This window comes from Bos indicus, chromosome 9 (assembly GCF_029378745.1).
Source record: "Bos indicus isolate NIAB-ARS_2022 breed Sahiwal x Tharparkar chromosome 9, NIAB-ARS_B.indTharparkar_mat_pri_1.0, whole genome shotgun sequence".
Taxonomy (NCBI): domain Eukaryota; kingdom Metazoa; phylum Chordata; class Mammalia; order Artiodactyla; family Bovidae; genus Bos; species Bos indicus.
Genome location: NC_091768.1, coordinates 73,512,596 through 73,800,953, shown reverse-complemented (window position 1 = coordinate 73,800,953; position 288,358 = coordinate 73,512,596). Strand labels below are relative to the sequence as shown.

Below are 288,358 nucleotides of genomic sequence, written 5' to 3'. Positions count from 1 at the left end.
ATTTGGGATTTGCCAGCCCCCAAAATCATATGGCCCAAATCCTTAAAGTCTCTCTCTCTCCCTCTCTCCTCTAGATAGATAGATAGATGGATGGAATACATATCTTATCTTAGTGTTTGTTTCTTTGGAGAGCCCAGTACACCCTCTTCCATCCCCTCATCCCACTTGTGCTGTGTGGTCTCAAACTCCATAATCGCTGTTGAAGACTTTTCTCACGTGGCCCAGGACACCCTTTCCCCAGGCATTCACTGGTCTATATAGTCCAGCTGGGTAAAATAGCCCCAGCTTTCCCACACCCATATTTGTGTTTACAAATTATTTCCACTCAGTATAAAAATAAATTATAGTATGTAAAATGAGCATGACAAACTGTGAAACAAAATCGTGGTCTTGTTTTGTGCTTTTAAAAATCATAATACTGATTTCACAGGATTTTATTCTTTCCTTAAAAGGTAGATAACAACACACTCCGTTAAGACAGTCTCCCTTTAAAATTCACATCGAATATAAAAGAATTATCCAGCTCTTCAGATATTCCCTCCTTTCCTCCTTTTTCAAGACATCTATGTGCTCCCTCTCAATGTGTAATATTTCCGACCCAGGGATCGAACCCAGGTCTCCCATGTTGTAGGCAGACACCTTACCCTCTGAGCCACCAGGGAAGTCCTCAATGTATAAACACCCTGCCATTCCACTAACTGGCTCCAATCATAACTCCTTTCCTGATTACCCCAACCTTGGTGTCTCAACCTTGACATGACTGTTGACATTTGTTGTTCAGTCGCTGAGTCATGTCCAAATCTTTGCAACCCCATGGACTGCAGCATACCAGGCTTCCTTGTCCTTTATCATCTCCCAAAGCTTGCTCAAACTCATGTCCATTGAGTCGGTGATGCCATCCAAACATCTCATCCTCTGTCATCACCGTCTCCTCCTGCCTTCAATCTTTCCCAGCATCATGGTCTTCTCCAATGAATCAGCTCTTCACATCAGGTGGCCAAAGTATTGGAGTTGGTATCTGGGGCTAGAGAATTCTCTGTTGGAGGCGGGGCACTCTTCTGCTTTGCAGGATGTTTAGCAGCATCTCTGGCCTCTTCCTACTAGATGCAAGTGGGAAGACAAGCAAGACCTATGCAGGTTGATAAGAAGTCTGGGATTCTCGAGGAGGAGATAGGGGTCTAAAATTCTCGAGGAGTAGGAAAGGACGAACATTTTTTTTTCTACATTCCTTAGTCACATAAAACCTTTTTTTTTTCTTTAAGCCCACAACTGATGATTACACAACAAACAACTCAATTTAAATTCTGTTCTAAGGATTATATAACAACAATGTATCCTGCTCGAGGACAGTTTCTCCTTCCTGAAAACCTTCTGGCTAATCCTGTTATCTTAAAATGTAAATTATGGAGTGGGTCTAGTAAGATCTTTACAACCATGAGACATTCTTTTGATTTATTGTAATAACTAATTTAAAAAGTATATAACGCCCCTGCTTAGACTAGCGCAGGGGGCACTCTCTGTCCCCCTTCTGATGTCTATGTCAGAAATTTTCTCTGTCCCTTTTTCACTTTAATAAAACTCTGCTACACAAAAGCTCTTGAGTGATCAGGCCTGGTCCCTGGTCCCAAAGCTAAATCTTCTTCGAAGATCACGAATCCGACATCCTTTACCGTAAGCTATCACTAGTAGCAACCTCTCCGCTTTTTCCCGCCTGTAGGGATGTCCAAATATGTCTCCAGAAACTGTCCAATACCCTCGAGTACAAAATAATACCGTGAGAACACATACAGTTTCCCCTGGACCAGAATAACATCAAGGGCTCCCGTCTGCTTTGCCAGAGGAAAGCTTTACCATAGCTCACTTATTTTCTCTGCTTGCTTTTTTCTCAGGTGAAGGATGAGAAAAACAATATTAGAAAATGGAGGAGCTCTTAGCATAATCCCACTGCTCTTCGGTTGGTGGAGGAATTATTCAGCATAGCTGTTATGTTAATGTTTCCACAAAACCTGCTACGTATTAGAGGAGGGAAACAATTATATAAGATAAATGTGTTCTTGTTCTGTTACTTCATTGGTTCTATGTTAAAGAAAATGAAAATCTCTCTCAAGAGCTTGCTAATGAAACCCAGTGATTCACCCTGTCTCAATTAAGAATAGACTTCATAATCAAATGAAGAAAAAGCAGTTCTTCAAAATGAACAACAGTACATTGCAATGAAGCAAAATCTAGCAACACAAAATACAAATAACCCGTTCTAACACTTGCCTGCTGTTGGCTGCTGGTGCTCAGCCAAAATGTAACCGTCATGCTTGGGATGACTGAGAAGTGAAGTCAGCTCTTGGTTTTCCACACTGACATGAATATATCTGACCAAGAAGGTCATCAGTCTTCATCCATAAACTCAGGTGTGTGAGAAACTGTTTTATTTCACTCTGCCTGATTTCTATGTCAAACACAACAAACTCTGATGCTGCAGCAGGGGTAGAAGGCTGTGAAAATTCTATTCAAGAAATTCAGGACTCGCCTATCCCACAGTTCTGCCCTCGACCTTCGGCAGTTCCCTGGGTTTCCGCCAAAGCAGAGCTCGTGAACTCATCTGTACCACCGAGGGAGAGAAGGAGGAGGACAAATGGAGTTCTGAGGGCTACAGCCCGTCTCCCCTCCCTGCACCCTCACACCACGTGCTCTTGCCAGCTTCCCTGGGATCCACCCAGACCTACATATTGCTGTGCAGCCCATGTATCACATGGTAGAGGTCAGAGAAGGTACAGGAAGCTTCTTGAACCCAGCCACAGAATCCAAAAAAGATGCCCCAACCAGGCGTCCAGCAATGCAGAAGCCCTCTGTCTGGAGGTCACCTACATGCACTGCTATCACATCCTTTCTGTTTTCATTTTCCCTTCCTTTACATGGCTTCCCAGGAAGCACAGTGGTAAGCAGTCTGCCTGCCAATGCAGAAGACACAAGAGACATGAGTTCGACCCCTGGGTCAGGAAGATCCCCTGGAGTAGGAAATGGCAACCTGATCCAGTATTCTTGCCAGGAAAGTTCCATGGACGGAGCAGCCTGGGGGGCTACAGTCCATGCGGTTGCAAAGAGTCAGTTCAGTTCAGTTCAGTCGTTCAGTCATGTCCGACTCTTCGCGACCCCACGAATTGCAGCACGCCAGGCCTCCCTGTCCATCACCAACACCCAGTGTTCACTCAGACTCACATCCATCGAGTCAGTGATGCCATCCAGCCATCTCATCCTCTGTCGTCCCCTTCTCCTCCTGCCCCCAATCCCTCCCAGCATCAGAGTCTTTTCCAATGAGTCAACTCTTCGCATGAAGGGGCCAAAGTACTGGAGTTTCAGCTTTAGCATCATTCTTTCCAAAGAAATCCCAGGGCTGATCTCCTTCAGAACGGACTGGTTGGATCTCCTTGCAGTCCAAGGGACTCTCAAGAGTCTTCTCCAACACCACAGTTCAAAAGCATCAATTCTTCGGCGCTCAGCCTTCTTCACAGTCCAACTCTCACATCCATACCTGACCACAGGAAAAACCATAGCCTTGACTAGACGAACCTCTGGTGGCAATGTAACGTCTCTGCTTTTGAATATGCTATCTAGGTTGGTCATAACTTTCCTTCCAAGGAGTAAGCGTCTTTTAATTTCATGGCTGCAGTCACAATCTGCAGTGATTTTGGAGCCCCAAAAAAGAAAGTCTGACACTGTTTCCACTGTTTCCCCATCTATTTCCCATGAAGTGATGGGACCAGATGCCATGATCTTTGTTTTCTGAATGTTGAGCTTTAAGCCAACTTTTTCACTCTCTTCTTTCACTTTCATCAAGAGGCTTTTGAGTTCCTCTTCACTTTCTGCCATAAGGGTGGTGTTATCTGCATATCTGAAGTTATTGATATTTCTCCCAGCAATCTTGATTCCAGCTTGTGTTTCTTCCAGTCCAGTGTTTCTCATGATGTACTCTGCATATAAGTTAAATAAGCAGGGTGATAATATACAGCCTTGACGTAGTCCTTTTCCTATTTGGAACCAGTCTGTTGTTCCATGTCCAGTTCTAACTGTTGCTTCCTGACCTACATAGGGGTTTCTCAAGAGGCAGGTCAGGTGGTCTGGTATTCCCATCTCTTTCAGAATTTTCCACAGTTTATTGTGATCCACACAGTCAAAGGCTTTGGCATAGTCAATACAGCAGAAATAGATGTTTTTCTGGAACTCTCTTGCTTTTTCCATGATCCAGCGGATGTTGGCAATTTGATCTCTTGTTCCTCTGCCTTTTCTAAAACCAGCTTGAACATCAGGAAGTGTCTGCAAAGAGTCAGACACGATAAACACATGTGCACTAACTAACTTACTTTATACACTCTAGAGAATTTTTTCCTGTCTAGTAGGAAAAACAAACTTTATCCACAATATTTCAGTCAAATAATTTGTCTACACCCAAAGAACATCATCATCTAAAAGATGTGATCTTTTTGCCAGAAGTTTTCTGGGTTTGTGGGGTTTTCTGGTTTCTCTGTTTTGTTTTGTTTCTACCATGTCACAACGTTTCCCTAAATATAGAGCAGAAAGCAATTTTGCAGTTTAAATGGCAGGGTGTGGAATTAATAAGAGGGGAAAATTGATTTACATTTCCAAAAATATTACAAAATCAAAATAGTACATGTCTTTATATTCTTATTTGATTATGAGTCTATTCTGATAATGTCTAATATTTTGAATATTCAATTCAAACAGAATAATGGAACATATTACAAAGATTTTCCCTCTTGAACACCTCCATGCATTTCATTTGAATTTAAAAAATACAGTAGTGCTGCTATGTACAATGTGTACATAAAAAGTGAAGAGTCTATGTGAGATAAATCACATATGGGTAGTTCCAATAAGAGGATATAAAAATACCAAGTCCTGAAGTCTCTTGGTATTTATACTAGGGAAGACACAGACTTGCTCTAAACTGAAAGTCTTAGACACTAATTGCATCTCTTGAGCTTCCAGGATTTCTCCCAGAACTGGACAAAGTCAGGTCATAGAGGGTGCTATTAAGACAGATTTCCTGTCTTCTGCCAGGCATCTGCTGTTTTCACCATAAGGCAAAGATCTTGGGAACTAATTAACCCTGTACCCTACATACCTAAGGTGGGATTTCTTCCAAATGACTTTATCACTTAAGATTCTCTGGCTACAAGCAACAAAAACCAATTCCAGCTAATTTAAAATGAAAAAGAAGGTATTCACTTGCATCACTGAGGATTCCAGAGTTGGAACGGTTTCAGACAAACTTGATTAGGACCTCATCCTGAGGGGCCACCTGGCGGTTCTCAGCACTCTCAGGCTCTCACCTGAGGCAGCAGAGGAGACAGCTAGTTTCCTCAATAACTCGTACAAAGGTCTGGACACGTAATCCTGGGTTTTGTGCTAAACCACTCACTGCAATCATGGGACTAGAGTCATATACTGATAGTCTAGGGTAGGGGAGAGCAAACGTGTTCTGCACAGAGCTATTACAGTAATAGTAATAAATGTTACTATTTTTTGTAAATAGTAAATATATTTAACTTCGCAGATCATGTAGTCTGTCACAACTCCTTAACTCTGTCCTTTAGCACAAAAGCCACCACACATGAATGAATGATCATGGCTATGTTACCATGAAACTTTATTATGGACAGCAAAATTGGAATTTTATATATCAGGAGATATCATTCTTCTTTTGATTTTTTTCTGACCACTTAGAGATATAAAAGGAACCCCCTATTGGCTCAGTGGTAAAGAACCTGCCTGCCAATGCAGGAGACATGAGTTCAATCCCTGGGTTGGGAAAATCCCCTAGAGAAGGAAATGGCAATACACCCCTGTATTCTTGCCTGGGAAGTCCCATGGACAGCAGATCCTGGAGTATTACATGGTGTGTCAAAAGAGTCAGACACGACTGAGTGACTGAACATGCACATGTGATATAAAAACCATTCTCAGCTAACAGGTTTTTATGAAACAGGTAGCGTGGAGGGCTTAGCCCATGGGCCATAATTTGCCAACTTCTGCCCTGCGGAACCCACTTCCCTTGAAGTACATAGACTGAGAATGAAGAACTGGGTCCCTCTAAGGAAATTAGGGTAATGAGTGCTGAGCAACAAACACAATATATCTTCACCTGAGTACGGTTATGCTTCACAATTTTAAGCTAGGAAGGGTTGAGAAGCTGCTGTCTAATGAACTCTTAGAATTCATCCAAAAGCTAGAAGTTTAATGAATGGTCCATCTCCAGTTCCTCTATGCTGCTCCTAAACCCCCATCCGTCACCACTAGAGTTGTCCGGGAAGCAGAGCACATCTAACTGTCTATTTTCTGTGGCATCAGCAAAACAAGAAAGTCACCAATCAGAATGGCTCTGCACATTCTGGATGTGGACCACGTGGTCAATGCCCAGTTCCCACTGTTACTGACATCAAGAACTTGAGGCTAATCCAAGTATCCTTTCATTTATCCAACAAAGAACTAGTTATTGATCGCCACTCTTTGTTCTAGGCTCTGGGAATATACCAGAGAACAAAAGAGGGGAAAACCCCGCTCTCTGGGAGCTTATTAATTAACAGTAAATGGGGAAAAACAGAAAAATAAAGCAAGAATAGGAGTTAGGGAATGCTGGGTGTCATTTTAAATAGGTGGCCAAGGAAAGCCTTGCTGCAAAGACAACTTTCAAGCAAAGAATTGGAGAAGAATTCTCCAAGTGGCTGGGGGAAGAGTATTTTAAATAATGAGACTAGCAAGTGTAAGGGCCCTGGGGCAGAAATGTGACTGGCATTAAAGTGGTGGGAGCACAGTGAGTGTGGGCATGAGCAAGAGAAGATGAAGTCAGAGCAGCAGAAGGGAAGAGACCACAAATCACTAAGTGCCATGGAGCCATGGTACCGACTTTGATTTTTACTCTGAGTAGAGGTAGCATAGAAGGGCTTTGAGCAGAGAAGACATGATTTGACTCACTCTCTTAAGTGATCATTTCAACTTCTGTGTTGAGAATGAAGTTGTTGCCAGGGTGGGGGTTGAGGAGGGCATTGGCCAGGGGAGGGGGTGGGGGAGGGTTGGAAGCAGAGAGACCAGCTATGAGACTACTGTAATAACCTAAGTGTCTTGGCTCCACTCTCAAGCAGAGAATATTCCATGGGTTGAACTATAAATCAGTCTTCAAAATAATAAGCCTCCATGTGCAACCTATCATAGACTGAGGTGTCACACAGCTTTGAAGAAAAGATGCAAGCACAGCTGGCCCAGACACACACCACCTCAAGCTAGATCCCATGTGAGTGGACGTTGTCAGAGGGGCCCCAGTCCACATGCCCTGGCGCTGCACTCAAGGAGCTGAGAATAGTGATATTGTAACCTGTTGCCTCCCATTACCCTCAGCCTCTGCAAATCTCCTCCTCCTCTCATTCTGGAATATGTCCACTCCACTGTCTATGGCGAGCATTGTGAACATTCACTTGAGTTCCTCACTGAGCTGTGTCTCTCACTGCTGGGACTGAGCAAGGTGAATCAACAGGAATCGTATTTGTGTCAAAAGGTAGCAGAGATGCCACCAGTCATCTCACCATGGATGAGTGCCCACTTTCTTACCCGGCACACATATGATGTCTTTGAGCTTAGACACCAACCTTAGGCTATTTTCCTCCCCTGGAAGAGGCCCCCCACTGTGGAAAAAGGAGGAAACGGGCTCTGCTCCCTCTACCACAGCCAAACCCTGACAGGACAACTAGCTCAGCAGTACCACCTTGAGGCCTGCTTTGGGAAGTGCATCTCTAAGGGCCTGAATGTCAAAGTTTTATATGCAAAACATCCCCTAGAGAGACCCGTTATCTCAGCCTGAGAGGGTTTCAAGACGATCAGAGACGTCTGGTGAACCCCAAGGCTCACAAGGTAATGGCAGAAATCCATCCCGCATTCCCCCCCCCCCCACGGTAACTGCCTTCATCTAAAGGAACAAGAATTCCAATGGTGCTATACCTCCTCTGTGGATGGGCGCTGAAATTCACATTTACATCTCACCAGCTGCTCATCGACCCTAGCTCACTCTGATCCTGAGCCTGTGTCTTTAGAATAAGCTGCAAAGCAGTATCACCGGGGAGAGGGTAAAGAATTCCAATGCCCATGCTCATCCCCACTGTGGAGTGAACTCAGAATTTCTGTGAGTGCAGCCCAGGCATCACTGAGGGGGATAACAATGTGCAGACAGGTAAGCTATCAAAACTGATGCTTCCATTCCTTAAGTGAGGCCAAACTCGCTCAGGAAAATCCACTGAGAGAGTCACCTTTGTCCCTGAACCTAATTCAACAGAAAACCAGTTTCAGGCAAGGTCAGGTCTCCCTCTGGGCTTGGGAGCTGTTAGCTACCAAAGCTGCTTTGGAGGTATGGAGGTACTTCCCTCTGCTCTGTAACAGCAGCAAAGGCAAAATCGTCAACTTCCTTTGCTTGCATCTCTACCCTCCCCACCCATTCCCCCCAGAAAAAAAATTGGTTCCATTTCTCCATCTGCTTCCTGATCAGCAGCCTTGCTGCCTTCACACTTGTAGCTCCCTCTTCTCAGAATGCTCCCCCTTCGGCGGGTCCCTTTGCATCACTCCCTTTACCTAACTCTGCTCAAGGCAGTAAATCTTCCTCTTGACAACAGACAAGTCTCTTACTTGCTCGAGAGCAGGCCCCGCTTCTTGCTATTATAGTACCTAGCACACCGTGTTGTGCTGCTTTTCATCATGTCTAAGACACCATCAATTATGAGATACACTATGATTTTTCTAATTTATTTATTTTTTTTGAAGGATAATTGCTTTACAGAATTTTGCTGTTTTCTGTCAAACCTCAACATGAATCAGCCATAGGTATACATATATCCCCTCCCTTTTGAAACTCCCTCCCATCTCCCTCCCCATCCCACCCTTCTAGGTACACTATGATTTTTAAGAAATGCTAAGGAATCAAAAAAAGCTGTCAATAAAATTACAACAATGCTTTCTTATAACTTAGAATTTTCATTTCATGCATACAGAAAAAATTCTTTTAGTAAATTTGGAGATAAATCAAAAAGCCCCGGATTGGTTAGTCTTTCTTATTTAACCAACTTTCTTTAGTAGAATCACATGTCACAGAAAGTTAAGCAGCTGCTGTTCAAACTCAGCAGGAAGTTTCTGATATTGGTGTTTGATCTCTGAATGACAGTCCTGCCTGACGAATGAATTGATCACAACTCTTTGTTTTGAAATTTCTTCCATCTCTTCAAAGAGATTAGACAATTCCTCCTTCCTCTAGTTGACGGGCTTAGCATGTGATATCAGTATTTCTTAGAATTTAATGTGCAGATGAATCACCTGGGGATCTTCAAATGCACTTTTTGATTTTGTAAGTCTGGCATGCAGCCTGAGATTCTGCATTTTTCACAAGTTCCCTGGTAATGCTGGTGCTCTTGGTTCAGGAACCACACGTGGTGTAGCAAGGCGACAGACAATTCTTTATGCATTATCTCATTCACAACACCTTACACAAGTAATTTAACTTGTATTTCCCATTTTTAGGACCCACCAAGCATTTCATTAATTTGCAAGAAAATAAGATATGGGGATCATCCCTCCAGTAATAGTTACCTCACTGATATCAAATAGACATCCCACTCCATAGTTTCTAGCCTTTCTATACACACAATGACTTTTCGTTCTAATGATAAATTATAGTATAATTTTTAAAAAGCATTTCCAGTGGCAGTTAGCCCAGTCATACAGTATCAACAAAGTACGTATCAGTGAAGGAAAAACAAGGAGAACTGCTGTGGCCAAGCTTTCTCTTGCCTCTTTTCCCCAACTATACTGTGAGCTACTTGAGTGCAAGGACTAGGAAAACCTTTGTGCTAAAGCACAGAACTCAGCGCCAAGCAGCAGGTAAGCACATGAGGCGTTAATGCAGTCCTAATACTCTGTTGACCATGTTCCATGGGCTAAGCGTCGGTGACCTGTGTTTACTTGTAACATACATATTTGAAATCTTCTCTAGCTGTGCCTACTCAGGGATTTACTGTGAGTAAACTGGGACAAATAATGTGCCTTGCAAGCTAACACTAGTTTGGGGTGGTAGAGTAGATAGGAGTGGTATTTATCAATAAAAAGGCTAATTGAGTGATTCTTTGTGATTTGCTTTCTTGCACATTATGACGGGTTCACTCCCACTCTCCCAGCTGGCTTGTGATTCATCTATCCTTTTTTTCTGGATTATGGCTCTTGTCAAATAGAACTCAGTATCCCTAGTCTACGGCCATACCACCCTGAACGCGCCTGATCTCCCCTGATCTTGGAAGCTAACCAGGGTCGGGCCTGGTTAGTACTTGGATGGGAGAAACCAGCATCCCTGTATTGACTACACTAAAGCCTTTGACTGTGTGGATCACAACAAACTGTGGAAAATTCTTAAAGACATGGGAATACCAGACCACCTGACCTGCCTTCTGAGAAACCTGTATGCAGGACAAAAAGAAACAGTTAAAACCAACATGGAACAACAGACTGGTTCAAAATTGGAAAAGGAGTATGTCAAAGTTGTATATTGTCACCCTGTTTATTTAACTTGTATACAGAGTATCATGTGAAATGCCAGGATGGATGAAGCACAAGCTGAAATCAAGATTCCTGGGAGAAATATCAATAACTTCAGGAATGCAAATGGCACCACCCTTATGGCAGAAAGTGAAGAGGTACTAAAGAGCCTCTTGATGAGGGTGAAAGAGCAGAGTGAAAAAGCTGGCTTAAAACTCAACATTCAAAATACTAAGCTCATGGAACAGAGCTTAGTGAAACAATGGAAAGAGAGACTTCATTTTCTTGGGCTCCAAAATCATGCAGATGGTGACTGCAGCCATGATATTAAAGATGCTTGTTCCTTGGAAGAAAAGCTACGACAAACCTAGACAGCATACTGAAAAGCAGAGATATTACTTTGCTGACAAAGGTCCATATAGTGAAAACTATGCTTTTTCCAGTAGTCATGTACAGATGATGTGAGAGCTGGACCATAAAGAAGGCTGAGCGCTGAAGAATTGATGTTTTTGATCTGTGGTGTTGGACCGGACTCTTGAAAGTGCCCTAGACTGCAAGGAGATCCAACCAGTCAATCCTAAAGGAAATCAAACCTGAATATTCATTGGAAGGATGGATGCTGAAGCTGAAGCTCCAATAATTTGGCCACCTGATGCGAAGAGCCGGCTCATTGGAAAAGACCCTGACGCTGGGAAAGATTGAAAGCAGGAGGGAAAGGGGACGACAGAGAACAAGATGGTTGGATGGGATCACCAACTCAATGGATATGAGTTTGAGCAAACTCTGGGAGATGGTGAAGGACACAAAAGACTGGCATGCTACAGTCCATAGGGTCTCAAAGAGTTCCCATGATTGAGCGACTGAACAACAATCCCTGTATTATTATTTACTTGGGGTTTTTTAGTTTGTGAGAATTCTGATACAAGTCTCTGAGTCTTGTATACTCCGAAAAGAAATGAGGCAAGAAATTATGCTAAGCATATTACAAAAGCATTTCATGAAACAGCATATTCATTAACACAGAAATTGGAAATACACATTTAAAAATTGCCAAGGAAATCATTAAACAAATCTCAGTAAGTGTAGAAAATTAGATTTTTGTGATCTGAATTTTAACTCCCAAGCCAAGACAACTTTAACTCCCAATAAGACAGCTATTCAAATAGAAAAGCACTTCACCCAAAGCAATCTCACTGAAATGGAAATGGACATTTTGTAGTCCAAAATATGGAATTTAAATAGTTATTATATTTCCCAGCTGGAAAGGATAAGGGAGATAATCTTATCTAAATCCCTTTATGTTCGTAGGGTTGGAATCTTTACAGATCTTTTCATCCTTACAATTCTAATTTTCTTTATAATTTTAACACTATTCCTATGAAAACACTGTGTTCCTGGTGGCTCAGATGGTAAAGAATCTGCCTGCAATGCGGGAGACTTGGGTTCAATCCCTGAGTTGGGAAGATACCCTGGAGGAGGGCAGGGAAATCCACTCTAGTATTCTTGCCTAGAGAAATTCACGGACTGAGGAGCCTGGAAAGAGTCGGACACAACTGAATGACTACTCACACAACACACTTATGGAAATATTAGTGTTCAAACACTTGATTCACAAAAATAAAACTCTTCATATACATTTAAATTACACTATTTTAAGTTAAATATTTAGATAAATATTCAAATATTTATTTAGATAAATAAAGTGAAAATATCATTAGAGAAGGTTCTGCCTGTATCCCCAACACCATATAATATATCCATTAAAAAATGTAACTGTGGTTTTGGACAAGACTCTTGAAAGTCCCCTGGACTGCAAGGAGATCCAACCAGTCAATCCTGAAGGAAATCAAACCTGAATATTCATTGGAAGGACAGATGCTGAAGCTGAAGCTCCAATAATTTGGCCACCTGAGAGCTGGCTCATTGGAAAAGACCCTGACACTGGGAAAGATTGAAAGCAGGAGGAAAAGGGGATGGCAGAGAACAAGATGGTTGGAAGGGATCACCAACTCAATGGATATTAATTTGAGCAAACTCTGGGAGATGGTGAAGGACACGAAAGAAAGCCAGTGACCCTGGCTAGGAAGATGTACAGTTAACAATGTTACTTTTCAAAAGTCTTAAAACAAACATCAATCCTTCTAAGATCTGGGGAATGGAGAAAGCAAAGAAAGATCTTATTTTTATATTAGGGTTCTATGCTTTTAAGAGTGTGCAGGGTATATTCAAAAATTAAGCTTAATTTTTTCTAAAATGCAATTTTAAGTGTGTTTTTTCACATTCTGGTTTGCTATGAAGAAAATAGAGGTTGTTCCTAAAAGAACACCTTGTTTTAAACCAAATTCTTTATAGGAAACTGACTGCATGTCTAAAAATCCTCCCAAGAAGTAGTTAAATCTAGCAGCAACTTTCCATCACTGAGAGTACCTTCTGTATTTCTTTATTCAATCTTTCCCAGAGTTATTCCTTGAGTTCAGGCTTCTGTTAGATCTCTGTTCTATCTTTCTGTTACCTGCAAGAATCTGGAATGTCAACCCAGGGCCTTTAAAAGGGTCTAATTTATGGCTAAAGGAGCTGAGTTGTTGAAGTCAGAAGGTGCTTGATTGTGTTTCCCTTTCTTTTCAGGTTAGTCCCTCCAGTGGGTCTTCAGACAACGGACAGCCCCATGGAATGGCAACGGCTGGCTACACGCCTCCATTAGCTGCCCTGCCCCTAACTAAACCCTGCTTCTCAGTTACTTACCTTCAGGTAAAGCTGGAACAGACTAGCAGATATGTGTACTGAGTAGGCAGAAAACCAGGAAACAAAATCATTTTCAATTCCTTTGCAGGAAGGACAAAAAGAAACATCACACGACAAAAAGTAGGGGAAAAAAAAAGAAAAAAATTCACACTCCAAAAAAAACTAGAGTTTTGGTGACCTCTTGTGGGATAATTTATTAGTGTTCTTATGTGAAATTCTCAGTCATGTCCGACTCTTTGCAAGCCCATGGACTGCTGCCTACCAGGCTCCTCTGTCTATGGGATTCTCCAGGCAACAGTACTGGAGTGGATTGCCATTTTCTTCTCCAAGGGATCTTACCGACCCAGGGATTGAACCTGGGTCTCCCGCTTTGTAGACAGACGCTTTACCATCTGAGCCACCAGGGAAGTCCTCTATTTATATCCTCTTATTATACTTAATTCTAAATCTGTTTATTGAAGAGATTATGCCTTCAATACAAGCCATTAGAAACTACCTGAAAATAATATTTTCTATTTAAAAAAACCTTATTTCAACCTTGGAAGTCAGAGTGTGTTAATAATTTTTAGCTTGGTTTTAGAATTTAGATGTAAGAAGAACAGTTTAAGAATTTAGTAATTGCTTTTCCTTTGCTTGGAGCATTTATCTTGATTTATACAAATATAACAATTTTAATATCCTAGTACTAATATTCATAAACCATTTCAAATAATTTTAATTTTTAATAATCTAAACTTCCAAAATTAAAAAGATTAGTAGATTTCACCACCGAAATATAATTATCTTCACATTTGCATATTACCTTTCAGTTCTTATTCAAAGACTCTCTTGCTTTTACAACATTTCAGTGCTAGATTAGATACATCCCACTTCAAATAATTTATTTCTACTTCCATATTTTCTACTGTCTTAAGTCTCACTGTAGAGACAAATAATATTTTACCCTGTAGATATAACATCATTTATTAATCATTTACTTTATGGTTATATGTTATTGAATGTATTGGCTATTGAACAAGCTGCTACCATGAGCATCTTTATAGTTTTGGTGGGGGGGGGGCTTTACTATTACCAATACTTTGTGCTGTATCTCTTCCGAAATTGTTTAGGAGCTCTCAGAGTCACAGCAAAAAAAGTGATGGCAGACTCCAAAGGTTTTGACTCGAGAGAATTTAATGAAAGGACTATGTAGCAGTGTGTGGGCAGGATTAAGGGCACTAACAAGAAAAGTGAAGTACATAGAAACCAGCAAAAGTAAGATACCATTACCAACCTATTAAAACTAAAGTGCAAACATAGGGAGCCTGGTGAGAAGTAGGAATTGTAGACAAAGGGATACCCAAAGATGAGTTGTGATTATTGAGGAACACAGACATTATTAGAACTGTGATGAAGGTAGGAAAGGAGAGATAAACACAGCTCCTTCTCTCTCCTTCTGCATTCCCATCTCCTGCCTTTCTACCAATTGGATGAGCTAAAATGGAAGCCATGAAAGTCGGGGGTGGGGAGGAGAGAGATGGGGCCTGGTGATTCAGTACACAGTGGTTAACTTCCTGGGGCACAGAGAATGTATTTGCATGATGCGGTGGGATGGTAGACAGAAACTACTGGTACAGAAGCCCTGTGCTGTGCTGTGCTTAGTCACTCAGTTGTGTCCGACTCTCTGCAACCCCATGGGGTTGCCCTTCAGGCTCTTCTATCCATGGGGATTCTCCAGGCAAGAATACTGAAGTGGGTTGCCATGCCCTCCTCCAGGGGATCTTTCTCACCCAGGGATAGAACCCATGGATTCTTTCCCATTTGAGCCACTAGGGAAGCCCAAGAATACTGTAGTGGGTAGACTAACTCTTCTCCAGGGGATCTTCCCAACCCAGGAATTGAACCAGGGTCTCCTGCATTGCAGGTGGTTTCTTTACCAGCTGAGCTACCAGGGAAGCCGTATAGAAGCACTATATTTTATTTATTCAAAAATTGAAGCAGAATAATATTTACATACTTAAAATTTCAAAAGTCTCTCAATGCTCTCTGTCCCCTTTCCTGATTTATTTTACTGCACAGCGCTTGTCCTGCTTTAACATATTTTATAATATATTACTTTATTTTATTTTCTAACTCTCACAAGAAAGCTCTTTGAAGACAGAATTTTGTCTTTTCTCCTGCTGTGACCTCAATATGACTTTGCTGAATGAATGAATATATTAAGTGTGCTTAGTGAACTAAAGAAGAAATCTTCAGATAGGAATCTTTAAAAACATAAATAACTAACAAGTAAAAGTAAGACTCACTCTGAATGTTTAAAAGTTATAATATGGATTTTTCAAAGTAAAGTCCTTGTAGTTATGCCTTTTTCAAATACACAATAATATACACAACAAATAAATGGACTCAAATTTAACATAACATGTAAAAATATCTCTACCATAGTAAAATCCACAGAGTGCTTTCTTAAAACTAATGTCATTAATATAACATAATGCCAAAAAGAATTAAAAACAGTACAATAAATAAATGCTCTATGTAAATTGATTGTCCTTTAGAATGGCATATCTGGAACTGAAAGTTAATACATACAGAGACTTCCCAGGTTGTCCAGTGGCTAAGACTTCACCCTCCCAATGCAGGAAACCCGGGTTCGATCCTTGGGTTGGGAGGATCCCCTGGAAGAGGGCATGGCAACCCATTCCAGTGTTCTTGCCTGGAGAAGCCCCATAGACAGAGGAGCCTTGTGGGCTACAAATCATGGGGTCACAAAGAGTTGGACACAATTGAGCAATTAAGCACAACACAGCACAAGAGAACGAGATCCCACATGTCACAACTAAGAACTGGTGCCACCAAATACATAAATAAAAGTTAAGATACAGATCACAGTTTTAATGCTATTGCTTTTCTGTGTAAGCTCAGATCTTCTGTTCACTTGTTTTTAAGATTAAAGTTTTGAGAGACTAATGGTCCAGCATGAAGCAGATATATAATGTATATCCAGTCCCTACTATGTGCCAAGCACTCTAGTGGAAGCACCGCATACAAATTGTGGCAGATTGATGATAAGTAATGTGTTTCCCATTTCACCCCCAGCTTCACCACATCTCTAGACACTAGAATTTAAGCTCCATAAAAGCAAGACCTTATCTTTCTTGTTCACTGTTGTATGACCAGTTGCTCCAGTTGCACATGGCCCACAGTTGATGTTCTATAAGTATTTGTTTGATGAAAGTCTGCACTCTTTGGCAGCAAAACTATATCAGGGAATTTGTAAGTCATTTCATTAATATTAGAATAGCAAATTACTTCGTGATTAAATCAGTAATAATATAATCAGTCTATGAGACTTTTATAATACATTAGGAAATAATCAAGTGAACCAATCACATTTATGGTCCTATTTAAACCTTAAGAAGTAAAAAATAATAACTATTATGATATACCATATAGTATATTTATCACTACATTTTTATTGACATTCCTTCCACCAAACATTTGTAGATTCCTACTGCACCCAGGGCAAGTGATGAACATTAGGATTTAACAGGAGGTGGTCTTTCCCTTCAATGAGCTTCTGAGTTAGCAAAGATGAGACATATTTGTGTAAGAGAGATAGAAGCAAGATGCTGTTGGTACAGAGGATGTTGAGTGAGATTACCTGGCTCAGGATCCCCAATTCCCCACCTGGTAGCTGCTTGTCCTTAAACATGCTACTTTTCCTTCCAGCAAAAGATTCAACAACATTAAAACAAGGATAACAACAGCACATACTTCACAGTGAGAATTAAATAAAATATAAAGAATATAATGTGCTTTTTAGCAAAATACCAAACAAATAGCGAGAACCTCAGTAAGTGCCAATCAACTGTTAGTGCTTCAGTTCCTATTAAAGGATTATTCAACTTAATTAACTTCCATGAAGTTTGTTTTACATAAAGTCAATAAAACATTTGCTAGCATTATCTCTGATAATTGATAATCAAGACCCATTCTTATGTTACTAATTATTAATAGTCTGATTGGACAAAAAGTAATCTGCATCTCAACTTCACAGTACATGCTTCAACAAACAAGAAAATTATTAATAATTAACGTTATTGAGTAAAATGTGACAATATGGGAATGAGTAGCTTTCCCCACTGAATTATGGGGAAAGCAAAGCTTTCACTAAAAAGAGAGAATCATTAATGAAACTAGGAATCTTTGCTGATCTGTGGAAATTATCTTTAATAATGAAAGTTTAGCTCACTAATCTGCAGAAATGTCAATTATGTAATACTATTTTTTATATACTTGCTTCTGGCACTCAGTCAGTCAGTCAGTTCAGTCGCTCAGTCGTGTCTGACTCTTTGCGACCCCATGAATCGCAGCACGCCAGGCCTCCCTGTCCATCACCAACTCCCGGAGTTCACCCAAACTCATGTCCATTGAGTCGGTGATGCCATCCAGCCATCTCACCCTCTGTCGTCCCCTTCTCCTCCTGCCCCCAATCCCTCCCAGCATCAGAGTCTTTTCCAATGAGTCAACTCTTGGCATGAGGTGGCCAAAGTACTGGAGTTTCAGCTTTAGCATCAGTCCTTCCAAAGAACACCCAGGGCTGATCTCCTTTAGAGAGTTGGATCTCCTTGCAGTCTAAGGGACTCTCAAGAGTCTTCTCCAACACCACAGTTGAAAAGCATCAATTCTTTGGCACTCAGCTTTCTTTACAGTCCAAATCTCACAGCCATACATGACTACTGGTAAAACCATAGCCTTGACTAGACGGACCTTTGTTGGCAAACTAATGTCTCTGCTTTTCAATATGCTATCTAGGTTGGTCATAACTTTTCTTCCAAGGAGTAAGTGTCTTTTAATTTCATGGCTGCAGTCACCATCTGCAGTGATTTTGGAGCCCAAAAAAATAAAGTCTGACACTGTTTCCACTGTTTCCCCAAGATCAAATGCCTTCTTCTAAAGGCAACTATGCTTTGATTTATAATAGTGTCTTTAACCATAAATGTTTGGGTCAGAAAGTCTTACAGAGAAAAATACTGTAGGAAACACATTGGAATAGTATAATAATTATATAAAACATGAACCATTTATTAGTACTTGAACAAGATATTTTTCCTGTAAAGTAATAGTCTTGTAGGTTTTTATGTTCACAGATGTAACATGTAAAGTACAGAATCAAAAGATTGATATTTCTAATTCAGATATCATCACATAAATATGTAAAACCATTATAGAGATTTATCTGTTTTCTGGTTCATCCCACATTTCAATCTGTTTTCCACTAATGAAGTATCTAATAAACAGAAACCAAAAGTCCTAATTATTCAAGCATGCAATTAAAATTCAACATTAGAAGCCTTCTGAAAGAAGTTTGACAGTGAAACACTTGGCCTGGTTTTAATCCTATACACACACAAAAATGTTGTCTCTTCATTCATCTTTATTATAGTAAGAGTATTAGAATATGTGGGAGGGAAATGGCAACCCACTCCAGCATTCTTGCCTGAGAAATCCCATGAACAGAGGAGCCTGGCGGGCTACAGTCCATGGGGTCACAAAGAGTTAGACACAACTTAGCGACTAAACAGAAGCATTATAAAATGTAAATATGCATTAAAACTGCTAAAAACTCTGGAACAATATTTTTTAAATTTGTTCATTTTTAATTTAAAAAGTTAAAGTTGATTTATTCTAGACATCATTGATAGAGTAAAGCAAAAAGAAGTAACATGAGATTTTTGTTGCAAGTCAGACTCATATATACTTTCAAAGGAAAAGTGAGCATCTTTAAATGTCTTCAAGATTAATGGTAAGACACTTTGAATTGACCGTGTCACAAAATAGCAAAGGAATGGGTAACTTATACAGTCTTCACATATATATGCAATGGTTTTTAGAGACAGTTTTCATTTTGGCTACTTATTCATACAGTAATATATTCTGTTAGTCGCTCAGTCGTGTCCATTTCCTTGTGACCTCATGGACTGTAGCCCACCAGGCTCTCAAAAAAATAATGCTTCATTTCATCATCTTGTTTTATTCAGATTTAAGCACATATCTATGGCATGTTGAGTTTTAAGGAGCAAAGTCAGGCCAGTTTAATGAGTTTGGGCTTCTTACTCCATATTTGAATCTATTTTTCCTGGAAAGGAAAAACAGTTATAGCAGCACCTGGTATGGTGCCATAAACATAGTGGAGGCTTAATAAATATGTGTCACTGTTGAAATTAGAAGAAGTACTGATCTGTACTCTCACGGGTATGCTGGAATAGGACCATACTGCTTGCACAAAAGTATAAACATTTGGTGCGGCATCTGAATCTTTAGACAATTTTTGAAAGTCATTATTTTGTAGGAGGGCTAATCTGCTACAGAAAGTATAAAACGATATTGATGACTATGATTAAGATACATTAAAATACAAAGAACTGTTTAGAAAAGCAAACTCCACAGGCTGCTGAGAATTCTTACTCTTTTGTGTTGTGATCTGATGGGCTTTAGCAGCAGATCCAGAAAAGAACCCCAGCTGCAGACCTGTAGGAGAGAGAGGAGTAAGCCAAGATTGTGGGGGCAGGGCCAGCATGATGGACAGAGCTCCCCCCAATTTCAGCTTCTAAGGGGACTCAAAAACTTGAGTCCAGTCCAGATGAATGTTGATAGTTATCGTCTCCAAAGTGTTGAGAGGGAGCATGGCACTGGAGAATGGTTATATGGGAAATGTTATTATCTGATGGATGACAGTTTTATGTTTGCAGAGGAAGGGGATGTCTGGCTTGTAAGAGGGCCTCAGCCAGTGGGCGGCAGAGAGGAGAACATCAGGATATCATCCAGATCCCCCAGAGAGAAGGAGCTGGCAAGACGAGTGAGGTTCTGAGGCCCAGACGATTTGGCCAGAGTTCAGGCCTGCAATCCATTACCAGCAAAAAAAAGAAGTGCAAATGCAGAACAGAGGCAAGAGTCTAGGTACACAGTGGGGCTGGAGTCAGGACCAACGAGCTTACTACTGGTGGCCACATAGATGTTTACATGGGTTCACTCAATAGCAGGCTTAGGATGACAGATGAGTTCCAGACATTGTTTACTGACAGGAATGGAACTCCTGACATCCTGCCAAGCTTGAGTCTCATCTGAGTAACAACTTGGTGGTGTTGTGTCTATAGGTTGATGTCATGTAGTAGCTGCTTGTTGGGCATAGCTTTGCAGGGGCTGTCGGTCTTCCCTGGTGGCTCAGCAGTAAAGAATCTGCCTGCAATGCAGGAGACCTGGGTTCGATCCTGAGGTTAGGAAAATCCCCTCGAGGAGGGCATGGCAACCCACTCCAGTATTCTTGCTGGAGAATCTCATGGACAGAGGAGTCTGGTGGGTTACAGTCCGTTGGGTCACACAGAGTTTGACACGACCGAAGCGACTAAGCAGCAGCAGCAACAGGCAGGGGCTGTCATTAATTATTTATTTTGGAATAAATTTAAATAAATCAAAAACTGTATTAAAATTGGAGACTCATTTACACACTATAACGTTAGATCCACAAAAGTACCTTTGCCTTTTTGTTCACTGAAGTATGCCATGTGCCTAGTTGGCACATGGTTAGCATTCAACACATATTTGTCAAATTAAAGAATAAATTAGACAAATATTAAGTGCCACACAAATGACCTGAAAGCTTCTATGTGTGCCCTGAAGGTGACCCTTATCTCCTGTAGCCACAGGGCTAAAATTGCCAAAAATCAAACTCAGAACTCCAGGGACAAAAGCAACAGGAAGGCTAGGTTGGCCATCCAACCTTATGCCACCTTGAAGAGATGATCTCTGGTGGCAAAGACTAGTAAGGAAGGAAAAAATTAAAAGTTTTATTCCCTCCCCAGTTCACTTCAGTTGTTTCATTTCAATATCAGATCTTGTGATCAATAATCAGTCCTTTATAGTCAATCTAAGAAATGTGCAAACTGAATTTATTGATACTCCTATATAGGGCCATTCACCCATAAGTTCGAGATGGGGCCAGGAGATAATTTTTTAAGTGACATAATATGAGCTAGAAAAAAGTATCATCATTACTTTATTTATATAAATTACTCACTTTTCTCACATATAGGTTCACATTTAAATGAATGGGGAAGAAATAAGAATAAAAACTTTTCAGCCTTAGTCCCAAGGCTAATCTTATATATCTTAATATTTTCAACCCCATTTGATAAAGATTCATATTAAGGGAGGTTGAAACATCAGGGGTACCAGGCATCAGATGGCATCATCAAACAGATGTATGCCACATCCATTAAAAGCAGCCAAGTTTGTCCAGCAGCAGTAACTTGGACCACATGGCATTTCTTCCACATGGCCTATTTCCTTTACCTTATCTTTCTTGCTGATTCCTATTATTTGGATCCCATTTGGGGTTTCTAGTGTTTTTTTCTATTTGATTCTCAACATTGCTCCCTTAATAACATAATAATTGCCTCTGAATCTATCACACAGGCACTTTCCCCTTACATTATTTCTGAGGGCACCAGCAGATTGCTAGGACTGATGCAATGTGCCTAAGTCTGGTGTTGCTATGGTCTGTGAAGTACATGGTGTTAGGATCCATGAGTGTGCCATGGAAAATATATCAAGAAGGGCATAAGATGTAAAACTGGATGATAGTGATCATTACACAATATATACATACCATTGAACCATATACTTACAATAGGTGTATCTTATGATTCATAAGTTATACTTCAGTAAAGCTTAGAAGAAAAAGTTTGTTCAGATAATGGACGTAGGTGGGACAAGGTTGGACTGATACTGAATTCATCTGAAGAATCAGTCAACCTACAGGATCTATCATCAAGACAAGGGCTGACCACACAGAAATCTAGCTTGTTGGAGCAAAGCATGGGATCTATCAGTTACATCAGTTCCCAGTCATGGGAAGATTGGGAAACTATTGAAAAACCCAATTGTTTCGGTATTGGTCATTCAGCATAGTTGGCAATGGGACTCCAACACTAGGTCTCAGTTGCTGGGAAGAACAGTGCAACAAGAATAATGCAACAAGAATTTGCATCTGTCAGTTTGAGCTTTGGTATGTAAACCAACTCTGTCTGATTTAAGGACACAAAAAAATGATTTATTATAAAGGTATGTTGGGCTTCCCTAGTGGCTCAGCTGGTAAAGACTGTCTGCAATGCAGGAGACCTGGGTTCAATCCCTGGGTGGGGAAGATCCCCTGGAGAAGGGAAAGGCTACCCACTCCAGTATTCTGGCCTGGAAAATTCCATGGATTGTATAGTCCATGGGGTCGCAAAGAGTCGGACACGACTGAGTGATTTCATTCATGTTGTTGTTGCTGTTCAGTTGGTAAGTTCTGTCTCTTTGAGACTCCATGGAATGTAGCCCACCACCAGGCTCCTCTCTCCTTGGGATTTCCCATGCAAGAATACTGGAGTGGGTTGCCATTTCCTTCTCCAGGAGATCTTCCTGACCCAGGGATCATACCTGTGTTTCCTGCATTGGCGGGAGGATTCTGCCGAGCCACCAGGGAAGCTCCTTGCAAAGGTATTAAGTCATTCATAGAATGGAATACAAAGCTGAACAATCAAGCACTGGTTAGAACACTACAGGAAACAGGACAATTCCAACAATCCAGTAGTCAGAATTAATGAATTGTCTCTTTGGAGTATAGCCATCAGTCTAATCATCAGCAACTGTGTTACTCCATTCAAAATTTAATTTCCAGAGAGAAGTTTGATTGCCCTTTCTTAGTTCAAGTGTTCATGTCTTGACCTTAAAAAGGTAAAGTTCTTTCACTGACGTTCCCTCCAAAAGCACATGCAATGGGAGAGGCATTCTTTTCCATAAGAAAATCAATGTATTTTCACCAAAATAAGAAGGGAGAGGTGTTGGGCAGAAAACACACACATGCACATGTCCTTTATTCTAAGATATTAGCAATGCATGAAATTTGAAATTTATTTTCTACATAATCTGACCATGAAAGTCAGGGCCTCTGCAGCTAGTATAAGATTAGAAAAATTGCTGTAGTTTCTCAGAAAAGAGGCTAGAAAGAACAAAACTGGGCCTCAATTCTGTAAGAGTACTGGAGTTACTACAAGAAAAACTAGAAGTTGAGCATAAACCGTTTAACTTTATAAATAGGGTGAAGAAGGGTCATGCGAGGAAGATTTGGATGCCCAAATCTCAAGAGAAAAGAAACAAGTAGCTATGACTCAGAGAGCAAAGACAGAATGTGGTGATCATTCCAGGGCAACAAGAGTGTCCAGCATACATTAGCCCAGCAGTCAGCCCAGAGCACCCACATCTATCCTCTCTCATTACTCCCAGCCAAGTTCCCAGTGGCTTTAAGTCAGTTTAATCAAGACTTTCTTCCAGTAGAATGAACTCAGTAATTAGGGATCAGCATTTATTAGTAAACTCATTGTGTTTTTTCCAAGAAATTTTCAATGTGTTTAAGAAATTAAAGTTCTTGAATTTCTAAGAAGTATAGATTAAAATAAAAACTAGTGGTAAGGAGGTTTTGAGTTTTTAAGAATTTTTACAGAGGCGTTGACATTTTCTGAGTGATACAGAAAGAACAAAATTCAGTCAAGATAAAATTAGTTAGTGCCTGTTGTCTATAGAGCATTTGACAGATACTGGAAATATAAAGATGAACAGCCACCATCATTACCCTCAAGGTACTTGCTAGAGACTGAATGTTGGCATGCCTGCCTCCCCCACTCCAATATTCATATGTTAAATCTTAATGTCCAAGGTGACAGTAGTTGGAGATCGGGCCTTTGGGGGTGATTAGGTCATGAAGATAAAATAATCATGAATGGGTTAGTGCCCTTTTAAGGAGGCTCCAGAGAGCTCCCTTGCCCCCTCTGTCATGTGTGGACACAGCAAGAAAATAGCAACCAGGAAGTGGAACCTCACCAGATATCAAATCAGTCAGCACCTTGATCTTGGACTTTCCAGGCTCTAGAACTGTGAACCAGTCCATCCTAAAGGAGATGAGTTCTGAGCTTTCATTGGAAAGATTGATGTTGAAGCTGAAACTCCAATACTTTGGCCACCTGATGCAGAGAGCTGACTCATTTGAAAAGACTCTGATGCTGGGAAAGATTGAAGGTGGGAGGAGAAGGGGCCAACAGAGGATGAGATGGCATCACCAACTCAGTGGACATGAGTTTGGATAAATTCCAAGAGTTGGCAATAGACAGGGAGGCCTGGCGTGCTGTGGTCCATGGGGTTGCAAAGACTCGGACACGACTGAGTGACTGAACTGAACTGAACTGAGAACTGTGAAAAATAAATTTTTATTGTTTATAAACTGCTCAGTCTCTGAGCAGTTTATATTCAGAGGAATTCCCTACTCTGGGAAATCAGGGACCACGTCAAAGGAGAGGTGACAGGGAAACATGGCAAAAGAAACAGGCATTTTTTTTACTGAGATATAACTGATATGTAACATAATAGTAATTTTATGTGTACAACATAATGATTGATATCTGTATATACTACAAAATGATCACTATAAGTCTAGTTAACTTCAGCCACCCATGTCGTTTTTGTTTAGTCAAGAAGTTCTGTCTGATTTTTTGCAGCTCCGTGGACTGAAGCCTGCCAGGCTTCTTTGTCCATGGGATTGCCCAGGCAAGAATACTGGAGTGTGTTGCCATTTCCTTCTCCAGGAGATCTTCCCAACCTAGGTACTGAACCCACATCTCCTGCATCAGCAGGTGGAGTCTTTACCACTGAGATAACTGGGAAGCCTTCTGTCATCATACATAATTACAAGAACTTTTTTCTTATGATTATGAGGACGTTTAAGATCTACTTTTCTTGGCAACTTTCATATATGCAATATATTATTATTAACCATAGTCACCATGCTATACATTAATACAAAGGATTTATTTATTTTATAACTGGAAACTTTTACCTTTTGATTCACTTTTAATAGATGGACAACGTAAGCAACAAGTATCCAAGCCAGAGAAAATAGAACGAAAAATTATGAGAGCATGTGGTATGTTCCTCCTTTAAATATAAAAGAAACTAACGTCACTGAGGAACAACATAAAGCATAATGTTTCTGGGGAGGGGATGGAGGAGGAATGATGTGGCCCAGAAGGCCCACTGAAGGTCCTGCACATCAAGTGGTTGAGGCATGCCATTGGAAAATGCAGAATAGGAAAGTGACATGTTCAAGTGCTTTGAAAAACCATAAGGAGGATATTGATTAAAGGAGGATGAGACGTTCTGCTACCAAAGGCTTTTTCATCATGTAGGTAAGACATGATGAGTGGATACAGAGAGAATGAAATAGATATTTAGTAGGAAAAATGGACAGTCATTAATATAATAACAAAAAAGTTAACATTTATAAACTTCTATTTGTTGGACACTGACACTGTGCAGAATGTGGTCCACTGGAGAAGAGAGTGACAAACCACTTCAGTTTTCTTGCCTTGAGAACCCCATGAACAGTATGAAAAGGCAAAATGATAGGACACTGAAAGGGGAACTCCCTGGGTCGGTAGGTGCCCAATATGCTACTGGAGAACAGTGAAGAAATAACTCCAGAAATAATGAAGGGATGGAGCCAAAGCAAAAACAACTCCCAGGTGTGGATGTGACTGGTGATAGAAGCAAGGTCCGATGCTGTAAAGAGCAATATTGCATAGGAACCTGGAATGTCAGGTCCATAAATCAAGGCAAATTGGAAATGGTCAAACAGGAGATGGCAAGACTGAAAGTCGACATTCTAGGAATCAGCGAACTAAAATGGACTGGAATGGGTGAATTTAACTCAGATGACCATTATATCTACTACTGTGGGCAGGAATCCCTCAGAAGAAATGGAGTAGCCATCATGGTCAACAAGAGAGTCTGAAATGCAGTACTTGGAAGCAATCTCAAAAATGACAGAATGATCTCTGTTCGTTTCCAAGGCAAACTATTCAATATCACGGTAATCCAAGCCTATGCCCCAACCAGTAACGCTGAAGAAACTGAAGTTGAACGGTTCTATGAAGACCTACAAGACCTTTTAGAACTAACACCCAAAAAAGATGTCCTTTTCATTATAGGGGACTGGAATGCAAAAGTAGGAAATCAAGAAACACCTGGAGTAACAGGCAAATTTGGCCTTGGAGTACAGAATGAAGCAGGGCAAAGGCTATTAGAGTTTTGCCAAGAGAACACACTGGTCATAGCAAACACTCTCTTCCAACAACACAAGAGAAGACTCTATACATGGACATCACCAGATGGTCAACACAGAAATCAGATTGATTATATTCTTTGCAGCCAAAGATGGAGAAGCTCTATACAGTCAGCAAAAAGAAGACTGGGAGCTGACTATGACTCAGATCATGAACTCCTTATTGTCAAATTCAGACTTAAATTGAAGAAAGTGGGGGAAACCACTAGACCATTCAGGTATGACCTAAATCAAATCCCTTATGATTATACAGTGGAAGTGAGAAATAGATTTAACAGATTAGACCTGATAGATAGAGTGCCTGATGAACTATGGACGGAGGTTCGTGACATTGTACAGGAGACAGGGATCAAGACCATCCCCATGGAAAAGAAATGCAAAAAAGCAAAATGGCTGTCTGGGGAGGCCTTACAAATAGCTGTGAAAAGAAGAGAAGCAAAAAGCAAAGGAGAAAAGAAAAGACATAAGCATCTGAAGCTTTCCTCAGTGATCAATGCGAAGAAATAGAGGAAAACAACAGAATGGGAAAGACTAGAGATCTCTTCAAGAAAATCAGAGATACCAAGGGAACATTTCTTGCAAAGATGAGCTCGATAAAGGACAGAAATGGTATGGACCTAACAGAAGCAGAAGATATTAAGAAGAGGTGGCAGGAATACACAGAACTGTACAAAAAAGATCTTCACAACCCATATAATCACGATGGTGTGATCACTCACCTAGAGCCAGACATCCTGGAATGTGAAGTCAAGTGGGCCTTAGAAAGCATCACTACGAACAAAGCTAGTGGAGGTGACGGAATTCCAGTTGAGCTATTCCAAATCCTGAAAGATGATGCTGTGAAAGTGCTGCACTCAATATGCCAGCAAATTTGGAAAACTCAGCAGTGGCCACAGGACTGGAAAAAGTCAGTTTTCATTCCAATCCCAAAGAAAGGCAATGCCAAAGAATGCTCAAACTACTGCACATTTGCACTCATCTCAGTTCAGTCAGTCAGTTCAGTCGCTCAGTCGTGTCCGACTCTTTGCAACCCCATGAATCGCAGCACGCCAGGCCTCCCTGTCCATCACCAACTCCCGCAGTTCACTCAGACTCACGTCCTTTGAGTCAGTGATGCCATCCAGCCATCTCATCCTCTGTCGCCCCCTTCTCCTCTTGCCCTCAATCCCTCCCAGCATCAGAGTCTTTTCCAATGAGTCAACTCTTTGCATGAGGTGGCCAAAGTACTGGAGTTTCAGCTTTAGCATCATTCTTTCCAAAGAAATCCCAGGGCTGATCTCCTTCAGAATGGACTGGTTGGATCTCCTTGCAGTCCAAGGGACTCTCAAGAGTCTTCTCCAACACTACAGTTCAAAAGCATCAAATCTTCGGCACTCAGCTTTCTTAACAGTCCAACTCTCACATCCATACATGATCACAGGAAAAACCATAGCCTTGACTAGACGGACCTTTGTTGGCAAAGTAATGTCTCTGCTTTTGAATATGCTATCTAGGTTGGTCATAACTTTTCTTCCAAGGAGTAAACGTCTTTTAATTTCATGGCTGCAGTCACCATCTGCAGTGATTTTGGAGCCCCAAAAAATAAAGTCTGACACTGTTTCCACTGTTTCCCCATCTATATCCCATGATCTTTGTCTTCTGAATGTTGAGCTTTAAGCCAACTTTTTCACTCTCCACTCTCACTTTCATCAAGAGGCTTTTTAGTTCCTCTTCACTTTCTGCCATAAGGGTGGTGTCATCTGCATATGTGAGGTTATTGATATTTCTCCTGGCAATCTTGAATCCAGCTTATGCTTCTTCCAGCCCAGCATTTCTTATGATGTACTCTGCATATAAGTTAAATAAGCAGGGTGACAATATACAGCTTGACATACTCCTTTTCCCATTTGGAACCAGTCTGTTGTTCCATCTCCAATTCTAACTCTTGCTTCCTGACCTATACACAGGTTTCTTAAGAGGCAGGTCAGGTGGTCTGGTATTCCCATCTCTTTCAGAATTTCCCACAGTTTATTGTTATTGTTATCTCATTTAACAGATGAGTAAACTTACTATATTTAGATTAAGTATTGTGTTGGCCAAAAAGTCCATTCAAGTTTTTCCATAGCATCTTAAGGAAAAACCCAAATGAACATTTTGGCCAACACAATGTTCCCAAGGATAGATATGTTCTATACAAATGTATTTCAAACTTACATTTGTCTACTCCAGAACATGAGCATATAATTTCTAGTAAATGACTCCAAGTCATCTAACAGACTATTCTCAATGATAGAAGCTTGACAGAAAGGAGAAAATATCTCAGTTTATTGATGATCTGTATATGATATGAATGTTTTACTTATACTTCATATTTCCTATAGTTTCAGGTTTGGTCCTAACATAATCTTTAATTCTAAGGATTTATTAAAGATACTGACTTTACCCTCTTACTATACTCTCTTCCAAGAGAACATTCCCCCTTCTCTAATAGTCCATGATGTACCCAGTTATAAACTAGGGGTATGCAACAGACCTAGAGGCTGCATTGGGCCAACTGAATTCTCTTTCTTGAATATCTGCACGGAGAAAGTTAGTAGATAATGAAATAGATGGTGGATGCCATTTAGGGGAGGGAAGCAAAGTTCCGTTTCAGGTTAACAAGATTAAATCATAGGCAAAATATGGAAGGCAGACTAAAAGTTCTGATCTTATACTGGCAAGGGAAAAATCACCAAAGATTCCGAGTAGGAAAGTCACACTGTGAACATAAATAAGGATATTAAAATTTACAAGGTACATAAGGTGAACTAAAGCCAAAGAGGTCAAGTTTATTTGGAACATAAATTTTTGGATCAAAATACTGATCTGATATGCAAATAGCTGCAAAGGCCTTTCTGAGAGAGAATTTATAGGACTTCATGATAGTAAAACATTTAAGGTAATTTAAAAAAGGAACAAAAAATGATTAAAAGACTCAAGTTTAAAGTGCAAATTACTATAAATACAGAATCTAAGAAGCAAAGATGCTTTTAGGGTATTGAGTTAAATTTTTTGACAGTTTGAGTTTCCAGTAATACTGGAACATATAAGAGCAAGTAACTAGTGGGATGCTTGACATTAAAGCTAGAAAGTATATTAGAAATTGTCATAGTCCCATTGCTTTATTCCTCAAGTGAGAAAACTGAGATCTAGAAGGATAATTTATCCAATACAACACAAATAAGATAGAAATAGGACAAATTCAAGCTTTTGACTCTCAATCCAGTGCTCTTTGGAATACATTGCACTGCCTTCTCTAACTGATTGGTAGGAGTAGATGATATATCAAAATTACACTGAGAGAGATCTACAGTGATAAATTGCACTGAAGTCTTAAGATCTGCAGAGAGTTTAGAGCAGAGATGGCAGACAATTTTCAACTTATGTGCCAATTCCAATAAATAAGAAATGACTGCATGGATACTGCAATGAAAACAATTCTGGAATCTGTGTCCAGGCTTACTGAAAACAAATGATATAACCAGTACCAATCCTGGCCAACAGTAAAACTGAAGAGTTAAGGCAACCTATTGCCAACACTGGTCAGAAAGTAAACTGCAGTCATAATCATGAGAAAGAACAGAAAACATTCTTAAAAAACCACAGCCAGAAAAATATCAAAATGATCAGCTTTACATAAGGTGATAGCATTTCCTTTCTATTTTCTGATTCCTATCTTAAATGAGAGGTATTAGATAAACTGCTGAATAAGCTTATTTGAAACAGGAAGGTTCTGAGTATTGGGGCAGTTAGGATGGAAGAGGCTGAAAAAGATAAAGACAGAGACAGAAATGTAAATTATTCACTGAATTTTTAACATAAACTGGCTTATTTGTTCAGTATGTATCCAATTCTGTGTGGCACTATGGACCACAGCCCAGAAGTCTCTGCTATCCATGGGATTCTCCAGGCAAGAATACTGGGGTGGGTTGCCATGCCCTCCTCCAGGGGATCTTCCTGACTCAGGGATTGAACCTGCATCTCTTACATCTTCTGCATTGGCAGTTAGGTTCTTTACCATTAGCACCACTTGGGAAGCCCTAGTATGTTACTAGACTTTAGCTTAATTTGATTTTATATTAGAGACTACCTAAAGGAGTCAGACAGGACTGAAGCAACTTAGCACAGCACACACAGAACACAATAAAAATTTATCTGAAATTTTTGGGTTTTTACACAAGCCAAAGTCAAGATTATGAACTGACCACACACATTTATCTCCTTTTTTTCCTAATAACCCAGGACATAGTTATGAAGAAAACACACACACCAATACACATAATATACATATGTAATATATATCTGAATATATACACAAAATCAATAAAGAAGCCAGAAAGGAGACCATCAACAGACAAGAAATGTCACTGAATTTCTTAAAGAGAGTAGCATTTAGAAGAGTAGTATAGTGAGTTGAATGGTGGTCCCCTAAAAGATATGTCCATATACTAACTCCCAGAATCTGTGAATGTTACCTTATTTGGAAAGGAAGGCCTTTGCAGAGGTAATAAAGTTAAGGATATTGTGATGAGATCATCCTGGATTTTCATGACAAGCCCTAAATCTAATGACAGCATCCTTCTAAGCATGCAGCAGAGGGAGATTACCCAGACAGGAAGAAGGCCATGTGAATACAGAGACCACAGTGATGTGACTACAAGCCAACGAATGCCAACAGCCACCAGAAACTGGACAAGGTAAGGGACATATTCTTCTCTGAGCCTCTGAGGGAGCAGGGTCTTATGACACATTGATTTTTGACTTCTGGCCTCCAGATGTAAATAAAGGTGTGCTATTTTAAATTACCAAGTTTGTGTTAATTCATCATTATAGTCACAAGAAATCAATGCAAGTGATTTGTAAACAAGCTGAGAAAATTGCCCTTGCAGAAATACAGAGAAGCTCAGAAAACAGCAATTGGAAGCAGGGAGTGGAATGTAGAGTTAAGATGGGGGAATAAATATAAAGTGAATATAAATTATAATTGTCCCTCCCATCACTTCCTCATTCCAACAGGGGGAATGCCCAGCAGGAAGCCATTCTTTTCTATAGAAATTGCACTGTCAAGAGAAGCAGGGCAGCTGGTGTGGTCATTCCCCAGTTAAATTCTCTAAAGCAAGGTTGGCAAGCCTCAATTGGCAAGTCCAGCTCAGAACCCTAGACAGCTCATTGCCTTACTGTTAACAGATAACAAAGAATGAAAGTACACTAGCCATTTTTAAAGATTCTAGAATTAAAGAGAGGGCAGAAGTAAACAGGGGGAAAAAGTCCACAATGATATTTGAAATAATTCAAGTAACACAAAAGGACTAAAAAAACGGAAGGCAGGCTATTTATAGAATATATTCAGAGATAATTATGTCGTTATTAATTTATTGTCACTCAGCTCCAAACTATGTCAACATTTGAGTGTGGCTCACTTGCTAGAACATTTTTAGGATTTAACATTTTGCACATACAAGTCCTTCTCCAGGGGATCTTTCCAACCCAGGAATTGAACCCAGGTCTCCCTCATTGCAGGTGGATTCTTTACCAGCTCAGCCACAAGGGAACCCCAGGAATACTGGAATGGGTAGCCTATCCCTTCTCCAGGGGATCTTCCCAACCCAGGAATCGAACCAGGGTTTCCTGTATTGCAGGCAGATTCTTTACCAACTGAACTACTAGGGAAGCTTTGGCTTAAAACTCAACATTCAAAAAACTAAGATCATGGCATCCATTCCATCACTTCATTGCAAATAGATGGGGAAACAATGGAAACAGTGACAGACTTTATTTGGGGGGTTTCCAAAATCACTGCAGATGGTAACTGCAGCCATGAAATTAAAAGACACTTGCTCCTTGGAAGAAAAGCTATGACCAACCTAGACAGAATATTAAAAAGCAGAGATATTATCTCTGCCAACAAATGTCCATCTAGTCGAAGCTATGGTTTTTCCAGTAGTCATGTATGGATGGGAGAGTTGAACTATAAAGAAAGCTGAGTGCCAAAGAATTGATGCTTTTGAACTGTGGTGTTGGAGAAGACTCTTGAGAGTCCCTTGGACTGCAAGGAGATCCAACCAGTCCACCTTAAAGGAAATCAGTCCTGAATATTAATTGGAAAGTCTGATATTGAACTAATTGGAAAAGACCCTGATGCTGGGAAAGATTGAATGCAGGACGAGAAGGGGAAGACAGAGGATGAGATGGTTGAATGGCATCACCGACTCAATGGACATGAATTAAAGCAAGTTCTGGGAGTTGGTGATGGGACAGGGAAGCCTGGTGTGCTGCAATCCACGGGATAGCAAAGAGTCAGACACGACTGAGCGACTAACTGACGTTTGCTAGATGTAGGCTCTGCCGATAGAGGGCGCTGTAAGGTCGGGAGGGAAGGTGCTTTTTGTTCTAAGTTCTTTTACTTGTGTGTGGTCCTGCTGTGTGCTACTCTGGCAACCACGCCTCCTCCGCCCAAGTCTGAATCTCTGCCTCTGGACCTCCTCCTCTGCAGGTTCCAGGTTCCTTCTTTATTCACTATTCCTTCAACTTTGGAGTAGTATGTGCTCTCTGCAGTTATTACTTCTGTATACCTCAGAGTTCTCTATTACTCCTTGCAGTAGTGAATATATCTTTTACTTAGTTCACAATTTACTTAGTTCAGAGTTTTCTTAAACCAAATTACTGATGTGGTAATTTTTGTCGCCTGACCATACCCTAAGTAACACAACAGTAAGGTTTTGAATCTTTAAAATTCTATAAAAATAAACACTAGAGAAAAGGTGAAACTCTCAGACTGCTAAAGTAAAATTTTCAATAAATGATTAGACAATAAAATTGAGAAAATTTTCCAGAAAACAGAACATCCAGTTAAAAGATGGAAAATATGGGAAGTGAGACTGAGGTGTGTGTGGGGGAGGGGGCAGTTGAGGGCAGGGGTTGAAAGGAAAGCATAAAGTTGCCAGTATCTTCATCCTAAAATATGTGGTAACAAGACATACAAAACATACCTGACCAAAAATAAAGGAATATGGGGAATTCCCTGGAAGTTCAGTAATTAGGACTCCAGACTCCGCCCTTTCAGCTTGCCTGGTGGTTCAGATGGTAAAGAATCTGCCTGCAGTGTAGGAGACCAGGGTTTGATCCCTGAGTCAGAAAGATCCCCTGGAGAAGGAAATGGCCCCCCACTCCAGTATTCTTGCCTGGAGAATTCTAGGGGCAGAGGAGCCTGGTGGATGGCATGGGGTTGCAGAGTCTGACAGGACTGAGTGATTAACACTTTCACTTTCAGCTTGGTTTGATCCCTGCTTCAGGGAACAAAGATCCCATAAGCCACAGTGTGACCAAAAGGAACATGCATACTATTTAAATTTACAAAGATAACAAAAAAAGAAATTAAATATAATAATAGTAATACTTTCTTAGCGCTTTATATGTATTGATCCATTTATTCTCCTAATAGTCATTCTTAGGAATGGACTCCTATTTTCTCCATTTTACAGATGAGGAAAAAGATGCAGAGACTGAGTAACTTGCCTAAGGTCACAGTTTGTAAACTGCAGAAGTAGAATTCCAGGATGTCTTATATATTACACTCTACTGTCTTGTACGATGTATTGGGAAGAGATGGCTAAGGAAAGTAGAAGGTGATGCAAACGAGTTAAACTGTCTCTCTTAGCAGTAGATTAAGGCAATGTTTAAAACTGTCAAGTTAATAAATGGTGATAAGACATAGAGAAGTAATCGCTTGGGAAAAAAAAAAAAAACAACACAGAAAATGTTTAAAGTGGTTTACTTTCAAGGGCAGCACTTTGGGAAGGAAGTGGTGAACCGGGCACTTGTCATTTTCCTTTGTAAGTCTTTCTGTGCAATTAACACTCTAATAATAAAGTGGGAGGAAAGAAATTTTCCTCTATTCTTCTAGGTTCTGCTGCCTGGTCCAAGTTGAAATGAGATAGATTAAGAGGACAAAATCAAACCAAAGTTTAATAACATTTATGCATGAGAGAGACTCAGAAAAACAGAATAACTTACCAAAATGGCTAAAGCCCTCACTTTAAATACCATCTTCAGCTAAAGACAAAACAGGATGTTGGGACAGTGTTTTGGGACTTCAAAGAGGAGGAAGGCAATTGACAGGCAGATGAAAAAGCAAATGTTTGGTATACATGGGACACAGAGTCTTCTCTGAACTCCAAGTCCTGCCTGAGTCTCCCCCACCACACAAGGCCACACTCTTGGCAGATATGCCTGGTGATCGCTGGGACAGGCCTTCCATCTAAATTTTTTTAGGCAGTTATGGGAGTGTCAAAAAGTTCTTCCTGAGTCTTTTGGGCCTTCATTGTTTTCAGCCTGAAATAATCACCAAGCTAAAGAGACATTTTGGGATGGCAAATTTTGCTCTCCTATACATAAAATTATAAATTATTTTAGTAAGGAGAGAAAAATAGGATCATGAAGTTACATTATACACAAAAAATACATATTTAAAATTTTATATGTGAAGTGTACCAAGATAATCTTACATCTGAAAACAAGGAAAGTCCCGTCTCACTTGCGGTAGAGGTATCTGACCTGAGGCCCTCAGAGGAAGCCTGCAATTAGTCATAGCAGGACTTGGGAAGCCCCTATTTTCACACTTCATAAGAGAGATGAAGCTAGTTTTCAATCTAGTAAATGGACACCATTTGAACAATAACATAAAAACTTAAGCATTAGCAACCACTAAAGGTCTTGCAACTCAAGCAGAGGAATGAGTGTCCAAAGTGTGCCTTTTATCCAACCAGAGGGCCTGTGGTCATAGATGAAAGATAAGCTTAGAGAGTGATCTTTAATGACAGGAAGGGCTCTGGACTCTTGTAAGTTCTGCTAAACAGACTCTGGTGGTATAAGCACCATTCTCTACAACATTTATTAATCCAGAAATTATATTTTCAGCCCTCGTGTTAAATGCATCTCATCAACTCATAAATTCAAACTAGTAGTAGGTTAAACATCAGCAAATTGAGTTTTTTTTTTTAATAACAAATGGGTGCATAAGGCTTTATACATTTTTTAAACTGGGATCTTTTAGGCATGGGTAATAATACAATCTGGGACTTCCCAGGTGTTTCAGTGGTAAAGAATTCATCTGCCAAGCAGGAGATACGGGTTTGATCCCTGGGTTGGGAACATCCCCTGGAGAAGGAAATGGCAAGCCACTTGAGCATTCCTGCCTGGAGAATCCCATGGACAGAGGATTCTGGCCTGCTAGAGTTCATAGGTCACCAAACAGAATCAGGCAGGACTTAACTAAAACAGCGAACGATATAATGTACATCTATTTGCTGCCATCTAGTGTTCACTGCACATGGAACAACAGACTGATTCCAAATAGGAAAAGGACTACGTCAAGGCTGAATATTGTCACTATGCTTATTTAACTTATATGAGTTACATCATGAGAAACGCTGGGCTGGAAGAAGCACAAGCTGGAATCAAAATTGCCAGGAGAAATATCAATAACCTCAGATATGCAGATAACACCACCCTTATGGGAGAAAGTGAAGAGGAACTAAAAAGCCTCTTGATGAAAGTGAAAGAGGAGAGAGAAAAAAAGTTGACTTAAAGCTCAACATTCAGAAAACTAAGATCATGGCATCTGGTCCCATCACTTCATGGGAAATAGATGGGGAAACAGTGTCAGACTTTATTTTTTGGGGCTCCAAAATCACTGCAGATGGTGATTGCAGCCATGAAATTAAAAGATGCTTACTCCTTGGAAGGAAAGTTATGACCAACCTAGATAGCATATTCAAAAGCAGAGACATTACTCTGCCAACAAAGGTCCATCTAGTCAAGGCTATGGTTTTTCCAGTGGTCATGTATGGATGTGAAAGTTGGACTGAAGAAAGCTGAGTGCCAAAGAATTGATGCTTTTGAACTGTGGTGTTGGAGAAGACTCTTGAGAGTCTCTTGGACTGCAAGGAGATCCAACCAGTCCATTCTAAAGGAGATCAGTTCTGGGTGTTCTTTGGAAGAAATGATGCTAAAGCTGAAACTCCAATACTTTGGCCACCTCATGTGAAGAGTTGACTCACTGGAAAAGGCCTTGATGCTGGGAGGGATTGGGGGCAGGAGGAGAAGGGGACGACAGAGGATGAGATGGCTGGATGGCATCACCAACTCAATGGACATGAGTTTGGGTGAACTCCGGGAGTTGGTGATGGACAGGGAGGCCTGGCGTGCTGCAATTCATGGGGTCGCAAAGAGTCAGACACAACTGAGCAGCTGAACTGAACTGAGTGTTCACTGCTATCGAGATCTGGATTGAGTATGTTGATTTTTTTAAAACATTCTTTCCTTAGTCTCTGGAGCAGTTTGTTTTTCATGGGGCTCTCTTAGACCCAAGTCAAAACATTTTCCTCATAAAATGGTATTCGTATGCACACAAATCTATATATAGCTTTATACTCTGTGGGAAGTTCAGTGAATTCTGATCTAACCCATATCTGCATGTTCATCAAATTTTCTTAGCATGTCACCACACAGAAAGTTTACAAAGAAAGCTCAATTACTTCAGTAAGTCATCTGCTAAACTTGAATGACAATCAGTTTTACAAGGTAATTACTATTAACTCATAAAATTCCCTGCAATGTGTATTAAGAATTGAAGGAGGAGGAATTCCTTTTTTACCAAACATGTCAAAGAGATACTCTGTGGGAAAAAAAAATTGTGAAAATCAGCGAGAAATGCTGAACTAAATTGCATCGTTGAACTCACTGAAAAGCAGATGAAATTTTCAAGGACTCAGATAGAAGAGAGAACTGAAACAAATGTGGTAAGTAGGCACTGAAGACAAGCCTACCCTTGAAGCATTTGCTGATACCCTGAATGTAGTCTGAGAATGAAATGGCTTCCCAAGACACATGCGATGAGGCCTTGTTCAGTGTAGAACCAAAATCTTTGTTAAAAAAACAAACAAACAAAACCTGGAATCCTCAAAAAGTGCATTAGCAAAGGGAGACGAGGCTTGAATGCTTTGGCTAGATTCTGGGTAGAAAAAAAAAATCTCCCCTCTGAATTATAACTATAGCCTTTTAAGCATGTGTTTTGGGTTTAAATTTAAACTAACCTGGTAGAATGCATATGGAGTATAAGACAAGGAGAAAGGTTAAAGATTACCTTTGGTATTTGGTGTTTGGCTTGAATAACTGGAAAAAAATGGAGTTGCCATTGTGTGAGATGGAGAAATTGTCAAGCCTGGGGAGGCAGAAGATTAGGAGTTCAGTGTCAGAAAAGATAAATCTGATATGCTGATTAGACATCTAAATGGAGATGTCTAGGATGAATTTGGACATAATGAGTCTGAAGTTCAGAAGAGAAGAATGGGCTGGGGAGATATCTCTGGGAGTAGTCTCTATGGCCATGGGACTACACAGACTGAAAGAAATTACCAACGGGGTAAGTATAGAGAAGAGGTCTAAGAGGTTAGTCAGGGATGTACCAATACAAGAGGTAAAGAAAATAAGCAAAAACTAACAAAGGAGACCTAGAAGGAAAAAAAGCAGAAAAATATCCGATCAAGAAAATACACTAAGAAAATTTACTGCATTAAAAATGGCACTAAAATTATATGAAATACTGAGGAATAAACCTAATAATAATGTGAAATACTTCCATGAAATTTCTCTCAAGTTTAAAAACCCACCAAAATGAATGAAACAGATATATATTAGTGATAGTCTCAGTTGGTAAAGAATCTGCCTGCAATGCGGGAGACCTGAGTTCAATCCCTGGGTTGGGAAGATCCCCTGGAGAAGGGAAAGGCTACCCACTCAAGTGTTCTGGCCTAGAGAATCCCATGGAGTCCATGGGATCACAAAGAGTCAGACACAACTGATAGTGAAGTCGCTCAGTCGTGTCCGACTCTTTGCGACCCCATGGACAGTAGCCAACCAAGCTCCTACATCCATGGGATTTTCCAGGCAAGAATATTGGAGTGGGTTGCCATTTCCTTCTCCAGGGTATCTTCCCGACCCAGGGATCGAACCCGGGTCTCCCACATTGTAGGCAGACACTTTACCGTCTGAGCCACCAGGGAGATATGTATTACTAACATAAAAAGCCTCTGGAATAACGTGCATGTGGGCTGTGTGTTAGTCATTCAGTCATGTCCAACTCTTTGCAACCCCATAGATTGTATGTAGGCTGCTAGGCTCCTTTGTCCATGGAATTCTCCAGGCAAGAATAATACATGCTAAACACAAAACCAATATAGCAGGAAAAAAAATCTATAGTATGAAGTTGTTTTTATAATTAATATGTTTAGTATACATGAAACAAACTCTGGAAGAATGTATAAAAGACTATGACCAGTGGTTAACTTTCAGTTTCTATTATAAACATCTGGATGATTGAATTTTTTTTGTAAAAATATATCTTTTAATAAACATCAAGAAGTACAGTGCAGTTTTATCAAGGTTTTACATTGCAGTTTAGAGCAAACATATTATCTATTATAGTGTATATTTGTTTACAAATATAGTAAACTCAGGAGTTTTTTCTCCCCTGGTTGGATAACTAAATCTGGTACATCATACTACATTTAAGGTTTTCCAAGCTTCTGCAAAAGGCCTTTAAAATTAATAGACTTATAACAACACACAACAAAATCCCCCATCACAATGATAGCCTGATTAATGCTCAAAAGTTATTTTTAAAAATTCATGTCAACATATGGCAAAACCAATAAAATATTGTAAAGTAATTAGCCTCCAACTAAAATAAATAAATTTATATTGAAAAAAGAAAGAAAAGAAAAGAAATCTGAAAAAAAATTATATATAAATACTTGGATTCCTTTGATGACTTTGAAGAATGGCTCCTGATAGCAAATCTGAAATATTAACCACAACAAGGGAAAAAATTGTTTCTTTCACCAAATGAACCTATAAAAAAATACTAATTTGAGACAATAAATTATGAAAAAATTCCAAAAAATTCTTGTAGGAAAGGTTTAACATTTCATATATATGATCCCATGGACTAAAAACTGTCTAGAATATTAATGACTGAGTCTGCTTTTAAGGTTGTTTATACAAAGAACAGTGGAATTCTTGACACTTCTGGACAAATTCAGTGAGACGGGATAGAAATTAATTAGCAAAGAGGAAAATGAATATTAATCTCAAAATTCTACCTGCTGCTGTCTTGGAATTATCAAGAGACGAGTTGAAAGGAGAACTGAAGGAAATCAGAAGCTATAGCTAAAAAACAGAGTTTTGCATGCTTTCAGCTAATGACATTTAAAAATTACACAACTGGATACACTTGCTATATACAAAAACCAGCATTTGGAATTAGAAACAAAAATACCAGAAGCATACTCAGATTTGCAAAAGAAGCACAATAACCTGTTAACCATGCAACTAGTTTTTTTGTGAAATTTGTAATAGTTAATAGAACAAATTCCCCATGAACTTAGTACTAATGTGTAATAAATTGCATCAAATAAGTAAACAGCTCAAATTCATACAAGTATATACCCAATATATACCCAATTCAGGGATATTCAATATCCCTGAATTTCTAAGCATTAATCTTGTTGTTAACATGGTTTCCTCTAAACATTACCCCATCAAAAGAGATTTTAAATACTCCTCCTTCTTTAATACATCATCATATTTTCAAAGGTGAAAAGGGAGCAATTAATTTTTTTTTAACCACTTCTTCCTATCCATTCTCAAGAATCTGATATCCTGTTATTACAGCATCAAGGCTAAGGTAGGTGCTCTAAAGGGTCCAATGAACTGAATTTCTGGGTTCCAAATATAGCTGGTATTTATAGTAAGCCTGTCTGCCAGACAGCCATGTTTCTGGGTGAAATATATTTCTGGATGAATGATTGAGAAGTGAAGAGCAGCTGCCATGAAAGTCAAACTGTGTCCTTGTTGTCAGATAACAGTTTGATCTTCTCTTAAAATTTCTTAGTAGATGGGACCAGATCTCATACTTTGCATGTATTCTCTGTAGCACCTAGGAAAGTGTTAGGCAAAGATATATGCTCAAGGAAATAATCGGTGACAGGGGCAGGAACTGAATCAAGAGTGAATGTGGTCATGGTGAAGCCATGCCTCACCTCACCCATTACCTACCCAAGGTAGTCACCAGAATGACTCTCTGATGTTGTCACTGAAGAACTTGTTCCCTATCACCTGGATGATTGGATTTTTACTGTAAGCACATATGAACATGATTAACAAAGTTAGAACTTTTAATGAAGTTTATACAGCATATATGGGGCTTCCCTGGTGGCTCAGAGGTAATGAATCTGCCTGCAATGCAGGAGATCTGGGTTCAATCCCTGGGTCAGGAAGATCCCCTGGAAGAGGGAATGGTAACCCACTCCAGTATTCTTGCCTGGAGAATCGCATGGACAGAGGAGCCTGGAGGGCTAGTCCATCGGGCCGCACAGAGTTGGACACGACTGAAGCAACTAAGCAGCAGCATACAGCATATATAATTAAATAGAAATGAAAGTATAACAAAATATTAATTCAAGAAAGCATAAATAAACATCTTACATATGATATGACCAAAGTTTGAATATGTATGAGAAACAGACTGGAAAAAAATTGCCAAAAAAAAACCAATTGAAATCATCTTTGAGAATGGTACTGATTATTTTTCCCTTTTGCCTTGGTTCTGTGTCTTTTAAACTCTCTGTAATATGACTTTTTCTATTTTTGTTTTTCCTGTTTACTAAAAACATTTCTAAACACACAAGGAAAAAGTGTAATAAAACACCAGGAATCTATCAGCCAGCTTCAACAGCTATCAAAATTGAGGTGTGTATGTCTCATCTTTCCCCCATCAGATTTCATTTTTTCTGGAATATTTTAAAACAAATCTCAGATATCTTGTCATTCTACATACTTTAAAAGATATTCTTACATAGCAACAATACCATTTTTTCATCTATTAAGAAATAAAAACTTCTTCATACTGTGTAATACTTAACCCATAATGGAAAATCTGGGATTGCCTAAGACATGTCTTTATACAGTTGGGGTTTTTTTAATGAGAATCTAAACAAGGTCCAATCACTGGATTCTGTTAAGCATCTTGAACCTTACTCTAGCAGTGTTTAGGGCTGAGTTGTCCCCCCAAATTTATATACTGAAATCCTGGTCCACAGAATCTCAGAATGTGACTATATTTGGAGACAAGGTCTTTAAGGAGCTAAATTCAAATTACGTCATTAGGGTGGGTTTTAATCCAGTGTGACAGATATCCTTCTAAGAAGGGATTAGGGCAAGTACACACAAGTACAGAGGGAAGACTATAAGAAGACTCAGGGAGAAGGCAGCCTTCTACAAGCCAAGGGAGGGGAGAGGCCACAGAAGAAAAACAACCCCTTGCTGATACGTTGATCTTGAACATCTAACCTCCAGAACTGTGAAAATTTAAATCTGTTGTTTAAGCCACCCAGTCTGTGGTACTTTGTATAGGAGCCCTAGAAAACTAATACAAATAGTAAAACCAACATTTCTTCTGATTGGTTTAACACGGTCCTGTCCTGGGGATAGTTTATGTATCAACCATATTTATGTTTTATTCAGTAAATTCACTATTTTTATTTAATATTTTGAATACCCTAAATCTATTTTCATGAATGATTGGCCAAGTAAATGGTAATTACTACCACCACTACTCATAATTCCTCATCTCTCCTAATTCTAATAGAGTGAGTGACCTCAGTCTTGATCTTGGTTAATGAAAGTAAGTAAAAGTAGCATATTTGCTTTTTCCAATTTGAATGGGACTCATGAATACGTTAACTGTATACTCAAATGCCTACTGGATATATCCTACTGAAAACATCTTTTCCTCCATACCTGCTGTTCCTGCATTTCCATTGTTAATTAATTAGCCATTTTTCAACCAGGTATCTAAGCCAGAAACCTCAGTACATTAAAACCATTTTCTATAATTTTAAAATGTTCAATTACAGAAAAAAATTGCAGGAATAGTAAAAGGAACACCTTTGCACAAATTCTCCAATTGCTGATATATTACACTTGTTTCATTGTTCTCTGTGTCTGTATATATATATGTATATATTTTATTTACTTATAAAATTACATTATTATTTTTCTGAACCATTTGAGTAAGTTGTAAGCCTACAGCTTCATGACCTTTAAACACTTCTCTGTGTATTTTCTAGAAATGAAGGTATCTCCTACATTACCATGGTCATTAAAATCAGGAAAATAACATTGTTAAAATGCCACCATTTAGTTCACAGACCCCATTCACACTTTGTCAATGGTCCCAGTAATATCCTTTATAACAAAAAGATCCAATTCAGAGTCATATGGTCCATTCAGGGGTCATGTCTCTTTAGTCTATTACAAACTGAAGATGTTTAGGTGTTCCTTTGTCTATCATGACCTGGACACTTTTGAAGAGTACAGGTCTATGACTTTGTAGAATGTCCCTCAGTTTGGAGTTGTCTTATCTTTCCTTGTGATTAGATTCAGGCTATGCATTTTTTGAGCAGAAATATCAAAATAGTGTGTTTTAACGATCTCTTGCCATATACATATATTTATGCATATGGGTGTGTGTATGTGTGTGTGTATCTCTTACAACTCTCACCTTCTAGTTTGAACATACATTGAGGATTCTTGTCTGAATCAATCTGTACTACAAAGACTGCTAAATAGTGATGTTTCTATCTAAATCATTCTTTCTACATTTATTAGTTAGCAATCTAATGTAAGGAAGAGACTTTCCTTATCCCCATTTTTATTGTTTTTTAATAATTAACATTTTTATCTATCATATCCTTTATTATAATAAATTCTCTTTGTAGACAGCTTAATAATATACCTAACATTTCCATATAATTTTCTCAAATAGTCTTGGCGTGAGCTGCTGTTGCTGCTGCTAAGTCACTTCAGTTATATCTGACTGTGTGACCCCATAGACGGCAGCCTACCAGGTTCCTCCATCCCTGGGATTCTCCAGGCAAGAATACTGGAGTGGGTTGCCATTTCCTTCTCCAATTATCCCCATCTTTAAAAACTCATATATTTATGTCAGTATGGACTCAAGTATTTTTAGTGGATCATAATTTATTAACATTATTATACAGATGCTCAGATTGACCCAAAGGTGGCAATGCGGGCCCTTTCAAGCTGAATTCCCCGTCCCTTTGATATGTTCTGGGCTTCCCTTGTAGCTCAGCTGGTAAAGAATCCACCTGCAATGTAGGAGACCTGAGTTTAATCCTTGGGTTGGGAAGATACCCTGGAGAAGGGAATGGCTACCCACTCCAGTATTCTGGTCTGGATAATTCTATGGACTACAGAGTCCATGGGGTCACAAAGCATCAGACACAACTGAGTGGCTTTCACTATTGATATGTTCCATCATTCTGTGAGAACTTTCTTCACATCCATTTTTGTTTAATTTCTAGTGCAAGAAGATTTTCCAAGGTCATGTTACATTTGCCAAGCTCCTGCTCTGGATTAGTCATTTCTCCAGGGCCTCTAGTTCCTATCAATGGAGAATAGTGTTAAGAAACCAAGGTCTGGGTGCTATGTACTCATTGCTTCTAAGGTATTATTGCTCCTAGAGATTCTGAACAGAGAGCTAGGGGAAAGATAGATAGATAGGAGACACATATATACACATGTACACAAGCACTTTATCTGTATTTCTGTATGTGTTTACATATATACTGAAGACTGTGAGTTCAATTTCAATCCAACAACACCATCACAAAAGTCATTCTGGAATTGCTCTTTTTCCTATTTGTAACTCCCTTCTACATTAAGAAGATTGCCTCTCATTAGCCCCAACACACTTATTTCTTCACTCCTCTTTTATGTAACCATTATGGCCCTGACATGCTTGCTACCTCTTCATCAGGAAAGGAAAAAACTGTTTATCATTTTTTATTCTTTCCTATCACTCACCTCTCCATCCAATCAATCACCAAGTCCTAACATTTTCTACCTTCCAAAAATCTCTTCTGTTCATCCTGACCACTTCTAGTCTTGCCCCTACCACTAGCATATCTTACATAGTCTACAACAACATAATCTTAATTAATATTGCTGGCTCTATATTTGTTTTCTTCCCATCCATTTTTCTATACTGCAGCCAGAGTTATCTTTCTGAAATTAATAGCTGACCATTTAACTGCATGGTTAAAACAACCTCAGATATGCAGAAGATACTACTCTAATAGCAGAAAGTGAAGAACTAAAGAGCCTCTTGATGAGGGTGAAAGAGGAAGAGTGAGAAAGCTGACTTAAAACTCAATATTAAACAAACTAAGATCGTGGCATCTTGTCCTATCACTTCATGGCAAATAGAAGGGGAAAAAGTAGAAATAGTGACAGATTTTATATTCTTGGACTCCAAAATCACTGCAGACAGTGACTGCAGCCATGAAATTAAAAGATGCTTGCTCCTTGGAAGGAAAGCTATGACAAACCTAGATAGCATATTAAAAATCGAAGACATTACTTTGCCAACAAAGATTCATATAGTCAAAGCTATGGTCTTTCCAGTAGTCATGTACAGATGTGACAGCCAGACCATAGCAAAGACTGAGTGTCAAAGAACTGATGCTTTTGAACTGTGGTGCTGGAAAAAACTTTTGAGAGCCCCTTGCACAGCAAGAAGATCAAACCAGCCAATCCTTAAGGAAATCAACCCTGAACATTCATCAGAAGGACTGATGCTGAAGCTGACGCTCCAATACTTTGGTTACTGGATGCAAAGAGCTAATTAGTGTATTAGAAAATACACTGATGCTGGGAAAGATTGAAGGCAAAAGAGAAGGGGGCAGCAGAGGATGGGATGGTTGGATAGCATCACTGACTCAATGGACACGAATTCGAGCAAACTGTGGGAGACAGTGAAGGACAGAGAAGCCTGGAGGGCTACAGTCCGTGATGCTGCAAAGAGTTGGCCATGACTTAGTGACTAAACAACAACAACAACAACAACAACAAAACCCTTCAATAGTACCTCATTGACTTCACAATACACTGTTTAGATCTCCTCAAAACTTGCTTATCTTTTGTCTTATTTCCTCCAAAAGCCCCCTTTGTCATTCTCACCATTTCAATAAGCCATGCTGAATTTACTTCAGTTCTTGGATTATGCCAAGTTTTCTTTCAGTGAGAAATATACTCCATCTTTTTCTACCCAGAAACTCTTCCTAACCTATATAACTCTACACATTGTTTAGATTTTTACTTAAATGTCACCTGCTGTGAATTATCCTTGACCACTCTTCCCCACTAGCATCACACACACACACCTCTCTCTGCAAGCTGTTGTAAGGTCTAGGCAAGAGGTAACAGGTATGCATCTCAGCCAGTCTAATAGACTGTGGAATGTGTTATTAAAATGTATAGTAACAAGCTAGAATTATAACCTGTCTTTGTAAAGTAAGTACTTACATCACAGCTGTGAGGATTGATGAAAAGTGCATAAAATACCTGAATTGTAAAGCCAATATATGTCATCTATTACTCATTCACATATGTTTATAAAGTATGAACTACTTGATATGTATTGTGGTAGACACTAGGGCTTGGGAAATTAATGTATAATGCAAACAGTTAGAGTATAACGTATAGAATCAGTGTCCAAACCATAACAAGATATATACCAGGAATACTTGGTGAAATTAGTTAACCTGATTAAGATTCAAAGCATGGACAACATTTGGGCTGAGATGGAGGAGCAGGATTTTACAAGGAAGGATTCTTCAGGAAGACAGGACAGCATGTGCAAGAACTAGGGCATGAAAGGGTATGAATTATGCATGAGACTGAAACAAGGCAATGAGAGATGTGTCTTTTATCCTCGGCAAAGTAACACAACTTTCTCCTACCGATCATCTTTGAACAATTTTCAGGACAGTGGTATCAAATTCCCATTTTCAGTGAGGTCAGTATGGCAGCAGTGTGGAGAATGGAATTCAGGGATCAAAACTGGAGTCAAGGGACTGGTAATGAGGCCATCTCACAACACTCCCAATTAGAAGTGATGAAGTTGAACAGAAGGCAGTGGGAGTTAAGATGGACAGATCTTACCCTGGGGATGTTAGAAATGTAGAATGGACATGATTTGATGTTAAAAGGCATTTGGAAGGATCTACAGGAATTTAACTAGAAAACTGGGAGGATAAAGCCAAGATAGAAACCTGGAAAGAGAATTAAATTTTAAGTGGAAAGATGGGGATCTACTGGGTTGGTTAAAACTTACCGCTAATTTCTCACAGGATTTGGAAAAACAAATGAGATACGCTTTGAAGTGTGTACAGAGGCAAATGGGAATGGAAAAGCTGGACTCCAAAGAAATATGCATAATGCTCTTACCACACAAACGAAGCAACAGGTTTTAGTGTGACTGCAACTGCAGAAAATGCAAGAGTCCTGGACTGACTTGACTAGTATTTTTCCATCCCTGGTGACTCAGAACTAAAGATGGCGCCTGTGGCAAAAATTAGAACGTGGGAGGGGGCACTGGGTGTAGCAGAAGATGACCTTTTGGGGGCTGCTGTTCTGTTTTAAACACATAGTTATCTCACTATAACTGTGATAACTCAGCACCAGATGAATCGTGGATAATTTTTTTCCCTAAGATTTGGTCTGTGGTACAATTCTGTATTCTTCACGCTTGAAAGGATGTTTCATTTCGTGGGTACGATCGCGTAGGGGAGGGTGGTGGCGGTGGTGGCTTGACAAGTGTATTTCTTGGCATCATTCATGTTTCTTTGCCTTGGCGGGTTCCACGACAGCCTTCGTCTGGCTACAGTTTTGAAGATCAGAGAGCTTCTTCCGGGTGACAGACGGGACGGTAGCAAGCTCCGAGAAGCACCTGCGTATTCCCAGTGTTCCCGCTCCAGGGAGAACGGATTCCCTTTCGTGGCCCGCGCGAGCCCGAGGAGTCCAGCGCGCGGACCCGGAGCGCGCGCCCCACCGCAGTCTGAGGGCGCGCGCGCCGCCTCCACCTACGCCACACAGCAGCGCCTCCGGACCCCGGAGAAGGCGGGGCTGCGGGAGGGGCGGAGCCACGGAGGGGCGCCGAGGTCCGGCAGAGGTCCGAACGGAGAGCAGGGCCCGCATCGGTTGTCATGGGGACGGCGGCGTAGGCAGGCGCTGAAGTCGGCGGGAGGCGCGCTGCCTGCACTGCGGCACCAGGCGGGCGCTCAGAGCCTGGGAGGCGGGCGGCTGGGGTGGCTGGTGACCACATCACTCCCAGCCCGCCCCGCACGGTCCGGGCGGTGGCTCCCTGGGGACCCGCTGTCGGCAGTTCTGCGCCCTCTTCTGTGTGAGTACCCTGCAGGCTGGTGGTGGCGGGATCCCGGGCCCGGGAACTCGGCCTGTCCTGCCCTCTCTGGGGACAGCAGCGTGGAGGGCTGCTCAGATCCGAGGGCGTGGGGGCGGTGGGCGCAGCAGGGCGGACGGGGGCCGCGATGGGCCACGGCAGTCTGACCGGCCCAGCTCCGCGGAGTGAAGAGATGTGGTTTTGAGAGTTACCACTACGTACTTACTTTTCTTCTCCCGTTCCTGGGCGGATCTTCCCCGAAGCGTTGAGCGTGTTGTCCTGAAAGAGTGAATGCAATCTTTGCCTTTCCTATTCCAGATTCTGGTTTCAGTTCAGTTCAGTCGCTCAGTCGTGTCCGACTCTTTGCGACCCCATGAATCGCAGCACGCCAGGCCTCCCTGTCCAGCACCAACTCCCGGAGTTCACTCAAACTCACGTCCATCGAGTCAGTGATGCCATCCAGCCATCTCATCCTCTGGCGTCCCCTTCTCCTCCTGCCCCCAATCCCTCCCAGCATCAGGGTCTTTTCCAATGAGTCAACTCTTGGCATGAGGTGGCCAAAGTACTGGAGTTTCAGCTTTAGCATTATTCCTTCCAAAGAACACCCAGGACTGATCTCCTTTAGGATGGAATCTGGTTTAACAGCATTTAAATCAGATGCTCACTAAGTACATTTATTTCCTTTTAGGGTGTCATCTTGGTGCTGAATCTTGAACCTGTGAAATGCCTTCTTAATTACGTCTGAGAAAAGGTGATCGATCTGTTACGTGTCTAAGTCTAGTTACAGTAATAGGGTCATTTCAATATGTATACAAATAGAAGGAAATATATACTATTTAGGAATCTCTTCCAAATGGCTGTGCTGCTTTTCAGCATTACTGTAAGAACATCTACTGACTGGAGTATATGACTTTTCCTTCTTCTGAGAAAAGGATGCTAACAGTTTTTTCACCTGTTGCATTTATGATTGCTGTTACTGCTTGGGTCTTATGGAAGAAGATTGCTTGTTATGAGGACTCTGTAAAGTTAAAAAATACATGTGAAAGAAATTTAAATGCCCCAAAATTTTCATCATATTTATAATCTTACATATTTATAAAGACTATCTTGATTTATTGATTGAATATGTATACAGGTTTTTGTTTCCTTTTTTCCCATGCTGTAAAATTCAGTTAAGGAGTGAATCATCCAAGCCTCTGCCTGTTTTTTCTTTGATCTTTAGTCGTTTATTGGCTGATAATGAGGTGTTTAGAGAAAAAATAAAATGAGATGAAATGTAACACTGTTTCCCTATTTTGTATTAATATCTCTTAGCAGGTCCTGTTAAAGGCATTGTGAGGGAGAAGTTTTTAAATATAATGACATATATGAAATTCACAGATGTCCTTTTAAGTTTGACCTTAATTTTCCTTGATGCTCTTATTTATCAAATATAAGTCATTATTTAAGGTGTTTGCTATAGTACACATTACCTTTTAGAGATGATTATTTCTGTAGTGTATTTGCTGTGTTCATCATTGAATAATATTAGTGTTTACTAATTGGATTGTACATTAGACTATTAAATAATAGTAAATAATGTGAATACATAATTATGTTTTGTCTATCACATAATTGTCTATTTTTAATACTGTAATAATCACATAAAGTAATGGGCCATCCACTGTGCTGATCACTTTTCAGTATTTCCTCTTCTCCTTATAATAAAGTAGGTGCCATTTTCATTTCCCAGGCAAAAAAAAAAAGAACAAGCCTTAGTGAGATTAAGTGGCTTGCCCAAAGCCATACATTCAGTAATTATCACAACAAGAGCTTATGCCTGACTCCTTTTGACCCTATTACTGCCCCACCCCCTTTTAAAATGGGAATACATAAATGAAGAGAGCATAGGCCTAGCCCTCCCTCAAGCTAGCAGTTTGGTTGGGGAGGGGTGGGTAGTTTATCAGAGTGAAAATTCAGGAAGCAGAAGGAGGAATGAAGATCAAGGCACTTCGGGAGCACAGTGTAGACGAAATCACGTTGGTGTATTGTGGTGGGGTTTATAATGATGCCGCACTTCTTTCTTGAAATTCTTTTTTTCCTTTGGTTACTTCTCCCAGTTTTTCATTTGCTGCCTGATGTCTTTTAGTTTATTTTGTGGGCCCCAAATTTGCTTTTCAGCATTTTTTTCTTGCAATCATCACAAATATAAATAATGCCCAAATTTTTATCCTCTGTCTCATCACTGGATTGCTATATTCTGTTGTCTACTCACATAAATGGATTATATGTATATGTATCTCCATCCTTATACACACCCACATACACTATATGTATATATGTATACAGTAATAATAGCTATCATTTTTGAAGAGCTTGCCATACTCTAGGCATTGTGCTAAGTGTTACTTGCATATTCTTATTTAATCTTTATAGTACCCTATAAGTCATTTATTACTAGTATTCTCTTTTGAAAGATGAGGGATTGAAGTCCACAGAGATTAATCTACTGACGGGTAGAACCAGGAATCTGACAGTAGAGCCAGAGCTTGTAGCTGCTTAATATCCATCAGGTATCAGCCCAACATGTCCCACTAAGTTCACTGAGTGTCCCTGTAAGAAATATTTATTATAATTGTGGCCAGTGTTGTTGATGTCTGTTCTGAGGCACTCTTTTAGCCTTTTAATCATTTAACTCTTAACAACAGTCCTCTAAATAGTTGCCGTTCGACTGACTTTACAGATAAGGAAACAAATTGCCCAGCCTATACAAGTAACTATGGGAGATTACAGTAATTCCAAGACTTGTTATAAACAACTCCGCTATACTTGCCTATACTGTTGCTGCTGCTGCTGCTAAGTCGCTTCAGTTGTGTCCGACTCTATGCGACTCCATAGATGGCAGCCCACCAGGCTTGCCTGTCCCTGGGATTCTCCAGGCGAGAACACTGGAGTGGGTTGCCATTTCTTTCTCCGGTGCATGAAAGTGAAAAGTGAAAGTGAAGATGCTCAGTCATGTTCAATTCTTAGCGACCCCATGGACTGAAACCTACCAGGCTCCTCCATCCATGGAATTTTCCAGGCAAGAGTACTGGAGTGGGGTGCCATTGCCTTCTCCGACATGCCTATACTGTGCTGTACTCCAATTAATAATACTACTGGTCTAATTATTCAAGTCTGAAAACCATGAGAATCATCCTTGACTCTTTGTTCTCTTTAGGAGTTTTTATTTAATGCATCTAAAATGTCATAAATTTTCTGCTCAGGATAAAACAAAAGAAGTAAGCCTTTCTTGATGGCTCAGAGTCATAGTTCAGCCATCTTCCTGATTCTTGAATCACTATGAAGTTCTAGTCCCTCAATTCTGTCCGACTCTGTGACTCTCTGTAGCCCCATCAGGCTCCTCTTTCTCTGGAGTTCTCCAGGCAAGAATACTGAGGTGGGTTGCCATTTCCTACTCCAGGGGATCATCCCACAGGGACTGAACCCAGGTCTCTTGCATTGCAGGCAGATTCTTTACTGTCTGAGCCACCAGGGAATCACTATGGAATACTTTAAATATTAAATCTTTATTTGCTTTATATTTGTTCGTATTTATGTGTGGCCAGGTTTCAGTTACTGATGCAGTTGGCTTTGCAGCCTCTCTCTTTTCTAATCTGGGGTAGATTAGAAAGATGATCTGCCTTATTAGATCTAAATCATCTAGAAAGAGTTAATGCTGGTTCGTATTAATAAGGAATGGGAGGTTTTACTCTGTGGATTTAATGATGTCTATTTTGTCTGTGTACTGGATAGTTGTTATAGAAGTTAACTCACATAATTAGTTTATTTGTATAAACATTCTTTTTAGCATTTCTTTTCAGACTTTTCTGTCCAAAGTACCACTAATACTAAAGGAACATGGATGTAGATCTCTGGTGATCTAGAACCTTAACTCATAACTGTTGAGCCAAATTAAAAAAAAAAATTAAGTCTTTAGTTTTATTCTTAAAAATGTGTGCACATTATGTTCTAATGCGAGAATTAATGTTTTAGACACCCTCATCTTTTAAAAAATTGAAAATTTAAGAATATATATACTGAGTTTATCCATGGTTTAGGTACACAATGATACACACCCAGGTATTGATCTGAGAAGATGGAATGAATATTTGTGCTAAACCTTCTGTTGTAGCAGTATTTTCAGTGGCAGGCACAGAAATATTTAAATTCATTATCTGTGAATGTGCCACCCAGAAGTATACTTTACTAGTGCAATAATGTATGCACTTGGGAAAATCAATCCCGATATGGGGTTTGGTTTCTCAGAAGTACATTGAAATGTCCATTTATTTACTTAAAATACTTTAGTGTTAGTCGCTCAGTCATGTCTGACTCCGTGACCTCATGGACTGTAACCTACCACGCTCCTCTGTCCATGGAATTCTCCAGGTAAGAATACTGAAGTGGATTGCCATTCCCTTCTCGGGATCTTTTTGACCCAGGGATCAAGCCGGGGTCTCTCGCGTTGCAGGCAGATTATCTACCATCTGAGCTACCAGGAAAGCCCAAATACTTTAAAAACATACTAAGTAAGACGCTTGTTGCCTTTCAATAATTAAAAAAAAAATTTCTCAATATATACATATTTTGCTCAATTTTGATCCAGTTTGCTTCACTTTAAGACTCTAAACTGATTTAGATATATTTAAGTTGTTTGTATAAGATAGGGATAAGTGAACTTAGTTTTATTTTTAACCTGTTGAGATAGTGGACAATCACATAATGTTGCATGAAGAATATTCTATAATTTTTATTTGGAAAATCCATTTTACAAATAAATCTCTTTGTTTTAACAGGATCCTGACTGAATCAATGCTTTATACTATCACTCAGTGCTCTCCATAAAGCTGAGATATGCCCACTGGTAAGATTTCTATGAAATTTTTTATATGCAGTGCATGTTATTTACTTTAAAGTTTGGATTATTTTAAGGGATTCTTTAACCAATTAAGGAGTAAAGTAGATATCATCAACCAAATATAACATTTATAGATACTTCATAGTTTGATATTTCTTTCTGTGAAATATTGGTAATTAAGGTTAATATGTATTCAGTGGCTGGCAATTTGGGACTCAGCTGGGCAGAGTAAATAACATATGGTTAGTTTTTATTTTTTATTATCAAATGGATATTTGACTTTAAAGTAGACTTTGGTGAACTTTTTCCTAAAAGGCAAGCTAGTAAACATTTTAGGTTTGGTCTCTGCTATAATTACTCAACTCTGCCATAGAAGCACAGAGGCAGCCATGATAATTCTTAACAGAGTGGGTATGGCTGTGTTTCAGTAAAACTTTATTAAAAGAGTTGACTGGCCTGCAGGTAGTTTCCCAATACCTGCCCTGGGGCATTCATTCATTCAGCATTTATTTGAAACATGTTTGCGTATTTATTCTGTTCTAGACCCCATAATAGCTAGGGACGTCATTATGAACTACTGGGTATAGTGGGAGAGTCACAGTATATTTATATATATATATAGGTATACAAATAATTATACAAATTCAAGCTGGGTTAAGTGCTGTGAAGGAAAAAAAGTCTGCATTGTGAGAAATGGAGAAATATAGATGAGGTTGTCAGGAAATGTTCCACTTCACAGGCAACATTTAAAACAGGCATATTAACCCCAGCCAGGTGTGAGGAGTTAGAAGACGTCTGCACAGGGTAGAAGCAGCTTCATGTGGGAAATTGTCTGTACTGGCAGAAGAGCTAAAAAAGAAAAAAAGGTATGTCTGGCTAGAATGTAGGAATGTCACGGGCTGTTTTTTTTTTTTAACTGAAGCTGTAGAGGTAGACAGGCCAGGAAATGAGAACCATGTAGGGCATGTGAACAACTTGTTTTATTTTGTTCTAAGTGAACTGGGAAACTCACAGTCTTAAGCAAGGACTAGCCTGATATGATTTATGTTTTAAAGGGGAAAACAACTTTCAGCTTTTAATATTTGTTGAAGGCTTGATTGTTGGCCAGTCACGCATTAAGTCATTTTTCATGAAAAAGTGATCTTTGACTTAGGATTATTCTGACTTTACACATAAGGAGAATGAAGTTTAGAGATGTTAAGTGACTTGTTTTAAGGCCACATAACTAACAGTGGCAGATACTGTGTGCATGGTAAGTAAAAAGTTAACTTAGCAAAGGAAACTTTTGGAGGGAGTAACCCAGAAGGTAAGTGGGGTATAAGTGAGTTTGGTGTCACCAAATCCAAAAGAAATGTTGTTTAAGAAAGGACTCGTCAACTGTTTTAACTAAAGCAGGTATTTGCGAGGCTGTGGGGTTTTATTTTTTATCATAATGTATGTGATAGAAGAGTTGCAGAGAAAATGACAAGAGTCATTATCATTTGTAGTTGAGAGTGAAGCTAAAGTGAAGACCAAAGTTCGCTTTGAGGAGTTGCTTAAGGCCCACAATGATCTAATACGTGAAAGAAAAAAACTGAAGAAGAAAATTGCCCAACCTGGAGAAAAAATCTCAGTGAGTAATTCATCATTTGGTAATGTTGACTTGAATATCTGCATAAAACCAAGAGTTTCATATGAAAACTCTAAGGAACTTTGGAAATTAAAAACAGCAAAATGGTCAATCACATTGTAAAACAAAGCTTGCCTTCAAATCAGCCTCGCTCTTGGAGTATCGAGTTCTTGAGTGCTGTCCTACATGAATAACAGACCATCTGGTTGAAGTGACCAGGGATACCAGGGAAACGCAAACTAGCCGTATTACACGGTCTTGCAGAAAACCCTTATTTTTAACCCAGAATTGTGAAGAATTTAGGAAGTAATATCTTATTTCAGATATGTAATGGCTTATCCTCATATAGACTTCTACTGATTCTACCCATCAGAACCAGGGGAAATCAATGGACTCTTAAAGGAAGAGTTACCCTTTTGTACTTGAGGTACACTTTCAAATGATAGAATTTTTTGGTATCACCCTTGAAGGGACTGAAGATACAGAACTCAAAGAAATACTAAACAAGTCAGAAATTAACTACAACCTGATTCCCAGGGTATTAGAGTCTGTAATAGTATCCCAGGTAAGGCACTATTCATTCTTCAAACCTGTCTCGCTATTTCTATTTCTGTTTCCATTTCATACACTCCTTTGACCATAATCTCTGTGTACTCACAGATACACACACAAGCACAAATAAGTAACTTCATGCAAGTTCTGGCAGTTGGTACTCGTGTGTTCTGGTTGTTGATAAGAGGAATACACACATTCCTTTAACAGGAGTTTTATGAGTTATATGCATCCTATATTTGACTTGTAGCATATTTTAACCTAGTCTGTATTTTGTCATGAGACCTGTTCATTTTAGCGTTCTGTCTGGCAGCCATCAGTGTAATCATTATATTCTTGATTGAAACAACAAAAAAAGTAATAACCTTGGCTAGTATCCAGCCGCATGCATGTAAGGAGTTCCTAGTACCCTAGTGTACTACACTGCATATGAAGTAAGAACCACTGACAGAGTGGAGCAGATTAGGTCTGCCGTAGTGGATGCTGCTCTAAGATAGAACATGCTGCTTTTGGTGTATGGTAGGGAATAGTGGCATATGGACAGTGAACATTGCTTACTGGTACATGCCCTCACCTTGAGGAAAGTGGTATACATTTGGCAAACCAGAAAGAACCCTGGATGCAACTGCAGAATATTTTTATGGACTCAGACAAAGTGGAACTCATACTTTCTCTCTCTGTCAGAACTGGGCTTTGTGAGCATGAACAAGGTACAGTTTAAGCCAGAGATGCTAAATTAAATGGGTAACCAGAAAATGGGCAGAAGATATGTCCAGTTATCTAAGATCCAGTTTAGGTGTGGGGGACACATAAGGGATAGGTAATTAAAAGTAACTTAGTCTCTTTTGGCACACACTAGGCCATCCACAGTCTCTCTTAATTTAAAGATAAAAGTATTTAGGAAGAAATTTTCAGCTGGACAGAAACAGCTTATTCCTAGAATGCAAAAATATTTTTGAAATGCTTTACTTTAACAAATAGAGGAGAATACTTGTTTTTATTTACTAAATAATAGTGCTCTCTTTCAAGCACTTCAAAATATTTTGTGTGTATTCACTAGTTTTTAATTTAATGTAAACAATACAATTATGAAGCTTCATTTACATTTATACATAGGGAAACTAGATCATAGAGAGTTTGAATAACTTACCCAAAGTTGCATGCTGCTAAGTCGCTTCAGTCGTGTCCGACTCTGTGCGACCCCACAGACGGCAGCCCACCAGGCTCCCCCGTCCCTGGGATTCTCCAGGCAAGAACACTGGAGTGGGTTGCCATTTCCTTCTCCAATGCATGAAAGTGAAAAGTGAAAGTGAAGTCGCTCAGTCGTGTCCGACTCTTAGCGACCCCATGGATTGGAGCCTACCAGGCTCCTCTGTCCATGGGATTTTCCAGGCAAGAGTACTGGAGTGGGGTGCCAGTGCCTTCTCTGCAAAGTTGCATAGTTAATGATAAACCCTTGATTCAAACTGACAATCTGACTTCAGAATCTACTGTCTTCACCACAACCCAATAGGACCCTGTTTAATAAAGTAAGAAGTGATAGGACCTCTTTAAAACAAGAACTCCCAAGTGTAGAACAGGCTGAGACTAAAAAGGAAGCAGGCTTAAATAAGAAAATTAAGCAAAGGGAAAGCCATAGAAGAATTCATAATAATGGAAGGTTTATCTTACTGTTTTTCAACTATCAGGCACTCTGATAAGGTTTTTACAAATTATCATTTCTGATTCTCCTGTTAATCATGAAAGTACGTATTAGAGATCTTATTTTGCACATGAGAAATTTTATGACCATCTGAATAGAAAACCACTTACTATCTCTGCCAGGTTCATATAGCCAGAAATAGAGTAAGTTGGAGTTATTTACATGTAGGTGGTGCTAGTGGTAAAGAATCCACCTGCCAGTGCAGGAGACTTAAGAGACACAAGTTTGATCCCTGGGTTGGGAAGATTCCCTGGGGAAGGGAATGGTTACCCATTCTAGTATTCTTGCCTGGAGAATTCCATGTAAAGAGGAGCCTGGTGGGCTACAGTCCATGGGGCTGCAAAGAGTCGGACACAACTGAGCACACACACACATTTTTCTATGTATTAACATGTATCAAAAATTTTATTTAGCCCACTGATTAATGAGGGAACCAGTAAGATGTTATAACCAGTTCAAATGGATGTGATGTACCGAGATTTATATTATTTACCAGACAAAATTCAGTTGCATTATATTAGAAATCATTTACATAGCTTTCCCTTCTCCAGGGGATCTTCCAACACAGGGATCAAACCCACGTTTCTCACAATGCAGGCAGATTCTTTACCAGCTGAGCCACAGGGAAGGCCATATTATTATTTACCAGACAAAATTTAGTTGCATTATATTAATGGAAATCTTCTACATAGATTACATACATTACAAAAATCTTTTACAAATTCCTGTGCACAGGAAACATTTGCATTGCTATGAGTGTTCTACATGTTAACCCTTTTTCTCTACCAAGTTGTAAAACAGTCAATGAAAGCAGAAATAACCAGAATAGATGAGCTAATTTTCACCCACTACATTTCAAAGACTTTTGTTACACTAAAGTAAAACCAAAACAGCCTGAATCCTTCTATTTAGAGATAACCTACATATACAAATTTTGTGCCATATTTTTTAATATCATGTAAGAATTTTAGAATCTGGATTTAAAACTACAGTCTCTCTGTGATTCTTTCTTCATTGCTGCCTCAAAAACTGTACCTGAGGCCTAAAATAATAGAATTGACACTAAGGAAAAATTTAGTGATTGGGCAACAAACATGAGAGAGAATGGCCGAAACTAAAATGAAAGATACAGTAAATAAGGACATATAGAAATACTTGACTTACAAGTCTGTGTTCCGAGACGGCACTAATGGAACAGAAATAATAAAAAGAGCATAAGGAGGAAGCTTTCCTGAGAATGACAAAGGATGTGGGAAGAGATGAATCCATCTTGCATTCCAGGTAAAGTTTGAGATGAGAACTCTATCTGGAAACTTAAATTTCAAGGGAGAGAGAAATTTTGCTAACATCTAAACAGAAGAAACACCTCGTACATTTCCAGCTTCTCTCCAAAAACACTTAAGTCCAAAGACAATGGAGCAATATCCATACAATATTTAGGGGAAAATAGTGTTCCAAGGAATGTACTTGCCTACATTGTCAGTCGTGTATGAGAGCAATAGGGAGCATGTGAATTGGGAAAGAGTTATGACTGGTGTTCCCTCCTGAAAAAAATCAATAAAACTATGGAAGATAGATTAGTTGAGTGTGTAGTACCATCTCCAGAGACATGAATGAAAACAAAGTATTTAGGAATAGAGAATTTATAATCTGAAAATAAATTTGGATGAGCCTTGAAACCAGTTATGCATGTAGAAGTTTCTCCATCGTTTGTGCCAGGTGTTTCAAGAAGCTATGGTACAGGGACTGGTACTGCTAACACTGCTTTAGCTTCTAGGGAAAAAGGTCGTTTGCAGTCTCATTTCATCTCATATTAAATTACATATCAGACATCTTAAAAAGTTAAATGTAAAAACCTAAATGAATAGACAAATATTTAAATAAGAAAATAGAAGTGGGCTGGTTCAGTTTTCCAGTGTGGGAAATGAAAGACATCTGATTTTAAATGAAAGACATCCAAATAATGAGAATATTCTCTGTCTGCACACAGAAAACCAGTAAATACTTGTTGAAGGAATAGATAAATCTGAGGTAGAAGATACTTTGAGTCAGAAACAAATACAACTAAAAGTTAGCTAATTCACTGAAACTATGATTTTTTTATAGTCACAGATCTAGTACTCATATAGCCAATAACATAGTAATAGCTAAAATTTATTGAACACTTGTATTCTGGAATCAGAAGGTTCTTTTTAACGTTCTATTCCCCTATCAATCTGAAGAACAACCTATGAGTAAGTTCCATTCCAAATGTTAATAAATAAAGAAATGCTACAAATAAATGCCTTGAATAGTAAGATACTATATCTCTCAGGGCTTTCCAAGTGGTGCTAGTGGTAAAGAACCCACCTGCCAGTGCAGGAGACATAAGAGACGTGGATTCGATGCCTGGGTTAGGAAGATCCCCCGGGGAAGGGCATTACAACTCGCTCCAGTATTCTTGCCTGGAGAATCCCATGAACAGAGGAGCCTGATGGGCTACAGTCCATAAAGTCATGAAGAGTGAGACACAACTGAAGCAACTTAGCACTCAGGTGTCTTAAATGAGCAAAAGGTGTGAAAAAAAATTACAAGAGAAAATGACATCGACTAATAAAATACAGGAACACTGTAAAAGCTATTTAGGTTGGAAACCAGAATGGTATTTTTACTTACCAAGAAAGTATTCAGAAGTTAATTACCAGGGTAGAGAGCAAAACTTTTTAATATGATGTTCATAAAAAATGAAGCAGTACAAGTAGGACAACTTTTTCAGAAAGTTTAACTATAAAAAGGAATATTTTCAGTGCTGATATTGGGGAAGATAGAAAAGGCAGTGGCAACCCACTCTAGTACTCTTGCCTGGAAAATCCCACGGACGGAGGAGTCTGGTAGGCTGTGGTCCATGGGGTCTCGAAGAGTCGGACACAACTGAGCGTCTTCACTTTCACTTTTCACTTTCACACATTGGAGAAGGAAATGGCAACCCACTCCAGTGTTCTTGCCTGGAGAATCCCAGGGACGGGGGAGCCTGGTGGGCTGCCGTCTATGGGGTCACACAGAATTGGACACGACTGAAGTGACTTAGCAGCAGCAGCATTGGGGAAGATAAGGAAGAGATTTGATGATACAGGACAGGAAAATTTTTAGAACACAAGTTAAGACCCACCTCTTTATAATGAGAAAGACAGAGAAAAAGATTGTTTAGAGTACATGAAAATTTGTAGATTTGGTAGTAGAAAGTTGCAGCTTTCCATTTGATGGCTTTTGACTCACCCGTGAAAGTGAGTCAAGAAGTGACAACATTGAACATCAGAGGTAAGTAAAGACAGTTTGAAATAGCCAGTGTGCAGAAGGTACAGAAGAATGCATACAAACAGATTATGCAGTATGGGAGAATTGTTTGTAGCTTTGAGGTCTCAGTTGAATTTATAGGCCATATCTTTAGAATAGTACCAATCTTTGAAGTGGTTCAGTTTCTTCAGGCAGCATTCAACAGCCTGGTTATAGTTACAGAGATGAACATCACTTAATTTGAACAGTACCCCACTCTAGTACTCTTGCTTGGAAAAACCCATGGACGGAGGAGCCTGATGGGCTGCAGTCCATGGGGTCGCTAAAAGTAGGACACGACTGAACAACTTCACTTTCACTTTTCACTTTCACACATTGGAGAAGGAAATGGCAACCCACTCCAGTGTTGCCTGGAGAATCCCAGGGACAGGGGAGCCTGGTGGGCTGCCGTCTGTGGGGTCGCACAGAGAATCGGACACGACTGAAGTGACTTAGCAGCAGCAGAGTTTTTTCCAGACAGGTGTGATGGATAAAAAGTACATGATAATAGCAAATGATGAATGAAGTGACCGATTATGAAATCAAAGTATGAAGAACTAGAGATGAGAGGCATGATAGATACGGAGGATATATTGAGTTCAAACCATAATGAATGATTTATTGTTTTATATCACTAAGTCTGGAGTGGTTTAATACTCAGTAGTAATAACTGAAACCAATAAGTATAAATTGTTAAGTAGAGAATAAATACTCAAACTGTGGCTATTATTAATTTTGAAGTTGCATCTGAATTTTTGCCTTAATTTAAAGGAAGGACTTTAAATCATTATCATTGTCAATCCTTTATCATCTTGATTTCACTCTTTGATTTTCTATCTCATTTTATCCTAATGTTATTTCATAGAGGTGATAACTTCTTTTATGAATAACAGTTTCTAAAAATGTTCTATGTGTTAATTTTAAAGGGTGGAAAATATGCTAGATTTTCTTGTTGTTCAGTCACTCAGTTGTGTTCAATTCTTTGTGACCCCATGGCCTGCAGCATGCCAGGCTTCCCTGTCCTTCACTATCTCCTGGAGTTTTCTCAGGCTCATATCCTGAGTCAGTGATGCCATCCAACCATCTCGTCCTCTGTTGCCCCCTTCTCTTGCCCTCAATCTTTCCCAGCATCAGAGCCTTTTCCAGTGAGTCAGCTCTTTGCATCAGGTGGCTAAAGTATTGAAGCTTCAGCTTCAGCATCAGTCCTTCCAGTACTCAGGGTTGATTTCCTTCAGAATTGACTGGTTTGATCTCTATACTGTCCAAGGGACTTTTAAAGAGTCTTCTCCAGCACCACAGTTCGAAAGAATCAATTCTTTGGTGCTCAGCCTTCTTTATGGTCCAGGTCTCACATCTGTACATGATTATTGGAAAAGCCATAGCTTTGACTCTTTGGACCTTTGTCGGCAAAGTGATATCTCTGCTTTTTAAACATGTCTAGGTTTGTCATAGTTTCTTTCAAGGAGCAAGCGTCTTTTAATCTCATGGCTGCAGTCACCATCTGCAGTGTTTTTGGAGCCCAAGAAAATAAAATCTGCCGCTGTTTACATTTTTTTCCCTGTTTGCCATAAAGTGATGGGACCAGATGCAATGATCTTAGTTTTTTGAATGTTGAATTTTAAACCAGCTTTCTCACTTTCTTTCACCTTCATCAAGAACCTCTTTAGTTTTTCTTTGCTTTCTGCTGTTCAAGTAGTGTCATCTGCATATCTAAGGTTGTTGATATTTCTCCCTGGCAATCTTGATTCCAGCTTGTGATTCGTCCAGCTCGGCATTTTGCATGATGTACTCTGCATATAAGTTAAATAAGCAGGATGACAATATACAGTCTTGATGTACTCCTTTCCCAGTTTTGCACCAGTCCATTGTTATACGTCCAGTTCTAACTGATGCTTCTTGATCTTCATACAGATTTCTCAGGATGCAGGTAAGGTGATCTATTATTCTCATCTCTTTAAGAATTTTCTGCAGTTTGTTGTGATCCACACAGTCAAAGGCTTTAATGTAGTCAATGAAGCAGATGTTTTTCTGGAATTCTTTTGCTTTTTCTGTGATCCAGCTGATGCTGGCAATTTGAGCTTTGGTTCCTCTGCCTTTTCTAAGTCCAGGTTTCATAATATTCTTTAGTTAGTTCATGTATTCATTCACCTTTTTCAGGCTCAACATTCCAGAAGCTCAGAGCTCAGTTCTCAGGAGCCATTCAAGAGCTTTATCCTGCAAACAGGCCTAGGATTTGCAGGATTTGAGCAACGAGGGCTGCTGAATTAACCCTTTTCTTCACAACTCTAACCAGACTGATCAGAAAAACAATGAAAGAAGACAAATAACTAATACTAGGAATGTAAATATAATTCACTGCAGATGTGTTAAAGACCTAAATAGGACAATAAAGGAGTATTATGAATAACTTTATGACAATAAATTTAGCAACTTAGATAAAATGTGTAAATTACTTCAAGGCTACAAGCTACTGAATATTTTATATCTTTTTTAAAAATTTATTTGTGGTTAAAAACCTGTGGAAAAAACTAGGTGGCTAGTTTTCTCAGCTGACTTTATTAATACATTTTACCAACCATTTGAGGAAGAAATCATATTATTCTATATAAACTCTTTCAGACTATGTAAAAAGAGGGAATACTTCTCCATTCTTTTGATGGGGGTAGCAATTTTAAATTAATACTAAAAGAGAAAGACATTATAGGAAAATTACACCAGTATCCCTTTTGAACCCAGAGCAGATATCTTCCACAAAATTTAGGGAATCAGTCTTATATAAAAATAATTATATACATTATGTAATTTATCTCAGCAGTATATCAAAGTATTGAAAAAAAATCATGTAATTCACCATAAAATTAAACAAAACCATATGATCATCTCAATAAATGCAATAAAAGACTTGACAAAATTTGTCACCCATTCTGATAACTAAAACAAAAAGAGAAGGGAACTTCTTCAACTTGATAGAGGGAATCTACAATAACTTACAGTTAAAATTACTTAAAATTTAAAAACTGACAGCTTTTGCTCTAAGCTTGAGCACATCACCATAGATATTCATAATTGTATGGGTAACCAATGCAATAATGCAATTTTTGAAAAAAAGTATAAAGACTGTAAAAGAAGTAAAAGAATCTCATTCGCAGATGACAGAATCTCAAAAAAATGCTATTAGAACTATTAATGAGTTAGCAGAATATAAGGTCTAAATATAAAAACCAATTGTATTTTTGTACCAGTAGTGAATAATTTAAAATTTAAAATGTCATTTGTAATAGTAACCAAATATGTAGTAATCTAGGATACATTTATCAAAATATATGCAAACCTGGATACTGGAAATCCCTAATCTGCTAAAAATCAAAACCAAATAGATATATCCATGTTCATGGATTGAAAGTATTGTCAGATAATTATTGACAGATTATTATTATCCATTCTCTGAAATTCTGATCTATTGATTCAATTTAATCCTAATCAAAATGCCAATAGACTTCAAGACTTAAAAATCTGATTTTCAAATTTATTTGGAAATATAAACAACAAACTTAGAACAGCCAAAAAATTTTGAAAAGGAAGAACAAAGTTGAAGGAATTTTATTATCTGATTCAAAACTCAATACCAGGACAACCTGGTATTGTCATAAAGGTGGACATATAAGTCATGAATCAGCAGAGTCTAGAAATAGACTCCAGTGTAGGTGGTCAATTGATTGTTGCCAAAATTACCAAGATACCTCAGAGGGGAAAAGGATAATCTTTTTCAACAAATTTTGCTGGGACAATCAGATATACAATACTATAACTATGACCATATCATATTCAGAAATTAAGTAGAAATGGATCTATGACTTAAAAAATTTAAGAGCTAAATTCTATATATATAGCTTATAAAATAAGCAAGATAAGCTTGGTAAACTTGAGTTATGAATAGATTTCTCAGGATACAAAAGTATGAACCATAAACGAAAAGGGGGTTAAATTGGGCTTTGTGAAAATTCAAAACATTGCTAAGAAAATGAAAACATAAAATTATAAGTTGAGGGAAAATATTTGCAACACATTGATAAAATGTATTGAGAAAACTTTAGGAACTCTCAGAACTCATTGATGTGAAACAACCTTGTGAAAATGGGCAAAAGAGTTGAACACTTAACCAAAGAGATACAGATAGGAAATAAGCATGTGTAATGACGTGCTTAGTAAAGATGTGGTTAGTACGATGTGTGTGCTCGGTTGCTCAGTCGTGACCAACTCTGCGACCCCACGGACTGTAGCCCACGAGGCTCCTCTGTCCATGGGATTCTCCTGGTAAGAATACTGGAATGGATTGCCATTTCCTCCTCCCGGGGATCTTCCTGACCCAGGGATATTCCCTGCGACCCAGGTATCAAACCTGCATCTCCTGTGTCTCCTACACTGCAGGTGGATTCTTTACACCAGAGCCACAGGGGAAGCCTGCTTAGTAATGCCGTTAATAATTAATTTGAAAACAATACGGAGATACCATTACATACCTATTAGAATGCAAAAGGATGAAAATTGACAATGCTAAGTGCTGACAAGTGTGTTAAATAATTGGAACTCACAAATTTGAGAGTGTGAACTGGTACAGCCATTTTAGGAAGCCGTTTGGCAGTTATTTAAGAACTTAAGCGTATACTTAGCATATATAGCAGTTGTACTTATGGATGTTTACTCAAGAGAAATGAAAACATAACATGCAAAGCTAGAAATAACTCAAATGTCCATTAGTTGGTATATGGAGAAATAAAATGTAGTATCTTTCCATACAATGAAAATACTGCTCGGCAGTAAATGGAATGTTATTATAAATGCAACCACATGAATGAATCTCAAAGCTTTATGCTGAGTGAAGGATAGAAACAAAAAGCTATCTTCTGTATGATTCCATCTATATGAAATTCTAGACAAGACAAACTATAGTGAAAGAAAACAGATCAGTGGCTGAGTGGGGCCAGGACTTGGAGGGTAGGGATTGGTTTTGTAAAGGAACGCGTAGGGTACTAGAAATGTTTAGTGTCACAAATGATAGTTGTGCTGTCATGTGGTGTCATGGTGTATATGTTTGTCAGAATTGATTTAAGTATACGCTTACAGCCGGTGGTGATTATTGTAATTCATATAATTTGTTATGTCTCAGTAATACTTATTTTTAAAAACAGACAAGCTAAAGTGAAAAATGGTGCAGAGATGGTAAAGATAAACGGATGGTTAAAGATAAATAGAACATGAACAAATGTATTTGAGAGATTTCAAAATTCAGTGATAGTCCATGAAATGTGAAATTCCGTGAAGTAGACTTTTTCAATTATAGTATGACAAAACTAGAACAACAAAATTTAAAATTTATAAATTACTTGGTAATGTAAAATCTATCTCGTGAAGCGATTAGCAAGAAAAAGGGAATACAAACCACAAAAACAGGAATTTAAAAAGTAATGAAACTGTCATCTCAATAGAATTGTGGAATGCTACCAAAGATGCTCTAAGGATTGTATTTAAAATGATGTTATTAGTACAAAGGTTGACAGATCAATGGAAGAGAATAAATAAACATCTTATGAGCTTCATATGATGAGCTTCCCCAGGGTTTCATTTTCAAAATCCTTTCTTCTAGACTATAATTCTTTCTTCAAGAGTTTCTAATTTTTGCTTATCTTTTTCCATTTATTAGTATCCTCACAGTTTACCTTGATTGCCACTACATTTCTGGTACTGAGAAAACAGAAAAGTTAGCATTTGCTCTGTATTGATGTAATGGGAATTCAAGGTTATTAGGTATGACTGTCTTCAGAGAAAGAAGACAAAAGTAAGTTTCTGAACAGATTATCATTGATTTTCCTTGTGTGAGGCAATCTAGGATTGAATTTTGGGACTTCTTTTTTAAGTAATTTCTGAATTTTTTTCTATTTTTAAATTTTCTGTTTTCTTACTGTTTTATGGATATATTGCTTCTAGAAACAGAACATGTGAAAATAAACTTTTAAGAAGATTTTTTTTTTTAATTTGATTAGGAAATATTTTTGAAGGATATGGCTTCAGAATTTATCCTTAAGGAATAGGTAGAATTTGGAAATATATTTTAGGTGAGCAGAAGAGTCTTAAAGATGGTAAAATATTGGCTATGTGGTGGAATACATTTTTCCATCTTTTCACATATATTAGATATTCTAACTACTTTGAAACATGAGGGTTTTCAATAATTGAACTTTAGTCTTCACTGGTTCCGTCATTTCTGGGAGAATTCTTTGACTTCAATCTTTTATCACTGTGGTTTTACCCATTCTGTTTTTGAACGCATCTCTTCAGCTTTTATTTCTGTCACTCAAAATTTTAGTTCTAACATCTGCAGTTGTTTTTCATCTCATATTTTTTGGAATTTCTTAATATTAATTCTACTCATTTTAAATTATTTTGTTGATGCTGTTTGTTTTTCTTCCATGTTAATTTTTCTCTTTTATTGGATTTGGTGGACTTCTCGATTCTGCTGCTTTCCCTCAGTGTTCTCAGTTGTTCGTCATCTTTGTGTTTGAGAATTTTTCTCCTGCCTGTTGGTTGTTTTCAACATAGCGTGCTTCTGCTGTTGGTGAGGATTGTACCTACCTGAGACATGAAGCCGTATCTCTGTCTGTTCAGCTGTTTTGTTCTCTGGGTGAAAGTCACCATGTAACACAGCTGGAGGAGGGGAACAGAGCTGCCCTCCCAACTCCTCAGTTGGTCATCCTCAGGCTTATCCCTTCTTTTCGTGTTCCTTGCCTCAGCTTATGGCCTCTCCAGAACCAGCCTTTTCTCTGGACAAGTCTTTTCCTACAGGTTGTGGTTTTCTTTGGTAGTTTCTTAATGGATTTCTTAATGGATCTAATCCTGCCTGTTTTTCATCCTTGGGGGATTTCTCAAAATATTTATTTTATTACTAATAACATTCCTGTTTGATTTCTAGCATTATTTTCTGTTTATTTCTTATTTTAAATAATTTTGAATGGAGAAAGTTATTAATACAAGTATGTGCTTAGTCATTTGATTTAACTTGATAATATTTAATACTTAAAAGCCTTTTCACTGATATGTTTAGACTAATTGCACAGTAACCCTAGAGCTATAAACCTTTGGTTTTTGAATTTAATTATGAAGCAAGATAAATGACCTGTGTGTTTTCTATTAGAGAACATGAAATACTTTAACCATAGCTCTTCTAGCAATTTCACTGATATCTCTTAATTAGGTTAGAGTATGGATCATTTTGCCAGAGGAAAGTAGCATTTGAGATTTGAGCAGTTAATTCACTTTTAAAAAGTCATTAACATGTTCCCCATGTTAGTTAACTCATTTGATATGAATTTATTCTCAAGATTGCTGGTCTAAGACTGGGAGAATAAGCAGGAAAACGCTCCCCAAAGGCCCTAGAATGGTGTCAAAGTGCTGGAGTAAAAAGTGAAATATTCTTCCCAGTATTGCATATTGTGAAACAGTCAACATGATTTTATCTTCACAGAACTAAACTGTGTTTAGTTGACACTCTGTTATTGTGTCGTCTTCTCCTAGCTTGATGCTGTTACAAGCAATCTTCAGAAAATCAGGGAAACTAAAAGTGATGATATAACTGCTGCTAACACTAAGAACCCAGAGAAGAACATGCGAGTAATTAAAAACAAACCAAGGGATCCGCAGTCAGCAACTGAAGATCCAGAAAATGATGTTATTGTGGAGGAGGACAAGCAAGAAAAGGCAAATAAAAAGGTTATGAAAACAGCGCTCCAGGTGACTGCACAAGAGATGGAGCCAGAAGCTCCTGAGAAGGGAGATGCGGCACCTCAGAAAAGACGGACTAAGCCACAGCCAGGTGTGACTCATGACAAAAGTGAAAAGGCCAAGGAGGAAGGAGAAAAGAATACTTTAGATGAGGAACAACTGATGCAAGTATACCAGCTCCAAGTGGCTGAAGAAATGGCAAAGGAGATTAAGAAGAAAATCCGAAAGAAACTCAAGGAGCAGTTGTCTTACTTTCCCTTAGATTCTTCATTGCATGATGACAAATTGAGTGGTGAAAAAAGAAAAAAGAAAAAAAAGAAAGTTCCCACCTTGTCTAAATCTGAAACAAGGTATGTTACATTGATAAATATATAATGTCCTCTTTAAAAAACACTATTTTCAGCTTTTGAGTGATACCTGGAGTTTTGTTACTAAGTCCAAGCTTATAGTGCTTGCCTCATAAAAGGCCAGTAATTTTGAGAGACCAGTTGTTGGGGCAATGAATGGCAACTTTATTCAGAAAGCCAGCAAATTCAGAAGATGCTTCATGCCCCAGATAACCATCTTGCCTGAGATAGAATTCAAGCTCCTTCTGAGGAGGAGGGAGTACTAAATACTAAAGGGAGAGGGAGTCAAGTCAAACACTTTCTGGTTCCCATAAACCTCCAGAGAGGATCTGTTCATTTCTTTCTCCCTGCAGTCATTCACAGGTGGACCTGGTAAGGATGTTTCCTGCAAGTTAAACAAAGGTATTTTAGCTTAATTTTCATCACTTGGGGAGCAGCGTTTCCAGAGATGGGCCATTATGTATAATTTAAGCACACAGGCAACATCCTTTTAGTGATTAACTTGTAATAGAATACAAAAGGTTCTTCCTGTTACAATTCCCCCTGTTGGTGTCCATACCACAGTCTTGTGGGATAAGGGACAAAGACCATTCTGCTGAATGGAAGTGACAAATTTCCTTAGACTCTTCAGTCAGCCCTTTTTGAAATCTTTAGTCAGTCCTATTTGAACCAGGTGAAACCTCTCACCACTTTGTTGTCTAATTCATAATAACTTGTGGTTTTGGTTTTAGTTCCCAATACATATATCAAATTTCTATGCTATTTATTTGGACAAAACTGAACAAATTGGTTGCCCCTTCTCCAGCTGTAATGGAATCACCATCTACTTCTGTTGGATAGGCAGACCCGTTGGAGGCAAACTCGTGAATAGTGTAGTACAGAAGTTTTAGTACAGTTGGCAACTCCTAGGTCTTTAGCACTTTTAGAGTCTCCTACCTGGGCAGACACCTGGAATGGCCTACTACCGGGGACCAGCCCCGGCTGATCCAGGGTATTCGAAGCGGGGACGGCGTCGGCGAGGATCAGGAAACAACTGCTTAATTAAACGTTAAGTAAGGATATAAAGAGTAATAGAATGAGGATAGCTCAGTGAAGAAATTCAGTGGAGAAAAGAGGCTGAAATAAGGATAGCTCAGTGAGGAAATTCAGTGGAGAAAAGAGGCTGAATAATTCAGCCAGAAGGTAAGAGAAAGAACGACATGGTGAGACCAAGTTTCGGTGAACAAGGCCCGTACTTTATTTTCCAAAGTAGTTTTTATACCTTAAGTTATGCATAGAGGATAATGGGGGAAGGGGTAGAGTCAGGCAGCAAGCCAGGCTTTCTTCCTGCAAACTTAGCATATGCAAAAGTTAGGTGATTTGCATCATCTTCTGGCCCGGAGGCCTGTTAACATTTTAAGACCTTTTCTTCAGAAAACTTATTTTTCTCTGAAGGTGATTGGTCAGGAGCCACCCTCCAAAAGCATTAGATAAAGTTGCATTCCTACAGCGCAAAGGTGTGGTGGGCTATAACAAGAAAAAGAATTAAGGGTCCCAGGTTACAAACATTAAAGCTGCTACTTACACCAATTATATTAATCAATACACTGCCAGGGACACAGCAGGTAAGGGATATGGAGACTTAGCAGCAAACATTGGCCCAACAAGTGAAAATCCCTTCACCAATACAATTTCTAATCAATCTTTTAACTACTCAAAAGAATCTGTGTTTACACAGTTTAGAACATCTCCTGCCTCTCACAGTTGGGAGGCTCTGAACAATCACATGTGGCCGGAAAAACCTATTCAGGCAGGCTAGAGGATTTCCAAAGGAGTTTGTAGGTTAAACACTGTCACACCCAGGAATTATTAACTGGAGCTGTAAGCTAACTCTTTTTTCAGAGAGGTAGTAGGGGACAGCCCCCCGTAAAGTCAGAGGTGTAGGTGAAAGCAGAAAGTAGGCAGACTCTGGTTTTGGGGGTAGATTGCTCGAGAATTTCCAGGGAGACTCCTGAGGCTTGATCCCGCCTTTGCGTATGCCAAGCCTCCTTCCTCATGACCTTTGCCAGAGGCGGAGCTCGCTCCCCGCAGCCTACCATACAGTATTTTAAAGGTGCTTAATTTAAGCCTGCTTCTGGGAGCCATTGATCCATAGCAGGGCAACTGGCAAGGCCTTATGCGAAGTTAAATGTCTCTTGTAGTGACATTTATTGTTTTTCCTATTGATTGTGGTCTCCAGGATGAATAGTTTTAATGCTTATCCAAATCAGGATGATTTCCCGAAGGAGGGCTTTCAGAGACTCTCTGTTCATGGAATAGGCTTCCACCCACCCTGAAAAAGTATCCACAGCAACACTATCAGGTTACCTGAGATTTCTTGGAATTGCGATATTTAAGTGAAGTCTCTTTTTCAGTGCGGGGTGGGGCAGGTTCCTCTGTGTTGATTCAATGCCTCAAGTCCAAGAGAACCCTTGGGCCTCTTCATTCAGAGTGTCCCTCTCTGCCACATAAGAGGCTCTCATCTTTTGCTGTTCTTCTTTTTCAGCCTATAGCAGTTTCTGTTTTCCAAAGTTCTTCCTCCTTACAGTAAGTGCATCATTCCTTCCCCAGTGGGGACTTACCTCTCATCCAGTTACTCACCTTCTGGGAATCCAGTGCCTCTGCCAAAAAAGTGATGTTTCATTTTGCATCTTTCATCTGTTTTTCCCTGTTAAATAGTTTAAAAAAGCAACATCTACCAATTAAGAAATGTTCATTCCAAATGTTCCATCTAATTTTTATAACTTTCTCCTGATACCTGAGGCACTTTGCCCCAAAAGGTCACATCTGCCATTCTGATATTTTCAGGGGTCTCAGGATCTGCATTAGTATGATGTCTGTAGGTATGATAAATCCTTTCCAAAAATTCAGAGAGGTCTTCATTTGTTTTGCTGAATTTCCTGAATATTGTTCAAACCCTTTTGCTTTGGTTTCCCTTTTCAAAGCCCTGCCAATATGCACTAACAAGTCGTGCTCTACTAAGGGCCTTCTTCCCTCGCTGGGACCCTATTGGTTCAGCTGTGGGTGCTGTCAAGTGGGCTTCATGTATAGAGGATCCTCCCTATGAGAAGGGCTCCAATCTTATGACAGTTGGGATCTTTCCAATTAAACAAGTCTGAGAAGCCCAGCCAGCTGTTTGTTTGCATTTAGGCTCCCTACAAGATAACGGCATCGGAGAAGGCAATGGCACCCTACTCCAGTACTCTTGCCTGGAAAATCCCATGGATGGAGCAACCTGGTGGGCTGCAGTCCATGGGGTCGCTAAGAGTCAGACACGACTGAGCGACTTCCCTTTCACTTTTCATTTTCATGCATTGGAGAAGGAAATGGCAACCCACTCCAGTGTTCTTGCCTGGAGAACCCCAGGGACGGGGGAGCCTGATGGGCTGCTGTCTATGGGGTCGCACAGAGTCGGACACGACTGAAGTGATTTAGCAGCAGCAGCAGCAAGATAATGGCATAAGGGAAATTACTCTGTTCCCATAGTAGCTTCTGGCTCAATCGGGTGCCCTGTCTTGTCTTAAATGGCAATATCAGAACAAGTCCCTCTCCTCCAGAAACTAACACAGGATTTTCTAACTGATCACTGTAAGGAGGGGAAGTCCTGAGCCCCAGTGTCAGAAGTTGGGACTGGGTAGGAATGGAAAATGGTGGGAAGGATGGATGTATTGGCACAGTGGCCAGATTGGCTGGGTCAGTTAAGGTTTGAGGAATTAAGGTTTGAAGGAACATATCCTCACTTTCATTCCCTTCCTTTTTCTTCTTTTCTGATAATAGTACAGATGCTTGCATATAAAGGATTATCATTCTTCCCTAATTTTTCACAAAATACCTGTAGAGTCATTCAAAATCCTCTGTGAAATAGCAATTTATCATTAAAAGGATACCTTTTTGCTTTAGCATCAACCAACTGGGATTACAACATGCATTTGAATAGAAATCTGATTAATGCTATGACAGATAGTTTAAGACAACACTGAAATTGAGTAATATCATTTACCAGGATATGCCAGAATGTTAGGAACTCTATATAATTTATAGAATATGAATATTAATAACATTTACCCATGTGATTGGAGAGGGAAATGGCAACCCACTCCAGTATTCTTGCCTGGAAAATCCCATGGGTGGAGGAGCCTGTAGGCTACAGTCCATGGGGTCACAAAGAATTGGACACAACTGAGCAACTTCACTTCTTCACCCATGTGATACAGTATAAGAAGTGTTAAGGGTTATTTATTTAATAATGCTTCCCATGCAATTGAACATACCAGATAAGCCCAATTAGTGCTATATTCCTGAGATGGAGAGAAATAATTTGAGATGTTCCAGAGACCCTCTGAAAAACTCCAATGTTAGCCAGAGGTTAGATGAACTCCACTTAAAACTTGATCTTTTTGGAAGTTTGTTAAAAAATATCAAAAGTTAACCAATGATGATTAAAGATCTCAATGACAAATACAGATCACTTAAACAAACTCATAATTACCGAAAGTAATTCAATATTTTAATAAAACTTTTTATCCTCTTAGAGAAAGAAATTCAGATTTTTACCACTTTACCTTTAAGATTTCTTAATTAAGTTCAGTCTTACCTTATAACTTGGTTGTTTCAAGTTATGAAAATCTGGAGAGACTATTCTAGATAGACATTTCCAAAACATTATTCCCATAGAGTTTACTCCAGAACTCCTTACTTCATTTACTTATATTTACTTAAAGCTTTGTCCCATTATTTTATTTTCTGATAAACTTTGTAACAGTATTCTTTGTAACAGAATAAGGTATTTTTGATTTCTGGTGAACCTAAAGGTACAATGAAAGTATTGTACTTAATGTGGATGACTCTAAAGACATGTCTATATAAAAACAAATTTAAGCTAACTTTTCATACCAGATATTATTTCCATACTAAGTATTTCCTAGATCATGTGAACCTGAAACTCATTCTGGCCAGTTTCATTGTATTTGAGTATTTGTGTAAGCACTTAATTTCTATTAGGCCAATTAAATAGTGCCCCTTTACAGATTAATTTTGGCAGTGCCACACGTCTATAACACATGTGCAAACACACAAACACAGGGACCTCATAGTTCCCATTCCAAACTTTTAGCCATGAATCTGATACAACAATGTAAAACCCAGTTGTAAAAGAGGATAGATTCACATTGGGTTTCTGGCAGACAGAACAAATCAAGGTCAGCTGTCTACATGGTGAAACCATTTTACTAATATTTATGGAAAAGACACTTCTGTTTCTATGTGTAGTTTTTGGTGATTTTAGGAACCAAGTACAACTTCTTTTTCCTTGGACTATCCCACTCTTGGACAGGAACAGATTTTTTTTTTCCTGTTTATTTTCCCAATTTCATATCAGTAAAAGTTTTAACTATCACAAACTGATATGGCTACAAATGGAGAAGCAAAAGCACACAAGATGAAACAAAAAACCCAAAGAACAAACAGAAAATCCTAAATAAACCCTCAGGTTTGGTCCTGGGAGTTTTACATGTACTAACAACATAATGACCAAAAATGACCTAATTAACATAACAAGAATAGCAGTATGTGGTGCATAGGGTCCCAAGATGAAGATCTTAAGAGCAACCGTGGCCACACATTGTTACAGTAGGATATCATTTTCCTTTCACCCATGGGTTCAGAGCTGTAATAGGATCCCTTACGCAAAATGCACTTCAGAGGACTTTGTTTAGGGATAGATGAAACATTCCTTCTTTTCCAAGACAAACAAAACACAAACAAATGCTAGCATCCAAAGAAACCAAAAAACCAATTCACAGATCAGGTAGAAGGCCTACAGTTCTTTCCTCTCCCCAGTGGAATACCCCACAAAATAAATTGACTTATTCCTGAGGGAAAAAAAGCCCCAAGGTGGGGAGGAAATGAAGTTCCTGGCTGTGCACACTGGAGCGACTTACCTTACCATGTGGAGCCCGTCAGCTCCCAAATGTTGGTTCCTTGCTCCAGTTGCCAGGTATTGGGGCAGCCAGTGCCACTGAAGGGAGTTTTTGAGATCAGATCCTCAGGACAGGTGGTCTTGGCAGCTACGAGGCTCCTGGCTGGCTTCACCAAAATTTGTTCCCAAGCTTAAGCTTGTACTGCTCACTGCACGACAGGCCAATAATTGGTAGACAAGTTGTTGGGGCAAGGAATAATTGCTTTATTTGGAAAACCAGCAAACTGAGAAAACAGTTGACTCGTACCCCGCAAAGAACCATCTTGCCTGAATTAAAATTCAGGCTCCTTTTATACTAAAAGGGGAGGGAGTAAAATCAAACACTTCCTGGCTCCCATCAGCCTCCAGAGGGGGTGTGTTAACTTCTTTCTCCCTGCAGTCACTCACAAATGGACCTGGTCAAGATGTTTCCATGAGCTAAACAAAGGTATTTTAGCTTAATGCTCATTGCTTTGGAAGCAGGATTCCCACAGTCGGGCCATTATGTCTAATTTAAGCTCACAGGCAGCATCCTTTAGTGATTAACATGTAATGGAATACAAAAGGTTCTTCCCTATTACAGTTTCAGAAAGAAAATGTTTAGTCCTCCTTTTGGACATGTGTACTGTGCATGCTCAATTGCTCAGTCATGTCCGAGTCTTAGAGACCCCATGGACTCTAGTCTGCCAGGCTCCTCTGTCCATGGAGTTTCCCAGGCAAGAATACTGGAGTGGGTTGCCATTTCCTACTCCAGATCTTCCTGACCCTGGAATTGAATCTGTATCTCTGGCATCTTCTACATTGGCAGACGGATTCTTTACTACTGTGTCACCTGGGAAGCCTCTTTTGGACACATGGGCAGTACAATAATAACAGCTAACCTTTATGTGGCCCCTTCTTATGTGCTTAATGCTTTACAAGGAATATGTGCTTTTCCCCTTATGACAACTCTGTCAAGAATAGTACTATCATCCTATTTTGCATAATTACATCCTTTATTTAGTTATAAATACTTGTTTAGATATATAAAAACAACATTTCCCCCTTATTTTACAAATAATATTTATTCACTGTAGAACATACAGACACAAAAAGGAAAACATAAGTAATCCACCTATCCAGAGATAATCCCTGTTAGCAATTTGGTATTCCTTTAGCCTTTTTTTATATACAGTACTTACATGTATATGCTTACATACACAATGTGAACTTCGGTGAGTAGATTCTTATTTATTGTCTCTCCTTGGGGTAAACAAGGTAAAAACTATCTTTTAACTACTGTAAGTTTGTTTTTTGTAATCTACATCTGGATAAACAACTTGAGATGGAAACAGTCTGTATTTGACTATTCTCTGATATTCAGGGTCAGTTTCCTTCAATGTCCTCATCTAAAAATAGTTCCCCTCTTATTAAAAGCTAGACAACCAGTTGTAACAAAGAGAGGGCAAACAGAGTTGCTAACAGGCAAATGCATTAAAAGTTACCCCAGGCTTTAACAGCTCAGAACAACAAACATATATTGTCTCCCAGTTTCTATGGCTCAGGAATCTGAGTGGCGTAGTGGGTGTCTCTAACTCAGGGCCTCTCACAGGCTACAATCAGGATGTCAGCCGGGCTGTAGTCATCTCAAGGCTTGGCTAGGGGAGGATCTGCCAAGTGACATGCCAGTTGGAAGATATGGATGATCCACTGCTAAACTCACTCACGTGGCCATTAGCAGGTTTCAGATCCTGACTGGCTTTTGGCCAAAGACGTCAGGTCCTTACCACGTGAACCTCTTTACATGGGCTACTCAGCAAGGGCTCTGAAAGAGAAAAAGCGAGACCAAAGTCACAGTCCTTTGGGAACCTAATCATAGAAGTGGTACCAATTACTTTTATCATAATCTGTCTATAAGAAGTAAGTCACTTGGTCTAGTCCACAATAAAGAGAAAGGATTACACAAAGATATGAGTATCAGGGAGCTTCCCTGGTGGCTCAGTGGTAAAGAATCCACCTCCCAATGCAGGAGGCGCAGGTTTGATCCCTGGATTGGGAAGATCCTCTGGAGGAGGAAATGGCAACCCACTCCAGTATTCTTGCCTGAAAAATCCCATGCACAGAGGAACCTGGTGCGCGACAGTCCATGGGGTCACAAAGAGTCAGACATGCTTTGGTGACTAAACAACAACATGAGTATTAGGAGGCATGGATCATTGAAGGCCACCTTAAAGACTGCTTACCACAGTACACCATAAATCTTATTTCTTCACACAGTTACCGTATCTGTTATGAACTGTAAGTCATACTCTTAGTAAGATCAGTTTATGAATTTTAAACAAAACCATGCTTTACATGACAAAGACATGCAAAGGGTAACTATTCTCTTTAAATAACAGTATTTGATGATATGATAGAATAACATGACTTTCTAGAATGACTGCTTTGAAATATTTCTTTACTCTTTATTTCTCACCCCCTTTTTGAAATATGACTAAATATATTGGAAGTCAATTTTTTATTAGATGCAGATTCCTTTTTTAGTTGGTAAGTCACAAACATTAATAGGCTGATTTCTCCTTACAACTCAGTGTGCTTCTAGGCTGCTACCCTTTACCATTTAGTATTAATAGTTCATGTGATGCAGATTTTAATTTTAATGTTAGTCTTCTGAAAACACAGTGGCACATAAGCCACTGGAAAACATAAGCAATTAATTTTTACCTGGAAATCAAAAGTTGGATATCTGAAGCCTCTTGAAAACAAAACAAACAAAATTAGAACACTTTTTTTTTTTTGCTTTTAAATAATCTAGAGATTTGTTCATTATTCATTTACTTGGCAGTAGAGTAAGGATGATTTTATCAGTCCCAAGTAAAAACAGATCCATTGATCATAAAATACAATTCGTTTTCCCCAGGAGTTTAGAGATGAGTTTAATTTGGCTCATGGGATATATAACATCACCAAGGGTAAATTAGTACACATAATACTTAGTTTGACAGCTAACCAGTTTAGTGTGTAAGAAAATATATGTATCTCCCAGCAGAAAATAATACTGATTTTAGGATTATCCTTGCCTCTAGTTGCTGTTAACTTTGCTGCAGGGTAATAATAATAATGGTACATTTCCAGCGGCTTGAACTTAGATTATATTTGCAGTACATCGATCATCTCTGATGACCCAGTTGAAGGTGAACAAAAGAAAGAATCTCCAGTTGGAGCAGTTACTTCAGATACTCATCAAGATGATGAAGTGAGCTCAAAGGAACAAAATGTAGAAGACAACATGCAAGATGACTCAAAATCCAAACTGAAAAAAAAGAAAAAGAAGGCTAAAACAGGTTTGTTATCCAAATTAAATGAAAAATGTGTGCCTTGGTAGGCATAATTTGATTCAGGGACTTTAGTCCTTAAAACTAAAGAAAATCTAGTCCCGAATGGTATAATTGAAAAAATAATCCAATACAGAATATTTGATACTTAGATTTGTCTAGATTGTAACATTCATTTATTTATAACTGTGGGTCTCTGTGATGAGTTTGTCTTACTTGAGTCATCATTAGTAATGTAGTTGCTATTGTGACACAGATTTCTTCTGTATGTTATTGCCCCTAAATAATTAAGACAGCATTGAAAACTGTAAATGGGCAACAGCCAATAAATATTTCAGATGTTTAAGTTGCATCCCTCTGTCAAACTTGCTATCTTCACGGTTTCTCGTAATTCAGCTTCTTCCTGCCCACTTTTTATTTCACCTCTTGCTTTCTACATTCCTTTCTGCTCATTTCTTTTATCTTATTTTTCATTACTTATTCTTGACTTTTTTCTGCTTCTTACATTTTCTTTTTTTTTTCTTTTCAATTTCCATTTATTTGGCCAAAAATTGTGATTAAAAAATGGGCAATTTTAGATTTTATGGTGCTTATTCATGCTGTTTATGGTGTTTTGTGGCTCCAGTAATTAATTTTTTAAAAAGAAAAGTGTACGTATTATGTGTATGCTACTTAGTTAACTTTCACAAACTGGACATGTCTATAAAGTCATCATCCAAATCAAGAACCAGATCATTAGCACTCAGAAGCCCCCCACTAATTCCCTTCTAGTTCATTGTCCTACAGGAGTGAGTACTATTTTAACATCTAACACAAAGTTAATTTTCCCTGTTTTTCTATTTTAAGATAAATGTTTAGAATTATAAATACTATGCTCTTTGCTTGTGGCTTTTTTTGCTCCAGATTATCTTGTGTGAGGTTTATACTGTTATTGCATGCACTTGAGCTTATGCATCATGAGTCCTGTTTTTGTACTTAGATATCCATTGTGTGAATATACCACAATTAATTACCTATTCTTATTGATTAACATTTGAGGTGTTGCTAGTATTAAATAATTATAAATAAAGCTATAATGAACATTCTGGTCACATTTTTTAATCAGCATGTGTATACATTTTTTGTTATTGTTGGACATAGAGTAGAGTAGAGTTTCTATGCCATAGAGTATATGTATTTTTCACTTTAACAGATACTTCTCATTTTCCACACTTGGGTTATCAGTAGATACTAGCCATATTTGAGTTTCCATTGCTCTACATCTTCACTAATATTTATATTGTCAGTATTGTAAAATTTTAGTCATTCTTATAAGTGTTTGGTGATTATTCCATTTTGACTTTGATTTGATTTCCATGGTAACTAATGCAGTTGAGCATCTTATTCATGTTTATTGCCTACTTGGATTCCTTCATGGTAAGTTTGTTCAAGTCTTTTGTATAATTTTTTAAGAAATGGAATTGTCTGCCTTTTTCTAATTGTGAATGTTTTATATAACTAGATAACAATTTTTCATATATATATATATAAGAATATATTTGCCATATATATGTATATCACAAATATCTTCTCTCTCTGGGTTTTATTATTTTTCTCCTACTGGTATTGATATCTTTGGTAAAACAAAATTTAAGGATTTTATATAGCCCAATGTATTCCATGTTTTTCCCTTTGATTTTAAGTGCTGTGATATAAGAAATCTTTCCCAAGTCCTGAAGGTGTTTCTCTATATATAATTTTCAAAAAGACTTTTGTTTCAGTTTTCACTTTTAGATTTGCAGTTTACCTGGAATAGATTTTTATGTATGGGGATAGGTAGTGGTCCAGACCCATTATTTTCTCATATATGCATATGTACTTGACCTAATACCATTTGCTGAAGAGAGCATCTTTGCCCCTGCATTTCAGTGTCACTTTTATCATGAATAAGGTGGCTGTGTAAGTTGATCAGTTTCACTAATCTCCATTCTTAGATGGTTTACGCTAACATCATTATTATGTCTTAGCTACAATAGCTTTATAATAGATGTTGCTGTTAATAATGATAGTTTTATTGCTTCTTTTTTAATTCTTATGTCTTATTCCTTATTTTTACCTTGATACACTGCCTAGAATTTTGATTATAGTGTTAAATAGAAGCGGTAATAACAAATACTCTTCTCTAGCTGCCATCCTTAGGGGAGAGCATCCATTATTTTACCATTGAGTGAGACTTTGTTACAGACTTTTTTGTGAATACCCTTATTGGATTATTCCTAATTGGCTAATAGTTTTTTTTTCTTTTAACCATTCATAGATATTGAATTTTATCAAATGCTTTTTCTGCATCTGTTAAAATAATCATATTAATTTTACCCTTTTTTCTATTAATGTGATAATTTGATTATTAAGCAATCTTTGTATTCCTGGCAGAGATGGTAGAGGCACCTACTTTGTTATGCTGTATTAGCTTTTTTTTTTTTTTTTTTAATGTATTACTGGATTTGATTTGCTGATACTTTGTTAAGAATTTTTGTACCTGTGTTCACGAGAGAGATTTGTTTGTACTTCTCTGTTGTTGAAATACCCGGAATTAACATCAAAGTTTTGGTGGTCTTAAAAATAATTGGGAAATATTTCCTTTTTCAGTTCTCTGTATTTGTATAAACTGGTGTTATTTCTTCCTTAAATGTTTGGAAGAATTTGCTAATAAACGTTCTTAGGCCACGATTTTCTTTCTGGGAAGAATTTTAAATCAGATTTAGTTTCTTTAATAAATATCAGATTCTTCATATTTTCTGTTTCTTCTGTCAGCTTTGATAGACTGTATTTTTTGAGGAATTTGTCCATTTAATATGGATTTTCAAATTTTGTATGTCTATGGCATCTGAAAGGGTACCCCTTGATACTGGTAATTGGATTTCCCTTGATTTCTTCATCAATCTCAGCATTTTCAATTTATAAATATTTTTAAAGGACCAACCTTTAGCTTTTGTTTTTATTCTGTCATAGATTTGTATATAATTTTAGTGATTTCTTCTGTCTATATTATTTCCTTTTATAAGTTTCTTTGGGTTTGATTTGCTGTTGATTTCTAACTTTATAAGGAGGATTTTATAAGATTTAAGTCATCCTTTGCTTCTAATTGGAGAAGGAAATGGCAATCCACTCCAGTGCTATTGCCTGGAAAATCCCATGGACAGAGGAGCTTGGTAGGCTACAGTCCATGGGGTCGCAAAGAGTCGGACACGACTGAGCGACTTCACTTCACTTTCACTTTGCTTCTAATAATATTAAATGACCATCTAAGCACTACTTTCAGAGAAGGCAGTGGCACCTCACTCCAGTACTCTTGCCTGGAAAATCCCATGGGCGGAGAAGCCTGGGAGGCTGTAGTCCATGGGGTCACTAAGAGTTGTACTCGACTTGGCGACTTCGCTTTGAATTTTCAGTTTCATGCATTGGAGAAGAAAATGGCAACCCACTCCAATATTCTTGCCTAGAGAATCTCAGGGACAGGGAAGCCACGTGGGAGGCCGTCTATGGGGTCGCACAGAGTCAGACACAACTGAAGTGACTTAGCAGCAGCAGCAGCAGCAGCAAGCACTACTTTATCTGCATCCCACAAATTTTTGATATGTTCTATATCATTCCATAAAAGTATTTCTTAATTTCCATTTAAATTTCTTAATTTCCATTTAAATTTCTCCTTTGATCACTCATTATTTAGAAGTGTTTTGTTTAGAAGTGTTTTGTTTAGTTTCAGGCAGCAGTTTCTAGTTATCTTTTTGTTTTGGGTTTTATCTTCCATTGTTGTCAGAGAACATATTGTGAATTATTTCAGTCTCTTGAATTTATTTAGGCTGTCTTATGACCACCTTGGGATGAGTTTGGTAAATATGCCACGTGCACGTGAAAAGAATGTGAATTCTGATGTCACTGGGTATGGTGGTGTCCTATGTATGTCAGATCAAGTTTGTTGTATTCTCATCTTCCTGATTTTTTTTTTTTGGTCTGCTTATTCTATCAGCTATTCGATGAGTATTAAAGTTTCTAGTATTCTTTTGCATTTCTGTTTTTGTTTGTGTCATTTTTCTCTTTGCATATTTTGGAGCTTTGTTGTTGAATATATACATGCTTAGGATTGCTTTATCTTCCTATCCAATTGACACTTTTGTCATTGTCATAGTCCATTCAAGCTGCTACAACAAAATACCATGACTGGATGCCTTAAATTGTAAATACTTATAACTCATGGTTCTGGAGGCTGGGAAGTCCAAGATCAGGGTGCTTGCAGATTCAATGTGGAAGGGGCAAGAGGTTTTTCTGGGTTCTGTTTTATAAGGGCACTAGTCCCATTCATGAAGGCTCTACCCTCATAATCTAATCATCTTCCAAAGGCCCAACCTCTTAATACTATCACATTGAAGGTTAGGATTTCAGCATGTGAATTTGGGGGAGACGTAAGCATTCAGTCTATAGTAATCAATATACAGTGTCCTTTTTAATCTCTAATGGTTCATTCTCCATTACGGTTTGAGTTTGCATAGAACACTGTTACCTTTCCTCATTTCTCCATCGTCTTCCACACACAGTGTGCCCCTAAGTGGTGCCAACCTGGTTGAAGGGGACAGCCTTTAAACCTCTGCTTGGTCCACGGTCTCCAGGTCTAGGTGGGGCCAGACAGTACTCTTATTCTTCTGCCTCCGCGTCCCCGAGGCTCCCTGCCTGTGCTGCCTTGCACAGCCTTTGTTTGAGCCACTTTGTGTCCATGTACCTTTCTTTTTTGCCTTCACTGGTTTTCTTCCCCTACTCCGGCACATGTGGGATCTCAGCCCTCAGGCAGTGACCTCCTTAGGGACAGGTCCCCAGAAAACGTGAAGTGTTCTTGTGCCCCACTCCCGGGTATCTTCTTGTTTATGATCTGTGTCCTTATGTTCATCATCTCACTGTTAGTTTTTCTGTACCATCTAAGTGTTTTATGTTCCTTATTCTCCTTGGCTTCTTTTGAGTTGTTGAGGTCACTTTTAAAGATTTGCTCCTTCTATTAACTTATTAATTACACATTCTTCTACTTTTTTTTTTTTTTTTTTTGCTCGTGCTCCGAGAGCAGTAAGTTTATTCTTGACTTATGGTCTAATACAAACTAACTCTCTAACAGAATATACTTCTCCAATATACTATTCTAAAACAGTAGAATAGTTTGACTCCATTTGAATCTTGTCAGGTAGTTTCTCTGCATCTGTCTCCCTTCTGCCTTCTAGTTTCTCATCATGTATCTTAGGGCTGCATGTATTTTAAACTTCACAGATTTTACAATTACCATTTTGTACAGTTGATATTAATTTATATTCATTCCCAAATTTCCTTTTTTTTTTTTTCATTTTTTATCTGTGCTAAGAATTCAGTTTATTCTTTCTTTCAGTGCAGGCCAGCTAATGTACTCAGATTTTGTTGTGTTAACAATGCCTTTACCTTCATTTTTGAAGCATGTTTGTTAATATATAATTTTAGGTTGCAGGAAGTTGTATTAATACAGTTGTCTTCTGGGCTCCATCATTTTTTAATCCCAACTTTAATCTTATTTCTGTGCCTTTGAAGGGTCTGTTGTCTTTTTCCCCCTTTGCCTCCTCTTTAGATTTTCTGTTTATCTTTGGTTCAGTATTTTATCATGCTGTGCCTAAGTATAGCTTTGTTGGAAGCTACCCTGCTTAGAGTTTACTGATTGATATCATTTATCACTTGTGGATATCACTGACCTAGAGCCAGACATCCTGGAATGTGAAGTCAAGTGGGCCTTAGAAAGCATCGCTACGAACAAAGCTAGTGGAGGTGATGGAATTTCAGTTGAGCTATTCCAAATCCTGAAAGATGATGCTGTGAAAGTGCTGCACTCAATATGCCAGCAAATTTGGAAAACTCAGCAGTGGCCATAGGTCTGGAAAAGGTCAGTTTTCATTCCAGTCCCAAGGAACTGCAATGCCAAAGAATGCTCAAACTACCACACAATTGCACTCATCTCACATGCTAGTAAAGTAATGCTCAAAATTCTCCAAGCCAGGCTTCAGCAATATGTGAACCGTGAACTTCCTGATGTTCAACCTGGTTTTAGAAAAGGCAGAGGAACCAGAGAACATCTGCTGGATCATGGAAAAAGCAAGAGAGTTGCAGAAAAGCATCTATTTCTGCTTTATTGACTGTGCCAAAGCCTTTGACTGTGTGGATCACAATAAACTGTGGAAAATTCTGAAAGGTGGGAATACCAGACCACCTGATCTGCCTCTTGAGAAATTTGTATGCAGGTCAGGAAGCAACAGTTAGAACTGGACATGGAACAACAGACTGGTTCCAAATAGGAAAAGGAGTTCATCAAGGCTGTATGTTGTCACCCTGTTTATTTAACTTCTATGCAGAGTACATCATGAGAAACGCTGGACTGGAAGAAACACAAGCTGGAATCAAGATTGCCAGGAGGAATATCAATAACCTCAGATATGCAGATGACACCACCCTTATGGCAGAAAGTGAAGAGGAACTCAAAAGCCTCTTGATGAAAGTGAAAGAGGAGAGTGAAAAAGTTGGCTTAAAGCTCAACATTCAGAAAACGAAGATCATGGCATCCGGTCCCATCACTTCATGGGAAATAGATGGGGAAACAGTGGAATCAGTGAGAGACTTTATTTTTCTGGGCTCCAAAATCACTGCAGATGGTGACTCTAGCCATGAAATTAAAAGACGCTTACTCCTTGGAAGGAAAGTTATGACCAACCTAGATAGCATATTCAAAAGCAGAGACATTACTTTGCCAACAAAGGTTTGTCTAGTCAAGGCTATGGTTTTTCCTGTGGTCATGTATGGATGTGAGAGTTGGACTGTGAAGAAGGCTGAGCACCAAAGAATTGATGCTTTTGAACTGTGGTGTTGGAGAAGACTCTTGAGAGTCCCTTGGACTGCAAGGAGATCCAACCAGTCCATTCTGAAGGAGGTCAGCCCTGGGATTTCTTTGGAAGGAATAATGCTAAAGCTGAAACTCCAGTACTTTGGTCGCCTCATGCGAAGAGTTGACTCATTGGAAAAGACTCTGATGCTGGAAGGATTGGGGGCAAGAGGAGAAGGGGACGACAGAGGATGAGATGGCTGGATGGCATCACTGACTCGATGGACGTGAGTCTCAGTGAACTCCGGGAGTTGGTGCTGGACAGGGAGGCCTGGCGTGCTGCGATTCATGGGGTCGCAAAGAGTTGGACGTGACTGATCGACTGATCTGATCTGATCTGATCACTTGTGGAAAATTCTTACTCATTATTGCTTTGAATATGGCTTCTTTATCATCCTCTCCTGTTTTTCTAGATATTTATAACTTCACAAACTCTTTTGAGTTTGTCCACATGTTTCTTATGATTTTTCCCTGAAGTTCTTTTTTTTTTCATTATGCTTTGGTTTGGATATTTATAATGATTTTTCTTCTGCATCCAATATGCTTTTAGATACATCCATTGAATTCCTAATTTCAGGTGATATATTTTTCAGTTCCATAATGCCTGTTTTTTTTTTAATCAATTTCAATTCTCTGTAGAAAGTCTCCATTTTTAAAAATTATTTTGTCCTTCTTTCCTTTTTTCTTGAATATTAATCATTATTATTTAAAGTTCTTGTGTGCTAACTCCAGTACATATCATCTGTAGGTCTGCTTCTGTTTTCTGTATTTTCTCTTGGATATTGGTCATATAGTCTTGTGTCTTTTATGTCTAGTAACTTTTTTTTATATGCTGGACATTGTATGTAGAATTCCAGAGTTGCATCTTCCACTAGAGAGGGTTTTCTCTTTCCACTCTTAGGCAGACAGAGCGGACAACTAATTGCAGCTAATCTAAGCTAAGTCAGATCTGTGTCGTAGTGTTGGTAGGACCCTGTCTCTATTTGCCCAGTTCCCAGGATGTGGCCTTCCAGGTGTTTCAAATTGAGAGCCGTGCAGATATTTGCCTTGTTAGCCCTTGAGAACTTGGGGAGAGTCAGCTTTGCCTTTCAGAGGTTTTCAGCTTAGCCCTTTAGCCTTCTGCCCCGTACAACTTCAAATTTTGGCAAATGTCGTGAGGGAGAGCCTGGCCATGTGGCTGAGGCCTCTCAAGTCTCCTGGTTTTGTCACTCCAGCTCCATGTGAACACCAGAATCTCTGCTGGCTTCTCTGTCCCCCCGTAGGGGCCTTCTGCCAGGGGCCATGCCTGGATTCTCAACCTCTAGATATGACCAGAATTGGTAAGTGACCCCAGGTGAAAAGTAGCTGTAGGCATAAAATCACCATGCCCTCCAGGGCTTCCTCCTTGCCTGCCTTGTTTCAGGCCCTTCCCTCTGGTGAGTCCTTGTTTGCTAAAACAAGACTGGGAGGTTTCACTCCTCTTTCGCCTCTCCCACTGGCCATGTGTTTGAGGCCACTTTTATCACTTAATCCCGCACAACGACTGAAAATTTTTCTGGTTACTCTTTCTCCTAGTGGTGAACTTCTGCCTTTGTCCTCTTCTCATATCCTGATCAGAAAGTGTCCCCAGACACTGAAACAGCTGCCAGTCTATCAGCTTACCCCAGATTGATTCTCCCTCTCTGGACTTTAAGTCCATCTACTGTCCATTGTTTTTGTACTTTTCTGATGCCTTTAAAAATAAGGTTTTGCAATTTATTTGGCTTTTTCAAGTTGTTTTTTATCAGAAACATTGACCTGCAACATTCCTGCTGCATTCTACCCAGAAACAGAAATTGTAGTTATAAACAATTTGAGTGATACATGTTCCACTTAGAAAATACCTAGATAAAATTACTTTTTTGTCTTTGGCTCTCATTTTTTTCTTTCTGTGTTGTTGGTCATTGTTAGGGAAAACAAAGAAAGATACCTCACCCTATTTTAATGCATTTAGTAAATAAAGCATTTACTGTCAGAGCATAGTCTGCTATTGTTTGGCTTTTTCTTTGTTTTTCCTTGAAGTGTCTTTGTGAACAGAGATAAATAAGTATGGATCATAAGCATTAGATTATCTGTAAATTCAGTGTTTATTGTTGAGTATATTGTTATGGGAACAATTAATTATCACATTGATAACATCGATTTTCTTCCATGCATGTGGTTTCAGATGATAATGAAGATACTGATGGTGATGGTGTTCATGAAATAACAAGCCGTGATAGTCCAGTTTATCCCAAATGTTTGCTTGATGATGACCTTGTCCTGGGAGTTTACATTCACCGAACTGATCGTCTTAAGTCAGATTTTATGATTTCTCACCCAATGGTCAAAATTCATGTGGTTGATGAGAATACTGGTCAATATGTCAAGAAAGATGATAGGTAATTTTTTTTAATTGTACAGGCAGTCCTTGAAATTGAAACTGTCTACAGTAGAAGTCCTTTTTCTACCACTGACTATCATTCCCTGATAGCTCAGTTGGTAAGGAATCCTCCTACAGTGCAGGAGACCCAGGTTCAATCCCTGGGTCGGGAAGATCCACTGGAGAAGGGAAAGACTATCCACACCAGTATTCTTGGACTTCCCTTGTGGCTCAGATGGTAAAGAATCTACCTGCAATGGCGGGAGACCTGGGTTCGATCCCTGGGTTGGGAAGATTCCCCTGGAGAAGGGAAAGACTATCCACTCTGGTATTCTGGCCTGGAGAATTCCCTGGACTGTATGTATAGTCCATGGGGTTGCAAAGAGTCAGATACGACTGACTGACTGACTGTCGCTTTCAATTTTCATACTAATTGTAGGTGTTCTTCAACTATTGATATTGATCAATATGTTTTATAGAAGAAATGAAGTGACTGTGCTAATTGAGTAATTAATTTTAAGTAGAGGGGAGTTGAGAGAGTTTCTCTGAAGCTTAATGACTAATTTATGATATTTAGGTTACATTGTAAGTCGTCTCATGTTACACTGTAAATCCTTTAGTTGTCTAACCTCATATTTTCATATATATTTTCTTTTGAATGTAATGTATTGTCTGTCCCTCAGGTGAGGCAGATGTCTTGAATTTAATTTTTCCTAGTATTTTGTAGCTAATACATGCTTAAGGCCCAAATACAAAGTATAATATATGACTGTACTAGAATTCAAAAAAATTATTTGCCTGGAAAAATGGCAGAAATTGGAAACAAGAAAATTATCAAAAGGTTATTCACTTATTCATATGTCTTGAAGCACAGAAAGAAAATATAACAAACCTTGAAGTACATACAGTCCTGTTGTGCTCAAATTTTGTTTATTAAATCTAATGTACTAACTTACCACAAACTCATTTAATATTCTGAAGATGTTACTTTATTCTAGCTTTATATACTGAAGGACAAATCATACCTCTCACTTTATATTTAAATAATAAAATAATTCTTTGAAACTGAGAGTATGTAAATGCAAAATGAACTGAGATACTACTACTTTTCAGCCTCATAAAATGTGTAGCTTTCTAGATACATAAAATATTTTTTCCTTGTGTATCATGGCTATTTATTGTTTCTGATCACCTCACCTTGAACACCCTAGTTTTATTTTTTTCTTGCCTTCTCAAAATTACAAAGAATCATGTTAATAGCAGTATCTTTTTTGAACAGTGAACGGCCTGTTTCGTCTTACTATGAAAAAGAGAATGTGGATTATATTCTTCCTATCATGACCCAGCCGTATGATTTTAAACAGTTAAAATCAAGGCTTCCAGAGTGGGAAGAACAAATTATATTTAATGAAAACTTTCCCTATTTGCTTCGAGATTTTGAGGAGAGCCCTAAAGTCATCCTTTTCTTTGAGGTATGAATTGAATAGAGCATAAGTTTTAATTAATATTTTAATAGCACAAATATAAGTTTTTATTTTGGGGCTTCCCAAGAGCTAGTGGTAATGAACCTGCCTGCCAGTGCAGGAGACTTAAGAGATCAGAGTTCGATCCCTGGGTCAGGAAGATCCCCTGAAGCAGGACATGGCAACTCACTTCAGTATTCTTGCCTAGAGAATCCCATGGACAGAGGAGCCTGGCAGGCTACAGTCCATAGGGTCACAAAGAGTCAGACACAGGTGAAGAAACTTAGCACACAAGCTATTATTTTAGTAGATTAGTAATTCAAAAAAGTGGTGTGAGAATTTGAGGATAACTTGATAATATCCATCAGAAGTCCTTAAAGCTGTTATTCTAACTTTTGGTATTTCTTCTAAAGGATAAGTGTCAAGTACTCAAAGATGTGTATGTAAGGATGTTTATTTCAGCACTGTTTATAACAGCAGAAATTTTAAGGAAATAGGTCTCTTCAGTTAGCAAGAGGTTTGGTTAAATAAATTATGATTTTTATTAAACTTATGATATTTACATGATGATATACATATGTATATATTGACTTGGGCTATCCACTACATATTATATGAAAATAGTTTGTAAAATAGTGTTGGAATACATAGAACAAGATTTAAATACCTGTAAACTTGATGTTAATGTTCATCAGCTATGAGTCTAGGTTACAAGCTGTTTTTACTTTGTTATGTATTTTTCTTATACTGTCAGTGTTTTTTTCATTGGGAATGTATTACATTGAAGACAAGTTTAAGTATATAAGAAATAGGAATAAATTGGAGTATGTATTATTTTTTAAGTAGTCTTCTATAGATTTGTTACCTCAGCAGACCTTTTAATAAGCACCAGTAGGCTCAAAGTGGTAGTCTTTGACAAGTACCTAGAATACATGTGGCTGGTTGGTTGGAAATCCGTGAAGTTTAATATCCAGACAAGATGGAGATATGAAAGAAAATCTTTTGAGAAGCCTAATAAAAACATATATCTAAAGAGAAAATACCCAACTTAGGAAGTTGATCCAAGGAGGAACCTGCAGATAAGGCCATGAGTTTATTAAACAAACAAGTCTTTGAAGTCTGTGCTCATACATTCAAAAATGAGCAAAGCCTAAGAATTCTATGCCTGGTATATTTTTGCCAGGACTACATTTGAGATAATACTTTGTCTTGAGTTTTAAATAAATCTTAAAAGATTTATTGATAAAAGATAAAGTGATCAGAAACAGACCTTACTAACTGGGTGAGTTAAAAGTGAGCGAGATGAGATAAAAATGTTTTTCTTCTAAGTGAGGGTGTTTAAAATTTTATTAATATTAGAAAATATTAAATTTTAAATAACTTAGTATACTGTGAAATAATTTTTTATGCTTACTTACAGATTCTTGATTTCTTAAGCATGGAAGAAATTAAGAATAACTCTGAAATTCAAAACCAAGAATGTGGCTTCCGGAAAATCGCCTGGGCATTTCTCAAGGTATGTTTTTCAAATCTTCAAGTGTTATGGGTTATTTTTTTTTTCAACTCAGTTTGGTGTCATATAAGGAGTTAGGATAAGGAGGTAAGATTGCCGTGGTGAAGAGGTATTAATTCAAACTCAAATGATGCTCATTCAGATTCTTAGATGTTTGTTCAGTACTTAGATGTGTGCCAGATACACTTTATGCTCTGGAGACCCAGCATTGAAAAAGACACACACAGCCCTGCCCACATTTATTCAACTCAACAAATTATTTATTGAACCCTTTCTATGTGCCAGCCACTGTTCTATTCAGTGAACAAAGAAGATAAACTCCTTGACCTCATGGCCTTCATATTCTAGCAAGAAAAACAGGCATAAAACAGTTGATCATAAAGCTTAGCATTTATTATAATTTTTATGAATACTATCAAGATGATGAAAGCATCTGTGGTATCAGGTAAAGGTCTCCTACAGAAAGGACATTGAACCTGATCATGAGCTGGATGGCAGGAATGAGAAAGAGAGAGTTCTCGGTTGGGTGCAGAGTATGCAAAGACCCTGATGTTGTAAGGAGCAAGGAATACCTCGATAACCGAAAGAAGGCCACTGAGAATGAAGGACAGAGACTGAGGGAGAAAACGGTGCCTGGAGAGCTTGCTGAGGTAGACGGGGCCTTGGTTACACAAGGTCTTCGAGCCCAAGCCATTATAGCAACTAGCCACCATTATAGACTTTAAAGAGTAATGGGAAGCCATTTAATGATTTTAAACAAAAGGGTGAAATAATCTGATTTATTTTTTATAAAGCTTACTTTGCTGGGTAGAGAATGAATTAGAGAGGTCAGAAATGTAGATACTGGAAATCAAAGTAGAAACTTCTTGCTGTAGTCTAGGTATAAAATGATGGTATCTTTGACAAGGATGTTTCAACAGAGATGAAACATATGGATAGATTGATGTTTTAAAAGGGTAAATTTTAATTTCATAATTTTTTTATTTCTGACTTTGAACATAAATTTGAGTTGTAAGAAGTCTTGAGTAATTAACCTGTTGTGTATTATCTTATAAAATTTTTCCATTTGTGCATCCATTCATTCAACAAATATTTACTAAGTGTCTGTGAATTGCCAGGCACTCTTTTAAATATAGGGTATTTGTAGATAAATTAGACATTGTCCTGGCCCTCCAGTTCAGTTTCTATGTAAACGTATTGCCCGTATGATTGTGTGCTATGGAGCAGACGCTGTGAAAACCCAGATGAGACATCTAGTCCATGCTGAAGTTTAGAGGCTTTAGAAGAGGTGCAGTCTGCTTGCTGAATGGCAGCAGATTGACTGTGGTGAGGAAGTCATTAATTCTAGAGTGGTTTTAGAATCCCGCTGTCCATTGTACCTTCTAAAATCTCCCTTCTATAACCTCTTATACCTTTTTCTAGACCCCATCTCATACTAAATCAAATAAATAAATAAAAACAAAAGACCAAAAAGGGTCACATTCACAGAGTGAATGAACATTGCCACCTTGTGGTGTAATAAGAAACTGCTTTCATTACTTTTATGCTACGGTCTGTGCAGAACTGCCCTATTTACTGTCAGTTGCACTTGGGAAACGATGTATTTCACAACATTTTATCTTTTAAGTGTTATACAAATTTTTATTTATTTATTCATGCAATCAGAAGTAAAGGGTACATTATTGTATGTGCGTCCTCTGTTGTAAACATATATATCTTTCATTAGACTGTAAGTTTTCAAGTCACTGGCAATTCTTTTGGGCCAATTTGTTGAACATATTTTAGTCTGTACATTACCAAATCTCTTTGCATTTAATATATTACTCTTGAAATTCTCTATAATATCATTCCATGCACATGAATGGCACACAGAAAGTGCTCCATGAGTATCTACTGAGGGAATTAATAAATATATGGAAACTGACTAAAAAAAACTCATCTTTGAGAAAATAACATGAATCAGATTACAATGCACATGTTTTAATACCTGTACCATTGGTTCTAGGAATGTCCTAGGTAATTGTGAAGTTATCATAGTGATCCAAATGAACCCCAAAGAACTTTGTCCAGATATAAGTGAGACTTTATCCTAATTCTCAGGTAGAGGCGCTCTTGATTCTTTAAGCACATGTATATGACTAATCTGTTAAACTACAAAATAATAAAACCTTATTTATTCACGCTTCACATTCTATGGTTTGTAATCATAATGGCAGGATTTGGCTGAATCTTAGTTGTTTACTCATACTAAGCAGCATACTTGTATAAACTAAATTGGTTAGTGAATATTAAAACAACTTATGGAAAGTATGATTTAGAATCTGGGGAATAAATAACCTTCTAAAAATGATATTATTGCCTTATGATAAGCTTTAGGCAGATAGTACAGTTTATGAAAGGAATCATCAGTGCTTAATATTTAATGACTAAACATCTCAATTGCTGAGTTTGAAACTATTTTTTTATCCCTCTATTTCATAATGTCACCCCTCAGCTTACAACCTCCGTTGACTTTACATCCTCTTCTACAGGGGTAGGGAAAAGATGAGTTGTATTTTTGCTAACTTTTGTTTCTTTATTGATACCTTCTTCCTGAACGCAGTGCAAATCTGGGTTTTGCCTCAGCTAATAAAGCTTCTATTTGCCAAATTATTGAACATTTTCTAGTTCTTTTACCAGTCATGCTTATGTGTGTAATACCATGGTTTTGAAGCTCTTGATACCTTGGTTTTTCTTGACACCATTTTTTCCTGATTTCCTTATCACGTTCCTTCGGTTTCCTTCCTGGTCTTCCACCTGTCTCTTTAATATCAATCCTGCTCATGATTTCATCTGTAATCCACTTTTCTTAGACCCGCTTTTCCTGCTTATGCTTTAAAATTCAGACATTTCAGCTTGGGTGACCCATAGCTATGACTCCCCCAAACTGAACATCCTCCCTAAATCTCTTGCATCTTCCCTATCTGCTGGCTCATTTGGTAGCACCGCCATCTGCCCAGTCTCCCAGGTTTACCACCTTAGAGCTGCCTTATCTGTTTTGGTAGCTACAAGTCATATGTGGCTGTTTGAATTCAAATTAATGAGCTAAAATTAAATGTAATTAAAATTTGATTTCCACAGTTGCCCTAGCCCCACTTCAAGTGCTCGACAGCCATAGTGACTAGTGGATACTGTCTTGCATGGCACAAGTTGAGAGCATGTCTGTCATCACAGAAAGTTCTGTTGGATGCGCTACGTTAAGCATCTTTCTTGGCTCTTCCCCGTTTACTTTCCAAGTTGCACGATCAGTAACAGTTATTAAATGTTCCCTGTGCTCTGTCCCTTCCTACTCTTCCAGTTTGTCACCTCCATGTTCTGCCTGAACTGCTGCAGAAGCTCTCAGCTGTCTCTACTAATTTGTAAAGGACACAAAGGTTAACAGAGGTATTTTCTACTTAACGGTCACAGTCTAGTGAAAGAGAACCTAATTTTGAGTTGGTGAGATAATTTTTCTCCTAAGAATGTCCACTTATTTAGCTTAAACGTATGTTGCCTTAATAGTTTTTTAAATTGAATAGACCTTTTTAAGAAGGTGAACCAAAACATTTTAAAAACATAATATGGAGCTCTCTTTTAGAATAATTTTGACTTTTTGAAAGTTTAACCATGAAATTTTACCAGTAAAAATACTGATGTTGAACAAATGGGAAATTTGTTTCTGTGTTTAAATAATATGCATTTTAATCTTTATCAGTATTGTTACAAACAGATGTATGTTGATCACCTTGTTTGTACAAAGTGACACCTGCCACAGTAATGCTAATGCTTTACCAATGGTCTGAAGTTGTATTGTATAGGGGGAAAGACAGCTCTTAGGATGTCATTTGGGTTACCTTGTCAAAATGATCTGAAACTGTGCTTAACCAACTGTGTCAGTGTTCTTTGCTTTACAAATCTGAGGAGCTTCAGCATGCCATATTAATCTTTTTAAAATGAATTTTTGACTGTCTACTGTTGGTTTATTGGGCATCTTTTCAGTGAAAGTAACGTTTCATTTGAATTCTCATTTTAAGCTTCTAGGAGCCAATGGAAATGTAAACATCAATTCAAAACTTCGCTTGCAACTGTATTACCCACCTACTAAGCCTCGATCCCAGTCAAATGTCGTTGAGGTTTTTGAGTGGTGGTCAAAATGTCCAAGAAATCATTATCCATCAACGCTGTATGTAACTGTAAGAGGATTGAAAGTTCCAGAATGTGTAAGTTAATAGCACATGCAAAAATATATATTTTCTGTTGTTGAGATTAAAGGGTGGGTGATGGTTTCTATTTCTATACAGATAAAAACTTTAGAATTATTTTAATAGATATCTGAAGTAGAAAGGAAACTTCAGAGATTATATATTAAGCCTGTAATAGCTGATACTTAAAAGACATTTTAATGAATTTTAAGTCCTAAATATCGATTTCAATTTTAAGATTTAAAAAAAAATGCTAATCTTTAAATATTAAAGATAAAAGAATGACTTAATGTGTGGTGGTGGTTTAGTCACTAAGTTGTGTCTGACTCTTGTGACCCCATGGACTGTAGCCCGCCAGGCACGTCTGTCCATGGGGTTCTCCAGGCAAGAACAGTGGAGTGGGTTGCCATTTCCTTCTCCAGGGGATCTTCCCAACCCAGGAATCTAACCCGGGGCTCCTGCATTGCACACAGATGACTTAATGTGGAAATTGACAAACAGGACCAGACAGTAAATAGTTTCGGCTTTGCAGGCTATGCAGTCTCTGTCGCAGCTACTCAACCTAAAGTGAAAGTAGCTACATACACATATGTAGATGATAACCAAACAGATGGTTTTGGATGTGTTTGAATAAAACTTTATTTGCAAAAATGTCATTGGGCTACATTTAGATCATAGCTTGCAGATTTTTAGATCATAGCTTGCAGGTTTTTAGATCATAGCTTGCAGATTATTTGAATTATTATTCAAATAATCAACAAGTAATATTTCTACTTCTGTTGTATATAGATTAAACTTATGAGTATCTTAGCAAACATTTGTCCTAAAATGAGGTGAAACTTTTGCTTTTGTCTCATTGATACAAAACATTTCAGGCCATTCTGCATATTCTGTATTGATATAAACTGTGACCACAGTGTTGGTTTTCATTGGTTTGAATGGAATTAAATCTATTTTAAGAAATGGAGGATTTAAAAACATTAGGTCTTTATGTTATGATCTTAAAGCCAGAGATTCCATAGTGCAATGCCAGAGCTATAATATAACATCTGGTAGATATTGGTGAAGAGGTAGAAACAAAGGGACAGAGTGACTAAAACTATTTCGTTGGAGTTCTGTTTTAGCCTTTCCCTCTTTTAAGGCTTTTAGGTTTAAGACTAATTTCAAGCAACTTTCGTTTTATTTAAAGTGATAGTGAAAGTTGTTTTGTTATCTCCAACTCTTTGTGAATCCATGGAGTATACAGCCCATGGAATTCTCCAAGCTAGAATACTGGAGTGGGTAGCCTCTCCCTTCTCCAGGGGATCTTCCCAACCCAGGGATCGAACCCAGGTCTCCCACATTGCAGGTGGATTCTTAACCAGCTGAGCCACAGGGGAAGCCCAAGATTACTGGAGTGGGTAGCCTATCCCTTCTCCAGCAGATCTTCCCAACCCAAGAATCGAACCAGGGTCTTCTGCATTGCAGGCGGATTCTTTACCAACTGAGCTATCAGGGAAGCCCATTCATTTTATTTTATTTAAATAGTGTACAAATAAAAGTAGAATTTTTTCTGGATTACATTTTGAAACATTTTCATATTATACTGTTTGTTTCAATATTTTAAAAGCCATATATGCTAGAAAAGAGAAAAAGATTAGCATGAGACATACATTCTCTCATTTTCTGTACGTACTTAGGTAAAGCCATCTTACCGTTCTATGATGGCTCTTCAGGAAGAAAAGGGTAAACCAGTATACTGTGAGCGACACCATGAGCCAAGTTTAGTGGACATGGAGCCTGGATTAGAAGATTCAAAGGAAGTGGTGAAGTGGAAACGGTTGCCTGGGCAGGTAAGTGTTCACTGACACTGGATTCATTTAGATATTTATTTTAAAATGCGCCGTCAGCTCCTAGGGTAAATAGCTTGCTACTTAAAGCTTTCAGGTTATCCTTGTTTTTAGCCATGATCTTGTCTGCCTATTCATTCATTTGGTAAATAATAATAGAGTGCCTAGCGGGTACATACAGATATTATCTTAAGTTCTTTGGGGTTATGGAGAATTTTATTAGTTTGCCAGAGCTGCCATAAGAAAGATCACAGACAGGTTGGCTTAATCAATAGAAATGTATTTTCTCGTAATTCTGGAGGCTGGAAGTCCCAGATTAAGGGTTGGCAGGCTGGTTTATGCTGAGGCCTTTCTCCTTGGCTGGCAGATGGCTGCCATCGTGCTGCTTCTTTGTGGTCTTTTCTCTGTACATGTATATCCCTGGTGTCTCATCTTCTTATTAGACTACGGCTCACCCTAGCAACCTCGTTTTAGCTTAATCTGCTCTGTAAAGACCTTGTATCCAAATACTGTTACATTCTGAGGTATTGGGCTTAGGGCTTCAGCAGAGGAATGTGGGGGGACACAGTTCAGGCCATAAATCGACAGTTTTTAGATTCATGAAATTCTCAGTCCCTGGCTTCTTCCTGAATCACATTTTGATAGAGACAGGTATATGTATATCCTTTTACCAGAAGTTGAGCAGTATTTAAGTTTTCACTAAAATTTTTTTGTACTTGGCTATCATATTTTGCGGTGGCAAGAAGCATTACTGGTGAAGTTTTGCCAGTCGTATTTGTTTCCGTAAAGAGTGGAGTGGTTCATTTTATAGACTCAGTATATACATAAGAGTGACTATTTTCCTAGACTTTTTCATGTTCTGTTTTGCATCATATTTAATTTTCTTTTTGAGGCCAATTTTACAGATACATCTTAAAGTCACTTTTAAACACTTTACACATAATAATATGGAGAGAATAATACTTAGACTGTGTCCTTGGGGACCTTTCACATCAGTTGGGAACATGGGACTTACTGTGCTGTTCACTAACAGGTATTCTGCAAAGAACTCTTAAGGAAATATAGATATAGAAATAATTGTTTAGATGAGCAGTTCTCAAAAGTGTGATTTAGGCACTGTTGGGAGTCCTCAGACCCTTTCAAGGGATCTGCTGAAGTTAGTCTATTTTCAGAATAAGATCATAATAATTCTAATGATTCTGTAATGATTTAATCTGTCTTTTTAACTTTCATTCTCTCACAAGACTTTCATTCTCTCGCACTGGAGTTTTCCAGAGGCTAAATGATATCTGATATCACAAGAGGGTGAATGCAGAAGCAGTTTTGCTTTTATTAAGCAAATCCAGCTACCATTTATTAAGCCAGATATTGAAAAGATTAGCAAAAATATAGAGCAGTTCCATTTTATGAAATCTTTCATGAAAAGAAATTATGTTAACATTTAATGGACTTGCTCTGTTATTTTTTAAATGATTAACAAATGGTTTTTTAATTTCTCAGTTTTAATTTCTAATATGATAAATATCTGTAGATATAGCCACATTTGGGGATCCTCAAAAAAATTTTAAGACTGTAAAACACCCTGAAATGAAAGCAGTTTGAGGATTTCTGATACGTAAGTGGTGATCTGGAGTGGTGGAAGAAGGGTTCATTCAACAGGTTGGTGGAGCCGATGACAAACTTTAGAGTGGTCCAGTTAGGAGTGAGTGAAGAGGACAGGGAAGAGTAGTTCATACTGGGGCAATGTTAAAAATAAATGGGGAAGCACCTGTTGTATTCCTCAGACACTCAGAGCTTGGTGGGCGGGAAATCCGAGTTTGTGTAAGAGGTCGAGTGGTGATGACAGAGTAGGCCCACACTCTGAAGTGGCTCAAGTGGTGGGTAGCCTAATATTTGATTGTGTGGGGCTGAGGAAAAGTGGGAGGTTTCAGGTGAGAAGGAAGTGTGATAACAATTGTATTTTAGGACAAATTAACAATTTGTCCCAGTGCTGGCAATGGCATGTAGTGGACCTTGAAATAGGATACATCAGAATGAGAGGAAGGTGGCCATTGCAGTCACTGATGTGTGAGGTGAGAAGGAGCCAACCTTGGGATGCTGGTGGCAAAAGGGAGAAATGCGACATGAATACGAAAGGAGAAAAGACCTAGTGTGACTGAGTGACTGACAAAGTAGTAAAGAAGTGGAGAGTTGAGGGTGTTGAGGCCCTTTGTTGCTGTTATTAAATGTTCATCAGGTGCTGCTTCTGAGTATAGCGTCTTACTCTGGGAATGCAAGTTAAATGGTGGTGCCTTTAGTGTTTTGGCTTTAGTGATGAGGCACAGTTTTCCTTAACTACACCTCCTCCTCTACGAGCAGCAGTAAGTGATTATGAAACCTGCTAACTTTTCCTTCAATTTTTGACCTCTTTTTATCCTCCTCTCCCTTTTCTAAATCATCTGGATGGAAAGATGGTATTGGGTACATTATTGATATCTAATAGATGTCTGTTGAATTTTTCACCTTTCTAGTAGCTGCTCATAATTCTGCCTCTTCATATTGCTGCTAAATTGTGATGCTACTTGTGAGAACCTGGTTCCTGTCCAGAAAGCAGGTCCTTGAGTCAATAGTCTTTGACTGAGCTGGGCTTAACCCTCTGAATAATACTTAATAGCTCTATATAGTACTAGTAGTTACTCACAGGTTTGCTGTGATGAATATGTGTGCGTGTGCACTCAGTCACTCAGTAGTGTTTGACTCTTTGCCATCCCATGGACTGTAGCCCGCCACATTTCTCTGTCCATGGGATTTTCCAGGCAAGAATATTGGAGTGGGAAGCTATTTCCTAACTCCAGGCCATCTTCCCAACCCAGGGATTGGGCCTGCGTCTCCTGTGTCTCCTGCACTAGCGGGCAGATTCCTTATCACTGAACCTCCTGGGAAGCTCATGATGAATATATAAAAAGATGTTTGTAATAAAAGTACCACATTCATGGCATATCATAAGGGCCAAATATACATTTTGAATAATAAGAAAGAAATACAGGAACTAAGGCTCACCAAAGTTTTAAAGAAGTAGAATTAGGACAAGTAAAAGCAAGTAGTATTTTCTACGATACATATCAGTCCTCAAAAAGTTTTGGTTTCATCTGGTAATAAGGAATTAAAACATAAAAATGATGAAGGAATTTTAATAAAAATAGTGAATGAGAAATCAATAGGAAGTGATTGATTTACTCCAAAAATGCATTTTGGAAGGCTTTACAAATGATGGTTATTTAAGAGAAAAAAGAAAGAATGAATATTTATACATCCTGGACTTCAGCTTGGTCTGTATGTCATCTGTAGACTCAGGACAAGTTTATGGTTCCACAAAAATCACTTATTAGTTGCTGTCATGAAAGAAGGGCGTGACACATATTCCCTTTTGTGACTATATGAAAATAATCTGGTAGTGACAGCTTTAGAGTATCAGATCTTGAAATTTTGTGTTCATCTTTTAGGTGAATAGTGCTAGTTAGGCATGGGGTATCAGATCAGATCAGATCAATCGTGTCCGACTCTTTGCGACCCCATGAATCGCAGCACCAGGCGTCCCTGTCCATCACCAACTCCCGGAGTTCACCCAGACTCACGTCCATCGAGTCAGTGATGCCATCCAGCCATCTCATCCTCTGTCGTCCCCTTCTCCTCCTGCCCCCAATCCCTCGCAGCATCAGAGTCTTTTCCAATAAGTCAACTCTTTGCATGAGGTGGCCAAAGTACTGGAGTTTCAGCTTTAGCATCATTCCTTTCAAAGAAATCCCAGGGCTGACCTCCTTCAGAATGGACTGGTTGGATCTCCTTGCAGTCCAAGGGACTCTCAAGAGTCTTCTCCAACACCACAGTTCAAAAACATCAATTCTTTGGCACTCAGCCTTCTTCACAGTCCAACTCTCACATCCATACATGACCACAGGAAAAACCATAGCCTTGACTAGACGGACCTTTGTTGGCAAAGTAATGTCTCTGCTTTTGAATATGCTATCTAGGTTGGTCATAACTTTCCTTCCAAGGAGTAAGCATCTTTTAATTTCATGGCTGCAGTCACCATCTGTAGTGATTTTGGAGCCCAGAAAAATGAATTCTGACACTGTTTCCACTGTTTCCCCATCTATTTCCCATGAAGTGGTGGGACCAGATGCCATGATCTTCGTTTTCTGAATGTTGAGCTTAAAGCCAGCTTTTTCACTCTCCACTTTCACTTTCATCAAGAGGCTTTTGAGTTCCTCTTCACTTTCTGCCATAAGGGTGGTGTCATCTGCATATCTGAGGTTATTGATATTTCTCCCGGCAATCTTGATTCCTGTTTGTGTTTCTTCCAGTCCAGCGTTTCTCATGATGTACTCTGCATAGAAGTTAAATAAACAGGGTGACAACATACAGCCTTGACGAACTCCTTTTCCTATTTGGAACCAGTCTGTTGTTCCATGTCCAATTCTAACTGTTGCTTCCTGACCTGCATACAAATTTCTCAAGAGGCAGATCAGGTGGTCTGGTATTCCCATCTCTTTCAGAATTTTCCACAACTTATTGTGATCCACACAATCAAAGGCTTTGGCATAGTCAATAAAGCAGAAATAGATGCTTTTCTGCAACTCTCTTGCTTTTTCCATGATCCAGCGGATGTTGGCAATTTGATCTCTGGTTCCTCTGCCTTTTCTAAAACCAGCTTGAACATCAGGAAGTTCGCGGTTCACATATTGCTGAAGCCTGGCTTGGAGAATTTTGAGCATTACTTTACTAGCGTGTGAAATGAGTGCAATTGTGTGGTAGTTTGAGCATTCTTTGGCATTGCCTTTCTTTGGGATTGGAATGAAAACTGACCTTTTCCAGACCTATGGCCACTGCTGAGTTTTCCACATTTGCTGGCATATTGAGTGCAGCACTTTCACAGCATCATCTTTCAGAATTTGGAATAGCTCAACTGGAATTCCATCACCTCCACTAGCTTTGTTCGTAGTGATGCTTTCTAAGGCCCACTTGACTTCACATTCCAGGATATCTGGCTCTAGGTCAGTGATCACACCATCATGATTATCTGGGTCGTGAAGATCTTTTTTGTACAGTTCTTCTGTGTATTCTTGCCATCTCTTCTTAATATCTTCTGCTTCTGTTAGGTCCATACCATTTCTGTCCTTTATCGAGCTCATCTTTGCATGAAATGTTCCTTTGGTATCTCTAATTTTCTTGAAGAGATCCCTAGTCTTTCCCATTCTGTTGTTTTCCTCTATTTCTTTGCATTGATCCCTGAGGAAGGCTTTCTTATCTCTTCTTGCTATTCTTTGGAACTCTGCATTCAGATGTTTATATCTTTCCTTTTCTCCTTTGCTCTTCGCTTCTCTTCTTTTCACAGCTATTTGTAAGGCCTCCCCAGACAGCCATTTTGCTTTTTTGCATTTCTTTTCCTTGGGCATGGTCTTGATCCCTGTCTCCTGTACAGTGTCACGAACCTCCATCCATAGTTCATCAGGCATTCTATCTATCAGATCTAGGCCCTTAAATCTATTTCTCACTTCCACTGTATAATCATAAGGGATTTGATTTAGGTCATACCTGAATGGTCTAGTGGTTTTCCCTACTTTCTTCAATTTCAGTCTGAATTTGGCAATAAGGAGTTCATGATCTGAGCCACAGTCAGCTCCTGGTCTTGTTGTTGCTGACTGTATAGAGCTTCTCCATCTTTGGCTGCAAAGAATATAATCAGTCTGATTTCGGTGTTGACCATCTGGTGATGTCCATGTATAGAGTCTTCTATTGTATTGTTGGAAGAGAGTGTTTGTTATGACCAGTGCATTTTCTTGGCAAAACTCTGTTAGTCTTTGCCCTGCTTCATTCCGTATTCCAAGGCCAAATTTGCCTGTTACTCCAGGTGTTTCTTGATTTCCTACTTTTGCATTCCAGTCCCCTATAATGAAAAGGACAGCTTTTTTGGGTGTTAGTTCTAAAAGGTCTTGTAGGTCTTCATAGAACCATTCAACCTCAGCTTCTTCAGCGTTACTGGTTGGGGCATAGACTTGGATTACTGTGATATTGAATGGTTTGCCTTGGAAACGAACAGAGATCATTCTGTCATTTTTGAGATTGCATCCAAGTACTGCATTTCAGACTCTCTTGTTGACCATGATGGCTACTCCATTTCTTCTGAGGGATTCCTGCCCACAGTAGTAGATACAATGGTCATCTGAGTTAAATTCACCCATTCCAGTCCATTTTAGTTTGCTGCTTCCTAGAATGTCGACATTCACTCTTGCCATTTCTTGTTTGACCACTTCCAATTTGCCTTGATTCATGGACCTGACATTCCAGGTTCCTATGCAATATTGCTCTTTACAGCATCGGACCTTGCTTCTATCACCAGTCATATCCACAGCTGGGTATTGTTTTTGCTTTGGCTCCATCCCTTCATTCTTTCTGGTAGTGACAGCTTTAGAGTATCAGATCTTGAAATTTTGCGTTCATCTTTTAGGTGAATAGTGCTAGTTAGGCATGGGGTATAAATTCACTCAATTTTATGGAGAATTAAAACTGGTTGTCTGCTTTGAAAGTGAAGTAATTTACTATGCTTTTCCATCATTCTGCTTACTTGCTTTCCTCCTCCTCTGCCTCACAGTAAAGGGACCTTTCAAAAAACCAGAAATGGCACCAGCTGCAATAATTGAAATTAACAACTAGCTTTCATATTTAATGTTTCTTCATCTGTATTTGTAAAATGTATGTTTTACAGGCCTGCCGTATCCCAAACAAGCACCTCTTCTCACTAAATGCAGGAGAGCGAGGATGCTTTTGTCTTGCTTTCTCCCACAATGGAAGAATATTAGCAGCAGCCTGTGCCAGCCGGGATGGATATCCAATTATTTGTGAGTAATGATCCTATCTGTTTAGTCTAATATTAGACTATGAGAGGATTTTTTTTTTAAATTCATTGAAATCTTAATTTGTCATCCACCCATACTACTGAATTAAAATAGATTTCCTCAAGTAAAGTCACAATTCTTTTTTAATAATTTACACTATACAGTATATGTCCAGGAATAAAAATGAGAATGATTAAACGAAGGATAATAATGAGAATGATTAAATGAAGGATAATAAATTTTTTAAAATATTCAAGAGGTACTCTTTGTGTATTTTCTATTTTAAGTATAGAAATTTTGCAGCATGTAGGATTAATAAATCTCTTGAGGAATTTTAGTCCAATTTTAGTCCTTTGATAATAGTGAGAATTTGGTTATGAAAGCCCTCAAATTTCTTATGTACTAAGACAGTAAAAATTGGCTCAGGAATACCAATGAGGATTTTTAATTATAGTAAATCAGCAGAGTCCAAAGACCTACTCTTAAAGTACCTTTAAAAAATGGAGAAACCACGTTGACAAGTTATTTCTGTAACATTAGAGATGTTTTTTCCGTGGGTATTCATGCTCTTCTAGTCATAGAGGCATGAAATACTTTCCCTTCTTGTTTAATGGTGAAAACCAGCTCACCTCAGCAGGAAGTAGCCAGCTCTTCATAGGCATCTGCCCCAAGCACTGTCTTTGAGTTTCCCTCAGCTTCACAGTTTATTATTCCGGGGCTGATTGGCTCTTTTTTTCAGCAAGGACACATAATTGGCTTGATTATCAGCTATTAAGTAAATATTCCTCCTCGTGAAATGTTCACTTTAGATGTACAAAGTTATCATGTAGTTTGATTATGACTATGCTATTCTGCTATCGTTAACATTCACTAAAAGCTATGCATTGGGGAAAAAAAGATTCTAAAAAAAACATACCCCCAGAGTATTAATAGTGATTTTTTTTTCCCACTATGCACTGGGCAGTGAAGTAATTATTTTCATTCTGATATGTATGTTTTTAACATTTCCAGAATAAATATGTGTTACTTCATGCTTTAAGAAAAACTTGAATTTAGATATACCAACTACTGCTTGAATCTGAAAAAAATTTTTAAAAAAGGAAGAATCTTTGTCTTTGGTTTTTGATTATGATGTATCTGCCTGGAATTCATTCAGTTCATAGGATGTACAGATTAATGTTTTCCACAAACTTGGGAAGTTTTTCTTCTTTATTTCTTCAAATGCTATTTCTGCCCCCTTCTGTTTCTTCTCTTCTTCTGAGACTCCCATCATTTCTGTGTTAGTGCACTTGATGGTATGCAACAGATCTCTACACCTTTATTCATTTTCCTTCATTTTTTTCTTTCTGCCCCTCCAACTACGTAATCTTAATTGAATTGTCTTCACATTTAGTGATTATTCTGACAGTTCATATCTGCTGTTGAGGCCCTCTAGTGAATTGTTTATTATTTCAGTTATTGTACTTTTCAACTCTAGAATTTCTACTTGATCTTTTTTTTTATAACCTCTATCTATTAATTGGTAAGAAATAATTCTCACACCTTCGTTCTTTAGATGTGGTTTTCTTTAGTTCTTTGAACATACTTTTAAGAAAGGATTTAAAGTATTTAACTAGGTGTCATAGACAGTTTCTGTTGACTGCTTTTTTTTTCCTGTTTGTGGCCATACTTTCCTGTTTTGTGTATATGTGTGTGTCTCCCTTGAAAACTGAATATTTTAAATATTACAATGTGGCAACTCTGGAAATCAGGTTCCCTTCCTTACCCACCTCCATCTGCCCACCTGGGATCTGTTGTTGTTATCTGTATAGTTATTTTCCTAGTTTTTATTCCTTGTGAGGTGCTACCCCTGGAGTTTTTGTCTTGCTAGCTTGGTAGTCAGCTGATGGTTAGAGAGGGATTTTTAAATATCCTTGAGTAAGCAGGTCTCCGTGCCAGTGCCAAAGGGTGCTGTGTGTGTGTGTTGGGGTAGGTTTCCAGTGCTAAAGTAGAGAGTTTACAACTTCACCTTAGCCTTCACTTTCTGTTTGCGCGGAGCTTCCCCAGGGCAATCACAGTAAGATACAAGGCCTTTCAGTGCACAGCCTTTGATGCGTGTGTGTTCTTCTCAATTCCCTGGAATATACTGGAGCTTTTCAAAGTAACCTATGGCCATCTCATTCCCAATATTTCCTTTTACGTTCTTTGATCAGCTTCTTCTACCTGGTTTCACTGTCTCAGAGGGCCACACTACTGATTATTTTATGCACCCCAGGGTTAGGACTCTTCATCCAGAGCATGCTCAGAACCAGGTCAGATAAAGCCAGGCCCTGAGAATGGAGCATTACAGGAAGCTGCCAAATTGTCTAACAGTTTTGTCTTGGGGATGGTCTTTGGAGGTCTTTAGGCCTTTTCTGCCCCATCTCATAGATGCGAGGCTACTATTCTTTGTAGTTTCAAGGCTGTTGGTTTTCAAGGCTACTCTGGAGCTTGGGAGAGGAGAATGGGAACAGAACAACTTAAAACACCACAGAACTCACTGTTGTTGCCAATGTTCATATGTTTTTCTTTAGTAAAATGCTCCTCAGGTTGTTATAAGCCTTTAATTCCCAAAATTTTGAAAAAGTTAATTTTGACAATTTTTGCCAGTGTTCTCGTTGCTTTTATGGGGGAGCAGTTTTCCAAGGTCTTTATTTTGCTATAGCAGAAGTTCTTCTGTACATAGTATTTTAAACAGCAGTTGGTTTTACCACTAGGTGGAAGTAGAGACTTGGAAATTGATCTGTGTTGTTAGACAGTTTTACTGTATACATAACATAACAATACCACAATGCCTTGTTTTTCAGATTAAATTAGAATTTTTCTCTCACAGTAGCAGAGTTTAAGTTTCTCATTGCTTCGAATAGTTAAATTTTGCTTGAAATTTGATTGATTTTCAGATAAAATAATACTTTATTCATAAAAGCCCAAATTACAGAATCTTTTAAATGAATTATAATTTAAAAGTTATCTGTTTGATAAGTTGATTATCAAAGATTATTAGGATTGCTTTGAAAAGAGATCAGAATAATTGTTAATTGTAGCATATTATAAAATTTTAGATATTTAAGTTCTTGTATCTAAAGCAATTGAAATCTTACTTTTAAGTAGATTTTGACCTTTTTTCATACTGAAAATGTTTTTGGTGATAATATTCTATAGACAGTGCTTACCTTATGTACAAATTATTATAAACTATGAATTTTTATATTATTAAGTTAAGAATCCTCTGTCTGGAACTTACTAATTTGGGGAATATTTTCATTAGTATATGAAATTCCTTCTGGACGTTTCATGAGAGAATTGTGTGGCCACCTCAATATCATTTATGATCTTTGCTGGTCAAAAGACGATCGTTACATTCTTACTGCATCATCTGATGGCACTGCCAGGTTAGTAACTCCAGAAGTACTCACTGCTATGTATGCTTGTTGTTGTTCAGTCACTAAGTTGTGTCTGACTCTTTGAAACCGCATGGATTGCAGCATGCCAGGCTTCCCTGTCGTTCAGTGTCTCCTGGATACTCCTGGATGCTAAAACTCAAGTTCATTGTCAGTGATGCTATCTAACTGTCTGATCCTCTGTGTATGCTGCATGCCCTCAAAGAGAGTAAATAGAATGTAAAGTGATATAACTGCCCTTATGCTTCAATTATGTCTTTCTTATCAAGGGACTGTCATAAATATGCATCATACAGACTCACTGATTAAATAAGTTATGAAAACTTGTTCCTAAACACATGCTGTTAAATATATTTCATTTATATGATATACAGTGTTTCTAATCCTCAGTCTTTAAATGGTCATTTTGTACAGTTTTGATTAATACTTTGAAGTTATTAAATAACTGAGATTTTTTTTCCTGGAATACAAGCTGTTGATAGCAGGGATTCCATCTGTACTGTTTAGCTGGATCCAGAGACCAAGACATGGTGCTGCTCAATGCATAATGTAGGGTCAGTAAATGAATATGCATCTTGCATTTTGAGTGTAATAGATTTTCAAATATTTGCATTTTTCAGAATGTCAGTCTTAAAATAATTTAACCCCTTCCAATTTAATAAGTAGTAGTGTTAGTCGCCCAGTTGTGTCTGACTCTTTGTGACCCTAGGGACTGTAGCCCACCAGGCTCCTCTGTGCATGGGATTCTCCAGGTAGGAATACTAGAGTGGGTCACCATGCCCTTCTCCACGGGATCTTCCCGACTTAGGAATCAAACCTGGTCTCCTGCAGTGTAGGTAGATTCTTTACTGTCAGAGCCACCGGAGAACTAGAAGCCTACGATTAATCCCTCTTAGCAATATCTTCAATAACACATCTGGTTTCTTGTTCTTTCAAGTATAACCATTCTGTCTGACGCCAAGCTATGCTAGAGAAAAAGGCACAACCTTGGTAAGACCTTGACTATGGATTTGAGAGTCGTAAAATCCATAAATTCTCATCTCTGCTGAACAATCCTTTTGCTTGTGTTTATTTAGCTATTTTTTTCTTATTCCTCTAGCAACAGATCCAACCAAATCTTACCATGCTTCAAGTTCTTTGCACACTCTTAAGTTCTCTATACAGTCTTCCCACTTTGATTAAGTGACTACCTTCAATTTACAGTGTAATTTAACCTGACATGAAATTCATGTATTTCTCTCTGGTTTACCACCTAATATCCATAAATTTGGGCTTCCCAAGTGGTAAAAAGCCCACCTGCCAATGCAAGAGACATAAGGGGTGTGGGTTCAATCCCTTTGTGGGGAAGATCCCCTGAGGAAGGGAATGGCAACCCACTCCAGTATTCTTGCCTGGGAAATCCCATGGACAAAGGAGCCTGGCAGGCTACAGTCCATAGTGTCGTAAAGAGTTGGACATGACTGAAGCGACTTTGCACACACATTCATAAATTTACCCATGTGTATCTCTATTCATGTCTGTTAACAAAGAGATATGGGTCCCCACGATCCTTTATTCAGTGTGTTCTGTGGTTTGGTGTGCTTATCCTGCTCTCTCTTATCTTTTTCAGCTTTGAATTTCACTTATATGCTAATAACTTCGAGCTCCTTCTCTTTTTCAAATTCAGCTATTAACACACTTCTACCTGGATTGCCCAGTGGTACCGCAAATCCAAATCTGAAATCACCAAATTTTGTTTTCTGTTTTTAACCTTCATATAGTTTTTGTTTTGTTTTGTTCTTTTTTTTAATTTAAATATTTAAAAAATTTTACTATGTTGTATTGGTTTCCACCATATAAATCAGCCACAATTATACATACATCCCCTCCTTTCTTAGCTTCCCTCCTCTCCCCCATCCCATCCCTCCAGGTCATCACACAGCACCAGACTGGGCTCCCTGTGCTACAAAGCAGCTTCTCACCAGCTAGCCATCTTACACATAGTGTATCTATGTTGATGCTACTTGATCTACTCTTTCCCTCTCCGCCATGGCCACAAGTCCATTCTCTGCATCTCCAAATTTTTAAATGCGTCTCCTTATCTACCCTGCCTCCCAAGCTGGGAACTCAGAGTAGTGCTATTCATCTTCCTTTCTCACATCTAAGTAGTTCTGAAGTGTATCAGTTTTCCCTCCTAAAAGGCTCACATTCTGTCACATTCTTTCTGTCTTCACTGCTGTTGCCTTAATTCAAGCCCTTGTTATCTTTTTGCTTCAACTGTTGCTGCTTAAGCTTTGCCAGTGTTCCCCCTCTAGCTCCTCCACCCCTGCTATGCTAAAATTCTTTCCAAAACCATCTTTCATAATGTCCTGACTTTAAAAAATCTTTGATTGCCACTGCCGTTTGAAAAATGTTCTGGTTCCTTAGCACAGCATGACAGACATGGCCCTCACTGACCTCCCATTTTTTCCTGTGCACTTCCCATAGTACCCTCTGCCTCACTCACACAAACTTCTGAAACGCCCTTAACATCTCATCTTCTTTGGCATCTCCCTGTTACCTTATCGACTCTCCCTATGCTTCCTGCGCTTCTCCTCCCTTTCCTGCCCAACTCATTCACCCAACAAACATTTAAGTGCCGTGGTAAGCCAAGGTGGGCTCATAGTCATCATTGAAGACCCAGCTCAGATTTTACCTTTTTTTTTTTTTTTTAGATTTTACCATTTTTTGAAGTCAACTTGGATTTCCTCACACAACATATGTTGTATAAAGTATACTTTTTACTTTGTGTAGCTTTGGGGTTGATCCTAATTTAGGACTGTTTGCATCCTAAAAATACTACTGTGAAGGATTAATTGAGTGAAAAGAGAATCATTGTGGCTGGAAATAAAAAGATAGTGAGATTTTGAAAGAGATAAGGAATGCTTGCAGTGAATGAACTAAAGTCCTTTGAACCAGAGTTGCTAATGCTCCCAAGTGGCAAGAAGTTGGGTTTTTGGCCAGGTCTTCTGTCTTCCATTGAGGTCACCATCACCTGTTATTGTTAGCATCTTTTGAGTAACTGTTTTCCACTGGTTAGCTCTCTGCTAAATGGGTTTAATCTAAATCTCCGTCTTTAGTTACCTTCAGTAAAATTTGAGGAGAAAAAAAAAAGAGCAGCAGTCCCAATATAATCAGAAAAACTTGTCCATGTGTGGGTGGGTGGGGTGGGTGAAGTCGCTCAGTCGTGTCCGACTCTTTGCGACCCCATGGACTGTAGCCTACCAGGCTCCTCCCTCCATGGGATTCTCCAAGCAAGAGTACTGTCCATGTGTAATGGCTCCCAAATATACCAATGTGTTCTCACTCCATCCTCTCTTCACACCTACTGTTTTAACTTCGGTATATTCTTTTCTTTCCAAATTCAAATAATTTTTTGTATGTTCATCTAGTCTTTACAGATTTGAGTATAAATGTTCTCTGCTATGATCAGTCTGAGTTTTTTCTCCCCACAAACCCAGTAATACATTTCTTTTGATCTTAGATTCTCCCATTGCTTGCATGACTAAAGCCATCACTGATACCAGTTCAGCATTTATATAAAAAGCTTCATTCTTATGTTAAAATATTATGTCTATTGAAATTATATTGAGCTCTTTTTACAATACACTTGTCATTTCTTCTTGTTCTATAGCATTTCAGATGCTGCTGCTAAGATTTATTAGCAGGCAACAGAAGTTTTACTTTCAGCATTCTCCTTAATATTCCCTCAAAATGAGTGATTTTTTTTTCCACTAAGTACTGTATCTCATGTTACATGAGTTCACTGAAAGTTTCACGATGGTAAAAATGTTTATGCAGTGACACGTGTGTTTTACTTTTACTTGAAAACAGCCTTTCACTTCCTTCATTACTAGTTTGGATTCTTAGTAGTTGAAGATCATATCCTGTATTTTTAAGCAGCTGCTGAGAAAGCTTATAGAATGTTATTCTTGAGTAGCAACTGTAATTTTTCTTCTATAGTTAATTTTGAAAAAAACTTAAGTTGCTTCATTTCTTAGATAGTAATAAAAAGGATGAACTATAAATCCCCATGTTAAAAAATAAATTCTTCTAATTCTGATAACCTAAGTTTTTAAGAATTGAGTGCTTCACACTCATAAAGCACCTGTTTGTTCCTAGATTTTGCCTGTTTTTGCACATTGACTTCAGAGAAGGCAATGGCAACCCACTCCAGTACTAACCTGATAGTTTAACTCTTGGGGTTTACTGTTGTCAAGACTATCGCAATAACAATATAATTTTCTTTTAAATCACCTGTTATATAAAGGAAGAGATAAGAGTATAAAAAAGTGAGTACTCAATGTTAGATAACCTGTTTCCTATAAAATATTGTAACTATTTTAATGTTATTTTGTTCAAGTACTTATATAGTAATTTGAAAGTGGCTTCTAAGTCTTTGAGATCTTTTTTTTTTTTTTTCTAATTTCATTTTATTTTTAAACTTTACATAATTGTATTAGTTTTGCCAAATATCAAAATGAATCCGCCACAGGTATACATGTGTTCCCCATCCTGAACCCTCCTCCCTCCTCCCTCCCCATACCATCCCTCTGGGTCGTCCCAGTGCACTAGCCCCAAGCATCCAGTATCGTGCATCGAACCTGGACTGGCAACTCGTTTCTTACATGATATTTTACATGTTTCAATGCCATTCTCCCAAATCTTCCCACCCTCTCCCTCTCCCACAGAGTCCATAAGACTGTTCTATACATCAGTGTCTCTTTTGCTGTCTCGTACACCGGGTTATTGTTACCATCTTTCTAAATTCCATATATATGCGTTAGTATACTGTATTTATGTTTTTCCTTCTGGCTTACTTCACTCTGTATAATAGGCTCCAGTTTCATCCACCTCATTAGAACTGATTCAAATGTATTCTTTTTAATGGCTGAGTAATACTCCATTGTGTATATGTACCACAGCTTTCTTATCCATTCATCTGCTGATGGACATCTAGGTTGCTTCCATGTCCTGGCTATTATAAACAGTGCTGCAATGAACATTGGGGTACATGTGTCTCTTTCCCTTCTTTATGTTAATTATGCTTTGAAATTACAAATAAAAAGTTAATGGAGTACCCTATTAAGTCTTCAACTGTAAGGACTTTGGAAAAGCAATATACACAACCTAAATGGGAAATCATTGAAATTTCTTCCTCTATTTTATTTTTTACTTATATTTTATTAGATGCAATATTTTACCAACTATGCATTGTGTTTAATCAATGTCAAGAATAGGTTTAAAAAAAATAGAGACATATGCAAGTACAGTTTTTCATTTTGCAGTATAGGTTGCAATTAGTAGATAAATTAATATAATGCTTGAAAATAACTGTAAGAAATAGCTTTGTCAAAATGTAAAGAAGTCTGGTCATCCAATAATGTGATCAGATCAGATTATTTTTATTGTTATAAAATTTACCATTGGTTGTTATCATTTGCTTACTCATAAGGTCCATTGCCTAAATCGGTTCTTAGAGAAACGTCTGCCTTTCAGAAGCAATAGGTAACATTTTCATCCTTTTCCAGGATATGGAAAAATGAAATAAACAATACAAATACTTTCAGAGTTTTACCTCATCCTTCTTTTGTTTACACGGCTAAATTCCACCCAGTTGTAAGAGAGCTGGTGGTGACAGGATGCTATGATTCTGTGATACGTATATGGGAAGTTGATATGAGACAGGATCCTGCCGTATTGATCCGACAGTTTGACACTCACAAGAGTTTCATCAACTCTCTATGTTTTGATATTGAAGGTACGTCTGAAATTATATTCAAATTGAAGGCTAGTTACGTGAAGAATTTTTTAAAAATTCTGTTTCACTAGGATAATAATTATTTCAGCTTGAGAGGGACTTTGTGTATTAGATAAAATTAAATATGTTTGTGCATATTTAGATTGTTTGTGCAGATCATATGATAGACCTGGTCATAAATTTGGCACGGCAGTAGTTGTTAGTGAATTTTAAAGTCAGTATATTTCCAAGCATTTTGATTCAACTAATCTTTGCTGTAACAACCAGTCCTGTTCCAAATTTATGAATATATTTCATTGGATTGGTGATTCTTCCCTTAGTAGTTTTCTTAAAGGACTCTTTTCTGTAAATGATAAAATTGAGGAAGATAGGGGGAAAGATCCCAGAACAATGTTGAAAATATGTATTTTAAATGTGGCAACAAGATTTTTTTAAGTATATAAACACATGTTTATGGAAGAGAAGTTTGCAATTATTTAAGATTTAATCTTAGAATACAAGTATTATAAATGGTGTTTTAAGGATATAAAATATAATTATTTTATCAGCTGAAAGACTAAAATTTGTTGTATCTATTAAATAGTCAACTTTTCTGTTATTTCAGACATTAGGTTTGTATAGCTGTAAACAATTAGTATGGGATCGTGTCAAAATAATATTTCTAATGTACTCAGTTCAACCATAAGGATGTTTATAAGCAGGAACCCCTTCAGGAAAGGTCAACCAAGGATAGAAAAGCATCTGAAAACTCTTGTCATAGAAAAAGTAGCTCAGATTGTGAAAGGGAGATGAATAATTTCTTCAGGTATTTGGTTAAGGTGTGAAAAAAGTGAAGTCCTTCTGTGTTGCTCCAGTAGGTAGAAATAGAGCCAAAGCTACAGAAAACAGATTTTTCTTTGCTTAGAATTAGAAAGAACATTCTCACATGCAGAGCATTTCAACAGTTGAATAAGCTAAAGTGAAAGTGAAATCTCTCAGTCGAGTCCGACTCTGTGACCACATGGATTATAGCCTACCAGGCTCCTCCATCCATGGGATTTTCCAGGCAAGAGTACTGGAGTGGGGTGCCATTTCCTTCTCCATGAATATGCTAAATGTTAATACTTTTGTGTAAAATATTGCATTCACAGTTGCTGAACAGCCATCTGTTCATATGGATTCTAAAATATGCCTAATTGTTTATGAAGTTAAATCTGATGGCCTTTGAAGTCCCATTAACTGTAGGATGGTTTGGCTTTCAGAATTGATGTTAAACTGAAACACCTGTTACTTATTATTTTATTCATTCCCTAATCATTTATTGAGTTCCTACCAGGTCTCAGGTATTATTCTAACAGTATATACTAGAGCATAGGTGTTTCTCCAGGAATGTGAAATGGGTTATATAGGTTAGTAAAAGTGAGCAGTACAGATCATATTGGAAAATTAAAATTGTTTTGCTTTGGAATTTGAGCCATGTACACATGAATTGAGATGCTCATTTCATTTTGTTTTCAAATTCAGGTAGGTGACAAAAAAATAAATCACAAGTAACTCAAAAAGGTGAAGAAAATTGGGATCTGATTGTTTGCCATTTGGGCTTTTTTTAAACTACAGTACCTTTTAATAGCACTTCAGTTTTTTGTCTTATTGGGATATGTTTGCCCAATTTCATAATAGTTGAAACAACTTCTGTGTAACATTTTTACCTAAATAATTTTTTTTGAATAGGTCATCACATGTATTCAGGAGACTGCACAGGGGTGATTGTTGTTTGGAACACGTATGTCAAAGTCAACGATGCACAACACTCAGTGCGTCACTGGAGCATAAACAAGGTAGAGTTTCACCTCATACTTGGGGATTTATTTGAAAAAATTGGGAAAAATCACATGACTTAGAAGATGCAGGACATGCTGTTCACTCCTTTCAAAGGAATTAAGTTTTTCTCAGTCCCTCAAAAGTCAGTTATCATGTCTTCCTGATAGTTAATTGATAACATAGTGACTTAATGAACATTTTCTTCATTTTGGTTGGGCTTTCCTTTCACATTTTTGAGCCTTAAGTTGCACTCTGGTATTCAGGGATCCATTGGTAAAATTTATGCAAAATGAGGTATATGTTATGTTATCATCTATACATAACAACTTATATCTTCTGCTATTCATATTCTTTTTTTTCTTTGTCCAATAGCATCACTAGAAGCACCATGCTCAAGGTTTTGTTAACAGTGTTATCTCTCAAGATTATGTGATCAAGATTATGTATTAATAAATATGAGGAGGTCTGTCATTTAATCACAGTAATTGTTTCATTTGAAATATACTAAATTGGCCAAAACAAATGAATAATCTCATTTTTTAAGTAGAGTGTTTTTAAGATGGCTTGTATACCAAGCAGCTTTGTTGGTGTATATTTAGTATGTTTTAGTTAAAAATACGAAACAAGTCATTAAACTTGTTTATATATATAAACATTGTCATATATATAAAAACACTATACCTGTGTTCTTTGGTTTTCTTGTTCTTCATAATAGATTGTAGCAGTTGTCCCTGTTTGAAAAAAGACACTTGAAAAAGAATTTCCATCAACTTTAGTTAAATCTGTTGAGTCTGTCATATCAATTTAAAAACCAGTCTATTCTATTTTTAGTCATTCTTATCTAGTCTGTCAGATTAATGAATGATGACTTGAAACTCATGTTGTAGCAATTTCATACACTTTGCAAAGAACTTTCTAATTACTTATATATTGATAAGTGATTGGCAAGGTTCCAAAGGCAACATTTCTAGTCATTTGATTCTGCAATACAGAGTCTACTATTTATATTAAAAATCATGTGTTTTCTTTCCCTCTGTGTAGTAACCAAAAGGCAAGTATACCTTGGAAATCTGCCACCTGGTGGTTACTTGAGACAGTCAAATATTAAAAAGTGAGGAAATGAGGAATGGGATGTCCTTTTAACAGCTTATGCCTGGGACAGATGGAGACTGCAATTTCTTACTTGGCTCTCTTCCACCAGTGGAGTGGGGGATGCTGGCTTATGCTCATTTGTCCCTTAAGATGAAACATCCATGCTGCTTGTCACATACTCCTTGGTGTCGAGCGTGGTCTTTAACACCAGACCTTGAGCATGAATATGATAAAAATATGAAGGAAATCATTAACAGATGCTACAAACACTAAATCTGCCAACTCTCTTCTCGAATTTATTCGTGACACCTGTTATGCAGCCTTGTTTTTGATTTTGCACATTTGCATCTGTGTAAGTGTTGCTCCAATTGCTCAAAACTTCATCAGTGCATCTTCACCTCCACATCATTGTAGTTGGGCTCAGTAAAATCCCCATCTGTGGTGTCAGTGTTTGACTTTATTCTGGAACTTGTAAAAAAGTAGTTGACAGCAGGTTTCAGCACCAAACAGCAGAACCAGAGATTCTACTGCTGATATTAGGATTATAGCAGTTTGTACCCCACTTGTATTGGTGCCAACCCACCTCTGAAGAGGAGACCCTCTAGGAGAAGTGAGCAAAATAATAAGGGGACCTCGAGGGAGAAGAATGCTATTCAAAATTCTGACTGCAGGGTAAAGCAGACCTTCTCTTGACTCTTCAGACTTTAAACAGTTTTGTATTTGCAGTTGTTTTCTTTCTCCTGATAATCCAAATAAGAAGGATTTTGGAAATTGTCCTTATTTATATATGGCTTGTTCAGGCAGATTCTCCTTCTGTGTTTGTCTTTCTTGACATCAGTAGTAAGGTCTACTTACAGACTTCTTCTGTAACCAGAAGATTTAGCTGCTTTAAGTATCCAGAAAAACCTAAAAATTACAATCTAAATTGTTTCATAATAAGATGCTAATAACTTATCTTTTTCAGGACAAGTGGAGGTAAATGTATGAAGAAATAATCTGAAACTGAAATAGAACTGAGAGCTAATTCTGTACTTAATTTTGAACTTAGAAATTGAGATTTCTTATATGATGATAAACAGACAATGTAGTAATAAAAGATGTGTTTGCAGAAAGTGCTTCTTCTCTGAGATTATACTACAAAAACACTAATTAAATATAGTGTTACTTAGCAGCCCAAAACTACATTTTATCAGCTTTATTTTCATCCTTAACTTGAACTTACTTGGAATAATTTTGCTAACAATTTTAAAACATCTTGCACTGTGCAATTAAAAACGACCTCTTAAAATTAAATTTGTACACTTAAAAGGGCTTAACTTTAGACAAAATTTGTAGTTGTGATATTACATAATCTTTTTAAACTCATTTTAGGAAATTAAAGAGAGTGAGTTTAAGGGAATCCCGATAAGTTACTTGGAGGTTCATCCCAATGGAAAACGTTTATTAATTCATACCAAAGACAGTACTTTGAGAATTATGGATCTCCGAATGTAAGTATATTTCAGTATTTGCAGGTTAAACACTCATAGAGTAAGTAATTATTTAATTCATATTTATACAATGCAGCTGTGGTTCTCAACTAGAGAATTTTGTCCCTCAGGGGACCTCTGGCAGAGTCTAGAGACACTTAAATGTTTATTCTAGTATCTAGTGGATTGTTACTCAGTCACTCAGTAGTGTCTGACTCTTTGCGACCCGAGGGACTGTGGCCTGCCAGGCTTCTCTGCCCCTGGAATTATCCCAGCAGGACTGATGGAGTGGGTTGTCATTGCCTCCTCCAGAGGATCTTCCCTACCCAAGGACTGAACCCATGTCTCCTGCTACTCCTGCATTGGCAGGTGGATTCTTTACCACTGAGCCACCTGGGAAGTGAATAGAGACCAGAGATAATGAGCATCCTGCAGCATATGAGACAGGCCCCTACAACAATTATCTAACCACAAATGTGAATAGTTTTGAAGCTGAGATGTAGTCAACTACTTTTTATTTTCACTTTAAAAAAGGAGAAACTTCTGCCATGGACTATCTTTTATCTCTGTGATATTGGTTAGCATAGTAATATGATCTAATGTCATGCCTGAATAAGAGGGCTTTTTACTAGCATAACAGTGGCATGGATGATGTGGGAGAATGATAAGCAGAATTGGTTCATCAGGAGTTTAGAATGTAGTTGTACTCTCCAAAATAACTTGCAAAACACTTAATTAGCCTACAGTGTGACATCTTCAAGGACTGTTATAGAATCTGCTATTCTTTTTTTTTTTCTGTACATCATACCCAACATCATACCTGGAAGGTAGCAAGTACTCCATAAGTATCTTTTAATGAATATAAATATATAGTAAAAGGATTATGTTTTTCATGGTAACAGTGAAGCTGAAGCTTTATTAAAGCCTTATGTTCAAGGCTCTATGGAGAGTCTGGTCTTTGAGCTCAATCTTGAAGGGTGGATAGAATTTAGATAAGATGGCAGTGTCCTCTCTAGGATAGAAAGCCTGGAATAAAGTCAGGATGTGGGATAATAGAAGTTGTGTTCAAAGCAGAGTGAGTTAGTCCATATGAGCTTTGGTTTCTTGCTGAGGAATGCTGAGAGACTATGTAGAGATTTGAGTCAGATTTTAGAAGTCCAGGCCTGCAGAGTTTAGTTGTTCTCTTTTTAAGTAGTATACTATTCAGCCCATGATCACACTTGGGCCCTGGAGGAAAACTGCTTATAGTCAAATACTGCCTGTTCCATCCCTTAAACTAATTGAGAAGTCTCTTTTCCTCCTCACACAAATGGAAGAGTACTACACCATCCTCGTAAGTGTTTTGTGGGTAATAACTAGTTTATAGATGTAAAGTATTGGGTTGGCCAAAAAATTCATTTGGGTTTTTCCATAACACCTTACAGAGAAACCCTGATGAACTTTCTGACCAAGCCAATACTTAAATTAACAGAAATAGCAGAAGTTTTGACCCAGTAACCTTGGGTTTAGGGATTTATGTTAAGAAAATAATTGTGAAACAGTGCAATGAGTGTGTGTATACACACACATACACACACAAGGTTGTTCACAGAAGTCATATTCATGCTAGGGGAAACATGTTGGATAACTCTTCAGTTCAGTTCAGTTCAGTTCAGTTCAGTTGCTTAGTCGTGTCCGACTCTTTGCGACCCCATGAATCGCAGCACGCTAGGCCTCCCTGTCCATCACCAACTCCCGGAGTTCACTCAGACTCACATCCATCGAGTCAGCGATGCCATCCAGCCATCTCATCCTCTGTCGTCCCCTTCTCCTCCTGCCCTCAATCCCTCCCAGCATCAGAGTCTTTTCCAATGAGTCAACTCTTCACATGAGGTGGCCAAAGTACTGGAGTTTCAGCTGCAGCATCATTCCTTCCAAAGAAATCCCAGGGCTGATCTCCTTCAGAATGGACTGGTTGGATCTCCTTGCAGTCCAAGGGACTCTCAAGAGTCTTCTCCAACATCACAGTTCAAAAGCATCAATTCTTCAGATACTGGAAATATCCTAAGAGTTACCCAACAATAGAAAATTTCTTAAGATACATTTAGACAATGATATATGCCTATTAAAATGATAATGCATAATTTTTATTTTCTGACATGAAAGGCCATTATTCATGGTTCATTGTTGACTGAAAAAAGCAAATAACAGAGCAGTATATGTAATATCCTCTCTGTAAACCAATGATGATAATAGTACCTGTGCTGTGCTGTGCTTAGTCTCTCAGTCATGTCTGACTCTTTGTGACCCCATGAACTGTAACTTGCCAGGCTCCTCTGTCCATGGGATTCTCCAGGCAAGAATACTGGAGTGGGTTGCCATGCCCTTCTCCAGGGGTTCTTCCCAACGCAGGGATTGAACCCAGGTCTCCCACATTGCAGGCAGATTCTTTACTGTCTGAGCCACCTGGCACATAATAAGCACTGAAAATGTTAGCTGTTATTATTATTCACACATTTAAAAGCCCAGAAGGGTACATGCCATATTTAATAGATGATTCAATAATGGTTTTTCTGATATTTCTGCAGTAATCAAGTATTCATTGATTTAAAATTTTCTTCACATGGAAAAAATATAAGAATATAAAAATTCTGTTTGTTTTTGAGTTACCAATTCAAATGCATCTTCTTTGCTCCATAGCTAGAAATCATCTCTCTCTCTTATACAAATCTGCAAAGAACTTTTTCTGTTCTTCTTTTGTGGCACTTTCTACATTCACTTTCTATTCTTCTTTGGTGCATTTCTTCTCTCTCCTGCTAAATTATAAGCTCCCTGAGCTCAGGAACTCCCTCTACTTTATTCTCTATCCATTATGGAATGTATCCTGTGTAACAGATTCTCACAAGTTTCTTGTCAAATGCAAATGAAGTATTGAAAAGTTTTTCTACCACTAGTCATTGAAATGGGTAAGACAAGTTACATTTATAAAATCTTTTTGGTTTCTAGATTAGCAGCAAGGAAATTTGTAGGTGCAGCAAATTATCGAGAGAAGATTCATAGCACTTTGACACCATGTGGGACTTTTCTCTTTGCTGGAAGTGAGGATGGTATAGTATATGTTTGGAACCCAGAAACAGGTAAATAGCATTTCATTGAACTTTAAAAAGATTTGTTTTGTTTTTGATGAAGTATAAAAACTGCCATTTTATAGAATAATTTTCAAGGAAATTCTGATTTTAAGTTCTCAGTTATGTTTTTCAAAATTGGAAAGCTGGTAATGAAATTCAACTACAGTCCGAATTTATATTAATTCTGTTCTTTATGGTTGTGATATCTTCATGGATTTAGAATTTTGCATTATAATTTAAGGTTTATTCTTTCCTTGCCGGTAGTGAGATATTGTTGATCTCACAGAAGTATTTAATGGGGACTGTAATACAAAATTCAGTTATGAACTGAATTTAGAGTTCAACTAGGTATACAAATGGTTAACCATCTACAGTTCATTTTTATTAGAAACAAACATATTCCTGTCAGAGTTTTGGATATTTGAAACTTAATAGCCATTTACCTGAACTACTATAATTCAACTTTTTCAATAAAATGTTACATTGGATAGTTCATTTGTGCTTCATTTTGCTTTTTTGGAAGAAAAGCCAAAACTTCATAAACATTTGTTTAGCAATAGAAAGAATTTTATAAAATTTACTTTAAAATTTCTTTAATGAGCATCTTTTTTATTTTCATCTCTCCCTTTAGGCGTTTTTGACTAATCAGTTCACTTAGGATTTTGTTTTTCTTCTTTGCTTTTTGAGTTCTGATTTTCAAAACTTCTGCTGTAGTCATTAATAGTATCCTGCTGCTGCTGCTGCTAAATCGCTTCAGTCATGTCCGACTCTGTGCAACCCCATAGACAGCAGCCCACCAGGCTCCACCATCCCTGGGATTCTCCAGGCAAGAACACTGGAGTGGGTTACCATTTCCTCCTCCAATGCATGAAAGTGAAAAGTGAAAGTGAAGTCGCTTAGTCGTGTCTGACTCTTAGCGACCCCATGGACTGCAGCCCACCAGGCTCCTCCGTCCATGGGATATTCCAGGCAGGAGTACTGGAGTGGGGTACCATTGCTTCTCCACATTAATAGTATGTGTGTGTGTGTGTGTGTGTGTGTGTGTGTGTGTGTATGTATATATATATATATATTTAAAGCAGATGGTACATCAAACAGCCTCTGGGGAAAAAAAAAGAAAAATTAATTCCTCACTAAACTTCCCCCAGCCAGATAATTTCTTTAGTTTTAGTCCTGATATTCCTCCCGTAGTTCTCCCTGGAGTTGTTTCTTAGCTGGCATTTGCTCAGCTCTGTCAGATCTCAGATCTCTACAGATCTCTACTTCCAAGCTGTTTGTCTTTAGTTTGTGCCTTGAAACTCCATCAAGACATTGGACCAAAAAGAAGAAAAAGGAAGGCCAAGAGAATGAAAAATAATTGTTTAATATAGTGGGTCGCAAAAGAGTCGGACATGACTTACCAGCTAAACAACAACAGCTCAACTATAAGTATTTAAGGTTTTCCTGTAAATAGCATGAGGTTTATTATTACTAACCATAAAGCTTTTTTTGATAAGTTGCAGGATAATCTTCTAATGAGAAATATCTGAGATAGTACAAATTATTGAATGTCTTTTCTTATTTAGGAGAGCAAGTAGCAATGTATTCTGACCTGCCATTCAAGTCACCAGTTCGAGACATTGCTTATCATCCACTTGAAAATATGGTTGCATTTTGTGCATTTGGGCAGAATGAGCCAATTCTCCTGTATATTTATGATTTCCATGGTAAGTCCACTGCTTGATAAGGAGAGAATATTTAGAGTAACCTTTACATTTAGGCTGAACTAGAAATTATGAGCTCTGTGAAAACTCATTCTTTGTATTAACAAAACTCTCTTGAAAGTATTATGAAGGCCAAGCAGCTTAAAAAAGATCATATTATTATAACATTTTATTTTTTCATGAGCATTTTTATTATGGAATTTAAATATCATCAAAAGTATACCTAATGGTTGTGCTCTTGTATTGTAATCATAGAATGGTGGTCATCATTCTCTTCATAGATCAATTTAAATAAATAAAATTCACCTAAAAACGATTTGGGAATATCTCTAACATTAAAAGGTAAATAACATTTAGGGTATGTGAATCTGTAATGTTTTTACTTGAATATTGAGTTAATTTCTTATTCTTTGTTTTCTTTTTAACTGAAGCACAGTTTAAATAAGTTATGATTTTCTGAGAGTTTCTTAACATAAAAAAAAAGACAAAAAAGTCACTTAGAGCTGATTGACTTTATTGTACAGCAGAAACCAACACAACATAGTAAAACAATTATTCTCCAATTAAAAATAAACTTTAAAAAAGGAAGGGAAAAAAATCAAGCCTCAGCAAAAATGCCTTTTTCTACATTAAAATCACACTATTCTTTAATTTTGGAAAATAATAAGGAAATAGACTTTGAATACGTTTTTAAGAAATAGTATGGCATTATTAGAATCATTTGCATTTATTCTGTTGTTCATATATTTCCTTAATTTCTGACCTGAAATTAGGATTTCGTTGTTCTGTGTGGTATTGATAGTGTTGACACTCTCAAAATTGCAGTTCCATTTTCTTCATATGTTAATTCTTACACAACAATAAATGGTTTTTATAGTCTCTTTCAGAGAAGGCAATGGCACCCCACTCCAGAACTCTTGCCTGGAAAATCCCATGGACGGAGGAGCCTGGTAGGCTGCAGTCCATGGGGTCGCTAAGAGTCAGACACGACTGAGCAACTTCACTTTCACTTTTCACTTTCATGCATTGGAGAAGGAAATGGCAACCCACTCCAGTGTTCTTGCCTGGAGAATCCCAGGGACGGGGGAGCCTGGTGGGCTGCCGTCTATGGGGTCGCACAGAGTCGGCCATGACTGAAGTGACTTAGCATAGCATAGCATAGTCTCTTTAGTTTAAGATACCATTCACCATTTTTGCTAAGATGATTTACACACAATGTCATAAGTACATATATATATAAATATGCATTTAGATAATGTTGTGAAACTATTTGGACAGAATATTTTAAATTAGTGAAATGCAAGTGGTTAAGCTTCCTACATTAACACAGTGTGAGTTGGTTAATGTTTGTGATAAGTGCTAAGTTGTTAGACAATTGAATTAAGCTGTAAACCTGAAGTTTTGATCATAGTATGAATCTTATTTCTTTATAGGTGAGTTAGAGAATATATGTAAAATTGAGATTATCTTGTTTTAAAGAATTTTACAGAGAAGAAATAATGAATTTCTGTAACACATATTCAGATTTACAGAACACTATTACTAATGGTGAATTGTTAAACAACACAATACCATTTACTGTTACAATCAATTTAGCAAAAGTCAACACTGCCTGATCACAGGAAAAGACAAGTGGATTTCTCAAATCATCCAGTGTCCAAATTTGTTGTCTAGTTCAAACATAGGTCCTGAGACAGGTCTTTCTTTTATACATTTTTAATCTTCACAGAAAAAAGAAGAGTTACACCTCATTACTTTGTAATTGGGACTGTTATTCAGGAAATAGGTATACAGTTATTTCCTCAAACTCTTAAGGAGTTTCACAACAGTTTTCATTCAATTTCTAATTTGCTTTTGAAATTTTCACTACAAGTGCAATTTCAACCTCCACCCTTATCTTTTTTCTTCAGTTTACTTTTTGTCTTTGATACAAGTTCATCATTAGATTAGGTTTGTCCATTTATTTTTTCAACAGTAGGTTTTTAGACTAAGGAGTCCATTCTAGAAGCATATGTAGGGAGAGCCAAGTGTTTGAAAGCATTGGTTTTAGGCTCAGTTCTCTTTCTTTGGTGATCTTGCACAAGCCTTCCTGATGCTCCAATTTCCCTGTCTAGTGAATGGTCCTACTGTTGTTGTTCAGTCGCTCAGTTGAGTCTGACTCTTTGCAACTGCATGGACTGCCAGGCTTCCCTGTCCTTCATCATCTCCCGGAGCTTGCTCAGACTCATATCCATTGAGTCCATGATGCCATCCAACCATCTCATCCTCTGTCATCCCCTTCTCCTACCTTCAATCTTTCCCAGCTTCAGGGTCTTTTCCAGTGAGTTGGCTCTTCGCCTCAGGTGGCCAAAGTATTGGAACTTCCGCTTCAGCATCAGTCCTTCCAGTAAATATTCAGGACTGATTTCGGATTGACTGATTTGATCTCCTTTCTGTCCAGGGGACTCTCAAGAGTCTTATCCTGCACCACAGTTTGAAGGCATCAATTCTTCGGTGCTCAGCCTTTTTTATTATCCAGCTCTCAGATCTGTACATGACTACTGGAAAATCATAGCTTTGACTATATGGACCTTTGTAGGCAAAGTAATGTCTCTGCTTTTTAATATGCTGTCTAGGTTTGTCATTGCTTTTCTTCTGAAAAGCAAGCGTCTTTTAATTTCACGGCTGCAGTCACCTTTCACATTGATTTGGGGCTGTGGTCCTACTACTACTGCTATTACCTGTCCTGCCTCAGAGAGTTATTTGTGAAGATGCCATGAGATAGGAACTGTGAAAGTACTTTGTAAGTTGATAAGTACCATATTAAAACAAAAAAGATAAAATAGACTGTTATGCTCATCCAACCAGTATACACTTGACTTTATGGGAACTTATGTTTTCATATGCTGATAGCATCTCTTTGGAATGAAACTGAAAACAGGGTTTTTTGTTGTTTTTTTTTTTCTCTTTCTTTCTTTCTTTCTGTTAGTCAGCCTTTTCCTTTTATATCTTTCTAGCTCAGTTGTTTTAGAAAATAAATGCATAAAATTAAGAACATCATGTTATTTCCACACTGTCTTAATGTAGAGGAGGGATTTCCATGGTGTTTGAGAAATTTAAATGTCCAAATAATACACATATTAAAATTATTTTTGCAGTGTCAGTTTGTTTTTGATATACTGACTTATCTTTATGAAAAAACTCAAAAGACTTCAACACATTTTCCCAACTCATCACTGCCTATCTTTAAAAAGAAGCATCTTAGGAAAAAGTTATGTAATCTCAAGCAATTCAAGATTTAGCACAGTTCTCATAAATGATATATAACCATGAAAAAAAGGAAAGTTGTTTCAGACTCTAATTTACTCATTAAATACAAGCCAGAATCATGAAGTCTTCAACTTTTTTCAGTGAAAATTATGGCATTTATTACTGACCTATTATAGTTTTGCTTTATATTTTATTTATCTTTTAACACAAGACTATTTTGCTCAAATTTTCTTGTCTGAAAATAAAGTTTGCATGTAGTTTTACATAAGTGTTTTCATGATATTAAAATTGAAAGATCTAAAACAGTTACATGATTTTTTAAAATAGTATTTATCAGAGCTGCTGATACGTTTAGGCAATTTTCAAGGAAAATGGAGCAAGTTCTTTTTTTTTTTTTTTTTTTTTTTATCAGCTAAATAAGCTGTGAATGAGACCACAATGGTAGCTAAATGTATCATCCATCTTTCAGTTCTAGCAAAATCTGTGAAGAGTCAGCAAGCATCTTTCCCTGTTAAGCATATGTTCAGGTTGTGGTCTTCTGGGTCTTTCATTCTACTGACTTTTTGCTTTTTTTGGTAAGAAATATGATTTTTACTTTCAGAAGGCAGTTGTATTTGCCTGATGTTGAAAGAGTTAATCATCTAGTAATACAAAATTTAGTCACAATGTACCACAAATAATGTACTTTTAGGATTCCCATAATAACAGAGTACTAGTCAGAGAAACGGCTTCTCCTGAATTAAATTTATGAAGCTAGACTTTAGCAATTAATGTTCTGTTATTAATCAATACTTGCCTACCTCAGAATGTAGGATCCTGTTCTACATTTAATGGTAATTACATCTGATACAAAGCATTTGCATGGGCCTGGTACTATTTTAAGCACTTTACATGTATTTATTTTAAGTTTTCACAATAATCTTATGAGGTTGGTACCATAATTATCCCTGTTTTATGGGAACCAGGACTTGGATCCATACAGTCTGGACTTGGAATACATGCTTTCATTTGCTACACTAAACTTTTTAGCAGATTTCCTGAAATATTAGCTTTTGATTGTCTATTATGCAAACCTTTTTTTGTTCCTCCAAAACCATTTATTCTTTGTCTCTGTGAAATATGTGATTTTTTTTGTATTATCTGTACTTCGTGGGAAGTAGAGTTGGAGGCTTATTTGTCTTTTTTTTAAGCGGTACCTAGGCAGCATGCTGACACGTATTGAATATACATGTAGTATTTTGTGTAGAATCAAGCCTAATTTTCAGAGTTGTCAGCATTATATAATAATTCCAGGTAATGAGCCTAATTTTTCTCTAGGTGGCAGTATGTCCTCTGAGTCAGCATTAACTCTGGAGTGCTTTTCCATCATCGTGTTTGAGACAAAGCAGATCTTTATTGAGCATCTGTTGTGTGCCAAGTTGAACAGGGCTGTGAAACCCAGGAATCAGAATCATGTGCTTTTCTGATCTTTTATACTTCCTAAGTAGTTCATTAAACCTCTGGGAGAATTTTAGTTGGACTGAAAAGCAACCTGCTATTGACACTAAACATGATTTTATTTATAGAATTCATATTTGTTAATGATCACCTCTGTTGGTCATTGTTGATAGGTGTATTTTTCACATTGTGACATGCTTTACAGAGTTCATGTGATATATACCTTTACATTCCTATAAAATTTTTGTTATAGAACTTGCCTAGTAACAATAAGCCCATGGTGTTTATTTATAAGGTCCTATACCTAACCTGTCATATTACTGATGTGCAGTAAATCCATAGAACAGAATTATCCACCCTCACATTTTATAAAAATAAAGAATGAAAGCCATGATCAATATGATCAATTAGTAAATTTGGGTCTAATAATAATAGTAGTAGTTATGGTAGCTAACATTTATCAAGAATTTCTGCTTGATAAATAAATATAAATAAAAATAAAATAAATAAAATAAAAATCAAGCATTTATTTGTTTATTTATTAAGTATTCCCTACTCTAATTATCATTTTACATACGTTATCTTTACAGTCTTCCCCAGTCCTCACAAGGTAGATGCCCGTATTATCCTCATTTTGCAGATGGTAAAACTGATGCCCAGGGAAATTAAGTTGAATGACTTCACACGATTGATAAAATGATGTCACTCGCCAGACTATCTAACTCCAGAGCCTGTGTTTTTAAAACATTAAACTGTCTGCTACACTACTAATTTAGACTTTGTATTTCCTATTTCATGAAGTAACTGAAGAAGGTAGCCATATATACCTGTGGTGAAATGAAGTGTTTGTTTTCAATTTTAATATTTAGGAAGACCCCTGATAATTAAAACTTTGGTTGTCTAGTATCATTATTAATTGTTCACTCCTTTGCAAATGTTGGGGATAATTATAATACATTAAGTCATTATATTCTCAGTATAGTCCAAAATATGAATTTTCTTTATTATATAATATTACATTTTATTTTAATTAATATTTTAAAATAACTACTTTTACAATATCTTTGCAATAAAGTAATGTCTAGTTGAAATTTGACATCTGTGGTTTTATGTATAATTTAATGGTGTTCTTGAAGTACAAATTGTGAATGATTCAAAAACAGATATTAATATTATACTTGGATAATATTATCCTTATATATCCTATAATATAAGGATAATATAATCCTTATATTTGGATAAGATTAAGCTGTAACATATATAACTGATTGTAGGTCAATATTTTGGATATCTATTATTAGGTTAGTAGGAAAAATTAAGATAGCATGACAACCCACTCCAGTATTCTTGTCTGGAGAACCTCTTGGAAAGAGAAGTCTGGTGGGCTACGTACGGTCCAGAGCGTTGCATAGAGTTGAACACGGCTGAAGTGATTTATCACGCATGTATGCCAAATGTTAAGACATATTAAAGCCACCTGTTTCTTGGTCATATCGTGAAGCATCTGTTTTAATAATACACACATGATGAATACTCTGATAGAAAGCTTGTGTCATTTAAGGATTCAGGGCCTGTGGAAAATGTAGTCAACTTAATGGGTTTGAGCACAAACCAGAGTGCTGAATTCCTCATCCAGGCATTTCATTATTCTTACATTGGTGCTTTTTAAGATGCCCCCAAAAGAAAAAAAAATGGTACTGTTCAAAATAGACAACAGTGTGGAGGGAAATACCGAAGAAGGAACTAGAGCATTTTGGTTCTAGGCAAAAGGATACCACTTTCTATTTGACACTGGTCAAAAAATTTATCATTTCTACATCTGTTTTTCCACCTGAAAAGTTAAAATAATTTTCTATCTTATCTCAGTGTTCTATTAAAGGATAAAATGAAACTAGAAAGCAAAGATATGGAGCATTGATATATGGAGCAGTCTACAGCAGGGAAATCCTAGCTGTTTTCTGTAGCAATAAACTATTTATTTCTCTAGTTTTGAAATCTAGGAAGTCCAAAATCAAGGGACTGACAGATTGTGTGTCCAGTGAGAGCCCACTTTCTGGTTTATAGATAGCACCTTTTAGCTGTTACTTTATATGGTGGAAGGGGCAAGGGAGCTCTCTGAGGCCTCTTATGTAAGGGCACTAATGCCATTCATGAGGGCTTTGCTCTCATGACCTAATCACCTCCCCAAAGCCTCATCTCCTAATATCATCATCATGGGAGTTAGGATTTCAGGATAGGAAGTTTAGGGGAATGTAACATTCAGACCACAGAAATTCTCTTCAGGAAGCAAATGTGAAAGGAAAAGGGGGAGGCTGCTACTTAACTGCAGAATGCTAGGAAACTAGAGCAGTTAGACTCACCAGCTTATAGTAATAGTATTGTAATTAGAAATAGAAATATTTATAAGGTATCTGGGCTTCCCAGGTGGTGCTAGTAGTGAAGAACCCGCCTGCCAATGCAGAGACAGAAAAAGACACAAGTTTAATCCCTGGGTTGGGAAGATCCCCTGGAGGAGAGCATGGCAACCCACTCCAGTATTCTTGCCTGGAGAGTCCTCCTCCTATGGATGGAGGAGCCTGGTGGCTACATCCACGGGGTCGCAGAGAGTTGGACACGACTGAAGCGACTTAGCATGCATGCATGCATAAGGTATCCAGTAAGATAATTATGTACAGTAACAGGGGTACGTATAATAGCAGATGTTGACCAAAGGTATTAAATGTTGAACCAAAAGGAAATCTTAGTGTAGTGTAAGAGAAAGACTGTGCTATTTTTTAGTTATATTTTTATTATGAAGTTAATAACATAAGTACACATAAATTTTAATAATGACAAACCTTGTATTCTCTTCAAATGCAAAGGGTACAGGATTAAAATATCTTATTTCCTCCATTCTTCCTCCTATAAAGATAAAAATCTCCTGAGCAAACCACTTTATTTTTTATGATTGTTAAAGGCCAGAACATACACAAAAGCACTGAACTTATATATATAAATCAGGATAGAGTGTCAGTTATGAAAACATTTTAAGAAATTTTTAAATTATGTAAAATGTAGAATCCCAAATTTTAGATGAAAAAAGATAAATTTAGAAGTATTTTGATGGATATAGGAAGGAAAGGAAACGACACTTCCCTTAAGCAAATGTAGTTGTCACCTTGGTGTTCTCAGTACCACTCAGCACACAGCAGGAATTTCTTGTTGACCTCCAAAACTTCAGATCCCCAAAAGGCAGGCAGTGTGTTTGTATTCCCAGGGCCTGCTCTAGTGCAGTACTCAGAGCCATGGAAGGATAGGGATGAGACTGTTAGAACTGTGAGTTTTCAACATTATTAGTTAGGTTAGAGCTAAATTCACACGAAGAGAAAATGGCAAAGGGAAGAGGTACAGTTATCAAATTGCAACATTGTACTCTAACTGTGGCCTATATAATAATGATTTAGAAAGCTTTAAGTGTTAGAAGCATAGAGCTTAAAGGAATTTCAGAAACCATCTATTAAAATTTTATAATGAAATAATCTGCACACTCTTGTACAAATAGATATTTCTAGTGGGTAGAGGAGGGGAAAGAATACAATAACTAGTCAGCAGCCTATTTGTAGTATATGAGAAAGTGGGTCTTTATGAATATTACTGGACTTCCCTGGTGGCTCAGATGGTAAAGCGTCTGTCTACAATGCTGGAGACCCGGGTTCGATCCCTGGGTTGGGAAGATCCCCTGGAGAAGGAAATGGCAATCCACTCCAGTACTGTTGCCTGGAAAATCCCATGGACAGAGGAGCCTGGTAGGCTACAGTCCATGGGGTCGCAAAGAGTAGGACACAACTGAGCGACTTCACTTTCACTTAACATGAATATTACTGGAGATTGTTTTATGACTCTTCACAGAACTAGAGGAGCTTAAGATAAAGTAGGGTGTTAATTTGACTCCTTGAAATCTAGTCAGATAGCTTTTCTACAGAAAATTCCCTTTAGACAATAGAAATAAGAATTCATAATTGCATGGGATTTATTTTTGTTATCTGCATCCATTTAGGCCTTTTTAATCCTTTCTGAAAGGCATCTTAATGCTTGGAAAAATAAAGAAATACTTAGGCAATGCCTTTTGTAATTTTACTAGTTAGATAACTTTCTTTTTTAAAAAAGGGGAAAATGTTTAGCATAGCATAATGCTTAAAAAATACAGTCTGGCAAAAGGAATAAAATATTACCAAAATCCTACTGTTCTGTATAGCTGTTGCTTATATTAGCATTGGTGCTTCTAATGAAGTGAAATCATGGTTGACTAATGTATATTTGTGGGCTTCCTTGTTGGCTCAATGGTAAAGAATCCACCTGCCAATGCAGGAGACGAGGGTTCAATCCCTGCGTTGGGAAGATCCCCTGGAGAAGGAAATGCAAACCACTCCAGTATTCTTGCCTGGGAAATCCTATGAACAGAGGAGCCTGGCAGGCTACAGTCCACGGGGTCACAAAAGAGTCAGACATAACTTAGTGACTAAACGCCATAAGGAGTCAGAAGATGCCATTGGTTAGTGAAACCCAGTTTTACTTTCCATTCATAGTAGCAGAACCCAATGAAATGTTAAAAGGCCAATTTTATTTTTTTAACTTTTTATTTTGTGTTGGAGTATAGCCAATTAACAGTGTTGTGATAGTTTCAGGTGGACAGCAAAGGGACTCAGCCATACAGATACATGAATCCATTCTCCCCCAAACTCCCACCACCCAGCCTGCCACATAGCACTGAGCCGAGTTCCCTAGGCTATACAGTAGGGAAAGGACAATTTTAAAAAGCAAATAAAGCAAAGATCATGGAACATGATTTTTACATCTTGATTCATTCATCCCTGACTGATGCTAGTGTTAAACCTCCAGTCTTTGAGTACTTTTCTTCTACAGCTTCAAAGTTTCTCTTTGTTCTTTAAACAGTCTTCTGTTTGAGGTAGATAAATGTTCTGAGTGTTAGGAAAAGAAGTCCAAACTGTGTACTGAAAAATAATAGACCCACAAAAATCTAAGTGTTGACACAGCTACACTTCTAACTGAGAACAGTAATTGGTGCTGAGGAATGCGCATCACTACAAGGGTGAGTGGTAAGGTGGTCTCCTTCAATTTTGTTCCCTGGTTCTTACCACTTTCAAAGTCTGCAGGCAGAGAGCCCCTTTGTCCTTGAGCTATTCCTGGCTTAGAACCTGTGAATGAAGTAGTACATGAATATAAAGATCAAAGACCTAAAATTGTTAATACGTGCTCTCTCAAGTCCATACTTCTTGTAACCAAGGATGATGACTTTTAAAAAAAGTGATCATCTTTTTGTGTATTCATGATATTGCTTTATAAACTTTTTTCTTCTGATTAATAATATATTGTGAGAAACTTTCCATCGTGATAATTATACATATGTACATAATTTTAGTGGCTGAATTCCGTTTCATTAAATGAATACACTGATTTATTTAAACAACTGTTGTTGCACAATTCCACTGTTATATGTTTTTCATTATTTTAAGCAACACTGTAGTACACACCTGCCTACCCTTACTCAGTTTATTCCTTGGGGAAAAAATATCTTGAGGTACAGTGGGTTAGTGGGATAGGCAATAAAAGAAACAGCACTTTCCAATTTGCCTTTTTCTCCTTATTTCTGCTTTAATTATTAGTAAGGTTGGCTATGTAGTTCTTGTTTTATGATTTTTCTATAACGGTCATTTGCCCATTTTTCTGTTGGATTATTTATTTTTAATTGATTTGATGGAGATTCTGATAATAACCCCTTCTGTCACTTTCTTTAAGCAGTTTTATTGAGGTATAACTGACAGTAAACTATATATATATATTTTTTTTTCTTTTTAGATTTTTTTTTTTAGTGTGGACCATTTTAAAGTTTTTATTGAATTTGTTACAATATCATTTCTGTTTTATGTTTTGGTTTTTTTGGCCTCTAGGCATGTGGGATTTTAGCTCCCTAACCAGGGATCCAACCTGTACACCTCGCATTGTAAGGCAAAATTTTAATCACTGTACCTCCAGGGAAGTCCCCCTAAACTGCATATATTTTAAAAGTACACGCTGGTAAGTCAAGACATAGTTATATACTTGTAAGACTATCACCTCAATCAAGATAATGAACATATCCATCATCCCCCAAAGTTACTTTGTGCTCCTTAGTCATCTCCCTACCTCCTCCTCCCATGAGGCAAACACTGAATTAATTTGAATTTTCTAGATTTGTATATAAGCAAAACAGTACATGCCATATACTCATTTTTGTTGTTGTTCTGGCTTCTTTCACTCATACTTCCTTTGAAGTTCATCTTACTTTGTGTTTTAGAGTTTATCGATAGTTCTTTTTTATTTCTGAGTATGATTTTATTGTACTGCTATATCATGGTTTGTTTTTCCATTCACCTGTTGATGGGCATTTGAGTTTTATTTAGTTTTTAGCTACTACAAATAAAGATGCTATAAATATTCATCTACATGTGTTTGTATAAACATATGTTTTTATTTCTCTTGAGTAAATTCCCAAGAGTAGAAGGGCTGGATCTTTTTGCAGACATGTTTTAAGAAGCTGCCAAACTGTTGTCTAAACTGGTTGTATCATTTGATTTTCTTACCAGTAGTCTATGTTTCAGTATCTCCGTATCTTTTCACAATTTGAAATGGCTAATCCTTTTAATTTTAGCCTTTGTAATTGGGTAGAGGGCTATTTCATTTTGATTTTAATTTGCTTGTCTTTAATGACTAATGATGGTAACCACCTTTTTGTGTGCTCACTTACCATCCATATTTCTTTTTCAGTGAATTGTATGTTCAAATCTCTTGCCCACTTGTAAAATGGGCTCGTTTGTTTTCTGATTATTGAACTTTGAGAGTTAGGTTTCCTTTATACGCATGGTACTCTATCAGATATATGACTTGCAAGTATTTCTCCTTGTCTTTGGCTTTTCTTCTGTCTTAAGAGCTTTAAAGAAGAGACTTTGAAATTTTTATGAAGTCCAAAATTACCATTTTTTCTTCTATGGATTTTTAAGTTGCATAATTATATAATCAAGGAAATACTATTTTAAATGATTATTTTTTTCTCCTTTGTACTTACAGGCATTAAAAAAATTTCAAATCCATTTATTTTAAATGATCAAATGAGATGCCTGTGAAAGCATCCTGAAAATCACAGAGTTACAATAAAAGTACTATTTCCTTCCTCCTCCTTCCCCTCCTCCTCATCGTCACTGTCATCAAAAACATTCAACTTCTGAGCCATCTGTTCCACTCAGGAGAATTAATCCAAAGGAAAACCTCCTTTAAAAAAAACAAATTACGAAAGCACTTCCTCACATACTTCCCAGGTGGCTCAGACACTAAAGAAACTGCCTGCAATGCAGGAGACCTGAGTTTGATCCCTGGGTCAGGAAGATCCCTTGGAGGAGGTCATGGCAACCCGCTGCCATATTCTTGGCTGTAGAATTCCATGCACAGACAAGCCTGGTGGGCTATAGTCCATGGGGTCGTGAAGAGTCGGACACAGACTGAGCAATTTAGCACTTTCTTTCACTTTTCTTTACTTACATATGGTCTATAATGAGGGAAAACAGAAAACATTGTAGGTATTTAACAATAGGAGAATACATAAATAAACTGTGGTGCTTCTTTCAATGAGATATTGTAAGGCATTTATAAATGGTAATTATACAGTGGTAGAAATAGAAAAAAATTACATTTAAATTGAAAAACTGTTCAATTGTTTTTATACTCATAACCTTACATAAAATGTACATATGGATAAAGATTAGGAGGGGCATAGAAATATGAAAACAGTTGTTTTAAAAGATAGGTTTGTGAATAATCATTTTTATTTTTTTTGTATTTTCTTTAATTCTACTTTGTGTTTTTTTGTACTGTGTTTTCTGTATGTATCTCTTTAAAGCTAGGATCCCATTCTAGTATGTTATATTTACCAGTCCAAGATACTGCCTGGCCTTCCAGGCTCTGTTATACTGCCTCTAACCTCTGACATGAGGTTTCCTGTGAAATTAGTTTATTTCCTTCTTTATGATTTTGTCAGTCATGTTGTATTATTATTATGCAATATTTAAAATGCTTTATGCACTTTCTGATCATGTGTTTCATGGCTTAATTTTTCCATTGTGCTTTTACTGTGATGATTAACTAATCACAGACTTGTTTTTATTTCCCAGTTGCCCAGCAGGAGGCTGAAATGTTCAGACGCTACAACGGAACCTTTCCATTACCTGGAATACACCAAAGTCAAGGTGCTTTATACACCTGCCCTAAACTGCCTCATCAAGGATCCTTTCAGATTGATGACTATGTCCCCACTGAACATTCTTCAATGAAGATGCAACAAGTGAAACAGAGAATTGATTCTGTCACAGTATGTTTATTTCATTTTATGCAGTAGACAAGTTGGAAACTTTAAAACCATTTCAATCCTGTTTTACACACCCATGCCAATAAACATTAGCTGAATGGAAAAAGTGAGTGTTAGTCACTCAGTCATGTCCAACTCTTTGTGACCCCATGGACTATAGCCCGCCATGCTCCTCTGTCCATGTAGATTCTCCAGACAAGAATACTGGAGTAGATTGCCATACCCTCCTCCAGAGGATCTTCCCAACCCAGGGACTGAACTCAGGTCTCCTGCATTGCAGGCAGATTCTTTGCCACCTGAACCACTAGGCAATTCCAGTAGTTACTTAAAACTAGGCCTTCTTCTACATGTATAGTTACTTTCTGGTACTTGTTCTAAAATAACTAACTTCAGTAAGCAAACTAAACTTAGGATAATCTATTATGTTTTCCTGGCCTGATAGATTCTGTAACTATCAGCCCAAGACCTGTTTCTCTATTTCAAAAGTATGTGTCTATATGCACATATACAGCATGTAGGCACACACACGTAGGACAACCAACTAACCTGGAAAAATACTTAACATAAAATATAAAAGACACAGCCTTCTTAATATGCAAGAACTAAATAATAAAGAAAGTAGTGAGACTTCAGTTAGGAAATGGATAAAAGAAATAAACATGTACTTCCATAAAGAGTAGGTACTGCTGCTGCTGCTGCTAAGTCGCTTCAGTCGTGTCTGACTCAATGCAACCCCATAGACGGCAGCCTGCCAGGCTCTGCCGTCCCTGGGATTCTCCAGGCAAGAACGCTGGAGTGGGTTGCCATTTCCTTCTCCAATACATGTAAGTGAAAAGTAAAAATGAAGTCGCTCAGTCGTGTCCAACTCTTAGCAACCCCATGGACTGCAGCGCACCAGGCTCCTCCATCCATGAGATTTTCCAGGCAAGAGTACTGGAGTGGGGTGCCATTGCCTTCTCTGAAGAGTAGGTACAAGTGTTTCATCAATGTATTTTAAAGTTCCATCTCACTTCTAAGAAAGGTAGTGCCACCAAAACCAGATATTTGCTGCAAAACTGGAAAATAGATGATAAAAATGAGAAGGACAATGCTTGGTTAAAAGTTCTGTGGTATTCTATTAGTGATAAATTACTATACAGTCTTTCTCAAAGTTAAGTGGGAAAATGTATTGAGAAGGTAGAATATCCTTAAAAATCCTTATGCTCTTTAACCATAATAGTTCTTTTACTGAGAATTAGCCTTGAAGACATGGACTTCACAGGCTTGTTTTTTGTTGTGTTCCCCCTTTTGGTGCATTGCCTGGCACTTAATAAATCATCCCTTCTTCTCCTCCTTTGATAGGAATATTGACCAGTTTTAAACCAAACATAGGAAGAACTGCATTGAGACATCTTTAGTTTGGACTGTACTTTCTTCCTCTCTCCTTTTCCTTTTTTATAGAGTTATAGAGTATGAGGTATGCAGATCACACAGGCAAAGGGGGTTAGGTTTAGTTGGAATATGGAGGAAATTTTTTTTTATGTCTCACTATAAATTATAGAATATATGATTATAAATTAATGATTTCAATGTTGTAATTCTGTATATTTTAACATTTTTAAATAACTGAATAATGCATGGTGTTCCAAATTTTAAGAGGAAGTATGAATAGATAAATGGAGTTTTAAAACTTAGAGAAAAATATTTATTCAGTAGGGGGGATAAAGGTGTCCTTGTATAAAATATTGCATGGCAATATGACTTCATCTACAGACCTAAGAGCAACTCACAGACAGACATATAAAAAAAAAATTTCATACAGCCTGTCAGTCTTTACACTGTAAAGCTTAACATTCTGGAATCACTTTGGTCTTGGAGCTTTTTACCTGCATCATCTTTTATAGCTGTCATCCTCAGATAAATGAAAGGATGTAAGAACAAATGAAAGTAGATGTACAGGAAAAATTTTTTTAATATATTTCAGAAAAATATTTTTTAAGATATGAAATCAAAGGCAAGGGGGAAGTAAATTGATACTTTATTATAAGAGAATAACTTATTTGTCTTAGAATCATTGATTTATTTAGCTTTTGCTTAACTTTCCTTTTAAAAATTATTCAGATGTACGCTTTGGGATTGACATAGATCGAGGCTTCCTTTGGAAATGAAAGCCTTGTCTATGTGCTGTGGTTTTGTAAAACCATATATTTCCCGTGTTAAGAGAATTCTTTGAACTTTTTTTTCAAATGTTCTCTGCAGATTGTTTTCTCTCAGAATGTAAGTAGTACGTATGGGAGTAAAAACAAAATGTCATCTTTGTTCCCACGGAAGCGCCATTCTTTTTACGTTTTGCAGGCATTTAGGTTGACTAGATTCCCATCTTTGGTCTCAGTGCCTTTTCTCATATTTCCTGAACTGTGTTTTGTTTGTTATTGTTCAGTCACTAAGTCTTGTCCAACTCTTTGCAATCCCATGGACTGCAGCATGTCAGGCTTCCTTTCCTATCTTCTGGAATTTGCTCAAACTCATGTCCATTGAGTCGGTGATACCATCCAACCATCTCATCCTGTCACCTCCTTCTCCGCCTGCCCTCAGTCTTTCCCAGCATCAGGGTCTTTTCCAATGAATTGGCGCTTTACATCAGGTGCTCAAAGTATTGGAGCTTCAGCTTCAGCATCAGTCCTTTCAATGAATATTTAGGGTTGATTTCCTAGGATTGACTGATTTGATCTCCTTGCTGTCCACGGGACTCTCAAGAGTCTTCTCCATTTTACTAAACCCCAAATTCCTTTTTCTGTTAGGTTTCTGTTACTTAGTTTATAAGAGACTCTGTCATGGTCTTCTATGTAGAAGTCTAATAGAGAAAACTGAATTACTTCTATAAGACTGTATCCCTGAATATACTTCTTTCTTTGTAACCACGGAAGAAATGTTTTTCTAAGAAAATATAGTTCAAGTTTAGGGTGTGATTTGTGTATGTGTGAATTTTGCATAATAAGTTCAGCTCCGCAGACATTTCATAGGTGTTTACCCGTGAATGAGTAAAAGTTGCCAAAAATAGATAATTTGCTGTTCTTGGTAGCTTTATCATTTACTCATAATAAAACTCAGCTGTTTCATACTTAACAGAGCCAGCACTGTGCTACCCCTGCAGCATCACCTACAGGGCTCTGCAAACCAGCAAAGACCTCACAGGTAGACAGAATCTTGAGAGCAGTGACACTGCTCATTCTAAGGTTTCAGACTCAGAAATTTGGTCTTATCAGTATATCCAGAGCTCCTCAGTATCTGGGTTACCTGCTAAGAGTAAGTGGTCCTACAGAAAGTTGACCTATAAACTTAAATATCTTATAATGAAAAGTATACCTCTTCAGCTGCCTGAGCACTCAAGACCACTCTCCCTTTTAAAAATTTACCTACTATCTAGGTCAGTGATCACAGAGTCATAGGGTTTGAATGGGTTTAAAAAATGCTTTAGAGACTTCCCTGGTGGCCCAGTGGAACAAGATTCTGTGCTTCCAATCATAGGGGGCATAGGTTTGATCCCTGGTTGGGAAACTAAGAATCCCATGTACTGCATATGGTGTGGCTGAAAAAATTTTAAATAGAAATTAATTAATTAAATAAAATACTATGTGCCAGTTTTAGAAAAAACAATGATTAATTTCTCTGCCCCACGGGAGATTTCATCTTACAATAATTGGTGATAGTTAACACCTATTTCAGAGAAGGCAATAACAACCTACTGCAGTACTCTTGCCTGGAAAATCCCATGGACAGAGGAGCCTGGTAGGCTGCAGTCCATGGGGTTGCTACAAGTCGGACACGACTGAGTGATTTCACTTTCACTTTTCACTTTCATGCATTGAAGAAGGAAATGGCAACCCACTCCAGTGTTCTTGCCTGGAGAATCCCAGGGATGGGGGAGCTTGGTGGGCTGCCGTCTATGGGGTCGCCCAGTCAGACACGACTGAAGTGACTTAGCAGCAGCAGCTGCATGAATTCCCAGTACTGTGCTAAATGTTTTACATGTTTGTTGTATTTAACCCTCAAAACCATCCTATAACATAGATGCTAGTATTATCCCCAGATGACACCACCCTTATGGCAGAAAGTGAAGAGGAACTAAAAAGCCTCTTGATGAAGTGAAAGTGGAGAGTGAAAAAGTTGGCTTAAAGCTCAACATTCAGAAAACGAAGATCATGGCATCCAGTCCCATCACTTCATGGGAAATAGATGGGGAAAAAGTGGAAACAGTGTCAGACTTTATTTTTCTGGGCTCCAAAATCACTACAGATGGTGACTGCAGCCATGAAATTAAAAAATGCTTACTCCTTGGAAGGAAAGTTATGACCAACCTAGATAGCATATTCAAAAGCAGAGGCATTACTTTGCCAACAAAGGTTCATCTAGTTAAGGCTATGGTTTTTCCTGTGGTCATGTATGGATGTGAGAGTTGGACTGTGAAGAAGGCTGAGCGCCAAAGAATTGATGCCTTTGAACTGTGGTGTTGGAGAAGACTCTTGAGAGTCCCTTGGACTGCAAGGAGATCCAACCAGTCCATTCTGAAGGAGATCAGCCCTGGGATTTCTTTGGAAGGAATGATGCTAAAGCTGAAACTCCAGTACTTTGGCCACCTCATGTGAAGAGTTGACTCACTGGAAAAGACTCTGATGCTGGGAGGGATTGGAGGCAAGAGGAGAAGGGGACGGCAGAGGATGATATGGCTGGATGGCATCACTGACTCAATGGATGTGGGTCTCAGTGAACTCCGGGAGTTGGTGATGGACAGGGAGGCCTGGCGTGCTGCGATTCATGGGGTTGCAAAGAGTCGGACACGACTGAGCGACTGATCTGATCTGATCTGATCTAGTTGAGGCTTTCAGAGATCAAGCAATGTTGCCAATCTTAGACAAATGGAAACATTGGAGCTGAGATTTAGTCCAGGCCATCAGAATCCCATGCCCCAGTCAGTTTTACTGCCTCCTTTTAGTGACTGAGATAACTAATATCCTTTAGATGTAGGGTATGTCCCTTCACAATTTCTGGATTTGGAAAAAAAGGACGTTCTTCTTTTTCAGTTCTCTTTTTCTGTAAACTCCACATTGTTAACATTTTTCTCTGGTTCCATACTAGACTGATGATATATGCTGGTTAACCGTAATTGGACTTGAGTATTATTTGTGTCTGTTTAGCAGCAAATTTCCAAGTCATTTATGTTGACTTTGACTAATTTCTTTTTTCAAAAGTGACTTTTTCTTGGTCTTATCCCACGAGTTGTAGGCAATTCCTTTCTTTTGCTCCTCCAGTCATATACTTTACTCTTCAGAAGTGTTTATTATTAGATTTCCTCTGGAGTAAATTATTAATATGAGAATTATATGTATGGGTATTGTTATTTATAGAGATAATTCTATACTGCAGTTCAGAGTGTGTCTTTTAGATATGTTAGTGTTCCAGTACAAAAGTTGAGTGTTTACGTTAAGTTTATTGAGGAGACAAACTTTTCTTCTGTGAGAAGACATAGGCAGATACGTGTGGGCCCTCCAGAGTCGTCTTTGTCAGTGCCTTTTCTTTTGGCAAGTTAGATTTTCCAAAGTCATGTCACTGAGTCTCTTAATTTTACCCTTTCCCCAGCTCATTGGAAACAATGCAGAGTGATACCTGCATGTGATTGATTAAAAAACACTCTCCCGGATGTTGATTTTGGTTTTTAAAAGATTGATAGTTGAATGTGTTAAAAATAATTGATATTTTTAAATGAAATTATGAATATCTCTTTACTTATTTTATTGTATTTCTTTTAGGAGGTGATACGAGCCTGTGCAGCAAAGGTGAGTGGTTTTTTATTACCAAGAGACAACTTCAGTTTCCATTGTGATGACCCAAAGAATTGAAACATACCATTGATAGCTTTAATAGAACTTTTGGAAAAACTTCTTCTGATACCTGTTTGTTACAATTAGGGTTGAGTTTATCAAGGAATCATAATACTGGAACCTGAGAATTTAGCAAGTAGTAGAAGGCAATGGCACCCACTCCAGTACTCTTGCCTGGAAAATCCCATGGATGGAGGAGCCTGGTAGGCTGCAGTCCATGGGGTCGCAAAGAGTCGGACACGACTGAGCGACTTTACTTTCACTTTTCACTTTCATGCATTGGAGAAGGAAATGGCAACCCACTCCCATGTTCTTGCCTGGAGAACCCCAGGGACGGGGGAGCCTGGTGGGCTGCCGTCTATCAGGTCGCACAGAGTCGGACACGAATGAAGCGACTTAGCAGCAGCAGCAGCAGCTTACTATTTTTGAAGATTTAAGAATATTGGAATTGGGATGTATCAATACTTTCAGTAAAGGGTTAGTGAGATCATTTCCTTCTCTGAGAAAAATATAATGTGATACTTTATAGGTAAGAGACACCAACACAGTTCCAATGTGTGAATGGGGCGTAAAGTGTATAAGCCTTGAAATAAATGGAAGCTGTGCACAAACAGTAATAATATATTGTGCTCTGGATTATTTGTGCCTTGTTTCATACTTCCTTTCCCATTTAACTATGTAACAGTCCTGAGAGACAGGTTAGAGATGATTGTTATTCCACTTTTAGAAAGGAGGAAAATGAAATTGAAGGAGGGTTAAGTGATTTGCCCAAGACCCCAAAGTCAGTCTGAAAATGGAGATTGATATAAAGAGGCTCTTGGTTGGTAAACAATTGCAACTGAACTATATCTGAGTTGCTTTCAACCTAGCAGCTTTCTTTAGCTTTCTTCCTTTTGCAAGCAAGCTTGTTTTATGTGCAAACTTCAAGTCAGTTGTCAAGAAAATAAATTTTATTTAAAAGAGTTGGAATGACACCACTTGTCCATTCTTCCCTCTTATTCTCTCCTGTCCATTTCCAAAATTCAGGTGAATCATGAGATATCCGTTTATTTGTCACATATGGTTATATATTGTCACAAAGTAAAAGGGTGAGGTCTCCGGAAGGGAAAGAATTAAGGTGGTATTAGTACAGTCAAAGCCTGCTTTATGTAATGTCAGTGCAGTAGAAATACTGTCTTTACTCAGCGGACACCTCCTACCACATGGCAGGTGCTTAGAATACAGAAGTTAGTAGGCTATTGTCTCGTTCCACATGAGGCATCTCATGGAGGAAATGTGTCAGAAAACACTAGGCTTATCCCATCACTGAGCTGTCCAGTATCAGTCAGGACCCATCACTTTTTTACCTAATTATCACAAGTCAACAGGAAATAGAATAGAGACAAGGGGAAGGAAGATGAGGGGAAAAAAAGAGAACAAGCTTTATTCTGACTTGAGCTGCAGATGTTCAGGAAACTTGTTCCTGATAGCAATGATTGGTGTAATGATTGTAGCTCCAAGATTACTAAATGTTCTTAAGTATGTATAGTGTATAAAACTGGAGTCAAAAAATAGTTTATCCTCTTGATTAGCAGTTCAGAGCTATTTCTCTTTATTTTTACAAATATGTTATATACCCCTCTTTTGTAATGCTGTCTGAATGCCCAAAGAGTAAAGTGTTCTGCACATATTTGGCAAGGCTTTATGGAGAACATCCTCTGCTAATCTGGAAACTTCCTGAGGGTGGAGGTTCATGTCATTCATCTCTGTGTTCCTAGTACTTAACAAAAAATAGAATAAATTATGATTGAAAATATGACATTTTTGGAAATCAGTCAAAGTATGGAAAGATTGGGCTTCCCAGGTGACGCTAGTAGTAAAGAACCTGACTGTCACTGCAGAAGACATAAGAGATGCAGGTTTGATCCCTGGGTCAGGAAGATCCCCTGGAGGAGGGCAGAGCTACCCACTCCAGTATTCCTGCCTGAAGAATCCCATGGACAGAGGAGCCTGATGGGCTACAGTCTATGGGGTCACAAGGAGTCGGACATAACTGAAGAGACTTAGAAGGAGTAGCAGGAGCATGGAAAGATTAACCTACTAGTTATTTTCTTTTTTTATGACAGTTTTATTGATGGTTTCCCTGGTGGCTCAGATGGTAAAACGTCTGCCTGCAATGCGGGAGACCTGGGTTCAACCCCTGGGTCAGGAAGATCCTCTGGGGAAGGAAATGGCAACCCACTCCAGTACTTTTGCCTGGAAAATCCCATGGACGGAGGAACCTGGTAGGCTACAGTCTATGGGGTTGCAAAGAGTCGGACACGACTGAGCGACTTCACTTTTATTGATATATAACATACATACCACAATAGTCATGCTTTCAAAGTATACAGTTCACTGGGTTTTATCATACACATAGAATTGGCAACCATCACTACTGTCTCTCCAAAAAGAGAGATTATTCCCTCCAAAAAGAAAGCCCATTTTCTCTTAGCAGTCATTCTCCATTTCTGGATAAGGACATGCACGCAGGCACACACATGCACACACACACCACCAAACAAAGCACTCAAACTCCTGGTAACCGGCAGGAGTGGTTTATATTTTCTGTCTCTATATATTTGCCAATTCTGGTTATTTAGTATAAATGGATTCATAAAATATATGGTCATTTATTACTGGCTTTCTATAGCTTAGAATAGTGTTTTCTTGAGTCCACTTGATAAGGAACTAATCCTGTCCTGTGAAAATTCTCATCTAGATATTAAACTAGCATGCTGAAGGAGCAGAAAGAAGATCACTAATCTTAAGTGGGATAGTGAGTAAGCGAGGAAGAGCAGTGTTCCATGACAAGTTGGGGAGAAGCTCAGGAGATCAGGCCAGCCTTTTAAACGGTCCTGTAAGCATGGTAATGTAGAGGAGGAAAAGCTTTACCTTCTGCCCTTATAGGTTCTGTGACTGGTCTAAGGATTAAATTGGCATAGACAGATTAACAGGAGGAAAAAAATGCAATTTTAATTTCATACATATGTGAGCCCCACAAAGACGTGGGATGCCAAAGACTGCCAGTTAGCTGGGGCTTATATACCATCCTGAGCCTAGAAAAGGGATGGAGGAGTCTGACACTTCTGGGGCAGAAGGCAACTTGAGAAGGTAAGAGGAGAAGCTGGTTTGTAGACATAAGTCTCTCAGGTGAAAAAGTTGTCCCTAATGATAGATGGCTTTTTCTTGGTATAGAACCCCATTCTAATGTCTGTTTCTCTTACAAAAGATAGCTTCCACTCTGTGTTCAGAATGCCTGTGTTTATAGTTTCTCAAAGTAATCCTTATGCAAAAGAGGCACATTTTTGGGTGGCATATTCTACTATCCTTCAGTAAGGAGTTTAGGATATTAATTAGAGAAACAAGTGACTGAGATGTTAACCTGGAAAGAACGTGAGAATGGATTTTATTTATTTATTTATTTTGAGAATGGGTTTTAAAAGGCAAGTAATAGTCTTCAGTTCAAGGAAGAGGAGATTGTGGCCTATACTAGTATGGTGTTACAAGATAAACCGAGGCATATTAAACATTTTAGGAGGGTTTTCTTTGAGCAAAAATCTATTCGAATTGGTTAGGGCCAAGCTTAGGATCATTTAGAAGCTTTTCACCAGCAGGAGCTGGGGAAAGACTCCTAGAGAGAAAGGGCTGAAGCAGAACAAGGAAGTTACTGATTGGCTATAGTTTAAAGCCCAGTTGGGCTCCTTGACGAGAGGCCTGGGGCATGGCTGTGTGGGGCCCGGGAGGTCGCCTTTGCTTGCGCGGGTGTCTTGGAGCCCGCAAGCTATTGTGTCCCCATTTCCAGAGTCGCAGCCCCCAGGGTGTGGAAGACGGGGACAGGCCTCAGCCTTCCTCGAAGACTCCCTAGGTCCCCAAGATCTACACCAAAACAGGAGACAAAGGGTTTTCTAGCACCTTCACTGGAGAAAGACCACCCAAAGACGACCAGGTGTTTGAAGCTGTGGGAACTACAGATGAATTAAGTTCAGCCATTGGGTTTGCTATGGAATTAATTGCAGAAAAGGACCACCCGTTTGTGGAAGAGCTTCAGAGAATCCAGTGCTCCCTGTAGGACTTCGGCTCTGCCCTGGCGACTCCGCGCTCCTCAGCCAGAGAGGCTCATTTAAAACACGCCATGTTCGAGGCGGGGCTCATCCTGGAGCTGGAGCAGTGGATCGACAGATACTCTCGCCAGCTGCCCCCACTCACCACTTTCATCCTGCCTTATTCTTGCCTAGAGAATCCCATGGACAGAGGAGCCTGGCGGGCTGCAGTCCATAGGATCACAGAGTCAGACAGGACTGAGTGACAACACCCAGAGACTACGCCCCATCAGGAGGCAAGAGCAGCTCCACACTGCACTTCTGTCGGGCCGTGTGTAGCCCAGCCGAGAGACGTGTGGTGCCTCTTGTCCAGACGGGTGAGACCGATGCAAACGTGGTCAAGTTCTTAAACAGACTCAGTGACTGTCTCTTCACATTAGCCAGATACACAGCCATGAAGGAAGGGAATCCAGAAAAGATATACAAGAACAATGACCTGTTGGACCGCACCTGAGGCTCTGGGAAAGAATGGAAATGACAACGGTGAAGGGAAGACTTCGCCCTCGCATCCTGATCCCTGAAGATCTCACCCACAGGGGCCAGAAGCTGGTCTTCTCTCCAGACCCGGCTTCCTTTCACAGCCCTGACACTTCCTTTGGGAGCTGTGGCTGGTGGAGAATCCTACCCTCCTCCCCTGGGCTCTCCTCGGTCTTCGAGGAAGTGGGAATGAAGTCGGTGTTGCAGGAAAGAAAGATAAAGTGATTGCTTCATCGAGGAACCAAGCAGAAAAAATGAATAAAAGTGGGAAAGGCTTGCAAAAAAATAAAAATAAAGCTCAGTTGGCTATTGGGATTAGTTATCCTTAGGTTTCAGTATTGAAACCTCGAAGTATTTACAGGCTTAGATTTTGGTTTGCTTATGTGATCATAGGCCACCTGGCATTAAAGCCATTTCAGTCTAATCCTTGAATTCGTTTAAGAGTTATAATAATGGGAGTGCAAGCAGTGGACAAATTTAAGATATATTTTGGAAGTAGATTCAGCACAACGTGGTGATGGATTAGATGTGGTGTAAGTGAGAGAACGAGAACATAGAAATCACTTCTGTGTTGCTTTTTATAGCCACTGTAGATGCTGGTAGAGCTTTTTAATGAGATGAGGACTACTGGCGTGGAGTTTTCTATATGAATGTAGCTGAGAAGTAAGCAATTGGATATTTGAGTCTTGAGCTCTGGGGAGAGTTCAGGGTAAAAGCCGTATTTGTTCTAAACTGTTAGATTTGGTACAATCACCTGGAGAGAGAGTATAGCTAAGTACCTGAGACCCTGAAGAGAGTATGTCAGGAAATCTCACAGGAGGTATTTTAAGAAAAGGGAGTGATAAGCAGTCACATGCTATTGAGCGAATGAGTAAAACGAGGACAGAAAATTGGCAGGATGATGTCCTTTGGTTTCCTAGATGAGTACAGTTTCAGTGAGTGGCTGGGAGAAAAGCTCAGTTGAAGTGGGTTGAAGACAGAATGGGAGTCTATAAAGCAGAGACTGTGTAGACCATTCTTTTAAGAAATTCTAACTGAGGAGCAGAGAAGCAGCAACTGGAGGAGAACATTAGATGGACAATATTAAAGTATGCTTATTTGCTGCTGGGAATAATTCAGTGGTGACAGAGAAATTGATAACGTCCCATGGAGGTGGTTATTGCTGGACTCAAGTCCTTGAAGAAATGAGAGGGAATCAAATTCTGAATGCCAGTGGAGAAACTGGCCTTTAAGAGAAGTGAGTGTTCATCCTCTCTGATAGGCACATAGGTAGAAACTATGGGTAGATGCTCAGATAAAGATTTGATGATGGGAAGATAAAAAGAGTTCTCATCTCTTTACTTCCAAGACAGTAATTGGTATTAGAAGTCTTCCATTGCTCTCACATAAACTTATAATTTCCGAATTTCCTTCCTCTTTTCTTTGTTTCGAGATGGATTGAATCATATCAGAAATGATATTGCCTGGAGGAATTTCTTTCCATTAAGCTTTGTATGATTCCTCACAAATGGGATTAATCTGTTTTTCTCATGTTCCCAGACATATTGATTCATAATTGGCATGTATTTTAATTGAGTTTATTCTGCCTTAAATTATAATTAATTTTGCCTATATTCTCCAGAATTAAAGTATGAATTTCCTCAGGGAGGAACAATTCTATTCTTTCTTTCTGTTCATCTTCCTCTCCTCTCTTCCTTCTTTCTGTTTTTTTAGATATTACATGATATTGTTTCCAGCTCTAATCTTTACATGTCTGAATTTCCATACTTCTCTGTAAGCTTCTTGAAGCCAGAGGACTTTTATCTTTTTTTTAAATTATTAATGTTATCTATACTCAGTTCAGTTCATTCATTCAGTCATGTCCGACTCTTCACAACCCCATGGACTGCAGCACACCAGGCCTCCCTGTCTATCACCAATTCCCAGAGCTTGCTCAAACTCATATCCATCAAGTCGGTGATGCCATGCAACCATCTTATCCTTTGTTATCCCCTTCTCCTCCCACCTTCAATCTTTCCCAGCATCAGGGTCTTTTCAAATGAGTCAATTCTTTGCATCAGGTGGCCAAAGTACTGGAGTTTCAGCTTCAACATCCGTCCTTCCAATGAACACTCAAGACTGGTCTCCTTTAGGATGGACTGGTTGAATCTCCTTGCAGTCCAAGGGACTCTCAAGAGTCTTCTCCAACACCATAGTTCAAAAGCATCAATTCTTCTGCACTCAGCTTTCTTTATAGTCCAACTCTCACATCCATACATGACTACTGGAAAAACCGTAGCCTTAATTAGATGGACTTTTCTTGGCAAAGTAATATCTCTGCTTTTTAATATGCTGTCTAGGTTGGTCATAACTTTCCTTCCAAGGAGTAAGCATCTTTTAATTTCATGGCTGCAGTCACCATCTGCAGTGATTTTGTAGCCCTAAAAAATAGTCTGACACTGTTTCTACTGTTTCCCCATCTATTTGCCATGAAGCGATAGGACTGGATGCCATGATCTTAGTTTTCTGAATGTTGAGCTTTAAGCCAACTTTTTCACTTCTTTTTCACTTTCATCAAGAGTCTCTTTAGTTCTTCTTCACTTTCTGCCATAAGGGTGGTGTCATCTGCATATCTGAGGTTCTTGTTATTTCTCCTGGCAGTCTTGATTCCAACTTGTGCTTCATCCAGCCCAGCGTTTCTCATGATGTACTCTGCATATAAGTTAAATAAGCAGAGTGACAATATACAGCCTTGACGTACTCCTTTTCTTGTTTGGAACCAGTCTGTTCCATGCTGGGTCATATGGTGGTTTTATTCCTAGTTTTTTAAGGAATCTCCATACTGTCTTCCATAGTGGCTTTATCAATTTACATTCCCACCAACAGTGCAAGTGCGTTCCCTTTTCTCCACACCCTCTCCAGCATTTATTGTTTGTCGATTTTTTGATGATGGCCATTCTGACCTGTGTGAGGTGATATCTCATTGTGGTTTTGATTTGCATTTCTCTAATAATGAGCGATGTTGAGGATCTTTTCATGTGTTTGTTAGCCATCTGTATGTTTTCTTTGAAGAAATGTCTGTTTAGGTCTTTTTCCCACTTTTTGTTTGGGTTGTTTGTTTTTCTAGCATTGAGTTGTATGAGCTGCTTGTATATTTTGGAAATGAATCCTTTGACAGTTGTTTCATTTGCTGTTATTTTCTCCCATTCTGAGGGTTGTCTTTTCACTTTGCTTATAGTTTCCTTTGCTGTGCAAAAGCTTTTAAGTTTAATCAGGTCCCACTTGTTTACTTTTGTCTTTATTTCCGTTACCTCTAGGAGGTGGGTCATAGTGGATCTTGCTTTGATTTATGTCATCGAGTGTCCTGCCTATGTTTTCCTCTAAGAGTTTTACAGTTTTTGGTCTTACATGTAGGTCTTTAATCCGTTTTGAGTTTATCTTTGTGTATGTGTTAGGAAGTGTTCCAACACTCTTTTACATGTATCTGTCCAGTTTTCCCAGCACCATTTATTGAAGAGGCTCTCTTTACCCCATTTAATATTCTTGCCTTCTTTGTCAAAAATAAGGTACCCATAGTGCATGGGTATATTTCTCCACTCCAGTATTCTTGCCTGGAGAATTCCATGGTAGGAGGTTAAAGTCCATGGGGTTGCAAAGAGTCAGACACAGCTAAGTTGACTAACACTTTAACTTGCAATTTCAACTACGGAATCAGAGTCAAAGATAAAATAGAAGAACAAAAGATGCTTGACAACAGTTTTAGGAGTTCTGTGCCAAGAACTAGGGCCAGAGACCTATATGTATATATTTTTCTATTATTTCATACCCCTGTTTCTAGATTTAAATATGGGTACTGTGTGGATCACAATAAACTGTGGAAAATTCTTCAAGAGATGGGAATACCAGACCACCTGATCTGCCTCTTGAGAAATTTGTATGCAGGTCAGGAAGCAACAGTTAGAACTGGACATGGAACAATAGACTGGTTCCAAATAGGAAAAGGAGTTCGTCAAGACTGTATATTGTCACCCTGCTTATTTAACTTATATGCAGAGTACATCATGAGAAACGCTGGGCTGTAAGAAGCACAAGCTGGAATCAAGATTGCTGGGAGAAATATCAATAACCTCAGATATGCAGATGACACCACCCTTATGGCAGAAAGTGAAGAGGAACTCAAAAGCCTCTTGATGAAAGTGAAAGTGGAGACTGAAAAAGTTGGCTTAAAGCTCAACATTCAGAAAACGAAGATCATGGCATCTGGTCCCATCACTTCATGGGAAATAGATGGGGAAACAGTGGAAACAGTGTCAGAATTTATTTTTCTGGGCTCCAAAATCACTACAGATGGTGACTGCAGCCATGAAATTAAAAGACGCTTACTCCTTGGAAGGAAAGTTATGACCAACCTAGATAGCATATTCAAAAGCAGAGACATTACTTTGCCAACAAAGGTTTGTCTAGTCAAGGCTATGGTTTTTCCTGTGGTCATGTATGGATGTGAGAGTTGGACTGTGAAGAAGGCTGAGCGCCGAAGAATTGATGCTTTTGAACTGTGGTGTTGGAGAAGACTCTTGAGAGTCCCTTGGACTGCAAGGAGATCCAACCAGTCCATTCTGAAGGAGATCAGCCCTGGGATTTCTTTGGAAGGAATGATGCTAAAGCTGAAACTCCAGTACTTTGGCCACCTCATGTGAAGAGTTGACTCATTGGAAAAGACTCTGATGCTGGGAGGGATTGGGGGCAAGAGAAGAAGGGGATGACAGAGGATGAGATGGCTGGATGGCATCACTGACTTGCTGGACGTGAGTTTGAGTGAACTCCGGGAGTTGGTGATGGACAGGGAGGCCTGGCGTGCTGCAGTTCATGGGGTCGCAAAGAGTCGGACACGACTGAGCGACTGATCTGATCTGATTGAGTTTCTTACTTTTAAGCCCATTATTCTGTAATTCTTATCATCAAAAAGTCAGTTACATTTGAGAAGTCTTGAATATAAATACCGCCTTAAATTTGGGTAAGGTTTTAAAATATGCACTGCTTTCATATGTGTTAATGAGTTTGACTTCTGTGTAGTTTTTATAAGGTTATACCAGCCATTTACTAAACAAATTTATATAAACAAAACCCGTCCCTTACCCTCAAAAAGATTATAGTCTCATGGATGATAACTTACTAGGTAAGCATCCTAAGGTACTACCAGTGCCATGATACTAGAAGATGTGGGAATAGTGGGGAGACAAAGAAGGAGGTCCGTCTGGTCAACAAAGGTCAGTCTAGTCAAAGCTGTGGTTTTTCCAGTTCTGATGTATGGATACTGCAAGGAGATCAAAGCAGTCAATCCTAAAGGAAATCTGTCCTAAATATTCATTGGAAGGACTGATGCTGAAGCTGAAGCTCCAATACTTTGACCACCTGATGGGAAGAACTGACTCATTGGAAAAGCCCCTCATGCTGGGAGAGATTGAAGGTGGGAGGAGAAGGGAATGACAGAGGATGAGATGGTTGGATGGCATCACTGACTCGATGGACATGAGTTTGAGGAAGCTCCAGGAGTTGGTGATGGACAGGGAAGCATGGTGTGCTGCAGTCCGTGGGGTCGTGAAGAAGTCGGACACGACTGAGCAACTGGGCTGACTGAAATTAGGAAGAGATAAGTTCTAATGGGAAAGTCTGAAAGACTTTTCGTGCCTGATGTAACACTTAAGCTTAGGCTTTGAGAAGAAGTCAATATCAAAAAGGAAGATGGAGCCAGGAAGGAAGCACATTCCAGGAAACAGGAAAAGCATGAACTGAGTCACAGAGACATGAAGCAATGTGGAATGTCTGGGGAGCAATTTGTTGCAGCTGGAACATAGGAGATAGAGCAGTAAGGTTGGAAGGCTAGTAGTTCTTATAGAAAGCTTTGTTTGCTATACTTAAAAAGTATGGATTTTATCCAGTGGAACAGTTGATGATGGGTTTTAAACAAAAGTGTTGCTCAATCAAATTAGCATTTTAGAAAAATCACCCTGGTAGCAGTATAGAAGAAGAATCAGTAGATGGGAAGACAAATCAGGAGACGACTATTGCAGTGGTAGCACTGATGATGAAGGAGTGGAATCAGATGCCAGAGCACCTGACTGCCTAAATGAGAACTCTGCGTGGAGTGTGAGGAAGCTGTCCAGGGTGATGCCCATCTGTCTGGCTGGAACAGCAGAGTGGGTGATGAGAGCTTTCCCCAAGGAAGTGAACAGCATAGGAAAGGTTAGTTTGGTTCTGAACTTACTGATCAGAAGAGTTTTACATGAAAAAATTGTCAACATGAAAGGCAGATGAAGCGATGAAAACATACATCTTTGCCTGGGATAACCGTGTGGTGTGAACGAAGTAGAGAGCCCAGTGGGTCTAGCAGGCAACACAGAGAAGCAGTGGCAGGATCACCAACAAAAAATGGTTTCCCAGAAACACGAGAGTGATTGACAGTGTCAGATATCTCAGAGGCCTGAGTGAATCTGCCAAATTTGATCATTTGAAGTCCATGATGACTTTAGTTTCAGATTTAGTGTTCTGATAGATACAAGCTTTGTTGTAGCTGCTTGAAAGTGAATGGCTGAGCTATATAGATAGCAGTTATTGGCTGTTTTTCAAAAACTTTAACATTCAATGAAGGTTAAGGAAATTTATGGAATCATAGTAAGAATTACTTGTTTTCTATTTTGTAGTAAAGTGAAAAGATTAATGCTTATAGCCTGTAGACAAACAGCTAGTAGAGAATTTGGAAGAGCCTTAAGGATAGCCACATGGAGAAGGAAATGGCAACCCACTCTAGTATTCTTGCCTGGAGAATTCCATGGACAGAGGAGCCTGGCATGGTACAGTCCATAGGGTTGCACAGAATCAGACACATCTAAGCATGCATGCAAAGATATCTTCAAGGGAACAGCTGGGGGATTAATTTTAAATGGAAGAGTACCTCTTTATCTGGGCTTCCCTGATAGCCCAGTTGGTAAAGGATCCGCCTGCAATGAAGGAGACCCTGGTTCGATTCCTGGGTCGGGAAGATCCCCTGGAGAAGGGAAAGACTACCCATTCCAGTATTCTGGCTTGGAGAATTCCATGGACTGTATAGTCCATGGGGTCTCAAAGAGTTGGACCTGACTGAGCGAATTTCTCTTTCACCTGTTTATCTGACACTGGAAAGAAAGAGAGGAGGACAGGTGTAAGAGGTTTGTTCTTGGAAGTGAGGATTTCAGGGGGTTCAGAACCAAATTTTCTCTCTGGAGTAAGGAAATATACTGAGAGAGAAAGGAGGTGAAGGTTTGTACTGTAGTATGCATCAGGTTAATTGGCTTTCTCTGAGGCATATTACTACTGGGTAAGTGGTTTGAACCAGTACTAGATGTTAATTTTGAGCTTTATACAGGGGAATATATTAGTAATTTTTGAACCACCAGCCCTTATACTCAAAAAATCTTGATTAAATATTACAAAATAAAATGTGATGACTGATCCCCATTTGAATGCTGGTTTAGTTAATACTGTAGGGGGTGAACTAATATGAGGAGAGATTTTCTAGCTCGTTACCCCACTGTAAAAATTTAACAGTAACAATGTTTCTTCCCTATCCCTCACTTCATTGTCGCAATTTATAAGGGCAGTATCTAGGACCTAGAGAGATCATGTTGCATCTCTCTTTATGACATCACGGCCTACTCATTTCTTAGGTTTTACTAACCTCTATATCACAGAAATGTAAGTTGCTTTTAGAACTTATGAGGTGTTCAGATAACTGACTTCAGATAACTTGAATCTCACTTTGGCTCAAGTTTTCTGTTTAACTTGTTTTGTAATACTGGGATTTTAACTTTTACAGCAGACATATAATTTGCAACAAAAAAATTTCCTAGGTGCTGGTTTTAGAAGTGTCTTCAAATTAAAGCGTTATCTGCATTGTTGTTCAAATTTAGTTTAAAAAAAATAGATGTCCAGAAGAAGGGGGACACATTTGTTAACATAAGTGTATAAACAGTGTTAATATCTTTTCTGTTATCATTAAAATCAAGTTTGAAGTGTCTTCACAAATTGAAACTTTGAAAACAATTCTTCAGGTTAATAAAGCATATAAAGTCAGCTAAAAGGATTAGACTTGTAAGTATATATGGAAATGAGTGTTACATATCTCCCAATGGTTTTACAATTTAATCACTAAAGGGTAAACTATTGTAGCCTGTTTAGCTTTGTGCATTCAATTTGAGGTTAGAGCAATGACTTTTTTAACATGAAAATTAACTCCTCCTAGAGAATTAGTATTTGCATATTTTATCAAAACTGTTTATACCCTGAAAGAGCAGGCAAAACAGTTTTTGTGATTAACTTGGCAGTTCTAGGTGGTTGTTTTTTTCTTTTCTTCCATTATGAATTTTATTAAATTTTTATGCTTCTCATTTTGCACAGTATGGAGGTATTAAACTGACTTTGGCAGACTGTGGTTTTTGCATGAGGCAAGCAGAAAAGTGTTTTGTAAAAAGAGGATAGATTGTTGTAGGGTAGACTATCTTAGCCAACCTTTCTGTTGTTGTAAAATTATTAAGCAATTCTTTTCCACAGCATATGTTTCAAAAATAGATATTGCTTCACTCTGTATAATGGTTATTATTATTTTTCTTCCTTTAAATGAATTAGTGAATATGTATAAGCTCACTTTGAAAATACTTTGAGTTCTAATTTCAGATCACTATTAGTTCAGTTCAGTTCAGTCACTCAGTTGTGTCCGACTCTTTGCAACTCCATGAATCGCAGCACGCTGGGCCTCCCTGTCCATCACCAACTCCCGGAGTTTACCCAAACTCATGTGCATCGAGTTGGTGACGCCATCCAGCCATCTCATCCTCTGTTGTCCCCTTCTCCTCCTGCCCCCAATCCCTCCCAGCATCAGGGTCTTTTCCAATGAGTCAACTCTTCACATGAGGTGGCCAAAGTATTGGAGGGTAGTGATTAACAATTATCCATACCTTAGAAACTAAGTTATCCTCCCTGTTATGTTGCCACTTATCACTTCACGAACATTTGAATAGTCTCTAAAGATATGTCAAGAGAGGGCAGAAGTGTAGAAATGCTTAGAAAAACCATGTAATTGTAGATCATAATTGGATTTTTTACAACAGCATTTTACTTAGAAAAAGTGGCAAGTCTTTCAGTTTGAGTGGAGTCATTCAAGTATCCTATTTGAGCTTTCTTGGTATTTATTTTTTGCTTTAGCACAAGTAATTTTCTGAAGAGGAAGACTGAAAAGCACATTTGTGTGTATGTGTGTGTGTGCACATGTGCGTGTCCAGCATACACCTGCTTTTTTGCACCAGATTTCAAAATGCTTTGTTTGATAGGTAGGATTAAAATTTTCAAGAAAATAGAAGTAAACTGAAAAATGATTCTAAAAAAGAGAAGTGAAGTAAATAGTTAAGTGATAAATTGTCATTTTGTGTATAGTACTTCCATATAAAAGCATAGCATTCTGAAAAATTTACTGCATCATCTTACTGCACTACATATTTCTAAGTACCCTTGCTTGTAATGATGTTAATAATAATAACTAATATTTATATAACACTTGATTTGTATAGCACTTTAGGATCCCCTTTGTGAACATACTCGTGTTATTTAGTGCTTTAGGGTTAACCTATGTTTTAATACCAATGATTATTATTAGTCTTCAAGCACATTTCCTTTGAAGTTTATTTACTGTTTTTATTATCTCCATTTAAAGTTGGAAAATGAAATTCAATGATCTTAGGTGATTTCATTGTTACTTTAGCTGTTGTATCAATGTAAATAGTCAACTTTAATTTTGGTCAGTGTTAATAATGGCTTCTTATAGAATTTTTGTAGCTGGATAATTTTTCTTAGCATTGATGTAATATTTGACCCCATCTAGTAACTACTTTCGAAAATATTTTTATTTTTCATAAGATGATACCACAATAGTTTAGGAATCTTAGAGCTATAATCGCACATGATCTTAATTGACTTTTTCACAAAATTATCTTTCTTTCAAAAGAAAAACTTAATCTTATATACCATTTACTGTCACTGTTTGAAAGAAGAGAAGCATTTACAAATATTATGTAAATAATGAGTCAGATAAAGGGCATGTAACCACAACTCAGTACTGTTGTTCTATGTATAGAACATCAAAAGGGAATTTTTAAATACTAATACAGTGGAAGTCCTCTGTGTAGTTTTGAGTATTTCAAAAAAGAGAAAGGAGCTACTTTCCTATACTAATATTTACATACCATAAACTGTCATTTTTAATAGTTTGTTAATTAACAGATTACTTTTTTACAGAAAATTAGAAATTTAAACATTTCCATTTTTTTCAAAATTCGATCACATTTTATCATGCTTTTTGAAAGTGGTAAAAATAATAAGATATAATGATTGATTTATTAATAATGAAAAAGAGACTAGATCGCTGCTGAAATTATCTGAACTGCAAGATGAATTTACTAACTTACTAAACATTTTAGCCTTTTTCTGTGAAGTGTGTTTTTCATACACTTACAGTGTTACAGTGTACTTACAATGTAGTTACAATGTTGCACTTGTTACTCGTTTCATTTCATTTCATTTCTGAGTACAGACCATTGTACTTGCACAATTGTAGTAGAATTTTTGTGCTACTGAACATTGTATTTACTTATAGAAATTTTGCTTGTTCATTATTTGAGTTGTTTTTTGAAAACTGTCTTAAGAATAAGATTTTTTGATACGGCAGAAACTATTTCACTTGGCTAGTTAAGTTGCAGCTGTGTTATCTATGTCACTGTGATACATATAAACATGAACATTACAGGTGTTTTCTGTACAGTATCTGAAAAGGAAGTACTTGTTCTTTCAAAAATGCTAAGGAAATGTGGATGTGAAACATTTAAAAACTCTTTCTTAATTGAAAGCAGTCAGGGAGTCACTTATTTTTTGCTTTTTTTTTTTTTTGGCATAACTTTTAAGACCACTCTAAGTTACTAATAAAGTTAGTCCCATGATAAGCAAACTTGTTTTCAAAGTAAGGCAGATTGTAAAACTATAGAGTTTTGTAAACTCTTAAAAACTAAGCATATAAATCATTGTCACTTCTTTTGACATGTTCCCTGGTTTGCATCGTAAGCAAATATTTCTCATCCACTATTTGCATCAGTAACCCCGGAAATTACGCTTTCATTTCTGATTTGCCTTTCCTATTACAGGTCAACAAAAATCTCTCATTCACTTCGACATCAGCCTCCTCACAGCAGTCTAAGTCAAAACAATCAAACATGCTGGACGCTCATCAGATTCTGCGTCAGTTTGGTTTCAGTCAAACCGGTGAGCCCCTTTCTTACTTTGACTATTCATTAAATGTTCAGATTCTATTTTTTAATGGATGTCATATATTTCACTTCAGAAGTATGGCTCATAGCATTATAACGGTCAATTTTCACACTTGGTGAATTATATTCCAGCATTTTTTTCTTTAAAAATCACTGAATTATTTCAAAAGCAAATTTGAATTTGGTAACTTTAATGGTAGATACTCTCATCCTCTAGTCTTTTGAGTAGATAATAATTGAAAAGTCACAGAACATGAATTTTATATCTGATTCAGTTTCCTTTGGGTAAAGGAACCATAGTTTATGGATAATCAGATTTTGTGATTCATTTCAAAGAAACCCCAGGTAAAATGCATTTTGGTAGAAACAGGATGCATCCTGCCTGCCAAAATATCACGTTTCTTCAAAATTGGAAAATTAACAAAAGATGCAAAGAAGCTAGTTATTTAAATGTATATCAATCACAGAGTTGAAACAAACTATACAATTGCAAATTTTAGGCGAATATTTTAAATTAATTTGAATAAGGTTTTCAAAGAATCTCAAAGAAAAACCCTCTAGATGAGAAGTGTGTATTTTTGGTATTGAAAGATGTCTGCTTCTATTCATTAGCTTTTGGTATTTCCTAGTATTTTTTTTCTACTATGGAAATCTTTCAGAAAGATGGAAATCTTTCAGAGAACTGAAAATGACAAAACAGTTGTCTTTGACAGAGAGAGGAGGAAACTTGAGCTTGAAAAGACCAGCTTAATTTATTTAGAAATTTAGGAACGATCTTACTCTTCTACTTTGAAGGTATTTGGAGTTTGCATATGAAGTTAGTGTAATATCGCTGATTACGTATTCAGTTCAGTTCAGTTCAGTTCAGTCACTCAATCATGTCCGACTCTCTGCGACCCCATGAGCTGCAGCATGCCAGACCTCCCTGTCCATCACCAACTCCCAGAGATACCAAAATTCATGTCCATTGAGCCAGTGATGCCATGCAACTATCTCATCCTCTGTCGTCCCCTTCTCCTCCTGCCCTCAATCTTTCCCAGCATCAGGGTCTTTTCAAATGAGTCAGCTCTTCGCATCAGGTGGCCAAAGTATTGGAGTTTCAGCTTCAACATCAGTCCTTCCCATGAACACCCAGGACTGATCTCCTTTAAGATGGACTGGTTGGATCTCCTTGAAGTCTAAAGGACTCTCAAAAGTCTTCTACAGCACCACAGTTCAAGAACTAAGCATCAATTCTTCGGCGCTCAGCTTTCTTCATAGTCCAACTCTCACATCCGTGCACCACTACTGGAAAAACCATAGCCTTGACTAGGTGGGCCTTTGTTGGCACAGGAATGTCTCTGCTTTTTAATATGCTATCTAGGTTGGTCATAACTTTCCTTCCAAGGAGTAAGCGTCTTTTAATTTTGTGGCTGCAGTCACCATCTGCAGTGATTTTGGAGCCCTAAAAAATAAAGTCTCTCACTGATTCCACTGTTTCCCCATCTGTTTGCCATTCAGTGATGGGACCAGATGCCACGATCTTAGTTTTCTGAATGTTGAGTTTTAAGCCAACTTTCTCACTCTCCTCTTTCACTTTCATCAAGAGTCTCTTTAGTTCTTCTTCACTTTCTGCCATAAGGGTGGTGTCATCTGCATATCTGAGGTTATTGATATTTCTCCCAGAAATCTTGATTCCAGTTAGTGCTTCATCCACTCCAGCATTTCTCATGGGTACTCTGCATATAAGTTAAATAAGCACGGTGACAATATACAGCCTTGACGTACTCCTTTTCCTATTTGGAACCAGTCTGTTGTTCCATGTCCAGTTCTAACTGTTGCTTCCTGACCTGACTATAGGTTTCTCAAGAGGCAGGTCAAGTGGTCTGGTATTCTCATCTCTTTGAGAATTTTCCACAGTTTATTGTGATCCACACAGTCAACGGCTTTAACATAGTCAATAAAGCAGAAATAGATGTTTTTCTGGAACTCTCGCTTTTTCGATGATCCAACGGATGTTGGAAATTTGATCTCTGATTCTTTGCCTTTTCTAAAACTGGCTTGAACATCTAGAAGTTCTCGGTTCATGTAATGTTCAAACCTGGCTTGGAGAATTTTGAGCTTTACTTTACTAGCGTGAGAGATGAGTGCAATTATATGGTAGTTTGAGCATTCTTTGGCATTGCCTTTCTTTGGGATTGGAATGAAAACTGACCTTTTCCAGTCCTGTGGCCACTGCTGAGTTTTCCAGATTTGCTGGCATATTGAACACAGCACTTTCACAGGATAATCTTTCAGGATTTGAAAGAGCTCAACTGGAATTCCATCACCTCCACTAGCTTTGTTTGTAGTGATGCTTCCTAAGGCCCATTTGACCTCACATTCCAGGATGTCTGGCTCTAGGTGAGTGATCACACCATTGTGATTATCTGGGTCGTGAAGATCTTTTTTGTACAGTTCTTCTTTGTATTCTTGCCACCTCTTCTTAATATCTTCTGTTTCTGTCATGTCCATACCATTTCTGTCCTTTATTGTGCCCATCTTTGCATGAAATGTTCCCTTGGTATCTCTAATTTTCTTGAAGAGATCTCTAGTCTTTCCCATTCTGTTGTTTTCCTCTATTTCTTTGCATTGATCACTGAGAAAGGCTTTCTTATCTCTCCTTGCTATTCTTTGGAACTCTGCATTCAAATGGGTATATCTTTCCTTTTCTCCTTTGCTTTTCACTTCTTTTCACAGCTATTTGTAAGGCCTCCCCAGACAGCCATTTTGCTTTTTTGCATTTCTTTTCCACGGGGATGGTCTTGATCCCTGTCTCCTGTACAAGGTCATAAACCTCATTCCATAGATCATCAGGCACTCTGTCTATCAGATCTAGTCCCTTAAATAAATTTGTCAGTTCCACTGTATAATCATAAGGGATTTGATTTAGGTCATACCTGAATGGTCTAGTGGTTTTCCCCACTTTCTTCAATTCAAATTTAAATTTGAATTTGGCAATAAGGATTTCATGATCTGAGCCATAGTCAGCTCCCAGTCTTGTTTTTGCTGACTGTATAGAACTTCTCCATCTTTGGCTGCAAAGAATATAATCAGTCTGATTTTGGTGTTGGCCATCTGGTGATGTCCATGTGTAGAGTCTTCTTTTGTTTTGTTGGAAGAGGGTGTTTGCTATGACCAGTGTGTTCTCTTGGCAAAACTCTATTAGCCTTTGCCCTACTTCATTCTGTACTCCAAGGCCAATTTTGCCTGTTACTCCAGGTGTTTCCTGACTTCCTACTTTTGCATTCCAGTCCCCTATAATGAAAAGAAGATCTTTATTTGATGTCACTTCTAAAAGGTCTTGTAGGTCTTCATAGAACCATTCAGTTTCAGCTTCTTCAGCATTACTGGTCAGGGCATAGACTTGGATTACCGTGATATTGAATGGTTTGCCTTGGAAACAAACAGTGATCATTGTCATTTTTGAGATTGCATCCAAGTACTGCATTTTGGACTCTTTTGTTGACTATAATGGCTACCCCATTTCTTCTAAGGGGTTCTTGCCCGCAGTAGTAGATACAATGGTCATCTGAGTTAAATTCACCCATGCCAGTCCGTTTTAGTTCGCTGATTCCCAGAATGTCTACGTTCACTCTTGCCGTCTCCTGTTTGACCACTTCCAGTTTGCCTTGATTCACGGACCTAACATTCCAGGTTCCTATGCAATATTGCTCTCTATAGCATCAGACCTTGCTTCTAACAGCAGTCACATCCACAACTGGGTGTTGTTTTTGCTTTGGCTCCATCCCTTCATTCTTTCTCAAGTTATTTCTCCACTGATCTCCAGTAGCATATTGGGCACCTACCGACCTGGGGAGTTCATCTTTCTGTGTCCTATCTTTTTGCCTTTTCATACTGTTACATGTTACAGTAGGAAAATATCTGGATCAAGAGCTCTTATGTTAAGTCCTGGCTGTGCCTTTTATTATCCTTGTTACCTGCAAATGTTAGAATCTTCATTTGAAAACTGGGAATGATGTTTGCATTATATATTGTGGAAAATCAAGTCACAAAGCACATATGAAAACACTCTATAAGCATTAGATACTATGTGAATGTAACATACTTGTATTGTAAACATGATTTGTGTGTGCACTAGCTTTGAAAAAATACTTTGAGTTCTAATTTTAAGTCACTCTGGTAATTAACAGTTGTCCCAAACCTTAGAAATTTTAAATTTCTAGTGTGTCAGATATTTACTGGAAGTTTGCGCAATAGTTTTGCTCTTCTTGTGTATAGTGGAGGGCAGACCATGTGCACCTCCTATAGATGCATTCTCTGCATCCTAATGTGATGCTTGGTTTGCTTTCAGACCATGTCATTTTAATGAGTAGGAGGGAGGAGGGAACCTGGCTCCACCACTTGATGCCTATCTTTCTGCTGAGGTCTAAATTTCTTCCGAGAACAAATCTTGCCTTCCACATTTCAGGATTAAGAGTGTAAAACATAAGTCTGATCAAGTTAGCAGATTGATTAAAGTTCATTCAAGTAGTATCTTAAGTTTATCAGCCAACGAGGTGTAGATAATAGATACAAAATTCTTTCTTTGTCTGTAAACGGAAAGAGAAGACAGGATAGATAGGAAGGCTTTGAAATGGAAGAGTGATTACCACTCTGACAGATAAAGAATAAAAGGAAAACCAGATATGATAAAGGCAAGCCTTGCAAACTTAACAATTTTACCTTGGATTCACTTCCTTTACCTTCAGCTTCCATGGTCATATAGGCCTTGAGTGGGACTTTTAAATCATGCATATCCCTCAATGTGAGCACTGTCTCAGGAGCATGGCCATTAAGCCATGTAATACCTGGTAGGACTGCTTTGCTTGATTTTTAGTTATTCTCATTTTAAGGCATATCTTCCCTATAAAATTTGTTGAGAGACTTCCGTGGCAGTCCAGTGGCTAAGACTTCAGGCTTCCAGTGCTGGGGACATAGGTTCAATCTCTGGTCAGGGAACTAGGATGACACCTGCTGCACAGCCAAAAAAGAAAAAAGAAATTTTTTTTCTTTGTATCATTGTATAGAAAACTTATAAAAGCAGAGTATGTAGTCCATTGCAAAGTGGCCAAATCCATCTTATTCATTAAGAAGCCAATCTTTGTGAAAAGAATCCTGCACTAGGAAACAGGTGAACTAATTTCTACGCTTGGCTCCACTTCTGAATGACTAGAATTTTTAGCAGTTTCTTTAAGCTTCAGGTTTTTTTATCCCTGCAGGTAAATGAGGGCTCTGGATTTGGTGAGTTTCTGTCTTAAAAATTCTGTGAGTCTATTCAATATTCAAAAGAGTTTTAAAAGGGGACAATAGTTAAATGTTCTTGACCGTACAAATAATCTATTAGAATCTGAAATGAAGGACTATGAAAATAATATAGATAGGATGTTTAAAAATAAAAACCTTACTGAAAAGCTGTCTAAATTTCAAGTCTTATGTGCAACTCTTTCAGTTTGTACTGTATAAAGAAATACAGTTTACACAGAGCTAGTCAGTATGGCCTACTGGCCTTCATGCCAGAGGCTTAAGAGGAGACCTTGATTTGATACATATTATATGTAAGTGAGTTTATATGCTGGAATGTTAGAGCCCGGGGTGGGTTTTTGGTCTGCTATCACTTCTGTTGACCTCATTCCAGGTGAGTTCTGGGTAATGGAGACTGCTAGAAAAGTATTTGTTTCTTCTTTGGTCTATTTTCTTTTGAGTTTCTAGACTATTATCTTTACTTATTCTAAAATCATTCTAAGTAACTACTTTGCTTAAGGTCCTTACTTAAATATGTGGATGAAATAAGACAGTCTCTGTCCTCAGGGAGCTTACCGTCTGGTTGGGAAGGCAAATGAGCATGCAGCAAATTATGTCAGAGTGTGATAAATTCTGAAATCACAGTATAAACAAAGTATCACTGAAATATAGAGGGATAAAGCAGTGGGGCGATTTCTCGTACTTTACATGTCCAAGCAGAACTCTTGCCCCCAAACCCTTCATCTACTTCCACTTCCCCTGCCCCACACCAGATCTTCCCACCGAACACTCAGGCACATGTACCCTGTCGTTTAGGGATCCTTCTTCTCCCTCCACTTCTCTACTTCTGCTCCTATCCCTTAGATTATTCTCCCCATAGCAGACAACAACATTCTTTGAAAAATAAATTAGATTCTATTATTTCCCTATTTAAAACTCTTAAATGGCTTTCTCCAGCAATCTGAATGAGTTCCAAAGACCTTATAAAACCTTCCAGGTCTTGCCTCTTGTCTCTGTCCCTGGCCTCATCAGCAGGTGGGGCTTGAGAAGGGCACACTAAGCTGAGATGGTTGTGCGCTCAGTCGTGTCTGATTCTTGGCAACCCTATGGACTGTAGCCCACCAGGCTCCTCTGTCCATGGGATTTTCCAGGCAAGAATACTGCAGTGGGTTGCCATTTTCCTCCAGGGGACCTTTTCACCTCAGAGATTGAATCCGTATCTCCTGTGTCTCCTGCACTGCAGGCGGATTCTTTACCACTTGAGCCATCAGGAAAGCCACACTGAGCTTCTGAACAAACAATTGAAAGAGAGCCTGACTTGCCTGGTCAGTGGTATGAGGCTTTGGTTAGCTGGAGGAAATGATGAGATGCATGTATTTAGGAAGACCTGAGCTGCAAAGGTAGATGGGGTCAAATTGTGCCCTACTGGGGAATTCACATTTCATTCTCTAGATAAAACAGAGCTATCTAAAGGTATGAGGATGAAAGAGTAATAATAAAATATGTTTCTAAAAAATACCACTGGTGTCTCAGTGAGGGGTGGGTTAGAGAGGAGAAAAGCTGGATACAACACCTATGATACTTATTTCAGCAACTGTTTATTAGGCTATTGTTCCAGGTACTTAATGAACAAAATAATAAATCAGCTAGTTTTATTAAAGTTAAAACCATAAATATTTTCTGAGTAATTTGTATAAGAAATAAATTTATAAAAATATATTCACCAATTATACCTAATGGCAACCCACTCCCGTACTCTTGCCTGCAAAATCCCATGGATGGAGGACCCTGGTGGGCTGCAGTCCATGGGGTCACTAAGAGTCGGACATGACTGAGCGACTTCACTTTCGCTTTTCACGTTCATACATTGGAGAAGGAAATGGCAACCCACTCCAGTATTCTTGCCTGGAAAATCCCAGGGACGGGGGAGCCTGGTGGGCTGCCATCTATGGGGTCACACAGAGTCAGACACGACTGAAGCGACTTAGCAGCAACATACCTAGAAAAAGTGGGGGAGGGGGAGAAATTTTAATTTTAGCATTTTAAATTAAATTGTAGGTTCAGTTCAGTGTCCGACTCTTTGCGACCCCATGGACTGCAGCACATCAGGCTTCCCTGTCCATCACCAACTCCCAGAGCTTACTCAAACTCATGTCCATAGCGTCGGTGATGCCATCCATCCATCTTGTCTCACCACATAATGAACGTGTTATGCTGTTCCTGTACTTCCTTCGTATAATGAAGAAAATCTGTAAAATAACATCCGTGACTTCTACTTGTATCAAAAATTTTATTTATATACATCTCCATTTGATCCTCAGCAAAACCCTCTGAGAAATAAACATTAAAATCACAGAGTGTAAGCTCTTTTGAGAGCTTCTTGGTAAAGAATCTGCAGGAGTCCAGGTTCTATCCCTGGGTTAGGAAGATCCCCTAAAGAAGGGAATGGCAACCCACTCCAGTATTCTTGCCTGAAAAATTCCACAGACAGAGGATCCTGGTGGACTATAGTCCATGGGATCACAAAGAGTTGTACACAACTGAGCGGTTATTTGTTGTAAGACCTTAAAGCTTTGACTTTCAGTCCCTTTACATCAAAACTGGGAAGCAGAGGGCCTGAAATGAGAGTTCACATAACTGGTGGCAGTCGTGTCTAGAGAAAGATTGCCTCTCTTCTGGTTTGGTACTGCTCACACTCCCCACCCCATGCTGCTTCTCCCTCTGCAGAGAGGGGGCACTAGTTCAGACGTGAGGTAGACCCTTGGTGATGCTGTGCCTGGATCCATTATTTCATCCCTGGCCCATTGTCCTCCCACTCTGTCCAGAGGTCCCTCTGGCCATGTGTGTGACTTTTACTCGCTAGCATTGGAAGTGTGTGATATATTGCAAACTAGTAACCTGGACAGCACTATTTGGAATAGGTGTAGTTGTTAAAACTGAGGTGTCGTGAAAGTAATTTTCTAAGAATTCATGAACTTATCTTTTTACTGGGCCTTGATATACAACTCTGTCTTTGCCAGTTACTAGATTTCTTAAAGCCTAGTTCCAGTGAAACTGTACTATTCAGTCTCCAGTCATATCAAGAGATTCTCGAGAAATTTCGCTCTGGTCATTGGTCTGAATCCTAGATCCCATTCACCCATCTTGAGAGTTGTTATGGTAGTAGTAAATTTTAACATGTGGATTATTCAGTAATGAGTAAAATCAATCACAGTTATGACGGTGGAAGTTAGAAAGTGCTATCGTCTTTGTATGTCTATATTTGAAGGACAGCACCATTCATTTTTGTGTACTTAATGTACATTTTCACTGCATTGCACTAAATTTCATTCATATCGATAGGTAAGTAGAATCATGTAAAACAAAGTGATTCATTTTTATTAGTATGACTGTTCATGTAATCTTTTTATCATGTTTTAAAATTGTAGACTTGGAATTTGATGGAGAGGCAGAATGTGACATGGCTTTTAAAAAACAATCAGTAGCTTCTGTCTTCTCCATAATTTATTTACACTCTCCTTTACAATGTGTTAATATATATTAATGTTTTTATCATACCCTAAACAGTCAAGATATTTGACTTAAAATCATAAAATAATTCAGATAACTTTAGTATTGGTTGAAAGATCTGTCAAGTTAATTTTTGTACTTCCACATGTTGGATAATGTTTGAAAAATGTATTTTTCTATTCATTTTAGCCAAATATAAAGTTATTCCTTTGAGAAGTTCTGAAAATTACAAGCTATTTTTCTAGTTAAATTTTAATTTTATTGTTTTCACTATGCCAATACTTTTAAGCAAGGTTTTAACTTTTTGTCAGTTCAGTTCAGTCACTCAGTCATGTCTGACTCTTTGCAACCCCATGGACTGCAGCACACCAGGCTTCCCTGTCCATCACCACTCCCAGAGCTTGCTCAAACTCGTGTCCATCAAGTTGGTGATGCCATCCAACCATCTCATCCTCTGTCATCCCCTTCTCCTCCTGCCTTCAATCGTTCCCAGCATCAGGGTCTTTTCCAACGAGTCAGTTCTTGGCATCAGTTGGCCAAAATACGGGAGTTTTGGCTTCACCCTCAGTCCTTCCAATGAACACCCAGGACTGATCTCCTTTAGGATGGACTGGTTGGATCTCTTTGCAGTCCAAGGGGCTCTCAAGTATCTTCTTCAACACCACAGTTCAAAAGCATCAATTCTTTGGTGCTCAGCTTTCTTTATAGTCCAACTCACATCCATACATGACTGCTGGAAAAACCATAGCTTTGGCTAGACAGACCTTTGTCGGCAAAGTAATGTCTCTGCTTTTTGATATGCTATCTAGGTTGGTCATAGTTTTTCTTCCAAGGAGCAAGCGTCTCTTAATTTCATGGCTGCAGTCACCATCTGCAATGATATTGGAGCCCCCAAAAATAAAGTCTCTCACTGTTTTCCATTGTTTTCCTATCTGTTTGCTATGACGTGATGGGACCAGATGCCATGATCTTAGTTTTCTGAATGTTGAGCTTTAAGCCAACTTTTTCACTCTTCTCTTTCACTTTCATCAAGAGGCTCTTTAGTTCTTCTTCACTTTCTGCCATAAGGGTGGTGTCATCTGCATATCTGAGGTTATTGATATTTCTCCCAGCAATCTTGATTCCAGCTTGTGCCATGTCCAGCCTGGCATTATGCAAGATGTACTCTGCATACAAGTTAAATAAGCAGGGTAACAGTATACGGCCTTGATATACTCCTTTTCCTATTTGGAACCAGTCTGTTGTTCCATGTCCAGTTCTAACTGTTGCTTCCTGACCTGCATATAAATTTGTCAGGAGACAGGGAAGGTGGTCTGGTATTCCCATCTCTTTTAAGAATTTTGCACAGATTGTTGTGATCCATATAGTCACAGGCTTTGGCGTAGTCAATAAAGCAGAAGTAGATGTTTTTCTGGAACTCTCTTGCTTTTTCAATGGTCCAGCGGATGTTGGAAATTTGTTCTGTGGTTCCTCTGTCTTTTCTAAATCCAGCTTGAACATCTGGAAGTTCTCGGTTCATGTAATGTTGAAGCCTGGCTTAGAGAATTTTGAGTATTACTTTGCTAGCGTATGAGAGGGAGAAGGCAATGGCACCCCACTTCAGTACTCTTGCCTGGAAAATCCCATGGACGGAGGAGCCTGGTAGGCTGCAGTCCATGGGGTCTCTAGGAGTCGGACATGACTGAGCAACTTCCCTTTCACTTTTCACTTTCATACATTGGAGAAGGAAATGGCAACCCACTCCAGTGTTCTTGCTTGGAGAATCCCAGGGACGGGGGAGCCTGGTGGGCTGCCGTCTATGGGGTCGCACAGAGTCGGACACGACTGAAGCGACTTAGCAGCAGCAGCAGCAGCGTATGAGATGAGTGCAGTTGTGTGGTAGTTTGAGCATTCTTTGGCATTGCCTTTCTTTGGGATTGGAATGAAAACTGACCTTTTCCAGTCCTGTGGCTACTGCTGAGTTTTCCAGATTTGCTGGCATATTGAGTGCAGCACTTTCACAACATCATCTTTTAGGATTTGAAATAGCTCAACTGGAATTCCATCACCTCCACTAGCTTTGTTCGTAGTGATGCTTCCTAAGGCCCACTTGACCTCACATTCCAGGATGTCTGGCTCTAGGTGAGTGATCACACCATCGTCGTTATCTGGGCCATTAAAATCTGTTTTGTATAGTTCTTCTGTGTATTCTTTTGTGTAACATTTTAGAGAAGTGCACAATTTTTTAAATAATGTAACTGAAATCTATGTCCTGCTTGACTTCACATTCCAGGATGTCTGGCTCTAGGTGAATGATCACAGCATCATGGTTATCTGGGTCATTGAAATCTGTTTTGTATAGTTCTTCTATGTATTCTTCTGTGTAACTTCTTATAGAGAAGTGCAAAATTTTTTAAATAATGTAAATGAAATCTATTATTTGTGTGTCATAATTTCACCAGAGAGTCTGTGATATCCTTATATAAACCCATTGTTGAAGGCATATTACATGTAAACTGGAAGTATGATGGTTCTTGTATTTCAAAGGGAAAAAAAGAAAACATTTACGCAAAAATTAGGTTAGAATAACTCAAACACAGGTGATGGTAAAAGGGGGTTTCCATTTTAAGGAAGGTAAAATGAGTTCAAAGTACTCTTTCATACTGTCTGAATTGGCAGAATTTTCTGATAGTATTACTTAATGAACTTCAAACTATTCGTTGAAAAAGAATGTTTCATTGAATTCTGATTTCAGATCTCCAGAATTTCAAGGCTTACGTTCAGGTATGGGTTGGTGAAAGGAATTAATTCACTACCATAGATAATTTACAGAATTAACTGATTTTCTGTAGACAGATGTCCTTAAATTTGCCTTATGCTGCTAACCAACCACTCTTCTGCATCCAGCACTTGTGTGTTTTGGTGGGAAAAGCACTAGACCTGGGGTCAGAAGGCCAGAAGGGTTGGGCCTGACTCTAATTCTGCCCCGTCACAGCTGTTACCTTGGGTAGTTTCTCTCTCCCAGTATAATGTCTCTACTTTCCTCTTCAGATGATTTTTCTACTTCATAGAATTGTGAGAATCTGAAGGGTATTTTTAATGCTTTGAAATCCATAAAATACTGTGAGAATAAACATCACGAGATTCTGTGGGAGATTCTTTTTAAGTTTGAAATTATACAGTTTGCAATGTGGCCAAAGGAATGGAGGAAATCTTATTTTAAGACATGATTTAATAAAATGTGTTAAGTGATGATGGTTAAGTGATGATAGAGAAAAGAACATGTCAGACAGGCAAACATGGATTCTCGAAAGAGAATTTTGAGAAGCATGCCAAAAAAGACATTAAGTTGAAGTAATTAGAAGACAAGTTTTCAAACAAATATACCTCAAATACAAATAATCCAACTAGAAGCTTCTTAACTTTTGAAACTTTGGCTTTCCATATAAGTACCAGCCCACACAAAACCCCTGGAGATGGGATTGTTTTAATATTTGGATTTTTCTGGACACTGAGAAACAGACCTTGATCACATGGATTTTTTTCTTTAACACATCATCACTATTTTATATTCCCTTCCACAAAGAAGAGATTTCATTTGTTAGATATTTTTGTTGTCATTAGTAATTGGATTCTCTAAAGCTGGTGTTTGATGGTACATTAAAGATATAAGATGCTGTTTTAATAACCAATATGAGGGTTTTACTGAGTGATTCTCCAGTGATTTGAGTTAATCTACTTGTTGAAGATTGAAGCATATCTGTACTTGTAATAAAAGTGCCTATATTTCTTCAATAGTATCACTTGAATTAGTAAACTGTTTCTAACCATGTTCATAACTTAAAGTATATTCTACATATTTGTGTGTGTGTGTGCTAAGTCACTTCAGTTGTGTCCATACTCTTTGTGACCCTATGGACTGTAGTCCAGCAGGCTCCTCTGTCCATGGGGATTCTCCAGGCAAGAATACTGGCATGGGTTGCCATGCCCTCCTCCAGGGGATCTTCGCAACCCGAGGATTGAACCCACATCTCTTATGTCTTCTGCATTGCCAGGTGGATTCTTTACCACTCGAGCCACCTGGGAACCCCATTCTACATATTCTTTACTAATTTGAACATCATTTTTATCAACTCAAGTGAATGTTAATATACTTAATGAATAATCTTTATGCACAAGGTAAGGCACTTAGTATAATGGTCTGCATTGAGATTTCTCCAGATACTCTCTGAAGAGAAAATAGGAATGCAGGCATTTCTCTTCATCTGAATCTGCTGATTTGAATGAGCTTAAATTTATGCACTATTTTCTAGACACTTATTTTGTAAGAAGCTATTTTGTAGAATATTTATATGGTGTAAATGGTTCTAACTTTTTAATTTTCAACCTTTTTCTCCCATCCGTTAAAAATAGAAGATTTGCTTTATGTTTTTCTTCTCTTTAGTCACATTTCTCTGTGTGTGTGTGTGTGTGTGTGTGTGTGTGTTTTGTTTAAGAACCTGCTAAATTTAGTTGTAAAGTATACTGTGACATTTGCCCAGTGGGTTAATTTTTAAAGTAAAATAATTAAGTTACTGAAAAATAATAAGAAAGCAACTGAAAACCATAAACTATAGGAAATTAAAATGAGATCTTACGGATTTAATGAACATGAAAACTACATAATTTCATTGTAACATAGCCAGAGTACATGCCAGATCACTGAATTTGTATTTTATAGACATTCTGATGTTTACCTTTTTACCTAAGTTTTCCAATTGATGTGATAACAAATGCTTGATTTGTCTTTTTTATATTTTAAAGATTTATAGAAGTTATTTGCATAAGACATCTTTTTTTAAAAAAGATCAAATACAAAATTTCTGAGAGTTTAAACAAAGTTAAATAGCTGTTGTAGTTTATGTGGCTCTGAAATATGAAATCTAATCTTAGAAAAGATTTTCAGCTTCACACTTGTGTAGTGAGATATATTAGGTTGATGCAAATGTAAATGAGGTTTCAGACCGTGAATTTTAAATCATTGTAACTAGGCTCAAACACATATTTATTAATCAAAATAGGAACCATTACAATAAACACATTTTTGCCAATGAGAAATAAGTTTGTTTATTCCTGTAGCATAAAAAGTCCATACTTCAGGATTTGAAAAATTCTTGGAAAGCATTGTCTGCTTCCTCTTGGTTGAAGTGTTTTCCCTGCAAAAAGTTGTTGAGATGCTTGGAGAAGTAGTAGTCAGTTGGCGAGAGGTCAGGTGAAATGGCAAGTGAGGCAAAACCCCGTAGCCCAGTTGCTCAACATTTGAAGCGTGGGTTGTACGACGTGTCTTCGGGCACTGTCATGAAGAAGAATTGGGCCCTTTCTGTGGACCAGAATCGGCTGCAGGCATTGCAGTTTTGGGTGCATCTCATCGATTTGCTGAGCATACTTCTCATATGTAGTGGTTTCACCGGGATTTAGAAAGCCGTGGTGGGTCAGCTGGGCACAGACAAACAGTTCAGTTCAGTTCAGTCACTCAGTCATGTCCGACTCTTTGCGACCCCATGAACCACAGCACGCCAGGCCTCCCTGTCCATCACCAACTCCCGGAGTCTACCCAAACCTATGTCCATCGAGTCAGTGATGCCATCCAGCCATCTCATCCTCTGTCGTCCCCTCCTCCTTCTGCCCTCAGTCTTTCCCAGCATCAGGGTATTTTCCAATGAGTCAGCTCTTCGCATCAGGTGGCCAAAATATTGGAGTTTCAGCTTTAGCCTCAGTCTTTCCAATGAACACCCAGGACTGATCTCCTTTAGAATGGACTGGTTGGATCTCCTTGCAGTCCAAGAGACTCTCAAGAGTCTTCTCCAACACCACAGTTCAAAAGCATCAATTCTTCGGTGCTCAGCTTTCTTTATAGTCCAACTCTCACATCCATACGTGACCACTGGAAAAACCATAGCCTTGACTAGATGGACTTCTGTTGGCAAAGTAATGTCTCTGCTTTTTAATATGCTGTCTAGGTTGGTCAATGACCATGACCTTTTTCTGGTGCAGGTTTGACTTTGGGAAGTGCTTTGGAGCTTCTTTTTGATCCAGCCACTGAGCTGGTCCTCACCAGTTTCATATACAGCCCACTTTTTGTTGCACATCATGATCTGATAAAGAAGTGGTTCGTTTTTGTTGCATAGAATAAGAAGACGATGCTTCAAAATGACAATTTTTTTTTTTTATTTTAGTCAGCTCATGAGGCACTCACTTACTGAGCTTTTTCACCTTTCCAATTTGCTTGAAATGTTGAGCAACCATAGAATGGGCAACGTTGAGTTCTTTGACGTGTGTAGTTGAAAGAGAATCATTGATGATCCTCTCAGTTGGTGGTTGTCAGCTTCCGATGCCGGCCACTGCACTCCTCATCTTCAAGGTTCTTGTCTTCTTTGCAAAACTTCCTGAACCACCACTAATGTTCATTAGCAATTCCTGGGCCAAATGCATTATAGATGTGGCTCTGCTGCTTTACCACCCGCTTTGAACTCGAATTAGAAAATTGCTTGAATTTGCTTTTTGTCTAACATCATTTCCGTAATCTAAAAAAAATACACAGCAAGTAATAAGTCATTGGCAAAAAACAGAAAGTGAGAAATATACGTTTAGACTATGTATAACATAACCTGCATTTAAGAATGTATTCCAGTATCAAAAGGCAAAGATCCACAAAGCACAACCGTTATTACTTTTGCACCAATCTAATATACGCGAACCACTTTTTGTCATATATGTGATTGAACTGTGATCATTGCCATGAGTGAGGTTGAGTTTCCTGAAAGGAGTTTCTATATTTTACTCTTTATATTTGCATTACCCTTTTTCAGGTGGAAACTTTGGACTCCTTCTCCTTTCCTTTTTCTAACTAATCAGCCCTCTCATTCCTTTATTCAGGTCTTCCTTAGTTCACCAATCATCCATTTGCCCCTCATGGTTTCTCTCTTGTCCTGTTTGCTCCTTTTTCCTAGTATCAAAGTTCTGTGGATGTCATTATATCTTCCTAAATCTCTCTTAAGTTCTCTTCCTGAATTGACATTTCCTCTATGTTCAGTTTTTTCCCTCTGTTAATATATCCTGTGCTTTTCTTTTATGCTAGTGATTTTTTCCTTTATATCTGATGATCCTTGGTATCTGTTTTTTAAATGAAGGACTGGGTACAAATATGGTTTTCTTTCCTCTTCTCTTGTGTAAGTAACTCTATAATTAGCTTTTTTGTCATCTGAGCAGAAAGCCTATCAGGAACTTTGCGTATGTGGCTAAAACATATTAACTGGCAGCTTATATTTAGGGTAAAGAGGCAAAATAAATGAATTCACCTGTCAGGCTGTCAGACTAATTGCCAGAAAGAGAATAAGCAGATCAACAGTATCCACTCTAAAGGTCTTCACTCTTTCCAGATGGTTTGTTCAATATTTTTTCTCAGAGGCAGTACCACTTTTTTGTGTGTGGTTAATGCTCAGCAGTATTCATTTTATGTGGGATCTACATCCTGTTTGGCCCAAGTGTTTTACATATGAACCTTCGATGATTTCTCCTGGGTTATATTTTATTTCACCACCTTCCCAATACGCTGATTCAGTGTTTGCAACTCCTCTTGAGTTTTGTTTGTCCAATAGATTCTGTATCTCCTTCAGCCCACGGTAATGTTTTCAGACAGATGTGTCGAATCACTTTTCATCTTCTCTAAGTTTGCTGAAATCTCTAATCTGCTCTTTCAGTCTCACCAGTGACCTGTACACACCGCTAATTCCAATGGTCAGTTCTCTGTCCTTATCTTGCTTGACCTATCAGCGGCATTTGACACATTTGATGGCTTATTAACACATGGTTTCCAGGCCACCGCATTCTCGGTTTCTTCCTCTTATCTCATTAGCCACTGCTCTTCATCCTTCTTTGCTATTCTTCCTCTTCTCTTCCTTGTCTTCTTAGACTGCTCCACTGCAATCAGATCCTCTTTCATTACCTATATAATATATATTCACTTCCTTGGCGATCTCATGACTAAAGAAAACCCATGCGCCCAGTGATTCTCAAGTGTTAGTCTTCCGCCCAGACCTCTTTGCTGCATTCTAGACCAGCACAGTCTATATGGGAGCCTCCAGTCTCATGTAACAGTGGAATACTGGAAATGTGTTTTGTGTGACTTAGAAACTAAATGTTTAATTTTCCTTCGTTTCCATTTAAATGTAAATAGCTACACATGGCCAGTAGCTGTCATTGTGCACAAGTTCAGACCTATATCTACTTTGATGTAAATCTTTATTATCTGACATCAGACAAATCAGGTGTTACAATATTAAGACTAGATTACCCATTTTTAAATTAAGTACAAATAATGCTTTTAATATTAAAACTTTCCTGAATATATCATCCTGAAGACTTCATGATATTTCATCATCATGATTGTGCAGATGTTATTAACAAGCAGTATTGATTAACTTGAATAGAGAGTCCAGAAGTTTATTTTTCATATTTAAATTAGTACCACAGATTCTAGTAGCACTTAGCCAAGAGGTCAGAAACACCTGAATTTAGATTCAGATTTTGTTTCTTATGCTGTGACCTGGAGCAAGTTATTTCAACTTAGTGACTCGTCATTTGAAAATAGAGGATAGGAAAGTGTTTACTGCAAGTGAAAGTTTTTAAATACCAACCTATGTTTGACTTACAATGCAGTAGAGTTATAGATAGTATCTTTATGACTATATCCAGAACTGTTTTAATCATTGAACTTTTTGATTTTTAACTTCCCACTACAGAAAGAGAAATCACTATGCTCTTAAAATTAAATTTAGTGAATGTCTTAAGTGAAAAATCCATGTTCTTTTAGTACATAAATATTTTTTTCAGAGTACAGCATCTAGGCATACTAATTAAGACGTTTCCAAGACAAAAGGAGTTTTTATTACATAATCCTAAGGTAGGAGAACGTTTCAGCTTTCCTGTCAGAACATAATTCACATCATGGTGGAAATCATGAATGTTTTGTACTTTACTGCTGTGCCTCCAGGGAAAATTGATAGTATCAGTAACCAATCTATTCAGAGTGAGGATTAGAGGAAGGATTACAAAAACTTTATATTGGCTGCAGCAGGCAAGGTGGGAGGGCAGGTTATAAAATGGCAAAATTATTTTTGATTAGGCCTAATTTATGGTCTGTTTCTTATAGTTTCAGAAAGACTATATTTAATATTGTTTAATACCAACCATAAGACACATTTTACTATTTTTATAATTTCATACTGAAATTGACAGTTTTTCCATTTTTAAGGTAGTTAGGCATATAAAAAGATGTTGTGGGATATATTCCTGAATATGTTTTTGCAAGGTTTTCTGTACATTTTTTTTGTGATAATAAACTTAGTGCCTGGTCTTAAAGAAAACGAGTATTCTATAATTTCAAAGCCTTTCTTCAGTTGCTAGATCTTATGATTATTTTTAGTTTTTCAGCACTATATAAATATATCAAATGTTGACCATATCTCTGACAATGAAGAATAGTTTAATTCATGTTTAAAGTAGAATAAATTTTACTCCATATTAATCATGTATATGTATTCCTTTCCTTTATGTATCTATACATTAGCATTTTCACATATTTCCCAACACTGTCCATTCAGTCTTTATGTTCTGTTATTCTGTGAAAAGTTATGACTTTGAAAAATTAGTTATAATTTTATTGACTGATCTTGCTTAGAGTGGGCACTACTTAGAATGAAGAAAGCAGCTCTTTATGTTTCCCCTCCCCTGGTCATGGGAAAAAAAAGAAATACCATTTATATCATAAAAATGATAATTTTTATTTTCTTTGTAAATTTCCACCTCCCAAAGTAACTGTTTTGTGAATTAAGTCTATGACAAGAAATACTTTAGTGTTTAAACATTTTGGTTGTGTCTTCTGAAAGCCCTGGAAATTCAGAAAAGGAGGGTTATATAAATGAAGTTTTCATTGACTCTTACTCAGTTAGGTTATACTTTTCTAAGTTGTACTCAGAATAGCCTAAGGCTTCTCGCAGAGTAGCTAACTGCATGCTTTTGCATTTTGTGGTTTAGTCAGTTTGGTCTGGATAGTGAAGAGACTGTGATATCATAGAATTTACTGGTAATGTTTTCTGGAAATGAACATCCATCACTTATTGAAAATGTCAACTAACAATGGAAATTAGGTTGAGGAATCAGACCTTCTGGTAATGATAGAGATATCTAGATAATGTTGATTTGTATTTTCCAGAATTTTAAACATGTGTTTTCAGGAAGCTTTTTCCTTGAGTAAAAAGTGAATGAAAACGTAAAGAATTACTCTGGTTTTTTTTCTGCACGTCTGAGAGCAAAGTTGATGACAAATATGGAAACTAAGAATTGACTAAGTGGAATGACTGGTCATTTTTTTTTAATAATTTAAGCGGTTTTTGCAATGTAAATGTTTGACAAGTAAAAAGAACATTTTTCTAATGCTCTAATTTCAGTCAATTTACTTTTTTTTTTACTTTCTTCTCTGAAAAAAATTCAATTATAATAATAATATAATAAATTGAGGGTGATTTTTGACTAGTGTCCATCTTTTCCTTTTTTTATCAAAACGAGAAATACTATATTTTAGTAGAAGCACTCTTAAAAAAGCTGTTAACTGGGTTTAAAAAACAAAAACTTTTTTATACTTTATCAAAAATTAATTCATATAGTTTATCAAGCAGTGTTTATGGTGAGTTTACTCTGTGTTAGGGACCAGGCCACACCCTAAGGAAACAGAAGAGGAAGGACTACCCTCAGAGTCCTCCCAGGCTGGTTGGGGAATACAGCAGGCAAAGAAACAGTTATAAGATATTGGAGAGATGACTTCAACAGGAGATAAGCATAAAACACTAAGGAAACACAGAGGAAGGAATAGTCTTGATTAAATGTGTTAATTCTGTGTTGTCTTTACAGTATAGAACAATATTATCCATTTAAGACTGCTCTAAATGGCAGTTTAGAGTTAGGAATCTGAATTTTGTTGCTGGCCTTTTATATGACTAATATGTCACAAGTCATGTCATAACCTTAATTGCTATGTTACTTCTTTCAAATGTGTCTCCCAGGAGTATTCTGGGAATAAGTGAGTTAATACATAGAAAACCCTCCAGTTTCTTTTATATTAATGTGTATGAGTGACCCTGTGTGTGTGTGCTGTGTATACTTGCCCTTCTTTTGAAACAAATCCCAGTCTTTCACATCTCAAAGCTATTAAATCTAATTAAGCAGGTTTTTTGGATTTTTTTTTTTTTAATCAATGTAGAATTAACAAAGTTTGGGGATTTTTGCAGAGGTGGTCTTGTTTTCCTTTTTTCTTCATTTTTCTTTTATTTTTGTAGTAATGTTATTAGACTTGATACTTAATGTCATCTCAGGCTTTTCAATCTGTATATTTTCAAGTGAAGATTTAATAAAGAGTTGAAAATAAAACACTTTAATGTTAAAGGCAGTTATAAATGCACAGTATAGCAATTAGGCAAGTTAATGTACTTCTTAATATTCATTGAACTTTGAACAGGGAAAAAATTAATATAATCGGAGTTGTCAAAAACATATTCTAAATCGTCATGCTTATGTTCAAAATTTTCTTATCTCTCCCTAAAATTTAAATTGTATCTTTTATGACTAGACCTGGGAAAATGAGTTCTCTCTTTCTTACGTTCTCAATACCACACCACCATAGTAGATGAAAATAGCTTTCCATTATTAAATCCTTTCTAAACGCTAACTTTCTTCTTGTGTGTGTGTGCTTTGTTTTTTCAATTATAAAGTGTGTTTAATTCCTGAACATGCAGAAACTGGGAATGCAACATTCATTCATACATTCAGTAAGTACCCAATGCGTACTTACTTTGTCCCAGGCACAGGTCTAAGTGTTACGTGAACCAAACAGATAATAATCCATGTCCTTGTTTAAATTTAACTTCCAGCAGAGAGAGACAGACAGTAAGCAAGTAAATATAATAAATAACAAAGCAAGGAAAGGGCTGGGAAATGGGTTAGGTTGATGTCTTTAATGGGGGGAAGGGCCAAGGAAAGCTTCACAGAGAAGGTGACACTTGAGCAGAATTTTGAAGAAGAAAGAAAGCCGTGTGGTCTGAAAGAGTAGCATATACAACCAAGATGCCAAGTCAGGAGTATGCTTGGTGTGCATTTTGCACAGCAAAAAAAAGCGAATATGGCTGTTGTGAAGGAATGATGGGGAAAGTGGAATGTCAGAGTGGTAACAAGAGGCCGTATATAAACGAAGTTAAAAGCACTGCCCTATCCCAGTACTGGCAGTATTCACTAGAGATGTATTTTCAAAAGGGCAAGGTGGGTGGGACTGTACAGTTTAATACTTGCTATAATTAAAGATAGGAACAAAAAATACTGGAGAGTAGATATGATGTAAAGCAGAAAAATAATTGTTATAAGATGAGAAGACTTACTTATAAAAGGTATTAGGGCATTCCATCTAGGAAGGCTGTTAAAAGATTATGTTAATTGTAGTGGGAGAACAGGACTGAAATAAGAAGCTAGAGATGTGAAGTTATTAACATATTAGAAATTTGGACTATGAATGGTAAGAGATAGAGAAGTAGAATTTGAGGATAACTAAGGATTCTAATTTTGGTGAATGAGTGAATGGCAATCCATGAACAAAAATACTGAATAGGAATATTGGGGAAATGATACTGAATTGTATTTTGGATATAATGAGTTTGAGATGCCTGGCAAACATCTGGATTGAGCTGTCAAACAGCTTGTAGTTCTATTTGAGGCTTATTTATTAAATATCTTACTATGAGTCAAGCCCTGTGCCAGGAACCAGACTGCATACTTTGAAATATAGGCTTGGATCGTAAGTATAGATTAAGGAGTGAAGGGCATATGTGTAGTCTTTAAATCCACAAGAGTTAGGGAGATAAGCTGGAAGAGACTATTGAAGAAACTAAGAACCATTAGGATGACTGTGAGATCAATAGCTTGGATATTTGCTGCCTCAAAAGACAATAAAGGAAACACTGAAATACAAGCATGTACAGAAAGCTTTTTTTATGCTAAATGTCTTTTTAAAAATTCCTCACTGCAGCAACAAATCTGAATAAAAAATAAACTGAATTATATGATTACCCTTCATCTTTTTGTAGCTGTACTTGTGATTTGCAAGGGACTACATAACATTGTTCAAATAATTAATAACAGTATTAAAGACAGATTAAATTATATTTTATGGATTTAACACCAGAATTGAAGTGTTTTTGTCCTTGTCTCAATTTTATTAGAAACATACTTGACTGTCCTCAGATTGAATATCTAGAACATGTCACAAAAGATATGATTTGCACAGACTTCGGTCTCTTGTTAGAAGAAATTGATGAAATGCTAAAAATTCTGTTCAGTTCTTAAATAGAAATAAGAACTGTGGGATTTTGAGGAGTGATTAGCTTGCATAATTAAATTATTTGTGTATCAGTTTATGAGTCAGTTAAAGAAATACTAGCTTTATATATTTATTGGATCAGTAAATTTAATTTTTTGACTGATATTTGGGAATAAATAGCACAGATCACTTAGAGACTGGTATAGCCAGGAAATCTTCCCAGAAGGTACGAGATGGAACTGAAGCACAGAAAGACTGAATTATACTGTTGGTGGTGGGACTGAAGCCATGAGTCACATTGTCTGATGTATTCTTCACCGTATAGCTACTCACTTCTCCTTGCTTGCTTTATACTTTTTCACAAGCATTAATTTACTAGTCTCAGAGTTTATGGGCCTCTTTTACCCTACTTCCCTAGTGTCTTATGTACTCATTCATGTTTACATGCTTCTGGTGAGTGGCTCACTACATGATTCCATGACTGACACAGGAAAGCCTACTAATTTGTGGTTTGAATATTCGCTGCTTTACCTCTGTCTGTGATGTACAGATATCCAAACATTGTAGATTCAAGGGCTGTAGGCTTTGATGTTTCTGAATTTGGAGAAGTTTTTCCATAAAATAAATGAAAACTGCAGTTTTCAAAGAATATTCTCTTTCTGAAATCTTTAACATATATAGAGGGCTTTCCATAGCATCCTGAAAAATCTGATATGAAATAAATATTAACATTTTACCAGGTTAAATGAGGATAAGCCACTTTTAAAATTCACATTTACTAAAAATTCAATTTTAGATGAATATTTAGAAAAATATATGGAATATGGGATGCCTATTCCTGTGGAGAATCTGTAACCAGTTCTGCTGCAAGATGTTTCTGTAATTCTCATTTTCTCTATTCATGTATTCAGTCATTCAGCACGCACTTATTGAAGATGAACTGTATGATGCAAGAAACTAAAACAGTTTTATTAAGTATAGTGATGGAAATGCTGTGATAGAGGATTTCACAGGAATACTAAGGGAGGGAGATGTGTCGGAGGGCATCTAAATCAGGAGTGGGGTGAGGAGAAGAAAATCACCTAGTGTTTCCTGGACTGCGTAATGCGTGCTCTGACTTGAAGGGATGTCCGAATGGCTTTGCGTGCTGGTTTGAGTTAAGCACTTCTCTGGCAGTGTGGGATGTCATTGGAAATTTTACAGAACAAATCAGGGAGTTGGATTAGAAAGCTATTTCAATAATCCAAATGATGAGTGTCCCAAAAAGTAGTGAGATAGAGAGGAAGGGGCAGGCTTTATTTATATTTATTTATATATATATATATGTATATATACACACACATATATGTGTGTACATATATCTATATGCATACACATATATATGTTGGATGTGTATATTTTATAGTAAATTTTTAATAATAAAATTTTTAATTAAATGTATGATAAAGTCAATATTTTCGCCTCAGGTTTTATGAGGCGAGCCATTAAGTTCTAACAAGAATTCATTATTAAAATCACCAACCTTTGTCCTATAAATATTTAATTATATTGCTTGAAAGTGAAAGTCACTCAGTCATATCCGACTGTTTGAGACCCCATGGACTATAGTCCATGGAGTTCTCCAGGCCATAATACTGGAGTGGGCAGCCTTTTGGGGATCTTCCTAATCCAGGAAATGAACTTAGTTCTCCTGCATTGCAGATGGATTCTTTACCAGCTGAGCCACAAGGGAAGCCCTAAACCTTAGTTCTACATGTATTTAAAGGCTGTTGAAAATATATGGCAAATATAGAATTTTTTTAATTGAAGTATACTTGATTTACAATGTTGTGTTGCAGGTGTGCAAAGTAATCATTCAATATTTTTATAGATTATACTCCCTTTAAAGTTATTATAAAATATTGGCTATCTTCCCTGTGCTATACAGTATGTCTTTGAGTGAGTGTGAGTGGTAGTCGCTCCCTTGTGTCGGACCCTTTGCGACCCCATGGACTATATAGCCCACCAGGGTCCTCTGTCCGTGGAATTCTCCAGGCAAGAATACTGGAGTGGGTTGCCATTTCCTTCTCCAACAATATATCTTTATAACTTATTAATTTTACACATAGTTTATACTTCTTCTTAATCCTCTATCTCTTATCTTGCCCTCCCCCCTCTTCCCTCTCTCCACTGATAACCACTATTTTGTTCTCTATATCTGTGAATCTGTTTCCTTTCTTTATATTCACTAGTTTTACATTTTAGACCACATTTAGGGGATATGATACAGTATTTGAATTTCTCTGACTGCCTTATTTATTAAGCATAATATCCTCCATGTCCATCCATGGAAGTTAACTTGTTTATGGCTGGGTAATATTCCATTATACACACAGATCAGATCAGATCAGATCAGTCGCTCAGTCGTGTCCAACTCTTTGCGACCCCATGAATCGCAGCACGCCAGGCCTCCCTGTCCATCAAGAACTCCCGGAGTTCACTGAGACTCATGTCCATCAAGTCAGTGATGCCATCCAGCCATCTCATCACACACACACACATACATATATACCACATCTTCTTTATCCATTCATCTGTTGATGATAGGTATTTGGGTGGCTTCCATACCTTAGCTAGTGTATATAATATTGCAGTAAACACGAGGGTGTGTGTATCTTTTTGAATTAGTGTTTTTGTTTTTTTCAGATATATACTTGAGAGTAGATTTGCTGGATAATATGGTAGTTCTAATTTTAGTTTTCTGAGAAACCTCCATACTGTTTTCCATAGTGGCTGCACCAATTTACATTCCTACCAACTATGTGCTAGAGTTCCCTTTTTTCCATATCCTCACCAACATTTGTCCTTTGTGGTCTTTTTGATGACAGCCATTCTGACAAGTATGAGGTGGTATCAGATTGCAGTTTTGATTTGCATTTCTCTGATGATTGGTGAGATGGAGCATCTTTCCATGTGTCTGTATGTCTTCTTTGGAGAAATTGTCTATTCAGGTCACCTGCCCACTTTTTAAATCAGGTTATTTGTTTTTTTGATATTGAGTTGTATGTGCTGTTTATTTATTATGTATATTATTTATTGGTCATATCATTTCCAAATATTTTTTCCCATTCAGTAGATAATCTTCTCATTTTGTCAGTGGTTTCCTTGGCTATGTAAAACCTTTAAGTTTAATTAGGTTCCATTTATTTATTTTTGCTTTTGCATCCTTTGCCTTAGGAGAAGATGGGGAAAATTTTTTGCTTCAATTAATGTCAAAGAGTGTTCTACCTATGTTTTTTTCCTGGAGTTTTATGATTTCCAGTCTTTAATTTAGGTCTTTCATCTATTTTGAGCTTTTTCTTTTTTTATCTGGTGTGAAGAAATATTCTAACTTCATATTTTTTTACAGTTAGCTGTCCAGTTACCCCAGTATCACTCACTGAAGAGTCTATCTTTACTCCATTGTTTATTCTTGCCTCCTTTGCCAGACCTGCCTGTTGTAGGTCAATTGATCATAAGTGTGTGGGATTTCTTCTGGGCTCTCTATTCTGTTCCATTGATCTATGTCTTTTTGTGCCAGTACCATGCTATTTTGATTATTGCAGCTTTGTAGTATAGTCTGAAATCAGGGTGTATGCTACCTCTAACTTTATAAACATTACTTTGGCTGTTCAGGATCTTTTGTATTTCCATATAAATTTTAGCATTATCTTTTCTAGTTCTGTGAAAACTGTCATGGATATTTTGATGGGGGTTGCTTTAAGTCTGTAGGTTGCTTTTAGCAGTATGGACATTTTAACAGTATTATTAGTTCTTCCAGTCCATCCATAGTATCTTTCCATATCTTTGTATCATCTTCAGTTTTCTTTATCAGTGCTTTATAGTTTATAGAGTGTAGATCTTTTACTTCCTTGGTTAAGTTTATTCCTAGGTATTTTATTCATTGTGATGCAATTTTAAATGTCATTATTTTCATGCTTTCTCTTTCTGATAGTTTGTTGTTGTTGTTGTTGTTTAGTCACCAAGTCATGTCCAGCTCTTCACGACTTCATGCACTGCAGCACACCAGGCATCCCTGTCCCTCACCATCTCCCAGAGTTTGCCCAAGTTCATGTCCTTGAATCAGTGATGCCATCCAGCCATCTCATCCTCTGTCACCTTCTTCTCCTTCTGCCTTCAGTCTTTCCCATCAGGGTCTTTTCCAGTATGTCAGCTGTTCACATCAGGTGGCCAAAGTATTGGAGCTTCAGCTTCAGCATCAGTCCTTCCAAAGAATATTCAGGGTTGATTTCCTTTAAGAGTAATTGGTTTGATCTCCTTACTTTCCAAGGAATCTCAAGAGTCTTCTCTAGCACCACAGTTTGAAAGCAACAGTTCTTCAGTTGATTGTTACAGTATACAAAATCAACAGATTTTGGTATGTTAATCTTATACCCTGCAACTTTACTGAATTCATTTATTAGTTCTAATAGTTTTGGGTGGAGACTTTAGGATTTTCTGTTTATAATATCATGTCATTTGCAAATGGTGACAGTTTTACTTCTTTCCTTCCAATTTGGATGCCTTTTATTTCTTTTCCTTTCTTTTGTTTTTTCTTTTTTGTTTGACTGCTGTACCTAAGACTTCCAATACAATGATAAATAGAAGTATTAAGAGTGGGCATCCTTGTCTTGTTTCTGATTTTAGAGGGAAAGTTTTTAGCTCATCACCATTGAGTATAATGTTAGCTGCAGGTTTATCATAAATGGGCTTTATTATGTTGGCATATGTTCCCTCCCAGGTGGCACAGTGTAAGAATCCATCTGCCAATGCAGCAGACACAAGAGATGCAAGTTCAATCCCTGCATCTCGAAAGATCCCTTGGAGTAGGAAATGGCAACCAACTCCAGTATTCTTGCCTGAAAAATGCCATGGACAGAGAAGCCTGGTGGGCTACAGTCCACGGGGTTGCAAAGAGTCAGACATGACTGAGCAACTGACCATACACACACACACACACACACACACACACACACATACACACACTAATTTTGATGCGAGTTTTTATCGTGAATGATTGTTGAATTTTGTTTTTCTTTTTGCTCTTCTGATTGGATGATTTGCATTGTTCTAGCTTTCAGATCATTTATGCATTCTTCTATGTTACCTTGTCTGCCGTTAATTCTTTCTAGTATGTTTTTCATTTCAGTTATTGTATTCTTTAGTTCTGACTGGTTCTTTTTTATGATTTCTAGTTCTTTGTTAAAATTCTCACTTGTTCATCTATTCTTTCCCAAGTTCAGTTAGTATTCTTATTACTAATAATTTGAACTCTTTTTCTGGTAAATTATCTGTTTCATTAGTTGTTCTTTCAGGGTTTTTTTTTTTTTTTCTTGTTCATTCATTTGAAATAAAAACTACTGTCTTATTTTGCTTAACTTTCTACGTCTGTATGGAATTAGGTGAAACTGTTAACCAGTGCAGTCTTGAAGTCTTGAAGAGGTGTTGTGGTGTGCAAGCATCCTATGAACTGTGTTTGTGCCCACTGGCTTTGATGTTCGACTGGGATCTGAAAGGAGCAAGGGTTGTGCTTTCCCCTAGGGTGTAGTAGCATCTGTCACCTTGGTGGGAAGTGGGGTTAGAGATGCAGGAGCTGAGTCACATGTGAGCATAGGCTTCTCCTTTGCTCAGTGGGCATCACCACCGTATCAAGAGTGGGGATGGGTCCCAAGGTTATGAAACAGAAGCCCTAAGGGGCAGATCTGAGCTTATTATTTCCTTTAAGAACATTCTCCCCACTACTGGCAATGGCACCTTCTCCCCAGAAAAGAGCAGTGCTGGAGCAACAGGAGCCAAAGCAGACATCCACTGGCCCAGGTTTGGACACATGCTGGGATGGTCACAGGACACCAATCAGAGCTCCAGACCACACCTGATCTGCCTTCGCGAGTGTCAGCCATGGCCGCCTGCACCCTGTTCACATGTGTGTCGGGTCCAAGTTGGTTCCATCCCACCCACGAGACCACTGTCCTTAACATGAGCACCTCTGAAAGCTGCACCAGACAAGAGGGGCTGGAGCAGGCATCTGGGGTGGGCTGGGTCAAGCGCTGAGTCAGTTGTGGGAAACCGGCCTGAGCCCTGGGCGGTTTCCGTCGGGTTCCTCTGCCTTTTTCAGGGAGTAAACACACATGCCGGAGAAGGCAGTGGCACCCCACTCCAGTACTCTTGCCTGGAAAACCCCATGGACGGAGGAGCCTGGTAGGCTGCAGTCCATGGGGTCGCTAGGAGTCGGACACGACTGGGCAACTTCACTTTCACTTTTCACTTTCATACATTGGAGAAGGAAATGGCAACCCACTCCAGTGTTCTTGCCTGGAGAATCCCAGGGACGGGGCATCCTGGTGGGCTGCCATCTATGGGGTCGCACAGAGTCGGACATGACTGAAGCGACTTAGCAGCAGCAGCTGCAGCAAACACACATGCGCATACTCTTCTTGAGTGAAGCCTCAACTTCTTACAGTCCTCCTGTGAGTCCCACTGGTTTTCAAACCCCGCTAAGGGGATTCATCTTCCTGATTTTGAACCTTAGAGGTGGGGTGCCCAATATATGGTTCAAATCTCTTACTCCCCAGGGAGGATCTTTGAGTCGCTGACATCCCCCTCCTCTTCTGTGTCCCTTCCTTGGGGCACAGGTTCCAACCTGACTGCTTCTCCTCCCTTCCTCTGCGACTCTGTGTGATCTTTCTTTACAGGCTTGGGTGTAGATGAGTCTTTCCGCCAGTCTCTGGTTTGCTTTCAATGAGAATACTCCACATGTAGATGTTTTTTTGAGGTGTTCGTTGGCAGAGCTGAACCCAGCATCCTTCTACTCTGCCAGCTTGATCTCCTTCTGGCTCAGATATTTTAAACATTAAACTCGAAATAATCATCCTGAATATATATCAATTATGTTTAGTGTTGAATATGCCAGGTACAGTTTGAAGTATGTTTTATATTAATTAACTAGTTGAATCCTCCTATCAGCCAGTGAGCTTCCCCTGTACTGAACTAGGAAATGAAGGCATAGAGTGGGTAAATAACTTGCCCAGTTATCAGATATATCACATATCTGATCATTTCAAGAGCCAGTCTTTCTCTGAATTACAGAATAGGTCCAGAGTCAGAATGTATTATACTAATAAATTGCCCTTGGGAATGTATTTTTTTCCTAATTGTAAAGGAACAAAATCTAATAGAGAATTATAAGAAACTCATATCTCTGAACGGGACAGTGATTTTCCCAGAAAGTTATTATTTTTAATAAACATAGTAGATTTATGAGTAGAGCTATCAATATGTAAAATATAGTACATTCACACATTAATTGTGAAGTTTTCTCTCATTTTTAGGAAGGTGTTGTAATCCATCCAGAGTGAGTGTTTTGATTTTTTGTTGGCTCTTTGTTTTAAATAATTTCGAGAAGTTTTTTCAGTAAAAATTTTAAGCTTGTTTACTCTGCTTATATGGAATATTTTATAATTTTCAAAACCATTGAAAACTTGCTTGCCTACTTAAAGTCTATTAAGAGCCTACAATCCTTTCTCAGACTTCATTTTGAAATATTTTAAAACCACAGAAAGGTGGAAAAAAGTAGGTAAAATGAAACTTGATTTGCATCTTCTGTTTTAAAACCTCATTCATATATATCTGCCAGAAGGAAGGATATTATTTTAAATAACCATAGTTTCATCATCTGGAGAAGGCAATGGCAACCCACTCCAGTACTCTTGCCTGGGAAGCCCCATGGATGGAGGAGCCTGGTGGGCTGCAGTCCATGGGGTCGCTATGAGTCAGACACAACTGACCGACTTCACTTTCACTTTAGACTGTCATGCACTGGAGAAGAAAATGGCAACCCACTCCAGTATTCTTGCCTGGAGAATCCCAGGGACAGGAGCCTGGTGGGCTGCCATCTATGGGGTCACACAGAGTCGGACACAACTGACATGATTTAGCAGCAGTTTCATCATCACATGTAGGAAAATTAGTGTACTATAATATCATTTAATAAGCAGTTCATATTCAGATTTTCCTAATTATTCCTAAGATGTCTTAAGTAATTTTTTAAATTTACTTACCTATTTCATATAGCATCCAGTCCAAATTAGCATTTACATTGGTCATTATTTCATTATAGTCTTATTTAATCTCAGTTCATCTAGAACCTCTTTTTGTTTCTTTGTTTTTCATGATTTTAACTTTTCAAAGAATCTGCCTGAGCCAGTTATCCTGTAGAATGTCCACCATTTTGATTTTGTCTTGATTAAATCCTGGCGATACCTTTTTTGACAAGAAGACTGTGAGTGACATGCCTTCTTACATCATGTCAGGTGGCATGCAATGTCAGGTTGTCCTACTATTGCATTGCTATATTTAGGCTTGGATCTTTTTCTGAATATTTTAATATATCCTGTTAGTCTATGTATCTATTCATGTGTCATCCCCACATTGTTTTAATTACAGAGGCTTTTTATAATATATTTTGATAGTATTTTTTTTTTCAATCATTGCTCTTCCCACCCCCCCAGATTTTTCTAGCTATTCTTGCATGTTCTTCTATATTTTTATTTTGTTTATTCATTTTGGCCTCACAGCTCTGCATGCAGGATCTTAGTTCCTGACCAGGGATCAAACCTGTGTCCCCTGCAGTGGAAGTGCAGAGCCCTAACCACTGGACCATCAGGGAATTCCCTATTCTGTATGAATTTTAGAGTCAACTTGTCTAGTGCTAGGGTAAAAACTTTTTTACTGAAATCACCTTAAATTCATGTGCTGTTACATTGTCCTAGAATAAGGGATGTCTTTCCATTTGTTTAAGACTACATTTATGTATTTTAGAACTGCTTTAATATTTTCTTCATACTGTTTTCTCTGGAGGAGGAAATGGCAACCCATTCCAGTATTCTTGCCTGAAGAATCCCCATGGACGGAGAAGCCTGGTGGCCTACAGTCCATGGGGTCGCAAAGAGTCGGACATGACTGAGCGACTTAACTTTCACTTTTTTGGTATTTATTCTGGTGTTTTCTCTGTTATGATAATCTTGTAAATGGGATATTCTTTTCATTGTATCTTCTAATTGATTGTTTGAATATATAAAGAATGTTGATTTTATATATTAAATTTGATATCGTGCTGACTTTCTGCTTTATTAGTTCTGTTACTGGCTCTGTTTTAGCATTGGTTCTTTTGGACTTTTGGGGTATGAATTGTATCATCTGAGTAACAGTTTTACTTCTTTTCCACTTCTTGAGAAGGGCCTGCAGTTTTCATACGGACATCTTTATATTAAATTTGGCAAGAAAGATCTTTGCCTTTTTAAACTGGTGTATTTAACTGGAATATAATAAATTGTATTTCATTTTCTCCTAGCCATAGATAATCAAAGCATAATTCTCCCTCTGCCCTATGTAGAGATTAATGGCAATTTCCTAATTCAGTTAGGATGATAGTTCTAGCAAAAAAAAAAAACAACTCTTTAGAAGGCTTCGCAGAAGGGAGGGTAGAGGTTCTCCTGTCCTCAGGGTGGTGTCTGGTGCTTGATGGGTTGTCCATGATCATTTGGTGATGATACATAAGATTGCTGGAAATATGTTCTGACTTTAGAATTTGACATTTATTCCTGCCTGCTTTGTTTTTGCAACAAATCCAGTCATATCTTTCCTTCCTTTCCTTTGATCATGGTCCTGACTTGAAGGTTGATAGAGTTTAAGGAAACTAAAGAATATATAATTCTGCTATTGGAATCAGTCAAGTATGAGTGGTATGAAATGTCATGTCCTGATTTTCCACAAAGTAAAATACCTAAAAGCATCTCTCAAGAAGCATAAAATTTCTTTATTATCTTTCTAGGGTATATCAATGTCTGGAAAATCAGGAAAAATTTTAAGCAATCCTTTTCAGTTTTATAGTAGGTTTAGAAACATCACCAAAGGAAGTAGTTAATTAACCTTTTTAAAAGGTTAATTTTTAGAACATTAATTCAAACATTCTGATGACTAATGTACACAATTAATACTGCATTGTAGAATTTTAAGCCAGTGGCATAGCTTAATTCATTCAGTTAACGTTTGAGTTAACTCATGAGGACCTTCTGTGTTTCAAGCGGTTGGACCAGGCCCAATGGATAGAAAAATGAATTAAATCAGATCCTGACCACGGGGTCTAGACAAACACACAAATGGATCTGGAGGGTGTGTGACTTAAATACCTGGGTTTCAGCAGTTGTACTGCTGCTCCTTGTTTTTGTACCCCATCTTCAGATTTGCTTTCTGAAAGCAGCTGTTTCTCCGCTTTAAAATGGGGTTATCTTTGTTGTTTATTAGTTACCTTTGTTAAAATTCTTAATAGTTGTCAAGTTTCATTTTTTTTTTTTTTTTTTTTTTAATTTAAGGGATTCTCTAATTTTCCCATTGTTATCAGTGTCACTACTAGTTGACTTCCCTGGTGGCTCAGATGGTAAAGAATTTGCCTGCAAGGCAGGAGACCTTGATTCAACCCCTGGGTTGAGAAGATCCTCTGGACAAGGAAATGGCTACCCACTCTAGTATTTGGCTGCCCACTCCAGTATTCTTGCCTGAAGAATTCCACGGACAGAGGAGCCTGGAAGGCTACAGTGCATGGGGTCGCAAAGAGTTGCTCAGATGACTAAGCGACTTTTACTTTCACCAGTTGTGTAGGGTTATTTGCTGCTTCCCTGGTAGCTCAGCTAGTGAAGAATCCCCCTGCAATGCAGGAGACCCTGGTTCAATTCCTGGGTCAGAAGATCCCTTGGAGAAGAGAAAGGCTATCCATTCCAGTAATCTGGCCTGGAGAATATCATGGACTGTGTAGTCTACGGGGTTGCAAAGAGTTGGACATGACTGAGCGACTTTCAGTTCAGTTCAGTCACTCAGTGGTGTCCAACTCTTTGTGACCCTGTGGACTGCAGCACGCAGGCCTCTCTGTCTATCACCAACTCCCAGAGTTTACTCAAACTCATGTCCATTGAGTCAGTGATGCCATGCAACCATCTCATCCTCTGTCATCCCCTTCTCCTCCTGCCTTCAGTCTTTCCCAGCATCACGGTCTTTTCAAATGAGTCAATTCTTTGCATCAGGTGGCCAAAGAATTAGATTAGTGTTTCAGTTTCAACATCAGTCCTTCCAGTGAATATTCAGTACTGATTTCCTTTAGGATGGACTGGTTGGATCTCCTTGCAGTCCAAGGGACTCTCAAGAGTCTTCTCCAACACCACAGTTCAAAAGCATCAATTCTTCGGTGCTCAGCTTTCTTTATAGTCAAACTCTCACATCCATACATGACTACTGGAAACACCATAGCCTTGACTAGCGGACCTTTCTTGGCAAAGTAATGTCTCTGCTTTTTGATATGCTGTCTAGGTTGGTCATAACTTTTCTTCCAAGGAGCAAATGTCTTTTAATTTCATGGCTGCAGTCACCATCTGCAGTGATTTTAGAACCCCCCAAAAAATAAAGTCAGCCACTGTTTCCACTGTTTCCCCATCTATTTGCCATGAAGTGATGGGACCAGATGCCATGATCTAAGTTACTGAAACTCCTTACCAGAGTTAGTTTTCTCTGCAGGCACATGACTGTGGACCCAGCTGTACTGCTGGATGTCTGAGCTGTAGCATAACAGTGAAAGGGAATCTGTGCCACTGTTGCTGCTGTACTGAAGCACAGGAGTAAGCTTCTCCTCTCAAGTCTCATCAGTGGTAGATTCAGCCATCTCCCAGTAATTGGCCCTGGAAGCAGTTTCCTCCAGGTGGATGGAGCCCTTGGTATATTTGGCCCCCTTTGAGGACCATTGTGGTCCATAGGATCTGCCAGACCCTAGGTGCACTACCAACATTAAACTGACAAAATAGCTAGTTACCAGAGAAAAAGGGGGCAGCAGAGGATGAGATGGTTCAGTGGCATCACCAACTCAATGGACATGAATTTGAGCAATCTCCAGAAGATAATGAAGGATAGGGAAGCCTGGGGTGCTGCAGTCCGTGGGGTCACAGAGTCAGGCACAACTTAATGACAGAACAACAACAGAGGATTTATAGCTTCTGCTGGCTGAAAGACCTCAGTGAACTCTGGAGATCCCATTTTCTGCCCACATCTTGAGAAGAGGCCTGTTTTCTGTGCACAGGTCTTTGCTCAGCACCAAAGAGGATGCAGTCCTTCCATCCCACCCCCCTGCCTGATCCATGGGCTCTGAGATCCCAGAAAATAAACTTCATCCTCTGAGATATGTCCAGGTTGTACCGTTCCTTGTGCCTGAGTCTCTGTAGGCCTCTGGAAAGGAATTAAACATGATTTCAGATTTTAAAAGCGTTAAACAAAGTGAAAAAGAAGATGCTAGAAGATTAAGTGGAACGATTTTCAAAAAATAAAAATTAAGAAGGTAAAAATAAAATGAGGTGAAGAATTAAATAAAGTTTCCCAGAGCAGAGGAATGATAAGATTCTGCAGATTAAAGGGCTTATCAAGTCCCCAAAAAGATTAATTATAACAAAGACATGCTTAGACACACCCTAGTGAAAGTAGTCTTTCTTCAGGCCTTCAGCTGGCTTGATGAAGCCCAGTCACATTGTGGAGAGCAATGTACTTTATCCAAGGTCTGCTAATTTAAATGTTGATTCCATCCAAGAAATACTTTCACAGAAACATCTGGAATGTATGACCAGATGAAAGTGAAATAAAATATAAATATAGACATTTTAGGTAAAATTTACTTAAAATAGCAAACTATTTGGGATTGTTTTTCCTTAAGCTTATTCCTTTCTGTATATTCTCTGTTGAAAGCTTGAACAAACATGTATGATTTATTTCCAAATGATATAATTTTTGTAGGCAATCTAAATTGAAAACTAAGCTTATGTCTATACATAATCCATTTTAAAATTCTAGTTTTCAACACATTCTTATCCTGAAGTTGAAACTGTAAAATATGCATTTTTTTCTTTGTACTTTTATAAGCTAAGGATGTAGATTTTAGGGGGTTTTGGTTTTTTTATTTTTTACATCACTTTGAAACTACTTTCTAATTGGATAAGAAGTTTAAAATCAGTAATCAGCCGAGGCCAGTTTTATGGCAGTCAGATTATAGTAGTGAAAACACATATGTAAGATGTTGCTAATTGCTGAACCCTGTGGTATGACCACTCTCATTTAAAAGCCAGAGTGTCGTGCCAGACTGTTCTTAGTGGTTGCAGCTAGAGGGGATTGTGAGAATGTGGGGGCTGGAGAGATGAGGATTTCACCATTAGTTCTGTATACTTCAGTGTCATTAAAGTCTGCAGTAAGAGTCAACATTATTTGAATATTTTCAAATATGTTTTACTTGGGTTTTTAAATTGTTTTTTCAAGGCCAGTGTTATCTATAAATAAAAATGTCTTTCCATCAAAATTACTTTAAAGACACAGTTATTAATACATTTAAGACAGAGCTGTTAATTTGCTATCTAGTATTTCTTCAAAGAAGGACACCTGTTTTACTAGACTCTTAAGGTCAGAAATCATAATTTATCCTTTATAATCTTATCTTTTTTATTTTTATATGGTTTTTTAAAAATTGGAACATAATTGGTTTACAATGTCATGTTAGTTTCTGCTATACAACATCTTGAATCAGCCATATGTGTACATATATCCCCTTGCTCCCACCCTCCCATTCTGCCCCTCTAGGTCATCACAGAGCACCGAGCTGAGCTCCCTGTTAGGATTTATCTTTTATCACTGAGTTCCAAATAGCCACTTAAAACTGTAATAAATATTAGTTGAGTGAATAAAGAGAGTATAGTAGTTTATACTTCACTGGCTAACAGTAGATATTAAGAATATTTTTTAAGTGAAACAAATTATTTTTTAAATCATGTTTAAATCACTTTGTTCATTTTGAAGATATTCTTGCAGAAGTGACCAAAAGCGATTTCTTTGTGTTCATCTCACTTATTTATTGTCCTTTAAGAAAAATGAGTTAAAGGCCTACAGATGAGAGTATCTAGTGTTTTGTTTCAGCTAGGAATTGTGCTATTTGCTATTGACAGTACTTTGCAATTCTCACTTCTCACCTGCTCTGCATGACAGCTTTTAGCATTATTTAAACAAACTATTAAACTCCTCACATGTTGGTTTGCTGACTGACAGAGATTGAAAAGTAAATGAGAGCCACACCTGTGTTCATTTCAAACTTGACCTTGACTTTGAACCAGTATCTTTACAGATGAGATGCAGTGTGTTACATCCTTAGAAGATGTTTATTACAAAGGAAGGTAGTAGAGGACAGTGGGAACAAAAAGATAAATCTGTGCATGGTAAAATGATTTTGCTCAAGGTTAGCAGTCTATATTGTCATTTTAAAGGAGAGAATGAAGGGAACTTTTTTCTTCAAGTACCTCTGTGGTGATTGAATAAATAGCTGACTATCATAGTAGGAAGTCAGATGATCAAAGGGAAATTTGAATAGATTTATTTATTCTTTTTGAGAAAATAAGAAAGTGATTCTTTTCATAGACTTTTCATATTTCTCTATGAAAACTTGATGACCTCAAGACAGAAGCAAAACTTTGATCTAAGAAATGCAGCAGAGGAAGATAATGGTATAATTTTTGAGCTGAGATCAGAGTAAGGACACATCTTGTGCTCTTGCTGTGTGACAGCTGAATGGGGAAGTTGGCTTTGCTCACTTTAAGTCAGGTCTCTTAGTTAACTAAACTCTCCAGCTGTTTCTGACCAGAGAATTCATGATGCCACTTTAAAGGATTCTGCCATCCAAATGAGGTTTTTTTCCTTGTAAGCTGTAGGAGTTATGTCTTGCTGACACAAATGTTTTTAAAATAAAATGTTTAGGTATAATAAGCAAATATTCACAGTCTTTTCATTTCACAGGGATTATGAGCATAGAAAGAAAGCCTTGTAACCACCATGTAGATACAGCACCAACGGTAAGGCAGTCTGTTTCTACATTGCTAAAACTGTTAAGAAGGCACAAAATGATACTGGTTGTAGTGACACAAAATGTCATTGTAGAAAACTCTTATAACCTACCTTTTGCCAAGAGTTATATCTCTTTAAAAATTAACCTTAATGAAGAAACACTACCAATTTTTGCTAAGATACAGGAAAGTAAGATGCTCTATCCATTTTATAAGTACTTATTTCTATTAGTGTTATGAATAGAATGGTTTTTAATTTAAGAAGCTTTATACTTTTGGTAAAGTACTTAACATCTTTATGCAAATTGATTTACAACCTTGTGAAAATGAGCGTTATTTTGTGCACTAGCATCATGATTTTTAGAGTGAATGTTTTGTAATAATGAAAGTAGGCCATTATGCTTCATTTCTCTTATAGATTACTATGCTTTATTACTATAGAAGTGAAATCTAATCTTTTACCCCTCTTCTATTATGACCAGACAACTAGACGTTTAATAATTATGGTGTCTATTTACTATATTAAAAATAATTATAGAAGATAGTATTGAAGGAAGACAATTAAATTTCCCTTTTAATCTCTGTACATAGTATTTGTATGTATGAAATATACTTCAGTTGCTGGTTCCCCACTTCAAAGATTCATATAAAATAGGCTAGAGTATATCTCTTACTAAACATATTATTGTTTCTTATCCTTTCTATATAATAAATCTTTCAAGTACTCCATACAATTCAGCATTTCCTATTGTGAGGAAAGCTTCAGTAAAATACCATTTTTAAGAAAATAAGAAAGTATTAAGCTGTATTTGAATTTTATTGATAATCAATATTTTTCTCACAGACAAATTGATTCCATTTTCTGTTTGTAATAAATCCATATAATTGATTCAGCATGTTTGGTAACTTAATGTGCGGGGCTTCAGAAAAGACTGGTGTTTGAGGAATTAATCATCAGCATAATCATGAAAAGTACATGAGCATAGTGTACTTATCCTTTAGTGAGTATGCTAAAAGAGTAGCCATTATATTATGTAAATTTTATTCATTAATATTAAAAATAGAAGGCTATAGCAGCAAAGTACTCAAAACCCCCTTCTCCAGTAGGAGCAAGGAAATGGGTTGAGAAGGGCTCACAGTAGGCAAAAAAAGATGGTGGCAGCAAGAACTAGAGTCACCAAATCATTGTATCAAATAATGCTACTTTTGCCCTTTGCATTTAAAATATTGGGAATAAGAAAATGGTGTTTTAGCCATATTTCTAGATACATCATCAGTCTGAGATGAGAGGTGCTGACACCACAGCTGATTCTACCAAACTGAAGACCATTTAATAAAACTAGACCCAGAGTATACTGGTCTGTATGGGATGAACAATGAGGAATGAACATTGTGAAAGTAGCCAGTACCTACTGTGATGCTGGCATATTTAGGACATGGTCTGTTGTTTGAACTTAAAGATTAAAATGGGTCATGGACTTAAAAAAAAAAGGAAGGCTAGTAATTATAGAAAATTACTATTTTAAGCTATTTGAATAATCTACTCATTTGGTTATATACTTTTGAAATTTATTTTATTCCTGTAGGCTGTTCTGCAGCACCTTGCTTACATTTCTGGGTGTTTTGTACATTTTGGAACTCAGAAAAGTGCAACCTGGAAGGTGTTTTTGTCTCACCCTGTAGGCCGATGGCAGATTCCCATGTTAATTAAATGATAATAGAACCAAATACTCATGAAATCCTGAGAAATAATGATAGTACCATTTGCAGTAACGCCCTAATCTCAAAATGACACCAGTGAATTAGGAACAAAATCGAATGCATAATGGTTTAGATATTGTTGGTCTTTGGTTATGTTCACCCAGTTGGATTATTAAATGGTGGCTCCTAATATATTAATAATATATATATTCTGTGTAGTCAATAAGTTTGAAAATACTTCGTTTATACACTCTCCAAACACTCATTAATTCTCCAGGTTCGATTTGAGCCAGTCTTCCTTTCTGACATCTCTTTCTGAGCTCTTCTCCTTCTGTCTCTCTTTGGCAAATTAAGCTTTCTCCTCTTGCCCTCAGTTCCGCAGCTTGCTGCCTTACCAAAGTTACCCTTGGCCCTTTCTCCATAACTGCTAAACAGAATCACAACTCTGTTCATTACCCAGTCTCTTCTGGGCCCAAGGGTAGGTAAAGTCTAATTTTCATAGAAATATAATTTTACCTAATTTCCATCCTTTGTATCAGTGTGCCATTATTTTCCCTAAAGAGTTTAAGAGAAGAAAATATTTAGAGATAAAAGAAATAAGAAAAAGTCTGTCTAAAAATTTAACAAAACGTGATACATATAAGTTAAAACTTTTTAGCCAGTACTGGCTGAAAAGGAGAGATACTCCTTGTGCCTGGGGGAAAAAGTAAAGGGGGAGTGGGCTAGGATTTCAGAATGGCTGAGGCTCTGAATGACCCTTGGTCTCATATCTAGCCACCCGTTTCTAGCCAACCTCTCTACATTTTCTCTTCATCCAAGTACTACCATGAAATGGCTGGGATCTAAGAGGGTGCTAGATGCTAGGTATGACTATTCAGCAGGGGAAGGAAACAAGACTTTCTCAGGCCTCCATGAAGGAGAAAAATGTTTCTTAATGTTTCAAGTTGGAATGAACCTTTCTGTAAATATATGGTTACAGAGAACCTGTAACCAGGTTGATCCTGTAGCCTTATAGTGGGATGCACTATAAGTGGGATGCACCTATATTAAGTGAATATAGATTAGCCTAAGAATAAAACCCCTTTTGTCCCTTGGTTCTATATTCTTTCTCAATTTACTCGTTTCCTTTTTTCCACTTATTACATGAATTTTAATTTACTTAGATTTTTTTTTCTTTTTGACACGCATAATACCGTATCTGTGTTTGCAGGTGTCTTTGATACAAAGTAAAACAGAATGTCCCCTAATGGCATGACCTTGTCCACCAAGAAGAATCAAACCTCTCTTCTTCACTGACTATAATCACTACATTTTTTTTTTTTTGCATTCACAGTTCTGCATTTTTTTCATATCCAGGAGTATATTTTCAAGTTATTTTTTTTTCAAGAAATATAAATTGGAAGTTATATTACCTCAATCTGCATATTTTAAAATATCTCTCATTTGTCTTTGCACAAGACAGCTTGCCAGGGGTTTTAGTCCTTTTCCCTTCAAAACACTTGGAAACTGATCATCTTAAGATGCCTTCTGTCATTTAGTAGCTTAGGAGAGACAGTAAATAATAGTTATCCCTTTGTATAGGTAGTCTGTTTTGCCTGTTCACATACTACAGATTTTCTTGTATTTTCTTTATACTGAATATCTTAGCTCAGATTTGATGCATAAACATGTGGCTTTCTTTTCACTGATTTGTGGCCTGAATGGTATTCACTCAGGTATGTTACTATTATAGGAAAAGCAAATAAGACATGATACAATCATAATATTAAGATTGTTGTTGTTGTTTAGTCGCCAAGTCATGTCCAACTCTTTTGCAACCCCGTGGACTGGAGCCCTGTTAGATTCCTCTGTCCATGGGCTTTCCTAGGCAAGAATACTGGAATGGGTTACCATTCCCTTCTCCACATCTTCCCGATCCCAGCTCAAACCCGAGCCTCCTGCATTGGCAGGCAGATTCTTTACTACCTAGCCACCTGGGAAACCCTAATATTAGTTTATGTGGAAATAATTAGATCATGCCACTTTAAGAGCTAGTTGCTGCACCTGCTTGTAGCCTATAGCAAGTTAAGGATAATATCAAACTCAGATTAATCAGAGGTCATTGTCCGAACCCTGAAAGGCAGGTGTAAAAGTTAGTTAATAGTTAAATCAGCATAGGCTTGAGTCCCATAGTTACTTTAAATAAAGGACTTATTTGCAAACCAAAGAGAAATAGCAACTAGCTTAAAGAAGTCTTCCACCCACATGTTTGGTCTTTTCTTATTGTAAGTTATTACACAAGAAACATGGTTAAAACCTACCTGCCCCTTAATGTACAGTCATATGCACAGCAATTCCCATAGCTTTTCCTATTTTCTGGTGGAATTAAAACATGGTAAACCATGTTGAACATATAAAGAATTTGTAGTGATTTGAGGAAAACTGTTTTTGAATCTCTTCCAGTGAAAACAGGTAAGATAAAATTCAAATAACATCAGTATGGCCTATTGTAGTCAATCATTTTTGTAAAGTTTCTACTGAGAAGTGAAAGTGTTAGTCTAGTCATTCAGTGGTGTCCAACTCTTTGCGACCCCATGGACTGTAGCCCGCCAGGCTTCTCTGTCCATGAGATTCTCCAGGCAAGAATACTGGAGGATCTTCTCCAGGTGATCTTCCCTACCTAGGGATCAAGCCCAGGTCTCATGCATTGCAGGCAGATTCTTTACTGTCTGAGCCACCAGGGAAGCCCAAAACTTCTGTTTATACATTCCAAACATGTAATGCTAATACTATTTCTTTTTTTAAATTTTATTCAGTGATCTCACAACCTCCATTAATGAGAACCACTTTTCTTTTAACAGAGGGATTTTTTTGTCCGTTTACAAAATTACAGCTTATGTTTTCGTAGAAGTCTGCACATCTACCATGAGTTGAAACAAACTCCAGGCTGTCTCATAAGAATTATACCAGTTATAGAACACTTTTGCCATCTAAGTGTTGCATAAATTATTAAGAATTAAAATATCGTAGCTTGACTGGAAATTTAAATGTTGATTCGTTTTTCTTCATTGTTGTAAGACCAATGTAACAAGCTATTGGTTTATTCCGCAGTTAAACTCCCTCTAGGTTTTCTAAAGGTTTGATTGATAAACTTTTGTTACATGATTTTTCATCAGTGGTTAACTTTACTGTGTTTTAGAGTATTTTCCTATTCTGAAAATATACCTGAGATATTTGCAGTGTTGCTTGCCCTTAACAGTACACTTGTTGATAAATATACATGCAAATTAAACTTTTTTCTGAGCCTCTTTTGCATTATATGATTATGGTTTATATGATATTAACTCTACAACATTTTGAGTTGTTTTTGTTGTTAGATTATTATCATTGTTTATCTCACTCTGGGTTCACAAGATTGCTACATATTGCATTATCACATATTAGCTTAATATACTTTATACATATGTTTACATAAAATATGCCTTTCACATTTTAACATACTGTTAGAGGCAGCTTGTTTATAGATAAATATATGAGTTCAAATGAAATGTCTTTGATCCAAAGAAGCACTTTATTTTCTCTAATCTATAGAATTTTCCAGGAATTCATAGTATGTAAACTACGGTGAATGTGCCCCTATAAAACTCATAAAACAGAGCCTATGGCCAATCTCTTCCTGAAGGTAATTGCAGGGTGGAGAGGGAACTGATAAACTGTAAGCTTTTATAACTTAAGTCATAAAAGAATCTGTTTTCACTTATCAATAAAGTAGCAATTCAGAGCAATTCTATTGAAATTCAAGTGTAAGTCCAAAATAGGTTTCTTTAAAGACCACTTGTGAGTTGTCTATAACATTTTTCTTAAGTATCTGCATGTTTTTTTCCAGACATTGTAAATTATGAAGCTTATGTTGATTTTTCCCATTAGCATACTTTACTGACATCTGTTTTTATCAGATCTTTCCCCAAATCTTTTTTGACTTTGCTAAATTCCTCTACCTGACAAAGTTTTAAAATTCTGAAAGTGTCGTATTCCTGGAGAATTGTCACACAACAGTGGCATAATAGGAATTTATTTTCTAAACTATCAACAAACATTATGTATACAGTACCCATAGAACAGTACAATACCAAGTGCTGGGTAGTTGTGAGAGTTGTATGAGGAAAGTAGCAATATAGGAAAGTATAAACATGTTTTGTGTCTCTCAGTAGCTCTTGGTCTCATTTGAAAGTGAAGTGAGATGAAAGTGTTAGTTGCTCAGTCATGTCCAACTCTGCAGTTCCAAGGACTGTAGCCTACCAGGCTCCTCTGTCCATGGAATTCTCCAGGCAAGAATACTGGAATGGGTATCCATTCCCTTCTCTAGGGGATCTTCCCAACCCAGGGATTGAACTTGAGCCTCCTGCACTGCAGGCAAATTCTTTACTGTCTGAGCAACCAGGAAGGCCTGTAAACAGTTAAACCTCAACACATGAACTGAATATAAGTTCAGAGCAATGAGTACAGATGTTATGTCACCAGGCAGCTTGTACTCAAGTATAGGAATATGGGATGGGATCTGAGTGCCATAGGAATTTCCAGGGCTCAAGTAGTTTGGGAAGGCAATTTAGAGTAGGAAGGTGCTTAACTGAATCATAAAGGAAATATGGGATTTTTAAAAGGAGTAGGATATTCTAGACTGGAGTAACAGTGTGACTGAAGATAGTAAGGAAAGGAAAGTACACAAAGTTTATAGATGGAGACAGTTGGCATGAAGCAGAGCTTTTCAGAACATGAGATAGATTAAGAAAAGGTAATTGGGGCATAATTTATCAAGATCATTGCATATTAGATAAAGAATTGAGACTTTATCAGTATAAGCAACAGTAAGGCATTTGAGGGTGAGAATAATATGATCAAGGGGTGATGTTTTTTTAAAAAATTAAAATAAAAGCACACATGAAATTGCAGGTAGTGGAGACCAGAAGAAAGTAGGTGCTCTGTGAAGCTATTATAATCCACTTTCCATGGTGTTAAGAATCTGAATAAGGAAGGAACAGTGGAAATGGAAATAGAAGTATGCTTACGAGAAATATTTGGAAACTAGAGTCAGTATTGGAAACTCAAAAGAAAAAAGGTAACATAGGAGACAGACACAGGTTACTGAGAGAATGATGGCTGTTAACAGATTTTTTTAAAATAGGGATACAGGATGATGTTTAGAGAAGAATAGATTCTGTATTAGACGTGTTAAATTTCACATAACCACAGGCCATGTACAAGTAGAAATGTTCAGTAGAGAACTGAGAATATAGGCTTGGACCTCAGAAAAGAGGATGAATTTGAAGATCTGCATTTGTTCTGCTTGAGAGAGCCGCACTGCACAGCTCTGGACTCCAGAAGGGAGCTCCAATGGTGAGAGGGCCCAGGCCTCAGTTGTGGGAATCCCACGCATCATCATGGATGGGGACAAGCAGACCCTTCACAACAGGTGTCCAAAGGCCTCGTCCTGGAAGGAGGCAGATATCCAGTCTTTAGAGAAAGCTTGGCCAGAAACCAGACTGTTTCTACTCATCTCCTAAGTTTGTGCTCCACAGAGTTATCTATCCAAGGCATTGGTGGTGTTGTTTAGTTGAGAAATTGTGTCCAACTCTTTGTAACCCCATGGACTGTAGTCTGCCAGGCCCCCCGTCCATGGGATTGTCCAGGCAAGAATATTGGAACGGGTTGCCATTTCCTTCTCCAGGGCTTCTTCCCGACCCAGGGATCCAACCCACGTCTCCCGCATTGGCAGGCAGATTCTTTACCACTGAGCCATCAGAGAAGCCCATATCCAAGCATAAACATCATATGTTAAAGGTCTTGGGGTGCACCCTATCTCCTACCAGTTGAAGGCCAAGCTATGTAGCATGTGATTTGAAGCCTTTTGCTACCTTTTTAGACTTACTTCCAGCTTTTCCCCCATGTTCACGCTGGCTGCTCTGAGCTACTTTTAGTTCTCTAAACATGTCCAGGTCTCTCGCAGTGAGGAGTAATTTTAGAAGAGGGCTTAAGAACACTGAGTCCAGACCAGATGTCCTGGCTTAAAGTCCTGCTTTGGCCACTTTTACTCCATGTGACTTCAGACAAGATTCTTTATCTCTTTATCTGCAAATGAGGGTAATACCTACTTCAAGGATCGTTGTGAGGAATGAATGAGTTGAGATACATTCCACTCAATATGTTTCTGTATAACGGATATTGAATATTATTTCATCACAGGAGATGGCCAGATAATAAGAACAAGACCATGTCCCAACCCTAAGGTCAAGAATCCAAGGGAGGACCCCAGAGTCCCAGCTAGAGCATGGAAACCAAGAGCCAGGAAATCTGATAAATGTTGCCTCAAAGGCCTGCCTGTGTCTTGATCAACCTCCTTTCTTTTTCTCTTTTCATATGTATGTATTTATTGCGTATTGTGGCTTTTTCTGGGAGTTAATGCAGAAATCCAGTTACACCAGGACAGATCAGATCAGATCAGATCACACCAGGACAACAAACATATAAACTAGGACTGTCTTGGGCAATCCTAAATGTGTGAGCACCTTATCCATCCATTCTGTAAGTCATAGCAGCCAGAGTGAACTTTCTAAAATGAGAGTCAGAATGGATTATCCTTCTCCTTTTTAACACTCCTCAATAACTTCCTCTTACATGTACAGTTAAACCCCAGATCCTTTCCTGGGGCTTACAGGGCCTTGCATGATTTGGTCTCTGCCTACCTCTTCAGCATCAACTTATGACATTCTCTGCTCTGAGTTTCTGGAACACAGCCAGCCTTTCTCACACTCACCTATCAGCCTTGAACATTTGGCCTCTCTGCCAGGAATATACACACCCTTTGGCATAATGGGCTTTTTCTTTAGATCCCAGTAAATGTCAGGCGTTCAGAGGATCTTCCTTCATCACTCTATCTGAAGTAGATATTCCCCACTTAGTCTTTTTTATTGCACTTTTTTTCCCTTCTTAATGTTTATCTCAATTTGTAATTTTTTGTTCAGTTATTTTCATACTTATCTTTTTGTCTTCCTCAGTCAAATGGATGTAAGTTTCCTGAAAATAGGGGCCATGTCTGCTTTCATCACCGTTTCTTATAGATTGTCAGCATATACAGTTTAAATGAATAAAGACTGAAACTATAGAAATAAGCGCAAAGAGCTAGCTTAGACCTCAGGGATGTCCATATTCAGAAGGTTGGAAAAAGCCCCATGGAAGACAGAGAAGAGAGACATAGAAAGTCAGGAATTGTGTAGCATCTCAGAAGCCAGGGGAGTCTAAATAGAGGGTGTTTTTGTGCTGTCATGGGTAGTCAGAAATGTTTGGGAGATTGGGAGCAGAATGGAAGCATGATGAACTGGAAGCAGTTTAGGAAACCTGTCTTGAGAGGAGGATGGAAAATGCAATAGCAGTTAACATAGCCTTGTGTGTATATTGTTGACTTACACAAAAGAAAGTAATGTTGTGTCAAAGGGCTGCCATGAAAGAAACCCATATAGAACAATGAAGTAAATGTTTCTTTTTCCACATTCTTCAAAAATGAAAAGTTAAGTTTTTGTATTTATGCAACATTATTACTTTCAAAACGTTTCTCAGAGGAAGGGAAAAATCCAGGAACCTCAATGGAGAGAAAGATGCAGACTGTATTTTAGCATTTGACAAAGGAGCAGCGTAAGGGCAGCTGTAGCAAGATTCCTTTGTTGTTTTTGTTCAGTCACTAAGTCATGTCCAACCCCATGGACTGCAGCACACCAGACGTCCCTGTCCTTCAGTATCTTCTGGAGTTTGCTTAAACTCATGTCCACTGAGTTGGGTGATGCCTTACTAAGTACTTAAAACTTTTCTAGTTGGTAAAATGAGGATGTTTGAAGAAGCTGATCTTTTAGGTATACTTTTGGGTCTTTTTTATCTGCTCTTACTATTCCAAGAAAACATATTAAAGAAGAAAAACTAAACAAATTTCTGATAGTCATCACTTGAATAATCACTGATCATTTCTCTCATTCTTTCTGTTCTCAGGACTCAGAATCACCCGTTTACTATATATCTATAATATATAGAGAGAGCTCACTTGTGTCTACTGAATTGACTGACAAATGCCCATCACCACCATTGCTACTAGAAATTTCATGCTGCTTAATTAATGGACATGGGTTAGTTGTCTTTAGTAGATCAAAAACCTAAGTCCTTTCAATACCAACCAAATCTCTGCACTTTCGTAAGCCCAGTGCTTGGTGAAATGATGCCAAGCAGTAGAATATGGTGTTGAGATAACTGTTTAACTCAGCAGGCGTTGGAGAGTATGTGCAGTACAGCAGGGAGAAGAAGGGACACTGGTCCTGCTGCCTGGGGCTCTACTGAAAGAGCACCCAGTAATCTATTTGGCTCTTTTCAGTCTCTATCTTTCCTGTCTTTACAACAATAAAAACATGTTCAGTTATATAAACTGGTAGAAGTTGAGGAATCAGCTCATCAAAACTATGAATCAAGAATAATTCAAAAGTACATATATCTCCTAAAACAGTACATCCAAAGCATTAAAAAAAAAAAAAAACTAAAATGAAAATCTTTCCATTTTAGATTCTAGCTGAAATACTTTCTTAGTTAAGCTAGTGAGATGTCTAGAAGTATGAACACATGGTTCCCTTGAGACCTGACTCCAGAGGAATTATTTTTGGTCATTTTTTTTTCTCCTGAAAAGGGCAAAAAGAGCAAGTGCTGGAAAGGAGTCTGTTCCCTCGGGAACTTAAACTGGGAAGACAGGAGCCAGAAGGCAGGAGCTCTGTAAAATGCCATAAGGGGAGGTGGCAATGTGCCCCACTCAAAACATTTGCTACGCCCTCTAACCTGTTTCTTTGGAGTAGTACTTACTGTCACTGTAAGTGCAGTTTGTGTTTCTGTAATACAAATTAGCCAACGTGCAGTTAGTAAATAGATGAACGATGTCAATAAGATTGCTGAAGACTTTTTCCTGCATGGTTTAAGTTCACAGCCATCAAAGGCAGGCTTTTCTCATAACCAAATGGAAAGACTGAGTAATTTTAGAAAAAAAGCTGAAATGCCTTTTGCTAGTGGCTGATTTAGTAGCTTCAATAGCTGCTAGTACAAATGAAGAAGCTGCAAAAACATTTCCCTTAATTTCAGAAAAATTGTTTTGTTTGAGAGATGAAGAAATCTAAAACCTGATTGGGTTTTTAATTTTGATTAACTGGTCTCTACTGAAAGTAAATTTTTTCATGGACCTGACTTAACAGTCGTGCTGGGTGCAGATACCAGCAGAGGTTTAATACTTTGATTTAATGCTTTGATTAGGATTGTTAGTTTCTATCAGCACTCTAGTTATAAGTTCCATGGATTTTAAGTAGTCTGAAACAACTGCATTTTTCATAAGCCTCATTCTACAGAATGCAAGGCTTTATAGCAGAAAGGCCTATAAAAATTATGGAATTTTGTCTCCCCTAGTAAAATGTAAACACCACTAAAAGAGAGGTTTTCCACGTTCTTGTTCAGCGCTACAATATGAGAACTGTCAACTGCGTCACACGTGGTATCACTAGCTATTATTTATATTACTAGTGTTCATAATGATCCCAAACCTCCAAGATTGTTCATCATAATTATATGTGCGTTGACTACTTACTCTTGCCAGTGCATCTTTATACTTACTTTCTTTTCATCTGTGTAATTCTTCAATAAGTATTATCCCTTATTATTATCCCAATTTCATAAATTAGGAAACTGAGGCACTGAAAAGATAAGTGTCTTCCCTAGGGTCACACAAATAGTGAGCCAGGAAATCCTTTTTCTTTTTAGTTAACATGTTACCGAAGAGCCTCTGGAGTTCTTGTTGTTTGCCAGAGACTGCACTATCTGCTAATAGTGGGCTATTCTGATGAAAGCATTGCAGTGTTTCTAATCTCTACACATCTTTAGCCATTTAGCTTCAACGTATGAGAAGGATGTATCACTGGTTACTAAAAAAAAAAAAAAAAAAAACAACAGTCCCCTTGCTTGTGGATACATTCTTTCCTAGAAAACAAAAATTACTTCTACTTTAGAAACTCTGTGTTTTTGTTAATTACTCAAGTTTTGTGCTTTACTACAAAAGATTAGTATCTTGATTTTGCTTTGCTTCTAGATTGTTACAGAACAAGTCAGTTTCCTCTTCTATAAACATGGCTCTTGAGATGTTTGGGTCTGTCTGTCTCATCTTGACCATCTCTTTTTTAAGATAATTCCATCCATTTAATCCTACTGAATCTATACTGAATCCATCCAGTTTGTTCACATTCTTTAGAAATAGCATCCAGAACTGAACTTAATATTCTAGTTGTGATATGAAAAAGAGTGATATTTTGGGTTTCTGTCATCTGGATACTGTGTTTGATATTGATTTTAAAAATAATTTCTTGATATTTTAAAAAATTTACTGTCAAACCTGTCTTCCCATTATCTACCTGTTTGTGCCTCAGTATGCCCATCTCTTGAAAGGAGGTAATAATAGCACCCACCTCAGTGGGTGGTGCTGTTCACAGTACTGAGCTCAGTACTGTCTAGCTCACAGTAATCTCTCAGCTGTCCACTATTATTGTTTAGCCCTAAGTGCTGTGGTCCATTTATCCTTGTTGAATTTCAACAGTTTATTTTTTACTCACTATTCTTTTGAATCCTGATTATTTTTTTCAGCCCTGGTCACTCCTCAACTCTGTAACATGAGAAGATTTTGTAATGCCCTTTGTTAACTGTCTTTATTCACAACATTAGAAAAATATTGACCAACCAAACAAAATCAAAAAGGCAAATTTTTCTTTATCTATGGTCAGTTAAGGTTTTTGGAGAAGGCAATGGCACCCCACTCTAGTACTCTTGTCTGGAAAATACCATGGACAGAGGAGCCTGGTGCTCTGCAGTCCATGGGGTCGCTAGGAGTTGGACATGACTGAGCGACTTCACTTTAACTTTTCACTTTCATGCATTGGAGAAGGAAATGGCAACCCACTCCAGTGTTCTTGCCTGGAGAATCCCAGGGACAGGGGAGCCTGGTGGGCTGCCGTCTATGGGGTCGCACAGAGTCGGACACGACTGACACGACTTAGCAGCAGCAGCAGCAGCAGCGGTGGTTAAAGTTTTTATTTATCAACAAAATGTCTTATAAATAAAAGCCATTTTGCTTGGGGGACATTACTGTTTAAAAGCAGGTTCAGTATAACATTGCTTTGTCCTTTAGCAAAACATTTACTTGCCTGTCTATTAAAATAAGATTTAGTGATTACTTGAAACTTTCCTTTTAATCAATATAAAATTTGATCCCTGTAAGGAAGCTTTAAATATATTATATAACTGAAACCAAAACTTGAGTCGATCATGCTATAAAATGAAGCAATTACCTAGAAAAAAATTTCAGACTTATTATTTTATGGGATATTGTTTTCTACTTGGGGAAAATTTAATCATAAGTTATCAAACTAGTCCTCTATGTTTTCTGCCTAGATGGACATTTGCTATCTCCCACTGCTCATGTTCCATAGATTCTTTCCTCACCTTGATAAACATACATGAGTTCACCAGGTTTTTTCTTCCTGTGACGCCTTTTATCCTCCCAGTTTCTCAGTGTCCCCAGAGATCAGTCTTCCAAGAATGCAGACACCTTTTGTTGTAACCACATTATTGGGTCACCCGTTAGTTTAATACATAAAGATTAAGTAGATAAGTCCCTAGAGGGATTGAAACTTCTTGTTCTGTGTTTTTAATTAAACTTTATAAAATTTTCTCGTCACCATATCTTGGCCTGGTAATATGACGACATGAGCAGACTTCTCTTAAGTGCACTTTTTGGATTCAAAGCTTATTTTGACAAACCAGGAAATAAATTTCCTTTTCAGAAATGGACTTGGAGTTCATAGATCTATATTTTGTTTGGAAAATACAGTTATATTTAAAGTACTACATAAGTATTTGACTGCAAAACACCATTCCTCTTTGATAAAGAACTTTAGGAGTTGAGTAATAACAACCATACCTAACATTTGTTGGGCACTCACCATGTACCACTCACTATGGAAAATGTTTTATGTAGGTTGCTTCATGAATGGATTAATTCTGTAAGATAAAAGCATTATCATCATCATCATCATCATCATTTGCCAGTAGAGAAACTGAAACACAAAAGGTCTTTAAGAGTCTTCTGGAAACATTTTAATTGAATGTGTTAATGCACTGTGATATATGAGCCAAAAATATTAACTCCCTAAGAGCAGAATCGTTTTATACTACTAAACCATCACACTCAAATGTCAGTCAATGGCACAAAGCAGATTCTGTGGAAACTGGGAGCAGCTCAGGTAATATTAGCAGCAGTTAAAACCTATAAAAATAATTGTTAGGTTTTAAAACCCTGCTCTGTAGTGTGTATTATCTCATCCTATCTTGTATCATCACTGTAGCTTGTAATGGCATTAGACAGGGGTGGTAATGAAGAGAGTAGACGGCTGAGCAGTACTGATAGAACTGACCAGAATGACAGCTAAGAAGAGTCATGAGGACCTTGAGGATAGGAAAGAGCCAAATCCTCCCTCTTCATCATCTACCCTGGATGTTACCTAAGAAAGCCAATTGCAAACTTTGTTTCTTGGAAAACATCCCATCTACCCATCAAGAAGTTTTAATCAGATATGATTTGAGGTTAGTGGATAGGGCCTTAGATTTCCTCAGAATAGTGGCACTTCAGTTCTCATAGCTGTGGGGTGGGCTAAAGACACATAAGTAACAAAAGTAATCTGGATGTGAGAAGGGGATCTTGGGGTTTGGTGGGAAGAAAGGGGCCCAGAAGCTGTGGTTTTTCTAGTGCACTGGCAGAGTCACCTGTGACCTTGAGAAAGGAAATTACAAACACCTGCTATGCTTCAAACTATGCTACCCACATGCCACAGACAGCTGTTTGAAGAACTGGACTAAAAAGAACAGGAATGAAAAGGTAATCGCCCAAGAATGAGGTGATTGGACTTTTCCCTTCTTCCTTGAGACCTACTTTTAAAACTCATTGCACACACTCAAGTGTCAGCTGGTACTTAAGCATGAATGACTCCTTAGTTGATGTTTCTAATCTTAATTATTCTTTTCTTTCTCCATTCTACTAGAAAAATCTTTATAATAAATATATAGGCTGTTAACCATTTGGTAACCAAAGAACCTGAAAATGAGTACAGCTCAATAAAATTACCACCTTCCTTGGGACTTATTTAGGTCATACCTGAATGGTCTAGTGGTTTTCCCTACTTTCTTCAATTTAAGTCTGGATGAAGCACAAGGTGGAATCAAGATTGCCAGGCAAAATATCAGTAACCTCAGATATGCAGGTGACACCACACTTATGGCAGGAAACGAAGAACAACTAAAGAGCCTCTTGATGAAAGTCAAAGAGGAGAGTAAAAAAAGTTGGCTTAAAACTCAACATTCAGAAAACCAAGATTGTGGCATCTGGTCCCATCAGTTCATGGCAAATAGATGGGGAAACAATGGAAACAGTGACAGACTTTACTTTTTTGGGCTCCTAAATCACTGCAGATGGTGACTGCGGCCACAAAATTAAAAGATGCTCCTTGGAAGGAAAGTTATGACCAACCTAGACAGCATATTAAAAAGCAGAGACATTACTTTGCTGACAAAAGTCCGTCTAGTCAAGGCTGTGGTTTTTCCAGTAGTCATGTATGGATGTGAGAGTTTGACTATAAAGAAAGCTGAGCACCGAAGAATTGATGCTTTTGAACTGTGGTGTTGGAGAAGACTCTTGAAAGTCCCTTGGACTGCAAGGAGATCCAGCCAGTCCATCCTAAAGGAAATCAGTCTTGAATATTCTTTGGAAGGACTGATGCTGAAGCTGAAACTCTTAATACTTTGGCCACCTGATTCGAAGAACTGACTCATCTAAAAAGACCCTGATGCTGGGAAAGATTGAAGGTGGGAGAAGAAGGGGATGACAGAGGATGAGATGGTTGTCCAGCTCAGTCATGTCTGACTCAATGGACATGAATTTGAGTAAGCTCCAGGAGTCGGTGATGGACAGGGAAGCCTGGAGTGCTTCAGTCCATGGGGTCACAAAGAGTTGGACATGACTGAGTGACTGAACCGAACTTTGGACTTGTATGTCACTAATACTACCAGAATCCTGGAGAAGGGAGTGGCAACCCACTCCAGTATTCTTGCCTGGGAAATCCTATGGACAGAGCCTGGGGGCTACAGTCCATGGGATCACAAAGAGTCGGACATGACTGAGTGACTAACACTACCAGCTGCTTAGTTCTTAACTGACAAAACCTTGGTGATACATTAAGCTTATCTATTTCTCTTATGTTCGACATATATTGTTTACTCCTTCTGTTACATTTTCACAATATGACCTCTTTTGTGCATTTCCACTGTCAGAATCAAGGCTCTTCTCTCTGACATGAATTGCTATGGTCTCCATCTCTGTGTTATTTTTGCTTGTATCTATTCCTTTATTCATCATGGCTAACTTCACTTTTTGTAGCCATAATTTCTATGACTTTTTTTTTAGTAACAGCTTTATTTGGATATAATTCACATAGAAAAATGTTTGCACTTGACCCAGAGGGATGGCATGGGGAGGGAGATGGGAGGGGGGTTCAGGATTGGGAACACGTGTACACCCGTGGTGGATTCATGTTGATGTAAGACAAAACCAATACAATATTGTAAAGTAAAAAAAAAAAAGAAAAATGTTTATTCTTTTACAGTCTGCAGGTCATTGAATTTTAGTCTAGTCAGTTTTGAACCCATTATCAGTGTCCAATTTTAAAACATAGTGCTCACCCTGAAAAGAAATCCCATACTCAGTAGTAGTCACTGCCCCACTCCATTGCCTTCTCTCCCTAGCCCCTGGCAAATAATAATCTGATTTCTATCTCTCTGGATTTGCCTATTGTGGACATTTTACATAAATGCTGTCATAATATACGTGACCTTTTGTATCTAGCTTCTTTCACTCGGCATGTTTTCAGAGTTCATCCATGTTATAGTATGCATCTTTTTTATGGCTGAATAATAGTCAATTATGGATATGCCACATTTTATTTATTCTTTTATTTATTGATGAGCATTTGGGTTGCTTCCAGTTTTAGCTGTTTTGAATAATGCTGTATGAACATTTACATACAAGCTTTTGCGTGGACATTGGTTTTCATTTCCCTTGAGTGTGTATTTAGTACTGAAATTGCTGTGTCATATAGTAACTGTGTTTAACATTTTGAGGAACTGCCAAAATGTTCTCTAAAGTACCTGAACCATTTTGCAATCCCACCAGCCAAGTATGAGAGTTTCAATTTCTCCACATCCTCACCAACACTTGTTAGTATCTTTTTTATTATAGTCATTTTATTGAGTGAAAAGTGATATCTCCTGATTTTGATTTGCATTTTTTAGTGATTAATGAGGTTAGCATATTTTGTAGTGCTATTTGTGTCTCTTATTTGGAGAATTTATTCAAATTCTTTGACTGTTTTCTATTTGAGCAAATTATAAGTATATTTTACTATATAATTGTCTAAATTAGATATATTTTAATGAATATGGTATGTATGTATGTATATATGTAGGGGATTCGGATCTTATCATACCAAGGGTAGAAATACAGTTTTGTTTTTAGAAATCGAGTTGAAGTTAGCACATCTACATTTAATTTGGAAAATAGGATCACATTTATAGTTGTGGGTGCCCTCTAGAAATATTTCTATTTTAAAACACCATGCCTCTGTGATAACTTAAAGAACTCTGGCATTTGAATCATAATAATTATACCTGAAACATACTATATGCCTTTCATATGCCAGGAATATAGCATATAAATCAGTTCAGTTCAGTCACTCAGTCGTGTCCGACTCTCTGCAACCCCATGAATTGCAGCATGCCAGGCTGTCCATCACCAACTCCCGGAGTTCACTCAAACTCATGTCTCTCGAGTCAGTGATGCCATCCAGCCATCTCATCCTCTGTCATCCCCTTCTCCTCCTGCCCCCAATCCCTCCCAGCATCAGAGTCTTTTCCAGTGAGTCAACTCTTCACATGAGGTGGCCAAAGTACTGGAGTTTCAGCTGTAGCATCATTCCTTCCAAAGAACACCCAGGAGCTATCTCCTTTAGAATGGACACCAACTTAATTTCAATAGTGTGTAAAAACTTTAATTCAGTTCTTTTCCTTCCTGCCTCCTTTTTGCTATTATGGTCATAGAAATTGCATCTTTATACATTGTAAACCATCAGCACATTTTATAATTCTTCATGAAGTTACCTTTTAAATCAGGTGAAAAGTTGCTTTTAAAAAAGGACACTTACACTGTCTTTGCATTTACTTATGTAATTACCTTTATCAGTGCTCTTTATTTATATGGATTTGAGTTACTGTTAAGTGCCCTTTTATTGCAGCCTGACTCCCATTAGTTTTTCTTAAAGGGCAGGTCAACTAGCAACAAACTCTGTTATCATTTATCTGGAAATGTATTAGTTTCTTCTTTTTTTACATGGTGATTTTTCTGGATATTGAATAGTAGATTGAGTTTTCTTTCCACATTTAATGTTGAAAGCATCCTCTTACTAACTTCTGAACTCCAAAGTTTCTGATGAGAAATCTACTGATGATCTTATTGAGAATCCCTTCTATGTGATGAATTGTTTTACTTTCACTGCTTTCAAGATTCTTGGTCTTCAATAGTTTGGCTACGATATATCTAGGTGTGGATCTTTCTTACACTGTATGGATTTTGTTTAAGCTCTTGAATGTGCAGATTAATTTTTTTAATCATTTTTGGGAAGTTTGTGCCATTATTTCTCTAAATCTTCTTTCTTCTCTTTTCTCTCTTCTGTGCTGTATGCTAAGTCACTTCAGTCATGTCTTACTCTGTGCTATAACCCTATGGACTATAGCCCGCCAGGCTCCTCAGTCCATGGGATTCTCCAGACAAAAATACTAGAGTGGGTTGCGTTTTCTTCTCCAGATCTTCCCAACCCAGGGATTGAACCCACATCTCTTGAATCTTCTGCTTTGGCAGGTGGGTTCTTTACCGCTAGCGCCACCTGGGAAGCCCTGTCTCCAAGCAAGAATACTGGAGTGGGTAGCCATTCCCTTCTCCAGGGAATCTTCCTGACCCAGAAGTTGAACCTGGGTCTCCCACATTGCAGGCAGATTCTTTACTGTCTGAGCCACCAGGGAAGCCCTGCCATTTGAAGTACTGTTTGGGAAGTTTTAGAATCTTTTACTCAACCATCTTCATCTCTATATGTATCATAATTATATTTATATGCTAAAGTAGAGATGTTTTCCATCAAGCTGCTGCTTCTGTGATATTACTATCTTCTTCCTCATTAAACCAAATACTCACATGTGTATACATGAACTTTTTTCAGAATTTTTGGATTATCATTGGATTTAGAAATAGACAAGCTTCAGTGTTTAAATAAGATGAGCAGTTACTTATTGATATCTTACTATCAGCAGCCTAAAAAGCTTTTCTTTTTCCATTTAAATTTATTATTTAAGATTCCTGCACAGAGTCTTCCCAAAGTAATTGAGCTTATAGTCATTTCAGCATAAATATAAACTGTAGTGATCAGATGGACACACATGTTAGTGTACATATATCAGTTGTCACTTTGGCCTGATTTCTGTTTATCATATAACTTCCTAGTTTGATGGCTTCAAGAAATTGTAACTGAGAAGCTAATGTAAAGAAAAGTGCTTTGATGATCTTCTTCAGGTGCCATCTGTAATAGAAATACCAAGTCTTAAAGATCCTCCTTTGGGCATAAATCTTAGCAAAAGCCAAAGTCAGTGAACCAGACGTATATTTACTTGGTTCCACGCAGGCTTCTAACTTCAAACTTAAATATGTAAGGTTAGTGATTAACAGCATAGATTTAGGAGAAGAGCAAACCTGCTAACATTTAGAATCTGCCAAACTCTGTGATTTAGACAAATAATAATCTTTTAGTTTATAATTGAGGAAACAAAAGCATATATATGAACATGAAAGTTCCTCAGTCATGTCTGGCTCTTTGCAACCCATGGACTGTAGCCTGCCAGGCTCCTCTGTCCATGGAATTCTTCAGGCCAGAATACTGGAGTGGATAACTGTTCCCTTCTCCAGGGGATCTTCCAAACTCAGGGATCGAACCCAGGTCTCCCACATTGTAGGCGGATTCTTTACCAGGATTCATCTGCCTGCAATGTGGGAGACCTGGGTTCAATCCCTGGGTCAGGAAGATCCCCTAGAGAAGGAAATGGCACCCCACTCCAGTACTCTTGCCTAAAAAATCCCATGGATGGAGAAGCCTAGTAGCTGCAGTCCATGGGGTCACAGAGAGTCAGACATGACTGAGCAACTTCACTTTCACTTTTCTTTACCAGCTGAGCCGCCAGGGAAGCCCAAGAATCCTGGAGTGGGTAGCCTATCCCTTCTTCAGGGGAACTTTCCCACCCAGGAATCGAACTGGAGGTCTCCTGAACTGCAGGTGGATTCTTTACCAGCTGAGCTATCTGGGAAGCCCATTCAAAGGCATGATAGGAACTAAATAGGGTAGTTATGGATGTATATGTGAACATGCGTGTGCACGCAAATATATACCATGTGCATGTATTTGTATCTGCATACATACAAGCACATACATATATAGGGTAAAATGCTTAGCACATGCCTGAATAGTTCTCAAAAATATTAAGTACTATAACTCTTTGTATGCATTATATAATTGCTTGTTGTTGTTTAGTCGCTGAGTTGTGCCTGCCTCTTTTGCGTTCCTATAGACTGAGCCTTCCAGGCTCCTCTGTCCATGGGATTTCCCAGACAGAAATACTGAAGTGAGTTGCCATTTCCTTCTCCAGGGGATCTTCCCCACCTAGGCATCAAACTCACGTCTCCTGCATTGGCATGCAGATTCTTTACCACTGAACCACCAGGAAAGCCCCGATTTATTAGTATAGTAAGAGAACACTTCCAGGATGGAACAGTACAAGTCTGTTTGAAGAATGCAGTAGGATAAAAAAATAATATTCCATTTTTCATAAGGAGCATAATTTCTGTGTATAATCTTTATAAACTACTGCTTTGAAGTATGAAGTATAAAATTTATAACTACTAAGACTGTGTATAAAACTGAATAATATGTTTGCAAACATTCAGATTTACTTTTGTTTAAAAATATTGTCTTCAACTAGTTCTTTTTTACTAATTTTACATTTACTCATAGCTCATGGTTTGTTAGGAGAATTTTAAAATGATTATACTTTTTTAAGTAATTCATAAATTATTATTTTAATATTCATTATCAGCATGCACCCTAGTAGTCTTTATTGGCAGCTTAAAAGTAGAGAAACAGCAGAGTGACTTGTGCAGATATTAAAGATATCCCTTTTGTCAAAAGGGCCACCAGACCAAAAACAATGACACATAAAACGGAAACTCCCAAGGACAGGGCTGTGATCACTTCTTTCTCCCCAGCCTTTAAGAATAGCTCAGACACAGTTGTATCTAATTATTGCTGGGTGAACAGGTTTAATCTTTCAATTTTGCTTGTTTTTCTATTTTAAAAATTTCTTTAATCCTTAAGAGGTTGTAGGGAAACCTAAGAAATGTTTACTATGACTCCTAGTTGCCGTTTGAGCATGAGCTTTTTGAAAAAAATGATGAAGTAGATGTTAAAATTACTCAAATCTGGAGCTAGTCAGCATTTCAGTGAGAGGAGGGAAACTGAGAAAGATAAGTAAAATAGGAAAGAGGAAACAAGTTTACTTTTTATAAGTTTTGCCAGTAACAGTTTGTTATAAAGCTTGATTTTATATTTTAAAATGTTTCTTAACCAAATGTTTGTTAACCATGTAGTCGCATATTTGATATGTGCAGACAATAAACATATAAGTTTTATAAAATAGGTCATCAAAATAAAGGTAACTAAACCTCAAAGTACATCAGAATCACCTGGCAGGCTTCTTAAAACAAATTTCTGGGTCCATCCCCAGAATCTATGGTTTTAGTTGGTCTGGAATGGGGCCCAAGAATTTGCATTTCTAACCAGTTTCCAGGTAATTTGTCACTGCTAATCTGGAGGCCACACTTTGGGTTGGGTACCCTCATCTAAACCGATGACTCATAATTCTCCTTTTGTTATCCCTCCCAAGAAAAATAAAGTGCATTATCATTTTTCTTCACTAACAACAACAAAAATAATCCACAGTCCAATCTATAAAAGTCTGCATCATTTTCTTGATTTTTTTTAAAGGAAATAACCAATACAGAGATGTATTTTAGAGCCTTTTTCAACGAAGCACTAATAATTCACTGTAGCAAAGTATGTGAATGGTGATGTCCAGTAGGGTGTTTAATACCAATCATCATATGAAACCAGTAGCTTTATTTATAAGGTCCAAAATCTCAGTCATTCCTATTTGTCAAAGAAGGAAGAAGTATTTCCAACTGGTAAATTCCAAAGAAATGCTTTATCACTATTCTTCTTTAATTATGACTAGCAGGCTTTTCCTGTGTGGTATTACAGCAATCAGACAAGCTTTTCTGGTTCATGTGTGATCACAACGAATACAGTCACACTGTTATCCAGCAAATCAGTGTTTGAATTCATGTTAAAATTTGTGAATGCTGTTCTTTTGTAATAGGTATTTGAATACCTGGTATGATAGAATTTTAAAAATGGAAGGCATACCACCTAGCATCTGGTCCAGACCCCTTAGTTTACACACATCCAGTTTGTGTTTTGTGCTATGTTTTAGCTTTGGAGGCCCAATCAGGACTGAAAACTCACTATCTTGATTCCTAGTGTAGTATTTTTTCCATTAACCTTTACCAGAAGGTATTAGAAATTAAATATTTTCAGTTATCTGTTTAATGAAGCATTTAAGGTCCATATATACTTACATAGCAGATAGTTTGATACAGAGACAATAAACTTTGTGCAATTATTATTTGTTTTCTTTATCTGTTTTCTTAATCACGCTAGTCTTTCTTATTATCCAGATAAGATCAGTTAAAAATAATAGGACTTTAGTTTCTTTTTATTAATATGTTCAGAGTTGTCTTACTTAGTGTTCATGGAAATAATTGTAAGAGACTGTGTGTATTTCTACCACATGATGCTAGAAATAGGGTTGTGTGTTTTTCCATTTATCTCATGAAATAAAATACAATCCCAGTGTCACTATTAGTAAAGGAGTCATTTGAATGTTTAGTAATGTACTTCTGTACAATTGAGGATTTATTGTTAAATTTGATTTTCTACTAAAGTTTTTAATCTGCTCTTTTATTCTGTTTTAATAATAAAGACCAAATAGTCCTTGTCATAATTGAGAAATGAGGCTTTCTTAAAGTTTAATTTCACTTGTTAACTGCTGGGAGGCAGCAGGCATGCACAGCCAGTGAGGGGACTGGTAGAGGTAAGGGGACCATGCCCAGTGCGGCTCACGGGCCGGGGCAGTGATTCTCAGGTGTGTAGTGACTGGCGACTGGGCAGTGGGCAAGACGTACCTGTATAGAAACTGTGCCAACAGCATGTTCCTGGAGAATTACGTGCCTGCCATCTTCAACTAGTACACAGTCAGTGTCACCACAGGCGACAGCTAGTACCTCCTGATTCTCTATGACACAGCCAAACAGGAAGACTAAGAACAGACAAGACTGATCATCTGAGGCTTTTATCTTATCCGATGCCTGATGTTCTCCTTATATGCTTCTCTGTGGTAAATGTAGCCTTATTTCAAAATGTGAAAGAGGAGTGGGTAACAGAACTTAAGTAATACATGCTAAATATACTTGTTGTATTAATAGGAACTCAGATCTCCAAGTGAAGTGAAGTCACTCAGTCATGTCCGACTCTTTGCGACCCTGTGGACTGTAGCCTACCAAGCTCCTCCCTCCATGGGATTCTTCAGGCAAGAATACTGGAGTGGGTTGCCATTTCCTTCTCCAGGGGATCTTCCCAACCCAGGGATCGAACCCGGGTTTCCTGCATTGGAGGCAGACGCTTTAACCTCTGAGCCACCAGGGAAGCCCATTCTCCAAGGTGATCCCTAAACAATACAAAGATATGAAAGACAAACCTGTGTCTGGAATAAGGGTGGAAACTAGAAAAAGAAATGGGAGCACACTGTCTATGTGGACTGTTCAACTTTAACACATCAGGGATTGAAGTGTTCAGTGAGCTATCATAGCCATTTTAACTTCAAAGCAACACACAGAAAAAAAAAAAAAAGTTCAAGATGTATAAATGGTTTCATTTGATAAGAAACATTTCCAGTAGCCAAGAAAACAGTCCATTTCTCTCAGAAAGCATATGAAACGCTACAGCTACCCTCAGACTTCTTGTATATAATGAAGCAGTTTAAAACTTGAGAGTATTTTAAAAACCCTTTTATCAGAGTTCTATAAAATTCATTAAGAATGTTTCCCTAAAAACTGAAAAAGCAGCAAATCCATCTAAAGCCACCATCTATTCTAAATACTTTATTTCAACTAGAAAGTACTGTCTCTCAGGAGTTTCCTAGTTAAAAAGCTACAATCACCTCATATTGTAACTAGGAGGAAAACAGTGCTATAAAGATAACGACCTGGCTTATACCATCCATACTTTTGCATAGTCCTTCTGGAATCTATACAAAGAAGCATCTTCTCCCTTTGCTCCCATTACTTGTTCTTGTATGTAAGTTGCTTTCTATTTTAATACATACAGAGTGGTGAAATAACAAGGCCAACCACGTAGCCAAAGGTCACTCCAGGCCTTCAAGAGACAGGGACATCCCAGAGGAAACAATGTATAAGATCAAAGAAGAATAAGGGTTTTATCATCACTTGAGGCAGAAGTGTAACCTAAATATTTCTATCACCTGATGTGCTTTCTTTAAGAATACCAAGAGTGTAATAAAGTCCCAATTGCATTTATCATGAAAACTAAAAATGTACACATTTTAGTTAATGTGCATTAAATACCTGTAACAAGGCTTCTGTCAAGAAAAAAAATAGTTACTGAGGTGTTTCTTTTTGTTTCATCTTATATTAATTGATAATAATGCTGCCAAAAAGCATAAGAAGTACCCTTAATAAGTCTTTGGCTGAGTACTGATCTGCACCCGCATGGGGCAGAACCCCATAATAAGGAACCGTCACTGGAGCAGGCTACCCAACAGAAAGAATAGTTGTCAGTCCTGTCAGCCAGATGGACAAGTCTCCTAATACGTGGGGCGTCAAGGGAGAATATCAGGAGAATCACGCCTTGGTGGTGGAGTTTATTGAGTCCTAGAGAAAAGTCTTCCAGAATATGCTCTAACAAAACTTGAAAGCAAACCTGAAAAGGGTCAGACCAATCTCAGCTCACTACCTGCCAGAAAAATGTCCAACACTCTTGAAAAGAACATGAGAAAACCCACCGCTCACCACAGTAAGCTACATACACATTAGTTTTCCAGGACTGTTGCGTCAGATTACCATGAACATGGTGTGGCTTAAAACAAGAAAAATTTATTCTTTCACTGGTCTGAAGGGCAGGATTCTGAAATCAAGGAAGCAAGTAAGAAGCAAAGGGAAGAGGTGCCTCACTGGCTGCATTCTCGCACGCCGAGACTCCCTGACGATTATGGACCCGCAGAAGCAGCGTTGGAGGAGCAAGTGCTCAAGTGTATGATTTATTCCACGTAACTTAGTTGACTGCATGACTTGGGGTCATTGTGAGTATTAATTTTTGGATTGCTTCACGGATAACGTTGCAAGGAACATCGGCTGTTGAGAAATACTGGTTAATGTTCCTTCAGCACAGTGGTATCCATTGAGAAGTCTTCAGAGACAGCTATTCTAATGAAAAACCTCACGGAAGATAATGCAAAGAGGAATTCGCCTAACTGTCTTATGGTAGCCTAACAGACTCTGCCTAAACCAAAATATAGTATCTGGCAAACACTGCTAAGAAGTCTGAGAAATATGTCCAACAACAAAAAAAAAGCTTGCCAATGACCCTTCTGCCATGAGTGATTATGCCCAAGCAACTCAGCAAGCATTAAGTAAGGGAGAGAACTCTGTTTCAAATATGTCAATAATAGTCAAAATGTGACCAAGTAGATTTTGTGGCAGACTTTATTTCCTAGACCTGTCATTACCAATATGAGCACATAAACACATATTTTTAAATTTCTTTCAAAAAAGAAAGATTGCTAAAAGATTTCATAAGTCAAGATAATTTCACAAAGATTTCATCAGTTCAAGATTTGGGTCATAGGTGGCTCAGAGGGTAAAGCGTCTGCTTGCAATGCAGGAGACGTGGGTTCAATCCCTCGGTCAGGAAGATCCCCTGGAGAAGGAAATGGCAACCCACTCCAGTACCCTTGCCTGGAAAATCCCATGGACAGAGAAGCCTGGGATCTCAAAGAGTCGGACACGACTGAGTGACTTCACTTCACTTCACTTCACTGAGGTACATTATAGAAGATACTTTTCAAGAGAGTGATCAGAACAGATTTTCTGTGACAAGACCTACCAAAATAAGAAGAAAATAGAAATAGCATTAATTCATGACAAAACTGCATGAAATTGTGTCTTCCAAAGCTTGGAGAATAAAGCTCCCAGTATGGCTTTACTTTATCCTAAAGCAGTGAGATGACAGCGAAATCTAATTGGAGAAGGAAAAGATGTGACTTCTGCCGAAGCCACTGCCAAATTAAAAGAAGCAAAGTTTACTGTGTACACTGTGATGCTCAGAAGAGAGTAGTAGTAGTGGAAGTGTTAGTTGTTCAGTCGTATCCAACTCTTTGTGAATCCATGGACTGTAGCCCTCCGTCCATGGAATTCTCCAGGCAAAAATACTGGAGTGGGTTGCCATTTCCTCCTCCAAGGGAATCTTTGCAACCCAGGGATCAAACCCGGTCTCCCACATTGCAGGCAGATTCTTCACTGTCTGAGCCACCAGGGAAGCCTCAGGAGAGAGTAAGTGATCTTCAAATGAGAAGATAATGATAAAAGCACACAGTGGGACTTCATTGGTGGTGCAATGGCTAAGACTGCACTCCCAATGCGGGGGGCCTGGGTTCAATCCCTGGCCAGGGATCTAGATCCTACCTGCTGCAACTAAAAGATCCTGCCTGCTGCAACTGAGACCTGGCACAGCCATATAAGTAAATTAAAATAAATATTTCTAAAACAAAAAGCCACACTGGAATACAAGCAGATTCTCACGATCCACGTGGCTTTTGTCATGTGTCTTCAGCATGATGATAGAATGGTCATATTATAACTCCACTGCCGCCCACATGTGGGCTGTTGGCATGTGAAACACACTGAGTTCTCAGTGGACAGCAATTTTTCACCTAAGTGTCGGTAATGGTGTGACAAAACAGGCAGCTTTAGGGAATGTAGTCTCTGTCCTAAGGGTGGTAGTTGCGGAGTTTAGCGATGAAGACATTGTTTCTACATCAGGAGATAGATTATAAGGGTGTGGAACACAGTGCCTTTAGCTGGGTGCCAGTGAAGTATTGCCAGTTTGCAGTACCATAAGAGATTGGTGAAGAAGGCTGAGCACCGAAGAATTGATGCTTTTGAACTGTGGTGTTGGAGAAGACTCTTGAGAGTCCCTTGGACTGCAAGGAGATCCAACCAGTCCATTCTGAAGGAGATCAGCCCTGGGATTTCTTTGGAAGGAATGATGCTAAAGGTGAAACTCCAATACTTTGGCCACCTCATGTGAAGAGTTGACTCATTGGAAAAGACTCCGACGCTGGGAGGGATTTGGGGCAGAAGGAGAAGGGGACGACAGAGGATGAGATGGCTAGATGGCATCACTGACTCGATGAACATGAGTTTGAGTGAACTCCAGGAGTTGGTGATGGACAGGGAGGCCTGGCGTGCTGCAATTCATGGGGTTGCAAAGAGTCGGACACGACTGAGCAATTGAACTGAACTGAACTGAAGAGGTTGGTAACTCGTGATTCGCTTGACATCGTCAGCTTATGTGACTGTATTCTGTTTTAGTTGGCCAGAGCTGCTGTAACATAGACAGGGTACTTAAACAACAAAAGTGTATTTGCTCACAGTTCTAGAGGCTAGAAGTCCAAGATCCAGTGGCTGGCCAGGCTGGTTCCTCCTAGCCTCTCTCCTTGCCACGCAGACGGCCACATTTTCGCTGTGTCCTCAAGAGGACTTTTTCTCAGTGCACGTGTGCTCATGGTATCTCTTCCTCTTTCTACAGGCATGTCAAGATGAAGAACAATAGGAACAAATCCCCAGGCAGGTTCTGAGACGGGGTCTCAGGTGTCATGAAAGGGGCACAGTGGGCCTGCAGGTGACACAGGGGTCAGTCTTCCCAGCACAGCCAACTGCCCATGTGCTGCTGTCCAAAAATGTGCCTTATCTCTCGTGAGTGGTGAGGGTAGCATGTCCCTCATCCCGTCCTCTGCTGCTTCTTTCCCATGTTCGATACTAGACAAAGATGGCCTATACGTGTATTTTGTTTAAAAAAAAAAAATGAAAGAAAAAATCATGAGTTTAAATCCTGATTCTACCACTTACTAGTTCACTATAAGCAAGTTACTAAATTTCTCTGTATATCAAATTTCTCATTTATGAAGCTGAAATAAGACTCTCTGCCCTCAACAGGATTGTCACAAAGGTTGAGTAAGAAAATTCACATAAGCAGCTGGCAAGGGACCCAGCACATGGCAGGCACATTTTAATTAGCTTTCCGCTTCTGTGATAGGGCAGCACAGGAGAATTCAGAAGAGGTTTGGAGAAGGAAGAATGGAGGAAAAAATTAAGTCCCACTTGTACATGAGTGAGTTGGCATCAACGTACTGAAAGTTACAAAAGATTTGTCAGCTTTAAACAATATCCTACATAATAGGTTGTAAACTAGGGCCTATGCGAAGCAGTACAATAGGAATTGTATTTTTACCATTTAATTTAATTATCATTACTGCCCTTGTATGTCATTAGTGCCCTTATATTGTATAGTGACAGCAGTCAATTCCAAATGTATCCATTAAAATCTTCTGGTTCATATGTTAATAAATATTTTAAATTAATTAAAGGCACTACAAAGAGTTTTATAAGCTGTTATGGAATTCCTAGCTTCCCATGGCCCATACTGTAAGTCTGAACCTTCCAGCATGTATGATCTGGCACCTACTTACTCCTGAACCCTCGGCTTTCCCACTTTCTATCCAGATTCTTCCCTCTAATGCCAGACTCCCACCATATTGAACTACTTGGGGTTTCTGTTCCCTGGACTCTCACATATGGGGTTCAGTGCCTGGGACATACTTTTCCATCTTTTCATCTGGCTAGTTCCTGATTATCTGTCATTCTTGGCAAAGCCTAAGCAAGGTACCTCTTCTAGAAGTTATCCTATTTATCACTGTACGTTCACAGAACCAGGCACATTAGGATTTCAGTAAATACTTGTTAGGTGAATAAATCAGTACTCAACTTAAATGCTATGAGTCGGACACGACTGAGCGACTTCACTTTCATGCATTGGAGAAGGAAATGGCAACCCACTCCAGTGTTCTTGCCTGGAGAATCCCAGGGACGGGGGAGCCTGGTGGGCTGCCATCTGTGGGGTCACACAGAGTTAGACGTGACTGAAGTGACAGCAGCAGCAGCAGCAACCTAAATGCAAAGGGTTGTAATGATAGTTTTCCATTACATTATACTTGTATAGCCTATAAGTTTTCAAATTCTATTTGCATAGGGAAAAAGTGGAAGTAGTCTATTCTTTATATTGTATTATGTCCTGCTTTATACACTGCATCATGTCTGAAGTGGGTTGAGGTTTGCTTCCTTCTTGTAACTGCTATAAGGAATTTGTAGATGCCTCTGCAGCCATTCATTTTGAATTTGGTTTTTCAAAAGAAAAAAGAATCAAATATAGTGACTACTGTAACGTAACAGAGAAAGAGGGTTCTCATAGGAAGGCCTTTCCTCTTAAATTTGTGAGTCTTGAAAATAAGCATATCAAGGTATTTTTAAAGGTAGATTTAGATTGTTGATATAAAATACCAGAAAAAATGGTATTTGTATAGAAATACATCACAAAAAGATACATTGACAGTAAACCCAAATGATTACAATGAAATTATGTAATCTGGTTGTTCCATTGCATTTTTCCTATTTTATAGAAGTGTTGACCTTCTGGAGATTTTTTTCTTTACTCTGATGCCTCTGCTTAGCACAGGGAATGGGACCAAATGTAGAATGAAACAATTCTAACAGTGAATGATGTGTGAGCTTCTTTTTTTTTTATTTGCTTCACAAGTAATTTACTTAAAAAAAAAATTAACATCTGCTATTTTGAAGCTAATCTTAGTGTATTGAATGCTCGTAACCATTTCTCAATCCCACAGCCTTTTATCTTGCTTCTCCTGCTGTGTTCCCACCACCCCTGATCCCATTAGCAAACCTTGAGACAGCCTCAGACTCACCAAAGTACTGCTTTGGTTTCAGCTGTTCTTCTGCAAGAGGAAGTGAATGTTGGGGGTTTTCTCTGTGGTACAGTTGTGATAAAGCTGTGGTGGTCTTATCTCTCCCTTAGGTAGTGGCTCTTTATGACTACACAGCGAATCGATCAGATGAACTAACCATCCATCGCGGAGACATTATCCGAGTGTTTTTCAAAGATAATGAAGACTGGTGGTATGGCAGCATAGGAAAGGGACAGGAAGGTTATTTTCCAGCTAATCATGTGGCTAGTGAAAGTAAGTTTTATGCTCCCTTCCTGGTTTACTAATATGGTGTAACTGATAGTCCCAGATTTTATCATCTTCTGCTCTTTAACTTGCTGTCTTGTTACTTTTGCATATGTTTACCAATGGGGTATTGCTCTTCATTCTCATGTTGCAAAAAAAAAAAAAAGAGGGGGGCATTAGTACACTCAAAAGCTATGACATTCTGAGATTGGAATGCCAGCTTCATGGACTTCCCATCCCAGGGGACCTGCCCATCTTGCTACCAACCTCCTTCAGCCCCTTTTCCTGGCCACCTGCTGCACACACACTGACGTCACCCTTCCTCCTGCCATTCCTGGGTTGACAGGCACCTAAGAACCTCTAGTTCCTCAACTCCCATTCTTTTTACGTTGTATCCCCAGGCTTAACTGGCACCTGATCAAAAAAAAAAAAAAAAGGCAATAGATTGTTCCATTCACAAGTAAATTAAGCCCTCATTTGTGAAAGGAAAAAGAAATGAGCTGGAGAAGAAATTCTAAATCCAAGTTTCTGAAAGCTGCAGATTTACTACCAGGCCTTGAGAGAAGAAAATAGAAGTAACACAGACAGCTTGAAAACAAAGGGTAAAGACTATCAAGCAAGGGGAGAGCGTAGCAGCGCTTCTTCAGAAAAACACGTCCCCATGGGTTGTCAGCTCGCTGTGGCATAGGAAAAGCAGAATGCTCAGGGGTCAGGAGAACTGAGCACTAATCCTGGCATCACAGCCAAGACTGCCATGCCTCCGTTTCTTCCCACAGAACAAGGAAGTCAAACTCCATCATCTCTAAGCTTTCTTCCAGACACACTAAAATCATATAGTTCTATTAATTAAAAATAGAATAGAGGCAGCCAAGAGAACACTCTCCATTTTGAATGTTTACCAAGTCTTTTGTTTCTGCAAAATAATTATTAAAATAATAGTTGGTTTGGGGCTAGTCTCTGAAATTCCATTCAGTCCAAACTATGGCTGAACAAAAGCACTATTAATTTCTAACCTCAGTTCTAAATTTTTAAAGGAAACGAAATAAAGGAAAGGAGGAAGAATTTCTTCCATGAATCCTGGGTGCTGGGGGCTAGGCCCAGATAAAATTATTTCTCTTGGGGCATCACCTTCCAGGTTCTGCACCCAGCCCTTCCCATAGCTCCCTCCCCAAGAGCCCTGAATCTCACTGTAACTCCTTCCCCTCCCTTGTTTATCTGCAGCTTTCAGCAAACTCCTCCCCTCCAAAGTGCTAAGTGTCTCGAAAATTACCCACTTTTCTCTCCCATAAAAAAATTCTTAATTTCCTTTGTGCCATGGTTTTAATTCTTTTTCTCTGAGCATTAAACAGCTAATGACTCTTAAACCTTATATGAAATATACTTCTATGTTTAAAGGAGTATGCAGACTGGAGAAAAGTTAAGGCAGTGTGGAAGGAAGAAATCTGGAGACAGGTTAATTCCCAGGCCTCTCCCCTCCACTCAGCACTTCTTACTTCCCCGTCATCTCAGACATCCAGGTGGCTCCCCTCCCCTCCCAGTGATGGCTTCCCACAGGACCAGCAGCTGGAATTTTGCAGGGGTAGCTGCTGTTTTTAAACCAAGAGCTTCCTGCACAGTCCTAGTCACTCTGGAGAATATCTTTCATTTTAACTAGATATTATAATCAGTTATTTCTTCCAGATACAAGTGGAAACATTTAAAGTATTTTTCCACTTGATAGTATAAAATGATTGTGTATGTCCAGGCAGGAGGATATTAGATGCTAACTTTAGAATCTAATTAGTTTGCAGAAATAACCTCTTAGGTTTGCAAATATTGAAAAACTATAGATATTTGATCCACAGGGGATTAAAGATTCAATAAAACTTGGTTTTCTTCCTTAAGATCCAAAGTGGGACTTACAAAGCATACTACAGTAGCCATGCTTGGTGGCTGTGTGCAGAAAGCAGTTCCATGTCTCAGGAAGTGGATGTCCTTCTGATGCCATGATTCTTTATTGTACCCCGGAATAATTGATGGGGTTTTTTTTAGCATTAGTCATTGCTTATTGAGAAAGGCTTGCAAAGGCCAGAACAAACAAAAAGTTTTCAGAAAACCTGAGAATATGACTGAATTCTCAGTTCATAAGGCATTCTTTTCCTTTCCTTTTATCCTGCTTTTTACCTGAATGCAACAAAAACTCACCTGCCCAGTTTTAACATTCGAGGAAAAATGACTGTCAGCAGCATATTCCACTCTGAAAATAGTAGGAGAAATTCTCCTTTATCCAAAACCAGTTATACAGAGCAGATGCTCTGAGGGAGCGTGTGTGTGTGTGTGTTATATACACACATAACCTCTTTCAAGCATTCAGTTGAAAGCCCTATCCAATAAGAGAATGATATAATAGAAGACATTGGTACCTTGTTATCACAAAGGACATTTCCCTTGTATCTTAAGCCACTGGAAAGGGAAATTAGATCAGCCTCCATTAATCACATCTAACATCCTTTCCAGTAAGAGACAAACCCATAATAAAATCAACCCATACACAAAGCCCATTAATGTAGCTCATAATTTTAGAATTTTGATCAGGTACAACTTTGGTTCAATTTTGAACTCTTTGTCTCAATTCAGAGTTGCCCATCATTTAACCAAAACAGATTTCCTTTTTAGGCTTTTAAAATTCCCACATAACAACACCATGCATATACATGGATTATACAGATTATAACTTTCGATTATAAGAACCTTAGACCGAACACCGTGAGTACATTCTGTGTCATACATACTCCCAGTCCCATGTTTGTTAATTTCATACCATATTTGCAAATTATCCTTTATCCACCTCCGCCTGGCAAAATCCTGCCTATTTTTTAGTCTGACAAACCTGCCGCTGTTTCCATTAAGCGTTTACCATATCCACATCAGAACTTGTCTTTCTTACTGTCTCTCTTCGGAACAATATCACACTTTGTTGTATATTGCAGTTCATTGTGAATACATCTGTCTCTGACTACATTGTAAGCTCCTTGAGAGCAAAGACTGTCCTTGGTCATCTTGCTGTATGATCTTGCATGTAGCAGGTTCTCGGTAAATGTGTATTAAGATAAAACGAAATAAGCAGCTGCATGACCGCACACATAGTCAGTAAAAATGAGACTTCCTCCATTTCTGAAACCTGCTGATCAAGACTTGCCGATCATAAGTTGTGCTCTTTGGATAACAAAGACTGTGAGTTGGCTTAATGAAGTGCTGGGTCAGCTTATTGTGAGACCAAGGAAGTGAATAGCAGTGTCTTTAGTTGCATGTCTGCTCCTCCCCATTGTTGTTTTGCCCCCATGGAATGGTGCTCCTCAATTTGATGATGTGAATTCTTTGTTCCATTCTAGCACTCTATCGAGAATTGCCTCCGGAGGTAAAGGAGCGATCCCCTCCTATAACCCCTAAGGAGAAAGCCAAAATGGAAAAAGCTTTTCCAGCTCCACAGAAGGTAAATGTTTTCAAATATATGTATTGCATGTACTTTGATTGTCACCATCTCTGGATGAAATAGTACTTCATTTTTCATGCTTATACCCTTCATTGTTTATATTATTATTTCTTCTAATATTGCCACCAACATTATGAAATATATAAGGCAAATCTTTACTATAGCCATTTTCCAGATAAGGAAACTGAGGAGGCTCAGAGAGATTAAAGTAGACCCCCGAGTCACAGCCCAAGTGATAGGATGCAAACCCAAAGTGGAACTTGTAACTTTTAGTGTCATGCTATTTCCACTCAATGCATATTTCTGTAACTGTGATACTGACACTGTCAGCAGCCTCACCTGAGGAGTCCACATTTATGCTAAAAAAAAAAAACATTGGGGCCCACAGAATAAAGATGCTCTATCTTTCTAGAGTATTCCTCTTACTTGTTTGTAATTTTAAATGTTTTCAGGTTAAAATAAATATGGATATATAATCAGCCAGAGAAATGTCATGATTTTTTAGCCTGTGCGATCAACTCCTTAAGGATATCAGGCAGAATTCTGATGCTGGTAGTGCTTTGGTAGAAAAGTTTATAAGCACTGTACCACCGTATATATTACTTATTTAACTTATTATGTGACATTAACTCTTACCTTAGGCTGAGTAACTTTGGTTCTTTTTGACTCCATAAATTGGCAGGCATGTACATGTATATAAATATATATATATATATATATATACACACACACACACACATATATATAAACAAATACCATGCCATGATAGGCTTCTGACAGTTGAACCTGTCGTGTATTTTTCTGCCATTCATTCTGTGTTTGTTGAGTGCTTACTTCTGTGCTAAGCACGCTTTAGTCCTCACTGAAACAAGACTGAGTAGCCAAGGCACCTGGCCTTGAGGAGCCTACAGGCTGATGGGTGAGACCTCTGCAAGCAGGCGATTTCAGCAGACTATGGTGGGAGCTAAAGTGAAAATCTAATCCTCTAAAATATGCCCTAGGGAGTCCAGGAAGAGTTCCTGGAGGAAGCCAGGCTTGAGCTGAGGCTTATAGGATGAAAAAGGATGTGCTAGGTAAATGATCTTAGAAAAAACATTATAGCAGAGGGAATAGTTTGGGTAAGGTATGGGATGGGATGGTAGGCAGCACAGGGCCTGATGGAAAGAAGAGTAAGTGAAATATAGGAGCCAGGCCTAGCATGCTCTGCTCAGATGCTTAGACTGTAGCCTTCAGACAGAGGGGATTCCCTGGAGAAGGAATGACATGTACAGATTTACAGGAGAAAAATACCATTCCGGTGGCAGCATGGTGGTTGGATTAGAGGGAGCTGGAAAATTGGTGAAGAAGCCATTGAAAACAATACATAAAAACCTGAACTACTAGAGATGTAGGGGAGGTGTCATAAGGTAAAGTTGGCAGGATTTTATGATTGATTAGATATGATTAATTAAGTTGGAATCTAGGATAATGCTAAGGCTTATTATACAGCTACATGGATAGTGGTACCACAGAAATAATAAAGGAATAAGGAGAATTTGGGGAGTTACAGAAAGGGAATGTTGGGAGTAGGATGTGATGAGTTGTTATAGATATCTTGATTTGTTAGAGGTGTCTCTAGGGCTCTCAGATAGAAATATTCACTGGGGAGCTAGTAATTCAGGACTGGAATTTGAGAGATGGTAGAGCTTCAGAATAAAATGAGGGAGTTAATGTATTCATTGAATTGTATGAAGACAGTTGAAGTTTGTAATAAAGGAGATAGCATAGAGCAAAGAGTTCTGAGAGAAGGCAATCAAGGACAGAATCCCAGTTGAACACTAACTAGGATTTAAGGGACAGTCAGGTGAAGGGCTTCCCTTGTGGCTCAACTGGTAAAGAATCCACCCGCAATGCAGGAGACATGGGTTTGATCCCTGGGTTGGCAAGATCCCCTGGAGAAGGGAAAGGCTACCCACTCCAGTATTCTGGCCTGGAGAATTCCATGGACTGTGTAGTCCATGGGGTCGCAAAGAGCTGGACACAACTGAGCGACTTTCACTTCACAGCTGAAGGGAAGAAGATTAAGAAAGAATAATCAAAGGAGAAAGAAGGGGAAAAAAGAAGTGGCCTGGAAGCCAGGGGGAAAGAGAGGTTCAAGGAGGGTACAGTGAAGAGTGTCAGAAACAGCTAGTCAGGTGGGGGCTCAGCATGTGACCACCAAGGACCTGGCACGCAAGCACTAGTGTCAGGGACTCACACTGCTGGGATGAGGGTTGATGAACAGAACGGGCCTCCGCAAGTGAACCTGGGGAAGACATTCCCAGAGCTTCACTTGAAGAAAACCAAGTGGTGGCTGGAAGGATGACCTGGTTCCAGGAATGACTTTCTAAATACTGGAATGACATAAAAGCATATCCTGAGGTGTCAAAGCCAAGGGGACAGGCGCACATTGAAGGCAGATAAAGAAAGCACACGTGGATCTTAGCAGAAGCAGGAGCATTGGAAAGACAGGTTGATAGATTAGTCTTGGCTTAGAGCAGTGGTTCTCCACCGAGGGTGATTTTGCCTCCCAGGACACATCTGGCAATGCTTGAAGAAATTTCTGTAAATATCAGCAAGGTGAGGGGTACTACTGACAACTAGTGGGTGGGGGTCCAGATGTGGCTAAACATCATAGCATCCCCAGGACAGCCCCATCCATAAAGGAGTGTTGTCTGGCCATGCTGAGCATAGAGCTGCTGCTACTGCTGCTAAATCGCTTTAGTCATGTCTGACTCTGTGCAACCCCATAGATGGCAGCCCACCAGGCTCCTCTGTTCCTGGGATTCTCCAGGCAAGAACACTGGAGTAGGTTGCCATTTCCTTCTCCAATGCATGAAAATGAAAAGTGAAAGTGAAGTCGCTCAGTTGTGTCCAACTCTTAGCGACTCCATGGACTGCAGCCTACCAGGCTCCTCCATCCATAGGATTTTCCAGGCAAGAGTACTGGAGTGGGGTGCCATTGCCTTCTCCGGAGCATAGAGCATTACCCCTCTAAAACAGGTAAACATAAAAGAGGATACAGGTAAGTTGATAGCGTGGAAGCTTAGAAATTGAGAATATCTCCATGTTCTCCAAAACAGGAAGGCAGGTCTGCTTCCAGTGTGAGGGTCGTAGAAGTGAGACAGGAGAAATAGTGACTGTGAGAATACCTGTAATGACAGCAGGAGCAGGGCTCACTGGGGACAAATAAAGAGATTCCTGAGTAGTTCTGAGAGCTACTGTTTGAATACTGTAAAAGCCTTGGTGGCATCTTTCCGTGTTGTTGGGTTTTCCCTCAGTAATCCTCAGCATCTAGGCCTGGCAGTGCAGAAGGCAGCTTTGGTCTGATGCATAATTGGAGGTTTTGTGGGTGTGACAGAGAACAAGAGCAGAAGAGACTTGATAGCATTGGTCAAACAGTCACAGGAGTGACCCACCACAGAGGATCAGCCAGATCAGAAAGGACGTGGAATTGAGAGAAGACTGGCAGACTTAGCAAGGTTGCAGCAAGCCTCCCACACCCCAGTGGCAGCGTAGTGTGAAACAGGAAAGGAATTAACCAACTGAAACGATGACCTGTAAATCCAGAAGTTCTCTTGCTTATTTAATATATCAGATGCCAGATAACTCAAAATTATGATAAATCCACAGAGTTGTGTATAAGAGCTGGAGTGAAATTGAAGGACATGGCAATAGAATTGAGCTGGTCAAGGAATTAGAGTTATTGGTTGGGCAAGTTGTTCTCTTGGACATTAAAATTCCAGGACAGTTATAAGAGTTGGGAGGAAGAGGGCACAGGTGAACCGGGAGCTGAAGTTCTTAATTCTTGTGTAAAGCAGATGTTTCAACCTTGGCTTCACATTAAAGTCACCTGAGAAATAAAAAAAAAAAAAAAAAAAAAGGCCTGTGTTCACATCCACAGATTGATTTAATTGGGCTGGAATAGGGCCTTGGCATGGGTAGATTGCAGAAACTTTCCAGGTGATTTTAATGTACAACCAACATTAAGAACCACTGTGTAAGAGTGACCACAAGTCTGAAGGTAAGAGCTGAAAAGATACATAAAGGATGTTATAGCCAGATGTCAAGGTATAACATAACAGCCTAAAATTAGCAGTGGAGAGCTAAGAGGAGGCCACTGTTAACTCTAGCCCCCGTGGTTCATGGTTGGCTTATGTGTGAATGAACAGCTTATGTGCAGAGAATTGAAACACAAACAATTCTTGGTAAAACTCCAGTTACAAATCCAGCAAGGATTTATGGCAATGGTTGCCTATAAGAGTAAGGGGACTACAGTGGATACAGTTGAAAAGATTGGCATGGAATTTGGCTATGGGCAGATGTCACATGTGTAATAGTATCCATTGTTTGAAATTCACCATATTTGAGAATTCAGGAAGATGCTAATAACTTATATGCAGAGTACATCTTGAGAAACACTGGGCTGGAAGAAGCACAAGCTGGAATCAAGATTGCTTGGAGAAATATCAATAACGTCAGATATGCAGATGACACCACCCTTATGGCAGAAAGTGAAGAGGAACTAAAAAGCCTCTTGATGAAAGTGAAAGAGGAGAGTGAAAAAGTTGGCTTAAAGCTCAACATTCAGAAAACAAAGATCATGGCATCTGGTCCCATCACTTCATGGGAAATAGATGGGGAAACAGTGGAAACAGTGTCAGACTTTATTAATATTTTTGGGCTCCAAAATCACAGCAGATGGTGATTGCAACCATGAAATTAAAAGATGCTTACTCCTTGGAAGGAGGGTTATGACCAACCTAGGTAGCATATTCAAAAGCAGAGACATTACTTTGCCAACAAAGGTCCATCTAGTCAAGGCTATGGTTTTTCCAGTGGTTATGTATAGATGTGAGAGTTGGACTGTGAAGAAAGCTGAATGCCAGAGAATTGATGCTTTTGAACCTTGGTGTTGGAGAAGACTCTTTGAGAGTCCCTTGGACTGCAAGGAGATCCAACCAGTCCATTCTAAAGGAAATCAGTCCTGGGTGTTCTTTGGAAGGAATGATGCTAAAGCTGAAACTCCCAATACTTGGCCACCTCATGCGAAGAGTTGACTCATTGGAAAAGACCCTGATGCTGGGAGGGATTGGGGGCAGGAGGAGAAGGGGATGACAGAGGATGAGATGGCTGGATGGCATCACCAACTCGATAGATGTGAGTTTGAGTGAACTCCGGCAGTTGTTGATGGACAGGGAGGCCTGGCGTGCTGCAATTCATGGGGTCGCAAAGAGTCAGACACGGCTGAGTGACTGAGCAACTGAACTGAACTGAATATAAATTTAACCTAAAGACATACATGCACTGAAAGCATTTATGACATCGGCATGGAGTCATCGTAACAACTAACAAGATTTGTAGTCTGTGTCAGGAACTGGGTGAGATGCTTTGAAAGACACGGCCTTTACTTGTGTTGGCTTACTGGTATTCCCACCTGTGCCTCAGGCTGAACTTTGACACTGAACCCACCTTGGTGTGTTCCTCTCCAACAGCCTTGAGCTACTTGTCCCTCAGCCAGAGGAGTTACAAGGAACTCCGGCACTGCCTCACTGGCTGCTGCGTCCAGATGAGCCTGTGCTCCTATGGAAGGAGACCTCTTCCCTGCCTCTGAGACTCCCTGGTTCTCACTGCCTGTGCCGCTCCTCTGCTTAGCAGAGCTTGCCACACCGTAGTCTCAGTCTAGACTGTAACTGATTTTTTAAATTGTGTGTGCCTTGTCTTCTCACAGACTATCTTCATGCTGGAAGTAGACCTTTATAATATATCCCAACAGACCTTCAGATACCCTACCTGACCTTTGAGATCTGCTTCAGGCTATCCCACTGCTGCCCAAACCCTAATTCCGGCAGATCCAAAGAGCTTGTAGATGTGCACGTAAAACATTTAAAAACATAAATAGGTAGAGTAAGGATTTGTGAGAGCCTAGGAATACATTTAGGAAAAAAAGGAGAAAAATTCTCCTGGAGAAGATGGAGCTCAAATAAAGCTTTAGGGCTTAAGATACAAGGATTTCTTTTGTTGAAGAACACATTTTGATCTACTTTATCTGAATCCATGTATTAGACTACCAACCAACCAGTGAAGTTGCTCAGTCATGTTTGACTCCTTGCGACCCCATGGACTGTAGCCTACCAGGCTCCTCCATCCATGGAATTTTCCAGGCAAGAGTACTGGAGTGGGTTGCCACGTCCTTCTCCAGGGTATCGTCCCAACTCAGGGATTGAACCCAGGTCTCCCACATTACAGGCGGCCGCTTTACTGTCTGAGCCACTAGAATCCTACATATATGTATTTGTCTTCACATGTGGAACATAGCACATGAATACTTAGACACTGTTTTATGTCCCTTTTGGAGAAAGTATAAAGAATGATCTAAGCTTATGTGAGAAGTCCCCGGGAAACGTTAATGCTGTCCCAGGTAACCAAAATGCCTTGGGTTTACTCTTGAGTCGTGACGCAAACAGCCAGCCCTTGAGAAATGTGTATCTGGGCTTCCTTAGCACCTGGCAGAGTTGCATTTCTTCAGTTTAGTTTCTTTATCAGAGTATGTATGGTTTGATTTTATCAAGATCCTGCCTTATAAACCTACCACAAATTCTATCAGATGTTTAATTTCATGTGCAAGTTTTATTTTTATTATCATATATGAGATAAGTTTTTTCTTAAAAAGAAAAAAGGACCTGAAAAGTGATCTCTGATAAGCGACTAGAATTGGGGACGAGTTGGAGAGTGGGTCCTGAGTTCATAGAACTATAGAATTAGTGACATGGAAGGAACCTTAGAGATCAACCCTGGTGATTCTAGTCAGCTCCTTTTTGTAGATGAGGAAATCAGGATAGATCCAGAAAGGTTATAAGGAGTTCGTTCAGAACAACCCTGCTGGTAGGAGCCCAGCCTCCATGCTCTCAGGCCAGTACCCTTTGTCCTCCACGTCTAGTCAGCAGCACAGGCAGACAGCTGTTACCTGCACAGCTAGCCACGTTTTGCATTACATTGCCTTTTTTAATATAATAGCCAACATTATTGGCTGTGCTGGGTCTTTGTTGCTACACGGGCTTTTCTCTAGCTGTGAAGAGCAGGGGCTGCTCCCTAGATGCTGTGCGCAGGCTTCTCGTGGTGGCCTTGCTTGTTGAGGACTAGGGGCTCTAGGATGTGTAGGCTTCAGTAGCTGTGGCCCATGGGCTCAGTGGTTGCAGCTCCCAGGCTCTGGAGTGCAAGCTCAGTGGTAGTGGCACAGGGGATTAGTTGCTTTGCAGCATGTGCGATCTTCCTGGATCAAGGATCTAACTGATGCCTCCTTTATGGGCAAGTGGATTTTTTACCACTGAACCACCAGGGAAGCCCTCACGCTGCATTTTTACATCCCTTTATATGTTTGTTTCATTGTACCCTTTCTTCATGTGGAAGCCTTTAGAATCATATTGTCTGTACTTCTTAAGAAAAACAGGAAAGAAACCCCTTCAATAGTTTTTTTTTTTAATTTCTATTCAAACTATAGAATAAGAAGTAAAATTATACCATTTGGCAGCTGCTAAATCGTCTGAGTCCTTCCAAGTGGAACACACCTGTTGTGTCGCTCAGTGTACCAGATACCTCCCAACATTTCATCTGGTTCATTGAAGTGTTGGCAGGTGATGGCAGCATTTGGCTTTTCGTCTGCAAGAGGAGGGGATGAGTCTTGTTCATTACACTCCACAAATGGCCAGAGACTCCCCAAATTAACATGTACCACGGGGGTATAGGAGAATGTTTTCTCAAGCTCATTCTAGAAAATCTTCACTGTAGTGTGCTGTAAATTTACGTCTTATAGAAAGAAGAGTACTGGTGCTATCAGGGAGAAAAGCAACTCAGGAGGTTTGGGAAAACAGAAGTGCTGACAACTTTCATTTGTGTTTATACTGTGAACTCTTTAGGCTTTTTATTTTTGCTAGCCTAAGTACTAACCTACATCATTCATGTATTAGTGGAGGAAAGTTGTTGATAAAGTTCCTTTTGTAAAATTTTTATTTATACTATAAAAGTAATATATGCTCATAGTTTTAAAAATCCAAACAATAGAGAATAGTGTAAATGAAAGATAAAATTCCTTTATCCAGCTAACATTCATCTTCACTCTGTTTCTTGCATACCCTGTTAAAGATGTTATCTGAATATATGAATACATGTCTGTTCATGTCTGTTCTTTGTTTTGATGAAACTAGGATCATAATATTTTTATTTCACCAGTGTATCTTGGACATCTTTTTTAATTAATTTTTTTGAAGTATAGTTGGCATACAACGTTAGTTTCAGACATGCGACGTGGTGATTCAACATTTAAATATATTATGAAGTGATCACCACAGTAAATCTAGTAACCATCTGTCACTATACAAAATTATTATAATCTTATTGACTATATTCCTTATGCTGTAATTTATTTCGTAAATGGAATTTTGTACCTCTTAATCCCCTTCGCCTGTTTCGCCCATCCCCCCATGTATCTGAGCCTGTTTTTGTTGTTCATTTGTTTTGTCTTTTAGATTCCACATGTAAGTGAAATCATAGGATATTTGTCTTTCTCCATCTTACTTACTTCTCTTAGTATAATACCCTCTAGATCTATCCATGTTTTCAAAAATGGCAAGATTTTATTCTTTTTATGTCCATTATATATACCACATCATCTTTGTCCATTCATCTGTCAGTGGACACTTAGCTTGCTTCGTATCTTGGCTATTGTAAATAACGCTGCAGTGAACGTAGGGATACATACATTTTTTTTGAAATAGTGCTTGTGTTTTCTTCAGGTAAATACCCAAAAGTGGAATTGCTGAATTACATGGTGGTTCTCATTTTAATTTTTCGAGGAGCCTCCCCTACTGTTTTGCCACAGTGTCTGTAAAAATTTACATTCCCACTGACAGTGCACAGAGGTTTCCTTTTCTCTGCATCCTACCCAACATCTGCTATTTTTTGTCTTTTTGAGGATAGCAGTTCTAACGGGTGTGAGGTGATATCTCATTGTGATTTTGATTTGCATTATCTTGATGACAACTGATATTGAGCATCTTTTCATGTACCCATTGGCCATCTGGATGTCTTCTTTGGAAATATATCTGATCAGATCCTCTGCCCATTTTTCAATTGGATTGTTTGTTTGTTTGTTTATATATTATTAAGACGCATGTGTTCTTTTGAATATTAACCCCCTATTGGATATATCACCAAGCTATCTACTCCCATTCAGGATGCTGCCTTTTCATTTTGTTAGTGGTTTACCTCACTGTGAAAAGCTTTTTAGTGAGATGTAATACCATTTGTTAGGGCTTTCCAGGTGGCTCGGTGGTAAGGAATCCACGTGCAATGAAGAAGACATAGGTTCAATCCCTTAGTTGCGGAAGATCCCCTGGTGGATAAAAATGGCAACCCACTCAAGTATTCTTGCCTGGAAAATCGCATGGACAGAGGAGCTTGGTAGGCTACAGTCCATCAGATCAGATCAGTCGCTCAGTCGTGTCCGACTCTTTGTGACCCCATGAATCGCAGCACGCCAGGCCTCCCTGTCCATCACCAACTCCCGGAGTTCACTCAGACTCACGTCCATCGAGTCAGTGATGCCATCCAGCCATCTCATCCTCTTTCGTCCCCTTCTCCTCCTGCCCCCAATTTCTCCCAGCATCAGAGTCTTTTCCAATGAGTCAACTCTTTGCATGAGGTGGTCAAAGTACTGGAGTTTCAGCTTTAGCATCATTCCTTCCAAAGAAATCCCAGAGCTGATCTCCTTCAGAATGGACTGGTTGGATCTCCTTGCAGTCCAAGGGACTCTCAAGAGTCTTCTCCAACACCACAGTTCAAAAGCATCAATTCTTTGGCGCTCAGCTTTCTTCACAGTCCAACTCTCACATCCATACATGACCACAGGAAAAACCATAGCCTTGACTAGACGGACCTTTGTTGGCAAAGTAATGTCTCTGCTTTTGAATATGCTATCTAGGTTGGTCATAACTTTCCTTCCAAGGAGAAAACGTCTTTTAATTTCATGGCTGCAGTCACCATCTGTAGTGATTTTGGAGCCCAGAAAAATAAAGTCTGACACTGTTTCCACTGTTTCCCCATCTATTTGCCATGAAGTGGTGGGACCGGATGCCATGATCTTCGTTTTCTGAATGTTGAGCTTTAAGCCAACTTTTTCACTCTCCACTTTCACGTTCATCAAGAGGCTTTTGAGTTCCTCTTCACTTTCTGCCATAAGGGTGGTGTCATCTGCATATCTGAGGTTATTGATATTTCTCCCGGCAATCTTGATTCCAGCTTGTGTTTCTTCCAGTCCAGCGTTTCTCATGATGTACTCTGCATAGAAGTTAAATAAGCAGGGTGACAATATACAGCCTTGACGAACTCCTTTTCCTATTTGGAACCAGTCTGTTGTTCCATGTCCAGTTTTAACTGTTGCTTCCTGAGGGTCACAAAAATACAGTCCATAGGGTCACAAAGAGTCGGACACAGCTGAGCGTGTAGTACATTTCTTAGTTTTTGCTTTTGTTGTCCTTGCCTGAGGAAACAGATCCAAAAATATTACTAAGACCCATGTCAGAGTGTTTACTGCCAGTATTCTCTTGAGGAGTTTTATGGTTTCAGGGCTTACATTTAAGTCTTTAGTTCATTTTGAGTTTGTTTTTTGTTTTTTTTTTTTAATAAAGATATCTAGGTATCTGTTCTTATTACCACAGGTAATTCTGTTCTTTTTATAGTTTTAAGATACTGAAATATCCAGTTATCTTTTTTTAATACCTAAAATGCCCAGGGTTGTTTTTTTTTTTTTTTTTTAATTTCTGAAAGTGCTTAGTTTTCTTCTTTTTTTTAATGTCTAAAAAATTAAACCTATGATAAAAGAGTACCTTCTAATATCAGTAAATTTTCAATGTTAACACAACCAATTATGTTTTTGTGTAAGTGCCAGGCATATAGTAACAATTATGCATAGGAATATTAGATTATTTCTATGAATGTGGAGAAATTACTGTAATGTTTTATGTCTTTCTCTAAAAACTCATTAAATGAATAATAGTTATTTTTTTATTCCAAGATAATTGTTAAAATATCCATCATAGCTCATCTCTTCATGAGAGAAAAGTGTTTTAATTATTTTCAAAATTTTGTTTTAGCATATAGAGTCACAGAGAGCAGGCTTGGTTAATTCAGAAAAGCTGACTTCCAAACTGAACTGCATGCTCCAGTTATATTCAGGAACAGCTGTTTTCTTGTCTAGTCCAAAATAAGAACAGAGAACCCCAAAGCATCAGATAACTCCATGGTAGTTCCTCTTCCAGCCAAACACATGCACACAAAATTTTACATTGATAATTCTGTCAACCTATCAGAAAAATAGTAGGCAGTGAATAAGTTGCCTTCGGTGTATATGTTTGTGCCTTTTTCTACAAAATATCTAACTTTTATTTACCCTCTTCATCCCCAAAGTAGACTGTTTATTAAAGCCTGGATTAATTATGCTCTGTATCACTGTTTTTAAAAATCACTTCATATAGAAAAAAATTTTCCGTTTACTTCTCCTTGTAAGAGAAGTATATCCATATTATTCTTAAACATAGGAATTATATGATTTTATTACTGTGCTGATGTCCAATAGCAAATTTATAGTAGACAGTGGTAGATTTTTCCAACTACCTAAAAGTTAGTTAATATACACTGAATCATTGAATACAATCTTAACACGACTGAAGCGACTTAGCAGCAGCAGCAACAGCAATGCTAAAGAATAAAATCAATTTACATCTTTTTCACTTTAGTAATTTATTTATCAAAGAAAATACAGTTGATTAAACCTCTAATTTATTATATCAGATAGATAAAAATTACTATATGCTTGATTCACTTTAAAATTCAGGGTATATTTGAACTTTTGTTTCTTTATCTGAAGAGAACGAAGTCAAAATTTTAACTTATAAGTAAATAAGCATTCAAGTGCTTATTTGTGTCCCATAAAGAATCTCAGTGCAGACACTGATATTTCTTTTTCTCTCCATAATTTGGTTCAATAACTTATAAATATTAAAAGGAAAAAGATGTCAATTGTTTAAAAAAGTGTTATTTACATTTGAAAAATATATTTAGTCTAGAGATATACGATGCCCTGCAAAGAAAGTGAGTGGACGACGTCCTTGGTGGTTCAGTGGATGAGAATCTACCTGGCAGTGCTAGGGACACATGTTCGATCCCTGGTCTGGGAAGAGCCCACATGCCACGAGGCAGCTAAGCCGCTGGGCCGCAACTACTGGAGCCTGTGTTCCAGAGCCCCCGGGCCGCAGGCGCTGAAGCTCATGCGCCTAGAGCCTGTGCACCACAATGAGAAGCCCGTGCACCACAGTGAAGAATAGCCCCTACTTATCTCAACTGGAGAAAGCGAGCACACAGCCACAAAGACCCAGAGCAGCCAAAAATAAATACATAAATGATTTTTAAAAAGCATTTTAAAAAAAAGGAAAGTGAGTGGGATCCCCCATGATATTACAGCAGCAAAGCTAGCATGAGTCTCCTCACAAGCTCAGATTCCACTACCAATAATAGAGTCCCTAAACATTCTCCATACAATTTCTGTCCTTTATTGAGCCCATCTTTGCATAAAATGTTCCCTTGGTATCTCTAATTTTCTTGAAGACATCTCTAGTCTTTCCCATTCTATTGTTTTCCTCTATTTCTTTGCATTGATCCCTGAGGAAGGCTTTCTTATCTCTCCTTGCTATTTTTTGAAACTCTGCATTCAAATGGGTATAGCTTTCCTTTTCTCCTTTGCTTTTCGCTTCTCTTCTTTTCACAGCTATTTGTAAGTCCTCCCCAGACAACCATTTTGCTTTTTTGCATTTCTTTTTCCTGGGCATGGCCTTGATCCCTGTCTCCTGTACAATGTCACAAACCTCCGTCCATAGTTCATCAGGCACTCTATCTATCAGATCTAGTCCCTTAAATCTATTTCTCACTTCCACTGTAGAATCATAGGGAATTTGATTTAGGTCGTACCTGAATGCTCTAGTGGTAGTGGACATGGAACAACAGACTGGTTCCAAATAGGAAAAGGAGTACGTCAAGGCTGTATATTGTCACCCTGCTTATTTAACTCATATGCAGAGTATATCATGAGAAACGCTGGGCTGGAAGAAGTACAAGCTGGAATCAAGATTGCTGGGAGAAATATCAATAACCTCAAATATGCAGATGACACCACCCTTATGGCAGAAAGTGAAGAAGAACTAAAAAGCCTCTTGATGAAAGTGAAAGAGGAGAGTGAAAAAGTTGGCTTAAAGCTCAACATTCAGAAAACGAAGATCATGGCATCCGGTCCCATCACTTCATGGCAAATAGATGGGGAAACAGAGGAAACAGTGTCAGACTTTATTTTTGGGGCTCCAAAATCACTGCAGATAGTGATTGCAGCCATGAAATTAAAAGACGCTTACTCCTTGGAAGGAAAGTTATGACCAACCTAGATAGCATATTCAAAACAGAGACATTACTTTGCCAACGAAGGTCTGTCTAGTCAAGGCTATAGTTTCTCCAGTGGTCATGTGTGGATGTGAGAGGAGTTGGACTGTGAAGAAAGCTGAGCGCTGAAGAATTGATGCTTTTGAACTGTGGTGTTGGAGAAGATTCTTGAGAGTCCCTTGGACTGCAAGGAGATCCAGCCAGTCCATCCTGAAGGAGATTGGTCCTGGGTGTTCATTGGAAGGACTGATGCTAAAGCTGAAACTCCAATACTTTGGCCACCTCATGCGAAGAGTTGACTCTTTGAAAAAGACCCTGATGCTGGGAGGTATTTTGGGCAGGAGGAGAAGGGGACGACAGAGGATGAGATGGCTGGATGGCATCACTGACTCGATGGACATGGGTTTGGGTGAACTCCGGGAGTTGGTGATGGACAGGGAGGCCTGGCGTGCTGCAATTCATGGGGTTGCAAAGAGTCGGACACGACTGAGCGACTGAACTGAACTGAACTGAACTGAAACGTTCTCCACAGAGGAACTCTAAAAACCTCCAAAATCTCTCTTGCCCTGCAAGAACCCGTGAAACCTTAACTCTGTTGAAGGTCTGTAACAAGTTTTACTACTCATTCTCCTCTTGCACCTCTTCCGCAGTCAATGTCTGTGAGGAGGGTAACTTAGCCTGTGCGTTGTCTCTTCCCCTGCAGCTCTGTTTCTTGCTACTTTGGGCAGTTCTCTTAACCCTCCACAGAGTGAGACCCCACAAATTCCTTGTCCTCTTAATTTCTCTCTCCTAGATAACTGCCAGTGGTTTTAGTCTCAACCCCCCAAAGTAGGTTTGGGGAATATTTCATTTTCTTGAGGGCTTCCCTGGTAGCTCAGCTGATAAAGAATCCACCTGCAATGTAGGTGATTCAATTCTTTTGTTAGGAAGATCTGCTGGTTCAATTCTTGGGTTGGGAAGATCCGCTGGAGAAGGGATAGGCTACCCACTCCAGTATTCTTGGGCTTCCCTGGTGGCTCAGCTGGTAAAGAATCCACCTGCAGTGTTGGAGACCTGGGTTCAATCCCTGGGTAGGGAAGATTCCCCGGAGAAGGGAATGGCTATCCACTCCAGTATTCTGGCCTGGAGAATTCCATGGACAGAGGAGCCTGGCAGGCTACAGTCCATGAGTCACAAGGAGTAGGACATGACTGAGTGACTTTCACTTTTCACTTTCATTTTCTTTGATGTCTTCCTAACTCCCATCACTTAAAATGTGTACAAAATAATGTTAGGGCAAAGTTGTTTTCCAGTGTAGCAACCCACTGATTATTCAACTGGATTGAGTCTCTCAGCCCATCTCATTTTCTTATACAAATCTTCCATGGAAACTTAGTTTAGAGAATAATATAAATTCTCAATAAAGTCTTCATAATTGTTTCAATAAACCATTGATAAGTGTTTGAAGGACTCTTTCATGATTCTGAGAAGGCAAGTTTAGATTCTAATCTTTGAACAATGAGACACATAAAAGTATAAAATATGTGATGCTGTACTGGGGGAAACCAATGTTCTTCTTGGTGCACACTTTCTCTGACAGTGACTTTAAGGTCTGTTTGATAGCATAATACCGTATTTGCTCTCCATGATGATATTTTCAAAAGTTAACCGTAACATCCCTCTTATAATCTATTACAGATCTAAATTTTGAAAGATGTCATTGGGAAAACTTCCCACCAGTCATTCCAAGTTGTAAACTGCCCTTTAGATAGTGGCGGAATTGATTGCTCTCACTCCCCCTGTCTTCTGACTTGACGGTCAGCGTGTCCTTTGCTTCAGAAGTTCTGTGATACCCTAACTCTGCTGTCCTTTTGTTTTGTCAGGCACTCCAATGTTTCTCAGCCTGGGCACTGTTGGCATTTGGAGCCAGATAATTCTTTGTTCAGAGGGAATGTGTTGTGTATTGTAGGATGTTGAGCAGCCTTCCTGGCCTCAACCCTTTAGAGTCCAGAAACACTAACCCCCTCCAATTGTGACAATCAAAAACGTCTTCCAGACATTTTCCTTGGGGATCAAAATTACCCTACCCACACCTGAAAGCAACTGCTCTATTTTAATAGAAATATATATAATATTTTTATACATGGTTATATGTGTTTTTCCTCAAATTACAATTCTGATTTTAAGATCTTGATAAGGAAACTTTGCTTTTATTTTCCCATTGCCTGCAAGTATGTAAGTAGTGTTGTTGGAGTTACATACTACACAACTTAAAAACAACAACTTCACATAAAGATGTATCCAGGTATGTGAGGCTCAGTGTGATGAATGTGTATAAAGTGTGTCAATTAAATTTATATGTCACTTGACTATCTTTTATTTCCTTTGCTTAAGAAACTTGGCTGAATGCTAATCTTTACATAAGCTGTGGAAAATTAACTATTTGCTAATGTTCTTATTGTTGCCCTCTCCTCCTCTTCATATAGTAAAGATTCTGCCTGCAGTGCAGGAGACCCAGGTTCCATCCTTGGGTCAGGAAGATCCCCTGGAGAAGGAAAGAGCTACCCTGCTTAAGTGTTCTTGCCAGGAGAATTCCATGAACAGAGAAGCCTGGAGGGCTGTAGTCTATGGGGTCACAAAGAATCAGACTTGACTAAACACACACAAAAACATTGTTCTTGATTGTTACTACTTAGCAATCCCAATAAGGTGATCCTGGTTGTCCCTGAATTTAACATGGTTCTCCAGTTGACATAAAAGGGAAGAGTCTTTTTCTACTTGAATGTCTTTTTTTATTCTCACAAACCATGTGTACAGTGAAAGCCCTCTGAACATATTGGAACAGATTTGTTTTTTATCACTCCCTTACTAAATGTTTTAGCACTTGATGAGTCTTTTCTTTCTTTTACTTCTGTTTCTGCTTCCCCGTTACTTTGGGTATGTTTAAACAGCACCCTCCTACCCACCGCTGTATCTCCCAGGAAGGAGAGAGGGTGTTTGATCAACCTCCAAAGATTGGCATCTCACTTGTAAGAAAATGGCATCTCCCGCCAACATGCAGAATCACTGACTTAAAAGCAGTTTTGATCCCAAGATCACAGTAGAAAACAAGCCTGGGCCAAGACCATGAAGGCTATATATTGCCCTGTCCTTAAACTCACTGGCAGGTTCAGATCTAAATTGCACTTCAAATTGAATTTTTCCATGTGAATCATCTTATTATATGGGTCACATTTTTTATCACAACTTTTGTAATTACCTCAAATACCATGTATATTTATTTAGTCTGCTACAGTCAATAAATGTGTACCTTATAAATGTCAAAAAAAAAATTGTGATTTTTGCTTGGGTATACATGATTGAAGAAGACAACAAAAGAACAAATTTAAAAGCAGCATGACCAAGCAATTGTGTTTAAACTAACATGAACAGATATACATATGTACACATACTGAGATAATGAGGAAGAGGAATAAGGAATAAGACTGAGCTGCAGAAAGGCCAGCTGGAACCTCCATTTGTTCAGAGAAATCTCATTTTCTCCCAAAGTCTTGTAGCATATTGTTTGTCTCTTACCACATTTATCACCTACTTCCTTAGTGCCAAGTCATTTATACGTATATTTGCCCTCAATAAATTATGAGCCTGGTAGTTACTGTGTCTGTGTAATGTTGTTTGTTGGGAGGGAACTTGAACTCCTTAATGGATAGTGCTGGCAAGAATTGACATTCCAACCAGAGGAAGGGAAGAAGGCAAGAAAGGGAGGAGACCATAGAGATCACAGCAATCCATGCTTACCGGCTCCTAAACCAAGTCAGCTTCATACACACAAGGCAGGGTTTAGTCCTGAGCTCTCCAACCCCCGCAAATTACTGCTTTGATATATGCTAGAGTAATAGTTCTCAAACTGCTAGGCTTCAGAATCTCCCTGGGCACTTGTGTAAAAACTACCAGTGCCCAGACTCTACCCTAAATGTACCAATCTTTGCAAGATAATCCTTTACATTTCTGAAGGCCCCTTTGTAATGACAGAGTTACAGAATTTGCTAGAGAATGTTCTTCCAGCCTCATCAGTGGAATAACGTATCTACGTCAGGCTCTTTGACCTCAGAGTATAAACTTCCAGTTGACCTGACTGAATAGGAGTCTATAAGCCCTTACACACAGCCATGTGAAACTAACAGGAATCAACTTTGCAACATTTGTATTCCTCCCAAAGTCCCCATCTTAGTACTGTACATGTAGGATATTCTCAATGAATGATTATGATTTGATTGAGACAGAGCTCCCCAAAACCTCATACATTTGTCAAGGAGTAAGATTATGAAAGGTAGAACTAAGACTAGTAAAATAGTAATCTGGTGGGTGCACAGAAGCCGTGCTGGAAACTACACCATCAGTTCTCCTCATTTACAGTGCTTCTGTTCTATAAATTCACCATGAACACTGAATTACTGAATTCTAAACCAGAGCTCCTAGAGCAAATGGAGGATTAGGTTCTTGAGAGCCTCTGGTCACAAGATTTTCATCAATCCACCAATATATAACCTTGTTTTATATGTATGTTGGTGTAAAACCACTTTAACTAATATAGTCGAATCATTAAAATTGAACTCATGGAGTACAACTTGCACCTGAACAAAGCCTGACTAGCACGCAAGGTTTATCTGGGAGGCACCTCAGCCCTCTTGCACTTAGTCACATGGGTCAGCACTTCAACAATAGGCTTAGGGTTCCTTTAAAACAGCAGAATCACCAACAAAAAGCACAAAAATGTGAAAAACATGTCACTAAATAGATCAGGAGAAGGACACTTGTTTTCTGTATGAGAACTGATACAAGAAGTCAGAGCATTAGAAACATGCCAAGGCATCAGGAGGTTCTAATGTTCCTCCCTCATCTGGCACATGTGCCCTGGGCAGCTCACACGTATCACCACTCTGCACCAGTGCATGTATTCAACTGCAGAAGCACCACACAGGTTGATTTGGAGATTACAAATAAATTTTAGCAAGTAGGCAAATTTGCAAATAGGGATCCACAAATAATGAGGATTAGCTGTATTTTGAAACTTTATTAAAAGTACGAACTCAGTCGCTTCAGACTCTTTGCGACCGCATGAACCGTAGCTTGCCAGGCTCCTCTGTCCATGGGATTTTCCAGGCAAGAATACTGGAGTGGGTTGCCATGCCTTTCTCCAGGGAATCTTCCCTACCCAGGGATCAAACCCACGTCTCCGGCATCTCCTGTATTGCAGGCTGATTCTTTTACCACTGAGCACCAGGGAAGCTGCTAAGAGTACATAGTTATTTTATAAAACCTTTATAATCTATAAAACCTATAAAAATCTTTATAATAAAGATGGAGACAGAAAAGCTCAGGCATAGAGTCAAATGGAAAAATGTAACCTGCAACTCCAGCTTGGCTCAGGTGTATGACTTTTGTCTTCTATTCTTGTCTTCCCTTTTGGATGTAAATAAAAGAGCTAAAAGTTCCTTGAAGGCAGGGACTGTGTCTCATTTAAAATTGAGTTCCCAGCATCTAGCACAAAGCAGGTATTCAATAAATGCTTATTGAATGAAGGATCAGATAAAGAGGAGCAGCTGTACTGAGATGTAATACCGGGATGTATTAATCTTCCAAATCAGACCTGACCCTGTCGAACATCAGCAGTGATGATGTTGCTCATGAGCAGATGGTCAGCAGTGTGCAGAGGGCTGCAGTGGACTTGATAAAATTGCCACGTCTCCCTCAGTCTCCCAGTTTCCTTCCCACATCACTCATCTAGGAAATAGTTCAGTCCCAAAAGAGGCACCGGCTGACTCAAAGGATTCTTTAGTTTGCAGAATTTTTTTTAAGCGGGAAGAGGTAGCATTCTGATGCTTCCTGCCTTCTTGGTTATCTGCCATTGTTTTTTTTTTGTTTTTTTTTTTAAATTTTATTTACTTTTCGCTGCGCTGGGTCTTCTTTGCTTCTCGAGCTTTTTCCCTAGTTGCAGTGAGAGGGGGTTTTCTCTGGTTGTGGTGTATGGGCTTCTCACTGCTTGGGTTCTCTTGCTGCAGAGCACGGCTCTAGGCACTATGCAACATATGTGCTCAGTAGTTGCGGCTCCCAGACTCTGGAGCACAGGCTCACTACTTGAGGCGCAGAGACTTCGTTGCTTCACAGCATGTGGGCTCTTCCTGGACCAGGGATCGAACCAGTGTCTCCTGCATTGGCAGGCAGATTCTTTACCACTGAGCCACCAGGGAAGCCCCTGCCACCAGTTTTCACTTTCCCCAAACCAGCTCTTAGACCGCCAGGAAATAGATGCATGAAAGCAGCAGTCCTTTAGCAGTTTGATGTCATACACATAAATGGCTCTTCGAGTGTGTGACTTGGCATACAGGTCTTCCCAGTCCTCAGCCCTAAGAGTAAACCAGTTGTCTGTTTCTTTCATGTCTACTCAGGAATCTCATCACTGCTAAAGAAAAGCACGTAACTGTGGTGGTTATCTCTGTGTCATATTTGATTCCCAGCCTGAGTGAGGTCCATGGTCTTGATCGTCTTTTTGTTCTTCCTGACTCCCTACCCCATTCTTTAGAGAGCCTAGTCAAAATAAGGTCCACACTCTTAAAACAGGCTGACTTTGTGCTTTCTCTGTGTTTCTGTTACTTCCCCTTCCTTCTCTAGCGGCTTTCAGATCTCAAAGAAAGATGTACCCTCCTTTCTACGGCTGACCTCTCCACTTGTATTTTGGGTCCTTTTCCCCTCCCACGTTCTTCTGGCCCTCACTCAACCAATGATCTGCATCCTCATCCCTCCATCCCTCTGGTGTCTTTGATGTTTATTCATTTAACACACATACATTGAATGCCTGCTATCGTCCCATAGAACTGTGGTAGAATGTCATCTGGGTAGTGTAGTGGTGAATTAAACAGAAAAGGTCCCTCACCTTACAGAACTTACAGCCTGATGAGTGAAAGTAACTGTAATTAATGAGTCATAAAACTAAACATAAGCAGTGAAAGGACTGAAGGGAAGCTGTGAGGCCTTGTGGTGAGAAGTGGATGGGTTAGTTTTTATGAAGGGCGGAGGCGGGGAGACCAGGAGGATACATTTGAGGTATTAGAAGCAGCTTGTGCAGAAGCCCTCAAGTGGTCAGAAGTGCTCCTCAGAGAAACTGAAAAACCAGCTGGTCACAAGGGAAAGAGACTCGGGATAAAGCGCAGGATGGACGCAGGGATCATTTTCAGCAGTTTACAGGCCATGTAAAGAAATGCATAGGCCAGCATCCTGGGTCATTAACACCTCTGCTTTTTTCTGTTTCCTTAATGTTTGTAACAGTGCGCTTACCTCTCCTCTGTCTCATTCTCTAACTTTGCTTGATACCATAAAACAAGCCTTCATGAAGATATATATGCCGCATCTTTTTTTTTTCTCTAATACTTCTTTCTGGATTATCCTCTACCTCTATAATTTCAAATAGTTTTTTTTTTTTTTTTTTCTGGAGCAAAATGTTTAATTTTTTTATTTTTTAAGTAAACTTTTCATTTTGTATTGGGGTATAGCCAGGAAGATCCCCTGGAGAAGGGAAGGTCTACCCACTCCAGTATTCTGGCCTGCAGATTCATTCACTTAGATATCATTCTGGAATCTCTGGTCCAATATGCCCAAAACCAAATGCAGTTTTAAAGGCCCAACTTTTTCCTCTCTCCTCCAGTGTGTCAGTGGAATTGTCATCTACCTTCACCTTTAAGTAAGGAGTTCTCTCTCTCTTGAAAGAACAAATAGTCAAACATCAGGGGTTTTTGCAGCATAGTAGTCTAAGTGTTTTGATAAATTTCTATATGTAATGCAGGAAAATAAATAGAACTGGCCCCTGACCTAAGCTTATGAGGTCAGGAGATGCTTTCCAATGGGGTTGATTTCTAAGTAGAGTTTTGTAGGAGGAAGGGCATTCCAGGCAGACTGAACAAATATTAAGGCATGGCACACAGGCTGTCACAAATACTTCATCATGACTGGAGCCTAGGCTGCAGAGTTAAAAACAGGTAGAGCTGAACCTGCATACGGGGCCAGGATCAAGAGGATCCTTATATGGCATGTTAAGGAGCTGGATTTGATCCTGAAGGCACTAGTGAGCCACCGAAAGATTTAAAACGTGGCGGATGGCATGATCAAGTCAGTTCTTTCAAAAACTCGTTCTAGAAGATCTGAGACTAGAAGAAGGAAAATAAAAGCAGTACTGTACAAGACCAGGAGAAGCTGTTGTAGCAATCCAAACCAACATAATGAGAAAGTCGGATGTGGTGACAAAGTCCATGTGAAGGAAAAGGAACAATCTGAGTTTCTAAGGTGACCACCTCTATATGTGAGAACAAAAGGGGGCTTCCCTGTGAGAGGCACGACGTGTCAGTACCTGTGCGGCAGCCAGTGCAGCAGAGACGGACTGAGAACTCAGCTTGGCGAGAGAGTTCGGAGGCAGATGTATGGTTGCAAGCGTATTTTCAGAAAAACTACTGTATTTGCAACATTTGCTGAAAACTAAGGAAACTGCCAAATCATTTTGAAGAAAATTGGAGATTGAGGTTCAGGTTATGGATTTGGAAGTCGTTGGCATAAGCATATGGGTTGAATCCACGGGAACAGAGGAGTATACGGAAGGAAAGGACAAAGACTAGAAAGCGTGCAGAGGCACCAGTTATTTTCAAGTGCGCACTGCAGGAGAGGAGCCTGGGAAGGATGCCTGTGAAACAGCCCCCAGCCCCTGCCTGGGGAGTCACCAGCTCCCATACCCCCCGTCTTTACTGCACTGTTCACCTGCCTACCAGAAGAAAACTATTTTCTGTTCCTAATATAAAAGTTGAGTCGTGACTTACCAGCTCAGAAGTCTTAGTTGGTACTCTGTTTGCCTTTAAAGCCCAAATCTCATAAGTTTTAATCTAGCTCTCATCCTTCAACGTTTGAATAGACGTTCTGACCAGTTTTTCCTCATCTCCCAAATCATCCTCCTTGAGTACACTGCCTTGCACACACAAAGCCTCCAGCCTCTGCTTACCCCGCTTTCTCCAACTGTATAGTTTTTGCACCACTCCAGTGATCACAGTTTCAATTTATTCCTTAGGAGTTAGCTAAATGTTTCCTCCTCTGAGAATCCTCCTCTGAAGCCTCCAGTTGCAATTCAGGGCTTCTGTTCCTTTATATCTGCACATTTCTTTTCTCTTTATTGTAATTTGGATCTTCCTCTGCCTCATTGCTTATCTCCATGCCTTTCCCTGTTAGAGTATAAGATATTAGAACCTGCTTAGCTTTGCATCTCCAGGGTGTGTAGCACACTCCTTGCCCCTAGAGTGGCGTTCTGTTAAGTATTTGGCATAACATCTTACAGAAAAGCCCAAACTTTTTGGCCAACTCAATATTTGTTGTTCCTACCTGGCATAATTAGTATCCAAAACTACAAATCATGAATCAAGATGAAGGCTAGAAGGGGCTTGCCTGGTGGCTCAGTGGTAAAGAATCTGCCTGCCAATGTAGCAGACGTGGGTTTGATTCCTGGGTCGGGAAGATCCCCTGGAGAAGGAAATGGCAACCCACTCCAGTATTCTGGCCTGGAAAATCCCATGAACAGAGGGCCCTGGCAGGCTACAGTCCATGGGGTCGCAAAAGAGTCAGACACGACTTAGCGACTAAACAACAACATACTTCTAGAAACTACATCTTCATAAAGGAATATTTGGTTCTTAAGGAAAAGCATAATTGGAAGATTGCCAAATACAGCTCATAGAACCAATAATAAATTCTAAAATCAAAGAATCAACAGCAAACTTATATAAATATTTAAAATCATAAAATTATGCCCCCCATCCAAACACAACTTTAGCAATAGAGAAAACCTGAAAGAGTTTGTCTAGTTGAGCAGTTTGTAAACTCTTCTCGGTAGAGCCCTGTTCCTCCAGGCTCTGAGGATTCAATCGAAGGAGGCAAGGTTTGCCTGGCCTCCAAACCTCAATTCACCTAGAGAATTTCTAGGTGTTTAAGTGTTTGTATGTGAAGCTTTCAAACAAAATTGTATTGAAACAGAGCTTAGCTGTTAAACTAAACTGTTAAATCAGTTTGAATACAGAATTATAACCTTCAGGCTACTTCTATAATCTAGGTGACTCTGGGCCTCCATTTCCTCATCTGTAAAATGCAAGGATGGTGCTATGATAGTTCACGCTTTTATTCTGAGTACCTTCTGTGCTTTTTCAAGTAGAAAACAGACCTCAGGAGAAAAGTGGCTTCCTTGGGGCACATAGAGTTAAGAACAGAATCAAGATTATAATTTAACCAACAGCCCTAGTTGTTGGGCTTTTTTTGTCTTTTAAAAAAAATTCCTACAAAGTGAGTATAAAAGGAAATTGCTGTTATTAATTCTTTGAAAAGGTAGGTATCAGGAGGTATATAAATAGCACATGAAAATAAAGCTATATTGTATCATAAATTTGCCTTATTTAAAGCTGGTGTGCTACTGCAACAAACATTGATCAAATATCTACCTAATTTTACATTCATTCTTCAAGGTTATAGAAATATTTGGGTGAGTTGTTTGCATGGCCTATTTCTCTTTTACACAGTGTTTTTATGAGTTGCTTCTCCTTGGTAAATCATGTAATCAAGGAAGGCACTGAAAATTATTCCATTAATCATTCCTTTCATGTTTATCTCACTGCATCTAAATTTATGAGCATCACTAGAAATCGTGAGGGTTTGGGAAGCAAGAGTCTATGTATTCTGACCCTTTCATTCATCTCCTCTGCTTTGCTCATCTTCCTCTCTTCATCCCCTCCTCTCCATTATCAAGGGTATCCATGAAGAGGAAATTAAGTCCCCAAACAGCTGAGAGGTGTGAGTGGACAGGAGGGAAAGAAGGGCAGTCATGCTCCTTGGCCTTGATGGTTGGGGGTGCTTACGGGCTGATTGTCTCATAGCCTTGGGGGCTTTTTTGTTAAAAGACAAAGTGAAACAAAACAGCTCACAGGGACACCTCATTCTTCCCCCTCCTTCTGCCTCCATGAATAACTACCCATATGGCGCGCTGCTGCTGAGACCAAGGAATGAGTGAGTAAAGGTGTTTAGAAGTGAAGTTTTGGTCCTAATTAAATAAGTGTCCTTTTACAAATCAGTGTTAAAACTTTGTAATGTGGATCCCCTCTAATTTGTGGTTCATGGAATTTGAACCCAGGTTAAAACAACCTTTGCATCATGAGAAAGGACCTGGACGTGCCCACTATACTAATGCAATAATACAGTAGGAAACTTAACCTGCTTAAGACAAATTTCTGAGGACATCTCAGCACCCATTTCATATGAAAAGTCTGTTAAAAACAGATTTGCTAAGACCTGCATGTGGCCATATGTTGTTGTTTGTTTGTCAGGGTCGCAGTACGCAAGGAAAAGTAACACTGACTCAACAGTAATGGATAATTCAATCTGACTTCTCTTCCCTCAACCTCTGGAGTAGACTCAAATTCTGATTAGAGCCATGATTTGGGTTTTTTTTTTTTTAATCCACTGGTTTTACAACATTTCATGTACACAGTTGGCCTTCCTTACCCACAGGTTCTGCATCTAGAGAGTCAACCAGGCATGGTTCACAATTACATGGGAAAAAATTCCAGAAAGTTCCATAAAAGCAAAATGAATTTACCACGCTGGCACCCATTTATTTAGCATTTACATTTTATTTACAACTATTTACATAGCATTTATATCATATTAGTTATCTATATGGCGAAGGCAATGGCAACCCCCTCCAGTACTATTGCCTGGAAAATCCCATGGACAGAGGAGCCTGGTGGGCTGCAGTCCATGGGGTTGCTAAGAGTCGGACACGACTGAGCGAGTTCACTTTCACTTTTCACCTTCATGCATTGGAGAAGGAAATGGCAACCCACTCCAGTGTTCTTGCCTGGAGAATCCCAGAGGCGGGGGAGCCTGGTGGGCTGCCGTCTATGGGGTCGTACAGAGTAGGACACGACTGAAGCGACTTAGCAGCACCAGCAGCGGCAGGTATTTATAAGTAATCTAGAGATGAGTTTAAGTATACAGGAGGTTGTTAGGTTATATGCATACTACACCATTATATAAGGCACTTTTAGGATCTGTAGATTTTGGTATTTGGGGGGTGGAGTGTCCTGAAACCAATCCCCCTCAGATACTAAGGGACGATTGTATATGTGTACGTTTATTTAAGATGTTACTCTTACATTGGGCAAAGAGATAGAAGTAATAATTAGACCATGTAATAGAAGCATCTTACCATGAATTTGATTGCACTGTTTGGAATTTATTCCATAAGCCTGAGAAAAAACTGAAAAAATTAGGTTACAATTGATGCTTTCTGAGAGGTTTTGATAGTTTTCTTCTTGATGAGTTGGCTTAAGGGCAGGTAGACTATTCTGCAGTCTGCATTTGTCCTTGAATTTAAATTTTCTGTGTACTTGTACCTTTTTTCCCAAACACATTTTAACTGAGTCAGATGATCTTCAAATAGTTGAGAAAAATAAAAGATTGGTTCTTTTGATGTTCTTTAAAACACGACAACATCCACCTCTCACCACCAAGTCTCCTTGTCCTTTAACTCTTGTTTTTATTACATGCTTGATTTAAAGCTATATAGCCAGCAATAATATCACATAATTATGGTCCAGAAAAGTACAAAATCCTCTTGAAATCTTTATGATAAGAAAAGGAATACTTGTTTAAAGGTGCTCAGTGCCAAATCTGGCTGAAATCTGATTGTGAAGGAGGAAATCTAAAAAGGCAAAGCAAGTTTCAGTAGAGATAAGCCTGGGAAAGCAGTAGTTACTCAAAGAAGTTAAGACTGAAACAGAAAGTTTTACTCCTTTCCTTTCACTTCATTTTGTTTTTTTTTTTGTTTTCTGGACTTTTAAGAATTTCATTAGATAGTTACGGTATATCTCTTTCATTCATATGTAATTCAAAGCTTTAACACAGTAACATGTATATTTTCTACGTGAAGTTTAAGTAGATCATTTCCATAACATGTAATTATCTCTAAATAAAATTTCCAAGTCTGTTTTATGGCAACATTGATTTCTAAAATACTGTCTCATATCAAACACCATTGTTCCAAAGTATACTTTGATTTGGAATGGGGCTTTCCTGGTGGCTCAGGTGGTAAATAATCTGCCTGCAGTGCAGGAGGCCCGGGTTCAATCCCTAGATCGGGAAGGTCCCCTGAAGAAGTTAATGGCTACCCACTCTATTCTTGCCTGGAGAATTCCATGGACAGAGGAGCCTGGCAGGCTACAGTTAATGGGGTCACAAAGAGTCGGATACGACTGAGCAACCAAGCACAGACAAGCGTAGAGGAACCCTCTAACTAACTCTCAGTGTGCTTATTTGATTTCCTCATGGAGGTGCCATTAATAAAACAGACTGAGCAAAGTTTGTAGAAGATTTAAAGAGCTTGCAGATTCAGAATTTTACACATAGTTCAGTGTGTGGCTTCATGAAAATATAGAGTGTAGTGGGAAGATTACAAAGGAAAGATGCAATGGTGAAAGCTAAACGCATAACTTGAGTAATATAACACAGCATTACTGGCTTAATTTAGGCTGATTCACAACTGACTCTTTTTGACACAAACCTAAAAGCTCACTTCATTTACAAAGAGTGCTTAACCAATCTGAAGAGCTGTTTCCTTTGGTTTTCTTTGGGAGTGAATACATTATGCTGATAGACACTTGTGTTCTGAACAGGCCTGCTCTCTACTCATTCAGCCAGTTGGTGGGTTTTCAGCATGTGAATATTGCCAGTGTTGTCTTCTGTGATTTGTGACTTACTCTTTGTTTTTCTTTCACAGCAGTCATTCAAGTCCCAGGATTTCAGACTGAGCTCAGAGTCTACGGCACAGTAAGCAGCTTTTCCTCCTAAATAATTTGCAGTGATAGTCGGTGTTTCTTTTAAGGACAGTTTCTCCTTTTCTCTCTTCATAGCACCACTCTACAAAAGTTACGAAACACCCGTTTCAAGGCATTACTGTGTAAAGGCCTATATAAATTTATATAAATTTACTTATATATATATATATCCTTGTACATTTCTTACAAACACCTTAAGTATTTGAGCAGTTTTTAAGTGTTTATTTTAAAAAATCTCTAGGAAGTTTTTGTATTTTTTTTGGTACTTGCTATTAATACATTACTTAATACACAAATGGAAAATCTCTTTTACCTCAAAAAAATATTGAAAACCTTTACAAAGTACGTCTCAGTTTTTATCATTGCAGAGCATATTGTACCTAATTTGAGGCCGAAACTTCATATTCATACATCACCAGCAAACTATCACCTGAATGTAACAACCTTGAACAGCTCGGGTATCTCCCGTGCCCTCCCATCCCACGTCACCATTCCCACATCTGGGTACATGTTTCCACACACATACACACAGGGAATCCATACCAAGTGTCCTTCAGGAAAACATTTATTCAGGTTAACCCTGCTAAACCCACTCCAGTATTCTTGCCTGGGAAATCCCATGAACAGAGGAGCCTGGTGGGCTGTAGTCCATGGGGTCGCACAGAGTCAGACGTGACTGCAGCAACTTGGTCCTCCTGCATTGGCAGGCCGGTTCTTTACCACTAGCACCACCAGGGAAGCCCATCTAGGACTACGTATCATTGTATATCATATATGAAGCCCGTGTTGCTTCAGAGCACGGTCACTCATCATCACATTTGAGTCTCCACATTTCCCTGCAGACCATTGCTCTTGCCCCTCCTCTGCACGTGGAGAAACATGACCTGAGAGGTAGGAAGAAGCAGACCCCGTCCCAGCACACAGATCCTCTGCTTCCTAATCTGCGTTCTTCCCATACTTTCACTCTGTCACATGACACAAACACATGTTCCGGGTTGTTCCGCTTTTTGTCTTTTATTTTATCTGCAAGGTATGTTTTCAGTAGCAATCTCTGAATAATTGAAAGTTTACCTAATAGTTGATGAGATAATTGACTCTAAGGAGTGTATACTCAATGACAGATCATACATATGAAAAAATATGCTGGATCAGTACAGACAAAAACTCCGTTTCAACAACCAGAAGTGATCATATTTGAATACATTATGGGAACAGTGCTGTCTTTGAACATGTTTTATAAAATACTTTAGAACTTTTACCTAAGATGTGAATGAAAGATTCTGTCCTCCGTCTGACCACTTTGGATACATATCTTCAGATGATGCAAAGATGCCACATAATGCTCTTCAGATGAAAATTCAAAAAAGCCTCAAAAAGCATCCCAGCATGTCAGGGTAGCTAGGCTTCTCTTTTTGAACCCAGAGTACTTAACAAGCTTCTGAAAATAAATCTTCATGAGAAGTTCAGTTATGTCTCAATGCTCAGGTTCATCTAAGGCCTTTGGGCTTTCCCTATACTCATAATTTCTTAGAATTAAGGATGAATTTACGTTTCTCATGATTTCAAAACTGTAGGCGACTTGAAGATGGAAATGCTATAGCGCAGTATGTAACAAAGTCATTTCTTTATTTCTCTAATTTACTTAAATGAGTCCATTGTGCCCAAGTAAATGGGTAGAAGCTATTTTTTTTTCTAATTTTATTTTATTTTTAAACTTTACATAATTGTATTAGTTTTGCCAAATATCAAAATGAATCCGCCACAGGTATACATGTGTTCCCCATCCTGAACCCTCCTCCCTCCTCCCTCCCCATACCATCCCATTTTTTTTTGTTGTTTCTTTGCAGTGTTGCCATTCAGTTCCTAACATGTGTTTATTAGCTGATTGACCAGGCTATGTAAATGAGCCACATACGACTGCCTCTCACCACTTTCTACTTGAATTTCTTGTCTCATTTATACTTTGAATTTTTTTTTAAAGAAATGTCAGTCACTTCTGTGCAAACAATCTTTTCACATTTTAGTTAAAGCTACACTCTTGATACTAAGAAGAAATTGTATAGGTTAATTTTAAGCCTTTTTCTTGAAAGTCTTAAACTTTTACCTTTTGTATCTCATGCGTCTATGATGTGTTTATCTGCTGCCCAAGTCAGAGTTTTTTATGAAGCTTCTACAAATATGTTTTAATCCTTAAATAATATTAGTGTTCCCTAGTTGCTAATGTATCTTATATTGAGTTTGGGGGTTTATTTTGAAACATAGACTACTTTACTTCATTAATAGCTTTGATCAGAGAGAATTTAATTCAGATGATCAGTAATATTAAAGGCCTTTATTTGTCAACACTCATATGTGAACTGAATAAATAAATGAAATCTCTTCTTAATATAACGATAAGTGTTAACTCTGATTATCCAATCTCTCCTCCACTATATATTTTTCCATCTTTATGATCACCCCATTCCAAACTCCTTCAATTTCTTCTTCTTTTCATGAGAAGAAATTAATTCTTACCAAGTGTCAACCATTCTTGAATAAACATTCTCCAGGTTACTACAAGCTATTGGCTAATTTGAAAAATTTTTTGAAATTAAATTTTAAAAAACCATTTTTTCCAGTTTTCCCATAGCTTATTTGAAGGAGAAATTTTTCAGAAGTCCTTCCACCACTGTTTTTGCTGATGTAACTCAGATGTTGAGTAGACTTACTAGTAAAGCTATCAGGGCCTGGAGTAGAAGATTTTTAACTACAAGTTCAATGAGTCTAATGCAAGTATGGCCATTAAGGTTATATATTTCTTATATTGTTTTTGTTTAGTTGCTAAGTCACGTCCAACTCTTTGCGAATGCATGGACTGCAACACTCCAGGCTTCCCTGTCCTTCCCTGTCTCCTAGAGTTTGTTCACACTCATGTCCTTTGAGTCAGTGATGCTATCCAACCATCTCATCTTCTGTTGCCCTCTTCTCCTGCCCTCAGTCTTTCCCAGCATCAATATCTTTTCCAGTGAGTAGGCTCTTCACATCAAGTGGCCAAGGTATTGGAGCTTCAGCTACAACACCAGTCCTTCCAATGAATATTCAGGGTTGATATCCCTTAGGATTGACTGGTTTGATCTCCTTGCAGTCCAAGGGACTCTCAAGAGTTGCAGCACCACAATTCAAATGCATCAGTTCTATGGTGCTCATCCTTCCATATGGTCCAACTCAACTCTTACATCCATACATGACTACTGGAAAAACCATAGCTTTGACTGTGTGGACCTTTATCAGCAAAGTGATATCTCTGCTTTTTAATACACTGTCTAGGTTTGTCATAGCTTTTCTTCTAAGAAGCAAACATCTTTTAATTTCATGACTGCAGTCACCATCCACAGTGATTTTGGAGCCCAAAAAGATAAAATCTGTCACTGCTTCCACTTTTTCCCTTTCTATTTGCCATGAAGTGATGGGACTGGATGCCATGATCTTAGTTTTTTGCATGCTGAGTTTTAAGCCAGTTTTTTCACTCTCCTCTTTCACCCTCATCAAGAGACTCTTTAGTTCCTCTTCACTTTCTGCCATTAGAGTGATACCATCTGCATGTCTTCTCCCAGCAATCTTGATTCCAGTTTGTGATTCATCCAGCCTGGCAATTCACATGATGTACTCTGCATACAAATTAAATAAGCAGGGTAACAATATACAGCCTTGACGTACTCCTTTCCCAATTTTGAACCAGTCCATTGTTCCATGTCCAGTTCTAACTGTTGCTTCTTGACCTGCATACAGGTTTCTCAGGAGACAAGGTGGTCTAGTATTTCCATGTCTTTAAGATTTTCCAAAATTTGTTGTGATCCACACAGTCAGAGGCTTTAGTGTAGTCAATGAAGCAAAAGTAGATGTTTTTCTGAAATTCCCTTGCTTTCTCTATAATCCAACGAATGTTGGCAATTTGATCTCTGGTTCCTCTGCCTTTTCTTTTCTTCTTATATAGGCATTCATAATCTGTGTCTTACACAGAACTTTTCCATTTCATGCAAGTGGTTGAATTTATTGACATAAAGTATTCATAATATCCCCTTATTATCTTTTTAATATGAATAGAATCTGTAATAATGTTGCCTCTTTAATTCCTGGTGTTGATAATTTATTTCTTTACCCTGGTTTCCCCGGTCGGCCTGGCAAATGATTTATGAATTTTTTTGAAAATAACAAGCTTTTTTCCATTGATTTCTCTTTATTGTTTATCTATTTTCTGTTTCACTGATTTCCACTCTGATCTTTATTTCTGATAATTTTTTTTTGTTTTTTTTTTGTGGTTTTTTTTGTTTTGTTTTGTTTTTACCATTGAAACTGTTTTAATGTTGCAACTCCAAAATGCAACAATCATCAGCTTGTAAAGACCCAAATTTCAAAAATTCATTTTAATTACTCCTTCATACCTATTTTACAAAATAAAGGCAGAAGACATTTTAAATCCTCCTTGTCCTACTTGTGCTATCTATGTTCCTAATTTGTTTTCTATCACTACAGTGTATGTTGCAATTCCCATCAAATGCTATATAAGAAAAAATAAAATAAAATATTAACCTCTGCTTCAATGTACAGTTTCCAGAATCTGCCAGAACTGGGGAACTGGGCAACAAGGCGTTCATAAGTCTTCCGTGCTTTGTCTATAGGTTGATTCTGTGCCTCTCGAATGAGAATGCTCCAAGCGTCAAGGTCATAAGGATTCTCTTCTAATTTCTTTTCGGCTTTCTTCACCTTCTCTGGGACGTACTCAGCTGCCTGTTCCGTGGCTCCGTCTCCTGACATGGCCTCAGCCGATTAGAATTACGAACTGGCCCGCGATGCCAAGCTAGAAAAGAAAAATTAAACTAAAAACCACCCCAAACCAGTAAAGTTGCCCCCTGCCCTGCGGAGCCAGACGGCCAACACGAATCTATTTCTGATAATTTTAAGTTGTACTTTTTAGCTAGATTTGTTAGGTGGGACTTGAACAATGTTTAGTCTTGGACTGTTTATTCCTCACCACTGATGAAAATCCCTTTTAGATATTCTACCTAATGCTTTCTGAGTTGTGAGGTTTTCCGTCCTGGCTGATGGAAGTAGGTACTGTCCCTGGCCTCAGGACATGTCCTCAGATGTGTACGTTCACCTGTACTCTGCTGAATATTCGTACGGGACCCTTGCAAGTCTTCACGTTCTCCCACTCTCTCCTCTCTGGCGGTCTGTGAACTGTAGCCTTCCTGGTCTCCTCAGACTCCTAGCCCTCGTTCAGGGAGTCCACCACGTTCCACACCATTTTGATCTCCCTGTGCTATAGCCTGTAAACTCTCAAGGCAGTAAGCTAGGCGATCGTAGGGCTGATCTCATTTATTTTCCATTTCTTTGTTATCACTTTCTTTTGTTGCCTGTGGTTCAATGTCTTGAAAATGGTTTCATATGTTTTATCCAAAATTTTGGTTGTTTTAGGTGAGCAGTTTACTTGGTCCATGTTACTGTATCTTGGAGGCAAGCAGAAGTCCAAATGTTGTATTTTTCAGGGCAGCTTTCTGTTAGATTGTATGTACATTATAAGGGAAAAAAGGTGGAAAGGATCACTCAGTCTGATTTTTCTGCAGTGGTTAGGAAAAGCCAAAGATGTAAGAGCATTTAAGTCTTAAAAACCATGTAGAGACAAGGTAAACAAAAAAGAAAAGGACCTAGAAATCAGAAGAGGGGCAGGAGCTAAGGCACAATTGCATGGAGGTGCCTGGAATACCCGGAAGCCAGCAGGGCACCCTATGACTGGAACAAAGTGGGGTAGGGAAATGCACAGAGCAACAATACTAAAAAAAATGTTTTAAACAGTTTTTAAAATAATATTTAAAAAACAGAAAAACAACTGCTAGCAAGATACAGTGCAGGTCCACCGTGTTTCACAAAAATGTATGTGTCATATTTGTTTTGAATCTCTGGACCACAGCCCCACTTCTTCCAGGGCTTCCCTCCCCTGGTACTGGGATAGTGGTTGCCTCCCTGAGATGAGTCATCCACTCTCCACTTTACCGAGTCCTGTTGTGTCATTCCTGGGCTGCTTCCCTCGTTCTCCTTATCACCCTGGCATCACAGACATTTGAGTTTTTTCTGTGACGCTAGCGTGTGGGTTCCCTGAAGATAGTGAGCTATCAGTGCTTTTTGGGTCAGAGCTCCACCTTTCCTTTCTGTCTCCTCGTTTTCCTACTTTCTAAATGTGCTCTATTTGTTCTTTCATCTTTGTGACTTCTCATCTTTTCCTTCTCAGTCTTCTGACTTCACTTCATTTACATATGTGTGTGCTCAGTCATGTCTGACCCTTTGTGACCCCAAGGATCATAGCCCACCAGGTTCATCTGTCCATGGAATTTTCCAGGCAAGAGTACTGGACTGGTCACTATGCCCTCCTCCAAGGGGTCTTCCTGACCCAGGGAACAAACCCACATCCTCCTGCATTGGCAGGCGGATTCTTTACCACTGTGCCTGCTGAGAAGCCCTTTACTTACATGTCTCCCTATAGACTTCTCTAGCTGCTGTAACAATACCAGAGACTTGGTGGCTTAAACAATGTAAATGTATTTTCTCATAGTTCTGAAGGCTGGGAATTCAAGATCAAGGTTCCAACAGGGCTGAGTGCTGGTGAGTCCTCTTTTCCTGGCTTGCAGGCGGCCACCTCCTTGCCATGTCCTCACATGGCCTTTCCTGTCTGTGTGTGTGTATGGAGAGAAAGAGCTCTCTGGTGTCTCTTCCTCTTTTTATGAGGACACCATCCTGTGGCTTAGGGCCTCACCCTTATGACCTCATATAACTTTAATTACTTCTTTAAAGGCCCGACCTCCTTTGTAAGATGTATTAACTTTGGGGGTTTCAACCTGTGAAAGACACAATTCAGTCCACAGCAGTCACTGTTCAGTCCTCTTTATTGCTTCATTTTTAAATTCTCATACTGTTTTTTGGGCTCTGTCATGATGTCTTCCCTGATAGCTCAGTTGGTAAAGAATCTGTCTGCAGTGCATCTGGTTTGATCCCTGGGTTGGGAAGATCCACTAGAGAAGGGATAGGCTACCCACACCAGTATTCTTGCAGTTCCCTTGTGGCACAGCTGGTAAAGAATCCACCTGCAATGCAGGAGACCTGGGTTCGATCCCTGGGTTGGGAACATCCCCTGGAGAAGGGAAAGGCTGCCCACTCTGATATTCTGGCCTGGAGAATTCCACGGACTACATCCCATGGGATTGCAAAGAGTCAGACACGACTGAGTGACTTTCATCTTCACTTTCTTTCACGATGTCTACCACCATTCCTGGACATCATAGAGAGGAGACACTGCCTTCCATTCTTTGAATTTCCCTTTTTTCATGATTTCTGTATTTTCTTTTCTCTAACATAATTTGCATTACTATATATACATCCATAAAATGTTTGTCTTCTATGTTACTGTTAATAGGAAACCATTTGAAACACTGCATTCCCATCTCACAGGTTGGGATATCACTGTTTTCTTTATGTAAACTTCTTCATCCCTTCTTTGTCACTAAGGGATCTCCTGCACTTTTACACACACACACACACACACACACAATTTGATAAATTTTCTGGTTTTTCCAAGGGAGCTAATATTTTTCTGGGATAAGTAGGTTTTATTTTATTCTTGTCCCTTCATACAGTAGAAAAAGGAGCCCAATCAGCTAAGGTTTGTAATCTCTACATTATTCTCAGCAACTCCCTGCTTCCCAGACACATATATAATCACTCATGTAGTCTGTTGAATATTTTTCTCTCAGATCCTCCCATTTATCTCCCCTTTTTATTCCCATTGCCACTTCGCTGAATCAGAGCCCCATTTGAGCTGTTGCAGAAGCTTTCTCACTAGCTTCTTGTCTCCACTCTTCCCCTCCTGCAGTTCTGAGCGGGGCAGAGAACAGAGCCAGGAGGACCGAGGACATGTCATGGACACAAAGGGGAAGAAGATGGAGCAAACCAGCCGGAAAGTCACCCTCATTGAGGTGAGAGGAAACCAGGAGAGAGTCACGTCACGGAGTCCACGGGAAGGTTTAGGAAAAACCAGGAGAGAGTCATGTCACGGAGTCCACAGGAAGGTTTAGGAAAAGCATAGTCAACAAGGCCACATGTCAAAGAGAGCAAAAGCAAATAGGGACTGAAAAATGCCTTTGGGTTTGGCAGCCAAGAGGCTGTGGCCTGGGAGAGGAAGGTTTTGAATGAGAATCCTGGAATGTGAGTCAGATTGTCTCCAGCCCACGGGGAGAAGACCTGTCAGAAGAGGCCACTTCTCCCAAACATTGGACTTGAAAGAAAAGGCTGAGCAGTAGGTAGTAGAAAACAAAGGATATAGAGAAAATCTTTATATCGGAGGGAATTACAAGAATATTTATAAGCCAAGAGCCCCTTGAGAAGAGCCGGTCAATGTACAGTATAAGGGGAATAACTAAAGAGGAGAATTTGAGACAAATTCAAATTCAGGACTACTTTTTCCACTGAGAGAGGTGAGTGGGACATGATGATGTTTTCTGGTGAGAGATGAAGAAGGACAGGAAAGGACTTTCTAAAGAAGGTGACCTCTGTTTTCTCTATTAGCAGAAGAGAAGTTTGGCTATTAAAAGTGAAATGTTAAGCTCTATCACATTATTCTCATCATACAGAAAGCTTATAAGTCAATAATTGTAGGATCATGAGTGTTAAGGAATGACTTTTTATTATTGATATCAGAATTAGAAAACATATTTTGAAACAGGTTTTTAGATCTAAATAACAGAACCTTTAAAATCATTTATGTCAAAGAGAAAAAAATGTGTAAGCAGAAGCTGTAAAGAAGATCCCAGTGACCTGGGATCAGGAAGAATTTCACAAAATATATGACAAAGGGTTAATACCCTCAGCATATAAAAAGCTGTAAAAAATCAAGAGGGAAAAGATTATCAATAGGAGAACTGACCCATAGGATACATAGAACATTCTTAAAGGGATATATATATATATATATATATATATATATATCAGTGAAAATCTGAAATATGTCCAATTCCAGTGATCAAAGTAATAGAAATTAAATCAGTAAATGAGATGGTATTTTTCCTTCATGAAATGGCAGCAAGCTTCAGACTTACACAGCCTTGTGTTGATGAGAGTGTGGGGAAGTGGGTTTTCTCATATACTGCTGGTAATAATATTAAAATAATCCTTCGTAGGGTATAGCTTTTTCTTAAGTTTTCAAATTGTTCATATGTTTTGACCTGACAGTTCTACCTCCAAGAATTTACTGTAGGAAAGTATTTAAGTGTATATGTAGAGATTTAATTAAAAGGCTACTCCTTCAAGTTTTCAAAATGGAAGGGAAAAAATCAATTTCTATGAATAAAGGATTGATTATGAAATAGAATACCATGTGACTATTACAATAGTAAAAATATTATAGAAGTATTTTCATAGACATAGAAAGATTGATGATAAATTTGTAAGTTAAAAATGAAAGGTGATAAATTTGTAAGTTAAAAATGATTATAAAAAAATTTTTATATAACATACATAAAATATGGAACAATATACATCAACAAATGTGAGTGGTTATCTCTAAATGATGGAACTGTAGTGATTTTTTATCCTTCATTTTACAGTGTGTATTTTCTGATTTTTCTACTCAGCATATTTTGTTATATATACTACTTGATCATTTCTTTTAAAACAAGAATAATTTCAGAAATTTTCTAATACAGCCCTTTCTTTCTACATATAAAGAAATTAAGGTCTCAGACCCAGAGTTTAAAAGTGCTTAAACTAGGACTCGATCTTCTGGCTCTGAGTTCAGAGTTATTTCTGCTACACAATGCTTTGCCTTTTAACTCTGATTAAATGGTAATATTGGGTTGGCCAAAGAGTCTGTTTGGGTTTAACCCAGTACTTTAAGGCAGGGGCTATAATATGCTCACATTTTCTCCCCCCAGTAATTCTCCTGGTGTCTAGCCACACAGCAGACCTTTGGGGAATACTCACTGGATTGAGTTTCTTGTGGAATAAGGCGCAGTATTTTTATGAATCTTATTTTTCATACCATACACACAAACACTGACCTGGTTTCCTATTCATTTTTAAAACCCTGCTATGAAATCTTCCTTTCTCTTTTCATATGATTTGCCTTTAAAAGGCCCTCACTTTGTTGCTCTCCCTTTGTTACATTATGGGGTTCCTTAATGAGGAGATGCGCAGAGAAAGCCCGGGTTCGCATTCATTCCAGCGTCTTGGTGAGACGGCATCTAACCCCTTGGCAGCAGGCCTCCGCCGTCTCCCAGGCGCTCAGTCCCTGTGCCGTCAGCAGCCAGCATCATGCTGCTGAGGCCCCCTTGCTGGCGCCCTGTTATTTGTCCAGGGTGTGCACCTGACTCTCCTCTTTTTCCTTTTATTTTGTCCCCTTGCTCCCTTTCATAGACAGTCTTTGATATTCTGTATTCAGTGTTCCCTCCTCTTCTTAATCTGAGTCATTTCACATAAATGTGCTGTCTTCACTGCCTACTTTAGCTTATTCTAGTTCAGTTTCTCCTCAGGTTCCATCTCCTGAGGGTCTTCCTGGCTCATCTGTTTATAATTTCTCACCGTTCAGTCTTGCCCCATCTTATGCAGCATCCAGCTCACTCATTTCCAGCTGTTCTCCTCTCCACTTCCCTTTTCTGTTTTTCTTCCTCGTTTTTGTCCTGCCAGTATCATAAACTCCTCCTCTCACTCTGTTTTGCCTTGTTAGATCCTCTGAGATTCTTTACCTCTCCCACTGTTTCTTACAGATGTTTATAGGCTCCCTGGGTGATTTGAGCCTCTTTCCCCTTGTTATCAGACCCTAATCTGAGGCAAACCTTACATACTGTACCTGTATACCCACCAGGACAGAATGATGCCCTTTTTCGCCCCTGGTGAGACTGTACCTTGGCACACCATACCTGCACCATTTTAAACTCTACCTCAGTTGCGTTTGTTAGCATGTTCACTGGAAACATTTCAGGGCTTCTATACATAGTGCTAATTTAGCAAATTTAAAATCAGGAAACAAGGACTGACAAAGGATTTTTCCCCCTCGTGTACATGTTTTTCATTTATTTAAGATTGGGCCATAAACTGTAATGGAAAAGAATATGAAAAAGAATATATATATATATATATGTATGTATGTGTGTGTGTGTGTATAACTGAATCACTTTACTGTATAGCAGAAATTAACACAACATAGTAAATCAACTATGTTTCAATAAAATAAATTAAAAAAAATAAAAATAAAAGATTGGGCCTGACCTTAAAGGCACAGATGTTCCCTAACCCTTCTGGTTAGGGTTCGGCAATGGTTATTAGCGCATCCTTCTTTCCAACGTAATGCTCTAGCCTCTGCTTTTCTCAGGAGTGATCAGTGGAATTGACCGCACCTAAGCAGTTGGCCATTATCCTTAGATTGAAGTTTGTTTCGTGAGAGCAACCAAATGTCAAGCCGTTTCTGCTTCAGTTCAGTTCAGTTCAGTCACTCAGTCATGTCTGACTTTGCGACCCCATGAACCACAGCACGCCAGGCCTCCCTGTCCATCACCAACTCCCATAGTTCACTCAGACTCATGTCCATCGAGTCAGTGATGCCATCCATCCATCTCATCCTCTGTCGTCCCCTTCTCCTCCTCCCCAGAATACCTCCCAGCATCAGGGTCTTTTCCAATGAGTCAACTCTTCGCATGAGGTGGCCAAAGTACTGGAGTTTCGGCTTTAGTATCATTCCTTCCTTCCAAAGAAATCCCAGGGCTGATCTCCTTCAGAATGGACTGGTTGGATCTCCTTGCAGTCCAAGGGACTCTCAAGAGTCTTCTCCAACACCACAGTTCAAAAGCATCAATTCTTCGGTGCTCAGCTTTCTTCACAGTCCAACTCTCACCGTTTCTGCTTAGAGGGAAGACAAAACAATTTTGTGTATGTCCAGATACTCATCACTGATACATGAACAACTGCATTAAAAAAATTCAGGTTCAGTCCCTCATTTATCAACCTGTAATCGTGGTATACTTACCACATGGCCTCTAAAGAAACAACTTCTTGTTTCATCTGCCTGTTGGTTCTTGATTTTTATTAATAGTATAATTTGTTTTAGTTCAAAGCTGCATCTAGATATATAGTTAACCATCACTCTCTTGCTCAATCAAAAATGACACATGCCATTTTGGGGATTTATTGGAAAAACTATCATAGTTAACCCACTTCCTAAAAGTAGACATCGTCATAAACTAAATGAAAGAGTGCTGTTTAATAAAATGGCCTATATGCTTTCCAGTCACTAACCCTGAAGCAGCATCCAGGACAGTTTTTTTCCAGTGAATGAAGAATTTCATCAACTCCGATTGCCTGCACTTAATTTTAGAAGTTACCCAGGGTTTGCAATGCTGATTGTATGTATTTGAGAAATGTATTTCTTTCTTGCTGAAATTCACTGATCAGTGCTGCAGCAGGCCTTAAGCAACTGCTGGTGATACTGAAAGACTTTCACAGTTTGTTCAAGAGGCAAGCTAGACTTTCATTCTAAAAGTTAGACTGGGAGTATGTTCAAGAAGACAAGTCCGTGTTTTGGCCTCTGGTTGTGTGTGCACGTGTGTGTGTGCGGCACGCTGTTTATCACCTGTGCTGTTGCCTGGGCGTGCCAAGGTGATTGTGAGCAGAAGACGTTAAGCTCACTTAGTACATTGTGTGTCATTTTCTCCTAGTAAAGAGCTGAAGAATGAAGAGGGAAAGAACTAAATATACAGAAAGGAAATGACAAATGAAACCAAATGGAATTTCTCTTCAGAGTTCAGAAATTTCAGATGGCCAGGAAGAAAGGATCTACTACGTTTTAGCCTTATGAAAGAATCTAGAAAAATCAGAAGCAAGGTATGGGTGGAAAATAAATGTGGCCCTTTGAGCTGGTTATAAACCATCGGGTTTGTTGTTGATCAAAATAATGGCACTTGTGCTTATTAGTAATTGCATCAAAATTACATTACCACTGTTGGAAAATCAATAAAGAAAAATTATAATTGCTACTCAGCAAATACGAAGAAAAAGCGTTGGTATTGCTAGAATGTTGTTAAGTAATCATTTAATATTATTATATCTGTAGTGTGGTTATATGTGTGATGTTATGCTCAGAATTGAAATATATGCTATTGAAACTTAACTTTATTTAAAATAAAGATAAGCAGCTTCAGGATTTTGTGTATTCAAAATGTTCCAAATAAGAAAGGCATTAAAAGGTAACAAATGTGTTTGTTTTGATGAATCGTATGTATAACTTGATACACATAAACTAGAAGTGACTTTTGGCTAGACTGGCAACAGTTTTCCAAATATATTTTATACTTTTAAAAAAAAGGCATTTCATGTTGAAGCATGTAAGTGATTTGTAGACTTAAATTGTTTTAATATTTATTTTAGTCTTAACACTTGTTTTTAAATTTTTACATTGGATTATTTATTCCTTTCGTTCCAGAGTAACAGTGTCATATTTGACTATGTATTTTGAAGTGTGAGGTTATAAAATAGGAAATTCCATCTCTTTGTGTTTTACTTGGCTCTTCTTTTTCAACTGTGTGACTGTAAGTCTGTCAATAAATATATAACCTCAAGAAGAGGTCAAGACTAATATAAAATTAGAAAACTTATTTACCAAATTAGACAACTGATTCCATTAAAATAAGAAGTGAGAAAAACAGTGTTGGGCACTGAGGTGTAAATTTTGCCCAGATGTATACACAATGTGAAGAATCTTCTAGTAAAAATATATTTGACTCTTCCCCTGCACATGTTGTAGGAGTATGAAAATTGGTAAACGTGCCCCCGCTGTGTAGAACTTTGGGCAGGGGGTTCACTAGTGAAGTGATGAGTGGCGGTGATAACTGCTCGGGCCCTCGGCGATAAGCACAGAAGTGTATTCTGATAGCACCAAGCTCCCCTGTTCTGGATGTGTGTTTCTGCTCCAGGTACAGCTGGCCCCAGGCAGCCTGAGTCACCCTTGCAGCAGCCTGTTTTTTCTGTCTTGTGAATGTACTTGATAATTAAAAACATGTGGCTCTGTGGAGTTTTAGCTCATAGTTTTGAGATATGTGTTGGTTTTCTGATTTGGGCTTTAATTACAAAGAATTTCAACAAGTTGCAAAAAGATTCTAAATCAAGATGATAATAAAATAATATGTCAGAGGACCTAACATTTGCTGAGATCCCAACGTTCATATGAAAACTAAAGGATTATTTTTATATTGCAATGTCTGAAGACAAACTAACAATTATGACAAACACCAGGAAAAGTTGTTTCTGCTCAAAGCCCATTTCTTTTCTTTTCTGTCCTATTGACAAAACTTGGGTTATCCATGAATACATAACAAAAAGTCTTCACCACCCTTGCCAACGTGAGAGAGAGTAGGGTGGGGGAGATAATAAAAGTGCCCTCCAAGTAATAAGTCCAGATTATAACTAAGCAGAAAAATCAGACATAGGAATCCATTTGAAGGGCTTCCCTGGTGGCTCAGTGGTAAAAAGTCCACCTGCCAATGCTGGAGACATGGGTTTGATCCCTGATCTGGGAAGATCCCACATGCCACAGAGCAACTAAGCCCATACACCACAACTATTGAGCCTGCTCTCCAGAGCCTGGGAGCCACAGCTACTGAAGCCCACATGCTTTAGAGCCCATGCTCTGCAACAAGAGAAGCCACCGCAGTGAGAAGCCCTTACACTGCAGCTAGAGAGTAGCCCCTGCTCACCACAGCCCGAGAAGAGCCCACACAGCAATGAAAACCCAGCGCAACCAAAAATAAAAAACATTTATTAAAAAAGAATCGATTTGAAGATTTATAATACTACATATTTACTTAGTAATAAATTAGTTTTATTTTTATTCTAAAATTACTAAATTTTATCTCATTTTATAGTCTCTTTTCTCCAAATAAGTAACAATTTGACACTATCTTTTCTAGATATAAATAATGTCATTCTTTAAATTTATTTCCTAATTATTCATTCCACTATATGTTGAAGATTCAAGTTTCTTCAGTACCAAAACTATACGAGTAGGATTTGTAAAACTAGAATAAAAAGCAAGTTTTATAAAGATTTAAAACATGAAATATTTTATACTTATGAATGCAAATTCATGTTTAAAATGCACTTTTTAAATATTAAAATAGTGTTTTTAAATGGCAAACACTTCATACTTTTGAAACATTGTGTAAGGTTTCTTTCAAAAAAAAATGAATACTTGACCTTAATTTTATTTCTGTTATAGAAATGTTTTATCAAAGAAAGATATTTTTCTCTTTAGGAAGTTCAGCAAGACTATCTGGGAAATAATTTACCATTTTGTAACTATAAATGACATGTTATTTTAGTCATATTTAAATGACAAATACTGTTCAGAGGGTTAGAAAGTTCTAGAAACTATAATAAAAAGTCATGACCTTACACTTTTATACATAATTTCAGTGATTTCCACCTGAGGTCCATATCTGTTAAGTAAATTATGTGAACATTTTTCACCAGTCCAACTTTTTAAAGCTTGTATTTACTGATTTCTACCTCGTTGAACTTGACTAAAGAAGAGAGTCCCCAGATCTGCACTTAATGTACGTGACCTCATTTACTCTTCACTTTAAACCTAGGAGGAAGATAAAATCTTCCATGCTGCAGATAAGGAAACCAGGGCTTTGAAGGTTAAGTAACTTGTCCAAGTACACACGGTCAGTAAATGCTCACTGTCCATGGAGGTTTGTCAGACTCCACTGGGAGGTCTTGAAGGGCCCCACCCACCTCAGGTGCTGGGTAAAATGAGGCAGTCACACCTAGAGTCTGTCTCCAGCCCACACAAGATTAAGGAAGCAACCTGATGCACCTACAACCACACTCGGGGACTAGAAACGTCTCCTGTGTCTTTCATGCAGCAGTGACCTACATAAAGTGAAATACCATCTTTGAGTAAAATTAAGAAAAAAAAAAGCCCTGATAATGTCTTTATCCCATAACTGTTTTGCAAGATCTTTACTCTGTACTATAATTCTTACTTTTTTCTAAGAAATCAATTCTATAGAATCAAACTTATACATGCACAGTAACATGTTATTCAAGAAAACAGAAAAGGCGCCATCCCAGTCACATAAGAGAAAATAAAAACATCAAGAGTCACGTCAATCAAAAGGCTCTGTTGAGTGGCAAACTCAGTCTATGGATGGACCCAATTATCTGCAGGAGAATTGGATGTCAGCATCATTTAGGGTTAACAATGGATCTACTAGGCAAAAGTAGACAGCTCCTCTCTTCAGAGACCCAGAAAGCGAACTTGGTAATGAGGTACTGCATTCATCATATCTTTCTGCTCTAGTTATTAAAATGAATAGGGAATACTTTTAAGTTAAGGCGGGAACTGGATAACATAAAAACATCTGTTTTGTAAACACAATGCTTTTTTCTAATGATCCTCTTCAAATCTACATCAGGCAAATGTTGTGAGCCCCCTCTTTCCGAAAGTTGCTCTTCTAACACCTCAAATTCATTCTGATTTTGGATGGGTTATTTTGATGGTCTCAGAACAGGGAGGATAAAGCTGCCAAGAATGTACAATTTTACCCTCTACTCACAATCTAAAGTACATATATAAAAACGATGCATAACACGTTCTCCCTCTATTACAAAATGGTCCAACTTTATATACTTCAATGTCGTTTCTATCTAAAAGTACTAAACAGTTTGATTTTTACTCATGATAGTTCACTTTTTCTTAAATCATCGCTTGGTTCCTTGTGAAGAATTGTGAAAGAATTTTGTAGAGGAAAATACAGGAATTTTTTTTTTTAATGCAACAGTATTATATAAGTAGACCTACATTGCCAGCCTTTCAAGCTGCTTGAAATGAGATGACTTGAGAGGGGACAATCATAGTTAAGGAAAAAAGAAAGTCAAAAGGAGGAAAAAGTAAGCAGGTGAGGAAAATAGATTGTTGCCATGTTAAAAATGAACAACTGAAGCTTGTGAAAAAGCAGTCTCGAAACCAAAGGAAGAAGGTTCCCTGGAGAAAAATGTGGTCGCTTCAGTTGTTCAGTGTTTTCAACTGAGAATCGATAGTTAATTTTTTTTTTTCTGTTTGTTCATGGGACCATTTTATAGAAACACTCCACATAACTTTTACAGAGATGCAGTTCTTCAGTTTCAAATAAATGGAAGGTGGCTAAGCACTGTGATGTTTTTAACCATCTCTGCTTGTTTTACAGAAGTTAATGTTCAGAAGTTTCTGCAGATGCTACTTTTAGCAACTAAATATTTCCACAGTGGTAAAGAAATGTCAGTGAAATCTATGTACTTTAAGAACATCAAATTCTTATTATACTTATCATGTGTGCAGGCAGAGTACATAATAAACTAGTCTATAGCAGCTGTAAATTTCTGAGGATTTATCTAACCACAAATACATTGAAATGGGGAAATGGGGCTATATTAAACTATGCAAGATGCTGCTGGAGCTTTGCCATTTCTGCAACATCCTGTAATTAATTTCTCATGACAGGTCTGGCAAACTGAAACATCCAATACACTTGCGACAGACTGTGAGACTATGGTTGCTGCAAATCCTACAGTTCCATGAAGTGAACGTAGTTTCTTCTTTCGAACATGAATGTAGATATAGTGTTCTGCGGCCAAGCACAGACTTGTCACCTGTTAATTTTAAAATAAAGAAGATCTAAAATATAGAAAAGATCCTGAGCTGAGAGATCGGCCTGTTCTCTGAGTTGTGTGGTCTTTTTCTGAAGACACAGCCCTGGGTAGGGGAACGATACAGTCAGGTCACCCTTGGCATGCATGTCTGGAGTAGATATGACAGGATTCTCTCCTGGGAAGTTTGAGGTCAGTTCTGTCTCGAACTCATCCTCTGCCTATAAACAAGACTCACAAGAACTCCTTCTCCATCTGTGTGTCATCCTCTTCTGATGGCCACACTCCTGCCGTTCTGCAAACTTAGAGCACAAATACAGAAATTATCCCTGCTCGAACCTAGAGAAAAAAAAAATGTAATTTTTTTTTACCAAAATAGATTTTCCTGTATAACAATAAATTCTGTGTTCATATTGGTGTGAAAGAATTTCCTCTCTACTTGATGTGTCTAATTTGATTCAGGTGTTAAGTGATTGGTGTTAAGGATGGACCCTTAGCAAACAAGGGTCCTTCTTTTGAGGGAGTGGAGATTTTGCACCTACAAAAACGAAATCAACAGTGTATCAGTGTCCACAGTCCTGCCCGTTTCCTTTGGAAGGTCAGAGTTTCTCAGACTACAAACAAGAGAACCCAAGGAAGTCTGGGAACCTTGAATCTGGAAGTTTTCATGAGAAAGGAAAAGTTCCAGGTGGTAATGAATAGGCTGTGTCTTGCTTGGTGGAGAGGTGTTCTCACCTCTCAGGCAGGTAAGGGGCAGTGGTTCCAACCCAGTTGCCAAACGCTCCCTGTCAACACAGTGGCCTTTGGATCTTCTCCAGTGATTGTCTTTCCCTTTATCCGTGCAACTGAAAACATACCCTATTCAGAGGACCTGAGAAGTCTGTTTCCTGGGCCAAGTTTTAGAGAAGAGCAACCATAGAACCCCAAACTGAATAACCGGAAGGGGAAAGTGAACAAGAGACCATGCAGGAATGCTTCCGTATCCTTCCACTCTCCTCTCCATGAGAAAAACTCCCTTCAGAGCTCTTCTGTGTAGAGCTCTGCAAATGGAAGAAAGAGAGATCAAAACATAAGAAGAAAGATCGTTCTTTCACATACTTGTCCAGGGTCGCAAAATCCAGGGGAAGGACCCCACCTTTTCCTGTTCGCTTAAAAATTATTCCCATAAATTCAGTCCTGTGCTCTCTGATATCACAGGAAACTCTCAAATGAAATTCAGTCACCTCGGAAGTGACAGCAAAAGTTAGAAGCATGGTTGATATCTGAAAGTCCAGACAACTGAGCATAGCAAAGACCCCCCCTTACCCTCAGTCATTCATGTCATGACTGCAAGTGGACGCCCTCAGTTCATACTGCAGTGAGACCATAGTACTGTCCCCCAAGGACCATAGCTTCCTCAAACCCTTGACTTGTTCTTGACTTGAAAACCCTTTTTCCCAAAGCCTCTGCTGAGTATATATATGTTTCCACTCAAGTTTCATCTCAACTCATACACTAAGATTCCTTTCCTACAATGGTAATTGTTAGTAATTAGGAAAGGAATCTTAGTGTATGAGTTGGTATGGTAATTAGTAATCCTTGCAGTGTCCTATATCTATTGTCTATAAAACACTTAGCACATGACATGGAAACTGATAATCTATTGATCAGTGTACTATTTGACATTAATTAATACATAATATATCAACCAATGTAGTATTTAACATTTCTTATGTGCCTCAGATAATGCTTAAATTGAAGTAAAGTGAAGAGGAACTAAAAAGCCTCTTGATGAAAGTGAAAGAGGAGAGTGAAAAAGTTGGCTTAAAGCTCAACATTCAGAAAACTAAGATCACGGCATCTGGTCCCATAACTTCATGGGAAATAGATGGGGAAACAGTGGAAACAGTGGCTGACTTTATTTTGGGGGGCTCCAGAATCACTGAAGATGGTGATTGCAGCCATGAAATTCAAAGACGCTTACTCCTTAGAAGGAAAGTTATGACCAACCTAGATAGTATATTGAAAAGCAGAGATATTACTCTGCCAACAAAGGTCTGTCTAGTCAAGGCTTTGGTTTTTCCAGTGGTCATGTATGGATGTGAGAGTTGGACTGTGAAGAAAGCTGAGTGCCAAAGAACTGATGCTTTTAAACTGTGGTGTTGGAGAAGACTCTTGAGAGTCCCTTGGACTGTAAGGAGATCCAACAAGTCCATCCTAAAAGAAGTCAGTCCTGAATATTCATTGGAAGGACTGATGCTGAAGCTGAAACTCCAATACTTTGGCCACCTGATGCGAAGAGCTGACTCATTTGAAAAGACCCTGATGCTGGGAGGTATTTTGGGGAGGAGTAGAAAGGGACGACAAGAGGATGAGATGGCTGGATGGCATCACCGACTCAATGGACATGAGTTTGAGTGAAATCTGGGAGTTGGATGGACAGGAAGGCCTGATGTGCTGCAGTTCGTGGGGTTGCAAAGAGTGGGACATGACTGAGCGACTGAACTGACTGATAGTGGTTTTATGTATATATTTAACATATATGTATATATAGTTTTGTGTGTATATATATATATATTCTTATAAATCTGTGCTTGTGCTCAATATCACAGGATATTCTCAAGTGGAATTTAATCTTTTTAAAGATCTTAAATGCCCAGTAAGACTTGGCAATTTAGGAAGGAATCTAAGAAGGTAGCCCAAGTGGTAGAGTCTGCCTGCAATGTAGGAGACCCAGGTTTGATCCTTGGGTCAGGAAGATCCCCTGGAGAAGTTAATGGCAACCCTCTCCAGTATTCTTGTCTGGGAAATCCCATGGACAGAGGAGATTGGCAGGCTACCTCCATGGGGTCACAAGAGCAACTAACAGTTCACTAGTCATTCTTCCACAGTCACAGCTGTCTTTATCTGTTTTTTTTTTTTTTTTTTTTCTTTTCTCTTTCTTGCTGAGTGTGCGCTCAGTCACTAGTCGTGTCCAACTCTTTGCAACCCACCAGGCTCTTCGGTCCATGAGATTTTTCAGGCAAGAATACTGGAGTGGGCTGCCATTTCCTCCTCCAAGGGATCTTCCTGACCCAGGGATCCAACATGTGTCTCCTGCGTCTCCTGTACTGCAAGCGGATTCTTTACCACTGAGCCTTTGGGGAAGCCCTCTCTTTCTCATACTCTTCCTTTTTCTTCTTTTTTTTTTTCTGGCTCCCTTTTTCCTTCTTCCCTGCCTGACATCAGCAGTGGCATTCACTGAATTCAGCATTAAACCATTAGAACCATAACTGGTCACCATCTCAAGTCTGCTGCTGAAACTGGGAATCCAAGATGGAGGACCCCTCCTGGTGGTAGCTTTGGCTACCTCTTCTCAAGCCCCAGTGCACTGTGAGCAACACTTTATTTACATGAATAAATGAATGTGAATGTAGTCTTCTTTTCATGTCTTTAGCTTTTTTATTGAGGCAAATTATCCAGAAGATTAAATCTGATTTGCATCATATTTTGCATTCCCATTCACCTGAGGGGGAAAAAAAATCCTCAAAAGCCTTCTATAATCGGCCTATCTGAACCCCGTTGCCTGTGAATCTGATATCTTTACCACTCTGTTCTTATAATTTCAGTAGTTTCCTGTAGAAAAGTTTCCTAGATTCATAAAGTCCATGGTATCACTATGCCTGAGTCTAAGCATCAATTTTAAGAATTCACTGCTTCATGTTATGCATGTTTATGCCAGGAAGTGAATCTAGGCATTTTCATTCCCTATATTTTTATCATCTAAAGCATATCTAAAAGTTTCAAACAACTCTTTGTTCAACAAGTAAGACCAATATCCAGCCCAGCCGTGTTTACATTAGAAAGTTCCAGGAGCCCCCCAGTGCCCCAAGGCAGAGGTGTAGGAATCACACACAGACCTGGCTGCCTGGGGTAGATGGATTGGCTTGACGTTTCTTGGCTTGGGTTCAGTGAATTCAGGTCTGCTGATGGTCATGACAATTTGCATTCAGATTTCTAAATGATTGATGTTAGAGATGTTATTGAACATCCTTACCTTTTACTCCTGATGTGCTTTCAAGTTTGGATCTTCCATTTCTCCTTAGGATTAGTGGAGCTACTCCTGAATATAAACATTAGTCTGGTCAGCTTCTTGAGAATACAAGCCATTGTGGGTAACCCCGCTGTGACACTCACGCTATCTGCACAGCCAGGGAAATGTGATTTTGACATTTATCCTCTTAAATAAATCATTCTTCAGCACTATCAGATCATTCCACTCAAAACTTATGTAACCTTTTTAGTAGACTGTATTAAATGTGCCCACACAAAAGATCATTATTCCAATTCACTTTGTCCTGTGTAGAGTCATAATTTAACAGGGAAAGGAAAAGTATTTATTACTAGAATTATTCATGAATAGACTAATTTTAATAATAGCCACCATTTGCTGAGCACAGGCTAGATACTAGGCTCCTTGTCAGGGACTTTATATGCATAATTATCTTATTTAATTTTTAAAATAAGTTTACAAATTAGATATTATTACTCCCATTAAAAAAACAAAACAGGGACTTCCCTGATGGTTCAGTGGTTAAGACTCTGCACTTCCAGTGCAAGGGTGTGTGGATCCAATTCCTTGTCAGAAAACTAAGATCTCACGTGCCATGCAGCATAGCCAAAAAAAATTTTTTTAATAAAAACAAAAACTCAAGTTCAGAAAAGTAACACTATGTGTCAGAGATCACACAGCTTATAAATTGGGATGTCAGGATTTAGATCTCTGGTTTGTCTGAATCCAAAATTTCCCTCTTAATTATTATACTACTGCCCTTGAGTTTGCCGAACTACAGGTTGTATTTTATTTTTAAGTGAAATGGCTTCTTTTTAGAATGCTTTTCCCCCTCACAGTTGACGAAAAGTGACATTCTGTTACTTAAAAAATGAAAAAGTTAAGCAGGATAATATTTTCCAAATGTCTACTGCCTTTTGCAGAAAAATCTTTAAAAAAATAGGTTAATCAAAAATTAATCTAATGCACCCTAATGTTCACAGCAGCAGTATTTACTATAGCTAAGACATGGGAGCCACCTAAATGTCCATTGACAGATGCATGAATAAAGAAGATGTGGTACCTATATACAATGGAATACTGCTGCTGCTACTCAACCATAAAAAAGAATGAAATAATGCCATTTGCAGCCAGACAGATGGACCTGAGATTATACTAAGTGAAGTAAATCAGACAAAGACAAATATCATATGCCATCACTTACATGTGGCATGTAAAAAAATGATACAAATAACTTTATTTGCAGAACAGAAACAGACTCACAGATATAGAAAACAAACTTAGGGTTACCAAAGGGGAAAGATGGGAAGGGAGGGATAAATTAGGATAACTTGGATAATTAGGATAAATTGGGGTTATAGCCCTACTATATGGGTGACAGTCCATGGTGTCGCAGAGTTGGACACAAGTTAGTGACCAAACAACAACATATATAAAATAGATAACCAACAGGACCTAGTGTATAGCACAAGGAACCCTACTCAATATTCTGAAATAATCTATATGGGGGAAAGAATTCAAACAAGAGTGGAGACATATATACATACACACACACATATATGTATGTATAACGGAATCACTTTGCTGTACACCTGAAACTAACCCAACATTGTAAGTCAGCTATACTCTGATATAAAATACACATCCTTTTAAATAAAATTTTAAAAAAATCTCAAAGTTGCATGTTGCCTTGGAAATATTCACATCAACCTTTAGCATTTAAGAAAAATGTTTTCTTCCCAATGTTTATGTTCCCGGCAGCACTGTTTACTATAGCTAAGACATGGAAGCAACAGAGATGTTACCCTAGTCCAAAAGGAATGAGTAGGAAAAGACCATCACCAGTGCATTTCACACTTTTGTCTTTTGGTGTTGCTTTTGGGGTGAAGAAGAGGTTTGTGTAAGGTCTTCCCTCTTGTGTTTCCTCTTTAGTCTCCCTTCGCCATTCTAAGGGGAAATAGCTGGCCCTTTAGGTCATCATGGCCCATGTACTTCATCATGGCAGCCATCTCATATGTGATAACTCGCCATCTGACTATAGGATGACAATATCTTTTCATCATTTATTCCCAGTGTTTACTTTAGTACTTGGTGCATAATAGGCACATTCAGTACTCAACAAGGTGGATCACAGGACCAAAGGCTTATTTTCTCTATATCATTAAGTTGGGGGTGAAATGTAGGTAGGTATTAACAGATCATGGAAAATACAGATCAAGTATCACACCTACCCAAATTTCTGTGTATTTTTCTATTTCCTCTAATAAATGTATTTCCTTTCCCCTCTTTTTCCCCTCTCACTCCCTCGCCTCTGCATGTATCCTGTCTTTTAAACTCTTCAGTTCTTTATTTAAGTTCAAATTGTTTGCAGTGCCCCACACCTTCTGGCTTCCAGCTGGTACTTGTATTCAGGGGCAAACAAAAGCAAGACAAACACAGGTTGCATCTGTACCTTGAAACAACCTCGATTCCAGGTGGTTGAAAGGACTCCCTGGGGCACCTGCAACTCAGGTGGGGCCATAGCAGTGTTTCAAGTCCAGCCTGTCTGTAATTCCCCTTTCCTCTTGGCTGCCAGGCAGGCAAGAACTGGGTGTGCAGAGCTGGTGGCTCGAGTCCTATCAGGTGTCGGCCTCTGGCATGTGCAGTGGTGAGAGACAGGCTGATGCTACAAACTGTCTTCAGCCTGCACTTCACTGAGGTCACAGCCCCAGGACCTCATGTGTCCACATCCATTTCTCAAAGAGCATTTTCCTCCTGGACTGAAGGGGAAAATCCAACTTCCTATGGTTTTTCTCCTAAAGTAGTGTGCAGTAGGGGCTTCCTGGTGGCTCAGTGAAGAATCCACCTGCAATGCAGGAGATCTTGGGATCAGGAAGATCCCCTAGACAGGGGAATGGCAACCCGCTCCAGTGTTCTTGCCTGGAGAATTCCATGGACAGAGGAGCCTGGCAGTACACCTGCTAGGGAGACTGCTCTCTGGGAACCAGTGCGCTCAGTCATTCCAGGCCAGGCTGGGGTGCTCGGTGGGCCCCGATCTCCCTGTCACTCCTCCCCTTGCAGTGCCTGTGGATTCTTGAGACATGTCTACATTGCCATTACAAGTTTTTCTTGTTGCTAATTTATAGTATCAGCATGAATAATCATCTGGTCTTCATCCTAGCAAGAATAAAAAGACATGGGATGGTTGTCAAAAAGGTAATGTGTGTGAGTATTTCGGGATTAGCTAATTATTTTCTGACTGGAGAACCAGATGGACTGCGGCAACACTATTTCTAACACCACGGCCTAGCCACTTTCCTAGGTGGACAAGTGGATGTGAATCAGAAAGAAGAGTCAAGTGAAGTGGGCTTGAAACATAAAGACCTCTTTTTGTGTTTGGCTTTAGTTCCTTTCTGCCAAGAAATGAAGAAAGCTTCAGAACACCTTACACAACATTTCCCGTTTTCTTCATTCTACCAAAATGCTTTTATTTAGAGTTCAGTTTTTTAAATTGGCAAATCGAGTAAGAAGGAAGTCTATTTCCTTATGGCACAGCTTAACAAGAGACCCAGGATGGCAACCTCTGCAGAATCTTCATTCTCAGGACTATGGGGAAAAAAATTTTACAAGATTTATGCAAAACTTCAAAGCAAGCCCCTCCCTGCACACACCTCCCCCTTACGTGGGTGTTCCCTTCACCCACTGCCACCACTGTTGGTTTTATGTGAGCATAATTGTGCTTTTGTCTTGGAGTTGGCTCACCTCAATACACTCTAGTCTGAGATCCCCTGGCCTCAAGCCCAGGGTGGGGCTTTGCCCTCAGTACTGTAAATAATGGTAATTACCTTTACAAACTTAAAAAAAAAATTTTTTTTCCCAAGGCCAAGAATATTCCAAAGTCTAGGCCATTCTGTACAACCCCTTGTGTGTAAATCTGCTAGAATCTGTGTGGTGATTAGGAAGAGTTTCTCCCTCTTGGAATGAATGACCAGAGGGAAAAGACTATCGGTTCTCAGCTGCCCCATGGATCACTCTGGGCCCATGTGTTCTCTGCTTCCAGATTGTAATGGTGACATAAGTCCAAATGAAGGGAGTAAATATTGAAGGAGAATTTAGTGTTGATTTTCACTGCTGACGCAGAAAACGTTTTTGTGAACCAGCTTGAACAGAAGCGTGTTCCATATGCCCGCTATAAACTCAGATGGAGAAGAGTAAGGCCGCCTAATTCTAGACTGTGCTATTTCCAAGGCATCACTTCTTACAGTGTCCCTGTCTGCTCGACAGCACCTATTGTTCTAATGAAGTTGACATGCATCCAAGCTTTTGCCTCATTAGATTATCACTATGGCACTGAGGCTATAATTTCTACATAATCTTGGGATTTTATTTCATGCACAATCACTAACTTGCAGCTGTTATCCACATCTAAGATCAAAACAATTAATGAAAATTCAAAAAGTTTAAACTCACTAGTTTTTGGCCACACAGATATATCCAGACTTATACAAAAGGTTTGATTTATGAGTGAGATAGATTGGTTTCCAGGTCACAGGGTTTCTTTGATTATTTTACTTCCAGATTAACTGGTTTGAGTGTGGAGACCTGAACATCTGGACAGATGCCCTCAACTTAGCATGCACTCTTTTCAAAGGCATGTCAAGACCAAAGACACAGAGTGGGAAGCTTTTTGGGCATGTGTAATAGTTGGAAATTTACAAAGACTCTCAAAGGAAGTGTCAGAGTTGTCTGCATGTCATTTTTTCCATTCAGAAGTCAAACCATTTCTCCATGGCTATAAGAGTTATTGAGGTCATGCTCTGTGCTCATGTTATGGTGTATTTTGGGCATTTAAATGATCAAGAAGATTCATCAGTGAGGTTTCTTGTGCTAAGAGAAGGTGATTTATAATATACTTATCAGAAAATGAAGCTATCTGATCCGTAATAGCATCACTTCTTTAACAGTTGTTTTCCCTTGGCTCGGGACCAGCTGAAGATCCAGAAGTGTCCACTTGTGGGCTCTGGAGCCTTCTCCCCAAGGGCTAACTTGTAATCAGCAGTAACAAACTTCCCTTCTCACTAGGCGGGCTTGATGTTTAGGAGGTAATTCCTCTTTTGCACTTGGCCTCTTTCCACATGTTCAGAACCTCTTGTGGAGGTTCTGAAAGCTATTTGTGCAGCCTTCCCAATGTTTGCTCTTTTGTTTGTTAAAGACTGCCCTCGTCCCCACACAACCCCTCAATCCATCCACCGTGCAAGTTCCAGAGACTGCTGGAGAGAACACCATGCAGATGGCTGGCTGTCTGGACTCTACACAAATTCAGCCCTTCCAGGGGGACTCCCCAAGTGACTAATGCTCTTGTGCATAAGTGTGAAAAGTAACTCCGTGTGAGGTACACTGGTAGTTGTTGTGGGGGACTCCCCAAGTGACTAATGTTCTTGTGCACAAGTGTGAAAAGTAACTCTGTGCGAGATACACTGGTAGTTGTTGTGGGGGAAACAGACACACCCGCACAGAGCTGATGAGGCCAGGCAGCCTCGTTCACCATCTTTGGAAATTTTAAAGCTGGGCTGCGTGACAGTGTCTCTTCTCTCTGCTGCATAGCCTCTAAAATAACTTGTTTGATGGTGATGGAAAAAACCTGAGGGCAAACAGGAATTGGTTTTCTAGGTCAGGTACTCTAAGACTTACTGAACACCTAGAGAATTCAACACACAATGTCACCTTCATTCTAGAGGAGCATCCATCAAGCACTGTCTCTGAGGGTCTATCAATACAAAAGGAATATCTCTCAGCCTTGGCATCAAAGCTGGAAATACCTAAGTATAATCTTTCAACACTTCTGTCTGAAAGTGTTCTGTTCTTTGTTTCTTAACATTGGTTCGAAGTACTATTGCCATCCATTTGTGTTGCATTTCTTTAGAACAGACAGAGGGGTAGGAATTGTTTTCTAAACCATGAGACTTGACTCTGGTTCATTTAGGAGAAAAAGGGTTAAGTCCTTTGGGTAAAACATTGTCAATCACTAGTGACTGCCACCAAGAAGAAAAACAACTGCACCTGTACATGGGCAATTTAAGAGATTCTGGTCAGCTATTTTTCTCTGCTGCTTTGTTCTGCCAGCTGCCTCTGCTCTGGATGCAGGTGGAAGCATGGACTTTGCTATCTATAAAAAAATTTAATGGTGAAGATCAACTTCCGCTTCACCTCCCCAGGGATCAAAGTTTTGGGGCTCTTTTTTTTTTTCCTTTCCCTGAAAGACTAGTAGAGCAAAGCTCAGATCAGACAATGGATATGTTGTTGAGAAGCCCACTCTCCCCTGAGAAGTAGCAGATCTTTGGTGGGTTATTTTTTTTTTTTCCTTCCCAGTTTGAAGAAAATAATAGAAGCAGGAGATGCATGCCTCCACAGGGTGAGGTCAAGCATCTGCTGAGAAGAGAGCTGGGGAGTGACAGCTGGGGGAACCTCGTTACACCGGCCACCATCGTGAGCCTAATGGGGAGCAGCCAGATATGACATGGAAGTGACAGGCTCGGTGCCTGCAGTGGGAGAGATGTGCTTCCCGGCAGCCTCATCTCTATGGAATTGGGGTGTCACAAACCTCATATGGGTCAGATTACTTTCTGTTCCACAATCAGTGACCAGAAAAATGTGTAGATAGAGAAGAAGCTTAAAAATCGAATGCCCTGGACTAACCCATGCAAGAAACTGTAAGTGACATGCCTCACCAATGATGTTCTCAAAGTTCTCCCATTAATTCTACAAACATTTATTGCTGCCATGTGTCAGGTGCTAAATTAGTTACTGGACACACAGTGGTTATGAGCTGAAGTATGTCTACCCAAAATTCATATATTGAAGTCCTAACCTCACCCTCACCCCTGGTGCTGTATTTAGAGGGAGAGCTTATAAAGAGGTACCTTCAAAGTGCCTGTATACCTAGTCATGTCCAACTCTTTGCAACACTTTGTACTGGAGCCCATCATGCTCCTCTGTCCGTGGGGTTTTTCAGGCAAGAATACTGGAGTAGGTTGCCATTTCCTCCTCCAGGGGATCTTCCCAACCCAGGGATCGAACCTCTGTCTCCTGCATCTCCTGCATTGCAGGCAGATTCTTTACCAACTGAACCATCTGGGAGAGAGAATTAGGTTAAAATGAGGCCATTAGGGTGTGCGCTAATCCAATCTGACTGATGTCTTCATATGAAGAAGAAATTTGGACATGCAAGGAGACACCCCGGGCTCAGGCACAGGAAAGGCCAGATGAGGACACAGAAAGCAGGCAGGTGGCCATCTGCTCACCAAGCAGGAAGACCTCAGTCGAAACTCAATCCGCCACCATCTTGACCTTGGACTTCCAGTCTCCCTGAACTCTGGGAAAACACATTTCTGTTACGTAAGCCACTCAGTCTGTGGTGATTTTTTACAGTACCCTGAGTAGATGATGACAGCAGTGAGTAAAGCCAGGTCCAATGATCTAACAATCAACTGAAGAGCTCACCATCTCATGCTTATTGAGCAAAGTGATGAGGGGTGCTTTTAAACATGGCCTAGCAAGCTAAACTTGGTAAATGAACCGGGACCAGGAATTCCAGCTAATCTTTGGACATATTTTGTTATGGCACCTATGGTCATTACCCTTTGCATTTGAATTAAGGGCAAACAGAATTATCATTGGCTTCTAACGTAAGAAAGCAACAAATCCTGCCCTGATCATGTGGTGGGGGAGGGAGAAAACCGAACAGATCTGACCTAAAAGGTTAAGTGGAAAAGAAGCATGTGGCTAGATGAGCATCACATGCAGACACATCACAAATTGTGTGGGCTTTGACATTACCAGTAGAAGGAAAGGAAATCTGTATATTTTTATAATCACTACACAGGTGCTTATTTTAGATTGTTTTCTTGAAAGCTGTTAGTTATTCTTTTTTTTTTTTTTTTTACCTCACTGCCCTGTACTTGTTGCCTCAAAGGAAGCATAACATGAGATAAAAATACAGAAGCTGCTCTCCGGAGTTCAACAGGTTAAAACAGAGCTGAAAATAGCTTCTAGGCATGTCATATGGTTGGCTGACTATTTAATCCTCTGATAAGTATGAGACATGGAAGCCTTCTTTTATCTGCATATCTACCAACTGTCCATGAAACTTTACTGTCCTCGGGATTTTTGAGGACATGGTCATGGGGAAATTGAGTTTACTAAGCTGGTGAAAATTACAAAGTTCTCCTCTGCTGATGGACAAAACCTGTGGCAGAATGTGTACTTTCTGTTTGTGGATGAGACACACCTTGTATGTTCAGATATTGTGATTCCGTTCAGACAGAAAAGAAGCCCTGCATGTGTAGAATTGGAATTAGGTAGGGTCCCAGATTCCAATTCTATACACACAGAGGTCCATGACTGTTTGGGCAGAATCACAATACTGGGGCTTCCCAGGTGGCTCAGTGGTGTTGAATCTACCTGCAGAGCAGGAGATGCAGGAAACATTGGTTTGATCCCTAGGTCGGGAAGATCCCCTGGAGGAAGAAATGGCAACACATGCTAGTATTCTTGCCTGGAAAACCCCATAGACAGAGGAGCCTGGTGGGCTACATACAGTCCATGGGGTCTCAAAGAGTTGGACACAATTAAGCGATAGAGCACTTGCCGCAGAGGGTCTCAGATAAAGGATGAACACACTGGGACAGTTATAAAAATACCACTCAACCCTGAGGGTGGTATGGAGACCTAAGGTTGGAACCCAAAATAAGGATCTGATGGAAAAATCTTAGGCAGGTGACAGAGTTAAAATCTCTTTCTTGGTCTTAAGTAGGGTTGCCAAACAAAATAGGACCTGCCAGTCAAATTTGAATTTCCCATGAACCACAAAAATAATTTTTATTTGAAGTATTGTAAGGATGTCTGATGCAATATTTGAAACAAACTAAAAAATTCTGTTATTTCTCTGAAAGTCAAATTTAACTGGGCATATGTATTCTACTTGCTAGATCCAGCAATGCTGTTTTAGTGGCAGGTACTAGCTTCAGTGTGGAAAGGAAGTAAAATTTAGTCATCTCTGTTTGGGGAACTGGGCCTAGACCTGGGTCATGTCATCTGTGAAATGACGAGCATCTTTCTAGATTGGAACTGAGTAGCCTTTCTGCATCATACGTGGCACCAGAACCAGCAAGGATGGGAAGATAAGAAAACTATACAGCATAAACGTAACAGCTTGTTCTATTGAATTCTCTTTATACTCCCTCAGCGTGCAATGCATCTTCAAGAATCCTTAGGCCTGCGAATTCCCAGCTCTGTCAAAGTTACAAACTTAAGGAAAGAACTTGGACCCATACTTGGCAAGAGCATTAAAAGCAAGTCCCCCCAGGAACAGCAAGTGCTGAAATCAAGGAGACAAAATTGCAGTCAATTGGCCAGTCCCACCTGGGAGTCTCCGGGACTTGTTTTATGGAGGGAGGCAAGTATTGCTCCCAAGTGTGGAGAAATCTGGCAGAATGCTAAGGCTCCCTGGTTCTGCAGTAGCCACTCCCTCCCCTTCAGCTGAGGGATTCCTTGAGTCATCAACCAATACTTACAGAGGATCCACCCTGTGGGCCAACCACTGTGCTAGGGCTGGGAATATAACTACCCCCAGGCATCACACTCACTCCAGGGAGCCTCTGGTCTTAAAGGGAAGATATTCATGCTCCTGTTCATAAACTCAGCCCTGGCCCGGCCTGGCCATCCAGCTCGCATCTCCATTACACAAGCTCATTTGGTTACAGTCTACTCCTCTTCAGCATGAGGAATCCAGGAGTGCATCACAGGCGCTCGCACTGTGCTTGGGGTCCCTGTAATAACTCATCACATGGCTTTGGAGCTCTTTACTTTCATTTTCGCTTGGAGCCAAACACAACAGCTCAGCTTGCCCCTCACCCTAAGGCTGTCTGTCTGGTCCCTACATTTAAATGGGTTCCAGATGTGTGCAAGTTGATAATCACATCTGGGGTAGACCTCACTCCCTACTCCATCACATTGCCCTGTTTCATGGTCCTCACTGCATGTGTCACTCTCTGGAATTGTTTTCTTGGTTCATTTGTGTACTTTTTAACACCTCTTCCTAAACTAGAAAGAACACATTTTGAAAGAAGCAAATTTACCTCTCATTCACCAATGTACCTCCAAAACTCAGAATAGTATCTGATACTAGTGGACACAAAAGTCTATTGAAGGGATGAGAAACTGAATGAATGAGTGAACAAACAGCCAATTACCTGTTCCAGGTCACCTGTGTCATGCATGCAGAGGGTCTCATGCACTGGGACAAGGCTGCATGTAGAATATATTAAACTGTGTCTTCCAAGGATAAGCATGTGCTATGTTTTCTTATGGGGTTATCTGGGGCTGAATCTGTCTTCCTTATCATGGTCGGGGCTATCAGCTGGTCACCCAGGCTGGGAAACTAGAATCAATACAATCTCCTCCTCCTCTCTTTTCCTACCTCTACAGTGAAACTACAATCCAGTACAACTAACTTCAGTAGTGGTAGAGTTAGTGAACCTGCTCTCTGCCTCCCCTTCCCACCTCCTCCCAGTGTGCTAGCCATGGTTCTCCAGAGAAACAGAACTAAGAGGATCACTAGGAGTGTTGTACATATATGTAAGTCTCTTTCTTTCTCTCTCTCGTTTTTTTAAACTAATTCATTTGTTTTAATTGGAGGCTAATTACTTTATAATATTGTGGTGTAAGTCTGCTTCTTTTGCCATTCCAGAAACAGTTGAAAGAACCCAACTCCCTATATCATGTCCTTTCCTGGTTGAAATATCTAGATTAATCACTGTTGCATATGTATATGTACATAAATGTGTTTTATATTATATTATAAATATATATATAATCTGATCACATGGACCACAGCCTTGTCTAACTCAATGAAATTATGAGCCATGCCATGTAGGGCCACCCAAGATGGAGGGGTCATGGTGGAGAATTCTGACAAAACATGGTCCACTGGAGAAGGGAAAGGCAAACTACTTCAGGATTCTTGCCTTGAGAACCCCATGAACAGTATGAAAAGGCAAAAAGATAAACACTGAGAGATGAACTCCCCAGGTTGGTAGGTGCCCAATATACTGCTGGAGATCAGTGGAGAAATAACTCCAGAAAGAACGAAGAGATGGAGCCAAAGCAAAAACAGCACCCAGTTGTGGATGTGACTGGTGATAGAAGCAAGGTTCAATACTATAAAGAGCAATACTGCATAGGAACCTGGAATGTTAGGTCCATGATTAAGGCAAATTGGAATTGGTCAAACTGGAGATGGCAAGAGTGAATGTCGACATTTTAGGAATCAGCAAACTAAAATGGACTGAAATGGGTGTTAACTCAGATGACCATTATATCTACTATTGTAGGCAAGAATCCCTTAGAAAAAATGGAGTAGCCATCATAGCCAACAAAAGAGTCTGAAATGCAATACTTGAATGCAAACCATTCAATATCACACTAATCTAAGTCTATGCCCTGACCAGTAATGCAGAAGAAGCTGAGGTTGAACAGTTCTATGAAGACCTACAAGACCTTCTAGAACTAACACCCAAAAAAGATGTCCTTTTCTTTATAGGGGACTGGAATGCAAAAGTAGGAAGTCAGGAAACACCTGGAGTAACAGGCAAATTTGGCCTTGGAATACAGAAAGAAGCAGGGCAAAGGCTAATAGAGTTTTATCAAGAGAACACACTGGTCATAGCAAACACCCTCTTCCAACAACACAAGAGAAGACTCTACACATGGACATCACCAGATGGTCAACACCAAACTCAGACTGATTATATTCTTTGCAGCCAAAGATGGAGAAGCTCTATACAGTCAGCAAAAACAAAACTGGGAGCTGACTGTGGCTCAGATAATGAACTCCTTATTGCCAAATTCAGAATTAAATTGCAGAAAGTAGGGAAAACCACTAAACCATTCAGGTATGACCTGAATCAAACCCCTTATGCTTATATAGTAGAATTGACAAATAGATCCAAGGGATTAGATCTGATAGACAGAGTGCCTGAAGAACTATGAATGGAGGTTTGTGACATTGATCAAGACCATCCCCAACAAAAAGAAACACAAAAAGGCAAAATGTTTGTCTGAGGAGGCCTTACAAATGGCTGTAAAAAGAAGAGAAGTGAAAGGCAAAGGAGAAAAAGCTATACCCATTTGAATGCAGAGTTCCAAAGAATAGCAAGGAGAGATAACAAAGCCTTCCTTAGTGATCAGTGCAAAGAAATAGAGGAAAACAATAGAATGGGAAAGACTAAAGGTGTCTTGAAGAAATTTTGAGATACCAAGGAAAATTTTTGGCAAAGATGGGCACGATAAAGAACAGAAATAGTATGGACCTAACAGAAGCAGAAGATATTAAGAAAAGGTGGCAAAAATACACAAAAGAACTATATAGAAAAGACCTTAATGACCCAGATATCCATAATGGTGTGATTACTCACCTAGAGCCAGACATCCTGGAATGTGAAGTCAAGTGGGCCTTAGAAAGCATTACTACAAACAAAGCTAGTGGA

General features: G+C 38.7%; 1 protein-coding gene, 2 non-coding genes and 1 pseudogene across 23 annotated transcripts; 1 reads left to right on the top strand and 3 right to left on the bottom strand.

Moving 5' to 3' along the window:
- The first annotated feature begins 47,595 nt into the window (after window positions 1-47,595).
- AHI1 (Abelson helper integration site 1) lies at window positions 47,596-272,231 on the top strand. Of its 21 annotated transcripts, none has more exons than XM_070796225.1 (30): window positions 47,596-47,855; window positions 48,541-48,603; window positions 52,670-52,737; window positions 53,502-53,597; window positions 54,219-54,343; window positions 67,476-68,032; window positions 77,145-77,326; window positions 86,419-86,632; window positions 87,893-88,085; window positions 89,497-89,592; window positions 93,642-93,827; window positions 95,489-95,641; window positions 102,384-102,516; window positions 105,800-105,923; window positions 111,482-111,711; window positions 113,422-113,528; window positions 115,975-116,093; window positions 119,058-119,188; window positions 120,745-120,885; window positions 133,770-133,966; window positions 139,750-139,776; window positions 155,621-155,738; window positions 186,768-186,896; window positions 192,771-192,826; window positions 223,090-223,252; window positions 226,615-226,715; window positions 254,047-254,096; window positions 260,691-260,740; window positions 262,005-262,107; window positions 266,836-267,759. In XM_070796225.1, the coding sequence occupies exons 6-30, from the start codon at window positions 67,566-67,568 to the stop codon at window positions 266,867-266,869; spliced, it is 3,504 nt and encodes a 1,167-aa protein (XP_070652326.1). In that variant the 5' UTR covers window positions 47,596-47,855; window positions 48,541-48,603; window positions 52,670-52,737; window positions 53,502-53,597; window positions 54,219-54,343; window positions 67,476-67,565; the 3' UTR covers window positions 266,870-267,759. The 21 variants fall into 21 exon arrangements, 16 of the variants coding, with proteins under 16 accessions (XP_070652326.1, XP_070652318.1, XP_070652319.1 ...); XR_011568502.1 differs by lacking the exon at window positions 53,502-53,597 and adding an exon at window positions 271,659-272,231 and having other exon boundaries at window positions 47,597-47,855; window positions 266,836-267,001; XM_070796217.1 differs by lacking the exon at window positions 53,502-53,597 and having other exon boundaries at window positions 254,050-254,096.
- On the bottom strand, window positions 186,504-186,576 carry TRNAG-UCC (transfer RNA glycine (anticodon UCC)). The gene has a single exon. It is a non-coding gene; the product is annotated as a tRNA-Gly (tRNA).
- Window positions 216,499-216,570, bottom strand: TRNAW-CCA (transfer RNA tryptophan (anticodon CCA)). The gene has a single exon. It is a non-coding gene; the product is annotated as a tRNA-Trp (tRNA).
- LOC109563973 (cleavage stimulation factor subunit 3 pseudogene) lies at window positions 258,440-259,020 on the bottom strand (annotated as a pseudogene).
- Window positions 272,232-288,358: the final 16,127 nt, after the last annotated feature.

Bases quoted from the DNA above. Each gene is read 5' to 3' on its own strand.
- AHI1 (XM_070796216.1), top strand. The intron at 77,327-86,418 runs GTTTGTTATCCA...ATGTGGTTTCAG, and splicing joins GAAAAAGAAGGCTAAAACAG to ATGATAATGAAGATACTGAT. The intron at 113,529-115,974 runs GTAGAGTTTCAC...AACTCATTTTAG, and splicing joins GTCACTGGAGCATAAACAAG to GAAATTAAAGAGAGTGAGTT.